The 288,358-nt window shown below is 36.3% G+C and overlaps 8 protein-coding genes, 1 long non-coding RNA gene and 1 pseudogene across 16 annotated transcripts; 5 read left to right on the top strand and 5 right to left on the bottom strand.

Moving 5' to 3' along the window:
* Positions 1–61,595: 61,595 nt before the first annotated feature.
* On the bottom strand, positions 61,596–221,469 carry nphp4 (nephronophthisis 4). Of its 3 annotated transcripts, none has more exons than XM_059503769.1 (29): positions 220,893–221,469; positions 219,985–220,131; positions 199,548–199,717; positions 195,165–195,229; positions 187,323–187,481; positions 180,878–181,014; positions 156,974–157,167; positions 151,767–151,881; positions 129,386–129,556; positions 125,591–125,720; positions 110,516–110,571; positions 104,829–104,963; positions 101,326–101,474; positions 97,148–97,339; positions 91,865–92,055; positions 88,384–88,544; positions 86,576–86,756; positions 80,912–81,043; positions 78,936–79,150; positions 77,918–78,144; positions 74,444–74,633; positions 73,299–73,382; positions 70,951–71,110; positions 70,747–70,811; positions 69,576–69,661; positions 67,620–67,791; positions 65,953–66,132; positions 63,661–63,804; positions 61,596–61,838 (listed from the first exon to the last, which is right to left on the bottom strand). In XM_059503769.1, exons 1-29 carry the CDS (start codon positions 221,025–221,027, stop codon positions 61,698–61,700), a joined length of 4,284 nt encoding a protein of 1,427 aa, XP_059359752.1. In that variant the 5' UTR covers positions 221,028–221,469; the 3' UTR covers positions 61,596–61,697. The 3 variants fall into 3 exon arrangements, with proteins under 3 accessions (XP_059359752.1, XP_059359753.1, XP_059359754.1); XM_059503770.1 differs by having other exon boundaries at positions 180,878–181,011; XM_059503771.1 differs by lacking the exons at positions 219,985–220,131; positions 220,893–221,469 and adding an exon at positions 212,760–212,861.
* Positions 221,470–225,520: 4,051 nt separating this feature from the next.
* Positions 225,521–228,208, top strand: dffb (DNA fragmentation factor, beta polypeptide (caspase-activated DNase)). Its single transcript, XM_059503768.1, has 7 exons — positions 225,521–225,698; positions 225,803–225,929; positions 226,069–226,254; positions 226,787–226,866; positions 227,005–227,178; positions 227,311–227,411; positions 227,593–228,208. The coding sequence occupies exons 1-7, from the start codon at positions 225,579–225,581 to the stop codon at positions 227,801–227,803; spliced, it is 999 nt and encodes a 332-aa protein (XP_059359751.1). The 5' UTR covers positions 225,521–225,578; the 3' UTR covers positions 227,804–228,208.
* Positions 228,209–229,147: 939 nt separating this feature from the next.
* Positions 229,148–231,669, bottom strand: c21h1orf174 (chromosome 21 C1orf174 homolog). The gene is made up of 4 exons (XM_059503767.1): positions 231,527–231,669; positions 230,721–230,798; positions 230,169–230,558; positions 229,148–229,345 (listed from the first exon to the last, which is right to left on the bottom strand). Exons 1-4 carry the CDS (start codon positions 231,539–231,541, stop codon positions 229,244–229,246), a joined length of 585 nt encoding a protein of 194 aa, XP_059359750.1. The 5' UTR covers positions 231,542–231,669; the 3' UTR covers positions 229,148–229,243.
* A 3,106-nt stretch (positions 231,670–234,775) lies between these two features.
* Positions 234,776–236,943, top strand: LOC132097819 (UDP-GlcNAc:betaGal beta-1,3-N-acetylglucosaminyltransferase 7-like). The gene has a single exon (XM_059503766.1). It carries the CDS (start codon positions 235,499–235,501, stop codon positions 236,747–236,749), a length of 1,251 nt encoding a protein of 416 aa, XP_059359749.1. The 5' UTR covers positions 234,776–235,498; the 3' UTR covers positions 236,750–236,943.
* A 3,096-nt stretch (positions 236,944–240,039) lies between these two features.
* Positions 240,040–241,487, bottom strand: LOC132097820 (uncharacterized). Its single transcript, XR_009422781.1, has 2 exons — positions 241,401–241,487; positions 240,040–240,131 (listed from the first exon to the last, which is right to left on the bottom strand). It is a non-coding gene; the product is annotated as an uncharacterized LOC132097820 (long non-coding RNA).
* Positions 241,488–247,209: 5,722 nt separating this feature from the next.
* On the bottom strand, positions 247,210–263,118 carry LOC132098275 (centrosomal protein of 104 kDa-like; annotated as a pseudogene).
* A 1,199-nt stretch (positions 263,119–264,317) lies between these two features.
* On the top strand, positions 264,318–270,295 carry lrrc47 (leucine rich repeat containing 47). Its single transcript, XM_059502836.1, is given in 9 exon segments — positions 264,318–264,775; positions 264,777–264,894; positions 265,655–266,122; positions 266,238–266,354; positions 267,813–267,928; positions 268,451–268,553; positions 268,892–268,928; positions 268,931–268,977; positions 270,006–270,295. Coding segments are annotated over 9 exon segments (1,686 nt in total). The 3' UTR covers positions 270,228–270,295.
* A 2,357-nt stretch (positions 270,296–272,652) lies between these two features.
* LOC132097196 (small integral membrane protein 1-like) lies at positions 272,653–272,972 on the bottom strand. The gene is made up of 2 exons (XM_059502835.1): positions 272,881–272,972; positions 272,653–272,776 (listed from the first exon to the last, which is right to left on the bottom strand). The coding sequence occupies exons 1-2, from the start codon at positions 272,970–272,972 to the stop codon at positions 272,653–272,655; spliced, it is 216 nt and encodes a 71-aa protein (XP_059358818.1).
* Positions 272,933–276,577, top strand: LOC132097195 (mitotic spindle assembly checkpoint protein MAD2B-like). 6 transcript variants are annotated; one of them, XM_059502832.1, is made up of 9 exons: positions 272,933–273,008; positions 274,261–274,329; positions 274,422–274,540; positions 274,663–274,734; positions 274,853–274,953; positions 275,041–275,135; positions 275,250–275,323; positions 275,683–275,775; positions 276,172–276,577. In XM_059502832.1, the coding sequence occupies exons 2-9, from the start codon at positions 274,290–274,292 to the stop codon at positions 276,208–276,210; spliced, it is 633 nt and encodes a 210-aa protein (XP_059358815.1). In that variant the 5' UTR covers positions 272,933–273,008; positions 274,261–274,289; the 3' UTR covers positions 276,211–276,577. The 6 variants fall into 6 exon arrangements, with proteins under 6 accessions (XP_059358815.1, XP_059358816.1, XP_059358812.1 ...); XM_059502833.1 differs by lacking the exon at positions 272,933–273,008 and adding an exon at positions 273,090–273,108; XM_059502829.1 differs by lacking the exon at positions 272,933–273,008 and adding an exon at positions 273,974–274,039.
* An 8,882-nt stretch (positions 276,578–285,459) lies between these two features.
* Positions 285,460–287,992, top strand: LOC132097818 (tumor necrosis factor receptor superfamily member 14-like). Its single transcript, XM_059503765.1, has 5 exons — positions 285,460–285,539; positions 286,505–286,637; positions 287,049–287,174; positions 287,289–287,441; positions 287,907–287,992. The coding sequence occupies exons 2-5, from the start codon at positions 286,538–286,540 to the stop codon at positions 287,990–287,992; spliced, it is 465 nt and encodes a 154-aa protein (XP_059359748.1). The 5' UTR covers positions 285,460–285,539; positions 286,505–286,537.
* Positions 287,993–288,358: the final 366 nt, after the last annotated feature.

The following is a 288,358-nucleotide window of genomic DNA, read 5'->3' as shown; positions in this document are numbered from 1 at the left end:
TTGCAATGAGCACGTTTCTGAGCTTCAGGAAGTACTCATCTATGATTGTTATATCAGAGTTTAAATACTCTTTCAGCACTAAAAAGCACAGCAGCATTATTAAAGAATGAATTAATTTCCGGCACCAATGTGACTTGTCTTTTGTTCATCGTTCAATTATTATTCTTTTTTTCATAACATTTATGAATAACTAACAACATATTTTTCTATATAACTCGCTTCACTAGTTTTATATCACCAGAGAAAGAAGCAACTGGAATAAACCCATGATTAGGGTTGTATGTATCTTTGGAACAGTGAAATCACCATCTGTCAATTATGTTTGATAAACAAATCAACAGATATGTTTTGTTAATAATCACATCTTTTGCAGTACTTCTTAACTTCTTTAAATTATTTAAAGCACTGTGTATTATTAAATATTTCTTTGCGATCACTTTTGTTTCTGTCAACCATACATAATGCTTAAACGCTGGAAATGAAATGGCACTTGCTTCACATGTACAATTTGCTGAACATTATGTATATAGGGTGAAATAATGTTTATGTTTTGTTTCAGAAGAGTGCTAATTTACATAATATGTCTTTCATCTATTTCCTGTTGTGAGAAACAAAGTTGACATCAGTATCCCAAAAAAAAAAAAAAGAAAGACACATTAACATCAGAGACAAAGCAAAAAGACTCTGTTCTGATCCTATGTTAAGAGGCAGGAACAAACACGACTTCATGACTTGATTTAAATGGCCTTCTTTTCCAATAAAATTCAAATGACCCACAATTCATCATCACATCAAAACATGTCACTTTCCTTCATCCACTGTGTGCTATCTGCCTCTACATTTTCTAAATGCTAGTTTACCGAATCAAGTGAGGTTAGCTATAGGTATAACTACTATAGTATTGGTCTGCTCTTGGTGATCTGTATTGAAGACTCCAGATGGTGCTCTAGGTCTTCTCCCAGTGGTGAATCCATCTTATTTGTCTACCTGTACTAGATATATTTTAGTTACAATTTAGCATTTATGATACAATGTCTATGAATGGTCATTAGTATCCATCAGAGCCTATGTTACTGTGTAAAACAGTTCTGCCAGAAAAAGAGCTAGTAAATGGACCCAGCCTGGGACTTACACAGATTCTACCAGACCGAGCTGAGAGTTTAATCTCATGAAGGCCCTGGTAGTGATGTATTAGCTGAACGTGGCAGATACTATGAGTATAGAACAAACAACAGCTCCTGTACGGTCAAACTCAGGTTTTGAAGGCACTTTCTTGCTCTCTAGAGTTATATAATGAGATAATATCAACATTCCACATCCTGGACATGAGGTCCTCGTCTTGGCCTCTCACTGGACCATCTGCTCTACATCTCCAGGCTTGAATGTCACTTGCTTTTCATTGCTTTCATTTGAGCCAGCTAAGAATGACTGAGCTGTCGGACGAGCCAGAAGTCCCCTGCTCTCTCTCTGGACTTCCTCCTTTTCAGGCAACAGTGCTAATTAAATACACAGGGTTTGGCACAGATGCCCACTTCCTTCTCTTCATTGTGGGTTTCATAGCAGTTCTCCTGCCACTGACCTAAATATTCATCTCACTGCTAGGACTGGGTTGAAAGTATTGATTCTCATTTTTAATTGAAGACTCGTTCTTTCTGCTGTTTTCAGTTGACGCATGAACAAAAACATGTTTTTGTAATGCACCTTCCATCCAATAAATCGCAATATGCTTTGTGCTTTGTTAATTTTGATATCTAACAAATTCTCAACTTTCAAATGTAAAAATGTAGATTTTATGAAACTAAGAAAATAAATAATGTTTTGGTGCTCTTTAATGTAAAGTTAAACATCAGCATCGCTTTTACTGCCTCAAATCAAGCAAAGCAGCATAGAGTACACATGAACCAATCATCTTTTCCTCTGTACTACTAGTTATAGCACAAGGTAAACATGCATGAACATAAGAAGGTATGTTGAAAGATACACTACAACTTAAATGTAAAATGTATAAAGATGTCAATAATGTAGCTTGTAAACAATGTCATGTAACATGTCATGTATCTTAGAAAGGCTATTCAATAACCATAGCACGTTTGCAAACTGTTTAAAAAAAAAGAAGGGATGCCACACAGTGGTAAACATGGCCTTGTCCCAACTTTTTTTAGATGTGTTGGTGCCATGAAATTTAAAATCAACTTATTTTTCCCTTAAAATGATACATTTTCTCAGTTTAAACATTTGATATGTCATATATGTTGTATTCTGAATAAAATATTGAAATGTAAAACTTCCACATCATTGCATTCTGTTTTTATTCACAATTTGTACAGTGTCCCAACTTTTTTGGAATCGGGTTTGTACATTATAATACATATTAAATGTATCTCTGTCATAACAACTCTCTTGGGAGTTTAGCATGGTAATATACATTGCAATGTTAAGGTGTTTGATCTTGGCAGAATAGAATAGCTAGCCTGCTGCTACTGCAGAGCAAGTTTCAAGACGTGATACTGCCAATACATCCATAAACATGCTGCTGTGAGCATGTAGGAAATACTGTTGCTGCACACATTACATATAAAATAACCCGTCTACAAAATACATACAATTACCCTATAGCAGATCTATTCAGGTGAATGAATGAATGAATGAGGCATTTATATAGTGCTCTATTGTGTAATGCTGTACACCTGAAGCGCTTTACAATCATATGGGAGGGGGCTCTCTCCACAACCACCACCAGTGTGCGGTATCCACCTTGATGATGTGATAGCAGCTACAGTACAACGGCGCCAGTGCGCTCACCACACACCAGCTACAGGTGGAGAAGGGAGAGAGTATTTGAATGTTGAGCAGCAATCTCATTTGCTGCAAATGTGAAAAGAAACCAGTCAGCTGCACTGTTAAAAATGATGCGATTATATCAGCTCAATTAGAACCTATCGCTTGTGCCATCTAGAGCTTTATGACAGAACTTAGTATTTTTATTTAACCTGTTCTTCAATATTTAATGTGTTATGAAAAGCCACCATTTAAATAATCATATTTCCAAAAACAAATCGGAGTAGATGCCACTAAAATGTTATTGCAAAATGTAAATGTTTGTATACAAATTTGTTACATTTTAACCATTAATACTAATGTACAGTACCACATGAGAGGGTTCACGGTATAGTTTACAGCATTAGCTAGTTTTCCCTGAGATAAATTTAAATAACGTTACTGATATAATTCAAATTATACCAAATCAAATACCAAACGTATGAATCGAATTGTAAGATTGGTCAAAACCCATCCCTACTCACTACACAGTGACTGTGGGATTCTCATGCTTAACTCTCATCCTCATTTTCTCTTTTAACGTAGAGTCTTCTCGTTGAATCTCTTCCACAAAGGGCACAAAACTCAGGTGGAAATTCTGAGGCGAAAATCACATTCAATTAGAGATAGGATTCAACAAAAGAACAATGGTGCGCAGTGTAAACGTACAGTGCAGCTGACATGAGAGCTGAACTACATGGATAGAAGAATTCTAATGGATCCTCTCACCAACCCTGTTATGGCACTTTAGTGCACTCTTAACAGCATGCTCTCCATTCCTGTCTCTCTCTCTCTCTCTCTCTCTCTCTCTCTCTCTCTCTCTCTCTCTCTCTCTCTCTTTCTCTCTCTCTCTCTCTATTCTCTCAGGCCTGTGCAGTTTAATTGAGGTCTGTGCAATTAAATTGTGCCCTGGAAGCCATATTCAGCTTACTCAATAGATAGTGGCAGCACATCCTGGGGAAATAAGGGCTCTAACCTGTTCAGTCCCTACCCCTCCCTCTCCCCGAGGAAATTTGGATGTGTCACAAAAATGTAAGCTCTTTCTGTACCAACAACACCCCTCCACTGCCACCAGACCCTGTTGTTGTGACATCACTTCTTTATCTTGGACTTATCTGGATATCTATAGCGGTCTCTCACATGGCTGCAGCACCTCGCTACTAGGCCGTAATTAGCAAGCAATTCCATTAAGGTAAATGAAAGGGTCTATGTGGCTTAATGGCTTCGAAATCAGTGGCTGGAAAAAATGTCATCCATCAGAAGCCGCCTTAAGTTTAACAAGCCAATGAACTCAACATCACCTTTGTGGTAAGCGACAGCCCTTAAATAAAGCACACAGTCTAAAGGTCTTGGTCTATATGGGCAGAATGCAAATTACATTCTAAATTTATTATAATTATTTACTCCCCCTCATGTCATTGAAAAATTGTAAAAGAAAGAATGTTTTTTTTACATACAATGAAAGTTAATAAGGTAATTTTTCTAAATATCTTCACAGAAGAAAGTCATAGGTTTGGAATGACTTGGGGATAAGGAAATAAACTGTCATTTTTCGGGGTGAGCTATTCCTTTAACATGTGATACATACAGTATAGCACAAAGCATTACAGCTTATCTATCTCTCACCATAACCACTGAGATGTCAGCTTGACTCTACAGTCTTTCATGAAGTATGATGTCTGTTTTCCATTAAAGACGTGTTGACATGTTCAGTTTCATGTTTCTCCTGCTTTTGAAGTCACTCTTTTTCACCATTAAGATGATTTACTGCACTCTAAAGAAGCAGACATAATATTTCAGTCTAGCTAATGTGTATGAAACACAAAACACCTGATCCGATGAAAGAAAGGATGGTGGATTAGGTGGTCCATACAATGATGGCCAATGTATCTTTTAGACCATAAATGCTGCAGACACAGTTCAAAAGTTTTGGCTCATTAAGATAAAAAAAAAAATGTTGAATATAATATTTAATGTTGAAAACAGAAAAGAAATAAGAAAATAAAAGCATTTCAATTAAATATTTTTTGTAACATTAAAACATCTTGATTGCTTTAGATAAAATAATAAAACAAAGGATAGTAGGGCTTTTTTTTTTTTTTTTAGAAATAACTTCACTTTTCTGAGGCCTTTTTGCAACGACTTTTAACCAGCTTGTGTCAAGGTTTAGAAGAATAGAGTACAGCATCTCTGATAGTCTCTGCAAGTAATACAAATTTAAACGGTCACGCAGTAATTGTTATTCTTCCACTGTTTTCCATGGTAGTCAATGCCCTCTAGACTATAACTCAGCTCAGCTCTTGGTGCTTCATGCTTCCTTCCACATTTTTACTGCCACTTCAAATAAGAGTCAATATTACACCCACACCCTTTATGAGGTTCTGTCTGCACTGAGAAAAATGTGCCCTATTAAGACCAAACAAGACGCGGTTGTTTAGACTTAAATCACTTCCTTTGGGCAAAACACTGGTGCCCATAGAAGTCGTCCTCTGAAACAAGTTTTTGCTCTATTATAAGTTTCCTAAATTATAATGCTACAATGTTTTTGAGGTCTCCAAGATCATTAAACCTTTTTAACAATACAGTCAAAAGATATGTGCCTAGGTTTACCCCAAGAGAACGAACCGAAGGGATTGATGAAACCTGTTCTGGTCTGAAAACAGCCCTTCACCAATGCTTAATCATCCTGACATGGACAAAGACCCACACCTGACCTCACACAGCTTTCCTGCAAACTGATGAACAAACTGGTTACATTACTCCTTGCTGATAACACTTTCCAGGAAAGGTCAATTCAATTATTCCATATTTAACAGTATTGGCTGTGTGACGCGAGGTATTAAAGTCACTGAACTCGCTGTATAATCTTTTTCACCTCCACACTCCCCACCACTTCAAACCTTTTATCCACATATATTTGAGATACATAAAAAAATAAAAAAATAAAAAATTATATATATATATATATATATATATATATATATAGTACAAACAACACCAATATCTAATATATTTTTGGCATTAAAAAAAAAACTGATTATTTGGGAAAATATCATTAACATTTTAAAAGTTTTAGTTTGATGTACAGCAATGCATAATGTTTCCTCATCCTCAAAGCTGAATTTGTATGTTCCTTAAAACTAATCTGTGTCACTGTGAGAAGAGAAAAAAAATAGAGAGGTGTGAAATGGAACCACAATGATTTTTAAGCGGAGTACCCAAATAATAACCAAACAACTAATCCGGCTGAACTTAATGTGAATTCACTCTTCTGCATTTAGCATATGCTCAAACAGAGATGAGACTCATTGTAAGAGGATGTTGAGATTAATCTAAATGTTTACTATCTTGGGAAATTGTTTTGACTTTGAACCATCTGTTTCCATGCAATTTCCTTTTGTTCTCTGCATATAAATCTAAAGTTTAAAAAGCTGAGTAGAAGAATTTCCAACATAAAATAAGGTAGATTAAGTTAGGAACATCTTGTTAGATGTTCCTTGCTGTTCTTCTTGCTCCTCTCATTTCATCTCTTTTTTTTCTACCTCACATCACATCGTTGTAAGATTTGTTTTTGTTGTTTGTTTTTTACTTTTTTATATGTTGAAAATAATTTAGTATGACATGCTGTTAAATTAAGCAATGACTGCTACAGGGTTCTTGTTAGAGAACTCATGAGTCATTCATGTTATGTTGAACTTTCAATGGCTGCTAATCAAAGGGTTAATAGTAGGCAAGTGTAAGGTTGACAAACATTACAAATAATTAGCCTAGTCATTATAGTTACTTTATGAACAATAAATAAACAGTAATGATTAATTAAATGTGAAAAATACAAATATATTTAATAATAGTCATAAATAAATGTCATAGTTAAATTCAATATTTTCAATCTTGTTTTATCTTTAAATGAAACCAATAAGCGAAGTCACAAAATCATTTGCCTTGTACAGATTCAACAAAGCACAGGACTCAAAATTAACATATCGTCATCAGCTTTTATACCACTGCAAAAAAACAAAGGCTACATCCATACTCACATTACATGCAAATATCAGCATTCATGTAAACAGCAGTGAGTTATCTACTACCTTAAAATCAGAACATGGCATGTTCTTGAAAATGTGTAAAGTACAAATTAATATTTTTAAATATACACCATCCACATACAAATTGTCTCTTAAATTCTAAATATTTTCCATTGACTGCCAATGTTCAGGCTATACCACAGTTTTTAACATCAGCACCTAGCTACAAGTTTTGCAGAGCATATTGTGAAATGCTTCACAATTGATCCATTCTTAATGAACTCAGAACAAAGAGTTCAGACTTTTTGCTCAATGCACTTCAAATGAAACGTATATACCACTGCCTCGTCTTACTGCTTTCAACCATCTATTTCCTATCGTCCTCTCTCTCACTCGCTCTCTCTCTCTCTCTCTCTCTCTCACTCACTCACACACACACACACACACACACACACACACAGACACACTCTCTATATGTAAAATGAGGTAGAGTGAGGGGAAAGTAGCATTGCTAAATACAAGCCTTTGATCAAGAGGGTGAGACAGAATCCGAAATGGCACTACAGGGCAGAATGTAAGGCACAGGCAGATGGCTCTGTACCCAGATAGGCTATGTGTTTCAAATCTATTACAATTATTTATGAATAGAAGCCTAGACTTTATGACATTCATGGTATTACACACTCCTGTACAGTTGGTGGCGGTATACTACAAATTAGTAATCTGCCAAGAATCAGAAGTAGTAGAAGTAATACACAGAATGGTCCGAGAATGGACACAAACCAGAAACCCACACACAGGAGTCTAATCAAACATGTGAGGTTTAAGACAGATTAGACATCTGAAAGTGAAAATTAAAAAAAAACAGCGTGCATAGGAAAGCGATTGTAGGCTTTCGCAAGTGTCAGCTCAACATGATTTTTATGCATCTTCTCCAGTAGCTGTGATATATAGGAATCTGCTCAAATGTCAATGAGACAGCGTGTCTCTTTGGAGCTCCAGGTCGAACCATGACTCATTTTTCAATGGCTAGCAAATGTAGTGAACTCTTCAGCCGGGTCTCGGTTCGGTTGTTTGGTGTGCACCAGAGTGCGATTGCTGTATTCACACCTGCCAAAAAGATCTGCACCAAAGGGGGAAACGAACCAGAGTTTGTTTCAGTCAAACCAAACAAGACAGGTGTGAACACACCCTTTGAATACTGTGATAATCTGAACTTCAAGTAAAAATGTTGAGAACCATTACTCTAGTAGATATCTGTCTATAGCATTTGCAAGAACACATAATGATTCACATAATGAATACTTCAGTCTAACACATGAAGCCTTAATAGTTTGTCATGCAGTGAAAATATTTTTTGTATAGTTTCATATATATTGTGGCTGACAGCACAATGACACTCTATTGAATCACTTTGTCATGTGCTTATTCAAACTAGAAATAATCATTTGTTGTTCTTTGATTGCAGATGATTGAATCAGCTCTGAATCACACAGGTGATAACGAGGTGTGTTTCGCAGACAGAGGCAGAAACTTCAAAGGCCTTTCAGAAAGCTACGGTTCCTTCACTGGGGTGTGTGATCTGACTTTGATGGTTATCCTTACGCCTGTTTGAATCACCAGCTACTGCCTCTAATGTCCCGAGAACCTGGTGGTTTCTTTGGTTATCATCCATTCGGCTCCAGCTGCCATTTCCGCCCCAAACTCAGGAACATCTCGGAGCAAAAAACAGCCCAGTTTAGTTCATATAATTATCTCCTCAAAACAAACTCGCTGTCAGTCATCCTAATGTTTATTTATACATTCATTGTTATTTGTGCCTAATTCTGTTTTATGTTTATCTGTGAGCTTTTTTCCCTGCCCTATTTTTCTAAACAGTTGCTATAGAAACATACCAGAAGGAAAGACTTATTGAAGTATTTTCTGCAATGCCAGAGTGTTCCTGTAAAGCCCATCCTGGAGAACAGAAACAAGCTGGTTCTGGCAGGCAGGTTTAATAAGCTGTCCCAAGACACTCCACAACAACTCTTCACCTTAAGCCCCAGCAGTCCTGCATCACGGCATCTTCAGCACACCCCTCTCCAAAACACATGTCTTCGACTTCTGAGCAGCTCTGTGAACAGTGAGCAGTATTGTATGATAATACAGAAGGTGCATTCAGTGCTGGGATGGTGCCGTTCCCACTTGTTTTATTGAAAATGGTACACGGGCCACGAAAGAGACAGATTGCTCGGCCTGGTGGCTCCTGTTGCTGTATCATTAGCTGGCCCTAATTGGATATTAATGACTGTGCTTTTCCATTACAGCAAACAGCACACCTGACAACATTAATATTGTGGGGAGATAAGAGGAAACAGCCAAACCACCTCTGTGATTCCAAAAAGAGATGTGCTTAATGAACTAAAGGACTGATAGGGAAAAGGACTTCCTTTCTGTCAAAAGGAGAATATCTGAACTAACAAACACATAAACATCCACATTTTCCTAGGATGTGTAAACATGTTTTTAAGCTTTTTTATTTGCTTTTTTTTTCTTAATAAAATTTAAACTAAACAAAGATAAAACCAGAAAATATAAAAGAAAATGAAAAACCTAATTAAAGCAGCTATGTGAGATGCTTTTCAAATCCTTAACCAAAATAGTTAAATACATTTTGAAATATCATTAACTGTGGCATTTAGCCCCAGACTACAGTTAAACGCTTCTCCAACATGACTCACGAGACAGACATCTCATAATCGATTTATATTATGAAGCTTATTGAATTACAAACATTTATTTTAAACCTTCATTTATCTAAAACTGCTGGGATAAAGTAAATCATAAACAACTGGTTTCATATTAATTATAAAAAAATCTGAGTTTTCTTAAAAGCACTTTGTCTTTAGAATGCTTTCTTATATTATTTTCAAAACCTGCAGACAAAATCCTGGACAATTCAAATGCCCTCACACTGACATACTCTTTGCTCAGCAAGGTATACATAATTGCCAATTAATGAAAGGCAGGTGCAAAGGGGAAAGGAGAAAAAGGAGAAAAAGGAGATATGTTAAAAGTGATTCCAACACATTAGCCAGTCCCTCTTAGATCTGTAGTAAACAGATTTCCTTTAAATGAAAGCCAACCCCTCTGAGGCCAATCATATCAAAGAATGAAGAGAATAACTTCAGTGAGGTTTAGCAAACTCACTAATTGCATTTTTAAATGAAGCTGAATGTTATTTTTGTGCTAAAAGGTGAAACCAATGAATCAGTCTTGAGATCACAGAATAGTTAAAGCAACATTTGGCTGCAAGAAAAGAATATGCTGGCATGTTAGTCGTGAGTCAGTTTTGCCGATAAGATGGATTGCTCACATGTGCTCAGGGTGTGAAAGCAAATAGATCACTTCAGCAGCGTGATCATTCTGGAAGGTGGTCATACAGAAGGACGGTTGGTGTCAATGCTTGACAGAGGACATGGCTGCGATCCACTCCACTATTCGCAAAGTTCCCTAAGCACTTCCCCTTGGGGGAATCCCCGCTGTCATTCTGAAGTACATTCCACTTGTGAAGTGAACGAGGGAGTTTATATAGACAGACCCTCAAACCCTTTGACAGAGGGAGCGAATCTGCTTCATATGCACACTTCAAGCCTCTCCAAAGACCACAATGCAACACTATTGTGACGTCATCGCAGATCGCATTTATTTAATCACCAGCCCCAAAAACCCTATAATATATGTATATAAAATAATGTATATATATATATATATATATATATATATATATATATATATATATATATATATATATATATATAAAAGCCTAAGCATACCTATACACATGGTGAGCGTGATTTGACCAAGTACATGCTCCTGGATCAACATCCTTGTTGATCCTGGAACAACATTCCAATCAACCAATCAGAATTGAGATATAACTTTTCAGGAAATATCTGTTATAGGCTTACAATCAGGGTTAGGTGCTTCTCCCTTGTTAATCAGCTATAGTTTCCCACTGATTTTAGGAATAAATTATGGGTATGGTTATGTTTAGGGTTAGGGATTGGGTTAAGTCTATATTTTTGGACAATAACGTTGATCCAGGATCATCAATATATGTTGATCCAGGAACATGTCTTACTTGGCAAAATCACGGCGACCCTATATACATATAGAGTGATGCACCAAACAAATTTGTTAGGGAAATAATTTAAACTATAAACCAACTCCATAGCGGATTCATGTGATCAAAGGCTTATGGCATTCCAGTACACTCATTTCCAAGGTATCTGTCAGAAGTGGGCACTTCTGGTCATTAAACGAGATGAAGGGAAGTTTGCTAGTGAAGGGTAAAAAAAATGAACTGGAACACAGCCCTTGTCTAAAGCTTGGTGCTGACACAACGGTCATTATGACAACAGCCAATCACATTACTTTTCTAGTGTAGCATGAATGCAATTGGCTATCATATATGCTAGATTATTTGCGTAAGGCAATCTGTTTTGCTGACATTTGCACTGATGCTTGAAAAGTTTAAAGTTTTTCAACTTCTGCCATGAGTAACGTCAGTCATCCAAAGTGAATGAAAAGCATAAACACGACGCCGTCAAGCTAAGTTCACACTACAGGACTTTAAACATTGGCAGATCACTGTGCTGTTCAGACTATATGACTTGATTGTCTGTCTTGAAGTCGTTGCAGTATTCACACTACGCGACACTACATAAATGATCCACAACAGGGAGTCACACACTATATGAGACTGACAACAACTCTGTCACCCAATGACTCTATCCTGTTCCCAAACCACATTTTATAACAAAAACACATGTGAGAAGTTGAACAGAAATGACACTAAACAAATGAAACAGGAGTTCTTTATTTTTCAAAATGAACATTGGGAAGAAATTAGTGCTGCAAGCTGTTTGTGTGACTCCATTTCTTGTGTCGAAACTTTTCTTAAAGCCATGTTGCTGCTGCTGTTTTTCTTCTGTTGACCTCAACCCATGCCTTGCTCTCTCATTGGCTGTCAAAAGAAGGCATAAAACATTAATTTATCTTTTCATTAATGAAAATTAAAAAATATTTTTTTTTTTGGCAAATAAAGGGGATTTACAATAATTAAAATGTTAAAGAAATATTGTATGATAATTCCTCTTTTTTTTTTTAAACATGGTTTTAATAATTTTAGTAGTAGTATTACAGTAGTATTATTCTGCTGAACAATAGTAATGTATTTCTGCCACAATGTCACCAAGTTAATGGAGGGGTATGCCATGAATACCTTTACATTTCTATGTATATACTCTATGATATGACACTAGTTTAACTCAAATGAAATGGTTAATGATTTAAAATAATTATACATGCTTTTTGATTAATAAAATTTAACCAGTAAAAAGGAGTCCAGAAAAATTCAAATAAAAAAATAAAATAAAATGAAATCCAGAAAAACCTAAATGTAAAAAAAAAATACAATAAAAATGGAATACAAAAAATTCAAATGGGAAAAAAAAGTGGAATCCAGAAAAATAAAATGGAACTTGGAAAAAAATAAAATGGATTTCATAGTTATTTTAAATGCTTTTAATGTACTCTCATAAATAATAATAATAATAATAATAATAATAATAATAAAATAAAGTTGTATTACTTTGTATTACTTTTTCTCAAAACGAATCAAAATTAAAAATGATTTGTTTATCATTTCCACACAGGAGAGACTTGGCATTGTTTCAAAACAAAGGGAAATATATATCGGCATCCGCTATCAGCCAAAATGACATATCAGATATTGGCAAAAATGTAATATTTTGCATCTCTACAAGAAATAATAAATATAATTTCCATGGTAACATTTTGAGAATGTCTTTACATTACTCAAAGAATGTTAGCCACATTTACCAGTTAGCTGGAAAGATCCTAAACAGAGCAGCCTGGTTGCAGGAGGGAATTGTAATCTTTTATAGACTGACCTCAGATCCTTTTAAATATTAGATGTGGAGATTCAGCTTTAGCTGGTGCAGACTCCCTCTTAGGGCCTGTACAGGTCAAATGTTTCAAGTCATGAACAGAGCACCAAACAAAGATTAAACAGATATGTTAGGTAAGATTCACCAGATCCAGTTGGATCGTTCCTTAACAGGCTCATACAATACGATATGCCAGCAATTATGTTACGGAACTCTAACGAGTCAAGGCAATAATTTGTTATGAATCACTTTTTAAACTAAACAGATGGTTAATAGAGTGTTTTAGAGTGCATGGATCCACACTGTCATTACAGCCGTGCCAGTTCTCTCCCCATCACTATTTGTCATCCAAGGACTTATCTCATCAAAATGATTTGCGATGCACGTTCACAGCGCTTAACTGTAAGATAAGATGATTATGATAACCTTGGTCAATGATGTTTTTCCTCAAGATGAATCTGAAAGAGCTTGAGAATATTGTGTTTATTATTCATTAATGAAATACTTTATATAATAATGCCTCGATTTTGTATCATGATGAACTGTGACAGTGAAATGTTGCTTTTACTGAAAAAATGTCATGTTTGTATCGCTTCAGGACACTGTAATACACTTTGCATCCTCAGGGACTCAGCCAGTGAGGTCAAGATTCTCAGAGTGGGTCACTTATTTTCCAAAATAAATATGCCATTCATGCATTATAAATAGCTTTTATAAATCAGATAACAGTGTGAAGCACAAGGCTCCCTCCTTCTCTGAGCATTATTATTAATGTTCATCTATTAAAATGCAAATTATGACAACGAGTCTGGATATTGTTAGCTTGCACATACCAGGTGTTGTTATCATTTACAGTTTGCACTTTGCCCAGTGTAGATTACCATCTTAAGGAAAACACATTACGAATCTAACGTTTGAGGTTGTAAAACATTTTAAAGTTTTGTTTTTTAAAAAGAGACATCTCTTATACTCCCCGAAACTCATTAAAATGTACAGTAAAACTGTAAATTGTGAAATTACATTACAGTTTAAAATAACAGTTATGCTTTTTAACATTTTAAAATGTTATTTATTCTTGTAAATGCAAAGCTAAATTTCAGCATCAATATTTGAGTCGTCCGTTTCACATGATCCTACAGAAATTATTCTAATATGCTGATTTGGTGCTTAAGTGGCATTTCTTATTATTATCAATGAAAAAAAAAAGTTGCGCTGCTCAGTATTTTTGTAGAAACTGTGATATATATGAAGAGTTTGGTTCCAAAATGCAATAAATAATTTTTTGTATTATTTGAGTAAAAATGTGTCTTCTTTACCAAGAATGTGGCAAAATGAAAACCACTATTTTCTTTTTCAAACTTGCACATAGCATATTTAGGTTAATAACATTACAAACGTTATTATATATAAAAAAAATAACTTTTCTCTCAAAATGCAATAAATCCATTGAATCAAAAATCAACTTAGTATGTTGTGTATTTTCATCAGTTTCAATATGAAAAATAACTTTATGAAAGTAAGTTGATCCACGTATGACAGCCTCTGAACTTGGTCAATATTAATCTTATATACAGGCACTGGACTAAAAATACATTCATCAGTCATCGCTTCCAAAATGAATTCAACGGGTCATCTTGTTAATGCTATAAATTAATTACAGAAATAAAATACAATTTATCATGAAAAAGAACATGAACAACGTCACATTAGACCACAGAAATTCCAAAATTACATCTCCCTTACATTTAACTTCCAAAAGTGCATTCATCTTTGCCATTCATCTTTGTTAAATTCATTTAGTTAACTAGTGCTATGTTCAGTATTAACAAAAACATAAATGGAATTAATAAAAACACTAAAACTGACAAGCTATGCAATATCACATTCATATCAAATGTAATTTATTTAATGAACGTGATATAGCTTAGCTTGTCACTTATCTACGGCACTGTGTAGTAAATGCATCTGAATAGTTTCCTAATAATTATTCTGAATATTAATGATTTAGATTTACTGGTAATATTAATAAAAGAACTGGCTTTACTGATGAGATGCCATGACAATCACTTGCGATTTACCGTGCAGACCTTGTTTGTTGATCACAAAGTACAAAGTAGATGAGGAAAACTAGGATGTTGGGTGTATTTAAACCACCGCCATTATTGTCTAGAGTGCATGGAATGGTGCACTGTGATTGGATGTTACTGTTTATGTGTGGAATGGTCTGCTGTTATTGGTTGAGCAGATATATTGCATTCTGCAAACAAGGGAGACTGGGTTTGTCACGGTTTGGAAAAAAATGTCTTTATGTCTGATGGTCGAAAGACAGAAAAACTTACATAGAAACTTAATAATTCTTGTCACCAGTGTCAATATCACAAAATAATAATAATAATAATAATAATAATAATATATATATATATATATATATATATATATATATATATATATATATATATATATAATAAATAAAATAAAAATCAAGCTCACTGATACAAGTAAACAGTCAGCAATTAAATAAGAATAAACTAATTACAAGCAATAGGACAAAAAAAACTACAGCAGAACAAATAAATAAAAAATGCTACATGTGCTGTGATCAAATGTATAAACACTGCACATTCTTCACTGTGAAAAAAAAGTCTTATTAAAGTTACAAAAGTTATTTAGTCAAGAGCAGTGAGAGATCTTTTGTAGTTTAATTAACAAATGACAGACAGCAGGAATATTTCACTGTTTCCACTTTAAGAGCTGCCCGGATCCAATCAACATCCTTGTTGATCCTGAAACAACATTCCAATCGACCGATCAGAATTGAGATATAACTTTTCAGAAAATATCTGTTTTTAGTTTTAGAGTTAGGTGCTTCTACACACTTGTTAATCAGCTATCTTTTCCCACTAATTTTAGGAATAAATTATGGTTAGGGTTAGGTTTAGGGGTAGGGATTGGGTTAAGTCTGTATTTTTGGACAATAATGTTGATCCAGGATCATCAATAGATGTTGATCCAGGAACATGTGTTACTTGGCAAAATCACAGCGACCCTGCTTGTATATTAAAAGTATTAACTTCTTTAAAATAAAAAATCATGACCCCAAACTTTTGAACGAAAGCGTATAACAAGACAAAACTCGAACAGTATGCTAACAAGAGTCAGTGTTGTCAGAGAAGATGGGGTGGGGAACACTCTTAAAAGAAAAGTTAAGTAAAAGGTTCTTTAAAAAAACACCTATTTCTTACCTTTTTATAACCTGAAGAAAATTATTTCGCCACAAAGAACCTTTTGTGACAGAAAGGTTCTTCAGATGTTAAAGGTTCTTTATAGAACCATTTAAACAAAAATCTATGGCATTGTAAAGCACCTTCATTTTTAAGAGTGAAGACAAAGAGTGAATTGTGAATTGTGTTTGAAGTGTTAGTTGTATACAGCGGGTATTACTCGGCCCGGCTATCAATAGTTTGAGGAATGAGGCTTTATCCAGCAGGAAAGCGAGGCAGATTCAGACACTCTCAGTGGAGCTCGAGCACTATTTATTCAACTGTGACATTAATTTTTTATGGGTACGTTTGCTGTTCGATCTCTTGCCAGAGTCTGATCTGTATGCACGGCGCTGAAAATGGCTGATGCTTTTATTGTGTTCCGTGCGTGAAGACTTTGAGACTAAGCTGAGGAGCTTTGTGGACTCCACTATACCCCATCATTTAGTACAAGGAGCCGTTCTGTGTCAACACATTCTGTCACAGTGTGGATTTGTAGCAGTTACAGCTCACGCTGGGTTCCCCACAGAGTTGTTGTTCTTTAGTCCTGATTGAATGCACCAGACAGATACGCCACTACAACCCTAGATGGGAATCTGGTCATTACAATAACCGTGCAAATTTCAATTATTACATCTGTCGTTTCAGCTGTGTTTTATTCCTATTTAATCAAAGATTATTAACATGATTTGATCTTAAATGGGGGTGACCCTGAAAGTGAAGTTATATAGACACCAGGGTATCCTTAATCAAGGCTCCAAACCCCAAGTTGCGTTTAGAACCACAATTGCTTTGGAAGGAAAGCATATGCTGAATAGCAACTAAGAACATGTTAACACTAGGGTGATCCAAACACAAGAGGTCAGTGATAAATGCAAGTGTAAACAGGGTTCAAAATCAAACTAGGGTTGCACAATTTGGGACATAATGCAATTGTAATCTATTTTTGTATCATTAAAATTGTGGTAGGGAGATAAAAATGAGTTTTTTGTTGTTGTTGTTGTTGTTGTTGTTGTTGTTTGCTGTGTGTGGATTATAGGGCTACACAGTTTGGCAATCACTCAATCAATCAAATCAAATATTTTGCATTATTCAAATTAATATGATTAACATTAAAATGATGATTAGCATGTTATTATTATTATTAATATTAATATTACTACTACTACTATTACATTCCTTTAAAAACTTAAAGGAAAACGCCACCATATTTCCATATTCCACTATGTTCTTCCCTCAACTTAGACGAGTTGATGCGTACCTCAGTGTGTACACCCAATCGCTGTAGCGCACGGCACCCCTATGTTAGCATTTAGCTTATCACCATTCATTCCATAGGATCCAAACAGGGATTAATTTTGAAGCTACCGAACAATTTCACGTTTTCTTTATTTAAAGAGGGTTACATGAGTAGTTAAACGAGTAAGTATGGTGACACAAAACAAACAGTGTCGATTTCCTAAGCGGATAATAATGAGGACTATAATGTATGGCAGAAGAGCACTTCACAGAACTTAGACCTCGGCGCAGTAATATCATCACTCCTGAAAACTCCCACTCTCCCTCTAACTTCTGTCAGTATAACCAACGTGAGGAGTGCTGCATAGTGCTGCGAAGTGCTCTTCCACAATACATTATAGTTATCATTTTTTATTCACTTAGAAAATCACTATTTTATTCTGTGTCACCATACTTACTCGTGTAACCATCTTTAAATAGGGAAAACATTAAATTGTTTGGTGGCTTGTAAATTCATTCCTGTTTGGATCCTAAGGAATGAATGGTGCTAAGCTAAATGCTAGCATAGTGGCGCCACACACGCTACAGCGATTGAGTGCACGAGAGACAGGAGAGGTACGTATCAACTTGTCTAAGTTGAGGGTATTTGGGTATATGGCATTTCCCTTTAAAAACAAATTTATTGTACAGGGAAATAGTAACAATAGTACTTTAACTAGTAGTTCTGGGGCATCTTGGACAATAATAAAGAACAGTCTATTGACCTATAAATCAACCATTTTGCTTAAACAAGTGTGTTTAACTTTGCAAGCTTTGGGGCTTAAAAATAACCATCTGATCTCAACATTTGAAAAAGCACAAAGATATGCAAGCGAAAGACATATGGTCACAAATGTCCACAGGACACACATTTGAGATGCTGCCAGGCGTAAACAGCAATGTGTCTCTGTTGACTACTTGTGATCGGATCACCTGAGACATATCTTTAAACCAGGAGTAAACAGAGCCTAAATCTGGACTTATTCACAATTGTAAATGAAATGTTTCTGAATGTTTTGGTCAAAGACGGTAATTCAACTGAGCTAATTTTCACTCCAACAAAAGCTTGCACCCCAGGATATGCCGATGACAAATACAAATCAGAATCTTTTCTTCTTATTTGATAACAAGCAATTACTCCCTTTCCACTGTGAAGAACTCTCCTGCTGAATCGAATGTGCTCCAAAAACTCTTCAATATAGAAACTTTCTCATCCCAGATTCTCAGGAGATGTAATTATTGTTGAGCTCACTTGTAAGACTTCCAGAGCTAGAGGAAAAAAACCTCCCCAACCGACGATGCCCCATGTTTATTTTTAACTGCCCAGAGAGCACTAGAGTTCAGGCTCTTTGGACAGTGTTTAACTCACGATGACCAGAATATGTGTGGGAGTTTGAAGCTGAAGCATTCAGGCTAATTTTGATCACATAACATCTGCAGGCATCAAGAACAGATTAGATATAGAGAGATTACTTTAGATTTGCTTATCCTCTAGAAGTCGACGGAGCATAACTACAGTATTTGTACTGTAAACGCCATTAGTCAAATGAAGCGCCTGCTGAACTTTAGTATGCTTTGCAGTCCTAACTTCTGTGTAAATTCAACTTCATTAACCATTCATAGAAGATAGACATGTAATAATACCACATATTTATAATTACCAATAAATGGTTTTCTAAAAAGGTTGAATTTAAAACGCAATTTGAACATGATTGACAACTTCATCTAAATATTTTATATAGGCCGACTGTGTGGTATTTGAAGTATTGGCTTGTTTACTCTGCCATCTAAACTTGCAGCCAGATGACCACAGATGAACTTTAACTTTTTATTTATTTCTTTTGTGATGCAAATGAGTTTGTATTCATAATTAAAGTGATCAATATTGTTTTATGCTGTTCAGAGCTCGATTCGATCTCCCCGAGTTCCCGCCAGTCATCTATAAAATCAGCACCCTCAAACCAGACGGATCTGTTTACCAGACTTCAATCACAGACTCTCCCTAAACACTGACAATATGATCTGAGTCTAGTGATTTAAGACTGTGTTTGGGCCTAGAGGACAAAAAAAGGTTTATTGGCTTTTAAAATATTTAGATATAGCTTAAATACTTTTACAGAGTGTGTTGTGTATACATTTTTTTTTAAAGTTTGAAATTCAGAACTTGGTGTTTTTATTAGATCAGCACCTCGTAATGGTTTATGGTTTATCAGATGTTTCCCAGGGAGTTGTTATTTGGCTAATGTGTCTTAGCTGGATGGGTAATTGATTACTGGTCAAAAGTCTCTATGAAACACCCAGTATAGCTGTAATTTATTCATGTTTTATTTTTATTCATTGTAGCACTTTCACTAAACTTATTTCAGTGCATTGCCGAGGTAAAATTTCTAGTTTTCATTTAATATTTAGTTATATTTCATTATCATATATTTTTATATATAGTATTTATATTAAATTTTAGCTTTATTTCAATTAACAAGAATGGTTTAATATATTTCCATTTTAGTTAGCAATAACAACACTAACTTGGGGTCAATCGGATTACAGAAAAAAAATTATATAGCAGAAAGCATAACTGAGACAAGCTCAAGTTTGTACAGCAGTCATATAATGATATGATCAAATGTATTGCATAAATTAACGCTTTATAACTGAGGTCTCTGAGACCCTAAATGTAATAAGCTAACAGTAATTATTTTGGTTGCAGCATCTTATTAAGTTCATAGTGAGTTCTAAAAGATTGAGAAACATTAGAACTAAACCTGATACTTCAATGATAAAAATATATTTAATCACATTTCAATGGCCTTGGGGATTCTAAAACCTCAAACAGAACACAAGGGCTGATAACGCTTATGGCAGGCCTATAATATTTTATTTACTGGATGGAATGACTCTTAATACAGATGCTGTCAGATCAAGGCATAAATGCCAAGTTGTGTATAGAGCTTATAGAGCCAAGATTTCTGGGAGATCTGATTCAACATAACACGGAGCATTGAATGAAGCGATTCAGCAGTTCCCAGATCCTTGATTCTTGTAAGCTGCCCTGTAGATCTCGGGTTTGATGGGAGACTGACACATGCTCATCTGGAGGTAGAATACACAAAGGCAGCAGAGGCAGAATGTATAAAGCGAGTTAGCGTTCATGATGTAGGGCTGAGAACGAGAGCTTCGAAATCCCCCACACAAAGTGATGTGCTCCAGAGGACACTCTCAATACGCTTCCTTGATCTTTTGGCTTATATAATATAATTAAAGACTTTAAGCAGGCTTTACAGAGACAGGCAGAGCTCGTGCAGTCAGGGAAAGGAAAAGAAAAATCCCATATGTGGCTGCAGACCCGTACTGTTTCCTCTGAGTATTTCTCTCTGCGGAAATCGCTTCGTTCTGGTGCTTCTGTGCCCGCACGTAGGCATGTGATGATACATACGCATGCACGCTCTCACCCACACTCACACACACTCCATAAGCTGGAAAACTGTGACAGCAGATAGGAAATCAAAGCACAATTTAGTTTTGAAACTTGCAATAATTGACTGTTTTTTTGACATCTAACATTTCAACTTCAGTTGTTATCTCACTGATATATGTGTGTCGTACACACAATATTAAACTGTTTTTATTTAAGAGATACAGCTTTGGCATGGCATCCCTTGTGCAACAGTAGTAAATGGCTGGGACTTTTGTGTGCAGTGATTGGAAAACTTGGCAGGCAAAGACGTAGATGTGATAATCAAGTCTTACGTAACACTGACACACAGTAATGCAACCTCCGAGTCTCCATTTCCCTCAGCTTAACTCAGAGCTTACAGCACTATATTCCATCTCCACAGGCTGTCAGCCATCAAACGCTGAATCAGTATCCATAGCATTTTGAGAGTGTGGACTCACAAGTCCTTCTTACACACACTGATTGACATGAAATTGACCAACGGAAGAGGAAAGTGCAAGCGTTCTCTAATTTTAACTGTGAATCACATGCAGTCATTAACAGGCTTTTCTGCCATGGATGATTTGGTCCCCACAGCTTTATGAAATAGGTTGGGACTGGGATCTATGCAATAAAAGGAATTCAAATTCTTGCCAATTGGTTTTTATTTTATTAGAGGGGATTTACAATGAGATGTGTTTGTTTTTATTAAAGGTCCCGTTCTTCATGATCCCAGTCACTAAAACAGTTTTTTGACTAACCTCCGCCCACATGAATACACAAAAAGGGGGGTGTGGTCTTGTTGCGCTCCGACGGAGAAGAGGAAGAGTTGCGTTTGTGTTTGTTGCCATGTCGTCGAAACGCTGTTATTTTCATCTCGGAGTCCTTCCCAGGGATGCTGAACTTGCAGATTAATGGTTACAATTTATGTTTAAATCGGTTCCCAGAAAATTATAATCCACATGTAAAACTATGTGCAGCACATTTTGCTGAGGACAGCTTCCTCAATCTCAATCAGTTTAATGCCGGATTCGCACAAAGGTTATTCCTGAAAGCAGTGTTGTAGTCGAGTCACCAACTGTCGAGTCCGAGTCGAGTCTCGAGTCCCAGTGTTTGAGTCCGAGTCCAAGTCCGAGTCACCAAAGAAGAGTCAGAGTCGAGTCCAAGTCGAGTCACCATTACCAGAGTTCGAGTCCGAGTCGAGTCGAGTCTTGAGTCCCGTATTGGAAATTTTTTTTACGTTTTTTGAGGAAACAATAGCAACCAACTGAGTTGGTAGGCATTAAAGTTCATTATATGAAGAAAACATCCTGAAATGTTTTTCTTAAACATAATTTAAGAAAAAACGCCATGGATATCCTGGATGGCATTGGGAGGAGTAAAGGATTAGGAAATTTTCATTTTTGTGTGAACTAATCCTTTAACACTGTATTACAGAAATACACTCGGCGAAAAAAAGAAACGTGCATTTTACAGGACACTGTATTTGAAATATACTTAAAACATAAAAATCAATACGATATGCCGAGAGAGAGAGAGAGAGAGAGAGTGAGTGAGTGTGTGTGTGTGTGAGAGAGAGAGAGAGAGAGAGAGAGAGAGCGTTTGTGTGTGAGTGACCGAGTGATTTAGCGTGAGTGCGTTTGAATGTGTTCAAGTGAATGTGTGTGTGTGACGGCACGCGACTGGTCAAAAAGCAATGTGTAACGATAAGGGCCGTTCACATATCGAGTCTTTTGCGCACTCAAGTTCGTTATTTCCAATGTAGGCGGGCGGTATGCGCTCTCATGGAAGCGACGCGCTCGTTTTTTCCAGGCCTGTCCGTACCGCATCTAGTTAAAAACATCTCAACTTTTCAGAATGCCGCAAGCGCGGGTCATGTGACAAGAACTAACCAATCAGCTTCATCCTTTCCCGCAAGTGCCCGAGCGCTTTGGAAAAAAAGTAAAGTGAAAGTAAAGTGAGTGACGTCAGCGAGTGTGTTGTCAAGCAAAGAGAGCGAGCGGTAGCAGTGTCTGTGAGGGAAAAGAATAGATCCTGGCCGGTCTTGGGCACGAAACAGGAAAAGTGTAACACGTGTATATTTTTTTTCTAATAACATTTTTAGTCAAAAACAACGTGATGAATGCTCAAGTCCGATTTTATATATACTCGAATCCGAGTCCAAGTACGAGTCATCAATCCGCGAGTACAAGTTGAGTCACGAGTCCAGAGAATGGACCACCTCTCCGTGCGCCCAGAACGTGCTTTTAGCATACCGGTACGCTCATTTGGACATCTGTTTTAATGGAGGTTTTAATCCTTTGCCTACCCTGCCGCTTTTCAGAGTGCTCTCCACAATGCAAGCTTCCTAATTTGTCCCACCGAGAACAGAGACTACATTACCCGTACACCCTTGAGTTTTACAAGTGAAAAGCGAATGCATTGCTTTTGCCGCTGTCAGTGTCAACAACTCAACGTGACCAGAGAGGGTGTGTGAAACGCGCACATTCGGCTCGGTAAAAATACAAAAACAGTGAACAACACTTAATATGCTCTCCTGGCTTTAGACTCTGAGTACTAAAAGAACACGGTCAGAACCAGATGACTCGCTGGCTGACACCCCACCAAGCCAGAATGACATCGCTGCAGGTCAGATGCAAGCTAATGAAGTATATATATATATCCTATCCTAGCCTATATTTTATTATTTAAGTTATTATTATTTTATTATTTAAGTTGGTGCGTCTAACAGTTTCTGTAACTTATTACACAAAGGGCAACGCTGTTTAGCTTTGTTAACTAGATGTTAGGGCTGTGCAAAAAATATCTAATGCGATTTTCATGCGCATCTCATCAGTAAAAACGCTCCTGTGATTATAAGTACATCTCCAGCACATGCTCCTGTCCACTTGCTTCTCACAACTAGCCCAATCTCGTTTCCAGGAGGGCCGTGTGCGCTAAGCTGTTGTCAAATCACAACACAGGAACCACTGGCACAATCAGAACTAGTTACCTATTTCTGAAGGAGGGACTTCATAGAACAAGGAAGTCATCAGTTTTTATGACAGTGAAAACAGTATACAGATAGGTGAATTGTGTGGCAAATAACGTTTTTTTTACACGCGAAACATGAACATGTTATATTGCACACTGTAAACACAATCAAAGCTTCAAAAAACCAAGAAAAACGGGACCTTTAAGTTCACTTTTGCACTCACTATAAACATCAGATAGGAAATACTTTCAAAAGCTTTCCGAAATATGTCTCTGTAAAACATCTGCATCAGTATAATTAAATCTTTGTCATTTATACTATATGTTGTTGGACATAATTGTATTTCATCAAAATGAATGGTTAATTTTAAATTGATGTTAATGGGGAAACTTGCTTTTTATTTGTGGTGCTTCAGATTAAGTGATAAAATGTAGTTCAAATATTTGACAAAATATACATACTCATCTCTGTGGCAATAAAATGTGCAACACTTCATGCTTTGCTATCAAATTATATGTCATATCTAAATTAATTGAACTTATGGTTTTCCTTGCATTCCCGAGATATCCAAGTTCCTGAACATGTTGAATGATGGGATTCCGCTTAGCCTCAAACACCGCTCCAAAGTAGTATTAGAGAAAGTGTGGATATAGTGTGTTAAGAATGCTGATCTTTGAACCAAATGTCTAACATGAGAGAGTCCTGAACACTTCCTGTCACATGACCACACTCTCAAGTGGCCAAGACCACAAGTGTGAATATTGCGAGTGTGATTTCACCAAATACAACATGCTCCTGGATCAACATCCTTGGCCATCGACTGTCCTGCTAAGTTTAGCTCCAATCCTAATCAAACACACCTGAAGCAACTAATTAAGGTTTTCAGGCTCACTTAAAAATTAAAGGCAGGTGTGTTTGATTAGGGTTGGAGCCAAACTTTGCAGGACAGTCGCAATATATATATATATATATATATATATAAATAGTCATGCATTGATCTGGAGATCTCGTCTGGAGATCTGGAGTCTTTGTTCATTTATTTTATGTATATATATATATATATCACATGTCATAACGCATGCTTTCTCCACCCAACACTCTTCGAAACTTGTTTACACACCACAAAGTGATGGTCACACCTCGAACGAAACAGCTTTAAAGTTAAAATGTCAACATCTGTTTCCATTTTTTACTGACAAACAAGACTTAAATAATTCAGCTATATTCCGTTGTAAACTTTTAAATGCCTTGAGAGGCCAGAAAGTAGGCACCCTTTCCGAACCCTGTGAGGCTGAGGCGAGCACAAGCTACTGTATCTTGCGCCTGACACGGCTGTGTAGATTAATGTTTAGTGCAGTGAGAAAGGAAGAGGCTGGCTTTGTCCCAGTTCATGCCAGAGGGAACTGGAGTTTATTTTAGTCACTGTAGTTATGCAGAAATAGGAAAGAGGCCTGTGACATGCGAGCAAGCTAAAAGCAATGTTCACAGGCTAGCTGCAGTAATGCGGGCACAAATTTGCATTGTGTACGTGTAAGTGCACCTCCATGTTATTGCAAGTCTGTATGATTTTCTTTCTTCTATGGAACACAAAAGAAGATATTTTGAAGAATATTTGTACTTAAAACAAAAAAGAGTCCAAAACAAACTGTACAGGAGAACATTTTGTGTTCCAACCAATCAGGCTGGTCAATTAATGTTGAGTGAACTTTCCCCGTTTATGGTGCCATCAGTTTCACTTCAACATTGTAATCTACACAGCAACCATTTCAATGTATCAGATAATTATTAAACTTACTGATATAACAATGGTTTATAAGGTAATTATTTTCTTTCATAGTTATTTTGTCTCATTAACTGTACTGGTATAAGGAATTCCATCAAGAGGTCTCTTTGGTTACGCCACATCCAATGCGATTGTGAACCTAAGTGCTCTTGGTGACAACCCACACCAACTACAGCACATTCTACTCTCTGTGTTGTTGTAGCATCTGTGATAAAAATGAATAAAATATGAAACACTCATAGTACATTTATCTGAAGCCTTTCCTTTTAAATTAGGAACTACTAAAATGGATTAGTTTGGTTTGGTCTTCTTAGCGCTTCCCATCAAAAGCAGGCTTTCCATTTGAGGCCTGAGGGTCTATCACTCATGGCCCACATGTATCAGTTAAGCTCAAGCTCACTTTGGTTATCAATTTAGTCATAGTGTGATTATTATATTTGATGACAGCTCTGTATTGGCACGAACACAAAGGTCTACTACTACTATTATTCTTTAGCTAATTATCAGCAAAGGCCTGGAATGACCGTTACCATTCCTCTCATCTCCTTCACGCTGCACGTCAATTTATATGGTCGAGACATTTTTAAGGAAATAAAAGCAGGGCAAAAGAAATTAGGAGTATCGTGGGAGGCAACTAGGATCTGTGCGAATGATTTATGGCATTTTGCTCTTTAAGTTAAGGATGGCAGAGGCTGTTCCGTCAGCAAACAATTCAATCACAGAGCCCTTCAGTCCGGACCCTTTGCAGAAGTAATTACCAACCCACCCTGAAGCACACATCCATCTTAAGGCTTTAAAAAGCCACTCATTCTTCATTCATGGAAATCAGTGGCTGCTTCCTTCTCAGTCATATGGTCGATGTCTAAAAATACTTCAGGGGTCATTTGCCATGCTTATTGCAATCGATAAGGATCCATTCCAACACGGACACATTTTTTGCTTCATTTTTTGGTGTTACGGAGAGATATGTTGAGGTAATAAAGGCACATATGAGGGTGCATATCACTTTAAAACATGCACTTGTATTGGTTTCAAAGTGCTTGCCTGTTCATTATCATTCACAGCTTGGTTAATAGCTGACAGAAGCCACAAATCAGTTCTTATATTATTTTATTAACTGAGCAAATAGTAATAACATGCTTAATATGGCAATGTTTAATGTTGGCAATGTTATGACAATTACGTTATTCAGAATTTTTTTTTACCAGATCTAAGACAAATAAAGTTGGTTAAAAAATATCTGCAGTACAGTATTTGCTCAATACCACAATAAAACTGAAATATATATATATTATGTTTAGAAATGTCGAAACATACTTCCATTCAAAATGTTGAGGTCGTTAAGATTTTTTAAATGTATTTAAACACCTCTTATCTGCACAAAGGCTGCATTTATTTAAATAGAAAACTATTTATTCAAATAGAATATATTTTAAATTCTAAATTCCTGTGGTGTCAAAGCTGAATTGTCAGCAGTCATTAGCAGACATCCAGTTTTCAGTGTCACATGATCTTTCAGAAATCATTATTATATGCTGATTTGGTGCTCAAGAAACATTTCTTATCATTATCAATGTTAAAAACAGTTGAACTGCTTAATATTTTTGTGGAAACTGTGATGCATTTTTTGGTCGGGGTTCTTTTACATTGGGTATTTAGATATTGACTCCTAACCCTAAGGGTGTGGGTTCGAGTCTCGGGCCGGCAATACCATGATTGAGGTGCCCTTAAACAAAGCACTGAACCCCCAACTGCTCCCCGGGTGCCGTAGCATAAATGGCTGCCCACTGTTTCGGGTGTGTGTTCACGGTGTGTGTGTGTGTGTGTGTTCACAGCTGTGTGTGTGCACTTTGGATGGGTTAAATGCAGAGCACGAATTCTGAGTATGGGTCACCATACTTGGCTGTATGTCATGTCACTTTATGAATATACATTCAAAAGAACAGCATTTATTTCTTTTGTAACATTATAAATGTCTGAACTGTATCAATTTAAAGAAAAGAACTACTGACCCCAAAAGGTAGTGTAATGTAAACTATTTTTTTTCATCAGTAATAACATCTGAACTACAAACCACAAATGTCTGATCACATCTCATTGTAGCACACACTAATGGAATGAAAACTCTAAGACAATTGGATATCCATCCTCTGCAATAAATACACACCTGCAACAAGGGACAAATTCAGCCATGCAAAAACTCCCCAACGTCAACACCATAAATGACACCTATGCCTCAGCTTAACTCAGAACTAACCTCAGCCTGTCCCAATCCCCTTGTGCAAGAAACAAATGCCCTAGTACTGTTCTGCTTTCGGACAGTGTGTATTGGGCTCCCTGCAGGAGTGTCTGATCTCTTGGGAATTTGTTTCTAAACACCGTTTTCTGTCCAGAGTCCCCAGGGAAGAGACTGCTAAGCCCAGCTGTGTGGAAAGAGCTGTGTTTAGCATACAGTATTGCATCACATCTCACAATATTAAACAACACCTACTTTCAACTGATTCTTAAAATGCTATACTTGAAATAGGCTATACTAAATTTGCATCTGATATTCACTTTTAAGAAAAAAATATTAATTATTAATTATAGGATATGATGATTTAGTAATGAAATGATTTATATATTGATTTAGCTGAAGAAAATAAACTCAATGAAACCATTTCAAAGACATTATTGTGGAAGATGAGTATTGCAGTTAGATCGACATTTTTATAAAATAGTAATAGTAGCAGCATATGGGTAGAGAAAAACATATTTCAAATGCATTCTTGAATTTTTTAATTAATATTAATATTATGCATTAAAATATGTATTAAAATAAAATATAGCCTTGAAATGTTCAATTACCAGACCGGATTATTAACTAGACTACATCAACAAATAAAATCACTCACTGCTTTTGACCCTAAATCACTTTTCTATTTTTAAAGAATCATTTCAAATTCGATTCGTTCAATAAAGACTATTCAGTGTTTTAGTTATATTCTAGATTTTTCCATTTTTTGTCTAACTACATGTTAAGTTTATTTAATTCACATTTTTATAAGTAAATGAGACAAAAATAGCTATATAGAAAATTCTTCATACAGTGAAATAAAAAGACTTTGGTCATGTCGCCCAACCCAGCTCTGATGTTCGTGAATAACCCATGTATCCTTATATCATACTAATACTTTAAAATTGGGACTCTGAAGAAGTTCAGAGTAACTGGAGTAATCCCAGATACATAGGAGGTCGGGTTGTGGAAGACATATTTATCTATTCAGCAAAAGGGAACACTGCCTTTAAAAGGGCCTTTAAAAGGGGAATTGCCATTTGAATTCCCAAACGCCTGCTACTCTCCTCCCTGTTAAACATCAATAACCCAGTGGCTGATGTGTCTTTTAATACGTGTTGGTGTTCTAGAAGCTGTCAGAATCTATGTGGCACTGCAGCCCTGATCAGAAACTCAGGGGTGGTGTGGTCTCCAGCAGAGATGAATATTTGATATTTCTCTTGATTAAAGGCCTAACAATTTAAATTATACATTAGACAAGTTCCCCCAGAGCATGCCCAAGACCAATGGCATGTTGCATGAATTATTTACCTGTCATTTAACTCCAAAATGCCATATCTACTTACAGGGGAGCTGACCTTTGACCTCACTGTGCTTAAGCAAAATTAAAAGGAGCCTGGTCAGGTAGAAGCACTTAAGCATTGAAATAGAACAAAAAGCATATGTTGCTGGATCTTAACATTGTATGCGTGTGTCCCCATGAGGGTGTAGTAGAACTACTGTAGCTTAACCTGCAAGATGACTTTGGTGAACTAGCTTAAAAACAGCAAAGCTATGCAGATCCCCCAGCTGGATAAGTACGAAATTAACATAAACCAACTTAAACCTTAAATGCTGTTCTTTTCAGCAGAGAGAGTTTACATGTGTAAAGGACTAACAGCTGAAATGACTAATGTCTGAGAATAAAAAAGCTTAATAGATTCCATTTAGTGTCAAGAAATTGAAAAAAAGCAATGTTGTCATTTGGAAGCACTTGAAATGATCTCCAGATCATACATGCACAAACACACATTGCTCCACTTACAGGCTATTTCGGTTTCCTGCAGCAATGCTTTTCTACTTTATCTACTTTCACATCTTTGTCGTAACTCCCCATATGAAGCAGTGCCATAGAGAAAAAAAGTCAGTGCCCTTACCCCTGATGGTAGGCTATGGATCCTGCAGCAGGTGTTTGAACGGGAGTAGGTCTGACAGGTGTTTTGTCGAGTGTTTCCATGGCTGCATTGGGCCTTAGAGCACTGTAGATTTTTGGAATCCTAATTTAGAAACACAAGGTCAGAGTCCTCCAGCTTACAAATCTAAATTGGGGGGCGTGTTTGAGTTCAAAAGCCTGCTGAAACTAGAATCGTGAAAGTACTAACATACCTAGAGGGGCATATCCAGAAGGGAAAGAATTGTGTTGAACCTTTGAGCTCTCTGGCACTACTGACTAAAGTGCAAAGCTTGGCAATCAAGTGAGAAACATTGTTTTTCTGAACACCTCTAGAGATTTGTCTTCCTTTCTGGGCATCGTGTTCTTGCGCATGCACGTTGTTACTTGTTTGATGTTTTCTTTCAGCACTTGAACGAAACCCCAATTTGCAAGCTTGCAGTCAAAATTTAATGGCATAAAATAAAAGAGTGTGTTCCCATTAACAAACAAATAACTTTTATAATTTTATAAATCAGATCTCTTTTTAATTTTTGCAGGTTTCGTCCTCCATGCAAATAGAATTACAAGGTACAGGGTTAAAACTCAGTCTGAAGATTCCTTCACTGAATTAATATTGTTCATGTTTAATACTACATAAAGTCCCAAAAGGTTTAGTTATGTATAAAAAAAAAAAAAACATTTAAAAAAAAAATGCCAGCAATGATGCACATTAACCAAAACCCTCCAAAGGGTATTTTAGAAAATATATATTTTTGTTGTTTCATTGATATTTGATGGGACATTTTCCTGCCTGTGACTGAAATTAGGCCACTCTATCATAATACTTCTGCTATAAATTAAAATATCCTTGTAGATTTTTTTTTTTTTTTTTTTTACAAAACTCTTTATAACTAGATTAATTAAATTCATTAGTTGATGTAACTCTCTATGCTAATGTGTGGCTGTATAATCTGAAAACATTAGAAATGTGTGTTCCTTTTCTTTCATATTTGAAGAACAAATTATAGATGGATTGAGTAACGTATATTAGAAACATTACAATATTAGAATATAAAATATTACACATTTTTGTGTATTAGTACCAGAGCACATGGCAGAGCACATGATTTTTCAGAGCTTTTATTTTTTTACTTGTCTGGGAAAATTACCAGGAAAAAAATGACTGACTGACTGGCGTTTGAAACAATAACTGAAATAAAAAAAAGATAAAAACTAAAGGAAGTACCATAATTAATAAGGCTTTGTTCAGTTATAATTCCTCTATCTTTCGTCTACACAGTTATTGAAATATACAGTAATTTATTCGCTATGTTCAATTAATATGCCACACGTAGCAGTTTCATAATAAATGATGTTCCAGTGCAAAACAGGTTGAGTGAGCTCTATGTTTTGGCCCTAAAGCAGGGGACATCTCTGCTGATGATGCATGTTTAATCTTTTCTGCTAATTTGTAACAAATGCATTCTATGTTTTGTCTTAAACTCTCTCTCTTAAAGGGGTTCTGTCAGTAAACAGATTCATAAATTACCAGCATTATTAATATGATTGTTTCTCTCTATTTCTTATAGAAGTCCATAATGTGAACTGTCAGCAGTTTTGGTAGGCCAGAGTTTGCCGGCAAGTATGGCATATTCAGACTGATTTCCAATGTATAATGTATATTCCTAATGTATAATTGTGGACCTAATCATAGGTGAACTGCTCCACTCAATCGCACCAGAAGTTTGACCTAAGTAATACCCTTGAACAATTTAAATAATGTGTGAACTGAAAAGTTCTGCCTACGTCTGTGGTGTGTAGATATAGGCCTACAGAATGTGCGCCTGAATGTGTAATACTCCTACTTAAGTCCAGTTTAGGAATGACTGATGGCTTTATGGCTGTGGTAATTACCCAGCTGGTTAGAGTAATTAATGAGGCTGTGTATATCCTGCGTCTGCAGTTGGCCACCCCTGAATGCTGAACAAGATTAGCTTAAGCATATATTCATTGGAATCTATAGCATTCATTTCTAAGAACAAAAGCAAATTCACATACATGCTTTAAATTTACCTTGGACCAGGCAGATATTCTCAGCCCTGGGGTTTAATAATATAGAAAGATTCTCAACCTTGATATATATCCACACTCCTGCACCCCAAGAGGATTTACGGTTTGTCACAAAAGGTATATATGCAAAAGTGTCAGTGAGCACCCTGAAACTGCTGATTTGCTGACACTAATTTCTGCAAAGCAGGATTCTCTCCTTGTTTTTACATCAGGCTCAAATATTGATTCATATAGGATATAACAGTGAAGATGAAATGCAGTTTATACTCTAATGTCAGACTTTGACAAGCTGCACTTGATACACAAGTCCAACACTATCATTAAAATGGATGAGAGCTAATCAAGAAATGCCCAGAATGATTTGTTAAAGTTTTAGTTAACCCAAAAAATTTAATTCTGTCATTAATTACTCGCCCTCATGTCTTTCCAAACCAGTAAGACCTTCAGAACCTTCAGAACATAAATTAAGACATTTTTTATGAAAAGACATGCATCTTGGTACTCTTGTAAACACATGTCAAAGACTAACACTGAAGGGAAGAAATTATTGATTAAAGTTGTTTTTGCAAACAAAAAGTATCCTTGTAGCGTCATGATATTATAATATACTGTTGAACCGCTGACTGCTGGATATTTTAATGATATCCTTAACTATATCTTTCTGGGGCTTGAACTTGAAGGGTCAGAAAACTCTTGGATTTCATCAAAAGCATCTTAATTTGTATTCCTAAGATTAACAAAGGTCTTAGGAGTTTGGAATGACATTAGGGGAGCAATTAATGGCAGAATTTTTTTTGGTGACTATCACATTGAATATCTTTGGTTTGCAGAGTCAATTTTTTTTTTTACTAAATAGCAAAATAAAATGGTTCAAAAAAGGTTGAGGATCCATGCTTAAAGAACAATTCAATAAAACATCCTACAAAATAAAAGGATTTCATGTGCTATATATGAGTATATGAGAAAATGTTATTCTGGTCTGTTCTTATTGCTGTTGAGGTTAGGAGAAATTATGTGCGTCCTTCGAAAGAAAGTGTTAGTAGTTGGGAAAACTGCAGTCATTTCACCACATTAATTCTGTGTATTATTCAACTATACTGGCTATATAGTGTTTAACAGTACAGGTTGTCTAAATCATTTCCAGTGGCTAGGAATTATGTTTCAAGTGCAAACAAAGAGACCTCACAAATAACCAAAATTCAAAAGGGGGAGACCCATCCTCTTCTGGCTGACCTGGTGGAATAAATAGCCTATTCAAAATATAGAGTGCCATTGTAGTTCCCTACAAAAAGGGCACATCTTCCACAGCTCAGTCCATTTGTCTGTAGTCCATTCTGTCCACTTCTGAATAAGTGGGTAGTGCAGATAGTGATATGGAGCCACGTCACTGCATTTCCAGCACAGACAGCTCCTATTCACTTCAATCCGACGAGGTTAAGAAGTTTAAGCTTTATTTAAGACCCCAAATTAACATTCTGTCATCATTTACTCCCTTGGGTCCTTCCAAACCTCTATGAATTTCTTTCTTCAGTAGAAAACAAAAAAAGATTTTTCATTCTATACAGTGAAAGCAAAAATATCAGAATATGTACTATAAAATATATGGCTTTATGCACCATATTCAACCTCTTTAGAATCATTATGATAGCTATACTGTATAATAGGATAGATTTTTTACTGTACAGTTAGTGACTTTTAATAAAAGCATCTTTCACATGCATAAACAGCTCTGCCCGATAGAGTTAAGGCTGTATAAGTGCACCGTCCTGTGATGTTATCAGTCTTCTCATACATAAAACATCTGTAAAGAGTGATGGTCCATTTATGTGAGTGACATGAAATTATGAAACACATAACAGGGGACAGAAGGAGCGAGAGGATGTAGAGAAGGGGAGGAGGAAAAGACTGTAAAGTGTTGCTGTCTGAATGTTTAAGGGCAGAAGGGTGCCACTGGTTAAAGGCTGACACTTCAAAGCAGCAAGAGCTGTGTTTGATGTAATGCAAGCCTAAAAGCAAACAATGTCTGTCTGCTTTTGTGCAACATGCATCTCACATGACCCTGTAGACATTTCATCTAACACGCACAAACATTTGCACACGATTGCCAGTTTCCCATGTGTTTACTTTACCATTATCACTGCAATGCTTTTTATGGTGGTGTCACATTTCCTGTTCCTTTTGGCAATTTGGATTTGCTTTAACAAGTTGGAACCTGACAAGCTTGTAATTTGTGACATTACATCTGTAGGTGATTTAATGAAATTCTTCAATTGAAAAAAAAGCAACAATTTTCCATTTTTGAAATGCCATTTCTATGGAAACCCTGCAGACAGACATACACCAGAATGGCTCACTTTTCTTCATATAAACAAATAAAAGGTTAATGACCACAGCATGGGGTAACAGTAAATCTATGCACAATAAAAATGTGTCTTCCAGCTACAGTTTACATTTTGCAGCATAACATTTAGAAATATTATATCATTAATGTGCAGAGAGAGAATGTAATCGCAAGGGTTATTAAAAATTACGAGAGAGAAGATTAATGCAAATCTCAGGAGTCTAAGTCTGGTCAAGTGGATGCTCAGTCATGCTCTAAATAAAATGTGGCTGAGAGAGAGAATGGATGATCACAGTGAAACTGATTGATAACAGGGACATACATTTAGACTAGATCACTTGAAGCTGAAGTGTGTCATTTCTGTGCCAGTAACATCACAGAATGACTTTGCTCTCAAGAGTGAACTTAAATTTCATTCTTCACTTACAGGTCAAAAAACCTCTTTAAACTCAATCCCCGGTGGATAAACTCCCATCTTATACTTTGTATTGTTGAATATTGTAGCTTACTCATAAATTTGTCACATTAAGAAAGTAAATTGCTTTGGAATGCCATTTTATGTTGTCATTTTCAAACTAATTCAAACATTTTCTAAATAATCTCTCTCTCACAGTGTAAAAACAAGTGGATTTAATTGAGGCTAAATGTTGTTTTAACCTACATTGTCATTCATACAGCTTTTAAAACAGATTGTCTCCTAATCTAACCATTTTCTTCTCCTCTTTATTTCCATCATTTTCTCTCTCCTCTGATATGCACAGAGTGCTCACAATTGATCAGGCTTCTACTCAAGCCGCTCTAAGCTAAAGATCAACAGGGTTCAGTGAGACATACACACACACACATACATGCACAAGGGTGGACAGAAGATCACACATGTCCTGCAGGGAAATGCCAGCTTGATAGAGACATATGAGAATCGTTAAATACACAAAATAGAAGAGAGGGCTGCTATCAGCTCATAGAATCAATCTGCTGCTAGTGGATACCACAGACACACATTGTGAAGAGAAAAAAGGAGATATAGTCAGAAATTCCTTCTTACTGACTTACTAAAACAATCATAAAAAACAATAAATCAATAAAATCCTCTGAAGTCAATAAGAGGTAAAAGAAGAAGAAATATTCATTTTATTAATGCTGCTTCCAGCATTACAATTTTTACTGTAGTATCATTGTTATTGATGTATGATAACATATTTTTCTGTATCCCTAAACCATTAATATTATTTCAAGTTATTGATTATGTCCCTAAAATGGCACATGCACTGTAGACTGTATGAATCTGTAAAGACTTTAATGTTTCTGCCATTGTGGAAGTTCTCACTGTTTTATCAACATGACGCTTTTCATATCGGGTTAAACTTTCAAAATTTAGAGCTTTGGTTTCTTTCTCTTTTTTCCCTCTTCCTCCTGAGGTCTTGATAATCACTACAATTAGAGCGGAGTTAATTAAGGTCTTCAGCTCTGTCTCCTGTTCACGCTTAACAATATAGATGCAGGCAGCAGCGAGAGAAAGTGATAACCTCACAGCCAAACAAGAAGCATTAACCTACAAGCCAAGACTTAAAAAAACAAACTGGAATCTGTTCAATCTTTTCTTGAGGATGAAAAAGACGTTTAATGAGGATTAGCTATGTAAGTTCTCATTTATGTTCCTTTAAACCATGTTGTCTATCAGCAAATGTTTACAAAACCTGTAGTTCAACAACCATTTCAGCACAGAAAAAAAAGATTATATCCTCAAATAACAAAAGCAAAATACATATCTCACAGACTGAACATGTAAGGAATAGCTAGTAAATTTATCAAACAATTACAAAGAAATGTAAAGTAACACTGAATGAAACTGAAACAGTATGAAACATACTGCAATAATCTTTGGATAATAACCTCTAAAATCTTTTTTACGGTATTCATTATCTTAAAGTTTACGGTAAGGAAGTATTTAAAAAATTTCAGTTTTTTCAATGAGCCTATGAAATGTCTATTATAGGCCAAAAAACAATACTTTCTACATGGCTAGATTTTATATGATTAATCAGCCTGGCTTATATCACTTTCACTGCTCCGCAGTAAAGACATGGTGATATTACAGAGTGAAGATGGGTTGAACTTTCCATGCCCTCTTCTAACCCTATTTCAAACACTCGAATTGGTCTCCTAAGAGTCTATACACCCTGTCTGCCTCTGTCTTTGAGTACCTGCAGGAGGAGAGCGACTACAATCATAATGCCAATGAGGCCACAATTATGTTAATTTACTTGAATAAGCATTATGGAATTTTTTTGCATTACAGCAATGCTAAATTTATTAGAACTGGTCAGGTCATATCAGGTGACTGAGCACTTAGTTATGCAGTATTCTTGTAGTATTGGGGACTTACTTTGACAGAAATATCCAACTGGAAGCTTACACCTACACAAATATTTGCTATGAAACAAACCTGCAGTCTATGTGTACCTGTCAGGATTTGCTTGTGATATGTTAATATGTAAAGTACGGCTCCTATACACTTATAAATCACCCTCTCATTTTCGCCCTCTCTCTCTCTCTCTCTCTCTCTCTCTCTCTCTCTCTCTCTCTCTCTCTTTAAAAAAAAGGTCAGGCAGAAAGTATAAACAACTCCCACAATGAACTGCCAAACACACACTTAACACCAAATAATGCACATATGCATCTATTTTAGAAACTAATTTCTTCTCAAAATCCCTCTAAATGTGAAAATTATTTTTGAACAATCAATAGAAACATCTAAACTCAGTTCCAAAGTTGTGCTTCACAGACCTTGATGTGCCTTTCACCTGTTACTATGACAACATTGTGGAAAATTCACAAACACCCTAAGAGGTTCCATGTTAAATGCACTATAAAACGCAAAAATACTGTTTTCCATTGTGCAAGTCTTAGTTTGCCAAATGGACTTCAAACCATGAGGTCATGTGCATTAATTTGTGGCAATTTGAGTATGATGTGAGTTAGTAAGCAGCGAGTTTGTGAATGCATAAAGAATCATATGCAAGTAATTTCTTACCCATAATAAGACGTTCTAAGGAATAAAAATCTTACATTTAATTAGCTAACACACAGCTCTTCTTTTATTAATAACCCTGAAAATCCACAGCGAGCAGAAAGTGTGAATGCAGCATATTTTTTTCTATACAAAACAAACTCATTGTCATGATGGTCCACTAATTAGATCATCCATATAAGCTCTGAATAAAAGGTTAAAGCAGTATAATACAAGTCATTCTTGAGAATTAAGTAATAAAAAAAGAGCTTTATGAAGCGCTGCTTCTCCATTCACTTTGACACAGGAGTTCCTTTAAATCACTGAATGCGGCACACAGAAAAGTAGCTGTTAACGTTGATACTTGTAGAGAATTAAAACTGGTCTACCAAGACAAAGTGTTGTATGTCAGTTATTGTTGAGTATATTACTGTATGAATAAAATATATTGTGTGCACTTTTATAAAACTACATGGACTGTGTATGTATTTTAAATAGTATTTAATGCAATAGTTTGCAAAAAATATATTTTCTTGACAAATTTCTTGATTGATTTATAAAACAACATTTCAAAGTGACTGTACTTTCCTTAAGGTTCAGTTGAATCTGATTCAGATGAGTTGTCAAGCAGCCCATCACATTTGAACCTACTACTGCGACTTTTCATTGACACCAAATATCAAACTGATCTGACATCAAATCTGACAGCCAGATGTGCAGCATCCCTTTTCTATCATTTTTTTTCTGTCTCACCTTTTTTTCCGAACTTAATTTATCTGAAGAACACTTACTGTTGAAATATCTTGTCATTTTTTAACCATTAACCAATGCAAGATCTGTTTCTGTACGCAGGAAAACAAAACGCGAAGATGAACAGTCTGTCATCATTTACTCATCCTCATACCATTTCATACCCATAGTTTTCTTTCTTTTATTTCAGTTAAACACAAAAACAGACATTTTAAGAACTTACTGTTATTTTTTCTCTCTATGCAATTACAGTGAATGGGAACTGGAGCGTTCAAGGTTTTTTTTCTTTTTTTAAAGAAGTATCATAAACGTAGGTATAAAAGCAGGCAAAGTATTACAAAGGTATTATTAAAGACAAAGTTTGTTTGAGAAACAAGCAAAGATATCAGAAGACAGAAAGTCAAATGGGTTTGAAATGACACAAGGCTGAGTAAACAATGACAGGATCTTCATTTTTGGATGAACTATCCCTTTAAAATGAGGAAGAGCCAAATGTGGAGTTCATTATTTCAACCCAAAGAGGCAGGCAGCACTCGCACACAGTTTTTAATGATTCAGTCAATCAGAGGGATGTTTGTCAGCACTTTGCATCCACCCACAGAGTTTGCACTCAAGTCTTACAAAACAGAATGAAAGTGTTGCTTGATGAGGTCAGTCCTCAAAAACTGTCAGAATAGCAGTTGTTTATCAGATTCCTTTCTCCGTGTATATGAGCGCAAGAAAGAAAGAATGAGAAATAACTATAGCCTCAAGGTCAGAATGTAATTATATAAGCTCTGACAGACAGAAGCTATATGGTCTCCATTTTCACAATATAAACTATGAGCAGAAAGGCATTGAGAGCTGATAAACAGAGAAAAGCAGAGGTCTGTGTTTACTCTTACTGGATGCAAACAAATGCTGTCTGGTTCTGCCAGCTTTTAAACTAAATGAGAGGACATACTGAAACATACTGTTGTAATGCATGGACTTAAGGCTGTTTTACAGTGCACACACAAACACTGCATTAGCAAAACAACAGGGCACAAGAATTGACCCTGACAGGATTTATGCTGCATAATGAAAATACATTGAGCATTTATATGAATAACGTCCATTTATTCAATTGTTTTAGAGGGCTTGTAACTGTGTACTGTGTACAAACTATATATAGCATTTGTATATGCAAAATTAAAATTGTATCTAATTAAACTATCTATCTATCTATCTATCTACCTACCTACCTACCTACCTATCTTTTAAGAATGCCTCTACGTGGAAAAAATGTGTTAAACACCAAAACTCTGCTTCAAACAAAGTTTATACTATGCTACTGAATCCCATTAATATTAGCGTCAAAATAAATACACTCTGGTTTCATGTGTGGTGTGAATCAAGCCTAATACTGTCATGTTATTAATGTCAATGTGTGTGTTTTTAAAGCATGCATATGAGTTTCCACATCTGGGACAAATTAGAGAGAATGTCATGCAGGGCCACATCAACAGTTCTCATTCTCCTCAGCACCATGGACAGCACCGTCATCCCACAACACTGCACAAAGCCTGCTGCTCAATTCAGGACCACGGACAGCTCTGCTGCTCTACGCTAAGATTGGTACCATTGACATTTCAGCCTTCATCCTGATTTCAGCACCCTGGAGAGCTCATACATGCTTATTGTGTGACAAAAAGCAATGATTTTTATTTTGTGTTTTCATGCATAATGAAGACATCTCAATGCACCTTAGATTAAAGCTTTTAGAGGTTTAAAACATCATAAACCACAAATATCGTAGAAGACAGTGGCTTAAAGTTAGTTTTACAACCTAAAGATTTCATTTTAGTAGCTTTATTAAACATGGGTACAGACTGAAAATGGGATTACAGATATGAATACTAATGCAATAGAGAGCCTTTAAATCTAGCACTAATGGTCAGTCTGGAACTGCAGGCACTCCTTGTTGAATTAAACCACAGGAGAGACATTGAGAAGGAAATTAAAGTCACACTTTAAAATGGTGATACTCAAAACTACCGTACCGCAACACTTTTCTTTCAGATCCTTCTTCCAGGGAATTGAGGCTTGTTATACTTATAGGGGTATTTTTTTCCTTTCGGTCAATCTGTATTAATTACATTTAGGTGTAAAGCAACATTTGAATAATAATCTGGTGGAGAGAAAACTGGTATTACACGCTTGAGAACACTGAGCTGTGATGGGAATGATGATTATTAGTTTGTAGCGCTTCCTAAGGCAATCATCGCTATTATTATTGCTCATACTTAGGGTTAAGGGATTTGAAAGTCACACCTGCATGCACATGAATGATACCTCAAATCATGCGGCTTATTGAGGAGAGGTGTGCTATTATTCTCTAAGCAACCAGACTAAAGATGTTCGCCTTGTGGATGTAAAAAAAATATTCACAATAAATAAGAGTCTTGATCCATATATAAAAATGAAATGCATCCTAGAGATTTGGAGGTGAACATCCTAGCAACCATAGAGAAATACCCTGGCAACCACCCTGAACAGTATCAGTTTACACCGGTAAAATACATCTATTTAAAGTTGCAATATATAGGAATTAGTAACAAATCTTTGCTTTCATATTTTGACATACATATGAGTGAAACAGAATTATTTTATTTTTTTTAATGTAGGGGAAGGGTCTGTATCTCGATTGTTGAATGGATGGAGACAGATCTTAATGCAAACTTGCAAATATCAGGGTTTAAGTAAACTAAATAACTGAAGAAGTTGGGCTTTTTCCACAGCAAGGTCAAAACTATGTAAAAAATGATGAATTGTACATGGATTAACTGATGAACTTAGATCAACATTACATGCTTTCACATGCATTAAAAATGATTTTAGCATTACATCACTTGCTCACGAATGGACTCTGTGTAGTGTATGGGTGTCTTCAGAGTGAGCTTTCAAACAGCTGGTAAAAAAACAATCAGCTGAAGTGAAAAGTTGTGTATTTGTAAGAAAAAAATCCATCATTAAGGGATTTTAACTTTAAACTATTCTTTCTGGCCAAAATAAGTCCATAATCCATACAGTGCTTCCTGATGTTAAACCATCTATCCCCTTTTGTCTTCTCACATCAAACTTCACTGAAATATTTTAGCTGGAAACAACAGTTTAAAGTTGGATTAATGATGGATTTGCTTATTACAAACAAATTTTCAACTCACAATACATTAACTGATGGACTGAAGTCATTTAGATTATTTGTGGATGTATATGATGTGTTTATCGATTGTTTGACATTTCATTCTGATGGCACCCATTAACTGCAGAGGATCCGTTGGTGAGCAAGTGATGTAATAAATTTCTCCAAATCTGTTCTGATGAAGAAACCAACTCCTCTACATGTCAGTAGATTCTCAAAAACAACAAAACGTCATTTTGAAAGTTGAAAGAAAACTTTCTGAAGTCTAGCATCAACATTAAGACTGAGCTCTTTGTCACACGTTTGTATGTCTTGCTTATTTGCACCTATGAGATTCACGGGTGGAGGTCTATGGAGGTGGTGTCAGTGGATATCACAGGCAGCATTAAGGAGCTGTCTGTTCTCACCACTTAGAGAAGCAGAGGCAGGTATCATCCACCCAGGAGTCATGAGACCCACACTCAAGCACCCCACTGTCTTCCCCTGCCAGATTCACCAGCTGCCTGCCAAGCCAAACACAGGAGAAATATGAACCTGTCATACTATCGGAAGCCCTGCGTACGTCTGCTCCCGAAGCATCTTGTCAGATAGGATAAGAGGAGAAAGAGGAATGAGACAAAGAGAAAAGACAAAAGAGACACAGAGGGAGATAACTAAACATTAAAGTTTTTAAAGAGACAGTTCAGACCAAATATTCTCTTATTTATTCACCCTCATGTTAAAAGAAGCTTTTTAAGAATGTTCTTTTTCTATATACAATACTAGATGTGCACCAGTCAAGCTCCAAAAAGGCAGCATAAATGTGATCTATGACTTATGTGCTATATTAAAAATCTTCAGAAGACAGTTTTACGTGAGGAATATACAGAAATTTTAAATCACTGCTTGACAACCATTTAAAAGAGCATGGACATTCTGCTGTCAATATCTTCCTTTTGGGTTCATGGAGAGAAAAAAAACTATGCAGGTTGGAAACGACACGAGGACAAGTGAACGAGGACAGAATTTAAATTTTTGGTCACATCTACATGAGATACTTATTCCCAAAGAGAGAGTGAGAGAAAAACTTTGTGTTTCAGCCTTGGGTGTGGCTCTCTATGGATTCTGTCATTATAGACAGAGGAATGATAATGATTAACATCAAAAATGAATAGCAAGAAAGATATCGATGAAGTAATCAGCAGCATAGCACAGGGAGAACAGCAGTTGAGCACACTGAAAATGACAGGTTGATTGTCTTTTCTGTCCACATCTCACCATAAAAGGAAAAAAGGAAAATTCTTTGATCATTTACTCACCCTCATATTTTTCCAAATCGACTTTCTTTCTAAAGGAGCTATTGTTGAGCTACTTTTTCATAGAGTGAAAGTGGTTAACATTCTCTTTCATCGTGTTGAAAAAAACAGTTTGGACATTCTGCTAAACTTCTTTTGTGTTCTACCCAAGAAAGAAAGCCATATGGTTTGGAACGACATGAGAGTGAGTAAATGATGACAGAAATTTCATTTTGGGGCATATTATCCCTTAAATATGATGAAAAGCACTGAGCAGATTTACATTTCCATATGTACTGCAGCTAATCCCTCAAAAGAGATGTTTCATAACCCAGTTAAACGGTGTGCTCAGCAAGAAAAGAACTGTAAAACATTTGGGAAACAAACCAGCATGCTTATGACTAGAAGAAGAGACACAGTTTATGTTGGATTAATGTACTGTTCTGCTTTTGTTTATTTCAACATTGCAAGTTCACATCGGCTTTCCTTCATTTGAGAAATTAAAGTGAAAATTGCATTCAGTTTGTCACATCACATTCAATCTTATACTACACATAACTAAATCAGGCTCAGGTTGATTTATTGTTCTGCTCTAAGCTGTTACACTTTTTCATTGTCCTTTTTTAATATTTCAAAACGGTTCTCTTGTTTTCTGCAAGGCCGTGCTTTCATTTTGTCTCGCACACAACCGCTAACATACTCTCTCCCTTCATTTCTGTCAGTTTTGAGGTTGTATAATAAGAGCCCCTCTCATTTGGATCCCAAATTGCACCATTACACTATGAGATGTTAGAATGCTCTGTCAGACTTTGAAGTCTGTCACAAGATCTGAATGTGTGAACGCTCCGCTGCACCTGTTTCCACAGCTACCAGCGTAATTTGCGGTTTTATACTTAGTGCCGAATTCATTAAACTCAGAATTTTAATTGATTAAATACCTCCACCGGCGAATTTCAGAAACACACGTGATGAAAAATGCCCTTTGTGGAGCCTATGTAGTTCATTTTGATGAGCTTGAGCCAGGAAAGATACAGCTCTCCTGGGGGTCTTTTCATCAGGTGGTCTGGACTGGATTTTTTTAGAACTGTTCTGTTAAGTTTTTAGACTGTCATGACTGAAGAAATACATCATGATATTAAAATTCTGTCCAAACTGATGGTTACTTTTTTCATGCTTTGGCCAATAATTGTTGAAGCTAATGATAAAAATGTACACTATTTTGCTGAAATACAGTTAAATGAAACACTAAAAAGAAAAATTTTAGAAATCATATTATCACAATGTAACCTCATGAAAAACAGATATTTATTTTGAAATTTGTGAAATATTACAATGAACAGCGTTATTACATAATACATCTTTAAAGATGAACTTTATATGAATATATGTAATAAAATTAATACAAGGAAAAAATACAAACGATTGTGCTTTATATGTATTACAAATGTATGATTTGTTTCATTAATGTACTATACATGCTAAAAAACATTTTGAAGCTTTTTTTTATTTATTTATGCTATTTAATTAATAGTAAAATTCCATCAAATTAAATTGTATTATCTTTACATGCTTTAATTGAATAATTGATTAAGTATTGTTCAATTATTCATTGAAAATAAGTAAGGATTATTCAATTAAATTTGATTGAATTTTACTATTAATTAAATTGCTTAAATAAAAAAGGCTTATTTTTTTCGAGTGTACTAGCATTATAGAAATAACATTATTATTATAGTAATACATATAAAAAAATACATTATATATTCAATTTAACTTACAAACACGTCTATAATATATTGTACATTTTTGTCTGCTAATTGCCTTAAAGCAGGGATCCATTCTGAGATTGCGATTGACCTCACCTTTCATTCTGATAAACATTATCTACATAATTATTGGTAATTATCCAGACGGATTACTTTGTGGTTGTGTGTGTTAACTGGTCTTATATCAGTTTGTGCTTTCCATTTCCTGTTTAATAGGATTATACGCCCATAAGAAAGCTGATCCCAGATCAGTTTTCTTCAGCTGAGACTCAGGACACTATGGGGCCCGGAGCGCTTGTACCCTCAGAATACCTGCGACTACTTAGCAGGCCTGGGACTGCAGCTTAAACAAGAATCTTGGGCTTAGTTTTATCAGTGCCATCCAGATCGGTAGCAATACAAAGCACGGATACATACACACACTACACTGCACGGCTGTATGTGTGTGTGTTGCCTGATTCATATCAGCCGTTGCAACAAAGTCACGTTGTAGTTCCTTTCCAGCGGAGGTTCTGTTAGGTGGCATTTGTCCTAATTAAAACAGCACGCATCTGCCACAGCGAGGCCAGACCTGAATAAATAAACTGACACGCAAGCTGCGCCAATGACATCTTTGACTTCCTGTCACAAAATAACGCTCCCTGCCTGCAGTCATATGATTTTAATCAGAGCCGAGATGGTGAATTAATGCGCTCAGGATCCGGTTTCCTCTCCTCAGCTCTAAGCTCAGCCTCTTCACACACTGGATTATAAAGCTTTATTTGATTTAGTGTGGTCACATCCTCAGGCTGTGATGTCAAAAGCGCACATTTTTATGACAAAGTCTCACTGTGGTGTGTGTGTGTGTGGGCTCCATATTCAAAACGGAACAGAATGTGAATGTGGGAAATATTACAGCATCCAACCAAAGCCACATGCTCTATCTATCAAACACACGTTTGAAGAACAATATGGCTTGAGCCTAATAAACTGCTAATTTGTTTGCACAAATATCTCTCTTTTTTTTTCAACAGCATTTGAAAGCCATTCAGTTTACTTTATTTGTCTCTTAGTGTCAGCTTTGCTATGTAGAACTACATAGAGCCCCTCAATTAACTTTTGTTTGTAATAATTGCAAGCACATAAACTACAAAGAGCTAAATCTCTGCCAAAAGTCCAAAAACTTTCATTAAAAAAACAACTATTGATCATTGTAGTCCATTAGTGGAGTCAAATATTACTCATTTAGGATTAAAAGCAACATTTTTCTTTGTGATGTTAAACAGTATAAGCCAAAGGCTTTCAAAGGCTTTTTGGACATTTGCAACATCTGGAGATCCCATTCTGCAATATTCTGAATTGTGTTTGTCATTATATTTTATCATAAAAGTCATTAAGACTAATAACATAAAAAAATATATATATATATACATATATATATATATATATATATATATATATATATATATATATATATATACATAAAAAACCTCCAGATAATATTGCAATACGTGTACTTTTTAACCACAAAAGATGAACTTAACCAACTTTGAATGCTGCACTGACAAAAATTTATTAAAAAAATGAAAAGATTTCATAATTAATTTAAATATATTCTTCTTTATAGTTAATACATTTATGGACCAGGGTGGAAGAACACTTGATTTAATTGAATGATGCTGAATGTTACATTTCTTTGAATTGCAATTTAGCATGTTCTATTTATCATAATTGTCTTTAATTGTTCAATGCCAGTTAAATTTACTATGGCATGTGGCAAAATGTATTTAAAATCTCTCTTATGAATTGAAAGGAAGTTTTTTTTTTCTTCTTCTTTTTTTTTTTTTTTTTTTGCTGTTTTAGATGGGTAATCATTAAATGTTGGTTTGCAATTAAATTTAGCAATAAGCTATGAGATGCAAGCAGTACAATGAATTTAGTTGCACTGTTTGAAAAACCTAACACCTCCAAAGTTACAATAAAATCACAGTACTGCACAGCCTCTAAAACTTATCGGGTTTAAAAAATGGCAAGAACTACATAAACATTTCAGCAAAGTTAAATAAATAAACAAAAATAATAAATAAGAGTTCCCGCTCATTAAGTGTTTATACAGTAGTTGCCAAGCAACATTCTGTACCAATATATTGACTCATCCAGTCAGATTTTAGAGCCAGAAATATACTTCATAACAATTACTTGGGAGTCAGATATGGCTGTATTATTTTTATAGTTTGGTCTAGTTGGGTAAAAACATGCCTGCCTCTGACAGCTGAATTTAAAAAGGAGCGTCAGCACTTCCTCTCTGCACAAGATTTCCTGCAACCTGAGTAAATTAGGATTATGAGATTTTTCTTCTTGTCTTCTAATGTTAGAATCATGTCATTTATGTCATCCGTTTAAAAAGGTGTTTGTAAATTGCACGTCATGCTTGCGTCAGCATTAAGCGAGTCTTAAGTGAAAACCTGTGGGAGAGTGAGGGATCTTTATGCAGAGCTGTGACTCAGAGCTCCAGAGCAGGTGTACATCCATATGCTTCCTTAATTACACTAATCTAAATGATGATTAAAACACCACCGCTTAAACATATGACAGCCACGGGTCCCCTCCGCCTCCTCCGCTGCCTCCAGACACACACACACACACACACACACGCGCTGGTGAGTCTTGTGTTAAAGAGGGGAAAGTGAAAAGCCATGTATTAGGACGTCCTGGGAAAGAGCATGAAGGGTCGGACAAATCTGACTGTTCTGGAATTATTTCCTTGTAGAACAGTGTCAGAGCAGTGCTGAGAAATATCTGTCAGATTTCACTATGCTCACAGAGCAACTTTGAAATCCAAAGGGGATGGTAAAACTCGCCCTGTCTTTGCTCTACAACAATATGCTGCAGCCTTTTATCAGTGATTACGCAATTACTGTCAGGACACCAAAACGTGAAGAAAGAGAAGTGCTGGAAAAAGCTTTTTTCTGTCTCTCAGAGGATAAAACGTGGCATAGCATGATAACATGTGTGCAGAGGTTTGTGACTCAGTCTCTGTTGTCCACCATTTTACAAAGTGCCATTCTTTGTTCCTGAAAGAACAGAGTCTTTTAGTCCTCAGAAGGAACAGACACCTGATCCACAAAAGAACTGTGTATCTGTGTATGTATATATATATATATATATATATATATATATATATAGAGAGAGAGAGAGAGAGAGAGAGAGAGAGAGAGAGAGAGATGGATGGATGGATGGATGGATGGATGGATGGATGGATGGATGGATGGATGGATGGATGGATGGATGGATGGATGGATGGATGGATGGATGGATGGGTGGGTGGATGGGTGGGTGGATGGGTGGGTGGGTGGTTGGGTAGATGGTAACACATGGTAACACTGTCCTGATGATTCTGGCTGTTTACAGCAAAGCCACATTTTACCATCTATGTTTGGAAAGATAATTACACCTGAGGCCCACAGCACTCCAAAGCATGACTCATTACTCAAAAAACATACACTTAAAAAGAAAGCTATATATCTATTCAGAAGAAAATGTGTGCCACGCTTGCCTCTGTTCTGTGTTGAAGCAATTTCTAACGGGTCTGAGTGGCTCTGCAAGCACTTCTCAGCCACCAATAATGTACTTATTGGTGTTTTTCTAATTAGCGTGTGTGTTTACAAGAACATAGGCATTATTATGTGGTTTAAATTAACAGTGATAGGGTAACTGTCTAACAAAATGCATCTATTCAGCTGTCTGGTAATAATTGTCACTTGTCAGATTGAATCTACATAAATACATTCTAACCATCGCTAGAAAGATTGGATAATTTTACTGACTTGCTCTTTCAGTCTCATTCAGCAAAATGTCATTTTGTTCCTTTGAATAGATTTGATATGTTATATTTTCAATAGCCAGATTCCCTGTGCACATTCACAGTGTTCTTATCTCACGTCTTGAGCACAGCGTGGGTATTAAAGGCACTGCATTAGAATAGTTTAGATCTTATTTCTCAGAGAGATTGTTTAAAATTGGGTATGGGGGCTCTACCTCACCCGCAGCACCAGTGACATGTGGAGTACCGCAGGGCTCTATTTTGGGACCGATTCTCTTCTCCCTTTACTTGCTTCCTTTAGGATCCATCTTAAAGAAGCATAACATTAGTTTCCATCTGTACGCAGATGATTTACAAATCTACCAGCCACTAAAAAGTGGTGAGGACTCGATAAATAGGCTGTTAGATTGTTTTTATGACATTAAAGCATGGATGGCTTTAAACGTCTTACATTTTAATGAAGGTAAAACTGAAATTATGATTTTTAGACCTAGCAGTTATACTAGCACCTCTGAATTGGACCTGGGACCTCTGACGCCCTACGTCAAGTCTATGGTAATGAACCTTGGTGTTAAGATGGATAGTGATCTTAAACTAGAGAAACAGATAAATTCTGTTGTTAAAGCTAGTTTCTTTCAACTTAGTCTACTTACCAAATTGAAGCCATTGTAATACATGCTTTTATCACCACTCGCCTGGATTATTGTAATGCTTTATTTATAGGAGTTAACCAGGCATCTCTCTCTAGATTGCAAATGGTTCAGAATGCTGCCGCTCGACAGGAACTCGAAAGCATACTATGCCTGTTCTTGCCTCTCTTCATTGGCTATGACTTAAAAATAGGGGAGATCGAGCATTTTCAATCGTGGCCCCTAGGTTGTGGAATGACCTGCCTATGCGTGTCAGAGTAGCTCCTAGCCTTGACATTTTTAAATCACGACTCAAAACTCACCTTTATTCATCGGCTTTTAAACCAGCCTGAGAGTTTATATTCTGCATCTTAATCTTCTAGTTTTTCACTTGTTTAACTTGTGTTTTGTACTCATGTCATGTGTTTTTAAAATTTGTCTGAAATTATGTCAGTGTCCAGCACTTTGGCTAACCTCAGTTGTTTTAAATTTGCTTTACAGATAAAATTGTATTGTATTGTATTTTATGCAATCTAATGCAGCCAAAGAAAAATCATGAGAGAGTTCACTTCTTGTGGTTTTTCCTTCATTAGTCACTTGATGGACACATTAAACGAATTGTTCATGAATGTCCCATCACTAATTAAAACACTGATCTTTTGACTTCAGCTTGGCTGCTGTGGTGGATTAATGCTGTTTTCTTCAAAAGTGTTTGTGTGCATCAGGGTCAGGAGAAACACGCAGTGCATCTGTATAATAATCACACATACAGCAAACATGAAACAAGTGGAGCAGTAATTATGCTGGAATAATTCACAGCCAGACAGTTTGCACCCACAATCGCCAGTGCTCACACTAACACCCACTCGCCCACTTCATTTTCCCCATCCGTGCATCCAGTACACAGCATTCATAATGAGACGCAGCAAATCTCTGCTGCCCAGCTCTCAACAGACCCTGATTTAATCAGAGAGAGAAACAAAGAGAAATGACTTCCTTAAAAAGTGCCAAATTATATTGAGTAATCAATTCAAATTCATTGTGTTCTACTGGTTCACTTAGCAAATAGACAATAACTCACTCATCCATGTATACCTTTCTTTTTCAATCATATACATTCATTTTCTCTTTCCAGAGATGAAAAGACTATGCAAAATGTATTTAAGTTTATGAGTGCTTTCATTTGGATTGGCTTTTCATATAAAACATTTGTTCTTCCATAACAGGATTCATTTAAAGGCTAAGAGGATGAATATACAGTAGTATTGCTTTGTTCCAAATCCTTCCATTTATAGCCTATTTTTGTTTCTGCCCTGAAAAAAAAAGAAAATATGGATAGCACACACACACATTTATGGAAGCCAATTTATGCCTATGAATAAAAAATAAAAAGGCAATTGTATTTTATCCCACAATCTAGATTTTTCTCACAATTCTGAGAAGAAAAAAAATATTGTGACTTATAAACTCTAAAATACAAGACATAAAATCCCAATTGTGGTGGATGCAAGATTTTTCCCCAATTCTGAGTTTACATCATGTAATTCTGCATTTATATAATACAATTCTGATATTTTTTCAGAATTCTGAATTTACATCATGCTATATTGCATTTTTTATTTGTCTAACAATTAATTTTTTTTTCTCAGTTTATATCTTACAATTCTGACTTTTCTTGCAAGTTATAAACTATATTCATAAACTTCTATACTCAGAATTGCAAGAATCCTAGAATCCTAAATTTTCAAAAAGTTCAAATTTCTATTTTCACAGTGGTCTCAGACTTTTGTATATTACATTGCGTTTTTATTGGAATCCTACAACGTCACTGACCAAAAATGCTATGTTCCCATAACCTAAGCTACAGGAAACTATAAAGAGATGCAGAGTTACAGAATATGTATGAGTGATAATTAAATGCTAGCTCAACTGCAATGCCACTAAGAGACTTGAGCCTTCAACCTTAGCTTTACAGAATTTATTTTAATTTTTAATTTTTTCATTTCCCCTGTCCTTTCCTTCTGAACTCCTGCCTGTCAGAATCAATGAATAGGCTCGGTAACACACTAGCCGAGTATTATTAGCATAAAAGGGCATTTTGTGTTGAGTGGATCAATTGTTTCTAAAAACAAAGACCCTGTAATTAAAACCCAACTAGCGTTTTCTTTGGTAGTTTGTAGGAAATGAACATTGGAATGCTGGAGGCTGGGGAATGCAGGGGGAAAAAACCCCTGAAGGGGGTTTGAGGTTATTATATCTAACTTAACATAGATGGAAACATCATGCAGAGATTTCATTTAATGATCAGCTAAAGATCAAACAGGCTTTCACTGCGCACCAGAATCTTATCTATAGTGCTGCTCACTGCTGATGTGGCCGAGAGAGATAGAACAAATGCGTTTCTGAGTGGGTCATGAACCTCATGGAGGTAGATCCTGGAGGATCCTCTCACTCATATTTGTGGACCGTGAACCTTCTAATGGAGATCTAAACCATGCCAAATCGACCTTGCTTACGAGTAAATATTTTTAACACCGTTTTTAACCCTAGCAAACATTTTTATTCTATTGTATTCTGCACCACTGCACATGGTTCACACAACTAGAACATATTTCAGTATAAACTATATAAAGTATAAACAGTATAAAGCTATGTCAATGGCTGACATTTTCTAATATGAAAACAGTAAGCTTCATGTTCGATCAATAATCTTTGAATTTCATTTTCATACACAACTGTAAAAAAAAAAAGTATATAATATGTGAAAAAGCTTTTATCACCTGCAATGTTGGTTTTGTTTCACTTTGATGTTACAGTAGATTCAGTCTTTGCTGCTAACATTTCAGACAATTGGATTCATCACACAATCACCAGCTTTTGTTTAAGGTTACCAAGCAAATAAAAGCTGTACATTTCTTTGTGGCACTTTGCTAAGTAAAAACCATAGATTTGCTTTCTTAATCCAAGCGCACTCTCTCTAACAAAATTGTGCCTGAAAATAAATTAGAATTACAATTTGCTCTTGGGCAGTCAGAGATACTGTATGTCTAGTGCATATGTCTATTGTTAAAGGAGACAGCACTGTCAGCTGTAGATATATACAAACAATCCCACTCATTATCGTGTGCTCGCTGAATGCTCTTTTGTTCAAACTAATATGTAGACTATGCCTCAGGCCCATTGCTTGAAGTAATGGAATACCAGCGCTGCTCTAATTAGGCTTGAGCCTGATTATTACAGAGACCCAATTAAAGATATTTCTTATGCCTCATAAGAAGCTCACTATGTTTAAGATTCAGTATAAACCTTTGCCTAACACCTGAAGCTGATTAACCAGAAAACTTCAGTACAGAAATGAAAAACTGGATATTCTGGGAAGTTTCAAACCAAGGTGTCAGAATAAAATAATATTTTAGGTTTGGTGGAAGTTAAAACCAATCAACAGCATTTGTGGCATTAATTTTCACTTCTTTTCTTAAAAAAAAAAAACGAAAAGCTGTTAGGCACTTAAACTGGAAGTGAATGAGGGCAATTCATAAACATCATAATACTCTGTTAACATATGTGTTAATATTAATGTTTAAAAACATTTTCTGTGTAAAGTTATATCAGCTCAAATAATAGACAAGTTCAGTCACATTTTATTTTAAGGACCAATTTGCACAATTAAATTACTTAATAAACTTTGGCCTCAAACTCTTAATGTGGTGCTTATTCAAAGTTAGGGTAGTAATTAAGTTTAGGTATGCGGTAGAATTAAGGGATCAAAATATGCTCATGCAGAATAAGGCATTAATATTTGCTTTTTAAGTTGCTACTAAAAAACAGTCAATATGCTAGTAATATGCATGCTAATGAGCGACTAGTTAATAGCAAGAACTGGTCCCTGAAGTTTTACCACAATGTCTAACAGAAGAGTTAGTATTTCTGACTGCACAGATTATATGTACACTGTAAAAAAATAAAATAAATAATAATAATAATAATAATAATAAAAATCTGTCAAAATTACAGTAAAAAAAAAAAAACGACAGCTGTGGTTGCCAAAATTAGACGTAAAAATTATGGTAACAACTAGGGGTGCACCGAAATTTCGGCCGCCGAAAATTTTCGGCCGAAATGTCATTATCGGTTTCGGGCCGAAATAAAAAAAAACAGCCGAAAACGTAAACCGAAAATGAATGTCACCCGCCCCTCCCATCCGTGAGCAAGCGCTTAGGTTTCACTCACGGTCGAGCTGTTATCACGCGTCTGCCTATCAAAGATTAAGCATGTCAAAGGGCTGTCACAATCAAAAAAAGCTTGTCACAAAAGCTGCACAATCGATCGGACCAACCAACACAAGTTTCGAAAACGAAAACAGGGAATCGATTTTAACGGCCTTCTCTCGGAGCGCGTCCAGCTCGTCACTATACGCTCGCAGCGAACGCGCGTCACACAGCAACTGCAGGTTCTGACACACACACACACACACAGAGCCTATTAGTGAATAATATCAATGTAGCCTTCAGTAATGTTTTTCATTGATGTTATGGCAGTCCACATTGCTGACTTGTGCGCGTCTCAAGCGCCCTCTTTACGTTCGCCCTAATGCCTGTTTAGTTGTCGGTGGATTTGCCTATATTTGGCGTTGAAAAACGGATCAACGCCAAATATAGGCAATTTACTAACGATTCAATGAACACTTTGCCCATGTCTCAAAAATCGAACAGGATTTTTTTTTTCACAAAAGTGACAGCCCTATACGAGAGGACACCAAAGTTGCAATATGTAACATTTGTTCTGCAAAAATCTCCAAAATTGTGGATTTTTTTGCACAATTTAAAAAATATATATTTTATTTGATGGAACATAAAACTTTAAGAATAATTATTATTTATATTTATTGTAAAAAATATGTTATGTTTTGTTATATAACTGTTAATAAAAGTTTGATTATTATATTGTGATTTTTCAATTCAGATCCATTAAATGGAAATTTCAGAATTTTCATTTCGGTGCATCACTAGTAACAACATTTTCGGTTTAACCTTAAATTTACAGTTAAATACCATAATTTCATTAACTGATGTAATGCTAATATACCAACTATTGAAGTACTGAAATCTGTTTTGTACATTTGAAATACACTGATAACCTACCAAATGCAGGTGGTGACGAGAAAGTCACGTGACGGACCAAAGTCCATCACAAGCAACTTTTAAATAGTAAGATACATACAAGGTGCACAGTGTCAATCATACAAGCACTAAACATGATCATGGTGAGACTTTAAAATATGCAAAAAACGTCAGTTTATGTTTTTTTCTGTAAATTTTACAGTAGATTACCGTTAACCATTTAACATGTTTTACTGTAGCATTTTTAGTTTTTTTACTGTTAATGTCCTATAGATGCTATTTCATCGCAGAGCAAACAAAAGATAATTGCTACTTCATATCTCTCAACTTTTTCATACTTGCAACTCCAAATTGTGAGCTTTAAAGTAACAATTATGCGAAACAAAAAGTACAGCTGTGACTTTACATGGTGACTTCAGATCTAATTTTCTTTAGATTTCTTATTTTAAACTTCTATCTGACAAATGTTTATTTTCACTCTAAGGCTGAAACAGGCTTCAATATGGTCTGAAGTGCCAAGACAACACTGAAACATTTAATGAATACAAGAAACATGCAAAACAAAGGTTTCGTAATATCATCATTGAAATGCAAATGAAAGTCTCACTACAGTCAAGGAGTGGTAACTACTCACTGTAATTAGTGCTATGAGCTGTAATTAGGACTATATGGCGGACTTGTCTCCATCTGAGCCCAGACTTATTTGATTATAGGTGAATTAGAATACATTTCCAAAAGGCACAGTGGTGTTGCCTGTTTATGATGTTGTGACTTTCTTATTTGCAAAATACTCTTTCTGTAATGCACTTACTTGCAATTATCATGTAATTACCTGAGTGCTTCTCAAAGAGAGCAAACAAACAAAATGCATACAGATTATCTGAGGAGTGGTGACAGACATCAGTAACTTTACAATAGGGATTCTGATCCATTTTTGCCTTTGTGCCAGAGTCTCTGTGATAGAAATGACAGGCTGTTGTCAGTGGACACTGCTGGGAAAGAATACAGAGACTGAGACATTCTATTTAGCATCGTTTTTCTTTTGTGCACATTATCTACAATATAACTGTGTGAAGCTTTAGGCAGAAAATCACCAAGGCCAAAAACTTTTTTGAAGACATGAATGCGCAAATCGGATTTGTACTTAACTTGAATATTTTCAAGGTATTTCATTTGGTGTTGATCCTTTTAAATTATTCATATACTTAGTTCTAAGGTCTTGAAAACACAAGAAAGCCTGGCTTAGATGATATGATGTAACATTCCATTAAAAAGTGTCAAAACCTTAAATACACTTCCTACAGCTGAATTTAAAGTACCGTTGGCAGAAAAAAAAAATTTCCTGAAAGTATAGACTTGCTGTGACCTGGACGGATCTCTGCTGTGACCTGTGGGTCATCTTCAGGAAATATGTGTGTGTGACCAGACATTCTGACCCATCTCTGTATCAAAGAGATGCTCTTTTTTTTACCTCCAGCAAGTTCAACAGACCATCCAGAATTTATTTTGTAGGTCCTTTCCTCATCTCTCAAGCCCTCTAAACCAAGGCCAATATACTGAAAATATAATCGACACGAAAATAAATGGAGCACAAACATTTACAGCTCTTTTTTTAATGGTGTTGTGGATTTTTAAAAAAATCATTTAATGAGTGCTCTTCTGGACAAGCCTTTTCTCAAGGTTGACTATTACTCCACATTTTACTGATGCGTTGAGAAAATGGGGTTTTGAGAAAATTCACCTCCTTGTACCACCTGAAAAAAATCAATTACCTTTTTTGTCATATTTCCAATATTTTCAGGGTAAATTACCTTGATGGGTGGTTATTCAGTTTCGAAACAGAGCAAATTACACATTTAAGTTTTGCAGGAGAATGAAAATCCAATTTGTGTTGTTACCATTCACAGCAGGAAAATGCATTTGATCAAATGTTAAACTGAGAAATATAACATCAACAAAGTATAACAGTCTTAAGTTATTTTGTAAAAAACAAGCACAAATTCATAAAAAAAACATATGCAGTGTCAGTGGCGATAGCCTTGTGTGCAGCATGCTAACATACAGTACTGCTCTACAGGAGTCTGTATCCCGCCTCCTTATCTCTCTCCCATTTAGATGCCTGTCATATCATAATAAAGGTGAAAACAATATAAAAATAAAAAAAAGCATATGCAATACACAAAAGAAGCTATTTAATATAGTTTTGAAGTCATAATGTGATATTGTTCAAGTAATTGTGTGAAAATTACGCATTATTAATCAAAACTCAAAATTTGTCTGAAAAGGAATAAAATGTGCAGGAGTTCATTTATTTTGGAAACTGTAGTGATATGTACTTGGTATGTATTGGTATGTAAAACACAATTTTGCGAAGCTACAATAATACTTTCTTTGTGCAAAGAAAACGAAAATAACAACCTTATTCAACAATTCTTCTCCTCTGAAAGCTCTCGGATTTCATCCACAATATCTTAATTTGTAATGTTCCGAAGATGAATGAAGGTCTTACAGGTTTGGAACGGCATAAGGGTGAGTAATTGATGACAGAATTTCATTTTTGGGTGAACCATTCCTTTTATTTATGAAAAAAGAAAATCTAAAATATAAGAAACTACGGTGCCCATAAGGTGACTTGTTCGGTTTACTTCGTTTTGTCGTGGCCACGACATAATAACTCGTGGGAACGTGATAATATGTCGTGGCCACGAGATATTAATTTGTGGGAATGTCATATTAACTCATGGGAACGTCATATTATGTCGTGGCCACGAGATCATTTTGTCGAGGTAACGACATCCTTATGTCGTGTCCTCGAGATGCTATGTTGAGGGAACAACATCCATTTCTCGTGGCCACGACTTCTTATGTTGAGGGAACAACATGTTTTTCTCATGGCCACGAGTTTAATGCGTAAACAAACCTGCGTGACCATAGCAACCCAGGATTATCAGAGATGGAATCATTAATATTTTATTTTGAATTTTTGAACGACATATCACATTCCCACGAGTTATTATTTCGTGGCCACGACAAAACTAAGTAAACCGAACAAGCCACTTTACGGGCACCGTAATAAACAGTAGGTAGGTGAGAAATAAAAAGAATTCAACCCCCCTCCTCCCAAAAAAAAAAAAAACAAAAAAAGATGAATGCATTGGAACAATGACAAAAACCATAATGACAAACTCAAACATTTGCATTTGCAGGACGTGAGGCCCCAAGCATTTGCTGGCCCCGGGCCCCTTTAGCCCGAGCCACAATATATCCTTGAATGTACTGAAGTTGAATCAAAACAAAACAGATCTAAGGGGGGCTCTCCTTAGCTCAGAGACAGCTGAAACCTCAGAGAGCCCAAATGAAAAAGAGAGTGAGGGACAGCATGTGTCATAGACAAGACAGGGGCTGTTATTTGGACACAGACACACACACACACATCGGATCTGTGGTTTCCAGGCATTCTGTTTTATTGCTTTGCCCTCTTCCACGCTCTCTCTTCTGTCATGGTAAAGGCTGCCCTCTACAGACCGGTAAGAATCACGAGAAAGAGAAACAAGGTGATGACGACGTCAACGAAGACGGAGGGAAATTGATGCGTGTTACAAACACGCTCCATATGTTCACACAGATCTGCTCATTAAGACACCACTGCGTTAACTGCTGCTGAGATAATCTATTCTCTACGAGAGAGAGAGAGATAGAGACAGAGAGTTTAATCCTACGCTCTACCAGAGAGCAGCTCGCTTTAACCTCCGTCTCAACACCTCTCCATCAACCTCGCTCCCTCCCTCCGCTCAAGTCTTCTCGAACTTTCAAATCTTCTCTCATTCTCGCCCACCAAAAATACACTATTTCACACCAGCGCTCAGATTTACGTACACACGCGCACAGCGAGCGATCCGTTAAGCCCTCGTGACGCACCTCGGAGGAAGATGATACATTTTCATTGGGTCTTTGATAGTGTTTCCTACTCCTTCTGCTCGCACGCAAGCGGCAGCAACACTCTCTGAGAAGCACCTAACAACATCAAGGCGCTGTCTTTGCTGAGACTGTTTTTCTGAGTGTGCGAGTAGGAGGAAACATGCATATATACTGGGGGGAAAAACCCTCTACAAACAGTGTGTCAACAGTCTGTGGACAGCGAAGGTCTCTGAACAACATACGAGAGGGAAATCCCACAATGCACTTCACCAGTATTGAAATTAGCTGTGAAGTGTTTGAGTGGGAGTGCTAAGGTAAGTGCACACACAGTCTTGAATCATTCAAGTGCCTCGGGAGTGATCGCTGTTTGATGTTTGTTCTGCCATTGTGGATTCCAGGAGAAATTTTAGAGCGAGATACCAGGATATAAACATGGCACATACATACAGAAAACTTCGTCACCAATAGATAGGCCTGAGAAGAACTCAAGACTTATCGCACTTCTACACACATAACGTCAGTGGGGTCTAAAAGTTTGAAAATTCTAGTGAAACGGTTTCTGTCTAGCATTTTTAACGTCGTCACCAATAGATAGGCCTGAGAAGAACTCAAGACGTATCACACTTTTACACACATAACGTCAGTGGGGTCTAAAAGTTTGAAAATTCTAGTGAAACGGTTTCTGTCTAGCATTTTTAACTTCGTCACCAATAGATAGGCCTGAGAAGAACTCAAGACTTATCGCACTTTTACACACATAACGTCAGTGGGGTCTAAAAGTTTGAAAATTCTAGTGAAACTGTTTCTGTCTAGCATTTTTCTAATTTCATGGATTTTTCATTACAAATTAGATTATCAGCATAGCCGTTTGAGTGAAAAAGTGGAATGAATTGGAAAGCAGAAATGAAAAATTATCCCTGTTATTTGGTTCATCCCCCATTTGTTTTAATGAGAGCAGCACTCAAGCTGCCTGAATTTAATACAACTTTTCTTGCAACCCTGATACCTCTATTCTACCCAAATACAAAAACCTAGTTACCCAAGTTATAATAAGTATTATTTCTTTAAATTTATAAGACATATACAGCACTACTGGTCAAAAGTTTGGGGTGGGTAGGATTTGTTTTAATGAAGTCTCTTAGGTCCACCATGGCTGCATTCATCTAAAAAAATACAATTAAATCTGCAATGTTGTTAAATATTATTACAATTTAAAATGGCTGTTTTTAATTTCAAATGTAATTCATTCCTGTGATGTAAAAGCTTAATTTTTGGCAGTTATTTACTTCAGTCTTCAGTGTCACACGATCCCTCAGAAATAATTCTAATATCATATAACATTTCTTAATATCAAAATCAAAAAAAAAAAAAATATCCTTTGGTGACCAGAAAGCTCAAAGCAGCATTTATTTGAAATATAAACCTTTTGTTTTAAACAGGTCCATCTCAATAAATTAAAATGTCGTGGAAAAGTTCATTTCAGTAATTCAACTCAAATTGTGAAACTTGTGTATTAAATAAAGTTGTTTAAGTCTTTGGTTCTTTTAATTGTGATGATATTGGCTCACATTTAACAAAAACCCACCAATTCACAATCTCGACAAATTAGAATATGGTTACATGCCAATCAGCTAATCAACTCAAAACACATGCAAAGGTTTCCTGAGCCTTCAAAATGGTCTCTCAGTTTGGTTCACTAGGCTACACAATCAAGGGGAAGACTGCTGATTTGACAGTTGTCCAGAAGACAATCATTGACACCCTTCACAAGGAGGGTAAGCCAAAAACATTCATTGCCAAAGAAGCTGGCTGTTCACAGAGTGCTGTATCCAAGCATGTTAACAGAAAGTTGAGTGGAAGGAAAAGATGCACAACCAACCGAGAGAACCACAGCCTAATGAGGATTGTCAAGCAAAATCGATTCAAGAATTTGAGTGAACCTCACAAGGAATGGACTGAGGCTGGGGTCAAGGCATTAAGAGCCACAACACACAGACGTTTCAAGGAATTTGCTGAACCACAGACAACGTCAGAGGTGTCTTACCTGGGCTAAGGAGAAGAAGAACTGGACTGTTACCCAGTGGTCCAATGTCCTCTTTTTAGATGAGAGCAAGTTTTGTATTTCATTTGGAAACCAAGGTCCTAGAGTCTGGAGGAAGTGTGGAGAAGCTCATAGCCCAAGTTGCTTGAAGTCTAGTGTTAAAGGGTTAGTTCACCCAAATATTAAAATTATGTCATTGACTCACCCTCATGTCGTTCCAAACCGTAAGACCTCCGTTCATCTTCAGAACACAGTTTAAGATATTTTAGATTTAGTCCAAGAGCTTTCTGTCCCTCCATTGAAAATGTATGTACGGTATACTGTCCATGTCCAGAAAGGTAATAAAAACATCTTCAAAGTAGTCCATGTGACATCAGAGGATCAGTTAGAATTTGTTGAAGCATAGAAAATACATTTTGGTTCAAAAAAAATAATTTTGGAGCACTTCATGCTTCCTTCTGCTGAGCAGCTTTATGAAGATGCTGATTTCATTTTACAGCAGGATTTGGCACCTGCCCTCACTGCCAAAAGCACCAAAAGTTGGTTAAGTGACCATGGTGTCGGTGTGCTTGACTGGCCAGCAAACTCACCAGACCTGAACCCCAGAGAGAATCAATGGGCTATTGTCAGGAGGAAAATGAGAAACAAAAGACCAAACAATGAAGATGAGGTGAAGGACACTGTCAAAGAAACCTGGGCTTCCATACCACCTCAGCAGTGCCACAAACTGATCGCCTCCATGCCACGCTGAATTGAGGCAGTAACTAAAGTAAAAGGAGCCCCTACCAAGTTAAAATTTTTAGTGAACCAATTTTTTTTAAATTGGTCTTATGAAGTGTTCTAATTTGTTGAGATTGTGAATTGGTGGGTTTTTGTTAAATGTGAGCCAAAATCATCACAATTAAAAGAACCAAAGACTTAAACAACTTAAGTCTGTGTGCATTGAATTTATTTAATACACGAGTTTCACAATTTGAGTTGAATTACTGAAATAAATGAACTTTTCCATGACATTCTAATTTATTGAGATGCACCTGTACAGTAAATGTCTTTACTTTTTATAATTTTAATACATCGTTGCTAAATAAAAGTAATAATTGCTTATTTAAAAAAAGAAAGAAGGAAAAAGGATATCTTAATAAATTACAGCTTAAACTAAAATTTGCTAATTGGAATGAAGCTTTTTTTTTTTTAGTTTATTGAAATATTTCTGAATCATTTTACCTTCTTTCTTTCTTTTTTTTGACACCATTCACATTTAAATCAGATTTTACATTTCTAGATTTTCAATGCGGTCTCAGACTTTCACAATCCACAGTATATTTCTCGTACATTCTGTCTTTTATGCTCCCTTCTTATTTTCTTCCATCTCTGGACTGGTTAGTTGGCAGGTTATTTGGTTGTCAGACTCCGACAGCTGTAGCTCTAACAGGAGCCAGGAGATTAGTCCACAGATGTTAATGGAAGCCCTTCAGAGCTACTGCAAACACATACTGTTCACGCAAACACAAAGAACAGCATGTCGTTACTGATACAACAAATCATATAAATCAGAGAATTTTTTTTATTGATGCTAGTACAAAAAAATACAGTGAAACTGATGAAGGATGACTATTTTCTTCCCCAAATGTATCACTCTATTGTCAGTGAGCGCAAACGTAACACTCTGAACACTTAACAAAATAAAATGACTGGTCATACAAACACGTCTCACTGTTTGAAGATGGCTGAAGTCCTGGGCAAGTGGCCATCCACTCTCTGCTGCTAATGACACATCACAGCAGGGATTCAGCGTAATAATAAACACACACATCAAGAGTGCCGATGTGAGCATCAGAAGCTCTTCTCAGTTTCAGCCTGCAGCACCGCAGGGTAGATTTACTCCAGCGCACGTGAGAGACACTTTACTCTGTGTATTCAATGAGCTGGATGGAGTTAATCTTACTTACACTCTGCATTTATATATAGAGTATGTTTGGTCTGTACTTCAAAAATAAGCAAAAATGCATGTGCATGATGCGAGTAAATCCACATCGATCTGCTGGTTGAAGGTCTGTTTGTGGGCAAAAGCAGCAGCTGTAATGCAGGCTGATAGTGTTGTGTTATCGGTACTGAACCCTAACACAGTAAGTGTCCTCGTTCTTATCCTGTTTGTCATTGATAAAGATGAGAATCTCTTCCATGCCAGGGTTCTGACTTGGAGCAAAGCGCAGCCCGATGGTGTAGAGCTCCCCTCCCCCAATCTAAAACACACACACACACAAATGAATAGGTATGTCTTTGCACACAAGTACAGGAATGTCAAAAAGAATCTGGTCAAACGTTGTATTTGTTTATAACTGGTTCTGAATGAAAACTGGTTTACTATTTCCAAATGTAGGAAACTAGAGAAAGTATAGAAACAAAATATATATATATATTTTTCAGCCATAACCATAAAAAAAGTCTATAAATTCTATACAGTTATGATTGTGTGATTTTTATTATTTTTTAAATACTATTTAGCTTTATTTTAGTTTTAGTAATTTTCATACTTAAAGTAGCCAGTGCAGCATTTAAAATTGTATGTTTTTCCTCTAATATATTTACATTTTCTTTCATCCAATACGTACACTTTATTTTACAGCTTCATTTCAATTACCAACAATTTTTAATCAATTTTCATTACATCTTAATTAAAAATAATAAAACTTGTTCTATAATGTCTGCATTCTTCAGGCAGGCCAGAATCCCTTAATAAAATACAGTACGATCAATACTCATTTTATTTTCTCTTTACAAAATCATTGTTTGTAAAAGAATCTGATATTATTTTAACAGGAAATGTTCACCTGAATTTCAAACTTCTGTCATGATTTACTCAACCTCATGGTGTTATAAACCTTTATCACTCTCTTTCTTTCATGGAACACTAAAAGACAACTGTACTACCAACCCCCCCCCCCCCCCCCCCAATACTCTACTTCTCATGATGTCATACGATTAAATTTTTCCTATTCCTAAACTCTGTTTTGTCTTTATACATTATCTCTAATGCCTGACTAAGACATATGAAACACTGTTGAGGATTTAGTTCATAATCTCTTCAAAAGCACGCACGTATCGATTCTTCCGTTGTCTTTTGGCTCTGCTCCTATTTTACGATGACACAATTGTTATTTCTCAAAGTGGGAAAAAAGCAACATCTCGAGCTGCATTTCTCAAAAATACAGACACAATAAATCCAGCATGAGAGAAGATAATTGAAGCCGTGTTGACTAGCAAGAAACTGGAACAGGCCATTTCCTTTCTTTATGAGCTTCACTGCTTTTATTTGACGCTGAGGTATCATTAATCCATTGTGTTCAATACTGTCACTTGCATATTTTACATTGTTTCGCTATTTATTGCCCAGATATGGGATGTGAAACTCACTAAACCATACAGCGATCGATGAGGGCACTGAATGATGAAATTAACATTTTACCCCGTTTTGTTTTACACCATTTCGGTGCAAAATGATGATCAGGAAAAATGACTTTGTGACCCCTAAAGCCACAGTAATATATCCGAGACACTCTGTCCCTGTGGCTAACTAATGTTTTCTGTCTCCATCTGGAGTAATAGCCAACGGTTGTGTATCGATTACCTAATCAATTAACATCTTTTAATTGAATTCTAACGTAGAGCTGTAAGACCTACACGCATCATTCCGAGCCCTTCGAGGTGAGAGATATTGATGTCCCCAGCCCGACTGTGAGAATGTCTCTCTTTTTGTCCCATTTTTTGGGCCGCAGCTTTATGGTTTTCTCAGGGGACCGGCATTACAAGAGGAGCCAGGGCACAAATTGAGTTCTCCAATATACTGAGAACTTCACATAGTGAGACGTGTCTAAGAATGACAGTTTAGATGGACACAAATTGATTCCTAGAGGCATGTCAAGATCCTTCTCCTCTGGGCTCTAGACACCTTTTCGTTGAATGGGGCTTTAAAAATATGGTTCTTCTTCAACGTTAAACAGCAAGGCCTCCTGACAGAGTCTGAGATCTGTTGATAGAGCAAGAATTAGCTTTGGGTCCTCTCACCTGAAATTGCTCCTCTTTAAACTGAAGCAGGTCTGGGCGATCTGTGCGCAGATTGAATACTCTGGAGGACGAGTAGGGGTTTGTGAAACTGATTTTCTTATTGCTGCCCTTCCCTCCATCTACAGGAACGCTGATTTCAAACGCCTGGGGAGATTAAAGCACAAGCCCAGAGACGTATTGTAAAATAACTGAAGTAAAAATGTCAGGTTTAAATCACTGGCACTGACTTCATGCACCACATCCTCTGTCACAGAGCTGAAATTTAAAGACCCATTCAATTCTTGCCATTGCTCTGCAAAAAATTTACATAATCGGAGAAAAACGATCACTGTGGACTATGCATCACATCACACTTATGGGGAAAAAAGTGTCAGTTTTGTTGCTGTCTAATCGTTAGTAAAAGTAAAGCCATTTTATTGGACACTTTATATTGGCACCCACTGGATAGTTGCCAGAAGAGAGCACTTTGCAAGAGGAAGATAAATGACATAATCAAGTAGTTATGTACAGTGCTCAGAGACATATAAATGCATAGTATAAAAAAATAAATGCCAATTATAATTGTACTTTTTTCACAAATTTTGGTTGATGTTGCTGCTATATATCACGTCACATATTTTCACTGCATTTATGCATTTGGTTGACGTTTTTATCCAAAGTAACTTTCACTGCATTCAGGATACTATATCCATTTTATCATTTCATGTTTTCCCAAGACCTTGGCATTGCTAGTGCTATGTACGGTGGCCGAGACAGCTCAACACGCTGCAACTTAAGAAAACACATGCAAATTGAAAAAACATCAGCAAATGAAGAAAACATCTTCATGAGTTTGACAACACAAGTGTATGCATATAACGAAACATGCTACAAATCCTCACAACATGCATATAACGAAACATGCTACAAATCCTCACAATATGCATATAACGAAACGAGCTGCAAATCATCACAACACCTGCATAAACAAAACGAGCTGCAAATCATCACAACACCTGCAGAAACAAAACGAGCTGCAAATCATCACAACACCTGCATAAACAAAACGAGCTGCAAATCATCACAACACCTGCATATGCAAGTGTTGTGAGGATTTGTAGCGCGTTTCGCTATATGCATGTGTTGTGATGATTTGCAGAGCGTTTCGTTATATGCATATGTTGTGATGATTTGCAGAGCGTTTCGTTATATGCATATGTTGTGATGATTTGCAGAGCGTTTCGTTATATGCATGTGTTGTGATGATTTGCAACACTTGTGTTGTCAAACTGATGAAGATGTTTTCTTCACTTGCTGATGTTTTTTCAATTTGCATGTGTTTTTTTAAGTTGCAGCGTGTTGAGCTGTCTCGGCCACTGTAGCTATGCTCCATCGTATGAACTACAGAAATATACATACATTTAAATTGTAAAACTTAAAAACAAATATTAATTTGTTGTAATAATAATTTCTCAATAATATTAATGAGCATTTACACACTGTATTATGTACCAATCAAAAGTTTGGAGACATTAAAATGTTGTATTTTTAAATGTTTTTAACATTCACAAAAGAAAACAGTAAAAGAGTAATATTGTGAAATATTACTAAATTTTAAAACAACCATTTTCTATCTGCATATATTTGAATATGGAATATGTAAAGGCAAAGCTGATTTTTCATCAGCCACTGCTTCAGCCTCAAGTGTCACATTCTCCTTCAGAAATCATTCTAATATGCTGGTTTGATGCTTAAGAAACATTTCTTATTCATTTTTAAGACAACTGTGCTGCTTAATATGTTTGTGGAAACGTCAAACTCAATGCTATTTTATAGGATTCTTTGATATATAGAATGTTTAAAGAAGCTATATTTATTGCATATATTTGAGATATAATTTTTTTTGTACTTGTTTTAATCGATTTAATGTACTTACTGAATAAAAGCATGCAAGTAAATAAAAAATCTTACTGACCCTAAACTCTTAAACAGTAGTCAAGTCACCATTATTTAAATAGTGCTTCTTTCAATGCAGATTGTGTCAAAGCAGCTATCCAGTATTAGGGAAATAGTGTGATGCAATAGTGTGCCGTTCTCCTCTGGCCAGACGAAGCCAGCAGTTTAATTCTAGGTTGCAGCAAAGTTAGACTGTCCAGAGGACTCACCTGGTTCCTGTGGTCTTGTACCGATGAGATCTTGTAAATAAGTATTGAAAGGTTTAAGTGTTATAGTGACAAATCAGTTTCTCTATGAGAAAATGAATGTGATTTGAACCCTACTGTTGCACTCTACTGATGCAGTTTGCTTACTCACCTTGGAGATTACAGGCTGTCGACATGTGATGCACAGCAGCCAGGAGGCAACCAGCTGCCGAGTGTCCACGTCGACCACATTGAGGTAAAAGAAACGGCTTCCAGGGCGCAGAGCCCTCAGGCCCACACAGACATCCTGAACTCCATGAGCAGGAAGAGCAAAAACTTCACCTGGATCCACCTGGAACACACAAATCTCATGATCACAGAGCTTCCGGCATCAAGCACAGAAAACAGAAAACCCACCCAGAAAAAAAGCAACTTCAGGGAAACCCTCCTCTGCAGAACTTCAGAAAACACGAGGCTGCACCTGAAGCTCATAATGTATATCTACTTTGCTTCATCATCTTTCTTGGCACCTGCTGTACAACATTAGCACACGGCCAATTAAACCAACAGTAAGGTCTCTACCAGCACACAGCGCACTGTTGACATGGGACCTGCTGTATTTGCTCTGCTTGCATATTTCGGATAACAGGAAATACCCATTTTGAGATTTATGCTGGTTGTATAATCCACGTTTTTTCTTTTTCTGTATAAATATGTATTAAAGCACCACTTTCTTTGCTGTGGTGTGCTGAACCCTGGAAGCTAATGATACTGCTACAGCCAAAAGGGTTTTATTGTTTTCATGCCCTGTACTTGCCTCGCTCACATAACTTTAACTGCATCTGACTCCACTGTTCTTTACTCATTTTTTCGGAATGCAAAACTACATATTTTCATACTCGACTATATGCCTTACAGTCCCTTGGTTTGGTAATTGACAGATAATCAGCAAATATTTAGGCTAAAGAGGCTGAACAAATAGGCATGCTAAAAACCTTCTCAGAGTAATTGCATCTCTAAATCCATTTCCTTTAAAATCACTGATGGATGGGGAAAATAAATATACATTAATTTCTGCTATTAATATTGACTGTTTAACATATAAAAAAGCATATATGTATACAGTATGTGTGTGAGTGTTTATATATCTATAATGTATATATAATAAGTTCACTTTTGTTGTGTTTATTTAAATAAAAATAAAAAAACTCATTATGTTCTGTAATTGTTAAAAAATGCTAAACAGCACTATGATGACTTTAGTTTACCATTATTAAAAGCTAAAACGTCTTTAAAACTGAATGTTGCATGTTTATGATTATTATTTAATATAATTGATCAAATATAATATTCAGTTCCCTTTCAGTCGGTCACTCTCGACGTCTCCATTCCCTCCTTCAGGGAACGAGGGTTACCATACGTAACCGAGACGATGCTGGCTTAGATTGGTAAAAATTTAAGAATTATTAAACATTTTTAATGACTTAAGCTTTACTAATATACATAAATTTGGGGATTTAATATGAAAATATATTTGTGTTTTAAATTTTTTATGTATTTATTAGTTAACAATTAGTTATGTCTAAAGTGGTACTTTACATTAAAAAAAAAAAAAATTAAATGTTAGGTGTGATTAATTGTTATTCATCCACAGAAAAATATGCAATTAACTAGTGAAACTTAGAAATCATATTTAAATAAAATATACATAACCTAGTCTTCTTACAATCTCATTATTTTTCATCATTCTCCCATTACAGGAAAAAAAGGCCACATAATCCCCCATCAGAGCTCACTACCCCCGATCAGTGTGTTTTACTTTGACCCCGCAATTCGTACCTGAAGCTCGAGGGGATGCGACGTGTAGCACTTGACCCTGCGAATGGCTTGTGTGCCGTGCAGAACCAGGGAATGCCAGCTCAGAGTGCCACACACACAGCTCAGGTCCATCCTTTGCAGGTAATGCACGTATACCTGCCAGATCTGCGCAGGGGAGGCCAGCCAAGGGTCACTGCCATAGAGAGATTGACACAGAGCCGCAGACACACAAAAGACACTTTATCACTTTTCTCCTCAAATACACTGACACAATAGCAGGACGTGCCTGTCAGGCCCCACTTCCCCTGAGAGAGAGGCATGCATAACTCAAATCTTCAAAAGAGAGATGTTCAGAAAGACCCAAATGTCACCGTTTTTAAATTCATCCATTCACCCTTTCTTTAAGAGCATCTCACGTGCCAGCGGGCACTCGTGTCCCCGAAGGAGCTTTGCAGATGTTGATGTCACTCTGGCTGCCGGCGTTTCTACAGTTGGACTGTTTTAAAAATGAAGGACTTTGTGCGTTAGCTCTTCACCCTGCCTCAGGGGCTCAAGCTCAAGGGACAAAATTTGAAGAACGTTTGTACCGTCCTTGGTTGTCGAGTTGTCCTCAACAGCAGCTGTTGTTGCGGATAAAAAAAAATCCTACAGCTGATTGATCTCATGGTTATTATAATTGCTCAAAAATTCCGTTTTGATGGGTAACTCTGTGCCTGACGAGCTTGTCTGTTGTTCAGTCATTTAAAACCATTAAGTCTATTATGAGCTCACTAATTAGAGTGGATACCAATGCATTTGTTCCACTGACAAACTAGATTTTAATTTTTGTAAGGTTAAAAGTAAAAAAGAATAAAGCAAACTAAATTTTAACACTTAAGTTTTTGATGTAAAAAAAAAAGCTTTAAATCAATGTTAAAGTTAATTTTGTAAAAAAAAAAAAAAAAAGAGCAAGAAATTATAAAAAAAAATTCTAAGTATTTATAAAATCAGTAATGAATAATTGATTTGGTGATTCAATAAAAAAATATATATATATATTTCATGAAAAATATATATAACCAGACAAACAGAGCAGGCAATGGCATGACTTTGGCGCTTGACTATCTGTTTGATGACCAATAGCAGATGGGTGGAATGGTCAGGAAATATTAGAACATATTATATTATTGTAATAATTGTTATAATAGATTACATATATTAAAACATGGTTTCCCAAACTTAGGTCTGTGAAACCCCTAAAGGTTTGTGAGGAACTGAATGGGTTGAAACAATTATAATAATTAATTAAATAATAATAAAAATATAAAATTAAACCACGAAAAGAGAACTCATGATAATGCATATGTGTTTTAATCAATTATGAAAATGGGGGCACGTCAAGTGCAATATTATAGGTTGAATGGTTTTAGTTGAACGAACAAAGTTTGAGAATCTGTCAATTTAAATATTATATAATTACATAATACTATATAAATTATAATATATGGCATTCAGGATAATAGTAGAGTATAAGCATAAAGCATGTGAGCTGTCTGCCTTTAATTAATATGTGTTGCTGTACGTTTGCAGTCACTCTCACTGGTTCCAGTTCCAGAGAGAGATGTGTGATGCATAGGTTCTAAAATTGTGTTTTTATCCATGTTCACTGATTATGAACTCAAGAGATGTCACAGATTTTGATGAATAAATGAATATTACGATCTGATGCAATCAGACAGTAAATGAGACATCCTAATTAAGCAAATGTCATTAATCACACATGAAGGGATTAATCAGGGACCAGGCTTACACACACACACACACACACACACACACACAGACACACACACAAACACAGAGGTTCACACGCACACATCTCACCATGCATCTGGAGGAGTGAAAACTAACAGGTTCTCACTTTCCAAAAAAAGAAAAGTGCACTTTTCCACATGTACTCATAAGCGACAAGTGAGAAGGTGAAAAAGGGGGTGTACATACGTGAAAATTGTGATGAAGAATTTCCTAATCTGTGGACTTGGGCTACCAGGTACTTTCAGGTAAACATCCTGTGGTTCTCCTGGAGTCTAAAGTTTCAAAATCCAAGGAAATTAGTTATAAAATAATAATGTTTTATCAGTAATTAAAATACAAATATAATACAAATAATTTATAAAAAATACTGTACGAAAAAAAAAGAAAAAAAAGAAAAAGAAAAATAAGACATTAAAATGATTTATAAATCTTTAATGTTTTATGAAAACTTAATATAGAAATTATTGTATAAAACACAATAAAGAAAAATAGAAAAAGACTTTTCTGGGCCTTGACAGTGTTAGTTACTTGGCAATGTCAATGGGACAGTCACAGGCCTCCCGGTTTTCATCTAAAATATCTTAAATTGTGTTCCAAAATTGAACAAAGCTTTTATGGGTTTAGAACGACATTGGGGGTAAGTGATTACTGACTAAATATTCATTTTGGGATGGAGTAACCCTTTAAAGGGGTCATCGGATGCCAAATTCAAGTTGTTTGAACATAAATGTGTGTTAAAAGTGTGTGTATACATCTATCCTATAATGATAAAAATCCACCCAGTGTTTTTTATTTTTTATTTTATTTCTATTTTAAAATGCTTTTTCTCAAATCAGGCTGTTCTGAGATTCCTGTCTGAATGACATAGTTATGCACAGGCTCCTCCCACGATAGTTGACTGACACTAGCGCCTTGCCTTCGACCCGCCTTGAGTGAGCTGTCATCAATTCGCCATTGTGTCGACTCCGGTGCAGAGGAAGACAAGAAAGTCTCTGATTAAGCGATTGAGGTGTTTTGTTGTTGGATGTAATAATGAACATAGCTGTTGTTATTTACTCCCGACACCCAACCCTTTGCAAATCGCCTTTTCTAGTAACAGAGCTCATTAGCATTTAAAGTGACGTGATATACATGACATACAGCCAAGTATGGTGACCCATACTCAGAATTCTTGTTAAAGCGACTAGAACAGCGTGCTGATTTTGACAGGGTAAAAAAAGTGTTTTTTTACACTACCATTGCGAAATTTTAACCAAAGTATGTTATAAATTTTCATTAAGACCCTAAAAAATCTTATCAACTTTTTGGAAAATTGGCATCCGATGACCCCTTTAAGAGTGGATTCTGATTGGCTCACCAGGTTGGTGGTGTGGCAGATGACATTGTGGTCGCTGCAGCGCACATGGAGGGTGGCAGAACCATCTGTGAGCAAGTACAAAAGCAGACAGAGCACAAATGGGGTCTTTAGTTCAGAACTAATAGCAGACACTGAAGCATGTTTATGTGAGTGGGTTTATGTATGTGCGTCCGCAGCGGCCGGGATGTTTGTAATGAGCAGCACCTGCTGTGTCGTCCCAGGCTGCAGGCAGGCGAATGGCCTTCTTTAGAAAGGTGAGTTCAGGCTGGTAGAATCGGAAGGTCTGGTCCACCACATGTGGCATGGGTTCAACATCCACCTGGCAGATCGCCAGAGGCTTTCTGTCTTCCCCGCGGAACAGTACCTGGAAGAAAAGCAGATCGCTTGCAACCTACACAGATTTTGAAAGGCCTTCCTACTAAACAACAGGAGAACTAAACCGATTGAGAAAATAAAAGGAATGTCCGGGTTCACAACAAGACAACAGATATCGACCACACCAGCGACATGCTGTCGATTACCACAGACAGTCATTTTGTTTTGTCCCACTGTTAAACACATAATTGTGTGTAGATCAGTGATATTTTAGCATCTTTGAGATTAAATATTATAGTTTTTGTTGATATTTTGAATTAAATTTTATTTTTATATGTTCTGCTTTCATGTTAATTTTAGCTAAAGTTATTGTCATTTTTATTTGTTTCTGTTGTTTTAAAACATGCCTATATAGTTTTATTATTTGTATTTTTCAGTTTTAGTTATTTTAGTATTTTAAGTTCAACTAAATGAAAATGAGAAATGTTGCCTTGGAAACTAGCGGAAATAAAATAAGTTTTTTAGATTTTATTTTCAATTAGCATTTATCTTATTTCAAGTAACAACAATGCTTTTAATCTTAGTTAACCATAACCCTGGTGTACAGTAATGCACTTACAATGGAAGTCTATGGAGCTAGGTATCCTGAAAGTTTCTTATATTTTTTATACACTTATGTAAATTATCCTGCACAATGCAAGTTGTTTGTCTTGTTGGATATACTTTCAATACTTGATTTTTTATTTAAAAGATGAACAAAATTTTAATTGCAACTTGCAACGACATTTCTTTGTAGTTCAGCACCAAACCAGTAAAAGCCCACCCTTGAACCAGTATAATGGTCGAAGCTGCTCTTTTCATTAGAGGTGGTCAAGGTCTGCCTCTAAATGACAAGCCTACCTGAAATCATTCCACAGTGAATGAACAGCACTGACAGTATGTAGTGAAATATGAAGTACCATGAGTCATCTGCAGTCTGAGTGCACAACCTCTCTCACGTGAGATCCTGTCGAGCTGGCTGTCGGATTCACAGCCCAAGACAACACACTGACACTCCTCTGGAGGTGATGTCAGTTTGTGCACAGCAATGCTTGACCCCAACTGAACTAAATATGATACGGTGATGAGTCCTGTGTGTGTGTGTGTCTGTGTGTCAGCAGTAGTGCAAGGCATCAGTCTCTCTTGGCTACATATGGCAGGAAACAGCCCAAAGGCACAATGAACCACAATGCCATAGAAGAGCACATCAACCCACATACAGTACACAGCTTAACCATCTGAGTAAGATAGGATGGTCTAAGTGACACCACCATTCACTGGGTAAAATATGCATACAATGAAAATTAAAGGTTATAAATAAGATTAAAAACAGTTTTTTCATATTTTATAAATATAATATAATATGTGACCCTGGACCACAAAACCAGTCATAAGTCGTTGGGGTATATTTTTAGCAATAGCCAAAAAAACACTGTATGGGTCAAAATTACCGATTTTTCTTTTATGTCAAAAATCATTGGGATATTAAGAAAAGATCATGTTCAATGAAGATATTTTGTAAATGTCCTACTGTAAATATATCAAAACGTAATTTCTGATTAGTAATATGCATGGCTAAGAACTTCATTTGGACAACTTTAAAGGTGATTTTCTCAGTATTTAGATTTTCTTGCACAGTCGGATTCCAGATATTCAAATAGTTGAATCTCGTCCAAAAAATTGTCTGATCCCGAAAATCTGCTGAGTCTGTGTGGACCTGATTATGAAACATTAATGAGAGGCAACAGGAAAGTTGATCAATGTTGCTCATTAACAGACTTCATTTATTTAAAAGGCTGAAATTAATCAATTTGAATATTAATGGCAGGCTGAAATGAAATGTATTTGGTTCTTCAGGTCAAATCTTAAATACACAATTAAAAGGTCAAAACAATAGAAGGGATCCATCAGTGCAAGGGCTGTGATCAAGAGCTCTTTTTTCTCATTTAATACATATTCACCTTAACAATACATACAGAAATACAAAAGAATGTAACCTTTGTTTGGTTCTAGTAAGTGTGCATCAGTTACATTCAGTTTTACTGTTGAGGACCAAGTCATGTTTCCAGTCTGGATTGTTCGAACCACAGCAAGAGTGCCGGACCACTTCTCTGACTACACAACTACTAATCAGGATGTATAGAAAGAGACCGAGCTCCTGTGTGTGCTCAGCAGTACAGTGAGAGCTAAGCACTTACCTTGATGGATTTGGCATTAATTGTATTGGACAGATGTTTCTGAGCCATCTGTGGACTTCTTGAAGTCTTTAAGCCTTTCATATCCTGCAGTACGACAGAGGAGTCATCATGAACAGTGCAGCATTCGGTGAGAGAACAATCACATTGAAATAATGTCATTAAGGGATGGAAAAACATTGTTTGGACAGGTCTGTTCAGACTGTCTGGATGAGGCTGTTTTTAATCCATTTCATTATTGCTGATGCTTTGAGTCATTCTAAACTCCACTCCCTCACTTGTGGGTGCCGCTGTAATACTACAGACTATAAACAAACCCAAATCCAATTAAACCGGAAACATGTGAACTAATCCAAGTCTCATCAGTGCAAAAGGGAAATGAGGAAACAAATGCAGTTTCTCAGTGATGACACATCATTCATGGTTGAATTACAAAACAACACAACACACAAAAACAATTAAATAGTCCACATTTTCTCCAGATGATATTGTTTTCCAGTATCAGCAGTTCAGTGGACAGTTCAGTTGAGATTTACTTCAGTTGAGAGTCTACATAGTGGGCCTGTGTAGACTATTTACACCAATGTGGTGAAAATATAAATAAATATATTTATATTTTTTATAAATATATAAAAATATAATATAAGTAAATATATTATTTATAATATGTATCATTAATATAATTAATTATATTTTAAAAATACAAATAAAAGAAAACAATACAAAATAAAATTAAAATATTTATTATTGGTTGTACTATTGTAGTAAAAAGTACATTTAAAGACAAATAAAATAAAATATTTATTATTAGTATTGGCACTAAATCTTTGAGGTGAAAATTTACCTTTTTGTTGTTTTTAAAACCAAAACAAAAAGCAAAACAAAAAAATATATAAACAACAAATTAAATTGATCAAATGTGACACCATTAAAAAACTCTCTCACAAACAAAACAAAACAACTGGTAGTATCACTAAATCTTCAAGGTAAAAAGTACAATTAAAAAAAAAAAAACTCAAAACAATACAGCATTTATTATCAGTGTTACTATCAATAAAACCTTTGGGCTGAAAAGTATTTTGAAAACACAAGAACAAAAAACTGTTGAACACTGAGTATAAGTCTGAGAGAGTTCCCCCTAGATTTACCTGAAGAGGGAAGGTGTGACCACAGATGAAGGTCTGGTACTTGAAGGGGACATGGACGCTTTCTTTGGGCCGCAGGTAAATCTGTGGAGTCTGTGTACTCTCCTTTACGTGAAACATCTCTTCCTCTAGAGGAGTCAGAGTCTTCGTCAACCCCTTGAAATATCTCCACTCCTCAGTTTTCACCATTACACTGAGGGAAACAGAGAACAGCAAACAGAGAGAGAGGAGAAGAAAAGAAAGGAACAGCTTGAGGACTTTCTTTGCCTTGCCAACAGTATTTTATTGGCAATGAAAAAGAGAATTTGAGTATGCATGATACAGTCAAACATAAGCCTTCACAGAACTGAAACTCCTGGGAGGGTACGGTTTAAAGATAACACACACTGGGTGTGAAATATTACGTTCTGTTTCATAGAGACAAATTTCATGCACAAATATATGAAGGAAAAGGGCATTTGAAACATCAAAGGCAGCACCTCTGGGCCCAAGAAGGGATCATTCGCCATAAATGAAAAAAAAAAGAAAAGATTTTAGAGGTGTAAAAACTCTTTTGTACTATGTACAGTAGATGTGAAAGCAAGTCTCGGAAAATTTAATCACATTCTCTCTTTAATAACAGAGAGCCAGGCAGGTGGTACAAAAGTATACTTACGTGAACAAAAGCAAAGCCCATTTCCCTTTCTTTCATATAGAAGCATATATGCAAGGAGATCTTTTAAAATGCAAAAGAGGACTATAATGACTGAAAAGTAAATTGAAATGTTATAAAGCCTAAATGAGGAATATGACATGGCATAATATCTCTTCACAGTACTTCCAGCAATAAAACAAGGTAGACATAAACAAACAGGGCTTGTGGTGAGGGTGACTATAAATTGCTACATTTGTTGTTTATATTACTTAAATATTTTCTCTCATGGTAAATGGAAAATCCGAAGTGCAGTACTGAATGAATCAAGCTTAAATCACGTTGTCAAAAAAATAAATACATTGAAATTGAAATTAATAAACAGTACACTGGTATTTAAATGTTTGGGGTTGGTATAAATAAGATTTTTTTGAAAGAGATCTCTTTTGCTTACCAAGTCTGCATTTAATTGATCAAACATTCAGTAAAAATGGTTATATGTGAAATATTATAACAATTTCTATTTTAATATATTTTGACATGTAATTTATTCCTGTGATGGCAAATTTGAATTTTTATATTTTTGTGAAAACAGTGCTATTTGTTTTTCAGGAATCTTTAATGAATAGAAAGTTTAAAAACATTTTTGTAACAATATCAACGTTTTTACTGTCACTTTTGATCAATTTAATGCATTCATGATTAAGAAAAATATTTGTTCAAAAAACGTTTCCCCAAACATTTGAATGTGTAGTGTATAAAATCAAAAAAGAGAGAGAAAAATCTTAAAGAGAGAAAGAGAGAGAGAAAGAGAGAGATAATAGAATTCAGCTGAAGTATAACTAAAAAACTGCTTCAGAGGACTGAAAACAAATTATGAGCTGCGGGACCTGACCTGCGTGGATAAAATGAATTAGGCAGAAAGAATGGAGCAGCTCTGCTGAAATCTGGCGTATCTTCTAACCTGCCACCCCATTAGTTCAGCTTGTCCATATATAATATGTGAGTACAGGTGAGAAACAATCTCTTCAGTGAAAGTGAAAGAGAGAGGTGATTTTATAAGGTTGGCTTTGTGGCATACATCAGCAATACAAACACGGGCCTGACATATCCTTTGCACTGGAAGAGAAAAGCATCAATTCAACACAAATGTACGAATGCCAACTCCAGACCTCAGGTATTTGTTTCCCTGGCACAGCTCTGTGCATACAAGAGTGCTTTGGACTGACTCACAGGGTTCACGCACAGACAAACACACCACTCCTGGGCTAGCAGTTACCTCCACGACACATCACAAAGTGCTGCGGTTTTATGCCACAACACAATGCAAGTATGCGAAGACGTTTGCCATGCAAACATACTTCCCGGAAGAGGTGCTGGAGAATATTTATCTTGTCCTAAATCACAGCATGTGTGTGTGTGTGTGTAGAGTTTAGACTACTAATGTCTTTCCTAATTAAACGCTGAAAGATGCAGGGGTGTTAATGCTGTAATTTATTCCACCTCGTCCTCCTAACTTCTCTTTCTCACTTTCTTGGCTTGTGCTCATCACGATGGAGAGTGTGGACTCAGTCTATGGCCTGCAGAAAACTCATATTTTGTGTGGTATAATCCTGAATTAAAAGCTTTACGCGGGAAACCTGGTCGGGGAAAGATATTTTACATCACGCTGCAATTAAAATTAGCTTGAATGGGGGGAATTGATTATTTATTCAGTGTTATTTTCCTACCCCCTGGGAAGCTCTTGGCCCCAGTAATGCCCCGCTGAGGAAAACTCATTCATTCAGATGTTCATTTCAGACAAGGTTGTTCACACGTGAACGAAACATTGATCTACGCAGAATTTCTGTCAGGGCTGTAATGCCAGAGGCAAAGGCTTTATTTGATCTTTGAATGGACACAGTGCCTGCTGTGCATGATTAAAGTATAGGCATACTACTGTATGTACATATTAACATTAAGGTGGTCTTATTAGGGCATTTACATACTGTACTGAGAATGAATCTAATTACTTTTCTTATAGTGAACACACAAATTACTTTGACAAAAACTCACTAGAACACGCTCTCATAAGATTGCTTATAATAGTGTAATCACACCGTTGTTCTGATAGAAATAACTAACTGTATTAACTGTATAATTACTGCATTAACACATTTCACACATATTTCACTTCCTTTATAACATCTCACTAATAAACAGACAAAAGGCTAAACATTTTACTTGGACATTGAACTTTTTTTTTTAAGTTACTAATTATTTCAGAATGCTCAGAGAATATATAAAAGTAACGTTCCCATAATTTAAAAAAATGAAAAACTGGAATGATCACAAAACAAAACGAGATAAAACAAAACACTAAACCAAACAAACCAACGAAAAAAAGAAAAAAAAATGAAACGAAACAAACTAAAAAGCTTTTTGGTTTTGTGATCATTCAGTTTTTCCATTATTTATTTATTTTGCCTATGAAATTAAAGTTTCTGCCCAGTGTTGTTTTTGGACACATTTGAATTACATCGTGTGGGCAAAATTATTCTTCAAAATACCTTCTTTTATGTTCCAAATAAGAAAGAAAGAGCATACAGATTTGGAAAGACACGAGTCAGAGTATTGTTTCAACCCTTCCGCAGCTCTAAAAAAGCCAGTCAATGTTCTTACAGCACCATCATTTATCTACCTGTAAGAAAATTGTTATTAATCAAAATATGACATTATGTGGCTCACACTGCCTTTAAGCTTGCGAGAAAAGAGATGTCAATGTGTCTAGGTGGTATATAAATGTTCATATTTGATCAGTTTGACAACCACTGATGTACTGCATTCAAAGACATAATATATCTCACCAGAGCTCTGGGTCATCACATTCAATAGTGACAGTCTGAGGAACATTGAATGGATTCTTGAGCACAAATTCGAAGAACTCTGCCGTTCCTAGCGTGGCGTAGAGTGTGTGTTTGGTAGTGATGGCCTGAGAGAGCATGTTGGTGATCTCCTGTGCTTTACAGTGCTCACGATAGGCCTCAATCACACGCAGGTCACGGGAATGTTGCACACGCTCTGCCCGATGCCTCTGAAAGAAAGGATCCGAAGAAATTCACATGTTGAAACTGCACCGAAAAGACCTAGAAACTAATAAAGCGGATGTGCCTGAAGCATGGCAAGACCGTGCTAGGCTGTTGAGCGAAAGAAAAAGTGAATTTAGGTTCGATTTCATCATTCCCACAGAGTGGGAGGAACTGGCGAATAATGCTGCTCAGTTTCAGCTGTTTCCTCTTTAGAGCTAAAATAAAGCTCATGCTTTGAAAGGAACACAATAGATCAACCAAAAATAAATTTTTCATCATTTTTACTGTATTTTGAAACCAACATGACTTACCTTCTTTCATAAAAGTTGAATTTCCGAAGAATAGAGTGGGAGCACTTTTCCAAATAATGAAAGTTAGTGAGAACTGGAGCTCTCAAACTTCGACATTAGATAAATAAAGTATCACATAAGTGTCCCATATGACCCATATGCTATATTTCAGGTCATCTGATGATGGCTTTGTGAGAGGAACACATGAAAATGTCACTCATTATTATCTTTAGTATCTTCTTTGCACGTTCAAGAGATTTCCAATTTGTAAACAAATGACTCTTTTCAATTAGATCTTTTCAATGAAACAAGTGATCCAAACCTTCGTTCATGAAAAAAGAAAGTCACACTGGTTTGAAATGACATTTTTGACCATCCCTTCAGTATCGACATTGGAGCGAATGTCAGGATCACATGCTGCACAGTGGAAGTGAATGTCAATCAGCTCCTGCTGAGACAGACAGCTTTTCGATCCCGCTCAATTTAAAACCGTCCTTCTTTCTTACCGTGATGTTTGAGCTGTCCTGAAAAGGGGGCGTGGCTTTCTGCTCCTCGAGTTGACGGACAGCTGCCATTCTGTCAATCTTCCTCTGGCGCACTTCCTTTGCTTCAGCCTGCTGATGCAGTGTGGCTCCGCCTACTTCCCTCATGGTGCTTTGTAGCAGTCTGGCCAGCTCACTGTCAATTTCTGGCAATCGGCGGGCTCGTCTGGCATTGCTTGCTGCAACACACATATAATACATCCGCATAAACAACATCTTTCGCTCCTACGAGACACACATGCTCTCTTTCCTCACTTCCTCGGGGACCACTTTTCAACCTCCATTTGGCCTAAAATCCATCTTGGTCTTTTCCAGTTATCCCTCCCACCCAATGAGACCTGCTTTCAGATATACCTGCTCTGAGATTCACGCTTCAATGCGATTCAACATCACAACTAACATAATCCTGTGATTTAAAGCCAATGAAGACAGAACGACAAGGGATCAAAAGACGCAGGATCAAAAAGAGCCTGCCAGTGTTTTTTCCTAAACCTAAATTCCCACTGTAGCCCATCCTACAGAGAGAGAGAGAGGGAGGAAGACCTACATTGCATTGGAGACAACAGGGCCTCTATGTGATGAATAAGAACATGTTGAAGCACTCTCTTTATCGCCGTCTTATCAGGCTGACATAACCCCCCCCCCCCCCATTAATATACATGTTATATATTATATATGTGTGTGTGTCATTTATAATTTTTGTATAACTATGTATTATATTTATATGGCCTGTGAGGTCATCAACAAAAAACTAGTCTAATTATTAATCCATACTAACGATGCATGATTATACAGTTTATCCAGTCAGAAAAGATACATTTTGGGGTCACGACCCACCAGTGTAGAACCACTGCTCTACCTACCTAATTGAACACAAATGCTTCTAGCTATGCAAGTTTGATTTCACACATCGCCGCATTTTTAAAATGTGTCAAAATGCAATTCATAATGTAATGCAAATACATATTGCATTCTCAGCATTGCTGCAAGGGATGCTATAACGGGCATCTTATAATGTCAAATATATTCTTATATTTTTTTTAACTACTGTCATTGCAGAGAAAGAGTTTAGAAAAATCTTGTGGAGCAGGATAGTTAAAATTAGTAAAAACATTCAGCATAAATGGCAGGATATTTATAGGACTATATTTCAATTTCCAATTTTAAGCTTTTATTGTCATTGCATCGGAATGCAATGAGATTTCAGAGACTACACACAGAGGTGCTACAATATGATAACCAAATAGATGCAGATAAGACAATAAAGTGCAGTTCTAAGTACAGAAATTATTGCTCAGACCACAAGGATTTCACATAAATAAATAGTGCAAATCATCCCTTACTTCAGGGACTGAATAGCTCTTGGATAAAAACTATTTGAAAATCTGGCCGTTTGTGTTTTGATTGACCTATATCGCCTTCCCGAAGGTAGCAGGTAAAACAGATGATGTAAGAGGAGTCCTTAACAATGTTTTTTGCTCTGAATAGGTACCGAGGTATCAGGTAGCCTTCTGCTACAGTACTGCAGGATCGCTTATTAAATATGTAAAACAGCATCACCCATATGCAATTCATTGGCCATTCTCATGAGGTTTAAAAGATTAAATGTCTAGATTTATGTCTTACACAACAAGGTAATGAAAAGACTAATATTGTCTTCTTGGAAGACATTAGCATTCTACGTTTCCATACAGTATATCATACTACTGTGATACACTCTGTCATTAGAATGAAGCGATAATAAGAGAGTGAGAAGGAAGATAAATAAAAACAGCCACTACAACTAGATAAGGGAATTCTCCGCCAAATCCTCTTCTGGAATTATCAGCAAATCCCACATGATGTACTTTTATAAATTCTCCAGAGCTGTAGAACTGCAGAGCTCCTAGGTTCTGTGGATATGAAGTCAAGCTTTGCTTTAGAGGGATGATGTGATATACCGTTAAGCTGGAGGACCGTTAAAGCAGGGACACCTCCTCCTGCAAAACCCTGAGGGGCATCGCTGGGCTGGACCACATGGGAGAGTGATGGAGGAAGATCCAAAGAACTCTGGGAATTTTTTACACTGCCACCTGTTGAAAAAAGAGTAAAAGAAAGCTCAGTCCAAATCAGTCCAGTTTGGTTAAATTAAGCTTAGAAATGTATGTCAATTTAAACAGAGCTTTCCAGAAGATAGCTTTGTTACTACCATTTTCTTTGTTCCTAACTATCTGGCTGATTACACGATCAAGATTACAGATTCTTCAGAAATAAATATTTTTACCAGTCACACTTTATTCTCTAATTCTTAATATTAATCGGTCCAATCTCGGTCCAATTCTTAATATTAATAAACCTTTAACTATGACTTTTACCTCAATAAACTACTAATTTGTAGTTAATAGTTAGTAAGGTAGTTGGTAAGTTTAGGCATCAGGTAGGGTTAGGGATGTAGAATATGGTCATGCAGAATAGGTGCTTTTTAAGTACTAATAAACAGCCATTATGTTAACATTAGGCATGCTAAAAAGCAACTAGTTAATAGTGAGAAATGTTCCCTATACTAAAGTGTTAATTTTTAAAAACAACAACTTTTACAATGTGATATAACAAATGATCAGCTAAATGTTTACATTTTATTTGATTAAAATTATACAAATTAAATACATAGTAAATATGCATGTTATTTTCATTGCTTGTGTAAATCTACAGTAAATATACCTGTTCTCAGACAATAACACCAAAACTTTTATATAGAATTAAAATTACTATACTTAAATATACCTACTAAATATAGCTAATATAGTTGTTACACCTAATAATAATACTAATATATATATATATATATATATATATATATATATATGATAAAAAAGTATTGTCACACACACACACACACGTATATATATATATATATATATGATAATACTTTACAAATCATATAATGGTACTTAGTGTCATTATATATATATATATATATATATATATATATATATATATATATATATATATACACACACACACATTATTTAAGGTACAGTAACTGAGCTCATAATTTGTCTTACAACCACATTGCCAACTGAAAATATATAAAACATATGAATATTACTTTTATACATTTTCATGTGTGTTAGCAATCAGACACAAAATATTGTATTGTGTGTATGTATAAATACCCAAGATATACAACAGATACATAGACTCTTTTGTTTTGTGCATTGGCTTTATAAGTCTGATCACTGCTAGTATGAGAAATATAGGTGAAGCAAAAGTATCCCTCAAAGACAGACTTAAGAATGACAGCCGAAGAGTTAGATTTACCATTAGAGATATGTCTGTTACCACAGAGACTGTCTCTGCTGTTATTCGGTTGAACTGATGATGACCATCACAATGCCACAAAGAAAGATGCATTGATTGGTGCCTTGCAATGACAAACATTCTGTGGTCAAAAAGGACAGGCAGGAATCTTAAACAGGGAGAAATGGAAGAAGAGGTGGATATGTAAAAAAGAAAATTACAAAAACAATACTTAAGCAAAAAAAAAACCACTGAAATGTTGGTGTAGCTGAATTCTCCTTTGCTAATAACCCTTATCTTACTGGTTCTCTATCTCTCAACTGTGATTGCTGTGCATTGGAAGGCAGTAAATAATCTAAACTGCAGTGTAAGTGCTTTGCTTCCATTGGTTTCACAACAAACATCAACCGCCCTAAACATTCAATGGCTTTACCTGTGATTACAGACAGGTAAGAGCTGTAATTACAAGTCTGAGACAGAGGTCAGGCACAAAAGTGATTGAAGGTGGGAGTGTGTGTTTCAGGGCACTGCCAATGATTGATTGAAACTCCAATGAAAATAGTGATAGAGGGGTACACAAGTCAGGCGTCTAGAACTTAAACACACACTTATTTTGTCAATTGGAAAAACAAAGACAAATGTTTCCAGTATTTAAATGAAGAGCATTTAATTTAAAGATCATTATTATGTTTTGAAATGGTGAATGAGAACAATGCATTTGATCTCAGACTGGTGATTATTTGTCATGAAAAAGGCATATACGTGATTTAACATTGTGTACATAATTAAGAGCGATAACTGTGTATATATACCAATAACAATCAATATATATAAGAAACCTATACACATATATATTGGTTGATTTATAACAGCATTTAATGGCAATAAAAGATAGAAAGATTTATATATATATTACTATATATATACTCACTGCTGCTACTACTGTATATTAGATGATGAGGCTGTTTATTATTTTTAAGTTGAATGGGATGCCAGCAGCACTTGAACTGTTATTTAACTTAGAAAAAAAACATATACATGCATAATGAAGGTACTCCAGGCAGCACAATGAGATATTTAGCTTTAATAACAGAATATTCAAGTAAGGTCAACGCTAAATCAGAGATATTGAACCCAGCACAGGATTAGATTTCTCAGTGGAGGCTCAAGAAATGTGCTCCAAAGTTTTACATTAATACTAACCTTTATGACTTTTACACAATTTAAATATTCGCTAATTAATTAAACATAAATACACCATGCAAAGAAGCTACACCTTATGACCTGTGTACCCTCTCACACACTGCACATACATAATATTGCCAGAGATTTAACAGTGACAAACACATGTGAAACTTTGGATTTACCATGGACTTCTGCATAGATTAGTCAATTGATGTGATCGATACACAATAACGAGCAAACAGTCTACTCAAATAATGATACATTTTAATGCCTGTACTGAACACTTAGTGTAAACTTTCAAAGTGCAAGGAGGAAAAGGGTGAATCCCTAGACTAATGACTTCTCTAAAAGCTAATTGGAGTCAGAAGTCAGTTAACCTGGAACCCAAACAACAAGACGAGATAGAACTCAGCTCGTATAAAAAAATAAAATAAAAAACACTCTCACAAAGTTTGCCACTGAAGCATTGCCAGGTATGAACCATGTCCCTAGGCAAATGATATCTCAGAATGCCTAATATTAAGCATAAAGTTGGAAAGGGTTATAAAATATATCTCTAAAAGCTGTAAAGTTCATCAGTCCACGGTAAGAGAAACTATCTACAAATGGTAAAGTTTCAGCAACATTGCTACTCTCCATAAGAGTGGGTGTCATACAAAGAAGAGTGCAAAAGGACATTTCAAGAAACCAAGAGTGTCAGTTAAAGACTTTTATCGCATCTTTTGAATATGCATGCATCCCTGTTGACATGTCTGATATATAAAAATGAGTCGAAATAAAAAGGATTCATTGTTTGTATGTTATTTGTTTAAGCAGACTATACGTATAATTTTGTTTAATTTGAGATCAGAAGAAGGTTTATGATCAGATATACATAGCAATTTCACACAAATCCCTCACATTCAGTTTCACATTCAAAATACGGCATTAAATCACATCAGCAATAGCTGAACAAATGAGGGGTTTGCTGGATTGTTCTGAGAGAAAACAGCATAAATATTAAAGAAAGACGATTTCAAAGAACGCACATCTTAAGATTTATAGTCTAATCCTTTATAAGAGCTAAAGTTTGTTCTTAAACTAACAGAGTAGATTTCTCGAGTTCATAGCTCTCAACTTTTCAAAGACTTCCACAAAACCTCTCATGCCTATCCATACACAACCCAAAACAATCTTGTACAATATTGTGAACCAAAGTGAGCCCTCAAGCCTTACAAACCCACAGAAGACTCTAGAACATGTAAAACTTCAGCAAGTTTAATCCTGAAGACATCGGAAATATCATTCAGTTCTTTCTCAGTGTCCCCGATAACTTTACACCTGCCGGTTGGCTGTTTCATTATCTTTAGATGCCTCCATTAGACCCCTATTTACCCAGCAGAATGCCTTTCTATAGCTTTGGAAATCATTCAAATATGGAGCTCTTTTATCTGTAGTGGAGCACATGATAGGATTTCCATTAGGAAGCACTTTCTCTTATCTTCTAAATGTAGCTTTGTTTTAAAGGAGATAGACAGAAGTCTACACTGGCCCCTGTTGCAAATATATACCATTGTTTTTTGTATTTTTAGCATGAAAGCAGAGATAGAGGACTCGCTTGGAAATAATTGTCGAGGAAATGCGATTTTCTTTCCCTCTCTCCCATTCCCCATCTCTCTTTTTCTCTTCTTCGCCACGCTTATCAAACGTTTGCAGATGAGCAGCGTGGAGGCCAGAGGCAGGCGAATTATAAAATCCTAATCTTTCCTCCCCTCCAACTGGCCCTGCGTCTCTCTCTCTGTTCAGTATAAAGGCATAAAGAATCCGGAGGTGATAGAGCCTGTTGCTACTGTGAGAAGCTTTTGACAGATGCACCGAAACACTCGGAATTCAGAGATGATATTTAACCTGTTCCATTAGTGGCAAATTAAGTTATCCATTTCTTTTATGTGGATTTGCTGTTTGTTTAATTATTCACTTGTCTCTTCGTATCAAGCTGAAGTTAATTAAAGAGGATTTCATTAAGAGCTTTTCCCATCATGTTTTCGCATACCAAAAGATGCCAATCATCCCGAGTCCAATTACACGGGAGCTTCATTAATTCCCAATGACGTGACACATCCTATCGGAGCAGAAAATGTCGAAACAGAGCAGGGTCGAGAACTAAGACATCAATCCTGTGTGCATTACCCAGAGTGCCGCCCCACGTTATCAAAACTTGACTGAATGTATTCAATGGACCAATCAATCCATTTGCATGTACATAATAAAAGCCCCAATCCCCCACTCTTCTGACTGATAATTGTCTTTGCTTTGACCAAGTCAATCCTCTGAGGCGCTTTTGAAGGATAAACATCTCAGTAAGCCTTAGAGAACGACTAAACCTCGATCTCTTGTTAACGGCGACCACTCATTAGGAAACAAATAAATGGACAACGCATTAATCTCAGACTGAGATATGGTGTTGAGCAGCTTTTGAGCGGGTTGTGGATGAGTTAATTGATTCCGACCGCTGAGAGTGAGAGACAGAGGAAAGCCGATGGGTATCTGACTGTTTGGCTAATTTCTCAAGAAACACTTGCATTTTCACTGGGCCTCTTAGACGGAGCTTAAGCAGATAAACAAAGACAAACTGTGAATAGCTTTGACTCAGCTTGGATTTCCAGAGTGGAAAACAGCTCAGATGTTTAAGGTCACTAATGACGGATGCTTCTTACGCTATAGTGACGTCTCAGAGATTGGAAAGTTAAAGACCAAATGTATCATATAGGTATGTCTATATATCCATCCATCCAACAGTCTATAGCTTTTAAATGTTTTTTTGTTTTGTTTTTTCCTGAAAGCTTTGTGTCAAGCCTACATTCAACATTTCCTAGGTAAAAATTAATCCTTTTACTTATGCTTTTTATTATTCCAAACCAAAGGTCAAATTTCTAGTTGTAGTTTACTTCCTCACTTCAAATTTAAGAACTGAACTCTAATTTAAATGGTATTTTCAATTCAATGCCGAATGTTGCACATCCCTGACAGATACAGAATTTTCTGATACTGCCACAAAACTATGTTTAATCTTTTCTGAGAAATAATGTTACAAACCGCTTTACTAAGTATTTTACCTTAAAAATTGAATTTTTAATTCATGGTGCTTAATCAATCCTTACCAACGTTGCCAAGCCGCAGATGCAGAATTCCTTTTACGGTAGTGTAGACATTGATGGCTGGAGTGGTGCTATGCTTGTTGTCATGCCTGCTGGCAAAGCTGGCATCCTGCAGGTACTCAGTAGTGATCACTTCCAGCTCATGGTTCACCTGGACGGCTGCACGGCCTTGACGGAGCATATGCTGCAAAAGCAAACGTCACATACTATTAAAGGGTTAGTTTACACAAAAATGAAAATTTGTCTTTGTTTTACTCACCCTCAAGACATCCAAGGTGTATTTGATTTTCTTTGTTCAGATGAATCCAATCAGAGTTTTATTAAAAAAGGTCCTGGCTCTTTCAACCTTTATAACCTTTAAAATGGCATGGTGTTTTTGTTTCACAGTCCAAAAGTAGTCAAATAAAGCACACACATCCATATAAAAATGTGGATCACACATCTCTTTGGGGTGAATAAAGGCCTCCTGTAGCGAATCGATGTTTTGTAAAAAAACAAAAGATGGTCATGAATTAGAAGCACAAAACAAGGATTTTTAAAGAAAGATTACAGAGAATTTCAGTATAATCCAAGAGGAGACCGTTTTACCTTTGCTAAATTAAGGAAAATTAGCTTCCTTTGCTCCTGTAAACAAAAATTAGTTTTCGCGAGACTCACACACGTATGCACTGCGATATCTATTTTTTTTTTACAAAAAAGCATCGATTCACTACAGGAGACCTTTATTCACCCCTGGAGATGTGTGATGCACATTTTAATATGGATGTGCATGCTTTATTTGACTACTTTTGGACTGTTGAACAAAAACGTACAAAGGTTGAAAGAGCCAGAACAATTTTTTATATAACTCTGATTGGAAACATCTGAAAGAAGAAAGCCATATACACCAAGGGTGTTTTGGGTAAACTAACCCTTTAAAGCTGTCAATTTAAGATCTTAAATTTAGAGTGATCAATTATAAAAAATTGTGCTAAAAATCAAGGCGATTCGTCATGGCCCCTGAATCAATTCTACTGATCTTACCATGTAGAACAAAAAGATAAACAAAAATAATGAGCAACTAAGACATACGTTACAGGCTACTGACAAATGCCACTACATGCGACCTTGTGGTAGTGTTTGAATCCTAAATGGACCCTTTGTTAATTCTGAAAAGGTCAAAATCCATGTTAAAGATGAACGGTCCAATTATGTTGATGTGATTGTATCTATTTCTGGTCTTGTTTTGTTTTAACCTTTATTCAACAGCTGACATCAATGAGAGCTCTAGCCATGAGACCTGCGGCGGCGAGATCTAACAGACACAGGTGTCCTGAAGTATGCCATGCATATTTCATAATTTTGACATGACACTCCCATCTGAGCACACTAAATAATGAATACCACAGAAAGGTTTCGATGTGCAGGGTGACTGTCTGCCTGAGTTAAAAAGCTGTGTGAGTTCTGTTGGGCTATTAATGAGGGCAGTATTTGTACCCATGTCAAAATTCTTTGTAAGGCTTGTGGGGTTATTACTAACATGGCAAGTTGAGGACTTGCAAGGCTGTTGCCAAGGAATGTGAGGTGTGTTGTAATATTGTTTTGTCATTGTTTATGTGAGGTGAGTTGGGTTATTGTAATATTACTGCTGAGTCTATGAGTGTGTTTACATGAATGATCTTATGGAGAACATGTTGACAACATGTAAGGTCATGTAAATTCCTTTATTGGCTTTCTTTCAGCTAATTTAGTTGGCAAATGTCTTTTGAACAAATTACTTTGTTTACATTTTAAATCATGGTTTTCTTGCAAGTAAATTTAGGTAATTTTACCTTCAGCTCCACAGCAGCTGAGCCAATAAGCATTAAGGATTCACTGTCCCAGATATCAATCTGTAGGGAGTGGAGTGCCAGGTATCGCAGGAACCAGCCTCGTTCGCCTGGCTTGAGGAACTGCGGGTCAACTCTGTACTGCAGCTGCAGACCAGGACAACCTAAGTACGAGAAAAACAAAAGGAAATAACAAACATGAATACTGAGAGGAGATAGAAAAAGGTTTGTGATTAAAGGGATGGGTTTAGTGGCCATATGGAATGAGAGTGAAGTAAATCTCCCATCTTTAACGCAAATCTCAGGTGGGTGAGATAACGCAACGTCCAATTCTCTGAAGCAAGCAATCAAGGGCTTTTATGTAAAAACCAAACACTCTGAACTCAGTTTAGCCACCAAGCAAAATGTGTGGGAAAATTTACATAAACATTTCTGTGATGTCGTGTCAGTCATGAATATCAAAATGTTTTCTATGCGTTCCAACATGTTTCCCCGCTTCTAAAGTGATGACAGTAATCAGTGTTGAAAATGCTTGGGTAACACTGCATTTACATTTATGATTTTATGCAAAGCTGGAGAAGGTCCTGGACCAATACTTCATGTACAGGCCTAAGCAGTGATTTAAAGTAGATCTGAGCAGTGATTTAAAGTCAGAAAAACAAGTGTAAAGAAGTGTAAGGCAGCATTATTGATGTGCTCCATGGGATGTATAGCAGAAGCTGTTAGGCCAAAAAAGAAGGAACGTGTAAAAAGAGTAAAGAAGTGCAAGGCAGCATGTTTGATGTATGGTGGAGATGTTGACAGACTTGCAAAAAGGGAAGTGCAGTAGTCAATGTCCTTAGTCTGGATGAGGAATAGCGGCCAAGGAAAAGCATTTTTTTCTACTGAACAGACCCTTCAGCCACCTTGGCAGAAAAATAAGTTTGGAGGTTATTTTGAGAGTATATATATTTTGAAATCACTGTAGTATGCCGATTTGGTACAGCTGCTTAATGAATTGTTGAAGAACAGCAAGTATTTGAAATCTTTTGTAATATAAATGTCTTTTTTTTTTATGCCACAGTGTGTACACATACAATCTTAGTTGTGAATGATCTAAGTGTAAAAAGAAATTGGTAAAGGTCCAGGCATCAATCCCTGTGGAACCAGTTTCCAGTTGACTTGGTACCTGCTGTCATCCAGGTAGTATATAAACTAGAAAAGCACTGACCTAGAAATGAGCATTTCTACCACCTTAGAGATCAATAGTTTGTTGTTTGTAGCATCAAATGCTGCCAAAAGATCCAGAACAAACAGTATGGAGTTAAGCAAAGACACTCTGATGATGTGAGGTTATGGAAACAACAGTGACTGGATTTGAAGCCTGATTGATGGGGCCAAGCGGGTTGAGCACAGTCAAAATTGAATATAAATCAATGCATTTTCATTCGTAACAAAACAGGCAAATGCAACACTAATGCTTAATGAAGTCAAAATGTTAAACTGACTGTTGCTTTTACATTGTACTACTTCAGGCATAGAGCCAAAAATATTATTTCTTCATTGGAAGGAAGTGCAATGCTCAGCCAATAATCTGGGATGAGAAGATGTTATGCAACAACCAGTAATTGCACAATAACAGCATCATATCCCACAGGATACAGATGTTCCCTCCACAGACATCAAAAGGCCTTCTGCACAACATCACCATTCAGCCTTTAATCTTTATGGCACTGTATGGCTCATTGCCTTGTATAGTCAGGCCAGAGGTGGGTTTAAGGGCTGAGCTCAGTTCACTGAGGCATAATGCTTTAACGCCTTATAGCAGGGGTCTTCAATAGAGGGTCTGTAACCCCTATGGTGCCAGAAAATTATCATTTGATTTCAAACTCTTTTTTTGTGAAGGAAAAAAAAATTGAATTAAACGTAGTTACAAAAGTTCAATCATAAAGAAGCTAGTGTAAATGTTTCATTGTTTTTCCCACATGCAGTATACACTGTACATAACTGCTAATTGTTTTTTATTTGCAATGTAAGCACATTACTTTATATAAATACATTAATGTGGTTCCATATGTATCAGGGTTGCACCATTTAGAATTAAACTGAATACTGTACCTTTTAAAATTGTATTCAATTAATGAATTTAATTTTATCATTTGAATTGAGTATGCAATAGTATACAGAACGTAGAATCTATAGTCAGACAGACAGGATAGACACATGGATAGACAGACAGACAGACAGTATAGACAGATCAATATATAGACAAATAAACAAAGAGACATACAGCACAGACAGATACAGACTGACCAACAGACAGACCAATAGATAAACTGACAAATAGACAGACAGATTTGCACAACCCTGGTATACGTGATATTCTTCTGTACTTATTTTCACCAAGTGGTCCTTAACCTGAAAATGGTTGAAATCTCCTGTCTTATAGGGCTGACTGTGAGGACAGGGCTTGCATGCTGATGCTAAATGTATTTTTTATGTATGATACTACATCTCTTCTGAAATAAAAAGGCTGAAAGCGGCTGTTAGAGCTGATCCTCTTTTACCCTTGCATCTCTCCGTCATGCTCTCATGCTCTATCAATCTCCCATTATCGGTCTCATTTCTTCTGTTCTCCACCACTGTATCTATCTTACACTTTGATACCTTTGTTCAATCTCTATCATCTATGCCTTCATTCTTCTAAGCTGGTCGCTGTAGGCAAATAAGAAGCTGCCTACTCATCATGAGAGAGACACATTCTCATGTCATGTATGTTGCACCTCATCAGATGTTTTATCTAGCCAATCAGTAAAAGCCTTTTCAATGCAACAACTGGTGAAATCGCTGCCCAGCTTTGGTTTTCTCTCAAAGTGGGAGCCTTTTCAGTCAAAGTATTGCTTGCAACACATAAAAATCAAGGCAATGAGCTTCAGAGAGCAAAAAGCCCCACTCTGGCGGTAGGAAAAGTGTACCTAAAGTGCTCTTAGCTCAACATTTTAAGGTGCTTTGAAATATCGGCCTCTGCCAATCTGTGAGAAACTATTGATAAAAATAACTCACATCAGGGGCAGGTAATAAGTATTTTTGGCAGCCGTATGAACCAACTGAGCCAAAACTGTTTTTTCAGCACTACCAAGTTCATCACAAAGTCAGGTCGCTCCTATACTTCTCCTCAGCAGGCTGCTGTGTATGAAGACTCCTTCTTAAAAGCAATTACTGGACTTCAGCCAAGAGCCGTAAAACTCTAATGGGTAATTTTTTAGAGCTTTATTCACTAAAAATGCTGCATATGTTGCTGTTAAAAATGGCTATAAAGTTTTAAACAGACATTAATCGAATTCATTAGAACGAAAAAAGAGATATTGGTGATTTTGAGGAGAGCTATAAATATGCGTTTGCTTTCAAGAATGCTTCTGAAACAAGATAACTGATTAGTCAAATAAACATGTTTAAGAGTGCTGAAGAGAATCATAAAGCATTTTCACCAGGATGGTAATCATACCAGAGCTGAATGTGCCATCCTTGTTGATAACAGAGAGGACACAGGGGTAATCAGAGCCGGATTTCAGCTTGCTGTTCCTCTCGGGGTCAAGCAGCTTCAGACGCTCGGTGGTGACAGGGGGAAATCGGTAAAGCTGGAAGGTGAAATGGACAGTTCTGGGCCAGTCTGAAATTACACCAGCTTGTGGGACCCTAGGGAGAGATAGAAAACTTATTGGCATTGGGGAATTTGGCATTATTGAAAAGTAATGATGACATACAGTACGTTGAGACACTTCTGGATCAGTGACGGCACTGCATATGATCTGAAAGAGATATTAGGAATCATTTGGTGGCGGTCTCTTATGAAGAATCAATCTGAGTGACTTCACAATGATGAGCAAGTCTCAGTGACTCGATGATAAAGAGCCAGTTTGAGTGACTCCTTCATAAAGAACTAGTATCAGTGATGCAATGATGGAAAGTCAGTTCAAAACGCTCTATGATGAAGAATCTGTCACACTATGACAAACTCCTTTCAACTAGATCAATACAACTCATTTTAAAGTTTTTTTTATATATATACAGTTAAAGGTCATATCACGAGGAGGCAAAATGTCCTTGATCTTTTTCAGATAGTTTATTGAAATATGAAAGCATACTGTAACTTTCAAAGCTAAAAATTACTTCATATTTATTAAAACTCACTGCAAAAAAGGGCCTTTCCATACTTCTGATATTATGAATGTATTCAAACCTTAAAAAAAAAAAAACACATGTGGGAAATAACACTATCATGAATAAAGTTAATGGTGAATAACTGCCCGACTGAACACGCTCACCTAATCAAAAACGATAAAAAAGTAACCTTTTAGCCAGAGCTTGAAATAATTATACTTCAAAGTTTTTTCGAAGTAAGAAAGAGCAGGTAAATCATAAAACAAAACTATTTAATCATGTGGAACTTTAGCATTTCCTGAAAACAAAATCAATAACTTTCTTGCAAATTCATTGCACTGTGGCTCCTTCACAGAACAGAAAAATCAATAAAAATAAAATAAAATAATACAATTATTTGTAATTTGGTGAAGCAGGACTTTGAGAGAAGTTACTTCCTTAAAAACATGATTTTTTAAATCAATTTAATTATCCAGTAATGGTCCACTGCATTTTATGTAAGCAATTATCATCCATCACTGAACCGCTCCACACCTGAAGAAACAACTTCACTCAACACCAGGAGCTCAGGGAGCCATGGGTTCAGTCATTCAAACCTGAAGGTTTAAAAACCAACAAGCTGGCTTTAGAACCCCAGGCTGCCATTACATGGACAAGAGGATAAACAAAAGATATAAATAATTAAATGAAAGGATATAAATGAATTAATCAAACTCCTAGGTGACATTTGAAAGCTGACAGGGCAGTTCGAAGAGTTTGTCTCGATCTTCAGCAGAATGAATTAAAATGGAGGGATAGATTAGGGAGGGATGATTGCTTTCTTTTCACTTTGTGAGGAAGATTAGCAATCAATCACTCAGAGTTAGATAAGGATAGAAACTATTTAGAGTGCGGACAATTGGCAGGCCCACTGAGCGCGATCACATCACAATTCCAGAGTTTAAGTGCTATTCACTCAAAATGTCAGTTCTGACCTCAGAGCCAATCAAATGAGTTGAAGTCCACAATTAAAAGAATATGCCTTACAGTTACGCAAGGATTTCACATCAATATTCACCGGGTAAACAAAGGGATAGAAAACTCAGCATGGTGAGTTGAAAAACTGAAATTTCTGAGATTTCTGAATGCAGAATATACACACATGCACAATAATGGTGTACTTTAAAAGAGAGATTCATTTAGCAGATAAATCACACAGTTTTATTTCCTTCACAAAACATAAATGCATTCAGGTATTTCAGAAGGCCAGCAGGTCACTGTCATGTCCGGTGACTCACTCACGGTGTTTAACCAATCTATTTAAAAATCCATTAGCTTATCAAAGTGTTTGCCCTCCTTCACTTATACATAATTGCAGATAATAAATAAATCTCAAACACAGCATTTTACTTTTTCTTTTTTTTTTTTTGGTGGATGCGGAGGTATTTTAGGTCAGGTACAATCTGTCACCTTCGACCCAGTTCATTTGCTGGCAACCCTGGATGTTGAAATAATATTGGTTAAAATTGGTAGATTTAGTACAGTCGTGTTTTAGTACTTCATGTTTTTAGTACTAGAAATACTTAACATTATTATTATTTACTGTTGAAATCAACATTACATTAACAGAACGTAAATTATCTGCATTAATATCAGGGCTGTTAATCAATATACATTGTACACACAATATACACTGTATAAAATGTAATTAAATGCAATAAACCAGTGACTTTTTTGACAGCAGTATGTTTGCAAGTTCATGGTTCTCTGCTTTTGGTTAGCAGTCACATGACATACAGGTAAACAGATAAAACACTGCATGTTTTAGTAAGTGTTTTGACTAATTGATTAATGAATTTTGTTATAGACTAAATCTCACAATTAAAATTATATTTAAATTAACCGTGCAGCCCTATATATTAATTTAAAATTTGTATGATTTAAATAATTATTAATTATATATATACACACTTGGTATACGTGACACACTTTCTCATTCAAAGAGTTTTCTTTATTTTCATGATAATGAAAATTGTAGATTCACACTGAAGGCATCAAAACTATTAATTAACACATGTGGAATTATATATGGAATTATATACATAACGAAAAAGTGTGAAACAACTGAAAATATTTCATATTCTAGGTTCTTCAAAGTAGCCACCTTTTGCTTTGATTACTGCTTTGCACACTCTTGGCATTCTCTTGATGAGCTTCAAGAGGTAGTCACCTGAAATGGTCTTCCAACAGTCTTGAAGGAGTTCCCCGAGAGATGCTTAGCACTTGTTGGCCCTTTTGCCTTCTGTCTGAGGTCCAGCTCACCCCTAAACCATCTCGATTGGGTTCAGGTCCAGTGACTGTGGAGGCCAGGTCATCTGGCGCAGCACCCCATCACTCTCCTTCTTGGTCAAATAGCCCTTGATGCCTTCAGTGTGACTCTACAATTTTCATAGTCATGAAAATAAAGAAAACTCTTTGAATGAAAAGGTGTGTCCAAACTTCTGGTCTGTACTGTATATAGAAAATTTATTCTTTTATATATGTGTGTGTGTATATATATATATATATATATATATATATTAGGGGTGGCACGGTTCAACTTTTTCACGGTTCGGTTTGTTTCACGGTTTTCGGTACAGTTCGGTATGTGCTAAGTTTATGGAAAAACTATACTTTCTAATAAAAAAAAGAAGAAGAATATTCTATCCAACTACAAGCAACAGCACAAATAAATACAATAGAGTAAAGATACAAACAATAAACAGTCATTTTCAGTTTTTTTTTTTTTTTTGGCAGGTCTAGCATAAGTTTTTAGGTACAGAAAATGAATAAAGTAATCAAACGTAAAACGGCATTGCATATTTGACTATATAAATTAAAGATTATTCTTTATTAAAGTTATAAAAGTGATTTCTTTGTTGTTGCTGTTTCTATTAATATAAAGACTGTCACTTTAAGAGAATACACTGATTCAGTGGCCTGCGTTCAGCTGGCTATGACTGCTGTAGGATACTTACCAAGACGGGCCTTTTTACATAATTTGTGTCTGAATTTGTCCATTTAAAAACAATACTTCAGAGAGATCTTATATTTGCGTGCGTTCTGAGGCGCGGGTTTGCGCGCTTCGGATGAGCGCATTCACAATTCTTCTCACTGCGCACGCGAGCTCGCATCTTTGGCTCTTAAATGTTTAAACTGACAAAGCTTAAATGAGTTTTGTTTAAATACATATTAACGTGTGCTATTCAGGTCTCATCTGTGCGTGACAGTCTTTCATTCCTGAATTAATCAACTGGTTAAATGATTTGGTTCAATCGCAATGATTCACTTATTAACAGTGACTAGCTGACACATTTTAATTTCACATTTAAAGTATCCTTTGATTTTTTTTATTATTATTTTTTAAATTAATTTCTTATCATTTCAAATGAGTATTCAACATGTTATGTCTTGTATATCAAAACATTATTCATGCATTTGTAACTGCAGGTTTAATGCATTCATTTCCTGCATTAAACAGGGTGTAAATACATCTAAATGCCACTTCCAATGAAGTTTCTGCGTTTCCTCTGCATTGAAAAGATTAATTTTGTTGATACTGATTTGCCTGGTAACAGCCCAAATGTCTTATTATTCTAAATAACTGATTCCTTTAATTAAAAACAACTAGTTTGAGATTAATAGGCCTATCCCAGGGCTTTCAAACCCAGTTCCTGGAGGGCCGTAGCCCTGCAGAGTTTAGTTCTAACTGCTCCAGAACACATATCATGTAGTTTTCAAATAAGCCTAAATGATTAGACAGTGGCCCTCCAGGAACTGAGTTTGACACCCTTATATTTATATTTATATTTATATACACAGACATACATACATACAAACATACAGACAGACATTCTTTTTTGGGGAATTACTCAATGCCTGATCTGAAAACAGAGAGGTGCCTGAGTCTGTCACAAGCACACTTGACAAGCGCCGTTTCTTATATAGACAAGTTAGCATCAATACTTGAGTGATATATGAACATTGACTGGAGGCAGAAATAAGCTAGCCAGAGATGCTTGGCCCCGAACCAACACTTGAAGAGCTGCATTACTACTGAAATAAAGGACCTGACATCTCCTGTTTAATAGCTAGTGTTTCAGCACTGCTTGTAAAGGCTGTAGACTAGAACATACTGCTCTATAACAGACCCGCCTGTGAATCCTTTTAAGTAGATTAAGGCATTTTGTAATTAACTATTAAAAATACTCATATATTATATTACTTCTTAATATTATTATACAATTTCAATGCAATTTTTGGCCCTTTCCCAATGCTTTAAATATATTTTTTTCCTGGAATACACAAATAACCAACTGAAATAAATGATTTAATTTAGCAGAGTACTTAAATAAACAACATTATTCCAGATGGATGATATTAGAAAAAAATTCAATAACATTCACATTAAATTCCAATGTCTGTCCTTGTCCAGACATGTCTACAATTTAAATAGATGGCGTGCAAGGAAGTAAACTGTGCCCATATGTCGCTATGAAAAAAAAAGCTATTACTGTGGACATACAGAAAAGAACACAATAAAACAAAAACATAAGACTGAAACCATAAAATGCAACCAATGTTGCTATGGCCTGACATTCAGAAATACCTGGTAAAAGCAAGGAACTGAAGGATGAGAGTGTTGGCCTGTAGAGGATCTGCTTCTTCTCTCTGGGGGTTAAAGTTCACAGGCTCAGAAGCATCCAGAACCTCAGCAACCTGGTTCTGATTGTCCAGGATCTGTGGAAAACCAGAGGAGAAAAGCTGGGCCAAAGATCTGCGGGAGGTCGATCTGGAGGAGCTGAGAAAGACAAATCACATTTGCACAGTGAAAAAAAAAAAAGGAAATCCGGCTGTCATACAATTTTCTGACATATCTAATGACATGTTACCATTACACAATGCAGTAATGTAGCTTTTTCCAATTACCTAGGCATTTTCTTACTGAACATCCGCCATACTGAGCCTTATTCAGTTCTGCGTGCTTCACAGATCTTTAGTTAAAATACTATACCAGAAGCACATGATCTGCCAAGTGCTGTCGAGACAACACAGGACATCAGTAAACAGATATGGAAGCCAACTGTGCATTATCAGGTACATTCCATGTATTTCACATGTAAATACCCTGTTTAGCCACAGCACGAACTGTGTCAAATGTTAGAGCTCCAATGAAATCCTCGTGTGATCTGGTAATATGTACTGCTGTGATATCTCACACATGAGATATCGTTCATGGTTTTATGAGGCTTACATCAAAGCACCACTTTCTTAAGAAAAAAGACTTCTTTCCTGGAAGAATTGCATTGTTGTAGATAAAACGATATTGTCGCACTTGAAATATGTTCTGTTAGACATAGAAAGAATACCAGACCAAGAGTAAGCAAAACAGAGCAAATACATTTAGTAAATGTGGGCAATGTAACAGCTGTTGTGCAGAATTGTATGGCATAAGATATAAAATAGTGGATGTTTTCATATATATTTGGTGTAGTTTATTTAATAATGCAGAACTACAATCTTCCTGATGTCAGAACAGATTCTGAGAACATAATATAGCCACAGATTTTCATTGCTAGACTAGAAATCAGTGGTATGTCAATATGGGAAATGTGAATATGGAAAGTCAATATGACGTCAAACTTGACTGTTTGAACTACATAAACTTTCACATATGTAAAACATTTCATACTCCCTGTACAATCCCTATATAAGCAATGTGACTCCTCAATAAAATATTTGAACTTGAACTGAAGCTATACAAAGCCCTTTTCCAGCAATAAGAAAAGCAAAAATATATGTGAGGATAATGACAGCAGGACTTTAATGTGTTCTTCCAGTGACTCACAACTAATTAGGAGACACAGTAATTAGGCCTGCACTTTAATCACCACAGACAAAGAGGAATATAATATTACCTATGGATCATGGTAATTTTCTGCTGAATTACACATTAATAAGCCTTGCTTATTACTTTCACACTCGCCTGCCCAATAATTTTTTAACGAAGATCTACACAGAAAAAAAAGATTAAGACTGAAAGAGAGAAATGAGAGAGACATAAACAAAGCTAAAGGCAGAAAAAAAAACAATGTTCTGGTAATCATTTCTTTAACTTAATTTGTTTGCATTACTAATGTATAATCTATAAATTAATTAAGAATATTGAATAAATTACATGATATGCTGATTAATACAAATCACAGTTAATTAGCACTATCAATATTTCATGAGAAAAGCCCTTAAATGAAGATAATTCAAAACATTATTATGGCACTAAATTACGGAATAAACTGATAACAGGGGACTTTATGTATGTAAAAAAAAAAAATAAAAAAATATATATATATATATATATATATATATATATATATATATATATATATATATATGCATTTAGCAGACGCTTTTATCCAAAGCGACTTACAGTGCATTCAGGCTATCAATTTTTACCTATCATGTGTTCCGGGGAATCGAACCCCCAACCTTGCTTGACAATGCAATGCTCTACCACTTGAGCTACAGAAACACATGTATGTATGTAATTTTTAAATATGTATTTAGTTTTTCAATTTTAATTTATTTACTTATTTAATTCATTAATTAATAATTTATTATTGAACATTATCCTATAACTGGCCCATATGTGGGCTGTTTGGGGAGGTTATAGGATAATGCTCAATATTATAATTGAGTTTGGTGGGCATGTTTAAATTAATTAATTATATATATATATATATATATATATATATATATATATATATATATATATATATATATATATATATATATATATATATATATATTCAAATCTAAATTGCATGAATAGTCCTAGTTATTAACAACCTGATCGCAAAACTGACCTGCAATGACAATTGTTTTCTCATAATGACAACTGACCAGAGGGAATTGAACTCAAAACCAGCAACTCATTTAAAACCTTCAGAACAAGACTCAAGAGATGTATTATATAAATGTTTTATCATAATGTCTCAGGAAATCAAAAGGACTTCTGTCTGAGTGCTTCATAAAATACAAGCATAAATAATCTGACCAAATTAAAGGCCCTCATATAGAAAAAAATATCATTTGAATTCACCTCTAGTCTAAATGTAAGAACTTCATTCCAGCTGGTTTAGTATTCAGACTTCAACTTTAATTTCATAGGTCTCAATCAGATATGACAACTGGCTCAAATTAGAGTTCTCATTTTAAATAAAGTTTCATGCTACATAAGTTGGTTCCTTGTACTGTGTGAATCTGCAGTTCCAGATGTAAATTATGTTGGCCTGTCAACTGTCTTTGGTCAGAATCAGATGATGCACTGACACCGAACAGCTCCTGAATGACAACTCTGCACTCCGACAAGACTTTAAATGGTCATCTCAACTCACGGCTTCAGCAAAACTGTCGCCACTTTTAAAGGACAGTACAAGTCCACATATAAAAACAGACAGGGCCCTGAAATACTTCAGCTAAAATAAACATGACATAAACAAATGTGCTGGTGTCTTGAAAGTGGAGAAATGGCAACAGAGAGGGATACTGAGAGAGAAACTAGCATTAGAGGAAACAGCAAATTTGTGCATGATGGGGATACAGAGAGAATGCTCTCTATCTATCCATCCATCCATCCATCCATCTATCCTACATCCATCAGCTTGTCTGTATACACAAAGTCTATAATAGGGATGTAAATTTTCAATCATTCCCATAATTGAGTGTCATTTAAATTAACACTACATTAATTGATTAATCATTAACCTCAATAATGCAAAATACATTCATTGCAGTGGGATAGTTACCTGCATGACAGGTAATGCAAATGCAACTCAAAATGCCAGCTTTCTCACCCCAATGAAAGGGTTTTTTAGTCTAAATAAAAGCCTAAGAATAGATAAAAAAAAAAAGAGAGCACTCCGTAGTTTGGGATCATATTACGTTGTTGGCTATTCTATATCCTGTAACAAAGACCTCTTAATGCGCCTTTTTAAATGGCTTCATGGTGCTTGTTATTGTATTTTAAAACAATCGCAACATTTGTAATTGACCATGCTTTTGGATTCATGCCGTTCAAGCCCATAAATTAAAATCATTCACGCCATTCGCCATTAAAAGCCATTCAAAGCCATTCACAGCTTATATTCTTTTTTGCTGGTTGGTCACGAAATTCCACGTATTTAATATTTTTTTGTTCCTTTTTCCAAATCCTCACTGTCTCAGACTTTATATTCTTGTTTTACGATTTTAACCCATGTGTACCCATTGCATTTTAGGGTGTACTCACACAAGGCATGGTTGCCTTGAACTGATCCCGAACGCGATTATCCCCCCTCCCCACTTCCCCGCTGGCCTGCACTCACACTTGCACTAAACTTTCTGGGCTGGAGCACGCTTATGTCATGTATAATATAAAGGAAGAAAACCACTTTCGGTAATATTCTGCCAAATAATTAATAATAATTAATTTATAATTTATGCCGTGCATTGATTTTCACTTGTATGTATCAGAAAATTTTATCTGCTCTAATATATCTATCTATCTATCTATCTATCTATCTATCTATCTATCTATCTATCTATCTATCTATGAATTAAAACAGTACAGAAACAAATGCAGTCAAGAAAATTACAAACAGGAAAATAGCCTAAATAGGCATAAACCTAAGGCTGGTTTGGTGCCAGGAACATAAGTAGACTTCTTTGAAAAAAGAAACTACTACAAAAGTGAAGAATATGGCCACTGTATAACTGAATTATTTGTAAGTGTGTCTGTATGGTTCTCACCCAGCAGTGTGTGTTCCGAGGGTGATGACAGGGGCGTGCACTGGAGTGAAGGTCAGCTCCTGCATCTCATCCTCTTCCTCACTTCTGTTTCCCTCTCTCTCCTGCACACTCAGCTCCAGATGAGCTATGCTGCCGGCAACTGGACGCTCCTGATTCAATTTAAATCAACACACATAGGCAGAAAGAGAGGAAAACAGACAAATTCAAGAATCATTTTGGACTAAAGTTCAGCAGCAGATCCTGCAATACAAAAAACCCAGAGGCTCTGATGCTCTTATGAGTTTTGTCTCATAAATCTTCAGTGTATGATTATCTCTCTCTGTGAGGACTGCAAAATACTGAGAATATTTAATCAGCAAATCTACAAAGAACCTCCTAAAATGTGCAAAAAATAATCATGTTTGAGGGTAATAACAGATGTTTAGGAAGCAGATGAGAGTGTTAAGACAACAAAGAGGTCAACAGATCAGAGACGAAATCAGTAAGGAAAGTTCATTAGTACTTTCACAAAAAAAGACACTGCACAACCAAATGCTCTACAAGTTCTTTATGAAACGCCTGAAGACACGACTCTTCCAAGGACTTGATCAAAAACCAACTGCAGCATTTTCTATACTCATTACCTAGGCCACTGACCATCAGATTTATATTGCTAAAAAATTGGAAAGTATTTTCTCAATCAGGCAAGCTTGAATCTGACAGGCTGGCTTTACACAGTTTCTAGGAATCAAGGTGCTCTTTTGTTTGTTTTTTTTTGCCTGGAAACCAAACTTGTTTCTTTTGAAGACACACTCTTTTCTTTAAGTTTTGAAGCTTAGTGACATCAAATAGTTTAGTCTGAGAAAACTAATTTACCACAAATAGAACTGTATATTTGTTGCATTATAATGTATGTGAAGTAACTTTTTAATAGTTTTTCTTGACAGCTGAATAGCTTAACCTAGAAAAATATTGTTGTGCTATTATTTGGAATTATTTGCATTTTTCCTTAGTGGTCTAATAATGTGGTATATTAGAAATATCATCGTAGATAAACCTACTCTTAAACGAACAAAACAAACAGACAAACAAAACAAAATACTTCATGCCAACTAAGGCTATGTCCTTATAAGAACCTTTTTTAAAAGGATTGAATGTATGTATGAATGAATGAAACAAGTTTCACTAACAGTACTACTGTTAAAAAACTTTGATAAAATAAATGCAGCATTGATGAGCATAACATACTTACAGTACTGTACTATATATTATATTTATCTATTAGCTTGTACTTTTCTGGCAAACTTTAGCTCTTTGTATCACACTGTTACTGCCCACTTTTGATGAATTGCTTGGGTGGCAGTAATCCTCATTATATGTATGTACATGTGGCATGCTGGTATATGCATTCAAAATCACATTCAAGCATGCACACTATACACACATACAAATGCTATGCAGTATACTTAAAAATGCAATTGTAACACTTCAGCCAAATTGCAAGTGTATTCTACCATTCTGCATTTGTGTTTTAAAAATGGTACAGCTCAAGATGTTCGCAAAGCTTTGTCCATACAGACTGATCTTTTTAAGTTAGCTGAAACCAAATCCAAATAGAATTTGAAATTCTAACTTTAAGATAGGAATGGGAGATTAATACACAGAGAAAACAAATGCACAGGGAATAATTTAACACCATCCCAGAATCACCCAGAAATGACATGCAGGAAGTTGAGCATAGCAGAAATATTCTCCTTAATCTCGACAGCCCATGTATGGCACAAACAGCCTTAAACAACTGTGGAGGCGGTAACAAAGCAAGTTGTATGTTTATTTACAGACATCATACATCATATAGTCAAATGCACCCCATGACTAAAGGCAACGGCATAAACATATATTCTCCCACACACGATTAACATAATACCTTTGGATAGCTTTGTGAAAATGTATGACATGTTCCCACTCTATACAGACTGTATCTACACTGTATTTACATTAAAACAACAAAAGCCCATTACCATTATAAACCGTTCCAGCTCAGTTTTCTCAGCATGCCTTGCTGATGTTGCTGTGGAAAAACTGTAATAATGCACTGATGGTTTTATAGTATAATACACAATGTTTTTTACACAACAAGGGACATTACACTAATTAAAGGTAAATTTGTTTCTTCAAATATAGTATGGCATCATTTGTTCATCAACAAATTCACTGCAGTGAACAGGTGCCGTTAGAATGAGAGTTCAAACATCACAATTAATGCACAAGTAATCCACATGACTCCAGTAAGAGCTTTGTTTGTAATAAACAAATCCACCATTAAGACATTTTTAACGTCAAACTATTGCTTTCAGCTAAGAGTCCTGTATCCATAATATTGCTTTCTCCGGTGAAAAAAAGACATCTTGTCTGAATCAGAAGAGAAATAATGCACAGGCCATGCACCAATTGCTAGAGAAAACAGTTCAATATAGCTCTAAAATTACAAACACACGGTTTTTCACTTCACTAGACATTAACTGATAGACTGGAGTCACGTGGATTACTTGTGGATCATTGTGATGTTTTATCTACAGTTTGGACTCTTATTCTGACATTTCTCCAAATCTATTCTGATGAAGAAACACATTTATCTAGATCTTGGATGGCCTAGGGCCAGGGGTAAATACATTTTCAGCAAATGTTCATTTTTGGGTGAACTACTTTAACTTAAATGATAGAATATATTCTGAATGCATTTTCTTTTCTTAGCTACTCTGGGAACTTTTATCTTTCTATATACTGTGATCCTCCTCCATAAAGCCCTCGCTCCATTGTTTACCTACAAAAGCAGTATCATGTAGATGCCAACTCTTGCGTATCGTCAGGAAAACGTAAAGCCTGACAGTGGAAAAGCCTGGCGGTACATAAAATGTTGATGATCATGTGAATCATGAATCATTAAAATGTACTTCAGAGCTCAAGTGAACAAATCTGCTGGACCACTGATGGATATATTGTGAGTGTGGAGCTGCAGTCACGTTAAATCTCATTTGCATGATTTTCCAATTTAGTGGCATAGACTCACTGAACCAGATCAAGTTTAAAAGTTCTCTCCAGTTTTTGCGGTAAGGAAAAACTCAAACTGGCACTTACAGTAGATCTTATGCAAGCATGAAACATTATAATAGTGCAGCTAATTTTGTCAAAACGATGGGACAGTTAATGGTGCTCTTAGAAGTTCTGCAAAAATGGTATTAAACAATTGTAGTTCAAGTAAATACATGTTACAAACTCATTTTAGTATGAAATTCCTTAATGCTGCTCTCAACAGGTTAGGTGTGGGTTTTGTGGTGTACAGGTGTCTTTATAATCAGGGAATCCAAGTGCTGTGTTTTTTCTATGCTATATTATGTTTTGAGTGTAGGCGTTTTATTCCTTTGCATGAATGTATCTCTGTGCTTTGGTTTAAAAGAGCATATATACATTTGTGTGTTCGTGTTGAGTATGTTTGTGTGTGCGTATGTGGGTGGAAAACTTACGACATGTGACAGCTGGTGGGCCGATGCCATCAGGGAGGGAGAAAGCAGAGAGGGGAGCTGTTGTTGCCATGGAGACCCCACCGTGTGGCTCATGGTTGGGTAGCGTGAAGTCGCAACCAGCTGAGAGAGAGACAGCTGAACAACAGAACCAGAGAAAGGATAAAAAAGAAGGAAGAAAAATTAATACATATTTATCGTACAAAACAACGGGCAGAAACATCTGACGGTGTGGCAATCCCCCGCAGCTGGCATCTACATAAAGCCAACATCCAGCCAACACAACAGCAGGATGAAATTAGAAACCTGTTTAGGTATAAATGTGACAGATCCAGCTTTGGGTGCTGCTACGCACATGTTTTCATATAAGACCTAATTTCTCTTTCTTCACTTTGAGCCTTTCACTGTTCCTGTTTGCCTCATGCTCATAATTTGAGTCTCTATTGTTGTCAAAAGTAGCATTATACATCAACCCCAATCAGTGTTGGGGAAAGTTACTTTTAAAAGTAATGCCTTACAATATTGCGTTACTCCCTAAAAAAGTAACTAAATGCGTTACTTAGTTACTTTTTATGGAAAGTAATGTGTTACATTACTTTTGCGTTACTTTCACGTTACTTTTTAAATATGAGCAGGGCTTGATTGTTTTTAATATAAGAAGTTCTATTTATAGCAAATGTAAAAGCCCTTTAACACCAAAAAGTGTAATGAATAAATCTCAGGCTGAAGGAAAAGTAAATTCACGTCTGTACAGTAGAACACAGGAGAAGAAGGTTCAACACTCTTCAGCAATAAAAAAAACAATGAAGCACAATTGTTAGTTTATCTAAAGTAATTTTTTGATTATTAGTATGGTTGAACTGGATCATTAAAGGTCAGCAGCAAAGACACTGTTAATAAAATGGGAATAGATACATTTGTGTTATTTAATATATTTAGTTATTGCAGGTTTGCGTCATATTCTGAGTTTGCATTTCACTGTTTTGATTAATTTTGATGAATACTAAATCTGTTTTTTTTTTTTTTTGTGTGAGTGGGATGAATTAAAGCACATTCACATTTAGTCTAGAACTACAGTAACATCATGTTCACACAGCGCACACAACGCCTCCATACTTCCGATTTCTCCCAATATGGGAACAGGAGGCTTGTCAGTCAAAAAACGGGAATACAAAGTAACTGGCGTTACTTTTTTGAAAAAGTAACTCAGATATTTTCTTGTAAATTAAAAAGTAATGCGTTACTTTACTAGTTACTTAAAAAAAGTAATCTGATTACGTAACTCGCGTTACTTGTAATTAGGGATGGGACGATAACCGGTTTTATTGATAACCGTGATAAAATGTGCTGAAGGTTAGTAATATCGTTTAAAAATGAATTATCATTAAAACCGTGTTTGATTATCGCGGTTTTAATAACTCACTATTAAATCATGTCCAGCCAGCAACAGTCTGACGCAAGCGCAGCGCACAATGTTTTTTTTGTTTTTTTCGAGAAGGAATGGCGAAAGTCAGTGACTTTTCTATGCTTTTCTATGCTTCTACACTTTTCATTGTAAGGAAGGAAATGCCACAGAATTTAATCTTTCTTTAAATTAAGTGCATAGAGTTGCTTGTTTTCTTAGTTGTTTGTTGATTATTAAATATAAAACTTGCTGAAATGTTTTCAGTGTGAGCATCAACTATTTTTGAACACTTTCATCTCGTTTCAACAAAACCGTGATAATATTGATAATCGTGATAATTTTAGTCACTATAATCGTGATATTAAATTTTCATACCGTCCCATCCCTACTTGTAATGCATTACCCCCAACACTGACCCCAATACACTTTCTGCACTTCTGACGCAGTCATCGATTTCTGCCTCTTTGAGAGTCTGATATTACTCATCTCAGCTGCTGAGTTTTTGTCTTTTGACAAAAATATCCTTTAAATTTCCAGTATTTTGACATTACATGCTCATTAAATTTACGGTAGTCAGATTTACTCTTTATTTTAGTGGAAGAAAGACAAATATATGTGCAAACTGTCTTTTTTGTGAAAACTTGAATTCTTCTTCAAAAGTTAAAATTCAGTTAGTTTCAGTTATTGTGTTTTAATTAGTAATCGTCACAAATGCATTTTCTTGCATTTATTTAATACCATTCAAAAAATTATATATATATATATATATATATATATATATATATATATATATATATATATATATATATATATATATATATATATATATATAGAAAATTTATTTTATTATTTTGTAAATGGTATCAAAAATGTGAAAAAAATATGTGACCTGATGGTTGTCAAAGGTCAAGCCCTGAGAGGAAAATGTTTTTATTCACCCTGTTGTTTTTATGGACCCAATTTAATATTACTCTAATAATAATGTTGTCATTGCTGCTGTCAAAAGATTAAGCAATACATCAAAATAATCATAAATTTACTTTACAGAACAACAGTAAAATAACAATACTAATATTCATCTCTGTGAAACATATTTCTTTGCTTTCAAATGTTAAACCATAGAGCTTTTATTTTAGCATTTATTATTACAAACGATTTGCATTACAAATTTGGGAGATGATTGGCATTTTGCAATTTCAAAGTTATAAGCGATCCCAACTCAGACAAAGGTCATAAGTTTGCATCCCTGTATTATAGCAAGCAATAACATATCATATCATAATCATAAAAAGCACTCTGAAACTTATCTAAATGAAGACATTAAGGCTGTGGTGATGTAACTGTGCTGCTTTTAATCAGATTTAGTCAAAAATTACAGTTTGAAAGACTCCCTCCAGCGCTAATGCTCAGAGATTTGTACAGACTTTAGCATGCATCAGTTGCTGATGTAAAGCACCTCTCTGGCCTTAAGAAAGGCTGATGGATTCACAGGCTGTGTGATGTGATCTGTGTAGCACAGGACTGGAAGACTGTGATGGGGTCAGTGATGTTAAACTCATGACTCAACTGCCCCCTAAATCACTGGCAGCCAGTAGACCCTAAAAGCATTTCTCTACTGACCCCAATACAGCATAAATCTATGACTCACTGACCCCAATAATGCTTAAACGCATGACTACAACGAGCCCCGAAACTCACACTGCCCAGAACTGTCTGATCAACTGACCGCATATCAGAGATTTAGACCATGGCTTTCCTACTGAGGGTTTGTGAATCACTTGGAACTTTGTTTTATATATATATATATATATATGAACTATTAGCTGGGAATCCCTGGTTTACATTGTGCTGGTATCAGTAGTGTTCTGCCCTGATGAATGCCAACAATATTTGTGATCCTCGTCAGACAGCAGACACAAAAACAAATGACTCTCACTACAATGAGTTATTACACCTATCACTATGAAAAGAGAAGCAAGAAAACCGAGGGAGAGGAAAGAAAGACAAATCCACATGACAGCAAAATTACTGACAGACACAGTGCCAACAAAAAAGGCACAAGGTTGGAATAAAATTCATGCAAGTCGATATTCACAAAGCCAGCTCTTGTTTGACATGCACTCACTTTCATGCATACTAAAAAACATACAATCAATAACGGAGGCATAGAGGTGGCAGAAAGAGAGAGAGAAAAAGACAGAGAGAAAGACAAAGGCTATTTTTTTAAAGCATTAACTATAAATAGAAGGGGAGTGCATGCATCCCAATTATTTTAACTCACTAACTCAGAAATAAAGTGCATGGGATGTGAGGATGGCTGGCGGCATTATTCAGAACCTGTGCATTAAAGCACCTTAAGTCAGAAATGCAACAAGGTACTGTAAACCTGAACATCATATACAAATGTGCTAGCTGAACATTTTATTTGGAAACCACAAAGCAGAACAGAGACAGCCTACTTTTTCAAGCTTGGTTCCACTATTTTTCACATTTATTTCTCCATAGGGATTTCAAAACATTTCTAATACAGAGTGATTCATGCAGGACGGACGGACGGACGGACAGATAGATAGATAGATTATGAGTCTATAAGTCTGCTTATAATTAAAACAGCACTGTTCACCAACCTGGATTTCCATTACATATTTTAATTGTTTTTGTCGCAATGCTATTTCCTTGTCCATAAAGGATACATGTGACACTGCCATAGAATTTTTCCAAAAAAGCCTTGACTTTGGGAGCGTACATACAGTATGATGCCTTACAATGATGTCTTAAATTGACACCTGCAGAAGAAAGCTTACTGGATTATGGACAGTTGTGATATATTCACTTAAAACAAACACACCACATTAAATGTGTGTGAAACATTTATGAAACCCACCCTGTGGTTGATATTAGACAACAAAGCATACTTCGTCTGTGCATGCCACTCTGATTTCATGTGTGAGTGAAAGAGAAAGAAAATTTGAGAACGAGACAGAGCAGCCCATCAATCAAAGAGATGCGCCATTGCCTTGACAGGCTTTTCAGACCAAGTGAGGGCTCAGACAACTCAGGCTTTATAGAACAAACACAGGGAGCAGGGTCGCTAAAAAAACAAAAAACAAACACTTGAATCAACCTTTCCAAATTGGCATCCCTCTAAATTAGTGCCATACCACAATCGATGTGGACCAGGATCCATGCTTCCACGCTTTGGAACCTTGGAAGCGTCACTGGATATTTTAAAAAGTCCTTAAGGTCTGACAGCATCTGCTTTGTTTTCTTTTGTTTTGCTGAAGCGTTAAATCAGGCCTCACTGTCAGGGAGAGAAAGTCTGAGCAATTTGGATTCAACACATTTGTGTTTGTGAGCCAACAAAATCGTTTTTTACTGACAGGGAAACTTGCAATATGCCATCTAAAAATGGAGGTAGTTTATCCAGCCATTAAAGTGCAAATAAAGACCTAGCTCAATGTGTACAATGTGTTTGTCTATCGGATAACTTGTTTTTATCTCAATTTTAACTTCATATTCAGTCAGTCCCATGCGGAGATTTTTAGTTCTCAGCTGAAAACACTTTTTTTTTACACACATGGAATTTGAATTGGTGCAATCTTGGCAAGTGGAGATATTTGTTTTGAATTTAATTACACTTTGCATAATGCAGTTTATTTTAGAGTTTAAAACATTTGTTAGCGTGTATATGTGAATATCAAAAATCAAATCAGAACTTATGCTTTAAAATCAGGTGTGTTCAGTCCTGCTCGGTTTAACTCCAATCCTTTTAGCAGGCTGAATCCGAAATCTGGAGGACTTAGGCCCTCCATGAGCAGGACTGAACATCCCTGCTTTAATGAACAGACCAAAAATGTTGATCTGATAGTTGGCTTGGTATATCTGTACACCTCATGGATCAGCAGTTGAACAGAGGTTGTGAGCCTCTTGAGTCACTGTGGGAATTGGGAAGCTAAACTGAACGCAGTGTGCTATCTGAAGAATAGTGGTACATTCTCCATCCTGGCCTTCAATACCTTTTTCTTCAGTTTGCAAACCCTCCATAAGACTTCTCAAGCTTTCATGGTGCAATGCTGCCGTAACTCACAGAAACGGGTGCCTGTGTGCTCGGGTCAGCAGATCCCCTCTGATTCTGTCCAGCGCAGATTCTCAGACATGTTACAGCATCAAAGAGAGGACACAGCAGAGTCTGTTCTAAAACCGCTGCCATTCTAGTGACACAGAAACAAACTGCACCCTGGGAGAGAGCAAGAATTTTAGCGTGTGATGATTTCGAGTGACTTACCGCTGGGCCGCGTGGAGACTGCTGCGTCGAAGCCATCGGCTCCAAGATGCGTTCGTCTAAAATTCAAATAAATGAAATATAAATTAGAGCTCAATTGTCAATTGTTTATATTTGCAAAAACTGAAGTATTTCCTTCGCAACAGGTTTCTAATTGTGTTAAATAATGTCATAGGTTGAGATGGGTTGCTCAATAATACCAATGACAATAGCTATGGATTATTACATGTTTCATGGTTAAAAATCAAAACTTTAAACCATGCAAATGACACACTTTTTTACAATCCCAATTTACACAGCAAAAATGTGGACTCTGAGGAATGCTAAGGCTCAGGGTGGCATTTGTTACAGGTCCTTAGGCTATCTGGCCAACACTCATTTGCATTCATGGTGTAAAGACAGCCTGAATGACCCACCGCATGAATCACATTTGTCACGTAAGCCTGGCAGCAGTAGAAAAGGCTTTGGCTGAGCGAGAGATGAGGTTACAGTCACAGTGAACAGAACATCATTCTCTCAATCAGATAATGAGGTTAGCTCTCTACGCCACTAAGAATGACCTCACACACAGACCTGGGCCCGTATTTATCAAGCTTCTCAAAGTGCCATTTTAGCCTCAATTTGATGAGAATTCATTAAATTTACTCCTACTTTCAAACTTAAGTACAAAACCAGGTTATCAAATTTCTTAAGGCTATGAGTCTCTTACTCTCCCCTTTTTTTTTAAGACAGCTCGAGAGGTCTCTCAATTGGTTAGGAGTTGCCAGAAGGGGCTTGTGGAAATCAGGAAATCTATTCAGTGATTAGTCCATGAGCATTTAGTCATCCAAAATCCCATTTGTGGAACAGCAAAGTGTCGTGATTCAACTCTAAAGCCCGATTCGGATGGTAATTGTTTCTCATATGGACATCTGTAGAAATAAATTTATATACCAACTCAGTGATAAAACTCATGGATTCGGATGGTGATTTATTCACAGTGTAGGAGCGAGTTCTGTGATCCTATAACCTGCGAAACGCGCTGTTCACATAGCAGTCACATAATTGTCTGCTGTAAAAAAAAATAATTTATTTACCAATTTATTCTTACCATTGTGTAGAATGCATTTTAAAATAATTATTATTATGTAAAATGTATTCTTATTATTCCAAACATATTTTATAATATATACATTTTATAATATCCTATTTATTATTTTATAATTTTTTTTCCTGTTTAAAAATAGGGAAAAAGATGCACTATAGTTGTATATAATTATATGCAATATATATACACTGGCCATTTTATTAGGTACACCTGTTCAATTGCTTGGTAACACAAATTGCTAATCAGCTAATCACATGGCAGCAACTCAATGCATTTAGGCATCTAGATGTGGTGAAGATGACTTGCTGAAGTTCAAACTGAGCATCAGAATGGGAAAGAAAGGGGATTTAAGTGACTTTGAACGTGGAATAGTTGTTGGTGCCAGACGGGGTGGTCTGAGTATTTCAAAAACTGCTGATGTACTGTGATTTTCATGCACAACCATCTCTAGAGCTTGCAGAGAATGATCCGAAAAAGAGAAATTATCCAGTGAGCGGCAAAATGTGGACGAAAATGCCTTGTTGATGTCGGAGGTCAGAGGAGAATGGGCAGACTGGTTAGAGATGATAGAAAGGCAACAGTAATTCAAATAATCACTTGTTACAACCAAGGTATGCAGAATACCATCTCTGAACGCACAACACATCGAACCCTGAAGCTACAGCAGCAGAAGACCACACCGCGAGCCGCTTCTGTCAGCTAAGAACAGGAAACGGGCTACAATTCACACTGGCTCACCAAAAATGGACCATAGAAGATCGGAAAAACATTGCTTAGTCTGATGAATCTCAATTTCTGCTGTAACGTTCAGATGGTAGGATCAGAATTTGGGGTAAAGAACATGAAAGCATGGATCCATCCTGCCTGTCTCAACGGTTTAGGCTGGTGGTGGTGGTGTAATGGTATGGGGGATATTTTCTTGGCACACTTTGGGACCCTTAGTACCACTTAAGCACCGTTTAAACACCACAGCCTACATGAATATTGTTGCTGACCATGTCCATCCCTTTATGACTACAGTGTACCCATCTTCTGATGGCTACTTCCAGCAGGATAATGCACCATGTCACAAAGCTTAAATCATCTCAGACTGGTCTCTTGAACATGACAATGAGTTCACTGTACTCAAATGGCCTCCACAGTTGCCAGATCTCAATCCAAAAAGCAGCTTTGGGATGTGGTGGAACAGAAGATTCATATCATGTATGTGCAGCTGACAAATCTGCAACAACTGCTTGATGCTATCATGTCAACATGTACCAAAATCTTTGAGGAATGTTTCCGACACCTTGTTGAATCTATGCCACGATAATAAGGCAGTTCTGAAGGCAAAAGGGGGTCTGTTTAATAATACACATTTTAAAATTGTATTGCTGCTGCTGCCATAATAAAGACCCATTTCGAATGTTTATGTGCTTTTCTTCTCTTTCACCTCCCAGACGTGTTCGGGAGTGCTCAAAAAGGATTTGAACACTGAATTATGAATCAATTTCTTCTCGTAAACTCAGAGATGTGGATTCGAATGGCAATTAAATTACCACACAACCTTGGTGTTTGTCAAAAAAACTGTAGGTAATTCGGCCGGGAATTTTTATGGGGGTGGTGAGGGAAAAACACAAAAATCCTGAATCCAGATGGCATTAAAACCACCATCTACCCCCTGTAAATTTGTGAAAATAACTTATGCCCCCCTGAGAAACAATTACCGTCCGAATAGGGCTTAAGAATGACACTTAAGATTTAGTCCTACACTTCTCTAAAATTACCTATGAGATGCTTGATAACTAACTTTTTAGCGCAGCTTTGAGCCAAGAATCTTTTTACACTTCTGTCAATCCTTAGCAGCATTCTTGAAAGTAATTCTCGGAGGCTTGATAAATATGGTCCCTGTTTTATACCCAGAATTAACATCAACCTTTAAAAGGTATCGAAAGAATTGTGCAATCTGATCATTTCAATAAGATTCAGATGTCGCTTTGGATAAAAGCGTCTGCTAAATGACTAAATGTAAATATAAGTATAACTGTAGATTTAATTTAAAATGCATATGACCACTTCATGTAGTTTTACTGTATGTTACCAGAGCCAGGTAGTAACGTATTATATGTAATCTGGATTACGTAATCAGATTCCAAAATAAAGTACTTGTTATTTGATTAAAGCTGCAGTTTAAATGAAAAATGATCCAAAATCAATATTTGAGCAAGTACATTACCAGCCAGTGTTCAAAACTATCACCTTACTTTAGCCCGATTCACAATTATGTGATTATGATAATGTTTTCTAATTTGAGAGATCCGGGTAGGTTTTCAGGGGAAATTATAGCATGCCACTGCATCATTACATCACGTCTATAAACATAAAAAAGTTGTCCCAGCTACTAGGCTATCGCATGTGAGGATCCCGCAGGTGGCGGATCGTTTATAGCCTTTTCTCACAGCAACTAGAATAATTAAATGTATCATTATGATGGCGGATTGTAATCTAGAAAGGATTTTGTGTTTCTGAAACACATGTGAATGAAATGAAATTATATTCCAGTTTTAAATGTGCTTCTGATTACATATAGCCTGGGATTACAAAAGATTTGTATTTTAAAGACAACCAGTTCGAAGGGAGCATAAATGGCTTTTTGGGTTAAAATAATTTCTTAATATGAATTTCAATTGGAGTGGATTAGAGATTAGACTGTACAGAAATTGAAATCTACTCGCTTATACACACTATATTCACATAGTCACGTAATGCTGATGTTGTTAACATTAACAATTTGAGAATAAAGTATAGCAATAATAATAATTTGATAAATTAATAAATATATATTTATTACCATTGGTAAATAGATATAATCACCATTGGTAGCTCATTTTTTATTATTATGGGGTTTTTTTCTCAGTTGGTCAGAACAAATATGGCATACTTGTTACTTTCTTGTTCAGCTGACAATATCCAGTAAAAATTCTTATTTGGGTCATATTTCCAAGACGTAGGCTAGAATCTGTGATTGCAAAGTACAGTAAATATCCAAACTGGTGCGGTGACTGACTGCCATACATACTCCTCAGAACTGGAGCCGTGCCAGTGCACAACCCATGCAAGGAAGATAATTCCGCAAAAAGATACAAATGCAGGTTTTCAAGGAGGCAAAATTTACGGACTGCAGATTTAAATTACATTTTTAAATACTCGTAATCAGACTACAGTTAATTTTTATGGATTACATGATTACATATTCACACAATAGCAATACAATATTCATAATTTATTGATTCTCCCTAATTCCTCTTTTTTATCTTTTAAAATGTTCATTTCTAAAATAGACTATTTCTTATATACACTCAGAAAGTGTGTCATTCACACAAAGACCAGTTATAAGTCAGGTGGCATCTGACCATTTAATTTACAAAAATCATTTCAGGTTTAAAAAGTTTTTCAATATTGCATCAACTGCTGATGAACACATACATTTTTTTATTTGAATGATCACTCTGTAGGTTAACCATGTATTTCTGTGTCTTTAGAAGGATTTTGTTTTTCAAACACATTAAAATGCACAAATGCATGCATTCACAATTCAATTTCTCATCTAATCCTCTTTCATCATATATATTTACTTGAAGTAACCCTGAGATTTTAAAATACATATTTTATTAATTAAAAATCACATTTGCATGTTCACAGTTCTCTGTCGTTGGTTAACGTCAAATGACATTTGAGTAAACAAATAAATATGTAATTTTTTTAGTAAGGGTTTTATGTTGATGTCATAATGACTTATTTTATTTAACATTTTCATGGTTTATTTAATAATTAGCTCTTTTATTAAACTTATAAGGAACTCACCCCTGCAGGTCCTTCATAAACCCCAGTTTAGGAAATCTTGATGTAAAATAATGTTTAATGCACTTCATGTTGTTAATAACAATGAATGGAATGCATGTTCTTTAATCTTTGTATTTTTATATCAATATGGTACAAGATTATCAACCAATGTGATAAACAAGATAGGTCAAAAATAATCTAAAAGTAATCTAAAAGTAGTCTGATTATGTATCCTAAAATGTGAAATTTAATGGACTACGTTATAACTACAATTTGTGTCATGAAATTATCAATCAGCAATGGATTATAATTTGTAAATAATCTACCCAGCTCTGTGTATCACGTATAACTTCATTGGCCTGTCTACATTTTCTATACATATATTTATTGTCAATATCATTACTGATCAATTTAATACATCCTTGCTGTTCACAAAAGACACACGTTAGTTCCAGATGTAATTGCTAATCATCTCGTCTGACCACCTGTGATCAAATCACCTGAGACGGATGTTAACAATGGGTGTAAACCGGGCCAAAGTATGAGGAAACTGAATGACAGATTCTCATTTCCAACGAATGCTGTGCATTTGTGCTCCTTTATCTGATCTAAACCTCATCAAACACAATTACCAGATGCTTGGTTGAGAAGGCCATAAGATGCCTTATGTTAAACCAGACACTTTTTATGACTCACTCTTGTTTTCGGAAACTGATTTTTATAAGATAAGCGCCTGACAAGTGTGAAATCCTGTGAGAGTCTGAAATTGGGCACTTGGGATTTGACACCAATAGAAGTTATGTAACTCAACAGAATTTGCTAAACCATCTGTGCTTATGGGACATGGCTGAACAAATAAGTGTACATTAATAAATTCTTTAAAATTAAGAGTGAAGCCAAAACCAAAAAAGCCCATATCTGCTTTAATATAGGAGCTACAAGGGGTAGCTCTCTAATGTTCTGGCTTTTTATTGAATGTCAGACCCTTGATGTGTCCATCCATTAAGTGTAAAACACCTGGTTAACGGGTCTGAGGGGGTTTGCACTTCAGGCTATTGTGACTTCCCAAAAGCCTCTCTGAGTAAATGTTCTGGATGGATTTTTATTTAAGGAGAACATCCTCTCAGCCACCCTGGTGTGCTTTGTCAGCTGGATTTTCACCTCCCTGTCTGGAACAACAGATATCTAACCTGCCTGGTGATTTTTTTGAGTTTGTGAAGGGAACATTAACGATTAACCTGTCTGATAACCAGACGGACGTGACAAGAGACTCTAATTAACCTGCTTGACCCAGAGAATGTATTTCTTTTTAAGCGCAAAAAAAAACAAATTAAAAAGCTGCTGCTTTGAAATGAAAAGAAAAAAAATGTATATAGTGCAATTTTTGAATCTCATTTAAAAGTCATGCGATTTAGATGTTCGTGAGTAAAACTCTCCCATGAAAAAATGACATTTCATATTTAAATTGTATCAGTATAAAAAAATTACAATACATCCACAATGTGCCACTGCCGCTACCATTTAAATTTTTTTGCGTTTTTAGTAAAAAAATATATATATATATATATACTGTATATATATATTTATATATATACTGTATATATATATATATATATATATATATATATATATATATATATATTTCTTTATGCTCACCAAGGCAACATTTATATTAATATGGTAATTTTGCAAAACAATTATTATTATTTTTATTATATTTTATAACCAATAACCAAATAATTTCCACATATTTTAAAATGTAATTGATTCTAGTGATGACAAAGTTGAATTTTCACAAGCCATTACTGCAGTCTTCAGTGTCACATGATCCTTCAGAAAACATTCTCATATGCTGATTATGTGCTTAAGAAACATTTCTTACTATCAGTTTTGAAAATGGTTCTTCTGATGAATAATTTAGCAGAAACTGTGATAATTTTTTTCAAGTTTTTTGATTAATAAAAAGTTTCAAAGAACAGAATTTGTTTGAAATAAAAATCTTATGTAGTTTTATAAATGTCTAGCTTTATCATGGTCACTTTTGATCAGTTGAAGTCACCCTTTCTGAAAAGTATAACTTTGTTTAAAAAAAAAATAATCTAGTAAGGTATCTATTCAAAAATAATATATATATATGGCCAAGACACCAGTATGGATGCTTAAACAAGCTATAAAATGCCTAAATATTCCGAAATGAAACGAGACACTAAAATAACATGATTGCTGGAACTGTCAAAGAGGACATCCAGAGATGTGTCTGCATGTTGTGGTGTTTCCTTGCTGAGTGAAGGTGACCACACTGTTGGATGACAACATGTCTCTCAGTAATACCTCCGTCTGATGCTCAATCTGTTTCTGCTACATGTGTGAACTCATCACCCCTTCCAACACACTTTCTCTCTCTCTTTCTCACTCACCTTCTGTCTTACACCCTACCTCTCATTTACACTTCCTCTACTTTCTTCGCGCCCTCTTATTCCCTCATGTGTAACTTTCACTCACACCTTTTTAATCAAATTTTGGGAGGTTTTTGGAGAAACTCCAAAATGCAGTATATTTCTTCCCATTAATCCTGATATGACAGAACAATGGAGAGAAAGACAAGTGATGACCAATTACCTCACATCTTGCTCTCTTTCTGACAACTCATTACACTCAGAAATCCAAAATCACATCAAACGATGCATTAGAAAACAACCTTAAAAAAATGCACATACATATATACAGTTTGATTGGCAGCATCAGCTACTTCGAAGTATTTAGTCTCAGAAACGAGATCTCTGGAGACAGAAACCAATCAACTCTTGATTGACTTTCTGCATAATTCGGACGGACAGGTTGCCACATCGGCGGTGATTCACACGGGCTAATCGAACTGCTGACATGTGCACTATGAAAACCGCTCGCATGAATATGCATGGATGTTATCACAACTACACATTCATTATGAATCATGCATTGGTAAATACTGTGCACGACTGGCTAAAGGGCAAAATCACAGGCGATCTACTTGCGTTTGATCAGCACTCATCGGTACTAGATAGAACAACCAACATCAAAGAGAGAAATTAACACATTCTGATCATCGCTGCCTGTGTTTTGCACTCTTCTCTTGCTCTCAGGCTTTTTGACAGTCAGAACACATCAAAACAATGCACATTTTTGCTGTGAAGAGATGGGAGAAGTTTATAAGGTTGTTCACAAAATATTAGAAGATTTGTTTTTAAGCATTTAAAGCCAAGCATGTACATTTTATATTTAAATTCTAAAGACAACTATGAATAAGCCCCCTGAATAGTGTGAAAACATTACATCCTGACCAACCAACTGTTACTCAACCAATGGCACTAGCTGTAGGTTATCTGTCAATATTAATAAATAAATCTCAGAGACACAAGTAGAGATATAAAAATGGTAAGGTGTTTGAAGATTCATGCATGCTGGGAGTCCATGTCTTAGAAAAGAGTGCGAGAGAGAGAGAGAAATTATAGATTTGGACGAGTGCCTGGCCCTCGGGCCAGAAGCTTCATCCCTCTTTGCCCAAGAAGGTACAGCTCAAGTGAGGAGGAGTTAAAAGAAGCAAGAGTGAAAGAAGAAGACAGCAAGCATATGCTACTGTCGTCTTTCATTCTGCCCCTGACTAGATGACTTGGCAAAACCTGGGATATTCAAATTGACCAGATCACATTTCACCCACACAGCACTATAGAAGTCATGCTGGTGGGTCAGACCCCCAACCTCCAAACAACTCACCCACCAGCAGCTGATCTCTATCTGAAACTGTGAAATGCGAGATATGCAAAAACTCCCTTTTAATTGGAAGGCAGAGATTGTGACGGAAAAGTCATTAGTACTCATTAATTTTGTAATTATTTCCCCCCAACATATTAAGGGTGATGAATTTGGGCATGACAATTCTTTCTCGAACTATTGAGTGTCAGATCCACAGCAATTCATAACAAAAATGTCAAATAAATTATTCACAGGACATAGAAACAGGACATAATACTTTAACAGGCAAATACAAAAAGACTGAATAAGATTTATTCAAATATGCTTAAATATATTTATATAAAAATATATACAGATATGTCCATATATATTTGGACACAGGCACATTTTTTTATTCTTTTAGCCACTGATCAAAACATTTTCAAGTTACAGTTATATAAAAGGATCTCTCCATGCAAGTGAAACAGACAATTGTTATACTTCAAAAAAAAAAAAAAAAAAAATTCCATCCGAGAGATAGCAGGAACATTAGAAGTGGCAGAATCAACAGCATGGTATGAGAAAAAAAGAACGCACTTGTCAGCTCAGCAACATAAAAAGACCTAGACGTCCACAGAGGACAACAGTGGTGGATGATCGGAGGATCCTCTCCAAGGTCTAGAAAAACCCTTTCATAACATCCATGTCACTGTGCAAGTCTACAATCAAGAGAAGATTTCATGAGAGCTAATACAGAGGGTTCACCACAAGGTGCAACCAAGGCCAGATTAGACTTAGTAAAGATAGTGCCGGTGTACTTGGCATGCCATCTCTCGCTTTGCGAGTTTGTCTTTGTTTTATTCGTGATTTTATATTTTTATGTGATAAACACCTCTGCTTTGTTCACCTATGACCGGCAAATGCTTTTGGATATTAAATCATCAATGGACAGAGCAAGCGTTTTGCGGTAAAGGTGAAGGCGAGTTTTACTTCTTCTAATGCGACCCACTCTCATTTCCTCAAACTACCATTTGAACGGGAAGAAAGGCGGTCTTTCTCCGGGCGCCCTTCTGAATCTTCGTATAAGTGGATTTTACCGGTGCGTCCATGCGACAGAGCCATATCATCATGCTATCAGATCCCTCGACTTTGCAGACGGAAGGCGAACATGCAGAGTCTCCGACAAGTTCGCTGCGAATCAACCCTGGAGGAGGTATCTACTGAATTAATAATGGCAGTGATGAATGTGCGTTCGTTATCAAATAAGACATTTATTTTAAATAACTTTTTTTACTGAACGTAACTTAGACTTTTTATTATTGTCTGAGACGTGGCTAATTCCTGACGATTTAAGCCCATTCATGGATCTGTTACGTCTGGACTGTGGCTTTCTTAATACTCCACACATCACAAGTCGTGGTGGAGGTCTGGCATCTATTTTTAAGAATAGTTTTTCGTGTCAGCTATTATCTGCCGGCACTTTTTTAAGCTTTGAACTGCAGTTATTTCTGACTAATCAAGTTGCATGTGCTTTGATATATCGACCGGCTGCATACAACAAGGATTTTATTTCGGAGTTTACTGATTTTTTAAGTGAAATTGTACTGAAATATGATAAATTGCTACTAGTGGGTGATTTCAACATACATGTGTGTTGTCCTACCAAGCCACTGGTAAAAGACTTTTTGAATGTAATCGATTCTTTCAATCTTATACAGCACGTGAATAAACCCACTCATGTTCAAGGTCATATTTTAGACTTAGTTTTGACTTATGGTTTATCTATTACTGATGTTGAAATATCAGATCAAGCTTTCTCTGACCATAAGTCAATTATTTTTAAGATGTTGACACCACGTGTTGAAAAACCTAGAGCTCAAAGCCAACTACGACGGGCTTTAAATGCTGGAGCAATAGATCGATTTTTATTTTCTCTTAATGTGGACTCCTCACTTGAGGTGCTATATTCTGTTTGTTTATCCCTCTTGGACTCAGTAGCCCCACTTCATGTCAAAAAGTGCAAATTTAGATCCGAGCCCTGGCTGAATGATGCGACTCGTGCGTTGAGGATAACCTGTAGAAAATTTGAACGAAAATGGAAAAAAGATAAGTTACAGGTATCTTTTCAAATGTTACGGTATCAGAATACCGTACAGATGGCTAAGAGGAATTACTTTGCTGAAGAAATTACAAAAAATAGTAGTAAGCCGCAAGTTTTATTTAATATAGTAAATTCAGTTTTTAATCCAAAATTAGATGTGCTATTCCATTACTTGTGAGACTTTTTTGGATTATTTTGTCCGAAAGATCTCGGATATTAAAACTACAATCAAACCTAGTTTGTTTGATCCTGCTGTTGTTCGGCCACCATTTGTTACATTTGACCATTTTGAAATGATCTCTTTGCAGTCACTAGCTGAGGTAATCAAGCAGTCAAAACTAAGTGACTGTTCATTAGACATTATTCCAGCTAAATTGCTAAATGAAGCATTTGATGTTCTTGGCCACAGTATTTTAGTCATTATAAACAATAGTCTTTTAACTGGAGTTGTTCCTAAACATTTTAAATACGCTCTTGTCCAGCCCCTTTTGAAAAAAACTAATTTGGACCCTGCTGTTGTATCAAATTACCGGCCAATCTCGAAGTGACCTTTTTTGTCCAAGGTTTTGGAGAAGGTCGTTTTGAATCAAATAAATCGCTTTTTGATTCAGAACGATATCTTTGAAGTTTTTCAGTCAGGTTTTAGGGCTTTTCACAGTACTGAGTCTGCCTTGATCAGGGGTTTAAATGATTAGTCGACTCAGGGTATTCAGCAGTTCTTGTTTTACTGGACCTTAGCGCTGCGTTTGATACCATTGACCATGACATTTTACTCTCACGTCTAGAAAATGTAGTAGGAATTCAAGGTACAGCGCTTGCATGGTTCAAGTCTTTTCTTTTAAATAGAACCTTTTCGGTAAATATTGGTCGAGATAGTTCACAACCTGCTTCTCTGCTCAGTGGGGTTCCACAGGGGTCCATTCTTGGCCCAATCTTGTTTTCCTTGTATTTGCTATACCCCTTGGGTAAATTTTTAGCAAGCATGGAATCCCCTTTCACTTTTATGCAGATGATATGCAAATTTATCTCCCTCTGAAAAAAAACATCAAGAACCAAATAGAGTTGTTGCGTAATTGTAAACATGACATTAAATAATGGTTATCTTTAAATTTTTTAAAACTAAATGAAGAGAAAACTGAAGTCGTGTGATTTGGAGTTCCACATAATCTTGATGATCTGGGTGATTTAGCCCCCTTTTGTAAGCCATTAGTCCGGAATTTAGGTGTTCTTTTCGACGGTGATCTCAGGTTTGAGAGACAAATTTATTCTGTCGTTAAGTCTTGTTTCTATCATTTGAGATTAATAGCGAAAGTGAAACCATTTCTGTCCACTCGTGACCTCGAAAAGCTCATTCGTGCATTTATATTTACAAGACTAGATTACTGCAATGCACTTTAGGTCGGCATAAATAAGTCACTGATTAAACGCTTACAACTAGTTCAAAACGCCGCTGCGAGACTTTTGACGGGTACTCGTAAGCGAGACCATATTACCCCAGTATTGAGCTCTTTAAATTGGCTACCGATTGACTACAGAATAAATTTTAAAATTTAAATTTTTGTTCATAAATCACTGCATGGTATGACTCCGTTGTACCTGGCAAATCTTTTTGAGAAATACAAACCAAAACGGTCCTTGAGGTCAGCTGACCAGCTGGTTTTAACGACTCCAAGAACAAAGCGGAGAAGTGGAGATCGAGCTTTTGTAGCGATAGCTCCTAAACTCTGGAATGATCTACCCCTTTCTATCAGATTGGAACGTACATTTACTGTTTTTAAACATAAGCTTAAAGAATACCTCCTAGCTCTAGCATTCAATTGGGTATAGTAGTTGCTTTTGTAGGTTATCAAACTGAGGGGTTTATTTCATTATTTATATGTGGTGTTAATGATGTATGTTTTTATGATTGCTTATGTGTTTGTACAGCACTTTGTTCAATGACAAGTTGTGTAAAAGTGCTTGATAAATAAATAAGGAAAGGAAAGACTTTGCCAAAAAACAACTAAAAAGCCAGATTACTTCTGGAAAAGCATTCTTTGGACTGCTGAAATTGAAATCAACCTGTACCAGAATGACGGGAAGAAAAAAGTATGGAGAAGGCTTGGAATCGCTGATGATCCAAAGCATATGACAGCATCTGTGAAACATGGTGGAGCAGTGTGATGGCATGAGCATGCATGGCTTCCACTGGCACTGGGTTACTGGTGTTTATTGATGAGGTGACAGAAGACAGAAGCAGCCAGAAGAATTCTGAAGTGTAAAAGTATATAGTCTCTGCCCAGATTCAGTCAAATGGAAGTTGATTGGACAGTGCTTCATAGTACAAATGGACGATGTCCCAAAACATACAGCAAAAGCAACCCAAGAGGACCCAACCCAAGAGGTCTTTGAAGGAAAAAAAAAAAAAAGATTATTACCTGATGGCCAAGTCAATCTCCTGATCTCACCTAGACTGAGCATGCATTTCATTTGCTAAAGGCAAAAACTAAAGGCAGAAAGATCCACAAACAAACAACAACTAAAGCCTGCTGCAGTAACTGGCAAAGCATCACAAATTAAGAAACCCAATCTCTGGTGATGTCTGTAAGTTCTAGACTATTAAGGCAGTCATTGCCTGCAAAGGATTCTCAACAAAATATTAAAAATGAACATTTTATTAATATATTTATTTTATTAATATAAATATATTTAATTACATTTGAGCCCCTGAAAATGAGAGGACTGTGCATAAAAATGGTTGTAATTCCTAAGCATTTTATGTTATATTTTTGTTCAGTCCCTTTAATTAAAGCTAATTAAAGCTGAATTAAAGTCTGCACTTTAATTTTATTTGAACTGTTTATTTTTAATTATGTTCTGGTGGCATAAATTATGAAAATTGTGTCAGTGTCCAAATATATATGGACCTAACTGTATATATTTAAAATAAGTCTATTAATGCTAACAGTTTTGGCCAGTGCAAACCATCTTTTGGTTTTAAAATAGTACTGTCAGGATTTACTACGATGAAAATGGACAGTTTTTTTTGCGTCTGATCTTACTGAATATACATTTGTAGGAGCTTCCCTTTCAGATGCAAAATGAATGGGAGGGGAGTTTTCAAATGAATCACGAAACAAGATTTACTAACGTTTTGCGCTCGTGAAATTACTGGTAATTATGCATTGTCAGTAAATCAATCGCAGAAATTTCCACGCACATCTTTCATTCTAATTTGTCAATTAAAAGAACTATTTTCTTTTTTAATATATTTTCGAATGTAATTGATTCTTGTGATGGCATTTTCAGCAGTCATTACTCACATGATCTTATTATTACTACTGTTGAAAATACATATTTTTGTAGAAACCATGATTTAAAAAAAATTCTGGATTCTTTTATGAATAGAATGTAAAAATCTGTTATTTTTTATAGAAACTTTTTCTAACTTTATAAAAAATACATTTACATTTACTGTCACTTTTGATCAATTTAATGCATCCATGTTGAATGGAAGTAATACTTTCTATCTGACAAAGAATCTAAAAAACCTTTGGGAGATCTTCCTATTGTTAACCTCCTGTCTTAGAGGTTAAATGCTCCGGGTGTGTGTTCACTGCTGTGTGTGTGCACTTTGGATGGGTTAAATGCAGAGCACGAATTCTGAGTATGGTTCAACATACTTGGCTGTATGTAATTTCACTTCACTTCACTTTTCACTTTCACTTTGTAATAAAGACAGCAAACAAACAGTTTTGTACATCATGAGACGCACAGGTATGGTACTCCAAAGGACAGTTTGACAACAACTCAACCAACAAAAATGAGTAACCCAGAACTTCAGATGCCTATTTATACACTGGAATTACAAATTTAAGAATCTGTTTAAAATCTGTCCTCACATAACATCAAATGAATAAACTAAAGGGAATTACAATGTATTTCGTATTTGAGGTAAAGATGATGATATCAGATTAATAAATCTGTTAAGCAAAGTTCATCTCCCAGGTGCTTTGTCTCTAAGCACAACGTACAGATCCCTAGTCAGACATTGATGACTCAAAAAAGAATCCCGCTGAAGATACAGCACAGTCTCCTGGTCTTTCCTTCTGAGTTCCTCTACAATAGTCAATAAAAAGATTAAGCATATTCTTGTAAAACACTTAAAAAAGCCTATTTTTCAATGACTAATGCAAGACAATTGGCTGGATATGTAGCAGCACCGAAGAAAGACCTTCTACTGAGAGTGGTGTTTAATTTCTGTGTCGAATCTTTGATTAAATCTCTGGATGGAGCATCACAGCCTTGTAAATCTGCACAAGGTGCAAATGAAAGGTCTCACATCCAAGCAGAAAAACAACAATAAACCCTGACTCACCTTGGGGTGCTGAAAGTAACTTCTTAGGTGGCGATGTTTCCCGGTGGCTCACATTCAATGCCGTGCTGCAAGAAGCTTCTTCCACACTAGGTGGAAACTTGAACTTGATGACACATTTCCCCGAATTAGTCTGTGAGAAAATTGCAAAACTTTCTTTCAAGGGAGTGTACTGTATTCATGAATGTTTACCAGATGTTGAGTACTTTGTGTTATTTCTCTCAAATGCTCAACCTAGTTTTGTCTACTTTCCACGTTTCAATTTCTTTTTCAACCCTAATTAAAGTCAAAGTGTGTCATTTTTCGATATTTAAATACTTTTTTCTGTACCAGTTCTAAATAAGTCATCTGAAGATTGATTTTCCCAAAAGGTTTCACAAAATTGCTCCCTGTCATAGAAAAACTGGCTCAACCAATGTAGTATGTTTGGGGACAAGATTACGTTTATCTGACCAATAGCAGATGAACAGAAATCACACACTTGACCTTCAAATAACCGCTATGCTACTATATGACATAAACGAAACCTTTTAGCTCAACGTAATTAGTCTTTACACTTCCAAACAAACCCAAACAAGCAGGTGTTGTGACCTCCAGAGTGTGAAATCCCCACACACTGGATCCAAATCCAAACTTATTCATCACCACTGATGAAGCATTTAGTGTAACTACGGCCTGGGAAAGTTGCCATGGTGAAAGAGCCACGGGAACTACAGCCCACAATTTCCTAATCATGTTAATCGACTTTAATATGACATCAGTGCAATAGAAGAGACGGATAACAGGCTAATGAAAGAGTAATGATGGTTCTAGCAGCTAGAGGACAACTTGGACACTTTGTTGAGCTGTTCCTGTTAAAATGGCCTTCGACTAGGAAATGTTCGAGACCTTGTAAAAAGAGGATGTCTGGTTTATTGTCAGCTAATGAACAACATCATGTTATAATGTCATTCAGGACTGATTAGACCAATAGCGTGACTGTCAAAATGAGCCACACATTAAAATCTAGTTGTAGGGGGCTAATACATCTCAGTTGTCTGCAACTTTTTTGACATAAAGTGCCTTTATCAAATTAGTATAATTACTAGGCAATGTACAATAACAAAAGAGTTTTAAAATGCCCAGGTAAGATCGAGAATAAAAACCAAAAGGCTGTGCAAACTTTACAACAAACATTTTGTTATCATTTACTCACCCTTCTATCATTCCAAGCCTGTATAAGTTTCTTTGTTATGTTGAACACAAAAGTAGATATTTTAAAGAGCCAAACATTTTGACTTCCATACCACCCTCTACGGACACCTTGGCAATTGAATCGCCATTGGCTAGTACATTTTTTAGTTTACTCGCCAGACTGACACATACATACTGTATAATACTGTATATGTTTTTAAAACGGCACAGCTTTTTAAATACCTGAAAGTACATACTTAACATCAGTCAGTCAAGCATTATAATATGATATATGGATAATCAAGTACTATTTAATGATAGAACTTTAGTAATTATAATTCATAACCATGTATGAATGCACAGACATTTTAACTGAATTTAGGACTGGTGGTGGTGCTTTTGTTAGTCATTCAGTGTTTCTATAAAAAAAAATGAATTAAGAAAAAATAATTAATAATAATACTGATAAGATGATAATAATAATCCGAATTCTACTACTAACAACAGTAAAACATGCACTAAGGATGAACGAGCTGCTGGATTCATGAATATTAATCAGGTTGTGTCCATTCACGGGAACTGATTTGCTGAAATCAAAACAGGGACGATAATAAGGGAGCACCAGCCAATGAGATTGTCGTTTGCGCATAAGTTCCGCCCACTACCGGAAAACCCGGCAGTTCTTAAAAACTGACGAAAAAAAATCCAAAAGGACCTCCGTTATTTTGACAGGAAAATACAACAAAGAACATCGTTTACATATAACACGTCAACTCTGCATGATATGTAAGACTCGCTCGCTCTCTCTCTTTCTCACTTCGCGCATGTGATAGAAAGTGACGCAAGTCGTGCGCCTTCACACTAGAGTTTAAGGCTAATATTATACATCATTTAGTCGCCAGAGTGAAGATTTAGTTGCATATGCGAGTGATTTACTCGCAATGTAGAGGGTTGTCCATAGTAGGAAAAGAAATACTCTGGAAGTCAGTAGGGACCAAACCAGCATTCTTCAAAAAATCTTCTTTTGTGTTCATTATAAGAAATAAACTTATACATGCTTGGAATGAGATGAGGGTAAGTAAATGATGACAAAAAAATATAGATTTTTGGGTGAACTATCCCTTTAAGATGTCTGAATCAATAATTTCAACTTGGTATTCTTTTTCATAATAGCTAAATCTGTTGGACCCCCCCCCCCCTTTATTTTCTACAATGTTTTTCCTTTATTAACAGCTTTGAGAGTAAAATGCATGAAGAAAAGCCAACCATACTGTACCTTTCTGCTCATTCACGCAGCATTTTCCACAGTGCACATTTTGTCACACCTTTACAGTATTTGGCTTCCCAATTAGCTCATAACTGACACAAAACAATCTGCGTGACGCTGAAGAAATACTGCAACAGAAAGTTTGGCATGCAGATGCCAATGACTTCAACAGATCTACAATAAACAAATATATGCACTACTCTACAAAAGTTTGGAGCCATTTTATTCAGCAATGATTCATTGAATTGATCAACAGAAACATTCAAATTCATAATAATCACAAAAAATAATATTTTAAATAAATACGGTTTTTGAAATCTCTATCTATAAAAGAATTCTGAAAAAAGTATCAGATTCCACAAAAATATTAAGCAGCGTAACGGTTTTCAACATTTATAACAATACTTAAAAATGTTTCTTGACTATTAAAAATACCAGTAAATACCTGGCTTTACCAGTAAAGGGATTATTTACCTTTAAAATATATTAAAATAGTAAACAGTTATTTTAAATTGCAATATTGTAATTGTAATGTAAAAAAAAATACCATCAGCTGACTGACCCCAAACTTGATATAATAAAACAAATGTTTATTCTACAATAAATATGCAAAATAAAAAAATAAAAAAGAGATTGCTGACCTACTGTAAACCTACAGTACAGACCAAAAGTTTGGACACACCTTCTCATTCAAAGAGTTTTCTTTATTTTCATGACTATGAAAATTGTAGATTCACACTGAAGGCATCAAAACTATTAATTAACACATGTGGAATTATATATGGAATTATATACATAACAAAAAAGTGTGAAACAACTGAAAATATGTCATATTCTAGGTTCTTCAAAAAAGCCACCTTTTGCTTTGATCACTGCTTTGCACCTAAACCATCTCGATTGGGTTCAGGTCCGGTGACTGTGGAGGCCAGGTCATCTGGCGCAGCACCCCATCACTCTCCTTCTTGGTCAAATAGCCCTTGATGCCTTCAATGTGACTCTACAATTTTCATAGTCATGAAAATAAAGAAAACTCTTTGAATGAGAAGGTGTCCAAACTTTTGGTCTGTACTGTACATGAGTTTCCACACATGTGGTCCTTATGAGTGATAAAAAAATTCCAACTGCTCTTATTTTGTCTTCTTTCTTAATCAGTGCCATTAATGCCACAACAGAGTCAGATTTCTTTTCGCACTATGCTCTTAACATATAATTACATAATTAGTTTGTCACCATTAATTTAATTGCAACCTTCTGATTAGAGGCATTGCATAAGGACTCAAAAACAGCCTGCATGGGAGTGGCACATCGTGTGATTTTACTATTATTCCAATGTGTGTTTGTATGTGTTCAATCATTACCTGCTGTGTGCTTTCAGAATAGACCATGACACCCCAAGGGTTGGGGAGAGCACCGCCCTGCAAGTGGAGGCACACATTCTCTCCAGGGCCCTCAGGATCCGAAAACAGACTCCAAGCACACCAACGCACACATTGCATAAACGCTGCTCTGGGCACAGCTGTGGATGTCATCTAGCAAAAGAAACCGAGAAAGAGACATTTCACTCTCTGTTTGTCCCCAGATAGCATCGTCTGATGTTTCAAGTCATCAGAACGGGCTGTCGCTCTTTGAATATGACTTACTTGGTTAGATGGATAAAGTCAAAGTTTCTTGGAAGAAACCAAGATTTAGGTATTAGTTTTTGGACTATTTGCACTATTATTAACTTACCCCAAAATGAAAATTCTGTCATTAAATACTCACCCGCATGTCGATCCAAACCTGTAAAATCAAATTAGGATGTATTTGATGAAATCCGAGAGCTCTCTGACCCTCCATCAACAAAACTGACACATTCAAGGCCCAGAAAGGTAGTAAGGATATTGTTAAAATAGTCCATATGACATCAGTGGTTCAACTGTAATGTTATGAATCTACAAGAACACTTTTTGTGCTCAAAGTAAAGGTTTTTTTTTTTTTTTACACACAAAAAGTATTCTCGTAGCTTACTACCTTACTATGTTTCTGGGCCTTGAATGTGTCAGAAAGCTTTTGGATTTCATCAAAAATATCTTAATTTGTGTTCTGAAAATGAACAAAGGTCTTACGGGTTTGGAACAACATAAGATTTAAAATGTTGATTGAACAATCCCTCTAAGTATAAAACACAGAAAATGTAAATTTAATCATTTAAATATATATAAAAAAAGATAAAATATATACACATTTTTAATTTAAAAAAATGTATTTATACAGTACAGACCAAAAGTTTGGACACACCTTCTCATTCAAAGAGTTTTCTTTATTTTCATGACTATGAAAATTGTAGAGTCACACTGAAGGCATCAAGGGCTATTTGAGCAAGAAGGAGAGTGATGGGGTGCTGCGCCAGATGACCTGGCCTCCACAGTCACTGGACCTGAACCCAATTGAGATGGTTTAGGGGTGAGCTGGACCTCAGACAGAAGGCAAAAGGGCCAACAAGTGCTAAGCATCTCTCGGGGAACTCCTTCAAGACTGTTGGAAGACCATTTCAGGTGACTACCTCTTGAAGCTCATCAAGAGAATGCCAAGAGTGTGCAAAGCAGTAATCAAAGCAAAAGGTGGCTACTTTGAAGAACCTAGAATATGACATATTTTCAGTTGTTTCACACTTTTTTGTTATGTATATAATTTCATTTATAATTCCACATGTGTTAATTCATAGTTTTGATGCCTTCAGTGTGAATCTACAATTTTCATAGTCATGAAAATAAAGAAAACTCTTTGAATGAGAAGGTGTGTCCAAACTTTTGGTCTGTACTGTATATATATATGTATTAAATTAATTATATATAGAGTGAGTGATTTCTTATTTGAACACTGTGCTGCCAGAAACACTTTCCAGAATCTAACATCAGTAGCTATAATCACAGATAGAAGAATTACATGAACCTTTTATCTCACAACATGTACAAAACATATACACAAACTAAACAGAGTGAGAAAATGAGAAGGACAGAGAAAAAAGATGGAGAACTGAGCCTCCTCTCGGCTTAGCTATGATCCCTTGGGATCTGGCATTAAAGCCAATCAATAAATGAGCTGGTCAGGCTCAGCTCACCTTAATTAATCATGATAGAAAAAGAGCAAGGGAGCGAAGGAATTATTCAGGCCCACTTTCTCTCACTCCCACCTCCCTCGGAGGTTTGATGTATCTGGCCAGTGATATATAGGCTGTATGGTAAATACTCTCCAGTTCAGCAAAGAGCGTTAATACAAGAGCTTTATCTCTCTCACAGAGATGTATTTCACACTTCACACAGTGAGAGAGAGACAATGAGTGAAAGAGAGAGAGTGAGAGATTTACAATCACCTTCAGTGATAAGGACAACAGTCCCTCAGTCTCTCAGACCTATCAGCCTTGAGTACAAATGTCACAAATGAACTCAATTATGATCTTTCATAAGAAACCTGGTTCTCAGAGAAAATACTGTCATTTCCTTTCACAGCCAAAGACAAAACTAAAATACAATGAAGAAAATACACCAATTTAAAATGTAATTGATTGAAAATTTTAATTGATATATAATAGATATATATTTAAAGACTATTACTAATGTGTTTTATTGTTTAATAAGACAAAACTAAAATACAATGAAGAAAATACACCAATTTAAAATGTAATTGACTGAAAATTTTAATTGATATATAATAGATATATATTTAAAGACTATTACTAATGTGTTTTATTGTTTAATGATAGATTCATTTCAAATATTTCAATGTAATACTTTTATGATACATGATACATTATTAAAAATGATGTATAATTAATTTCAAATACATTATTTTAACAACCCTAATGTTATAATTAACTTTTTAAAAAATGGGGTGCCAAAGACTAGGCCTCAGTAAAAGTCTGAGATTCAAAATCTTTTTTATTTATGTACATTATAATGTAAACAAATAAATAAATTGATAAATAAATAAATATGTAAGATTATGTGCTATTTCTAGATTACTAAGCAAATAAACCAAGTGATCAAGTAAACTACTTTGAATAAACTGTCAGATGTTCTTGCTTCCACTGAAGCTCAAAATGCTCTTTGGCTCATTCTGAAATCATGCTAAAGAACATGATCATCATCAGCCTTATGGAGTTGATGCAGCTCAAGTGTCGCCATTAAACCAAAATGAACTCATATGCACTCTTCAATTACTGACACCTGGAGAGGTACATAGCACATTCTGGGATATTAACTGGTAACCATATTTCTAAATAAAGCACCAGCTCCAAGAGACACTTTCTTTCTAATAGCATTCTATTCATAAAGGTGCAGACTCGGCATATGGCCAATTTTCCACTAAGGAGACGTTTCCTACAAATCCTTAGATAATCCTTAGAACAGTTCAGATATTTAAACTGAAGTTCCCCAGCTTTTGTTCAACCTAACATGGGCTGAAGATGGAAATAATCGCTGCTACATAATTTACCCTGAATCCTTCTCGTCAGCTCCCAAGCTCCCCTCTCACTGGAGTCAACACAATTTCATTCTGGAGCATTTCCCGCTCTGCAAGAGCTTTTGAAGAGATTGATGCGGAATTTCTCTCTGGAGATGACTATGATTAGAATGATGTCTTTTATATAATACATTAATTGCTATCTTTCCTGCCTATTGACTGAGAAACAAGAAACGGCATTGATATACAGCCGCAACATCAAGGTTCAGAGAAGCCCGGATTAATTAAATATTTTGAAATGGAAGTAGCTACCGACTAGGAGTGGGTGATAAAACATGTGTAACAGTATGTTGGATCTGGGCAGCTCTTAAAGTGACAGCAGTCTAATATTCCTGCACTCATTCATGTTAATCAAATGACAAAAGAGAGAAAATCTCTCACTGCTCTTGACTAAATCACTTTTGTAAACTTAAGTAATCCATATTTAATTTACACAGTGAAGAATACGCAGTGTTTTTATACATTTGATTAAACGAAGTATGTAGCATTTCTTATTTATTTGTTCTACTCTAGTTTTTTGTACCATTGCTTGAAATTATTTTCTTCTTTTTTCCCCCAGACCTTTTGCTTTCTGCATTTCCACCGTGGTCTAAAGTACCGTGAAGATTAGGCAAATAGTCTGGTGACGTAGGTCTGCACGTGTTTCTCAATAGAAAGTGGAAAGGTCCGGTTATGACATTTTGAGTGTGCCAAAATGTCAAAAAAAGACTTGGATAAATTATTCAAAGTAATATCTATAATATTTTTCTAAAAAACTGATTTTTTTTTCATACTGCCTTTAAAACTACAGTATAAAGCTTCAGAGCAATAAAAAAAAATATGAATGTGGCCTGAATGACTGTAAATGGTAGATTGAAATGTAGTTAAAATGTCACTGTGAAGCAAAATATCAAGAAGTTTTCTAACTATTTGCATATTAACTTGTCTGAAGCAAGATGGATTATAAAGAAATAATTACAATAAATCAAACCATTATCAGATATAAACTGAAGCTGTGGACTTTAAAAGCACGGTGATGAAACTCCCAGAACTCCAGTTGTAAAATGAATCAGAGGTATTGCGTATGATTTCAACACTGCTCAGAACAAACCCTATGGACACAAGCAATCATAAGTAACTCTTTTAAAATGGCAGAAAACTCAAATGTGCCCAGACAGTAACAAAGCAATGACATGGCACCCAAGTCAGCAATGATCATAAAACACACACCATAATGTCCTTTACCCTCAGCTTCCACACAATAAATCAAAGCAGGGCGGAATCACTGCTAGCTCTGGAAACACATTGATAACTGCTGGTTTTGGTAACAAGCTGAGCTATTAAAGAGGCTGGTGGTGTGGTGGTTGGCACGAGGCTTCGGGCAGGGGTGCAAGGCTGCAGTGAGCTGCAGCCCAGTGTGAAGAACTGTCAGCGGGTGTGAGCTATGCTACATTGGGTCTGCCAGCAGGACTGATGGGAAGGGGATGAGCAGGCGGAATAGTAATGAAGTATCCATCCTTAAGTCCAGTCGTGTAGCAAACTTCAGTAAGAACTGTGTGGCAAACACACTTTAAAGCAGCAGAATAAAACATCCAAACACAATCTACTGCAGAATTGTTCTGAAATTCTAAACCTTATCAATTCTGTACAACAAGCTGGGAATTACAGAACACCGTATTTCACAATACAACCATCTTGGTTAAAGTAAAAGTAGCATTAAAGGAGTCCTAAATATGGATAATAAAATTATGTTCCCACTTAGCCCATTTAGTAACTTCACCAAAAAAAAAAAAATACATTAGCAAAATTGCAATAAAACTGATGGTGGAAAAATTACATACACAAACATATTCAAGAGTCTTCAAATATGCATATTAAACCATTTAAAATCAGATAATCAAGCACTATGAAAGATAGGGATTAGGGATGGGACGATAACCGGTTTTATTGATAACCGTGATAAAATGTGCTGAAGGTTAGTAATATCGTTTAAAAATGAATTATCATTAAAACCGTGTTTGATTATCGCGGTTTTAATAACTCACTATTAAATCATGTCCAGCCAGCAACATTCTGACGCAAGCGCAGCGCACAATGTTTTTTTTGTTTTTTTCGAGAAGGAATGGCGAAAGTCAGTGACTTTTCTATGCTTCTACACTTTTCATTGTAAGGAAGGAAATGCCACAGAATTTAATCTTTCTTTAAATTAAGTGCATAGAGTTGCTTGTTTTATTAGTTGTTTGTTGATTATTAAATATAAAACTTGCTGAAATGTTTTCAGTGTGAGCATCAACTATTTTTGAACACTTTCATCTCGTTTCAACAAAACCGTGATAATATTGATAATCGTGATAATTTTAGTCACTATAATCGTGATATTAAATTTTCATACCGTCCCATCCCTAATAGGGATGCATCGATCTGATAATCAGTATCGGTATCGCCTCCGATACTGACATTTTCTGCCAGATCGGGTATCAGTCAGACGAGGCCGATCCAAATTTGATATAGTGCGTAGAGTTATTGATAAGCCCCACAAAAGGTACAAAACATTATAAAGCACTATAAAGCGTTCTGAAGCAGTCCCATAGTCTAATGTGAAGTATAGATGAATATTTAAAGGGATAGTTCACCCAAAAATCTATATTATGTCATTAATAACTCACCCTCATGTCGTTCCAAACCCGTGAGACCTCCGTTTATCTTCGGAACACAGTTTAAGATATTTTAGATTAAGTCCGAGAGCTCTCAGTGCCTCCATTGAAACTGTGTGTACAGTATACTGTCCATGTCCAGAAAGGTAATAAAAACATCATCAAAGTAGTCCATGTGACATCAGAGGGTCAGTTAGAATTTTTTGAAGCATCGAAAATACATTTTGTTCCAAAATAGCAAAAACTACGACTTTGTTCAGCATTGTCTTCTCTTCAGTCTCTGTTGTGAGAGAGTTCAAATCAAAGCAGTTTTATGATATCCAGTTCGTGAACGAATTATTAGATGTAACCGGATCTTTTTGAAACAGTTCACCAAATCGAACTGAATAGTTTTAAACGGTTCACATCTCCAATACGCATTAATCCACAAATGACATAAGATGTTAACTTTTTTAATGTGGCTGACACTCCCTCTGAGTTCAAACAAACCAATATCCCGGAGTAATGCATGCACTCAAACAGTACACTGACTGAACTGCAGTGAAGAGAGAACTGAAGATGAAGACCGAGCCGAGTCAGATAATGAACAAAAGACTGACTCGTTCTCGTGTTCTGTGTTCTGAAGATAAACAGAGGTCTCACGGGTTTGGAACGACATGAGGGTGAGTTATTAATGACATAATTTAGATTTTTGGGTGAACTATCCCTTTAAGTCAAGTTCACGTAAACTGTTCTCTCCGCTGCGTCTGTCTGTCATCCTCCATTCAGCATTCAAACTGCGTTCGGTTACTACAGTCAAAAAGATGAAACTCTCTTCAAGAGTGCTAAATAACTGAGATTTGAAACTGTTAAAAGGAAAGGCTAAAAAAAAAAAATTGCACAGATATAATACACTATGCAGCAATATCTCCTTTTTAATTTGGCACGCTGCGCACTATGACTCCATGTTGCTTCAAGTGCATCATTATGCGCACGGGATGCACATAAGCACTTTGTGCCGCTCTGTATGCCATACCCTTTCGTAGTATACTTTTGAGCAATGAAAGATTATCAGTAGTTATTTTCTATCATATTTTGCTGCCTTCATTACTGTGTTATGCATTTAAAAGAAATGTCTTTTAATTTTATAGAATATATATATATATATATATATTAGTGCTGTCAATCGATTAAAAACTTTAACTAGATTAATCACACATTTTTTCTGTGATTAATCCCAATTAATCGCAATAAAAAAAGAAATGTTTTGTACGTTTTTAATATATTTTTTTAATGTAATAATTTCACAGTTAATCAAATTAATGTTGAAACAACATAAAGACAGTATATTTTAAATACTTGTTTAAATGGCATCTTTTTATGAATGAAGGCCAGTATTACTGATATTAATACAGCTACTGATTTTTTTTAATTTTTTTACATTTATTATTAGGCTTCAAAAATATAACAGTTTTTAATTTAAGTAAACTTAAAACAATGCTAACATAAACCCATAATAAATGTCATGTTTACTCCTGCCCTTCCTGTCTTAACAGTTAGGAAATATACAGAAATGTAATAAAGTTATCAAAGTTATATGCAGTCTGCACTGCATAAACTATAAATTAAATAGTTAATCCTTATTAAAGCTACAAAAGTTATTTAGTCAAGAGCAGCGAGTCATTTTCTCTGTTCCCTTTGTTCTTTAACTTTACTGACAGAAAGCTTTATTGGCTGCTGTCCCTTTAAGAGCAGACAGACACGCGGATCTCACCGTTTATATACTGTCTATGGATCTCGCCTCATTCTCTCACAACTCTTTTTGTTCATTTTAGACTTTATATAAATCATTTAAGATTGCTCTTATGAGGATAATCGACAAAACTGGCACTTTGGGATGTTTATTGTTAGTTCAAGCGCTTAAGAGAACTGGATTCTGGCGCCCTGTCTATGCATTGTGTGTGTGTGTGTGTGTGTGTGTGTGTGTGTACGTGTGTATGTGTCATATAAGGGCATTCACAGACAGCGCATTCTCTTTTGTCTTGCCGTGCTTGAAATGTTTAAAAGCATTTAAATGAATAAGAGCGTGATAATATGTAAAGCTAGCCAACGGATGGAAGAAAATACGGATGCTGCGTTAATTGCGTTAAATATTTTGACACGTTAAACCAGACAAAAATTAATCGCATGCGTTAACGCGTTAACGTTGACAGCACTAATATATATATATATATATATATATATATATATATATATATCCTGCATGTTCTGCGTGTCTCTTTTAATGAATGGCACAGACGCGCGTTTCATTTACTACACACAGAAGCGCTCCTGACCCTTGCAGTGATTTCAGCATCTGCCGTCTCACTAAATGAGGATGGAAACACAGGAACAACGTCTCAAAAACTGCTCTGAGGGACACTTCATCAGCTTTGTACCATTTGATTTGAGTAAAACTAGCATCATACCACACATACAGTACTGTAAATGTATCCGAGGCAATAAAAGTCCAGTACTAATTTTCAGTAGAATGGACATAGCCAGCTACTACTTCTACTTCTACAAACATTTTACAAAAAATATTTTTTAAGGATTAATCACACAACATTTCTTCCATGTTTTAATTTTAATAATTAATCTCCATTGTTTGCCAAAAAAATAGTTTTCTTAATTTTCAATAATTAAAAGATAAATGATAAATTAAATAAATGATTTATGCTTTCGTTGTAATAACCATAAAAATCTAAACACAACACAGAATTTCTGAGGAAAAAAAAATCATAAGGCTACTTTAAGAAAAAAATTTATTAATAAATTAAGTTGTTTATACATTCAAATAATTAGACATGCTAAAACACAGAAATAGGTAACAATAAAAATTATAAATAATATAGTGAGGAAAAAAATCATAGGGCCCTAAAAGTGTAATTTTTGTTAAACTTTTAATAAATTTAAGTGAAAATGTATACGTTGATTGTAATTGATAAAAATTTATTTAACTATTAAAAGGGAGTTGAGAAAAATTAAAACTGAAAAAAAGCAATAAACAACAATCAAAATGGTAAAAAAACGAATTTTGAAAAAATAAAAATAAAACGGAATTTAGGAAAAAATAAAATGGATTTCAAAGGGCACTAACTATCGCTCATTTTTGTTGTGCTCCCCAGTTTGACTGACTGCTTCATTTCCACTTTAAAGGGATATTTGTGTTGTTTCTTTTTATTTATACTATTTATAATTTTTGTGCAATTACTTGTCAGTTGAGTTCATGGCAAAACCTTCTGCAGTGTTCACATGTTTATTACTGCATAAAATTTATTAACATAGATGTTTAATTTCATAAAGTTGCACCTACATTTTTAGCATTTTGTGTTTGGTTTTTTTTGCTACTGAATTATCCACTAACCTAGTTTAAAATAGTATTTTTTTTTTGTCATAGATTATGAATATATATTTTTTTCATTCGTTATTTTTCATTAAAATTATGTTGTCTATATTTAGCAGATTGTGTTTAACACACACAAGAGTGATGATAAGGTCAACCCCACAGAGGTATAGAAATTCTACAAAAAAATGGACTGGTATCGGATCAGATCAGAATTAGCCTTTACTCAGAATTTTTGGTATCGGATCGGATCGGTTCTGAAAAAATGGTATCAATGCATCGCTATGAAAGACCCCAATGGAACATGAGATAACCTTTGTAGTAATATCATAAGCTATGCATGTTAAAGCACTGTACCTCTTCATATGGCTTATATTTCAAGTCTGATTATCTTTGCAAGACACATATGAAGCCCTTGCTATGCCATTTTAAACAATGCAGCAGAGAGCATCTGAAAGACAGAGCAAAGCATCAAAGAGAAATCGAATCAAAGCAGCCGCAGATGAGATTCACTGTAGCACATAGCTAACAGGAATTCCACATCAAAGTCACGACTTTGCGGCTCTGTCTGAAGAACATAAATGTTAAACTGAATTTAAAGAGCAAACAAGCAGAACTTTGCCACATGAGAATACTATTACAAGAAACAGGAAATTGCCAGAGGGAGAAATTAAGCTTTTCCTGTTTATAAGCAGAAGGAAGAATTACAACATCAACGAAAGAGACCGATATTAAGACTGAATTCGTCCTCAAAAAAAAAAATGCATAAACCAATCAAGGTGAAAGATCAAACATCTGTTACAGATGGCTGCCGGCAATTTTACAGCCATCAGACAGGTGAATATCCATAATTCATAAAACAGGACATCAGAGAGTGGAATGGAAGATTCCAGAAATCCAAAACTAATAATACATTTGAGAGCCACAGAGGCCCCGAAGTGCTGAGAAGACCACATAACGATTATGTCAAAAAATATTCAATTACAAAAAGCAAAACAACTACACACACAATTAGGTCTGACAGATCATTCAGTCCTTATTTTATTTCAGAATTAACACTGAAGTCGATATGAATATACAGTGAAACTGTTGAAGTCAGGAAACTCCACTTCCACCTCGCCGGCAGAGACAGCAGCATACTGATGAATGAAATTGTGTTCTCAGACATTTGGCTGGCGTATTCCTCAGGGATGGCTCAGCCATGTGGCGGGTGGCAGGGACAAGGCCATGCATTGTTGGCTCTCGCCGCCGTCATGGCGAGAGGATGATGCCAGGCCTTCATGCTGTGTCGAGTCTTTAGCTCAGCACACTCTCGGATCACTAACGCAGAACTGTCTCGCCTCTTTGTTTAAAAATTCTCAGAAGGGGCGGCGATGAATGTGTCGTATGTTGTTATCAGGGGGCCTTGTAAGAAATTTTGTTGTAAATAATAAAAAAAGAAGAACTGTTTTTGACTGAGTGACACCCTATTAAATGCTGGTTGGTTGGTCTTTGATTACAGTGCAGCTAAACAGAGCTGTCCACTTTTATGTAATGATAAAATTTTCATTAAAACCAATCAGAAATGTTATTCATTGACTCTTTGGGACTCTAGAGTATGTGCCTTGGCACGTCTGCTAACAACTGCCAGGGGTAAATATGTCTCTCTTTACATTTTCTCCAACAAAAAATGGCCAAAATCAAATAGGTTTCTGCTGATATTCATGCTTCGTTTACTGCCGCAGGACATCAAAATGAGTATCAATTTCAGGAGTGACACTTGTATTTATTACACATGAAAAGGTAATTTACGCGAGCCACTCCTGAATTTAAATGCAGTTGCAACTTCCAAAACTTTGAATGAAATAAGTAGTTTTATACTTGATTTGATTGCTTTGATTTAATCAGAGTTTGTATATTACACTGCAGTTTAAAAGTTTGGGTTCTGTAAGGAATTAATACTTTTCAAGGATCCTCCTTTGGTCCAAAGGATAATTCTTTATCAAGGATGCCTAAAATTGATCAAACGTGGCATTAAAGACAAAATATTTTATGCAGTTCTTTTAAACTTTGCATGCATCAGGCAAGGCAAATATATACGCAAATAGAGGATTGCGTGACACACAAGACTAGAGTAACGGCAGCTGAAAATTCTGCTTTGCCTTCACAGAAATAAAGGACATTTTTAAATAACTTAAAATAGGAAAGTTATTTTAAACTGTGAAAATAGTTCACAATTTTACTGTATTTTGTTTTAGTGAATACATGCAGCCTTGGTTAAATAAATAAATAAAACCTTACCAACCCCAAACCTTTGAACAAAACTGTGTCATCAACTGCAATTAACTAAAGGTAATTAGGATGAATTGTTTTCATTACCAAATGCAAAAGGAATAAGTGTTGACACTGAGTTCAGAAAAATGCTTTCACACCAATCAAGCCAACTGGACTCAGACATCAAAAGACAAAAACATATGAATACTATATAAAAACAATGTGATATGAATATAATAGCAATAGTACCAATAGCAATAGTATCTAACAAAAGTGACAATATCACTTAAATTATGGTTCTTCTGTAATTGTGTGGTGCTAATTATTATTTTACTATTTATTTTCACATAGCATCAACATTTTGGTAAATATTAAGACCTTCTTAATTCATTATGAAACAGGTAATTTTTTGTACAAATTTTGCTTGTTTTGAGATATCTTGCTTTTGCAAGGATGGAAAAATTCTAGAAGTTTCTGTAACATTCTGGCATATTCTGCATTGTTCTAGTGCTTTCTGGAACATTCCTGAACATTTTGAGACTAGTCATAAAAAAAAGAAAGAAAGAAAAAAAAACATCCAACACATTCTGCATGTCAAACTACATAAAGTTTAAAATAAAAGCGAACAAAACCAACAAAAATGTGTTTTACGGTGTATTCGGTTTATATAATCTAAAGTTTACTGGTGTAAACTTTCAAAAACATAGCTGGTGTCCCAAAACAAAGGCATTGATATATTTTAAGTTTAAGTTGAGATTTACATTTTTGTCTGTATAACCAGGGGTTGATTATTACTTCTACATATTATAAATACATCTTTTTATCTCTATTTTAATGACATTTTGTTTACTGTTGTATGATTTGGGTACCATGTTGTTTTGCCAACTTAAGTCCTGAAGGTCCTGACTGATAAAATTCTGAAGCAAAAGCACTTGAATACCACTGCTTCAGCTTACCTTGATTTACTTTTCACTTTAAAGTACTTCCCAGGAGAGCCTTGTTCATGCTCCCACACACTCAGAAGTACAGCATGTGATGGGATCAATGCAGGCAGATGCACAGGAGAGGTCTGGAAAGTAAGGCTCAGTGTGACAGGGTGAACTCCCAGCAGGCTGGCCAGGAGATTTATGAACTTCTCAGTAGGAGAAATTGACATTCATATTAATTAGTCGACCATTGTTTCTCCTTTTCCTGCTCTCCCATGCAAACCCCTGGAGCGAAGGCATCAGACCCTGCCGTAGACCGACCCTGTCTGTACTGCTAAATATAGCCACACAATGGCGAAGACATGGGCTCTCTTACTGTGTGATGTTTGATTAACATTTAATTAACATTTGTGTGACATTTCCGACAGAATGGGGAAATACAAATAAAAGAAAAATGTATAAATAAGCATTACTGCTCCGTAATCATCTTTTTATCACACGACTGAGGGAGTGCAGTCAGACAGCCTGTAGGAAATCAGGCATTAACGAGGAACTGAATGAACATCGTAGACAGAGAAAAAAAAATAAAAATATGCATGAAGCACATAAAAAAACAACAAAAAAAGTGCAATACTTGATCCCAATTAAAACAACATCATCAACCCTTTAAAAATGCAGAAATGCTGTTGTTTGTGTTCTTCCACAGATGTGAAGGAGCAACTAAGCTGATATGGGCTGTGGAACGGCATTGCATAATTTATACGCCATGTGAGCAGAAAGATGGCCACAATTTACTCAATGCAAAATGAAGGAGTAATAGCTTCATCAAGCTCTTAGACGCAGAGTTTCAAGCAGGTTACACTAACAGAAGAAGTGTCTTCCTAGACGAAACATTGAGGCTGAAATTTTATCAGCGAGGTTTAGCTGCAAAAAGAAATCATACTTCTTACCAAAGCAGTGCTGTTGTAAAAGAGCTGAATGTTAGTGGCAAATCAATTGTAAAGCTCCATCGATTTCTTCTCCAATCGCTTCAGTGCTCTTAAGAGTGTTGGTTAAGCTCTTAATGTAGAACTGTGTGATATGGAACATTAACTTACCCACAGCAAGGGTTCAAGGTTTGAACGATTAGCACTGCCTAGATAGGCCCAGCTGGTAGATGCCGGAATGACAAAATTTGGCAGAGAAAACGTGTTTCTGTTTACATGATATGTTTTACTTTAATTTAAATAGTAATAAACATCAATAAACATTTAAAAAGTAGTACAGTTGAATAAAAATACTTGATTTAAAAATAACAATAATTTATATAATTTAAGTAAAAAAAGCTATATATATATATATATATATATATATATATATATATTTATATATTATATATATATATATATTTAGCTATTTTCATACAGGACATTAACCTTAGATTTGGATAAAAAAAAAATATCACATGACAAAAAAGTTCTCTGAAAGTGACTGAGTAATTCACTATAGTGAAAATGAAAATGTGAAAATGTGCTTGTCTGAAAAAAAAAAAAACTAAAAAACTGCCTACTTTCACAAGGTCCCGTGCTAGTCAAGCAACTTCCACAGAGATGATTGGGAATATTAGGAAAACCACTTTTTCTAGGTATCATATCTAGAACCTCCTTGACCTGCAGCATGTCACTGGTCACCTTATTTTCCTCTGCAGCAGGACACATCGCATTTCATTTACACCATGGCGCTGTTTGAAAATGTATTCCACACGTATCAACATGAATTCTCAGATGCTTTCAAAGAGCTGTTCTTTTGAAAACTGTTGTGTCCGCCCCCCGGCATGCTGCAGCCCACATGGTCGCTGCGGTCTATTTGATTTTGAAGTGCTTTGTTCGGTTACGTGCTCTTTTTTCCATGCTAAATAAAAAAAATTTTACTCAGTCTGCCTATCCTCCTCCGCGGCGCTCCACAAACAAAATGGTTGTCAAATCAGAGATGGATCGTTATCCCTGCAAAACTCCCCAGGTGAGCTCACTGCATGATTTTTGTAGGTCCTCATGCCTTATGGTAAGAACTCCATTGAAGGCTAATCTGACTAAGCACTTCACACTTCCTCCATTGTTGTTTTAGAGAGTCTTCAGATAGTTCAGCCATTTATGCATACTGGTGCTTGGCAATATACTGGTTCAAACTTTAAACCTGTTTAAATTACACACAATTTTGCAATTCATTTTTTTTTAAACTGGCAAACAAATGGCTAAATAATGTAGTCATTGTCATGAATTGAGAGATTCCAGTTAACTGCACAGACTAATGATTGGCAAACTTTTAAAACTAGTAATAACACACAACTAATTATTTAACTGGGCAAATAAATCAACTGTAAATGACAGAGACATTGAAGACGATTACAAAGAGGACAAAATACTGTACATGCAAACACACTTCAACATGAGCAAAATATTGAAAGAAAATCCTTCATACTGAACTGAGGGTGAGGGGTTTGTATGAATGTAGTGCTGAGGGGAACTGACTGTCTTCGGAAATATGAGATGGTATATTCTTTTCATCTTACCTCCATATAGACGGTTTCATCGGGCGCACGCGCCTGGACCTAAGTTAACTTCCGGTCTGTGTTGTGTATATCGGTCTGGCTGCAGTGCCTTCTACAAACGCAGTTAAAGTTAAGGTGATGAGTAGGCTGAAGTTGGGCTCAGGTGGTTGTGCTGTGGGATGTGATTCCCATACATTTATTTATTTTTGGAGACTCGCCACGATTTTAAAACTGATCGATTTTCAAAAAGGCTTCATTGAATAAACATGAGTTACATTATGTACTGCACGTTTAATTATAATAATTCCTTACATTTATATGTTTAAATATCAAAACGAGGCACGGGTGTTTTTATGTCACTATTTCTGAAGGAAGACTTGCATGTTATATGCCTGATAACGCAGCGTTTGTGAGCGTAGCTCTGCTTTGTTTACAGCTGTTACTGGGGAAACCTCTATTTCTCGCGCTTTATGCATCTCCTGCTCAGAAATAATTCATTTGCATTTTCATTAAGTCCACCTGATTTATGCAGCAAACATATTTTGTTTGTTATCAAAAAAATATCTACTCTAGAGGGACTTGGCTGTTGTCATTGATTCTAATTGGAAGTCTACCGGAAGTTAAGTTAGGGCCAAAAAAGTGCGCATGCGCAGTAACGTTTGTTTATGTTGTTGCCGTTGAAACCATCTATAATGCATATTATTGCAGTATTTACACTGCAGTTCTGCTTTGTTTACAGCAGTAACCAAGGAAACGTTGTACTGTATTACTGCTGTTCCATAAGTGCCTCCAGCTGTCAGAGAGTGAATCTCCGTTCTCATTCAGTCTGTCTGCCGTTTTTGTTTTGTGCAGATATGTTTTATGTTTTAAAAACTGCACATGCTACATGTAGCATGCATGTTTGGACCGTGATTAAAATGCAGTCATTGTGCAACTATTTTATGCAATCTGATTCATATTCTTTTCCTAAAAAAAAAGATGAAACAGCCCAGCACTAATGCATACTGCTTTGATTTCCATGGTTTTTCACAAGCTCCTGTCCAAACAACAGTATGTTAAGCTTTAAAAACAACAAAGCACTAAATAGTTCCACCAAGATTAGATTTTTTCCATCCTATGCTTTAATTTCTCATTCATGCATGCATATTTATTACAGTAACGTGTCAATAACATCAAGTAGGACTCCCCTTTGTGTGATTATTATTTCATGTTAAATGGTGAAACATGCAGGATTGCAAAAAAGCAACATTCTGTGTGATCAAATCATGAAGAACTGGATGGACTGACTAAAGGAGTAAAATTAAAATGAGTTCAAATGACTTGTGTGCTATATCCATTTTTTTGGAGCCTAACGATAGCTTTGTGTGAGGAACGGTTGAATGTTTCAATTATAATTCATTATTAATCTTTCTGTCCGCTGCAGGTCACCATATAGGATGGGGCGTCATTAGCTCAGGGTTGCAGTGGAAACCGTTAGTGTGTCCATGAGCATGTCAGGACCCGTTGCCATTGCATTCGTTACTACAAGTACAATTACATGACGACTCTGCTCACCCTTCCTCCAGGCCTCAGAGGAGAAGCCCCTTTTCACACCAGCATCAGTGTCTTCGCATGAAAGCTGCTGTAACACAAATTATCTACTGGCCGCGGGACAGGAACAGGAAAGTCTCAGTCTCTGACTCAGTCTCCATTATCCATGAGTCACAGCTAGCAGAGGACCGGCAACAAAACCCCACATCGCCCGGAAGCTGGCCTGTCCCTCAGCATCACGCAATGCTTTATTACATTAGCGTGGCTAAACTGACAGAAGCTCATCTAGAAATGTTAAAGGCAGCATTTCAGGCTGAACATGGGTCTTGTTCGAGCTGCCTCGTCGCAAAATTGGTGTTGACAGACCAGCTATCTGTGCAGGGGATCAGTTGTCAGTCTTGTACAGCTGCAACTCAAGCGGAGAATGACAGACAGAGCAAAGAAAAAGATAGAGAGCAGAATAGAAGAGTTTATGGTAATGACTGATACAAAAGCAGCGCTTAGGCTGTCAAGATTACTATGTTATCACCTGACCATGATTATTAGAGATAAGAGCAATCAACGTGCACATTAAATTCCTATAAATCACATATTGACAATAATAAGAGAATAAAGAAATTGAATAAACTGTATATATTTAAGCTATCTGAAACAGACCTAAACCGAACAATCCTAAAAACAAAGTTATATTATTGTCAAATACCAAATTTATTTATTTATTTAGTCCTTATTATAGGTTTGTAGATCTGTTTTTATAACATTTAGAATATAATGAACAAAAAATAAAATAAATAAATGTCATTTATTTATTTATATTTTTATTTTAAATCTACATAAGTTTGTGGATTATAGACACCTTTTCTGTTAGTAAAAATTGTGACATTTTTCTGTGGGCGAAGCTTAGGTGGAGGCAGAAAGATTTTTTTTTCTTTTTTACTGGAAAAAATCTTTTTTACCTGCATATGTATGGTCACTCACTGTCTGACTGGGTTCAATGTCTGATTCAATGTTTGACTGGGTTCCATAAAAAAGTATCAAATAATTAGAAAAAATATATATAGTTAAAATTAAGAAATGTTGAAACATGTACAAAGGAAATAGCTTTAATTAATTAATTTACAACTATTCAATCATCAGTCTGAAATTTGTTGATTGTTACAGCCCAAGTCGTCTCTTAATGAAACTACTACCTCTTGTGTCAATCAGCTGATCTTGATGAGGATTTTTAGAAAGGAATTTTTATATATAGGTTACTAAAGGACAGAAAAATGTGATCAGTGTAATGCAGAAAGAAAGATTATAGAGATGGTGTTTTTAGGTCAGAGGTTTGGGTGATGAGATTCTCTATGCTTGAGATTTAGCACTACAAGTCTCTTTGTGCTGAGTCAAACCGGATCATGCCAAGTGAGCAGTTCATCTCTCGCTCTCTCTCTCTCTCTCTCATCTAAAGTACACTACACCAAAGTTCCGCAGCGGGAATTGACTGATTGAACTGATTCCTCTGATAGCGCTGTCTATCTGCACATGCTACATGTCAACGCTGTTTTAGCATTTGTTTCAGTAAAAGTTCAGTATGAGAATATAATAAAATAACACAAACATCTCCAAAAATGCTATTTTACACAGCACAATGCAGGCTGGTTTTGACTGCCAGTTTGTGAAGGATGCCACAACCTGCATGTATCTTCTGCAAAGAAAACAATGACAATAACTTCATTTAAATGCTCAAGGCGCAGGGCATTTTCAGCACATTTTGCAGCTGGTTAAGATGCACTGTGGGAGGTTCAGGGTTTTGAAATATTAATACGCAACTGTGATTTCGGCCCTCAGTCTCCCTATGCAGCTGCATGGGAAGAGGTTCACAGAACTGCTTGAGTTTATATCCCTCTCACATACACATTCCAACTTTGTTCTACTTGCCAAAGAGTCTCTCACAGTCATCCCTCTAGGTTGAGCACATTGATAAGGATGTGAGTACAGGTCCACCGAACCCTACGAAGGAAAGAGTAAAAGAACCAAAACACAAGCATGAAACAGTCACTTCAGAATTGCTCAAACTTAAGTCTGAGCCTGTCAGACAGAGTTTCAGAGCTCTAGGAAACATCCTTTGAAAGTGAGGTACTGCAGTCTGTTTTGTAGTCGATTTGTTAATTACTCGCCGACTTTATGTTGCTCCATTCAGCAAATCTCTCAGACCATATTATGAGAGCAATTGGACAGAGACGAGGTGCAGTAAATAGTGGTCAACACGGTATGATTGCAATAGTGTGTACACTCAGCTCTCTTTCTGAGACGGTTTATGAGTTACACAGCTCCACCTACTGGTGAAAAAGTAAATGCATGATCTGTCATGTCTTATGACTCAAGGAGAAAGGGAAAAATAAACAACATTAAGGCCATCATGATGCATTATAAACTGATTAATAGGGGATCACAGTGCACCCATGCAGAAAAGTATCACACCTGTAGATAACAGAGGATGGAGAGGGAGCATTATAATTTTTATTGGTTGTTTTATGGTTATTATCATAAACACGCATACTTCATTACATTGAGGACAAATGTAAATGAATTATAAATATTAAAATAATTGTTTAGAAGCTCTAAACTAATCTAACTTTCATGCCAACTAAATAATATTGCGTATAAATTCATATTTATGTATTATGACGTTTTTATATACAGTATATATACATAAATCCGAAATATAAATTACTGAGTCTGAGACTGCATATTTGACATTTTTTATAGATTCTCAGATTAAAATTTCAGTACTTGGTATGCGCTTCTATCGTTTTAATGATGATTTGGGAACAAACAAATTGTATTTTTATTGTTATTTTTTAACATAAGTTAACATAATATCTAAATCCTTACTTTTTTTTCTAGTTTTAAATTAAATTTCATGTTTGTTCAGTGTGATCTCAGACAATACATAATATATAAAAATGACATTATTATTAATAAAACAAATATGAAAATGACTTAATTATTAAAGACGAAGTGATAATGATAATGCTAAGGACAAATGATGAAAGATAGTACATTATCCTTGCATGCTACACAGTTGCTTGCCAAACAAATAAATGGACATTTAATATGATTTTGAGATTAAATTATTTCAATATTCGAGAAGAAAGACCACAGAGTTTACAAGAGATACAAAACAGTTACCTGGCACAATGGTCAAATATACATGTAATGAATCAAACCTTCATATTCATCCGGAAGAAGGAGGCGGGAACCGGCGGACAATCAAAGGACATTTTAATAATACAAATTAAAGACAAAACAGCGCGTCAGCCCCTCACGGCGACTGACGCGCACAAAATAAAAACACAACTAAAAGCCCAGGCCTGGTCCTCTCTCGTCCTTCACTGTCGTCGCTCCAGTTTTATATCCCTCCATCTCCTACGTGGGACTCGAGACCGGCGGTGGGCCGCAGGTGCCACTGATTTGCCCAATCATTGCCGGCCTCACTCCTTGTTCCCACGTCCCTCGGCCCCGCCCCACTCGCCACAATATAAGTTATTATATAAAAATATGACGGAAGGGAACGACAGACTAATCAGAATGAAGTATTCCAGAGATTAATTAAGAACTAATCAGAATTGAGAATTCCAGAGAGCTGCCTAGTAATTACAAACAATCAAGGACACACTAGAGGTGAGAAAAGCATATGTTCTCAACCCATTAGCTGTTCAAATGTAAAGAAAAATCTTTCTCTGCAATCTCCGCCGCTGCAAGGCAGGTCATTCTATCTTCAGGAGGTCGAGTCTCGTCGCACCTTTATTAGTCACTATGATGACTTTCCAGACACCTTCCTTCAACACGCTCTATAAATACACCTATAACGCAATTACTCCATCCCTCTCTGTCTGTCTCCCTCTCTCTCCATGTCTGTCTTCCCTCTCTCGCTCACAAACGCCATCTCAAACATCATTAGGAATTTACACACACACACACACGCTCTCAAATTCCTATTTTAACCTCAAACTCAGCACAGTTTGAGACTGCAGATCATGTGAGGCGATACTTGTCCAACACCTCTGCCTGTCTCTTCAACCAGGAGCTTGACAGCTCGAGAAATTCTCGGATTCCAAAAAAGCTTCGCACTCGCATATAATTACTTGGAAATTTCATCTTCGTGAACAATCTGAAATGGTGAAGAGTTCTCAGTTCCAATTAAGCCAGAATTTCAGAAACTAGCAGTTTTAGTCCAGATAGCGAGCGATTAGCATTTAACATGCCTACGGAACTGCGTCTTGTTTTCTGACAGGCTTTAATTGTCAACACTTTAACCCTCGCAGGTGGAAAATTATATTGCCGGTCATGAAGAGCGCCGGTCCCATAGCGCGTTATGGCAATTCCGCCCACACGTGTAATTGGCGGAATATCTCTCATGACTTAACTGTAGAGACGAGTGTTTTTAAAAACCTTCTGTGTTGCCTGGCAGAGAAAAACAAGCACCCTGGAGACGTATCGGCTTTTCAGACAACCGTATGTGTGCTGATTTCTAGATAGACTAAAGAGGCACATTTGTGTCATTTCATTAGAGGGGGCTAATCCTGAGGGTGTTAAGATTAAACCAGAGCCCTGAGCAAAGAATGGGCGGATGAATAAAGCCTGATTGGATAGCTTCTGTGCTTGCTGCCTGGAACCTGAGATTCCCATTTTACCCCCCGATCTCTTCCCATACCCCACCAATATGTTTATTTACTAAGAATGTCTGGTCAAGGATAGCTGTTTAATTTCCTCAGGGAGAGGCAATGAGAGACATGGCAATACTCAAGAGAGAGAGAAGGAGCGAGATAACCAGGGGAGAAAGCAAAGAGTGAGAGTGTGACAGAGAGAGTTATCTCAGATCCTTTCTCAATTAGAAAGAGCTCTAAACAGAAAAGTCAAACTCTCCTCCATCCCTGTGGACTTGGGGGTACAGTAGCTGACTCTTGTCACAGAAGTTCCCTTCCCTGGACTCCACTGGACTGGAGGTCTCAAACTTTCGGAACTACTATATCTAACGACAACTACGGTTTCTAATGTTTTGATGCAACAAGGCAGTCACTAACTGCAAATTCTATATAGTTTAAGTCCATTATTAGAAAAATGCACATCCAAAATGGTGAATATGACATTTTCTATATGGTGATATATATATTTATATTCACCATTCCAATGTTTGGGGTCAGTAAGATGTATATGTGTGTATATTATATATATATATATATATATATATATATATATATATATATATATATATATATATATATATATATATATATATATATATATATATATATATATATTTATAGGGAAGGGATACATACAATATATGAAAATTAACAATAAAAACCTTTATAATGTTACAAAAAGATTTGTATTTCAAATAAATTATGTTCTAATTGTGATCTATTAATTAAAAAAAGAGAGAGAAAAGGAGCAACAAAAATGATTTCCTGAGCTCTTCTTATTATATAAACAGTCTGAAAATATTGATTTAATTTTCATTTAATATTATTAAGAGCATGTGTATGATGATGAAAATGATGATGAATGTGTTTATAATGTATAATACACAAGGGCCTCAGGACTCATTAGTGCAGTTTCTCCGAGGCAGGTCAGGAAATAAAAATCATATTTTGGTGTGCTGGACTAATACAATATCATCCCAAAGATCCTGGCCGAAATTTTCAGACATACAAAGGTCAGGGTCAGGAGTTTCGAAAAAAACAATACGCTATATTTCAGAGTGGGCTGATCAATCAGGGGAAACTTCTTCCCACACACTTCAACAGCTGCTAGTGATTCTGTGCCTGCAGACTGCAGGTAAACACAAGGAAACAGTCTGGTCCTCCCAAATTATTTTTGGAATGGTTTCATAAGCAAAATGTCTAGCTTAAAAAAAAAAAAGTGAAAGTACCGTTAAACAAGATTTTCACTCCTCATATTGACCTGAGTGAAATCGAGAAAGAATGATGAGAGGTGCATTATTAGCATATAACTTACCTGCCCATCTCCAGCCAGAGGACAAGAGAAAACATACTGGAGCTGGAAGACGATGCTGAAAGCCACGTCCCTCATCATCTTCAGCTCCACACTGCCACGAAGAGACAGTCCATCACTGCAAGAGGGAGAAAGAAGAGTTTGAGATCACCAAAATATCACAGCTCGGCATGGAATCTTGTGTAATGAACCTACACACCCACACTGACCCAAAAACACAACTAGTCAAGTGACATTCATTAACACAAGTGTCTCAGTTCACTGATTTATGAGTTTGGAAAAGACAATCCCATTGTGCATTGCAAAGTCCTATATAGGGTTCCCACATATACTGTAGAAAAAAAAAAGAAAAAAAGTATTCCATGATTTTTCCAGCTGTTAAATGGAAACATATCATTGAGATGATATATGTACACATACATACAATTAAAAAGTTTCGAGTTAGTATTATTATTATTTTTTATCAGTTAATACTTTTATTATCATGGTTTCAACAAAAATATTTCTTGAGCACCATATTATCAGATTATATTTCAGAAGTGGCTGCTGAAAATTTGAATTACAGCAACAAAATGTACTGAAATGGAAAACAGTATTTTACCTTTTTTTTTTTTTTACATTTTTGATCAAATATTGTAAATGCAGCTTTAACGAGCATTAGAGACTTGTATAAAGACTGAACCTTTGAATGGAAATTTATGCAATTAAAGAAATTCATAAAAAAAAAGTAAAAAAAAATCAGATTCTAGAAAGAAACCAGCTCTGCCACATTAACTTGACAAATGGGGTTTGAAAAACCCACACAGAGCTGAAGGAAAAAGAACAGCAATTTAGCAGGAACTAAAAGTTTTGAGCTAAAAAAAGGTTTGTTTCTCTCTTGAGTTTAATGCTTGTGCAACACTAGAATGAAACTATTGTCGTTCTAATGGTAAGTTGCTCAAATTGCATTTATATTTCATTTTTTCGTTTTTGTTCTTGCTATGACACATTCTGTAGTCATCATGTTATAGATCTTCAAAATCTCAAAAAAAAAGCCTTTAACAAATGATTGAAGATTATTACATAAGCAGACAACAGAGGAAAAGTACACAGCATCTTAGATGAGCACAGCAAGGTACAAAAAAATATATATTAAAACTTCAAAATGAAGTTCACATTGCTTTTTCCATACAGGAAGACAAAGAACAAAGATGTGAAATTGAAACAGGACTCAAAAAAAAGAAGTTTGTTTGAGACAGTATTACTATAAGGTGTTGAAATTCCAGGCACGGGTTTCATGCCAACATCTCATCTAGAAACTGGCAGGTCGGCATCAAATCGTTTGCATCATTCTTGACGGGTTTTCACACGCTCTCATAGACACATTCGCTGCCGTCATCACAGAAGTGTTGTTGAGAATGTGCAGCATAAGTTATTAGTGCTAACCTCTCCATAATTACACCCAATTTCTCTCTCTTCTAAAAGGGCAGAATGTGATGTTCCACTCTCTCAGACACCTAATTTCTCTCATTGGGTAATTATAGACCTCCTTCTCTCAACGCACAGGAACGGTGCTTGTGACTTGTTCTCACATGGCAGTGACTCTGTGGCGGTGGGGGGAGGGGCTTTCTTTTTTGCAGCAGATGGAGTGAAGCAGACATCAACAATCAAACCCTCATTTCTCATTTGCGTTGTACAGCGTCGGCTTATCAGCACTTTAATTAAACGAAGAGTGCAGACACGAGAAACCTTCATTTAGAAAGCGGAGCTTTTTGTAATACTTTCTGGAAAAGATGCTTTTAAAATATTTAACATGCAGTGAGTAAGAGGGTAAATCAACCTAAAAATCCATATTTGATAAGGACTGTGCTCAAAAAAGAACTGGGATGAACACCAACGAGGTGAGGTAAGGACGAGGGGATCTCTGCTGGGTAAGCACTAGGGAGGACAACCTGTGTGGCTTTGAGAGTTCAAGTCACTGAAGCAGGACAGATGGAGCACTAAACTGGAGGAGGCCATGGAGAGAGGCTGGAACTCTCTGACAGTGTTTATATTAAAGGAATAATTCACCCAAAAATGAAAAGTCTGAGCTCAACAGAAATGCTTTTGTTTTCGGGTGGAATACAAAGTAAGATGTTTTGAAAAACCTCAAGGCTGCTGTGTTTCTTTACAAAGAAATAATAAAAGAACAGCATCTAAAAAGGAATACGCATAACAGTAATTCATATGACTTGTGCACTACATTTCAAGTGTTATGAATAAAACAGCTTTATGTGTGGCTTATAGTGAAATTCAAGATGTCTGCATACATTACCACTCAAATGTTTAGGGTTAGCATGTTTTTTTTTCTTTTCTTTACAGGGGTAGTAAAGACATTTATAAAATTACAAAACATTTCTACGTCAAATAAATGCTGGCTGTTTGAACTTTGCAAACATTAAAGAATCCTGAAAAAAAATATGGCTTCCACAAAAACATTGAGTGGTTATTAACATTAATAATAATACGAAATGTTTCTTGAGCACCAAATCAGCATATTAGAATGATTTCTGAAAGATCATGTGACACTGAAGACTGGTGCAATGGCTGCTTAATATTTACCAAAGTTTACTAATGTTTATTTATTAATGTAATAATTCAAAATGCTTGATCAAATACATGCAGTCATCGTGATGAGTCTTGACAAGCTAACTTTGAAAATGTGCATGTGCAAATTAGATGTGAGAGTAAGATTCCAATTAAATAAAAATATCTTGATTTATTGTTACATTTATTGTTTTTGTTAAATTAAATATATTTAAATTAAATGATATAATTGTTTTAATTTAACAATTTCAATCTGTTCCCCAAACAAAGCTATGGCTTCAGAAAACTTAGAATGTGACCAAATATTATGTGCAAACCACTTTTATGTTCATTTATGTCAGTTTTGGAGCCTGATGAACCCACATTGTAAGATCAGCATGAACATTATTTTATTTTTTTAAATTAATACCGGTGTGAAATAATTGTATCAAAACAACCAGTACAGCCAATGAGACATAGATCAACCAATTGTCTTTTGTATAGAACAAAAGATAATTGACTCTTTCATCCCTCTGCGGTGGCTCCCTGTAGCATGGCTGTACAATACGTGGAGGAGTTGTCCCCCCGACTTTTAATAAAACCTTCCCATGCACTTTTTCTCAGACAAGTGTGTTCAGAGGTTTTCAAGGGCCAATGTGAATAAATCTAAATTTAAATTAAAAGGGCGCTCTCATACAGAAAGTTCAAAACGGACTCACATGATAAAAGTAACTTTTGACGCCAGGAAATCCCTATGGCTGTAGCTTAGCTGAATAACAAGCTTACTGACCTGACTGAGGACGATGGCGAATGATTTGCAGATCCTCAGCACCACTGACAAACATATAATCTTCTAAAATGTGTGTTAAGTACTGCCGCTCGATGTATAAGTGCGAGGAAGATTATTAAAATATGCCAGATACAGGCCATTTTCTTTCCGAACATGGTATTGGGAGGCGCCATTTGCAGTGGGAACACGATGTAAGAAAAACAATGTGAAGTCTATCAGCCATCGGCGATGGACGATTGGCATCATCTATCGGCCCTAACCATATTTTTCAAGTCTTTTATATTAATGAAATAGTGGTAACTGACTAGGGATATGCCAGTATCAAATTTTCCTGTTCCGATTAATTGCTAATGCTTTTTATCACGTTATACGGTATTATCATGATATTGAAATAATCATAATACAGTATAACAGGTTCAATAACTTTTTTCTTAAAACAAAAAATAACTGCATATTTAAATACAATAAAGCAATACAGAAAAATATATATAGGTAATAGTTTAACACAGATTTTAGTGCAAAAGAACTATAAAGACCAGTAGGTATCACTTTACAATAAAGTCCTCCTCTTAGCTAATCTTAGTTAATGCATTAACATTAACATTCACAATGAGCTATAGCTACATTTGCTACAGAAGTTATATATCTTTGTTAAAAAATACAAGTCTTAGTTCATGTTAGCTCATTAAATAACACAGTTGCAACTTTTAATTTTAAAAACATGTTATTAAATATTGTAAAACCTAAGATTTATGAATGTTCAGCAGAATTCTTCATTGTTTATATTAACTAATGATTTAACTCATGTTAACTAACGAAGCCCTAATGTAAAGTGTGAACAAACAATAAAGAATCAAAACACTTTCAAACAATATCTAGATCAGGGGTAGCCAACCCTGCTCCTTGCGATCGACTGTCCTGCAAAGTTCAGCTCCAATCCTAATCAAACACACCTGAAGCATCTAATTAGGGTCTTCAGGCTCACTTAAAAAAAATTAAGTGTAAGTGTGTTTGATCAGGGTTGGAGCTAAACTTTGCAGGACAGTCAATCGCCAGGAGCAGGGTTGAGCACCCTGATCTAAGGCATGTTGTAATCCAGATTAAAATGTAAAAAATGTTTGAAAATGAATAGCCTATTAAGTCTAAATATTTAAGCATTTGGGTTGTGATGAACACCATTGCAAATACACAAATCTGAATGACTATTTAAATATTTTTAAACATGTTTCAGAAGCTGCTTTATTTATGGGGTTTCCAGGGTAACGGCTGCATTTTCTGCGGCATCTTCTGTCAGAGAGTGCTTTCATTCACCGCATCTCTCACGTGTTCCCTCATGTGCTTCTCATGCGTGCTTGTTTACATCAGAGTGCACACACTCTTTTAAGCAGAATACAGCGTTGAAAAATGGAAAAATCAGTTAGACTTAATGAATATTATTAGGCCTATTATCAATACTACATTTGACATTTCAGTCCCCTTACTTCTGAAATGATTGCTACTCCCAATGCCCTGTAACATAACTGAATTTAACACTTTAGTTATATGCTGTGTTATCTTTATTTGAGGATCAAATACACTTTGGCCCCACGTGAATTTTATTCGGTGGAAAAGGGTCCAAAATGGCTCTTTTGATGTTGAAGGTTGCAGACCCCTGGTATAGATAGTAGTATAATTATGACCACTGTAGTTGAATGCAGCAGAAAAGAAACATAGATAATTAAAGATCCAGAATATTTGGAAAAATAATTTAAATGAAATTGAATTTAATATAACCCTAACTGTAATTTAGGTGCAACTGGAAGCGAAGTCTATGGAAGTGTGGCAACATTTCTCAGAATTATGGTAAATTAGTAGGCCAGATGGGCCAAGTATTCACCTGAGTTTGTCCGTGGAGGTCTGTCTGAAGCTGCCGCTTGCACTGGCTCCACGAGCCCTGGACGCTCCACTCCCTCCGGCCTCACGTTCCAGCACCAACACATGAGGCTTCTCCACCCAACCCCAGCCGTTATGAACCCCAACCAGCAGTCTGCGCTCCTGCACCACGACAGAGCGTCCCTCCACACCCCTGTTCTGATCAGGAAAACACACGTGATAGGAAATTCAAAAGCCACTCTGATCAAAAGACATTTATGCATAACTACAGGAACATGTGTTTGTGCACACAGACACGTGAGAGGAATTCCATGTATGTTTTGCCATAGATTGGAGTGTGTCTGGCAGGGTCTCTTTTAATCCTTAATTTAAGGGGAATTTAATCCTCAGAGGAGGTATGGGAATGGAATCTGTGGATTGTGTTTGAAAGATGAACAGTTACGACTCCTCTGTGCTGGAAAGGGAGAGGGGCATGTAAGCTCTATTGATCCATTCTATCCTCAGGACTGAATCTGAATGTCATTTCTCTGGTAAGCAAAGAGTGTGGAACTTATGCGAAAAGATACAGAGAATGAAACCAACTGACTCAGAGCAGAGAAAGTCAGGAGGAAAATAACTGGGATTTTTTCATTTCCACATATTTAATTGCCTTTTCAATGTTGCAATATGGTCTGAGACTACAAAATGGAATAAAGTGACAATAATGAAAACAGTACATCAGCTGAATGGATTTTATTTTCTTTTTTTATGCTGCGTGGTAGCTCCACCCAATGTCAAATCTCACTGGCCCAAAATCCTGCTCCTCACAACTTTATTTTAAATAAATTTGCCATTTTTGTGCAGCATTTCACTTTTAGTTAATTTTTATTGATAATTGATGCTTTATCTAATTTAGACACACCACAAGGCCTAAACTGTGTTTTAAAGTAAGTAATAATACAATTCTTTGAAGCTGTAGTTTCCCAAACAACATGATATTATTTTGATTCATCTACATTTAACTAAATATGGTAGCACTTTACAATAAGGTTTCCGTTAGTTAACACTGGTCAATGCATTAAAATATATATTTTTTTATTATAAAAAAAAAAAAAAAAAAGTTTTATGGGTTTTGCTTCAAGTCTCATTTGCTTCCAGCTATTTTTAGCTGTACAGAAAAAATAGTTTGCTGTTTGATATTGCAGATTGGGGTGTTATACCATATTATTTCAATGTATTATCTTAATTACAAACACACTGGTTTGCGGTGCAAACAGTTTTACCATTTATTGCATGTTGTAATTCTTCTTTTTATTTCCCTATAGTGGCTAATAAACTGGAAATTTTGCCCATATAGGCTTACTTCTGCGTTGAAGAATAAGGTGGATAGTAGAAATTAAACTTAATAAATATTTGTAATTTTTACTTTTGATTTTAATAACGCATTAGCAAATACTACAACTGACATCAGCTAAGATTAATAAATGCTTTATTTTTTCAATTCATGTTAACTATAGTTAACTAATATTAACCAAGTGGAACCATTGTAAAGTGTTATGTGAAGTCAAGTCACCTTTATTTATATAGCGCTTTAAACAAAAAAGATTGTGTCAAAGCAACTGAATAACATTAATTAGGGAAACAGTGTGGCAATAATGCAAAGTGACAGTTAAAGGCAGTTCATCATTGAATTCAGTGATGTCATCATCTCTGTTCAGTTTAAATAGTATCTTAGCAATCATTTGCAATCAAGTCAACGATATCGCTGTAAATAAAGGGTCCCCAACTAAGCAAGTCAGAGGCCACAGTGGCAAGGAAACAAAACTCCATTGTGACAGAATGGAGAAAAAACCTTGGGAGAAACCAGGCTCAGTATATATATATGCAAAAATATATATAATTACACAAAATCTGAATCTTTTTTTTTCACCAGTTCATGAATAAGTTCCATGAATGAACCATGAATTGGCTTTAGAAAGGGTTAGTTCTCCCAAAAAATTCTGTCATTAATTACAAATTACAAATTCAGATATTTTTGATGAATTCTGAGAGCTCTCTGGGCAAGGTCCAGAAACGGGACATTGTTAAAATAATCCATGTGACATTAGTGGTTCAACCGTAACTTTTCGAAGCTACAAAAATACTTTTTGTGTGCAAAGAAAATAAAAACAACGACTTTAATTCAACAATTTGTTTCCTCCGCATCCCCCTGGAGCCATTTTGGAGAGTATCTACTGAACGTAAACAAACATATGCTGTTCTGTGTCAGCTGTATCACGTACAAAAAGTTCTTCTTTGTGCACATAAAAAGTATTCTTGTCGCTTTGGTAAATTACAGCTGAACCCCAGATGTAACATGGACTATTTTAACGACGTCCTTGCTATGTTTCTGGACCTTTATCATGATATTTACATCGTTGTCTATGGGAGGGTCAGAGAGCTCTCGATATTCATTAAAAATATCTTAATTTGTGTTCCGAAGATGAACGGAGTTTGGAATGACATTAGGGTGTGTAATTAATGACAGAATTTTCATTTGTGGGTGAACTATCCCTTTAACTGACACTTTACAAACATGAAGGTGTCAGAAGGTACCTTGTTTTAACCGCAGAAAGACATCAGTGCAAACCATTTTTAAAGTTCAAGTTCACTGACATTAATGGCAGATTCTGCATTATGATTGGTCAGGCCGCCTGTCAATCAAACTGAAAATAATCATATTACACTTATTACAAAAATAGCGACACTGTTTTAAAAACTGAACTATTTATGAACTATGCTCACTGTACAGAAAAGCGAAAGTGACACTGAGAGGATCAGTCCCATCTTTATCCTATCCACAATTAGAGGAGATTATTCGACAGGGGTGTGCAATCCTCCACACCCTCCCAAGTCATCCTGCCACCAGCAGGCGAGAAAAGGAAGCACAGGGTCGTAACAATAGTTAGAAAAGTAGTTTCAGTCAGTTGCCCCCAGCACTGATTCAGTGTTCCTTCGTGTTGCATAACAATCCATCACAGGTACTTGAACCCCAGTCATCAGTGTCTAAATATTAAGGGTGCAACTCCGAGTCCAGCAGCTGTCTCTGTAAGTCAATGTCCAGACATGTTTACAATAACACATCAATTAAACGACAGCCTGCTGCCATTGTGTGGCGACTCTTGGCAGACACCTGGTGTTTGGAAGATGCATCGCCTCTGAGACGATGTGGCAGCAGCAGTCAGATGTTATTAATTGCAGCATTACAGAGGATCAGTAAAAGAAGGTATGGGACTAACAGCTTTTCTCTCTCACTTCTCCTCAGGGTGAGAGTCACATCTATCTGCTCAGGCCTCCCACTCACCGCTCCTCCAATTAGCATATCAATTTTGTGCAGTGTTTTATATTCAGGCCTACAAGAAGTAGTCCACGCGTATCCCACTTTACACTGTGAATCATCCAGCTACTGCAGCAACCGTCAGAGTACCTCTGAATCCTTCCTTTAAGTGGATGTAATGCAATTTTGTGCCCTGTACACAGCTTAATAGGCCAGATCTGTGCATTTCCACGAGTCTGATGGGTTCTAGTGAGTGAAATAGATGTAAATTACTTGTGGGATACATTTTGTGTGACAAACACATTGAGACTAAATGTTCTTCTGTAAAAGCACAAAGCTAAGGTTATCCAGAAATGAACATTCGGTCATCATTTACACACTTTTATGTTGCTCCAAAACAGTATGACTTTCTCTCTTCCGTGAAACACAAAAGTAGAAGTTTAGCAATATGTTCAAGCTGCTCTTTTTGCATACAAGAAAATTAATGGTTACCGGAAGTAGTCAGGCTACAAAAAATATAGTTTTCTAAAGACACGATACAGCTGTAGGTCTGCTTGAGAAACACAATGCAATTTAAGTTGTTATTCACTGATTTTTATACAAAGAAAATCAAACAGGTTAAAGGGCTACTCCACCTCAAAATGAAAATGTTGTCATTAATCACTCCCCCCCCCATGTCGTTCTGAAATTTTAGTTCGTCTTCAGAACACAATTTAAGATATTTTGGGTTTGTGGCGTGGATAACACAGAAGAGCACATGCAGCATTGATAAGGATGTGACACAGAGGGGACGGTTGACAAAGGAATTATTGAATAAAGTTGTTATTTTTGTTTTCTTCGCTTACAAAAACTGTTCCCGTTGCTTCATATAATCCGGATTGCACGTCTGATGGCAGATGAAGTATTATGACGACAACTTTTCATACCTTTTATGGACCTTGACTGTTATTTACTTGGCAGTCTCAAGCCTCCATGTTCTCATCCAGAATATCTTTAATTGTGTTACGCAGACGAACTGAGGTTTTACGGGTTTGGAACAACATGGTGGTAAGTGATTAATGACAACATTTTCCATATTGGGGTGGAGTAAACCTTTAAGTGATTGCAAAATGTAAATTTTTGGATGAACTGAACCTTGTGTTTCCATCTTAGCTTTGCGTTTTAATAGCAAATGGAATTTTACAAATACAATTTATTTCAGAAATGAAATTGCAATGCATTTATCAGTGTTTACGCAAAAACATCAAATAACACTTAATCTCAAGTTATTACTCATAAACAGTGTTGGGGAAAGTTACTTTTGAAAGTAACGTATTACAATATTGCGTTACTCCCTAAAAAAGTAACTAATTACATTACTTAGGTTACTTTTTATGGAAAGTAATGCGTTACGTTACTTTTGTTTTCCTTTTTAAATCTTGGCAGGGCTTGTTTGTTTGTTTTTAATATATATTAAAAAATATATATATAAAAAGTGACAGCAAAGACATTTACATCGTCATAAAAATGTTTTCAAATAAATTCTGTTCCTATGAACTATCTATTTGTCAGAAAACTTTATCAAAAATTTATTACAGCTTCCATAAATATATTAAGTTGCACAAGTGTTAAAAACCATAATAATAAAAAGAAATGTGTCGATATGGCACCAAGGCACCAATATGTATACTGGTCATTAAAAAGCAGATATTGATCAACAACTTTTCTGACTTGTCTGTAGTTGTGGCCCAGTGAGTTACACCCATTTTTGCTGCTTTTGAAGACTTTTTGGTCAACAGTCTCAAATCACCTGTGGGCGACATGACAAATCTGAGGTCCAATTACCTGAAAGAATATCGTGAAACGCTGCAGCGCAACAAGCAGAGAGAGACACAGTACTCCAGAGACTAAATACCGTTAATTGAATTGATTTGTTGTGGAGTGAGGGGAACTAAAATAGCTTCTCAAATTACCCGGAAGCTGAACAGTTTTCATTTGCTATATTAACCTCAAAATAATTCTTAGAATGAAAGTTGTAAAAGAATAAAAGTCTGACTTTCGTATGCATATACAGCGTTACTTATTACACATTTACTATTATTATATATTCCTTAAAATAACATTTTAGGATCCAGATACGTCGGGAACATGGAAACATTTGGATTCGTGTCGAATGAGAGAGGTAGGCATCAGCTTCACCTTAGATTAATTTGTTTTTGGATTGACGTTTTTATAGCCTAAACTTTAGAGGATTTGTTTTAGAGATAAAGTAATAACTGTTTTTATAATGTTTGTAAACATTTTGCTTTAGACTACAGGCATTTTAGCCTTCATTATTTCGGAAATAATAGGGCTAATAAAATGCGACGTGAGCCACGCCTTTTTTTTTTTTACTCTCAAAACGCAAATCTTATACAAGTGTTTTTTTTTTGTTTGTTTTTTTACAATGCATTTTTAAATATCTAAAAAATACTGTGTCTTTAAAGTGTTGATAGAATTTTTTTTTCTGTTTTTTTTTTTTTTTTTTAAGTAGCTTACATTTGCCCAAAATCTAGAGAAGATGATGCTGTATTGGCTGTGACTAAGCGTTAGATCTCTATTTTTTCCTTTTCTTTTTGAGTAAAGAAAACACTATACTTTATTATTATTATATTATTATTAGGCAAATTATAGGCAAATAATATCGTTTTTAAAAAATAACGTTATTAACCGGTATTTCTTCCACCCGAACCAGTTTCGGAAAGGTAATAATATCAGAGGAATGCAGAACAGAAACGTTTAACATATCGATTCTGCTCGGAGTGAACCGATTGAATTTTTTTTTCATTTTCAAGCCCTGTTAAAAAGAACTTGTTTCTGTTTTATTATATTAAATTGTCAGTTAACTTTTCATTGTCAGATAACATTTATTATTATTTGTATATTTGTTATTATTATTTATATTTTAATATTAATATTTTTTTTATTATTATTAACATTTACTATTTATTTACTAATGTTAAAAACAGTTTAGCAGTTTAATATTTTTGTAGAAAACCGGGATTGTATTTATTCAGGACACTTTCAGGAATATATATATATATATATATTTTTTTCTTCTGTAATAATGTTAGATATATAAAGTCAGATTTTTATACCACTTTTTATAAATTTAATGCATAAATGTATTAGTTTATTTAAAAAAAATTCAATGGTACTGTATAATTTTACTATAAAATATATAATTAAAGTTAATGAATAATGAATTAAAAATATATTCAAAAATGTTACATAAATTAAACATTAAAAGTTTATTATACTTATCAAATTTACAGACTTAACTGGATCTAAAAATCAAAGCATCTCCACATGCCTTCAGTAAGGGGTGTACTTTTCTCTTTATACATTGTTTCTGATTAGGGTTTCATTTGTCTTAATAAAAACTTTGTTATCTGTGTCACTACTCTCCATTTGAAAACTAATTTAGCAAGCAAGAAGCTGAGCCACTAAACACACAGTGATGAGACAAGTATGTCACCATGGATTAAATCCAATCAAATGAGCTTTGTGTGTGAGTGTGTATGTACTGTATATCACTGCCAATTAAATTCCTAGAGAACGACACAAGCGACGTATGTGTGTCAGAAGCAGCTTACACACCAGCTCACTGCAACAAGTTGATAACAATATAATGATGTATAATTAGTGCAATATGCTTTGACACTGAACCCCACAATGGATTCCACTTTAAAACACAAACAGGCATAGAGTGCACTGCATTATAGACTTAAAGAGACAGTTCACTCCCTTTTTTTTATTTGCAAAACTGCATGTAATTCCAAACCTGAATGACAAAGCGGGAACACAAAAAAAGACAAATGAATAGGGATTGGAGTTTCTGAGCTTTGTTTATGAACTACACAAAGTTTCAAATGTTTTTGAAAGAAGCTTCTTATGCTCAACAAGGCCACATTTATTTATTTAATCCATACAGTAATACAGTAAAAGCTGTAATATTGTGAAATATTATTACAATTTAAAATAAGTGTTTTCTATTTTAAATGTAATAATTTTCTATGATGGCAAAGCTGAATTTTCTTCAGCCATAACTCCAGATTTCAGTGTCACATGATCCTCCAAAATCATACTAATATGCTGATTGATGACATTTTTAAATATGATCAATGTTGAAAACTTTTCAGGATTCTTGAATGAACAAAGTTCAAAACAGCAGTTTCTTTTAAACAGAAACTTAGTTTAACAATATAAATATCTTAACTATAACTTTTGTTCAACTTCTTTGTTCTTCTCGCTGGATAAAAGACTCACTGAGCTTAAACTTTTGAACAGTAATGTATTTGTAGTCTTTAGAAAAACAGACTGATAATCAAGTTATTTACTGATCTCAATGAGCTGTAAACTGCTGTAACATGATCAATGAGTGAGTGAGTAGTGATTTGAGAACAAAAGATTCAGACCAGTTCAGTGAACTCTATCAACTGATTCATTGAAAATAACTGACTAAAAAAATGTTTTGTTCAATTGCACAGCACTACTTTTCTGAAACACAACAAAAATCAGCTGGGGCTGATGTCAAGCTATGCAGTGAAAAATGTGAGTCTGTTCCTCACACAAACCTATCGAATTACTTAAGCAGTTTTTTGGATCACTTTTACAACACTTTTGTCATTTTGAATCTTGACAGGCCCAATCCTCATTCACCTCCATTATATGGAAAGTTCGACAGAAGAAAAAAAGTGTCACATAAGTTTGGAATGACATGAGGGTGAGTAAATAATGACAGTATTTTCATTTCTGCGTGAACTATTACTTTAAAAAGACGTGACTGATGGACAGAAAGCGGGGAAAGAGACAGAAAAGCAGAAAAGGATAAAGTGAAAGAGATAAGAAAACCAGCCTGTCTGGAGCTTATCTAAACACATCGGCTACAGAAATATCTTATTTCTGGTTCATACTCTTGTCATTACTCTTTTTTTTCCCTCTCACTCTCCTTCTTGTCTGCTCTCTGTGCTGTCACAGATTTTGCTTCCTGTGCCCAAAATATGAATATTTTAGAGCTAAGAAGCTTAAAGGGAACAATGAAATGGCCTGAAGTTAAATCATACCCCATTTCCAGCTTCACAGAGCAAAGAGAGCAACTGAGTGAGAGAGAGACACTGAAGGAGAAGGAAAGCGAGGGAGGGAGGAGAATCTTTTTTGAGTGATGAATGCAGCGCAGTGTATCTCACAGTAATGACAAAGCTCATCCTCTCTCATTGGCCTCTGTTTCTCATCTGTGAAATTTCTGGACTCTGCAGGTCACGCATCATCTAGCCCAGCGGCCGTGACAACAGGCCCTTAAACAGACAAGGCCGGCGACAAGGATGGAGGAATATTACTTAGAATTGAACGAAATGCACAAAAGATGAGAGGCTTATATGAAATGTGCAAAACTTTATTCTCAGACTCAATGTCAAAGTAAATGAAAAAAAAACACATAATGGCTGCTTTTATTTTGCATCTGTTTGTGTGGCTGTCTCACACGAAGGCATTTCAGTTTGGAAGATCAAGTAGACATGCAAAAAAGAGAGCTGGTTAAGTCCCCTCGCTCCCTGAGTTCTGTATTTATTTCTTGATTTATTATTTTCTTGGATTTTAGTTTGCAGGGAATAGACACGTTCCCATTGGCATCACAAGCAGCAAATTCAGCCTCAAACCAAAATGTCTTTGATGTTTTCGACGGTGGAATCAGAACAGAGGACTTAAAAATAGAAACAGTTGCTTTGAATCTTCATGAAAGACTTCAGTGCTTTCTATAAGAATATCACTTATTTAACTCACGGATGTGTGGGTTGGATCGCAGTGTCATGGCCTAAAATGACAACCGACTTTTCTCTCATTTCACCTTGATAATAAAGGTCACTACAAAGAGCATTCAAATAAAAAAAGGACTTTTGCAAGTAGTACTTTCACTCTGACAATACTCATGATCAACTGTCACCAATATGAACAAAAGCACTAACAATTCCACTAATAAGGGGTATAGAAGAAGAAATGCGGGCCAGCAAATTGATTTTACAGAAACTGCTGTGTGTTGAATATTCTGGTTCAGGCAAATGATTGGGAAGGTCATTTAAACCAAATACAGTAATAATGGCAGCAAGAAAAGACAAGCTCTGGAGGGGTGAGGGTCATCTTCCCATTCAGACTCAAGAATTCAAGAGGGTTTTTTTTTCCCCCTGAGAAATAAAATTGGTTTCTGAAGGTTATTTCTTTGTAGTGAGCAGATGAATTGAATAGAGAGTGTGTTATTTCAGGAGTGGCATAACTGCGGAGTGCAATCAGCATTTATTTAATACCAGTGAGCCGATTATCGAGGGGAAAGCATCATTGTTTTGTCTGTTGAGGAGTGATCAGTTCTAATCATGCAAATTTATAAAAAATTATACTTTAAAAAACACACATGAATTTCTAAACCAAATACATTATTTGACTGTCACTTAAATTCACTTTATATGAATAAATAATTTTGTATAGATACTTACATATATAAAATATAATTTAAGATTCAAAACAATCAAAAAAAAAATTACATTTACAAATGTGGACATCTAAATTTATAATAATAATAATTCCTTACATTTATTTAGCGCTTTTCTAAGCACTGAAAGTGCTTTACATTGTCAGAGGGTATCTCCTCATCCACCACCAGTGTGCAGCACCCACCTGGATCATGCAACGGCAGCCATAGCGTGCCAGAACGTCCCCCAAACACACACCAGATAATTGGTGGAGAGGAGACAGAGTGATAAAGCCAATCAGTAGATATGAGGATTGCTGGGCCGCCATGATGGTCAGAGGCCAATGCGTGAATTTGGCCAGGATGTCTTTTCGAAATTTGTTTTAATGAACACAGAGAGTCAGGACCTTGGTTTAACATCTCATCCGAAGGACGGTGCTTGTTGACAGTATAGTGTCCCCATCGCTACACTGGGGTGCTAGGACCCACACAGACCACAGGGTGAGCACCCCCTGCTGGCCTCACTAGCACCTCTTCAAACAGCAACCTAGTTTTCCCAGGAGGTCTCCCATCCAGGTACTGACCAGGCTCAACCCTGCTTAGCTTCAGTGGGTAACCTGTCTCGAGCTACAGGGTGACATGGCTGCCGGTATTAACATGTAAAAATCTGTCAAATGGTAATGCAGGCGTTAGTTCCTCTAATCAATAATCAATTACATTACTGTGGCAGCAAACTATAACTACAGAGTTGCAGGATGAACAATTTACATAACTCTGGCACAAAAGTTCTTTGGTCAGCAAGTCTTCAGTTCTTTGCAAATTATAAAGGGGTCTGACTAAGCTATTGACTTCTGCGAGACGGCAATGTGGTCAAAAGAACTGAGAGTCAAGGGTAAGTCAGAGAACAAAGACGAGCTTCCTTATATTGATTTGAATCTGCACTGCTGCTCTAACCACGTAATAGACATTTAATGGCTTTCATAAAATTTACAATAAAATTTATTGGGATTTATTGACAAATGACTTGCGCAAAGAGCTGGGAGTAAAAAGAAAATTATCCAGGGTATAATATAAATGATGTGTGAGTGCCTAAAGAACCAAGAGACAATTACTATTAACCCTTAAAGGTGCAAAGTAATGATTTGCACTAAATGTTTTACACTGGGAGAAATTAATAGTTTAAAATGATGCATAGTCATGAATAGCTGGATACTGTAGCCTTGCATAACTTGCAGGTGGTTGACATAGTATTGCTATACAATTGCTAAAATGTGTTTAAGCTAGTGCTGTCAAAATTAGCATGTTAACAAAAGTGTTTCATTTTTCAAGTTTAACAGCATTAAAAAGAGCTTGGGTTGGCCACTTCACACCTTTTTCTTGACAGGAATTGCATTTATTTAGACTCAGAACATCTTTACAAGCACATCAAACAAGAGACTTTTCAGATGCGCACTCCAATGCGCCTCAGCGACAGGCGCAAGTCAAACGTGCAAAGAATGTTGACAGCTGTTGTAGACTTTACATGGAAAACAGTGACCGGAATCATGAATGCAAATGTGGAAACTTCTTCCCCAATTTTGTTAAGGAATTAAAATGTGCATTTACATCACAAAGTTTGCTTGAAATCAATATTAGGGTGTAAAGAAGCTCTCCATCAGACACACTTGGAAAACTGTACGAGAGGGTTAGAAACACAGCTGACAGAGAATGAATGACATTGAAATCCATGAAATCCAGCAAATCAGAGCTCTGAGAAGAACATTGCTTACAGCAATTGGACACAGGGATCCTTTGTTAACGCTGAGGCCCCTACAAAAGCACCAGGAGGGAGTTAAATCAATATGCCTACAGATTAAGATAAAGTACCACAGGTTATGTTGAATAACCAGAAAATGGCTGCCTGTTTCCTTATCTTTGTAATCTTAAACACTATTTATGGAATATTTGTAATCATATGTGCCATGTGTGTCTGTGTGCATATTTTTCAATAACTAGGCATGCACTAATATTATGATTATGAATTTTATCATTCACAATATAAATTAGTCATCAACCGATATGGATTTTTGATGGCCAATGCAATAGCTGATGGCCAGTATCCAATATAGACCTATAAAATATCACACTATTATATAAAAAATAGCAAATAACACATGCATAGTTAAAACAATATTTACAAAAATCCATATGAAAAAAAAACAAAAAAACTTTTGAATCTGTACTCCTATTACAGAAATTAAATTAAAATTTAAATTTAAAAGCAAGTAAACACTCTAACCATTAACCAACAGTAGAGCAGTAATCTGGTATATGTCAAAATAATAATCTCACTTAAGTGATATTTAAAGAAGTAATATCAGTCGACTAGTATGAATATCATTTTGAGATTTGCTAAGGATTACATTAAACAGTGTTTTCCAAATATTTAGACTGTTTTGATTAGCATTTAGTACTCACTCACAAGTGATTTCACTGCACATCTAAAAGTTTTGTAGCATTTCAGAAGGAACATGCAGTCTGTGATAAATGCGCTTATTATGCTTATGAGAATCCCAGCATGCCTTCACAAAGAGGAGAATGAATGCAGTTATATATCATATCTCAGGCTTTAAAAGAGATTGTGAGTGTGTGTGTGCCCACACTGAGAGAGTGTGCTGGATCACACTGCGATGAGTCATGCAGGAAGTGTAACAGCAGTATCATTAGCATGTTATCCACATCCACCCACTCAGCCTCTCTTGCACACACACACACACACACACACACACACACACACACACACACACACACACACACACAGCTTTCAATTGTTGCAGCTGACAAACACCTCTCATTGATGATGCTAATCACTGCCCTCTACTAAGAAGAATATCAACAAAACACACAATTGCACAGATGTACACAAAATATTCAGACAGTTGCCACAACATAACAAAATACTGCAAACTTTTAGTCAAAGGCCAGTCCAAAAAAAGCACCCAAAAGATTCCCAGTGGCTCATAAATGGATTAGCCAGTTAATACTAGACGGGTAGATTCAGCTGACGCTAACTTCTCTCGACATGGAAGAGGCTTTATACAAAAGGTCAATAATTCAGAGGAGAAAGAGTGTGGGAAAATGCTTTGTTGAGGCACCAATGTATAAAGTAGTGTCCTAAATTGAAAAGTGATAAATGGAAAAGCACGATGGTAATAGGTCTTTTCACATTTTATTCTTTGACCATTGAAAACAGTAATCGAACATCAGCAGTAATGAAATGATAAAATCTAAAACCACCATGGCCATTTATTGAGCGTCGCGCTTTGTTTAGAAGGTCTTTTCAGACAGTTTGATTCAATTTAGGCATATTGTGTTCTTTTAGACCATCTTTGCATGTCATTTATAACTAATTTAAATAACTGTGCAGCTCTGAAAGTAAAAAGAAGTATTTTTCAAATATAAATCAAATGAGATTAAACAGTAGTGAAATTAAAAAGATATAATCTTGTATGAAGGAATAAATGAAAACATTGGATAACAGTTGGATATTTAATTAAAAAAAAAATTGTACCTAGAATCCAATCCTTGGATAAAACTTTGTTTTAAAGTTGCTAGATCAATTTTGCATATGCAGCTAATTCTGTTGCAACTAGAAATTGTTTTGGTGTCTCTGTGCTTATATTTGTATTGCATTTATAATGGTTTGGATTTTTTTAGGCAGGCCTGAAAATAGAGATCTAGATATTGGCCCAATTTCACCAGGCTTTGCCAAACTGTGAGCAAAAATAGCCATGGTAATTGTGAAGGAAGTGTTCGAGCTTTGGGCCAAGGCTTATCTTACACAGCTGCTAACAGTAAATAGTGTTCTCAATCAGGATGAGGGCAAAGATATGGATGAGGAGAAGGTCAAGGATGAGATGAGGATGAGGAAAAGGATGAAAAGGAAAAGGACAGGACTAAACTTTAACAACTTTTTTTTCTTTTTGCTAGAAGTTAGTAAGGTTAGTACCACAGATTAGTTCAAGTGGTAACATTTTCACTGGGCCACACACACAAAGCAGGTTTCAATGTGTGTGTGTATATATATTAAATATATATATATATATATATATATATATATATATAGCGCTGGCATAAAAAGTCAAGTGACATTTCCATCAACCAACCTGAAACTCACTCACTCTGGCTCAGGACCCGCTGACCACCTTTGTAGTCGAATTAGGGTTCCTGACCCAGTGAATCATAAACCCACACTGTTATTTCTGAGAAGTCTAAATACATTTCAAGCACTAAACCAGCACTGAATACCTACAGAATATAGAGGAAGAAACCCTGGGCTCATGCCATGGTGATCAATACTGTTAAAAACAACAATCCCCTGATTTCCTTTTTCTTTTACCTGTCTGGATATATACACCTCAGGGGGTTGGGGGTTTCAGGCATCTTTCACAGACTGAGATGTGTTTAGAGCGTCAACAATATCCTGATGACAATGCATTGAGAGTCACACTCTCTAAAGGTCAACCACCCACATGAGGGCCAATTAGAGCCTGCTGTCAACTGCTATCACATGTGAATTATCACCTCAGAACTGCAGAGAAGTGACGTCAGGAGATGAGAGTGCATATTTTGATGAATATCCCCTCCCTCAATTCTCTCATATTATTTATCTCAATTTCTCTTTTTGTTTTCTGTCAACATGGTCTCCATACTTCTTGTTAACTCAATGAAGAAAGTGCATTTTTTTATTTAAAGCTGCTGGCCAATCACAGATGATGGATTCATCTGAGTACCTCTGACCCTGCTAAAGATCATCTGCTGTAAATCTTTGAGATGGAGGCCACCTGTCTGACTGGTACATCACATTTGTTTTTGTTTTTTCCATGATTTAATCAGAGATGAACGTATGTGTGCGGAGCAAAATAACCCTTAATCTGTGATCAGAACATAATGGGTTATGGATTGATCAAAGAGTATACATGTCAATCTATGTATTTCATTGACAAAAATCTGTTTAATCACTTCTTAAAAAAACAAAAAATAATAAATAAATAAATAAAACAAATTACACAGAAATGATTACGCTTTAATAAAAAGCTCATCCATTTAAAAAAAAAGTGTCTCACACGGCTCCAAGGGGTGAACAAAGGCCTCCTGTAGCGAATCGATGTGTTTTTCTTACAAAAACACATCGATTTGCTACAGGAGTCCTTTGATCACCCCCCGGAGCCGTGTGAGACCCTTTTTTTTTAATGGATGAGCTTTTTATTAAACTTCTCATGAACCGATGCCGTGCAACACCCGCTGAGTGGCATCAAACAGCTTGAAAGATCTAAGACAATTTTTAAAATAACTCCAGCTGAATTCGTCTGAATGAAAAAAGTCACCTAGGATGTCTTCAGGGTGAGTCATTTATGGCTTAATTTTCATTTTTGGATGGACTAACCCTTTAAGAAGCATATTATTATTATAATCAATATGTGCATTGGTACATTAAAAAGTAAGTTATTATTATTGTGTGATCCTGCTGCTCTGGTTATGTAACTAGATTTACATTTCCAGAAGGAAATGCTTATAAGTTGCAAAAGTATAATGTTTCATTTATGCTCAGGTAAAGATTTTGAATGCTGAACATTCAGCAACCCTGTGTAGGTCAATGGAGAGTTTAAATCTTAAAACTATTTTGAATAAGGTAAAGATAATACATAAGGCTGAAATTTTCTACAAAACAAAATTCAGAGTCTGTACTGTAAGCAGTTCTGGGTGAATTAATAGCAGATATTTAACACCTGAGGTTATTTTGAGGTTTATTTTAAACAAGCCCTGCCCAGAACTTCTGACAAATATCAATACAGGACTGCCAAGCAAGAACTATAATAAAAAAAACTAGGAAAAACTGTAATGATATTATACACCAAGAACAACAAAAAGAGACTCACTTCAACATGACAACAATAGACGTCCTATGAGCCGATTATAGCTCGGCTAAAATAGTTCCTTTGACATTCCACTGACACAGCAGGGAAAGTGACACAGCCTGAGCAGTTTAGGAAGCACAATTAAAAACAGGCTTTTGTGAAAGGTGGGTGCACATGTCTGTCTGGGCTTTAAGGACATAAGGTTTAACTGCCTCACACAATTAAACAGTGAGAAGCACCACCATGAAAGGGTGAGAAACAAAAGTTTGTCACAAGTCGTCAAAAATGACATTGTTATCAATTTTCATTATACTTCAATTTTTCCCCTCTTGTCCTTCTGCTATTATTTCTCTCTCTCTCTCTCTGTCTCTCTGTCTCTCTCTCTCTCTCTCTCTCCAAGTTTAAGGGATGACCAAAGCGGTGTGTCTGCAGTGTGTAAATAATTGCAAATGCATGAGTGCATCTGTCAAACATGGTTACCAGGGTCCAGGCTCCACACACACACACACACACACACACACAGTGTGCAGACAGCCTTCACAGATCCACACAGCCTGAAACACAACCACACTAGAATACAGAATACTGTCTAATGAAAATTGCACTGCTCTCTTCCCACAATGCAAAGTGAGCCTCTTGGGGGGTGAAGAAATTGCCGTAACAAGACTTATCTCTTGAGATTGTATCTCATGGAGAGGGCACAGACCACAGCTCCAAATCAAACTAATTACTAATTTGTGCTCATTTGCTGACACTTTCCATCCAAAGCGACTTATATCACATCTTAATTAAGCGTGACAAAAAAGTGCCAAGCGATAAGTCTGTCAGGAATAAATCAATAAATAAAAATAAATCAATTTCAGTGAGTAATAACATACATTGATCTAGTATTTTTTTAGTGTGTGAAAAAACATGAAGTTTTCTAAAGACATGAAGCTAAATAAACCTTTCATTTTTAGATTAATTATGCATAACAGTTTTTGTAGTGGCTACACAAAGTCTGGGGTCAGGAAGACTTTGAATGCTTTTGAATAGTAATATTTTGAAACATTTTATCCAGTCTTGAGTATCACATGATCCTTCAGAAATGTTTTTAATATGCTGATTTGGTGCTCAAGAAACATTTCTGTGCTTAATATTTTTTTGGAAATCATGATACTTTTTTCAGGATTCTTTGATCAATAAAAAAATTCAAAAGAACAGCATTTATTTAATTTTTTTTGAAGATAAAAAAAAAAAATCTAAAAGTGTTTAATGTCACTTTCGATCAATGTAATGCATGCTTGATAAATAAATGATTTAAATTTCCTTAAAAAGAAAAACTTTAAAACAGTAGTGTAGCTTTAAAGGTCAAGGTAGTGTTGTCAAAACTACTTTTTAAATACCGGTGTAATCGAGTACCCAGTCAACCCGGTTCTTGATGCACTATACCAGTAGTTCCCAAAGTGGGGGTCGCGACCACCGGGGGGTCGCGAGATGATTTACAGAATTTTTTTTTTTTTTTTTTATGTTAATGTGAGATGGTGAAAAAAAAAGTCCGAAATACACATTTAGGTCTTTATTTTATTACACTTTGTCTGTTTGCGTCTGTAGATTTCGCGTAAATTCAACAAAAGTTAGCGTTGTAAATCATCCTGCCGATCCGCGATCTCTGTCTGCTATCTTTCATCACAGGCACGGCTGGAAAGCTCTCTCTTCACTGTACAATGCTGTCAGATCCAAATATGGTCATTTCCTTTTTATCAGCAACCAATCGCAAAAGTAAAAGGGCTGAATGCGCAATCTCATTGGCTGATGATAAATCTTTAAAGCCTGTTTTCTCAAAATGACCTTTCTCTCATACTCCAAGTACGAAATCTCCACTTTAGTAGCACCTATATACACCAAACTTTCCAGCCTTGTACCTAGTTATATTATGAAGACATTTACAGAGGGATTTGTAAATATATTATTCCTAGCCTGATTTATATAACATTTTATTACAAAAAACATGGCGAAAATCATTTTTTTAAGGCTATTGATAGTATATTCTGATTTACAGGATAACAAAAGTAGATATCCATAAATCCCTCTGTAATTTTTTCCCCATCTAATATGTGAGCACAATGAAAAAATAATTTTTAATCTGGATTTATCCAATACTCAGATTTCGTTTTTTTAAATATATACAAATTAGCGCATATTTAATTAGATATTGCCTAATTTGCATATTTAAACATTAAATTACAGAAAACTTGTAATACATTTTTTTCTCATCTCAACGTAAGTAATCAACTGGGAAAGTTTTATGGTGATATGTGCTAGTTAAAAAAATTATGTTAACAGCATCAAGGCGTCTATTACGGCTCACCTTCAGTCCCTTTTGGATCACTTTCATAAGTGTTTCCCTGAAGGAGACGCTCCCGACCAATATGACTGGATAAGGTCACCATTTAATGTAACCACGGCAAATCATCTGGCGTCAGATATGGAAGATGCGCTGATAGAACTTTCAACCGATCGAACCCTGAGGACGGCATTTGACGGCCAGACGCTGGATGAGTTCTGGGTTTCTGTCGCGCTGGAATATCCACAGTTGTCGAAAGCCGCGTTGGATGTCCTCATGCAATTATTTTTTTTTATTCACAATTTAGCACATATTACATAAACAATGCAATCACAAAAAAAAAACATCAAAAAGAGTACTAAGGCCCATATAGATTGGAACTCTTGCAGTCTTGAATGCTGTTTACTTGTAATCTTAAAAATGAAATTAAAATTATAAAAATATAAAATTATCTGCTCCACCCATTGACCAAATCTGGGTCCTGATTGGGAAATCCATACATGTATGTAAGGCGTTTTTTCTGAATACAAAGTTATTGTTGTATGCCTGTTATAGGCAGCTTGTTCGTATTCTGTCTGTAAGCATTTCACAGTTATGGATGTATTTGTTTTTGTCCATAATTTGTTAATAAAATAGCCTGGCTTAGAGATTGTGTTCCTTTTTGTTTTAGCTCTGTCAGTATGTAGCCAAATCGCAAATCCTCACAAGAGGGAAACACAGAGGGGAGGGGGGGGGTCGCGGGTCGTCAGCAATCTAATATTGGGGGTCACGGTCTGAAAAGTTTGGGAACCCCTGCACTATACGAAAGGTGTGCAGATGCGCTCTCTTCATAAAAGTACTGAGAAATGGCAAATCAAAAGGAGGAAACACACCAAACTAACAAAACACTTTAAAGACTGACAACCAGATCAAATGAAAAAGTTCAAGCAGGTTAGTTTCACTGTGTTTCCCATACATTTATTTATTTGTGGTGGCCTGCCACAATATGAAAACTGACCGCCACAAACAGATTTTTTCAAAAGGCTTTGACTTCATTGAATAGACATGAGCACTGCGTGTGTCAAAGTTGAAACCCAGTATATCACAGTATTTCTGAAGGAAACCAGCTGTCTTCAGAAAATTATGGATGTCATTTCTATTTCTTCTTGCCTGTAATGCCTGAGCAGTGTTTGTGAGCACTGGCTCAGCGATTATTTGATTACAGCCGTTACCGGAGAAACCTCTCTCACCCACTCTACAAGCATCTCCTGCTGGCAGAGAATGAATTTGCATATATGCCGACACAAATAGAGTTCAATAAGCGTGTTTTTGTGTTTTGCTTTTGTACCAAAACTGGTACCGAGAACTGTGGATTTTCAATGGTGTTGGTACAGAATACTGAAATTTTGGTACCGTGACAACACTAGGTCAAGGTTATGGCATTTGGATGATATTTTGTGGGGTTTAACCTACTACCTTTCAATTACAAGCTTCAAACATAAACCATTATGCTGCATTAAAACCATTCCCACCATCCACCCACCAAACCCAAACATCTCTACCATCTGATGTTTGGAGCTCTTTACAGCCTCTTTGCACTTACTTTGTTCATTTAAATCTTCATTATAGAAAAACAGGAGCAGATGGTGTTTGTGACTGTAGAAAATTTTGTTAGATTTATAATGTATATGTGAGGTTAATTAGAGAGAGACAATGCAACTCTAATATGAGAAATCTGGAACACACAATGAGTTAGTCTGCAGAACAGTCTACATTCTAATACAAAACCTATCACACTGTGCCAATGAAATCAACAATGGTTTGCAATGCTGACTACTTTATCCAGACTGCATTCAGAACACCTGTGCATTTGCTAAAGCAATGAAGGCAATAATCTACCTAAAAGTCCATTCATTCCAGGTGTTTATTTCGGCACGCAAAAAATACTATAGTGTATTTACAGTTATTTGCTTCAATGATACGAATACAACTCACCTAACCTCATTAACCACCAAATTAATGGAAATTCTGGAATAAATTATTTTGCAGGAAGAAAATGTGTGGAAATAGATTAGTTACAACAGCAGAATGTTTGCTTTTGTGTTATGATGGATTCTGACAAAGAAAGGTATCACTAAAAAGTCTTAGTGCACCCTTCAGTAAGTATGAACATAAAGTATCAAAATACACAATTAATATTTCTGACCTTCTGACTTTTATTTTAGTATTATTTAGAAGTTTTTATTAATATTTTGAACAGCCCTAGCATATACAATATATACAATTTATTTCAATTAAATCGTAGAAAGATTCACAAAACGAAAGAAAAAAAATGTGTGAGTTACGGTTCATTGTGATGCGTTCCAAAGTTCTTGGAAAGGAAAGAGATGGCAGTTGATTTCTTTATTTTGCAAAAGCTTTACATTTTTGAATAATGTCTCGCTTCTATCTGTATAACCAACCAGTGTTGGAATGACCATCACACCAGCACCTTGCGTGCAAACACCAAGGTTATAATCGTTAACGAAAACGAAAGAAAAAATGAAAACTAGGTGGGAAAAAACATTGTCGTTAACTGAAATAAAAATAAAAATGAGACATTAGAAAATAAGATAACTAACCAAAACAATAATGTGTGTTTGGCACAACTAACTAAAATAGAATAAAATTATATATTAAACGTCCTTAGTTTTCGTCTTTGTCAATAGTTTCCGTCTTTGTCAATGTCTTTCATAGAGCAAATAACGTTCAGCTGCATTTCCTTTCCCTGCGTCTCTCACACACCCGTCTCTCTCACGTACACACACACACACACACAGCCCCTTCCCTCCATGCTCACGGCGTCTCCATGAGAATGATTGTTCGACATTGAAAGCACGTTCGCGAAAGGTTGGTATCTTGTGAACACCTTTACACAATCACACATTAAAAAGTGGTATAAAAATAATTATATTCTGAATATAATTTTGTCAGTGTGTCAACCTTAAAAAAGGAATTGCTACTTTAGAAATTTAACTAGTCGCAAGTTTGAGGTAAAATGCACTCAACTGACTAGCTGCGCAAATAAATGCTGATAATGAACATGGATTTGCGCAGCTAGTCAGTTAACAACGGCTCTGTGTAATAACAGCTGCTCTATGTGAAATCACGCACCTGATGGAATTTACCGCTGATTAGAGAACCGGCTTTACTGACGAGATGCGCATTTGATCGGCCGATCTTGATCGGTGCACCCCTACTGTTTACATATTTGTGCCCATATGTACTGTTTTATTTTTGAATGAATATTTTCTAAAATTGTATGATGTTTTTGAGTTATTATTACAAAATACTTTTTCTGACCTTTTACAATCTTGCCCGTGACAAATAACCTAAATTATGAAAAAAGACTAAAACTAACACTAAAACTAATAAAAACTAAACTAAAACTAAGCATTTTCAAAAAATAAAAACTAAACTAAACTAGCAAACCCACTTTAAAAACTAATTAAAACTAAACTGAATTTGAAAACAAAAAAAGTCAAAATGAAATAAAAATAAAAACTAATGGAAAACGCTAAACTATAATAACCTTGGCACACACAGAATATTTTTGCAACATTGCAGCCTGTTCATTATCAAAATAAAATACAGTTAAAGAAACAAATAAAAAGTTACACTGCTCCATTGTACAAAATTTATTGCGTTCAGTGTAGGGCTGGGATAAACGATTATTTTTTAAACGATTAATCTAGCGATTATTTTTTCGATGCATCAATTAATCTAACGATTAATTTTTCCGGACCGATTCGATTTCGATTATCTCCCCATTAATTGACTACTAACAATTTATACATGTTGATTAACATATCTGAATGAAAAAACCATGAATTCCTTAACATTGCAATATATGTTTATTGCTCTTAGAATTACAAAATAAAACACTGGCTAAGAATGCATTACTTTGCAATTGTATAGAGCATAGCATTCAATAAAACCTTGAAGCCTTGAAAACACATAGCTTACTGAAACAAGCTTACTGAACACATAGGGCCTAGCTTACTGAAAAAAAAGTTCTTCTTTCAGATGAAAATAACAACAACTTGATGTCTAGCATTCAATAAAAAAGTTCACCCAAAATACTTGTTTAGAGCAATTGAAAGAATACAGTAACCAATGTAAACTTTAGGGCTTTAAGCTAATACAGAGAGTGCTTTTCCAAAATAAAAATAAAAAATTTAACAGTGGGAGCCAGCAGCCTGTCATGGAGAAAAAAAAATCTCCGATTGCTCCACGTGAAACTTTGGCGTTCCGCCCTTTTTCTATCGTGTCTAATGATTTTGGTTAATATTCACGAGGGGTGGGGGAAGAGAGAGAGGGAGCGCTCGTGTAGTTTGAAGACTGTGAGTGAAACTGCGCGTGAAACTTTGGTGTTTCGCCCTTTTTCTATCGTGTTTAATGATTTTGATTTTGCACAAGGGAGAGAGAGAGCAAGAAGCGCTTGTGTTGTTTGAAGACTGTGAGTGCGCGCTCAGCCGGGGCTCTCTCTCGTACGCGCTCTGTCACTGTCACTCACCGATCAAATAAACACCCGCCAAAAAAAAAGATCAATGCAGAAAAACCCCTGGATTGGTTATATAACGTTGGACAGAATGTTGCTCCGGCCATCGCGTATATTCAGCGCACATAAGGTAAACGTTTTGCAAACGTTTTTTAGAGAAATAAAAACAGGTCGACGAATCGATGCGCATATTTTGCGTCGACGTATTTTTTGCGTCGACGTCATCGATGACCTCGACGCGTTGTCCCAGCCCTAGCTCAGTGTGACCAGTGCCTCACTGTACTGATATAGCCGATGTAAATAAGGATGTTTTACCTAGGATGGAGTACCTAGCCTATAATATATAATATTTTAGCATCCAGATACATTGTGAATATGGAAACATTTGGATTCGTGCCAAATAAGAGAGATAGGCATCGGTTTCACCTTAAATTAATTTGTTTTTGGAATTACGTTTTTATAGCCTAAATGCATAGCCTTAACTTTAGAGGATTTTTTGTGGAGAGAAACTAATAAATGTGTTTTTAATGTTTATAAACATTTTGCTTTAGCCTACCGGCATTTTAGCCTACATTGTTTCTGAAAGTAACAGAGCAAATAAAGTGCGGCATGAGCCTATAGCCTACGCAACTTATGTTTTCTTTTTTTTTTCTTTTTTTTTTTACTTTAATTTTAACTTTTAAATCTTATACAAGTAGCGTTTTTTTAACAATGCCATTTTTTCTTTTGTTTAGTAGTTGTGCATTTGGCCAAAATCTAGAAAAGATGATGTTGTATTGACCTTGACTAAGCGCACCGGGTTATAACCGGTTATAACATTCAGATATCTTCCTATTTTTTTTATTTTTCTTTTTGAGTAAAGAAACCACTGTACTTTATTCTAATTATTATTTTATTTTTTTTTATTTTTAAATAACGTTATTAACTGGTATTTATTCTACACAAACCAGTTTCGGAATGGTATTAATACAGAATGCAGGAACAGATGTGTTAAAATATAGATTCTGCATGGAGTGAACCAATTGATAATATATATTTTTTTTCAAGCCCTGATTTTAAATACGTTTTATTTTTTTATTTTTCTGTTTCCAATTTTAACTACAATTTTAGTAATTTTGTTCAATTTTTTTTAATAAAAAAATTATACATAGAAATACTATATAGTTTTTATATAGTTTTTCTATTTATAATTTAGTTTCAGTTTTAACTATAATAACCCTGTTCCTGGCAACTACAGTCTGTTCACAAACCTGTATATTACCCTTTAAGGAGGAGTCATATCATAACTTCTGAACAAAAAGGTACTTTAGTTAACATAATTAACAACATAATTAAGTTTAATTTACATAATTGAATGGCCTAAACGTTTGGTTGGAAACATTTAGTAGCTTACTGTATTCTGGCAGTCTTTGTTGAGCAGATGGAGTAGGTTCGATTCGAAGACCTCGACAGAGGGCAAGAGTGCCACACGTAGGCCATCCAACACACACGAGAAGCTCTTCAACAGACGAGGTTTCCGCAGCACATCTGCTGCAACAGAGATGGAGTGAATATAACGTTAACATTGTACTCGTTTCCTGCATGCACAGCCAATTCAATCCAGTCATTTTATTATTGTCCTTTATATTTAATGGCCATTCATTTTTACAGCATTACAGCAACAAAGGATTTAATTAGACAGTAAAAATTAATTTATCAGCACGCTTTCAGAATGCCAAGATCCTCTTACTCATGGCAATGCATTCAAATACATAAAAAAAAAACAAGTGCACGGGATAACAAACTAGTGAGTGGTGCACAAGAGAGCCCAATGTGTTCCAGAAGCTGGGAAAAATCCATGCAGTTGAGGCCAACGTTATGGAGCTCCATGTGGCCCAAATTCCTCTTCTGAATTAAAAAAGAATAAGGACCAATGATAATTTATCATTTGGAGTATGTGTCTGGCTGCATCACAAGCACATTTCCTCCAGCTGAGATCTTTGGCTGGCCCCATTTCCGATCTCAGTAGGGGTCTCGCTAAGAAGCATTTCAAACATTGTCTATTGAGAAAGTCTTCTGCATATCCAAGCCATTGCACCCACTTTTTCTTTTCTTTTTGGTAAAGACAAAATTTGAGCTCACTTACCCACAGGAGTCTAAGACACTCCTTAATCAGTTTAAAAGCGTCCTGAAAATGGTCACATCACATGTTTGTGATTGTCAAGATTTGCCCGGTTTGCCTCAGCACATCCAAACATGCTCAACTCACAGCAACGCAAACCTGCTTCTCTTTGAAAAACTCATCCTTGATGTTTTATTTAGACGTCTCAGAGAAATATGCAGAAAATAAAAATAATAAAATGAAATAAAATCTTCACATACAGACAGGTTAAGTCAATTATCCCCCATAATTTTTCCAAGATAATCATCTGTTATACAGCATTTAACCCTAGGCTGACCGGTTTCTAAAACTGATGTGCATTCCCTAAGTGAAAGCGGTCTATAAATCAGTTTCTTCTCAAAGGTACGGGGTCTGAATGTTTATATGATACATGATGATTCTTTCAAAGATTTCTGATGTGAGACCAACTTGGAATGCAAGAAGAATAATTTTAAAATATTTGATTATGTACACAACCGTTCAAGTGTTTGGGGTTAGTAAGATTTTTGATGTTTTTCAAAAGTCACTTATTCTCACCAAGGCTACTTTTATTTGATCAAAATATAATAAAACAGTAATATTGTGTAATATGATTACAATTTAAAATAACTGTTTTCTATTAGAATATATTTTAAACTGTAATTTATTCCTGATATGGAAAAGCTGAATTTTCAGCAGCCACTACTGGAGTCTTTTAGATTTCTGATTTCTGATTAAATCAATATTAATAACAGTAGCTTAATATTTTTTGAGGAAACCATTCTGCAGTTTTTTTAAAGATTCTTTGGTGAATATCATGGACCGGTTTTACTAACAGCTTGCGCCAGCGCAAACCATCTTTTAGGGATGCACCAATATTCGGCAACCGAAATTATTAGGCCAAATAATCGAAAACGCCAAAAAATATGTACCGAACAATTACTACCGCAATTAAATAGAGGCATGCACTAATGCAGCAAACATGTCGGCAGTGTGAAAGTATTTAAAATTATCAGAGAAAGATGCAGAAATCATTACAAGCATGAAGCACCGGCAGCGAGAGCGTTTAATGCTGCATCACATCTGAATGTTATATTTTCTAATGCATGCACAAATTGCATGTATCCTGACAGCACTGCACGAGCTCGCAGTGCCAGGGTTCAAAGTCCAAAGCCAGAGGAAAACCTGTGCTGATATTGTTACTCATCAGTTGCTTAGTAACGTTTTTTTTTTTTTTTTTTCATTTTTGTGAATGAAGGCATGTGACAATGTGATACATGCGACAAACATCTTCGCAAATTTGAAATGAGAAACATTTAGAAATCTGCATGCTGTTGTCAACAAAAAGAAGCACTGAGATCTTCCTGATATTTTTATTTGCTTTAGGAAATAAAAGGCAACTTGGAACCCTCAACTAGAAGTCACACAATACCAGGTCAATCAAAACTTCTACTAAACCTTCATTTCTGGCCCTACAATTCTTTTCAACGTACTGTGGCTTCTTTATTTCTTTATTCGTGACCATGTTAATTTGTGCTTAGTATTGCATTGGTCAGTATGTAAATGAGATGTTGCGTCTGCGTTCTTTAATTTGCTCAGTTGTTAGTAAAATCACCCGCAGAAATTTCCAAGCCTCTCTGCGCTGTTTTGGGATTGCGCTCTCGTGGTAATTTGACATGCTTAGTAAAACTGGCCCTATATATGTCTTTACTTTTGATCAATTCAATGGCAAAAAAGACCAATACAGACAACTCACTAGGTCAGTGAGTTGAACAGCCTAATTAATCAACAAATCATTCGGAAGAGTTTTATTTGTTCATTCACTCAAAAAAAGAACACCATTGCTACTTGAAGCAATTAATTTTTCACAAAGTAGAGTGTTTCAATGAACAACCACCTACATTTGTGTCTGTTTATCACAAAAACTTTGCGTTATGGTGTGTGTGTGTTATGGTGTGTGTGTGATATGGTGTGTGTGTGTGTGTCTGTGTCTGTGTCTGTGTGTGTGTGTCTGTGTGTGTGTGTGTGTGTGTGTGTGTGTGTGTGTGTGTGTGTGTGTGTGTGTGTGTGTGTGTGTGTGTTTGTAATAATACTCAAGTTGCAGTGGCAGCAGACAGCAGGCCTGCTGGTTTGAATGAGTCACAACCAGGAGAGTTTCACTTTCACGGATCACTATCACAGTTTAGCTTTAACACACTCACACAGTCTGCCACTATCAAAGCCAGGCCCGGAGAGCTCCGACACACTCAGACATTTACCATACACACAGTCTGTTACCTCAAACACACTGCACAATCACTCTACACTCTAGCACACATACACACCAAACCAGGCTTATCTGTACAGCAGCACTGAGGCCTGACAGCCAAACAAGTGCAGCATCGTCAGGACATTATAGCATACAAAACACTCCACCACTGCAGCCCAAAAGAGATGCGTTACAGAAGCTCCAATGGGTGACGGCTCCATAAAAGAGAATGGAGGAAATTCAATGTGCCTCTTTAAATGTCTTAGTTTTGCTAAAGTTTTTGACTTCAAATACCAACTAATTCCAACCTTTCCATAAATACAATGTTTTTCACAACTTCACACTCTTGTATGCTCAATATTTTTACTTTCTTAGCACGTTTCAAATTATACATCTTTAATTGTGTTGTTGATGATAAATAATATGTACATCCATGATATTTTTCAAGTTTCCACTGTTTTTATTTGCTTCTTAGCTTTTGCAGCCCAATTAATTAGTCCTGAGGTAGGACCAATTAAATTTGAAAAGTGCAGATATAATGTTTCGGGCCATGTGGCTCTTCACCTGACTTGTTTTTTATTGGTAAGAACATGTTATAAATATTTTTCCACTTTTAGAACTATGGTGTGACAACCTTTTCCCTTTTCTTTCTTTTTTTTGTGGTTGAGCACCCACACTAAGCTTTTTTTGCCTACTAGATATGCATACTTTTTGTTAAATTTTTGCAAGAAGTACAAATATACCATGTAGTCTTAGAATTAATAATATTGTGTCTTGTATAATAATTTAACAAATATTTGAAAAGGTGTGTTAGTTGATGTTAATGATGAAGTACAGAATTTCATAAATACACACACACACACACATATATTATACACACTTTCACACTTACTCTGTTACTACCCAAATATATATTATATATTTGTATTATGGCTTTACATTAACTCACCCCCATGTCACCTTTATTCATGTTCACATCTTTATTTCTTCAGTCGAAAAGAAAATGTTATTTTTGAGGAAAATATTTCAAGGTTTTTCTCTATATAGTGGACTTCATTTGGAGCCAATGGGTTGAAGGTTCAAATACGGTTTCAATTCAGTTGAAGTTTCAGTTTCAGTTTCAATTGAGCTTCAAAAGGCCTCAATGCCACAATCTGCACATTTCCAGTTGAGGAATAAGGATGTTTTCAAGCAAAACCATCTGTAATTTTCGAAAGAAAAAAAATAATTATACATTTTTTAAACCACAAATGCTCGTCTTCACGCATTACGTAATCACGTTGGAAAGGTCATGAGTGGCGTAAGTGGAAGTACGGACCCAGTGTTTACAAAGCAAACATGCAAAAAAAAAAAAGATAAAAAGGTAAACCAACGATGTCTTACGATTTTTAGGTTGGAAGAAAAAATGAGATTGAGCTTTTCACCCTACCCTACCATTTTTGAACCCAGACCCAGCACACAAACGAAGAACTGACCATGTGACATGACCTTTCCAACATGATTACGCAACCCTCTACATAACGAGTAAATCACTCGCACATGCGTCTAAATTTTCACTCTGGCGACTAAATGATGTATAACATTAGCCAATGGCTAATAAATTCTCTGATGTTTAGCAAATAAAAATTTTCACTCGCCGAACACTCAGCTCTTCACTTCACAGCGATTTGTACTGTTTTTCAGTTTATCTGAAATGGATGTGCAACGCACCTGTATTTGACATACCGTAAACTCTAGTATGAAGGCACACAAATCACCGTCGCTTTGTCTCACACACATGGGCAGAGAGAGAGAGAATTGACACGCTGCATGTAAACGATATTCTTTGTTGTATTTTCCTGTCAAAATAATGGCGCTCCCTTGGAATTCTTCAGCTTTTAAGAACTGCCGGGTTCTCCTGTAGTGGGCGGGGCTAATGCGCAAACAGCAATCTTATCAGTATTGTTGTAATATTGTTGTAATATTGTATATATATGTGTGTGTGCGTCTGACGAGTAAACTAAAAAAATTTACTAGACAATGGAGATTCAATTGCCAAGGTGTCCGTAGAGGGTTGTTCCAGAATGCGTGCAGTCACGGACACACATCGCAGAGCTAGTGCAAGACGAGCATTTGTAATTAAAAAGTATGTTTGTTTTTTGTTGTTATTTATTTTTTTTAATTAAACTGCAATTTGGACCTTCAACCCATTGGGTCCTATTCAACTACACTAGGGCTGAAACGATCCCTCCGTGACCGTCACAAGACCCAGGAGTCTTATTTTCTCTTGCAAAATTAATATTGCACTTTAATTAAGCAAAAACACATTTTATCCGATTACTCTATTAATCAATGGAATTTTTGGTAGAATACTCGATTACTAAAATATTCGATAGCTACGGCCCTAAACTACACTTTTCTTTTTTTTATTGACTGAAGAAAGATATGAACATTTTGGATGAAGTGGGGGTGAAGAAATGATCATGACATTTTTATTCTGGAAGTGAACTAATCCTTAAATCTTTACTATGTTTTCCTACATTTTCAACAGTGTTAAAAAAAAGGTGGGTGTGTCAAAGAACTGTGTTATGATCAATAATGTGCTAAGACTACTGGGAAATTGAAGGTCATTTTTTCACTTAGATACAGATAAAGCAGTAAAAACAAGAGGCTGATGGTGGAATTTGGCTTTTTTGACACCCATTCAAGAAAAGTTTATAATCAGAGAAAATATATTGCTTTGAATAATGTCTTATTAACCATATTAACAGTCGGGGGGGAATATCTCTCTCTTTTTCTACTTTCAGTCTGTGTGGGTCCAAGAGGAATATGCAGATTATAGCACTTAAACATTTCAGATGCAGTTCAAAGAGAAACCTGCTCCCGAGGAATCCCATTCCTACATCAATTTATAATGAGAGAGAGAGTTAGAAATATCACTATGGAATAATTCTCTAATTTCCTGCGTCCCTCTCTGGATCTAGACTGTGGTCGTGGGTCACGCTCCCTGTGAGATATTTGGAGTGCTGGAGGATTAGCCTGACATTGTGCTCAACTTCCAATCCCCTCGCCACTGTGAAACCCACCACGCTTCATTACTATCGTTCAGAAAGCCTGTCTTTACCCACCCCTGAAAGCAGCTCAGAACAGAAATCCAAAAAGGGACGAGTCATGAGCACAGTGCTGTGAATCAGAAAAAAAATGAGAAAAGGCTCAAGTGTTTTTGCTTCAAGGTCTCATTTAGGACCTGCTTTGGTATGAAGTGATTCTGAAGCTAATCAAGGAAATGTTCTAAGAAACGGAAAGCTCTTTAGCGAGGCTTCTAGAGTTCCTTCTGCTGTCTCCATGGCAACACACATTCTCTCGTTACAGATGAGCAGTCATCAAATGTCTTTTGATTGTTTTATAACTGTAGTGAGGATCTAGCACATTAAAGCCTTTCCTCTCACATTCAAATGATAAACTGAGAGGGAGCATTGTGGGTAATCCTACCTGTGCCTGTGTCCGTGGACGACACCACACCGGGGATACTGTCATGTCCAGACACCAGAATGTTGGGCGGGAGCAGGTGCATGATGGGAGTGAGAGCTGGGTGTGGCTGTATGGAGTAGAGCAGCTGAGAGCCCTCCATCACTGATAATACAGCATTCACTACAGAGAGAGAAAGACAGTTATGATTACAATCTAGCGTCACAGGAAGATGACACAATTCTAGATGTTTACAGTGTGTTGCTATATGGCTTCTAGTGTGCTTTGGGTGGTTGCTAGATACAGTCAGCAATGCATCTTACACTATAGGTGTGGTTTCACTCAAAAGAAACAAATCCCACTCAATCATTCCAAAGAGGAATACGTGAATAAATATCAGATGGATTTGGCCATTAAAAACAAAACATATGCAAAAACATAATAATAGTATTTTATGCTTCCAAAGGCTTTTCCAAAGATTTGATCCAAGATAGAGTCAAAACAGTAATGTTTTTAAATATTACAATTTGAAATAATGCATAACAGTTTTCTATTTCAATGTACTTTAAAATGTAATTTATTCCTTTGATGGTAAAGCTGAATTTTCAGCATCAATACTCCAGGCTTCAGTGTCACACTATCCTTAAAACAATAATACTAATAAGTTGATTTGGTGTTCAAGAAGCATTGCTATATTTCTTTTCTTTAATATGTTATTTGTTTATTACAAAGTTTAGAACAGTTTGAAATATACTTTTTTGACTATGTTTATTGTTAATTCATAAGTAATGGTTTGTTAATAGCGAGAACTGGACCTGGATAAAAGTGTGACCATAATTCTATTAATTATAACATTACATGATATGAATTTTATATTATATTGAATTTATAATATTAATATGTAATTTTTCTCTATTCATATGATCATCATTGGCAGATGTGCTTAAAAGTGTCATCTGTATTTTGATTTCAGAAAGAGGCGAAGCCTCCTTACTGACTGGATTTATGAAATATTGGTACATATAAGCCTCTGTTCCCTCCTTCAGTGTTAGTTTATGGGATTTAATGCCCAATGTATCATCTGCCTTTTTAGCTGACAAGTCTGAAAGGTAACAGCATGCCTCTCCTCAACAAGCCTCACAGTATAAGGCATCGTTTATAACTGTGGCTCAAATGGTGCAGGACAAATTATACACTGAAGTTTAATACTGGGGATATGGGTTTAGAATAAACATCTAACATCAAGTATGAGCAATAATAATAGTGATGCTTGTCTTAGCAAGCACCACTAATAACTATAAACAGATCAAAAGCAGGATACTGTCAAACCCCACAGCACGGTAAAATCTAGATTTATATGAATCCAAGGTTTACACATCATTGTTAAATACGGAGGAAAAACATCCCTGTCAAATGTCTGCTGTTGGCTGCACCCAATGAAAGTCACCATCATAAAAGATTACTAAAAACTAGAGATATTTTTCTCAAACTGGTACAACATATGAGAGCATAAGCGGAGAGTTTCATTTCATGCTAGAGTCAACAACTATATTGTGTGCTAGCAATCTCCACTTTAATTTAATTTTACCACACTTTTGCCCACTCTACATGATTTCGAGAATACTTTCACTGTCAGACACTTTCACAGCAGAGGAAAAACACCCACCAGGACACCATATGAGTTTCTAAACCTTATTTACTTTTAAAACAGGCACTTTATGTCTTACGTTCTCAAGCAAACCAAAACCAGCGAGTCAAGGTAAGACTCAGATATTGAAGTTATATAAGATATTGACTTATATAAGGCTTTTAGATGCTAGGTGTGTCCACAATATCAGAGACAATCACCCATAGTGCAAATGGACATGGTTCTATGTGTGTTCTGTTTTGTTGTCGTTACTCTGTGGAAAGAAATAGCAGGCTGGTGTGAACCCACTGGAAGATGCTGTTCATGCCAGTCTGCGTCATTACATTTGAGCAGAGCTGTCCATTTTTCATTAGGCCATTTATCCCAGACACGGATACACGCGTGCACGCATTCCACTCCATTACTTCGAAGCCGTATTACACAGAATCGTGCATCACTGCCGCTCGATTGAAAAAAAAAAACAGGGTCGGTTCTGAATGAAACAGATGCCTGTGCGCACACCTGCTTGAGTTGTGGAAATGGATGTTGGTGACACCTGCATACGGTGGCAGATGACACCACACATATTTTCATTCACATACCAAATGACAGGCTCAGATGCAATCTGCAAACTTTTGGGGATTTTGGGATGGATTTAAACATTACAAATGTGCCAACAATTACCATAAAAACTCCAAAAAGAAAGAGCGGGGAAAAGATAAAGCACATTCTGGAACACTGCGATAGCCCGAGATCGTGCGCATTCACTTTATTAGACAAACACATTCTAATTGGTCCGAATTGCACTTGGCTTACACTGTACTACTGTGCAAATCACTGAGCTGCAGTGTGTCATTCTGTTTATTCTTTATAACAGCTCTGAGTGGTGCTTGCCTAATGGTTAGGTATCAGGGCTTTTAAAAATAAATAAATAAAAAAATTAAATTAAAAAAAGGTCACAGGTTCAATTACAAGTAGGGTGACAAAATTGCAGGGATTACTTATCTAAATGGACCAATCTGTACAATTAGAGTACAACAAATTAGATTAAAAAAACATCCACTTAGAAGCAAATAAACATGCTGTTCTAATGATTATGTATTTGTCATGATTCTGCCTTCATGTCCTGATTTTTCTCTAGTCTTGTGGCAGGATCATGACAGGCCCGTGTTTTGTGTACAAGCACATGGCCTTGTCTTTGGGCCATGTGCTTGTGTTGTCTCGTTTCCTTGCCCCGCCCCCCCTTGTTACCCTAGTTTTGTCATCATTGATTTACCTGTTCCACCTGTTGTGTTCATTAGTAGCCTCCCTTTATTACCTTGTGTGTTTCTCTGTCCCTTTGTCGGTTCATTGCTAAATGTTGTCTAACGTTGTCATATACTGTCAAGTCTTGCCAAGTGTTGTGAAGCTTTGTCTCTGTCCTTCTTTAATGATATCTTGCTGTGAGTATTTTGTCTAGAGTTCTGTTCTACGTATATAATGTTATTTGTTTTGTTGTTAGTGTAGTCTTTGTCAAGTCTTAGTCAAGTCCTAGTCGAGGCTTTTGCCTTTTTGTTTTGCCCCCTCGTGGGTTTTGTTTTCCTATTTTTTGTACAATAAACTGTGTTGCTGTGACTACTGTCTGCATTTGGGTTCATCCTCCTTCATCGTCGTGACAGTATTACTGGACACAAAAAGAATCGGGACACTTTTTCTATTCTCTGCACTGAATTTGGGGGGCAATCTGCAGAATGGAATGGTGTGTGATGGAAATACCAATCCTGAGGAAATCTATGCACAGATTTTATGTGGGCCTGCATATTTCTAGTCTGTGTAGCAAAGTTTGCAGCATTATTATGCAACACTTTGCATTTCAAATATAACCTGGTGATCTATTTTAAGTATGTATTTTCATATTTCACTGTATCTGTATGAATAAGACACCTACCATAGTGTAGTATTACTGTGATTACACTAGCAGTCAATAGTTTGGGGTCAGGAAGTGTTTTAATGTAATCTTAATGTCTAACATTTTTGAAGGAAGTCTCTTATACGCTACAAGAATAAAATTTAATATTTCTGTCACTTCTGATTCAATTTAATCCATCCTTGCTGAATAAAAGCATTAAAAAAAAATCTTACTTACCCCAAACTTCTGAATGGTAGGGTGTTATTTATTTATTTAACATGGAAAGCAGATAAAACTTTGACTTTGACTTTGATTGTAACGGTGGCTGCCCCAAATAAAATTTGATTTAATAAATGTAAATTTAATTTAAATTGTTTGGGCGCCAGACAAGCAAAACTTGTCAAGAGAAAAAAAATTATTTATTTTATATATATATATATATATATATATATACACACACACATGCATACATATATATATATATATATATAGGCGTAATTAATTTCAGTTTTCCCGTAAATAGCTCAAGCCACTGTTACACAACAACAACAAAAAATATATTTTACGAAAACATTTTTTTTTTTTTTTTTTAAACTACATGAAGTAAAATTTTCATACCATTTGTATTTTTTTTCGTTACTTCACATAACAAATGACAGAAGAAATAGTGTAAACAGAAAGTAGATTGCTGTTCAAGTTCAATTCAAGATTTCATAAACAAGCACAAAATCAGTCCTTGATTCACGAGTGTCTTAAAGTTCGTTTCTTTTTCCAAACTCAGTTTTTCCATGTTCAATTTTCATCAAAGAAAAAAAAGGGAAACAAATAAAATAACACAAATAAATAAAAATAAATAATCCACACGAGTTTTTGTGTACGGGTGTATGCGTGTGCAATGAGAGTGTATGTGTGTGGCTGTGTGAAGTCTGTGTAGCGGCCGCTAATCCCGGGCCGGGGACAGAGTTTGGAGACTTGAGGTGAGGTTAACAAATGATGGACAACATCACTAGTACATGAGGCAGGCGAACGAACCAGACTGGATTGTGTTGCCCCAGGCAGGCGACCGTACCATGCAGTAGAGCTCTATTTCTCCGACACTTCAGCGATCGCACCCAGTCAGCGCATGCACAGAGATTCCAGCAAAGAATAGCAACAACCTTCAGGTAGCGTGTGTCCCATTCCGATACAACCTACACGTGTGTTTTGTTTTTACCTCCCTCCTCCTCTTCCGTTTCTAGCTCTCTTTTATATTACATTTCCTCATTGATTTCCCGCCCATTAGAAAAAGTGAAAAGCTGGCATGGATTTCTTCCAAATCGCCACAATATACTGTATACGCACACATGTATACATATTTTATACAAACACCAAGGCTCAGCATGCGCGAAGCACATATACAAAACACTAGGCCAAGGCTCCAAAAACAGCAATACAATTATTCAAATTAAAATAAAAAATAGCAAACGGTGTGCCAGAACCTACAGCTCTCTGTCCACCAGTTTTGTTGCTGGTTCCCACTGAATACTTTATGATTAAACCTATGATTTAGCAACTAATTCAACATGACTGATCTTTCTTTGGCCTTTCGGGGGTTATTATGTGTTTCTTTCACGAGTGAAGGAACAGCAGCTGTAACAACATCAACATGGCTTTGCATCTATTTGTCTCTATTCTGAAGGAATGACTAAGCTACTGTGCTTGTCAAAATCAGCCATCTACAAACACTAAAGTGTGTCAAACTAGGAATTCTAATCTTTGGAGATGAAAAACTGCTCACTCATTCTCACATCTCTCCAGCTCTCTCTTCTACGCACACACACACACACACACACACGCAAAGACATGTGCCCAGACGAACACATCAAATAAAGCACAGATTTCAACGTGCCAGCATTATTAGGCTCTGCCAGTGCTGTTTACACATTCTCTACGCCAGTAGCTCTCAACTTTGGGGTTGTGATCCTAAAATTGTAAGAAAAAAAAAATCTATGCTAAATGCAAAAAAAAAAATTTACGTAACCAACCATGCAAATAACAGAACATTAAATATAGCAAAAATATATACTGCTCTCTAATTTCTTTAAAAACACGTATCATGTCTTTTGCTTATGACATAACAGGCTATGCATCCAAATAAAATCTAGCTATTTTATATGTGTACTTTGGTGCAAAATCTGTCAAATGGTAGAAATTAGGGACTGCCCTCATCTGAAAATAAATTAATACATAAATACAATGATACAAACTACAGGTTGTGTGGCACAGGTTGTTTTTTTTTATGTTTAACAAGAATCCAGTGGAGAGGCGCTGCTTTAGGTCTCATCCTCTCACTTTCCCAACGTCTGCACCATCCAGTGGCTGCTATACAATCATGTCATGTGAGAGAATGTTTGCACCTATGTCTTTGTGTGTTTGGCAGCAAGTTTATGTGTGATCTGAGAGGCCCTAGGAGGCTCAGACTCTCAGAGAGACAGCAGGACATCTCCTCCCTCCAGCATGGAGAGGCATAATTGAGACAGAATGGCAGGTAGCAGAGAGACACATTGAAAACATTCAGTTTACAGACACAAGTATATTCTTTTTAAGTATATTATTTCTGTAAGCAAGTATGCTAAACATGTACTTTTTTTCACAATGGGATTTGTTTCCAATCATGGATTATTATTATTTTTTGTTCTGTACCACCTGCTGCTGTTATCTGAGAAAAATACTTTTTCAGCCTTTCATTTGCATTCAATTAATCCCCAAAACTCATTTTGGGATTATATAATTTTGGAAGAACATCTATGGATGCACGTGACTGTACAGTGCGAGTTATTTGCTTCCAAAAAGAAGACAACCTACTTGACTGTATGCTATATTAAAACTACAGACACAGAACATGAAGCAATATACAATATATGGTATAAACATCAGTTTAAAATATCCATTAAGGCATAAAAAGATGAGAACATAAATAGACGAAAGCAATCTGAATGTGATTCACAAACATAAAACACTTGCAAGGTCAAACCCAAATAAATCATCTTCCAGGGTATGAAAAGTTTGCCAAACACAACAGCAAAAAAGGCCAAGATTACAGAATATACATCAATTAAGGCTACTTCCTGAAATCTGTTTCAAGAATCTCTTCAATTATTTATAGGCGAGTCCCAACTGTTTCCTTTAATTTGCACATTTAAGATTCTCCTTCACCTTTCAGTGGTAGGAAAATAAAATATGAAATGGTCATGACAGAGATTGTTTGCTTAGAGAAGCACTGCAAGAAATAGTCCTAATTCAATTTGCTTTCAGGTGGAAATGAATCTAAATGGGAAAGTCAAGGCAAGCTGACAGATTTGAATATTGAAAGCATTTGAAAAATGAGGCAAACGAACACACACACACGCAAATAGTTTCTCGTCACTACTGACAGAAAGCATAAAGTGCTATTTATCAACTATTTATTACTAAGCTCTTGCTGTTGTCTCTAGCTCGGTTTGACTCCTTTGAGACCATGAGTAGAGTATGTTATCTAGTGTCAAATTTCACTACATGTGCTTTCCCAGAAATCAGGCCGGTTCAGTCAAGCCTTCAAATACCTGCTGTGCTGCTGGGGTAATCACATCAATGAAACTTCTATCAACTGTACCGAACTAAATAAAATCATGGAGAACTGCTTAGAAGAAAACTGAGAATGATCTCTTCATTTCAAAACCACATTTATACTGACTAAACAATTCATCTTTAAAAGTCAACATTAAACACAATTCACAACCTATTTCACTTCTGTAATGGGACACTTATGTGTCACTGAAGATTTTTCATGTGAAAAAGTAGAGGGGGATTTGATTGGATAATAACAACAGGGTGTCAGCAGACCACATTCACACCCGAATGCCTCCTGAAAGGCCTCTGGTACCCTCTTCTGAGGAGCATTTTTGACTGGGACGTGGAGACTGAAGGTTTAGCCTCAATGCATCACAATGGTATCACTTCTTATTAAAATTGATCATTAAATATGTACATCAAAATTAACTGGCATTGAATTACTTATTCTTTCCATCTTTCTTTCTTTTTACATGACCTATTTGTATAGTTGTACTTTATATTTTATCTGTATTTAATGTTCTACTTTTTTTAACACAATAAAACATTTTTAATGTTCTACTGCGTTACTCTCAGACCCTTGTCTGTATGCACCAAGGGTCTGAGAGTAACGCAATTTAAATTCTCTGTGTGTATGTACTTTTATATATATATTTATATATTATGTATATCCTTTTTTTATGTTGACTTCAATCTTTGACTGAATGCAAACAGTGTGGACTATGAACTATTTACTGAATGTGAAGCTCAGGGTTGCACTCACACTGCAGAGGGTCTTTCAGCGTTGGGTGCAGGAGGGCTCTGGGGGTCCCATTGAACAGACTCAACCTGAAAAAGCCACATGGTGGTTAAAAACAGTAATATTAAGTTAAGAATCTTAGTGTAAATGTTAAATAATCGATTGAAATGTATACACACAGCATATATACACACTGTTAAAACGTTTGGGGTCAAAAAGATGGATTAGAGTTAGGTTTTTCCTTTTTTTTTTTATAAATTTACGATTTTATTCAGCAAGGATGCATTAAATTGAATCAAAATCACAGTAAAGACATGTATAAAAAATGTAAAAACAAAAATGCTTTATACAAATGCTGGAATTATGAACATTATATTCATCAAAAAAATCATGAAACAAAATGCATCAGTTTCCACAAAACTGTTTTTAACACTGATAATAATAAGAAACATTTCTTGAGTAGCAAACCAGCAAATGATTTCTGAAGGATGTTATGACACCAAATACTAGTACTGTAATTACTGTTAAAATATATTCATACAGACAACAATTATTTGAAACTGTAATAAGATTTCACAATATTACTGTTTTACTGTATTTTTATTCAAATAAAATTGCCTTGGTGAGCATAGGAGGCATCTTTTTAAAAATCTTACTGATCCCAAACTTTTAAGTGGTAGTTTGTGTTTCTTTATATATATACAGGTGCTGGTCATATAATTAGAATATCATCAAAAAGTTGATTTATTTTAGTAATTCCATTCAAAAAGTTGTACTTGTATTTTATATTCATTCATTACACACAGACTGATAAATTGCAATTTTTTTTTTTTTTTTTTTGTGATGATTACTACTGACAACTAAGGAAAATCCCAAATTCAGTATCTCAGAAAATTAGAATATTGTGAAAAGGTTCAATATTGAAGACACCTGGTGCCACACTCTAATCAGATAATTAACTCAAAACACCTGCAAAGGCCTTTAAATGGTCTCTCAGTCTAGTTCTGTACAATCATGGGGAAGACGCAAAAGGTCATTGCAAAAGAGGTTAGCTGTTCAAAGAGCTCTGTGTCCAAGCACATTAAAAGAGAGGTGAAGGGAAGGAAAAGATGTGGTAGAAAAAAAAGTGTACAAGCAATAGGGATAGCCGCATCCTGGAGAGGATTCTGAAACAAAACGCATTCAAAAATGTGGGGGAGATACACAAACAGTGGACTGCAGCTGGAGTCAGACGTATGCAAGACATGGGTTTCAGCTGTTGCATTCCTTGTGTCAAGCCACTCCTGAACAACAGACAGTGTCAGAAGCATTTCAAGACAAAAAGGACTGGACTGCTGCTGACTGGTCCAAAGTTATGTTCTCTGATGAAAGTAAATTTTGCATTTCCTTTGGAAATCAGGGTCTCAGAGTCTGAAGGAAGAGAGGAGAGGCACACAATCCACGTTGCTTGAAGTCCAGTGCTAAGTGTCCACAGCAAGTGATGGTTTGGGGTGCCATGTCATCTGCTGGTTTTGGTCCACTGTGTTTTCTGAGGTCCAAGGTCAACACAGCCGTATACCAGGAAGTTTTAGAGCACTTCATGCTTCCTGCTGCTGACCAACTTTATGGAGATGCAGATTTCATTTTCCAACAGGACTTGGCACCTGCACACAGTGCCAAAGCTACCAGTACCTGGTTTAAGGACCATGGTATCCCTGTTCTTAATTGGTCAGCAAACTCGTCTGACCTTAACCCCATAGAAAATCTATGGGGTATTGTGAAGAAGAAGATGCGATATGCTAGACCCAACAATGCAGAAGAGCTGAAGGCCACTATCAGAGCAACCTGGACTCTCATAACACCTGAGCAGTGCCACAGACTGATCGACTCCATGCCACGCCGCATTGCTGCAGTAATTCAGGCAAAAGGAGCTCCAACTAAGTATTTAGTTCTTAAATAGTATTTAGTACATGCTCATACTTTTCATGTTTATACTTTTCAGTTGGCCAAGATTTCTAAAAATCCTTTCTTTGTATTGGTCTTAAGTAATATTCTAGAGCTGAAACAACGAATCGATTTAATCGATTAAAATCGATTATTAAATTAGTTGTCAACTAATTTAGTCATCGATTCGTTGCTAAATAACTTTTATGTGCCGTAAGCGGCTCATTTCGTGCATATTTCAAATCTGCGGTGACCAAAGTGTGGCAGTAATGAGCCACCGGAGGTTTTACTCAGCCAGTAGAGCAGGAGAAGTAGCGAATAGCCAATAGCTGGCCTCGTTTTATGTCACGTGCTCCCCGAACAGCGTCTCTGCAGCATTCAAGCGTGATGTGGGAGCATAGACATCATATATGATGTTTATGTGTGGGAGTACTTTACTTTGAGCCTTTAAAAAAGAAGCGTAACCTGTAAACTCTGCACTACTGAACTGTTTAAGGGGACATTCACATATCGCGTCTTTTGCGCGCTCAAGTTATTTCCAACACCGCACCGCATCGAGTTAAAAACATTTCAACTTTTCAGAATGCTGCAAGCGCACCGCGGGTCATGTGACAAGAACTAACCAATCAGCTTCATCCTTTCCCGTAACAACGTTAAAAGCTCAGTCAAGATGAAAGGAACAGCTGATCATAGCTGTATATGGATTTCCATTTTGAAATAAATTTAGTAGCAGAGCTACTGCAAGCGATTTTTTGAGCTGCAAATCCATTTATCCTTTGCTGAAATTTCCGCGTCTTCTAGGAGAGAGCACGTCATGGTTGCTTAGCAAAGGCAGAAGCCTCAGGGGCGCTTCTGCTCGTGCGCTATGGAAAGAAGGAGAAAGCGGTGCGCCTATCGTTTTCCACGCGTTTTAGGCGCGATTTGTGAACGGCCCCTAAGACTTTCATTTGTGCAGATTCTCCAGTAAAATGTTGTTTGCAAATGTTAAGTCGTAAAACATGATAACATTGCTTTTTAACAGTTAACATTTAAAGCTTTACAAACATGTTCCGTAATCAGTTTGTCGTTTACCAGTTCATAATTCAGTCGTGCAGCCTAATTATGACTGAATGAGCGAGGTAAATGTTTAAAGATATTTGAAATGCACTTTTTTTCTAAGTATTCACTGCTCTTTTTCACACAGCAGGTTTTTTGTGTGTGTCCAATTTTTTTTCTGGAAAACCTTCTGATGGATTTTACTTTAAATTCTGAGTTCCATTCAGGTTTCATGCCATTGGCACTTTTTTCGAAGGATTGTTTACAATTTCACAGCATAAGCTATAAAGCTGTTTCCCAGTAAATAATAAAATACAATGCACTGCAATTTTATTCTGTTTTATCCTTATTCTTCCTGAAAATATGTTCTGAAAGATTGCTTAAGCTTTGTTCGGGATGTTAAACTACTTTAGGAGCTCTAAGGACTGCCATGGTGAAAACATTATTTTAAATCTCCTTGTGAAATTTGCTAGAGTATGGGTCAGTGTTCTGATTGCAGAAGAGTTCGACAAAGGATTACTAACACAATAAAACAACTCCAGGTATATTTTGATGAGGATATGACAGTGCAAAATGGTTAAAATCTCTTAAAAATCTATGCTGAAGGATAAAGACCATTTATTAATAATTTACTTGGGGAAAAAATGGAAAAAAATAAAATATAAGTACATAAACCGATTAATCGATTAATCGTAAAAATAATCGACAGATTAATCGATTATCAAAATAATCGTTAGTTGCAGCCCTATAATATTCTAATTTTTTGAGATACTGAATTTGGGATTTTCCTTAGTTGTTAGTTATAATCATCAAAATTAAAAGAAACAAACATTTGAAATATATCAGTCTGTGTAATGAATGAATATAATATACAAGTTACACTTTTTGAATGGAATTAGTGAAATAAATCAACTTTTTGATGATATTCTAATTGTATGACCAGCACCTGTATATATATATATATATATATATATATATATATATATATATATATATATATATATATATTATAACACTTTTTCGAAAGCAGCATTGTCCAAAAGCAACACCAGCAGATCAAGTTTTAGAAGTGGGCTCTTTTTTGTCCTAAAATGTGGAATGAAGTTAAGGAGGTGGGTTTACATTTAAAAAAGTACTCCGTATAGTACTCAGTATACAAAAAGTAATCTGAATTCATTCAGAGGTCCAGAACACTCCGCTGTTATACAGTTTTCTTTGTTCAGTATGACAAAGAGAACATGAAATTACAGACCCATTAAAGGAGTTATGAGAGACGCACATTCAGTTCTTTCTTCTGATGAAAAGCAGGCCAATTATAATAAGCCCACTTTATTCACTCATTACAGGTTTCAGGATTTGCTGCATAGTCAATAAGACTGTGTGCTCTGGAGTGTCATCTTTCTCACTCATGGAAATGGTCATACTGCACCGCTCTGAAGTGACCGTTACCTGCCCTCCCCCTGAGAGATGCTGGTGTCTGCGTGACCTGTGAAGAGCTGGAGCAGTCCAAACCCTGACCCTACTGCATCCTGGGAACCGTCTGCTCTGGTTGACAGAGACACCAACTCCACCACTGCCACCACAGAACTCAAACACAAGGAAGTGTGGAAGTACACAACCTACAGTAAAGACAGACAGAGACAAGACAGACAGAGACAATTATAAAGTAATATTTATTATTATTTTTAGCCATGGTATAAACAATCATGCAGCCGAGATTTGCTATACTGTACTGTATATATAGTGTGTGTATTAGGGATGTAACTGTACATGTAATCGTATCGAAAATGTTCAATACAGGTCTTTCGGTTTTAAAACTACTTTAAAAACTGAATTATGTGCAATTTACACGTTTGCATACAATTTTTAAGTGTTTATCGTGAGTTTTGATTATATTTATATATGATTATATTTTAAAATAAATAGTAATTAAATTTAAGTTTGGGCTCTATTTTTAACTGCACCCTTATAGTAATGTAAAAGTCACACTCTGTCACATGTTTGTTCTGGTGTTCCTTATTTTGTCATGTTTCCTGTCTTCAGTTCTTTTAGTTCTAAGTGTTCCCCATTTAGTTAATTTGGTTCCCAGGTGTGTCCCATTGTGTCATGTGTTTAAATAGTGTTCCCTACGTTGAGTTCTCGGCCTGCTGTTAAATGTCAAATGTCTTAAATGTCTTTTAGTTCTTGTGTATGCCTGTTGATGAGTAAATGCTACTGTATATCTTGAAGAATTAGCCTGCGTCTCCTCACTCCTTCCAGAGTGTATCGTGACCGAACAGCAGACCCAAAAGTAAAGCAGCACCTTTTTCTCCCTGTGTTTTATTTTCCATTTCTTCTGAAAAGTGTTTTTGTTTTGTTTTTTCCTGTCTGTTTTTTCCTGTGGTAATGGAAGAAAAAGCAGTGTTCATATCACTGGCTCAAGCATGCCCAGACCCCATCGACTTCACGAGGGTGTTTGTGCCGCTCACCCTCATCAGCTCCCACGAGGGGGAAACGATCGTGATGCTGTTCCGGATCGGGATAACTTGCCATCGTCCAGCAGAGCTCCCATACACCATCAACCTCGGCTGGAAGGAGGCAGTCATCCGGTGTCTGGAGAGTCTCTGATCCCATTTCGGAACCAGTCAGATGGGGGCTCCCGATCCCCAGTTAAGCCCACGGCGGCCTCCTGTTCCTGAATCAAGCCCAAGATGGGTTTCTGTTCCCAAGTATAGCCCACAGAGGGCTCCCGATCCCCAGTTCAGCCCAGGAGGGGCTCCCGATCCCCAGTTAAGCCCAGGGAGGGCTCCTGTTCCCGGAGTTAAGCCCACGGCGGGCTCCTGTTCCTGAGTCAAGCCCAAGATGGGTTTCTGTTCCCGAGTATAGCCCACAGAGGGCTCCCGATCCCCAGTGCAGCCCAGGAGGGGCTCCCGATCCCCGTTAAGCCGAGGAGGGGCTCCCGATCCCCAGTTAAGCCCAGGAGGGGCTCCCGATCCCCAGTTAAGCCCAGGAGGGGCTCCCGATCCCCACGGCGGGCTCCTGTTCCTGAGTCAAGCCCAAGATGGGTTTCTGTTCCCGAGTATAGCCCACAGAGGGCTCCCGAACCCCAGTTAAGCCCAGGAGGGGCTCCTGATCCCCGTTAAGCCCATTGTCGGCTCTGGTTCCCTTTAAGCCCAGCAAGGGTTTCTGAAACCCCGTTAAGCCCAGGGAGGGCTCCTGATTCCCCATTAAGCCCAGGGAGGGCTCCTGAAACCCAGTTAAGACCAGGGAGGTTTCCTGATCCTCAAGTCGCTCCAGTGACGGCTCCAGCCCCAGAGCTCGCTCCAGTGTCAGCTCCAGCCCCAGAGCACCCATCAAGATTTTCCCCAAGAAAATTTGGGGGAGGGGGCCATATGCCCATGGCAGCCAAGCCAGCTAAGGCCACGGAGGATCTGCCACGGCCTCCCGAGTCTCCAGATCCGGCATGGCAACCTGAACTGACACCACGAACAACCTGAACTGGCAACACGAACAACCCTAGTGTGTATTTTTAGATAAAATAATATATTTTATTATTATTATTATTAGCAAGTTCAGCCACTTAGAACTTTAATATTACACAAGTCACACAATTTGTGGTATTGTTCATGTCTGTAGTGCAAACACTGGGGGATGAATTACCCACTGAAGTGTAATACTTAGGGTTAGGAGTTCAGAAAAAAAAGTCCTCAAACAAAAGCATATTCCTACATACAAACAAGCTTTGCTTTGGCAAACACCACTAATAAAAACAGCAAACAAAGGAATCTGAAGTGAGAAGGTGAGAAAATGGAGAGAGAAACACATTGTTATGGATATGAAAAAATGTGTTGAAAAGTGAGAAATTGTGTAGGACGATGATTAAACCTGTAACTTAACTTTATGAATGAAAACCCTGAGGTTTGTTGAGAAAGAACCTAAAGAGGATGTCTGGACATAATGATTTGTTTTAAAAAAGAGCACACAGAGTCATGGATTGATATCCCGTGGCTCTTGGAGGAAACTCACTGAGGATGTCTAAGAAAGCGCAGGCCACCTCATGCTACTTTCACAGAAAATACAAATTTGTCTCTCTCACAGACTGCAAGCTGAATGTGTAGCCCAAGAAAATATTCATTTCCCAGAATAACAATGTTTTCTCACTTAAAGCTTTGAAGCCAAATGAGTGATGGAGGCACCCATTAAAGTCTGGCAACCACTGAGCCACTTTAACAATTACAAGAAACACCTACTTACACCACACAGATCAATAACACCAGCAGCTCTGATTATGCAGAAGGGGCTTTTAGGAAAAAAATCAAATTCAAATCTACACAAACATCAAAGCAAAGAGTTCTGCTAAATCAGCTGAAGAGCAGAGCACAATCAGTACTAGCACCCTGCACAAGCAGCACAGCAACTCATATTTGCTTAGGTCATTTGTATGCATAATGCAAACAAGATTCCACATTTGAAAACTAATAAGACAACCCTGTCCTTGTCCATGTTACCACACTTATAAGACAAGCTGCTATATTTCCATAACCTGATTATGTATTTGCCCTATTTATGTGGCACAAGCTATTGTTTATGATATAACAGGCTTACAAAATGAATAAACGCTCATTGTATTTCTATTCTTGAGTCTTTAGATCATGCATCTTTTATGAAGCATATAGTATTTTAAGCGTCGCAAACTCATGTTCCTAAAATATCGAACTACAAAGATTTATATGTGTCCATTTACAAGTGATTTAACAGCATTTTGATCTCTGGCTGATTTTTTGGGCTATGTGGGTCGATGGTGCTTGAATCTTAAAATCAGATCACAAGCTCAAGCTAAGTTTGGGTTGTGTGGGTTGAAAGGGTTTTAAACTTGAGGCTAGTTTAATGCAGAGCAGAGGTTGTGCCATTGATTGAATTCACACTACTTACAGGCACTAAAGAGGCATAGAATAAAGTACAGGTTCACACAGAGCAGAATTCAAACAAAAGCACTGAAATAGAACCATGACAGAAGTGCTTCCAGAGTGCACTGATTCAGTTTTTGTAACCACAGATCTTGAACAGAATCTGAAATGTTCAAGCATTAGGGACCAATGCGTTGATGATAATTGTATAATTTCATCCTTCTTTCATCATCCATAGTACTTTTATTAATCCATTGATTATGAAAACATTCTAATCACAATATTTTGGGAATTTGGGGTGGGGGGGGGGGCGTTTAGTAGAAAACTTCAGATCCAAAAACCAGTAAGAAAATGGCCCATCAGATTAATAAGAAAAGAAAAAAAAACTCTTTTAAAGGAATAATTCACCAAAAAAAAAGAAAAATTACTCACCAAACAGCTGTTGGTCCCTATTAACTAACATAGTATGGGGAAAAAATACTACATACTACATAAATACACACAAATTCTTGTGTGTAGAGTGAATCATGCCTTTAATATTTAATTCCTTCAAAATGCTTAAAGATATAAGATAGTATTTTGTAGCTATATTTTATGGCTATCGCCTAGCAATAAATTGTTATTATGCAATCAACTTTTCCAGATTCGCTACAGTGGGTCTCTGAAGGTCAGCCTCGCATAACCCTTCTGCATGAGTGTTTTCAAGCATGAAACAGGGGTTATGTAAAAGCAAACTTTTCAAAAAGGTCTCCTTTCACTGCTTACCTGTCTTCCGCTCATAACCTATTTTGTCCTTACCCTGAACTTCAAATAAACCGCAGTGAGGTGAAAAACATTCTTATATGAATCTGTACTCCGAGTGTTTGCTCTCTAGTGGAAATAATGATTTGCATTGCATGGTTGAGACAATGAATTGATAATCAGCCAATAATACGATTCTATAGAATTTTGTCTATATAAATCAAAAACAAAGCTCTAAAAAGTACAATAAATAAATGCTACAAGTGAGTTTAGTCATAACATTATCATGTACAATATAGAAAATATTCAGATATATGAAAGCTAAAGAAGACATTCAACAGTGTTATTAAATTATTCATGTTTTTAAAAGATTAACTGTAACTGAGCATTAGATGAAGGCAAAGGTAATCAAAAAATTAATAAAGAATATCTAAAAAAACATAACAAAAAAGAAGCTTTTGTGATATAATATCAGCATACTCTTTGTTTACGTGTAATTTAAGGTTAGCATTTCCAAACCCACACATCTTCAAAATGAGTCACAGACCTGAATTTTTGAACACGTTCAATTTTCTGAACCTCTGACTCTCATTAGCAGCTAATAATCTGGAAACTGTGAATCTATCTGATGGTGAGGTGAGAACAGTATCTAAAAGACTGGCAAGGCTGGCATTTCAATACACAAACACTCACTCCTAATTCTCTGCCAACCCCATAAACCCTCATAAAAATAAATGGGCACCAGAAATTCAGCAGAGGAGATGCTGAGATTATCATTACACAGATCTTCCCTCTCCCGCTCTTCACAAGCCAATCAGCAGAGAGAGCGTACGGCTTCTGATCCACTCTGCCAAAAATAGTCTGCACTCGTTCAGACACCCCCCAAAACACAGTCAACAAATCATTAGTCAGGAGTTTTGACACATCCATGTAAAATTCACAAGGGCACCAAGTCCTAGTCAAGTAGCATTATAATGTGATCCAGTGCAGGCGGGGAGCAGGTTTGAGCTTGTCATGCATAGCAAGAGGGATTACTTCAAGGCTGTTCTGTTGTTATGGGCTCATTAACAAATAAAGGGGACCTTTTGAAGTACTGAGTTCAAGACTCTGTAAAAATGTTGCATTACAACTGTGTAATTCGCCTAGCATATAAGTGTGTGTGTGTGTGTGTGTGTGTGTGTGTGTGTGTGTGTGTGTGTGTGTGTGTGTGTGTGTGTGTGTGTGTGTGTGTGTGTGTGTGAGAGAGAGAGAGAGAATATAAAATGTATAAGCAGCAGAAAACCGATAGAAAACACAGACTCTAGGGACTCTAACTAACCTTGTGAGAGTGAATCATAGAGCGCAGGGCTCTTGCCGAAGGGACTCTGCTGTCTACTGCTGCAGTCCAGCAGATGAGAAGCAAGAAGGCCAGCCTGTTAATGTCTTTACATGACATCTCACTGCTCACTGACAGGGCGCAATTTGTACAAAGCTGCACAAACCAGTAGGAAGCGCAGCATGAGTCGTGCGACCCATTTAAATTAGACACAAAAATTCTGTGTTATAAACCCATAGGGAGCTACAAATGGTTGAATGCTTTAGCGAGTTGAAACCAAACAGCTATGAGATTCTAAACAGCACTGAAGAGGAAAGCAAATTCAGTACTTCAATGCCTTATGAAAGAAAAACTATATCTGTTAGAGTTATACTACAGACATTTGACAGGTAAAACAAAGTTTAAGGATACAATCAGTTGTATACTGACTGAAGTTGTGTATTGACCAAATGTGTGCACAGTGCTACAATTAACAAAACCCCTGTGCAAGTTGTTACAGAAAGAGGTTTCTCTCCTGCTGGAGATTTAGGTTGAATATTGCTGCATGGGTTCACTGTAGCAAATGGATTTTCCTGCTAATCATATGTGGTACAGTGAAAGCACTAGAAATAATTTCATTGTACTGGTTGAAAGAAGAATCTGATTGTTAGCATTGCTAGTCAGATTAACTGTAGTGAATCAGTTCAGATGGGGTATGTAAATTAATTATTCAAAAATCACTGACTCAAGTCCCTGCACTTCACTTCTTACTCATAGATTTTCAATTAAAACTTAAAATTAAATCTGAATCAAATTATCTCTTCAAGTTCAATATTGCCAACTAACATTGCTCATTCAAAAACATTCCAATGTTTTGTGCTAAAGAGACAATTATACACTGCATCATGGGATATTTATATACTACCATTCAGAAGTTTGGTGGTCAATTATCAATTATTTCTTCCATTTATATATTCCATTTATTTATTTATATATATATATATATATATATATATATATATATATATATATATATATATATATATATATATATATAAAGATGTTTTTTTAACTTTCTATTCATCCATAAAACCTTTAAAAATGTTAAAATTAGTTAAATATTAAGTAGCACAACAGATTTCAACATTTATTTTAATAAAAAAAGCCAGAATATTAGAAAAATTTCTGAAGGACCAATGTGACTATTGACTGAAAAAAAAAACTCTACTTTGCTATAAAAAGAATAAATTAAATTTTAAAACATTAAAATGTTTAAAACAATTATTGTAAATTGTAAAAAAGACAGAAAAAAGAAACTACACCTTTAAGTATAGTTGCAGTTGACCACTACTACTTTTTCATAGATTACAAAAAAAACAAAAAACCCGCTTGACTGCAGTACCTACTGTATATACAGTTAATTATAAGTAGCTTGTGAGGGTACAGTTACAAAGGAGCTTCCCAACACTACACTTCATGTGTTGACTGGATTTCTTCAAATAAAATGTGAATCATCCTTCGAAGTGGCACCACCGGTGCCTTACTTGGCCATGTTTGGTCATTACAACAAATCAGGCTTCATCTTTGAGCTCTGTGGTGTTGGAGATCTACGCTAAGAATGAAGCCAGCCATCGATACATGATGCCTCGATGGGCCATGAGCATCCCAAACACACAGAAAGGTGTAGCAAATCAATACAAACAACTCAATTAAGTTGAGCAGGATGTGCAAAAGGCTTCTGAGGGACAGGGAGTAGATGATTTAGTTTAAGGGACATCTGTACCCTGCAGGTAAACTTCCCTGACCTCACCGATCAATACGGGATAACCTGGGTTAACCTTCTCTGATCACCCACTACTGCCTTCTTTCACTAACCCGTGTGGAAATTCATACAGAATGGTGCCTATGGAGCCAGCAGGGAGACGAGTTGACCTAATCATTTTACAGTGGATTAATATGATCCATGCGTTACAGAACTGATTTATTAAAATTATTTTAGCTCTGAGACGAGTCGGGCATAATGAGTGGAGAACGTTCCTTTTGAAGCATTAAAAAGAAATCGGGGCTTATTAGGATGATGCATAGAGGCCTCTGAGATGTAAAGAGAAGCTGAGAATAGAATAGAACACGGATAAAGAAACTGTACATTTTATAAACTCCTTTTTAAAATGGATAAATGAAACAAACCATCCGAACAAACCAAATCAATAAAATGAATCCAACTCATCCACTCCATATTGAAAATACGATATGCTGAATACATATGTAAGTGAGTTTTGAATGTTTTTTTAGTATGCAGGTGCATGTGAGCATGCAGAGTGATTTGATGGAGTCGAGTGTGTTAGGTCTGTGAGCTGCTTTGTTTGACTGCTGCAGGACTCTATTTACTTTGGCTGTGTTGTTTCTGCGGCTCTGCCCTCAGGCGTGATGCCCAGGCCACACTTTGTTTATTTTGGTGGGAATTGGAGAAGCTCTGCTCACAGCGGCCAAATTAAAAACCAAGGCCTCGATGTCCTGGGGAGGACGAAGATCAGATTCTTCTTGTCGTGTCGAAGTCGAACACACAGACAAGTCACGCAAATTCAATACCAAACAGAGAAAACGTTTGATGAGTATTTTAATGAGCACTGACATGATAAGAAAAAGGCAAATTCTAAACTTAGCAACAACCTTGAGACTTTGAGCAGAAGTTTTAAATCTTAGGCCTGGTTTACACCTGGAATTAATTCTTGGGTGAGCCAATCAGAAGCAGTCAGATAAGACAGAAGAAGACTTGCATGTGTTATTATTGTAGAGAAACCCAAACCAGGACCCACAATGAGGCCTGTAATGACCTTTGAATTGTCCCACTATGCATATATTTGCATATATGCATTTATATTTGCTTTCAAATGCCTGGGAATAAAAGAAAGTTTGACAAAAAAAAAAAAAAAAAAAGTCAATTTTAATAGAATATGTTTTGGTAATGCATCATTTACCTTCAGCCCACAGCCATCAATCAAGTCTGGTTTTTGGCCTTATGTAGTAAAAAGTTTGGACACCTCTGGTAAATGATTCCAAATATGCTTCAAAATATGTACTTCATTTCACTTTTCATCCGAGTTATTTTCTTTGAAGGTTGCACACAACCTGCAAAATTGAATACCTTCGATGTAGGGCCAAATTGCTAAAATAACTTTGACATCAGCAATAATTTGTTCTAAAAGTAAAATCCAATATTCACAGCTACATTAAAGCTGTATGATAATCTGTGTTTGGAATAACGGCGTTTAAAAGAACGGCTTTAGGTAACGACGTTATTTTTTCAGTAACGGGGTAATCTAACTAATTACTTTTCCCGACGTTACAACGCAGTTAACGTTACTGAACGTTAAATGCAGTGCGTTACTATGCATTGATTAATTTAATATGCAATCCGAACGCACCCCTGGCTCACACAGCGAGTGAGCAGGTGGGTTAATAACGAGATAAGCGATTATGATTGGCTAAGGCAGAGTCATGTGTTTCATGGTAGTCAATCAGAGCCAGTGTTTTTACACACACGCGCCAGCGGCGCCAAACACACACAGTCAGACACACGCAACAGCTACACAGAGATTCGCAGCAGCAGCAGAAATGGCGAGTCAGGAGCAATCCGATGAAAAGTTGGCATTTTCAAGGTGGAGATATAAGCACTACTTCAAATTCTGTGTAGTCAAAGGCAAGAACGTACATGTAATGTGTACACACGCATCTACAAAGCTAGTGGCCAAAAACACTTTTCTTACAAAGAGTGCAGGATAAAACTCTTGCTGTCTGTTGACGTGCAATAAATCTCGAAAGTTATGTACGAACACCTGTCTGTTCTACTTATTTCAACTGACTTGTGAAAACTGCTAAAAAAAACTAATTCTTTGACGTATAGCAACTTTTTTTTTTTTTTACAGTAACGCAAATAGTTACTTTCCCTGGTAACGAGTTACTTTTATTATAGAGTAATTCATTTACTAACTCAGTTACTTTTTGGAACAAGTAGTGAGTAACTATAACTAATTACTTTTTTAAAGTAACGTTCCCAACAGTGATGATAATAAATAAAAAAACTAAAGAAAAAAAAGAAAAAGAAAAAAAACTTTTTTTATTTGTGCTGTTATTTAACATTATCCTCTTGTTATCAGCTCATACGAAAGCAATGACATAAAATTGTGCATTGTACCTTTTCTTCAAACTCTGGTTAACCCTCTCTTTAAAAGAAACCCATTTTTCCATTCTTCTGATATGATCATTACTTGCACCAGAAGTCCCTCCAGCAACAGGTAACCTGTATTTTCTAAACAATAATCTGTGGACCGTTATACATCTCAAAATGGCACGGTCTGCATTTCCACCAAAAGATCATGAAGAAGCCCTACTTTAATGACTTGGAAAATTTGCTGACACCCTGCACTCGCCACAGGATTGAAGCGAGGGCTGCAGCAACATGCTCGTATGCACCCGCACACCAGCTCCTTCCTCTGTGAAGAGAAGGGCATACATCTCTGTCAGCTCGCTAAATGCACAAAATCTCTCAAAATATTGACAAAAGTGCTGCTGGAGTTGCAGCAATTTGCATGTTTCTAGCAAGACACAGGCTACATTAAAGAAGTCTCTCTAAATGCCAGGGGGAGTGAATGGCAGGGATGCAATGTCCACAGTTGTTTGCACTCGCTCACAGACGCGAGACCTTCAGGCTCAGAGATCTCCTTGAGCAGAGAAGCAATTAGACCTGATGAAGTTGTTTCATAAGCCCTATTCGGACTGGATTAGTTTAACATAGGGACGTGGGGTAAAGCAATTTTTATCAGAGCTTCTCGGTGATTTTAGTCCCGTCCGAATGCTCCATGTCAGTAATCATTACAGACAATGTCAGTAAAGATTACCTCGACTTTTACCTTCTGTAAAAAGGTCCGGAGAAATTACCTCAGGTAATACTAGTCCTGTGCGAATAGACCATCTGAAAAAATACACGGTAGTATTTCATCATTTCCTGTAATTTTGCGCGTTTTTTTAAATATGGAAGCGCTTGAAGAAGCATTCGCTTGCTTTCTAGGCGGTGGAACAATTCAATAGCAAACCTCAAGTTTATCCTGCATACGACGACACAGACCATTAAAGTAAAGTTCACAAGCAGTTCTCAGAAGCACGGAACTTCTGTTTGTATTAAGTTAATTTCCAAGTACCAACAGAATCCAATCATCAGAATGTAATGAATTGCATTAATAAATCGTTTAACTGGACCCAAATCTTTGTTTATATATCTTTATTAATATTATATAATATATATATATCAATTATTATTATATAATGTATAAGGTACGTGTGTGTGTGTTATATATATATATATATATATATATATATATATATTGTATTCATTTACATTGATTGAATGTGTATGCATTGCAGCGTAGTATTAACATTAGAAAAACTTTTGCTGAGAACACAAAACTGACGGAGAAATCAATGTCGCACGCGACTGTGTGTTGCCAGGTCGCGGCCTTCAGGCGGAGTTAATAATTGGGCTACTTTAAAACGACTTTTTGTGACTTGATTTTTTCAGTGGATTAAAGATGGAAGGATTTCGCTCATTATTTGTTGGTATTTGGGCTGTGGGTGGCCATTGGGATGGTTTTGGGCTAGTTTTTAATGACTATTGGGCTGGTTTGGTTACGCGGATCTGGCAACCAAAGCAGCGCACACAAGTGTAGGTGCGTGTTTGAGATGAGGGAGGTGACTGCGCTGCGTAATCGTGTTACCCCTCCCACTTCTGACTGTTTTACTGAGACTTTCTAATCCAGTCCGAATAGGACATCAATATTACAGACGTCCTGTGGTAAAGTTATATTACTCCATCTACCCCCGTAAAACTAATCCCGTCCGAATAGGGCTTTAGTAGCATTTCAAAGGGAAGCATCACAATGGGGCCGCTAACAATTCAGCTGTTCGTTATTTGTGTTTAAGAGCTTGAAACTAGATTGACTCCTTCCTCACCTTCAAACAAACTATCTACACAGAACAGTTAACAAAAAAGAGGTTTTACAGAGCTGCTCTCAAGGATGCAAGCATGGAACAAGACTTAATGTCAAATGTCTAACTAGAAAAAAAAGGCATAAATGTACAGATAATAGCTTTGGCATATAGAAAAATGGCCACTCACAGTACATTCTTCTAAAGGTGTTTAAAATGTTGTAAGCATAAACACTCTCTCCAAGAGACAGCCCTTCATTTGACACTTTCTGATAAGCACACATCATATATTTCTTGAAAATTCTGTACACTACTTATTCTAATTGTGTATGATACAATACCAATACTAAATATCATCAATAACTTATTTACAATAATCCTCATTAAAAAAGGAACTGCTGAGCAAGTTTTTTTTTATTCCTATTTAGCAAAATAAACTTATTTTACAATTAATAGTTATTTTATAATAATGCAAGTTAAAGTCATAATGAATGGCACACAAAAGTAGCAACAGATATTTTCTTCTGTGGATTATCAAAAAAAAAGAAAAATGTAGGATGTGGACTTAATTCTATATGCAATGGTTGTTGATTGTTTGTAGGCGAGCTTGCATTTCACAATAAGATCAATAACATGCATTTAGAAAGAATAGAAGGATTTTCAAATCAACACTACTTTAATAATGCTATATCAACACAATTAAACTCCTCCCATCATAATCAACAAGACCGTCAGTGTGACTTCAGATGCTGTTGATTTTTCTGAACAATGTATTTTTATCATGTTACCTGCATGATTTGAATCCCCCCAAACTTGCAGAATCCACCACCAGTCCTCGTTGTGGTACCTCATAATTTACGAACTAAGCATGATTTACAGATAATTTTCAGACAAGCAAGATGCACAGCCTGACAAGTCAAAGCACACAAATCATTTTCATCTTCTTAGTCAGCCATTGTGAAGAAGAGTCTAGCATTACGTGCCTCAACTGCTAGTGGTCCTTTCTGACCCCAAGGCCTGCTGATGTCTACAATAGTATTTGGCTCCATGAATTTCTCAGTTTTTCATGATTCACTGGATACAAAGGCTTTTAAAATGCATTTTCTACACCCAATATCTTACTTTAGAGCTTAGCACACACTAGTGTTCAAAGGTATGGGACTTTTAATTTTTTTATACTTTTATTCATCAAGGATTCATTAAATTGATCAAAAGTAACATTTACAGTAAAGACATTTATAATGTTACAAAAGACATCAGTTTCTAATTATTTTGAACTTTCTATCTATCAAAAATGCTCAAACCAAATGAGCAGTTTCCACAAAAATATTAAGCAGAGCAACTGTTTTCAACTTTGATAATAATAATAAATGTTTCATATTAGAATGATTTCTGAAGGATCATGTGACACTAAAGACTGGAGTAATGGATGCTGAAAATTCAGCTTTGCTATGACAGGAATAAAAGTACCATAAATGCCATCTAAATGTCCTAAATGGTTAGTAAATAATGAGGAAAAATAACAGAATCCTGCTATCTCAAACACAAGCATAACAGTTGTACCAGCTTGAAGTTTGACTGACTGATAAACCGAGAACTCTCGATCCTCCTGATGACAGTTGAGTGTAAAACACAATTGCTCTGCCTACGCACTCATTCACCTCAGTCCATATACGTCAACACTCTCTATGTTCCTGTGAAACTACTGTAACAAACGCAAGATGTAAGTGAAGTACGGCTGCTAAAATGAGTCATTACCGTGTAGAGCTGCAAGCTCATGCAGTCAGTCATACAGTTCTGTTAAATCCATAACGTCACACTTCTAAAGGCTCTTTCTCTGCATGGTGCTCTCATCTAAAAAAACACTACACAAAAGCTGTTCTTGGACTTAAAAGAGAGAACAACGCACTAACAAAGACGCAAGCTGCTCTTAAGACTTTGAGCAGACAGAGAAGAAGAGAATAAAGAGGAGGAGTGGAGATGCTCGAATGAGAACGAGTGCAGCAGATGAAGCCATGGGGAGTGCTGATTGCAGAATTATTTTCACACCACACACTGAGGAGACGAAACCATTCTTCTCGCCCTCTGTTCTCTCTCTTCATCATATTCATAGTCTTCGAAAAGGCATCATTTTGTTCGCCGCCTCTCATCTGACGAGTACCTGCACTCCGCGTCAGCTCAAATTCGTTCTTTTTCAACAAGTTTTGAGAATGGCGAGAACAACGCCAAGGTCATGGGTTTGGTTCCTAATGTTTAAATGTGCGCATGCAGTCCATTCAAAAATAGCTAAATGGATGTTTTTGCACTCAGTAAGAGCTAGAAATGAAGAATGGAACAGAATGCAGGCATCTTAAGAAGCTTTTTAAAGTTTCTTTTCTTTGACCTTTACACAACGTCTTACAGACAGAGCGCTCACAGCAGGAGGAGCTAAAAACACCGCGTGTGAATGTGAATGTGCTGTGAATGCATCACAGCAGTCAAAGGTGTTTGCCTAATGCATGCCATCTTTACAATGGCACAAAACACTTCTAAAACAAGGAGACAAAAGCAACAGGTAAAGGCATCTAGAGTATTTATTTACATAGACAACAATAAAAAACACATAAATAAATATATTTTGCTTTGTTTTAAGAATTAGAAATAAAGCTGAAAACAAATTAAAAGTATAAATATTAGATAAAATTAATTGTTAGATAAATAAGAAAAAATTATTTGGCAACCAACAAATAAAATATAGTTTAAGCTATATATATACATTTATATATATATATATATATATATATAGAGAGAGAGAGAGAGAGAGAGAGAGAGGGCACACCATATAAGAAATTATTTATGATTTAACGCCATGTCAAAATTCCATATATATATATATATATATATATATATATATATATATATATATATATATATATATATATATATATATATATATATTTATATATATATATATATATATATTTATATATATATATATATATATATATATGGTGTGCTCAGTTATTAATAATGGCTCATATTACTGTCAATGTTGAAGGCTGCTTCAGTTTTTGCTGCTTAATATGGTATTTTTGTGCAAACCTGAATACATTTTCAGGATTCTTTTATGAATAGAAAGTTCAGTTAACAGTATTTATTTGACATTTTATATTTTTTTACATTATCTTTACTGTCAATTTTGATTATCTTTGCTGAATAAAAGTATTAATGAAGTCAATGTAATATTTCTTGGCACCAAATCAACATCCATTTTGAAGGATCATGTGACACTGAAGACTGGAGTAATTACTGCCCAAAATTCAGCAATTTCAAAAACTGCCCTGTTCTTCTTTAGGGTGCGAGTGTCTTTAAGGACCGGCTGCTTTCAGGGATGTTTGCTTCTCCATGAGCTGAAATATTGATCATTTCCAGGACGGCTGGAGAGCCACATATATAATTGAAATGAATCTCTAGGCTTGTGTCAGAACGAGTGGAAGAGTTAAAAGGGGTATTGAAACATCCGCGAGGCTCTTAGAGCCTGAGAACATGAATCACGCTGAAAGAGGGAGATCCGTGGACCTTATGGTCCAGCCTATTGAACGCTGTGAAAGTTGAAGAGATGAAGCACCTGACACGGCTCTGGCTCTATGCATGCTGAGAGGCTCTCATGGAGGAAACCAGACTGACCCAGAGGAATGAATGGACATCCCAGAACCCTACATCACACTGCATTTAAAATCACTTTTCTTTCTCAACTAATTATTTAAGAATTTAATGAACTCCTGCCAATCCATTAAGGATTTCTAATTAAGAGTCCAGAATGTTGGCATCGCAAACTAAATAAGCACTAATAGAGCTAAAGTTTCTCTACAGTGTGCCTTCGCATGTCATAAAATGTTGTGTTTATTGGTTGAACAGCTTCTAGTGTAAATTTTTAAAAAAGCTTTTAACTTTGTTTAAATGTTGTTTTAGGGTCAGAGGTTTTGTTAACCTTGTCGACAGTTACTCACAAAGCTAGCAAAAAGTTGAGAATAATGCACACTTAAAATAGATTATTTATTTATGCAGCATGTTTTTAACATGAATTTACTCCACACAGTAATTAGCACAGGATTTTTCCCTATTCTAGTAATGAGAACTACATTTAATTGTGTATTCATCTATTTATCTACTGCAATTTTAGTAATGAGAATTTAAGGGTAAATTATTATGCTAAATTGTCCTGATAAATTCATAACAAGGCTAAAAATCGTAATGGTCCTAAAAACAAGCTTCATATTTTTTTTAAATGCAAAATATTATTTCTTATTCTTTTCTTTTGATTTATGGTGGGGGGGGGGGCATGTTATGCAGTACACACTTATACAAATAAGAATAAATTAATACAAATAATAATAACTGTATCCACAAAGTAATAGGCATGAGCATTGATATTCCAGTAATGAGAATTACATTATGTCATTATTTATTCATTTAGTTATTTATTTACTGCATTTCAGTAATAAGAATTTAGGGGTAAAAATGTGTTTAATTGTCCTGAAAATAATATCACGAGGCACAAAATCTTAATGGTCCTAATAACAAGTCATTTTTATTTTCTTCATGCAAAATATATTTTTTTTTTCCTTTCCCTTTCGAAATAGGGATGAAATACGACCTGAACATTTCTTTGTGATATTTCCCCATAAATTCATGGTTCTATAGTTTTCCCAGCTCCCCACTGACACTGGTGTTTTGCACTTTGCCCATCATACAGCCAGTGAAGTGAGACAGTTTAACATCACACAAGGGGAGTCAATGGAAACCAACCGCCTGACTCTTCTGAACACTTCCACTCAACTGTGTGACAGCACTGCCCTCTACAGGCCGAACAGCTTTATGGCTTCCATCATGAATAACCCATGTTCCCCAGACACAACCTGTGATTTATAGGGGATAAAAAGAGGCTGGACCTTTACAAACAGAGGCCTGGTGTGACACTCCGACATCCTTAGCAACAGAAAACATCTGATTAGGTCTAAAACAAAAATGGAACTTAGGGGTCCTTTAAAAAAGAAAGAAAGCTTGATCTCATACAATAACCCTGATAGTGATTCACAACAAATTAGACTTCATCCAACAATCAGCTTCCTTTTCACCTAAATCAATACAGGCTTCAAATCTTTGTCCATCAAACCAAAGGTCGCTGATCAAATTAGATCTATCGATTTCCTACATCTCCACACAAAACAGCAGTTTTGTCATAACACCCCTCCATTAGAGTTGGGCCAGAGGGAAAGTCCCGCTTTAATTCTATCTTCATTCCTCTGTAATCACTCCCCTTGTTTGGAGTCTCTCTGAGGCGTATATTAAAACAGATCCATCATGTCTGACAGACCTTATGTGATCTCACGCTCCCTCTTCTGTGCTGCTGCTGCTCCTGGGGTTTCACAGAAGAGCAGACGTTTTATTCGGCTTCAGCACTGACAACGGTGGAAATTAGCACATCACAATTCCATAAACAAGAACCTCTCACTGGGTGTTAGACGGCAGAAAATGAATTAGCCAGGCTAATTAGTGAATTACACTGGGGTTCAAGCAAGATCAAAAATGAACTCTCGTCAAGCGCTGAATGCAAGTAACATTTGGCTTTGGGAAGGAAATAATCAAGTTTCTGGATAGTGGTAGGTGTCTTAATGAGGATTACAACATCATAAATGGTGCAAGCAGAATTATGAGAATGATAGACTGCCCCTTGCTGATGCAAGGAATTCAAAACAAAAGATATACAAATAGTCTACTAAAGAAAAACTGGTCATGAAATTAGCATCTCATAATAACTTCTGCCAAATTAGAAGTTAATCTAGGTCTGTGTGGCAACACATTAATTACTGTTCAAAAGATCGGGGGTGGTAAGATTTTTTTTACCCTCACCGAGGCTAAATTGAATTGATCAAAAATACAGTGAAAACTATAATACTGTATAATATAATTACAATCAATTTCCAGTTTAATTTAAATCTATGATGACAACGCTGAATTTTCAGAAGCCATTACTCCAATCTCAAGTGTCAATTATAAAAATCATTTAAATTTGCTGGTGCACAAAAATACATTTCTTATTATCTTCAATGTTGAAAATAGTTGTGCTGCTTTATATTTTTGTGGAATCCTTTCAGGATTCTTTGATGAACAGAAAGGTGTTTCGTAATGAATGAACTTTACACAGTCATTGAACTGGACTAAAGCAACACTGAACTGACTGGAGATAAATAAAGAGTTGTCTTGCTACAGCTGTTTTATAGCAGACGTTAGGATTTGCATCATATTTGAAGTTTGCATCACTGATTCTGTTTCTTTCCTGTTTAATATCGTAAAGCTGCTTTGAAACCAATCTCTATTGTATAAAGCGCTATAAAGGTGCCTTGACTTTTGATCAATTTAATTCATTATTGCTGAATTAAAATCATACCCAACACACATTTTTGAAGGGCAAAAAAAAGGTCTGTGAAAGTCATGGAAACTAATTTCTCGGGAAAACATTTCTTTTTTGTTAGTTATGCCCTAAAATATTGCATTTAATGTTTTATATTATGAATTTAACTGTTGTGTAGAGGAAATCTTTCTTTCAAAAACAGAAATGTTTGTTTTCTTATCAAATTCTCAGATTTGAAGTCAGATTGTCTGATTGTTTCAATGAATCAGTCCCAAAATGTTTGTGAACCAGTTCACAAAATGAATGATTCATTACCAAATCGGTCAGAATCAAATTCATTTTTAAAAATCTTATGCAGTAATCACAAAAGAATGGAAAAGTCATTAAAATGCATTAAATCTGTGAGAGCCCTGATTTTAACCTTTTTAATAAAAATAATGCAAAATACAGTTTTGTGGTGTGTAAATTCTCTCCATTTGCTTGGCACGGGCAGCTGCGGCAAAAACAGGGCAAGGCAACTGTGAACCGCCGATTAGATAACAAAAAAACAGGACAGGAAGGCAAAAGGGAGACAATTTTCAATAAATAAGCAGAGCCACACAGCTGTTGGGAGAGAAATGGCAACATGTAATAAAACACAAAGGCACAGCGAGTAGCTGGAAATGGAGCGTGCTGCAGACATCAACCGCGGTCTCCACGGTCTGTGACTCAGAGTGGACATTTTCAAGAACTTTTATTTCCACTCGGTGGATCTAAGAGCCCATAATGGGAGATTTAAGTGAATTATAGTGGTGCCAGGCATGCAGACAGAAGAGTGTGCGGTCTTCTGGACAGCTAGACAGTAAATTCACAGCCTCAGATGGGCCTTTATTGTGCTTGCTGAGAGAGGCCACAACACGTCTATCATCTCCAATAAACTCTGCTGGGTTCGGTTTGTTTGTGCTGTCAGCACTGATACTGATACAGGTTGAGCTGTAACAAAGATAAAAAATGTCTGCACCCAGGGTCAGGGTAACTGCCATTACTGGAAAAAATAAATAGCCTCAATGGCATAATGGAAAAACTGGGTTTATTTGTAAATACACTCAAAAATACCCACTGAAATAAGGCTGGATTAAAAAGCTTTCTGCAAGTTATATCAGTACACCAGTAGGTGGCAACAGTCATTCCCTCAAACTCTTCCTTCCAAAACACGGATTTATTTAGAAACTAACAAACGGGGTTATTATCATTAACTAAAACTAAAACCATAAAATACAATTTCATTCCTTGAAATAAAATAAGTGTTAAGTAAAATCAAATCAAATCAAATAAAGAAAACTTCCAGCTACTTGCAAAGGCTATTTTGTTTTGTTAAAGTTGTGAAGTACTACAATAATAAGTTAATAAAACGTATATATTAAATAAATATTGACAAAACACAACAAAATTAGTAAAAATAAAATGAAAAGAAAATATAAATATAAATATAAAATCTAATTCAAAATAATGCTAAAATAGCATTGCTACAAGTGACTGTTTCCTTGAGTCACTAAAACATTTACTCGACCAATTTGATTTCATAGGTGAGGTCAAAACTGTAAAAGAAATTTTGACTGAACAAGGTTATTAAACAGTTGTGAAAAGGAATGATAAATGCTTGATTTTTTGTTGAGAATTGTGATTAAATGTGTTATGGATGTAAAGCAATTAAGTGTCTTAAAGTGTAAATTTTTATAAAACAAAATAAGCTTTCTATTGATATATGGTTTATTAGGATCTGAAAATATTTGACTGAGATACAACTATCTGAAAATCTGGAATCTGAGGGTGAAAAATAAAAATCTAGGCTAAATACTGAGAAAATCGCCTATACAGTTTTCCAAATGAATTCTTAGCAATGCACATTACTAATCAGAAATTTACTAAATATCTTTATGGAACATGATCTTTACTTAATATCCTAATGATTTTTGGCATAAATTAAAAATCTATCATTTTGACCCATACAATGTTTTTTTTGGCTATTGCTACAATATATATACCCCAGCGACTTGAGACTGGTTTGTGGTCCAGGGTCACATATAAGGATTTTCTGAGAATGACTTATGTATATTTCCTATGCTTTAAATATTTTTCTAATATCTATTTTTGTTTTTAATCACAATTTTATCACATTTGCTGTGAAAAATGGCAGGCAAGGTAAACTGAACTGGTCCAGCAAAAAAAAGAAAGAAAAACTTTTGTTGAGCCTTGGATGTGTTAGACTTACTGACCCCTGTTTCTGTAAATACTCCCCTCTACAGAGTGAGACAACAGGACCAACACAGGACAAAAGCTGGAAAGGGCCTAAGAGCCGATTCCTTCTCCTCAAGCATACTGAGAGTCATGTGTTGTACAGCTTTATTGTACAGATGCTCAGCTCAAGCAACTGTAATTCTGCAATCCATTTTGAGTTGTCACTTTAAAGAGGTCAGCTCTCTACATGGAACACGGCATGAAGATAAGACGACTTCTGAATGGATTACACCCTTAGTCAAGCAGGAAAAGGTGTTGCATTATAAAAATAACACTAAATATCATCAGTCAGAGAGAAATGAGTCACCCTACCTCATTGAAGAGCACCCGACCGCTCTGACCCTGCATGTCACTGACAGAGTATGAGCCGCTTCTCCATGTGCGCCCGAAGAAGTGCTGGTGACCCGAGTCAAACAGGGTCACGCGCAGCTGATACTGGAGCGATGACGGTGACTCTGACTGTTGTTATGCCAACCACAGGAAGAAAAGGAGAAAAAAGAAAACAAAAACATAGCTGTAATCAAGGGCATGTACATTTTTTAACAATAATTCATCAAATTCAAATTAAATTGGGTAGCTGGCATGAGATTTCAGGCAGTGACCGTGTACCGCAGTGTGACACAAAGTGTGTGTGTATGTGTAACTTGCAGTTTTTAGGCAATATAAATAATAAATATTATTGATAAGTAATATAATTGTGTGTGTCTAATATTTTATTTATTATTAATAAATATTTTTTAGTTTAGAATTCCATTATATGTAGCCTACCAAATATATAAAACATAATGTAATACAATATTATTTTTGATCATTAATATTAGTATGCGTGTTTGTTGTTTATTACTAATAAATATGTATTTTATATTTTACAATTTCATTATACATACTGATTGTATACTATTATATTTATATTAAATTGTGTTCAATAGATAGTTAGATAATAGAAATACATCAATCAATTAATACTTAATTTATATATTTTTATATATATATATATATATATATATATATATATATATATAGCAATGGTGAATTGACATAAAACATAAAAATAACATATTTAAATGTTTTCATGTTTTCTTACCTAAAAATAAGAAATATGGGTGAAAAATGTCTGAAACTGCTCATGGGTATACTTGATGGTTAAAAGTGAAAATATGAGAAATTATGACACAATCTAACAATACATCTTAACTTTTCCATATCATATAAACATGCACCTGTTTTAGGTGAAGTCCATCGATGTGTCTGAAGAGCAGCTGTAGACCTCGAGAAGCTCCTGGAGCTTGTCTGGCTGTCTGACTGTGAGGCGGGATCACGCGGCTTCTCAGGAAAGCGTTGTTCCAGTCAGACATGAGCGGAGTTTCTTTACAACTACAGTATAAATCGTGCGGGGAACGTTTCTTAAAAGAAGTCGGTCAGTGAAGCGTTAACATCCCTGAACACGCCTAAAAGCTTCACAGACTGTTAAATCAATCCCGCAGGCGAAGTGAAGCGCTTGTTACTTAATTAAAATCAGATCCGGGATATTGACAGAATGCGACGCTAAATCACGCAAAGACTTTGTTTAGGCTGCTCATTCATTTCAGTCTCTCTCTGCAGTACACAACTCTCTTTTTTCTCCCTGTAACGCATTTCTAATGTAACCAGGCTAATTGTACACAATAACAACTTCCTTCATTTCACTGTTATGTTCATAATCATAACACATATAATGAAAATGCGGGCTCAGCTGGTCGTCAGGAAGAGATTTTCTCTGTAGCGGTTGCCATAGCGTCTGTCAGCCGTTGCCAGGGTGAAATACTGTTTTGGCGCTTTCCTGCAGGAGAGAAGTGCGGGTCTGCCATACACTGCCCCCGTGTGGCTCGGTGGTGCTTTGATCCAAGCGCTGTTTGCTGTTTCGCACTGCGAGTTCAGTTTTACCATGGACAATCCTGAAACCGTAGTGATTAAAATAGTAATACTAATATTAATAAAGTTTATTGTTATTAAAAGTTTATTAAAATTACAATGGTTGACCGATTATCCCGTAGTTTTATTGCTACAATATATATACCCCAGCGACTTGAGACTGGTTTGTGGTCCAGGGTCACATATAAGGATTTTCTGAGAATGACTTATGTATATTTCCTATGCTTTAAATATTTTTCTAATATCTATTTTTGTTTTTAATCACAATTTTATCACATTTGCTGTGAAAAATGGCAGGCAAGGTAAACTGAACTGGTCCAGCAAAAAAAAGAAAGAAAAACTTTTGTTGAGCCTTGGATGTGTTAGACTTACTGACCCCTGTTTCTGTAAATACTCCCCTCTACAGAGTGAGACAACAGGACCAACACAGGACAAAAGCTGGAAAGGGCCTAAGAGCCGATTCCTTCTCCTCAAGCATACTGAGAGTCATGTGTTGTACAGCTTTATTGTACAGATGCTCAGCTCAAGCAACTGTAATTCTGCAATCCATTTTGAGTTGTCACTTTAAAGAGGTCAGCTCTCTACATGGAACACGGCATGAAGATAAGACGACTTCTGAATGGATTACACCCTTAGTCAAGCAGGAAAAGGTGTTGCATTATAAGTAGTTTTAGTACGGTGGCCCAGTGGTGCACAACACAACGACATTAAAAAAGCAAACATAAGCTCACAACACAACGACATTAAGCCACAACACAAAGACATTAACCCACAACACAACGAAATTCTCACAACACAACGAAATTAAGCCACAACACAACGAAATTCTCACAACACAACAAAATTCTCACAACACAACGAAATTCTCACAACACAAATACATTAAGCCACAACACAACGGAAATGCTCCCGACCACTAGGGGGCAGTTGGTCTGCAGAAACGGGCAATAGACTACATATTTCCTGTGAAATCTCAGGGCGAATAAAAGGTTCCTGTCTTTATTCTGTGTGAGTGCATTACCAGCTGCAAACTTTTATCCATAAACGATGAATATTAAATAATATTTATACATTTTGCTATAATACAACAAAGTATACCACAGCAATATATTTATTTAATGAAGAGTTCCATAAACATCTGTGAGGGTGGTTTACACAGCTATTGCTGTGACCCGTTTTGTGAGGCTCCTCAAAGGTTTTTCACACTTCTCCCCTGGATGTAGAAACTCGAAATAAGTGGATTCAAATTAGTAATGTTAGATGTAAGGATTTCAACATCACTTCTGATACTTCAGTCTGCAGGCGCCTCTTCAAGAATGACAACAGCATGCGAATCTACACTAGGTAAGATCTAAACCTTTATTACTATATTAACGAGCACAATGTAGGCCTATTGTGAATTTTTTAATTGTCATTATTTATTTTTTGTCGCTGTGGTTGCCTGTTTGTTTAAAAACCTCTTCCGTGGATCAAGGCAATACGTGTTAATAGATGATTAACCCAAAAATAAAAAAATAAAGCTGTCATCATATACTCAACATTATGTCGCTGGAAACCCATATGGCTTGCTTTGTTCATTGGCATACAGAAATGTTGTAAATGTTACCGTCAGTCAGCTATCTAGATAGACCCCACAGAATAAATTCAGAACAGTTTAGAATGACACGTGGGAGAATAAGCTAAAACCCCAGCTAAAATCTTTTTACAGACCTACCTTTTTTCCACTTGTTTGTCAATAAATTATACATTTTTAAGTATCCTTCAGGTTCAGTGTAGGCAAACAAACGTTTTACATTGTTTGGTGTGTATTTTCTGAAAACATGTCTCATCCAATCTAGATTTGAGAAGTAGATCCATTTAATGGCCATTTGGAGAATTATTGAACCTGCATTCCACATGGTTCGTGTGACCAGAGCAAGGACAGCTACTGCGAGGAGAGAAGTTGGAATAACAAGCAATGCAATGGTAAATATTGATATTGTATTGTTTGTGACAGAGAAAGAAGATGTTTTATTTATTTTCACTTTTTAATGCACACGTTACATGCATGTATCATAATTATTTAACATTTATTTTGACAGTGTCAGTCTCTGCAGCCCTTCGATGAGTTCCCCCTCTTCATGGTCCACCTTTCAGTCGATCTTCCACAGAGAGATCTGGCCTTACACAAAAAACTTGGGATGGATTCATTTGGTTTTATTTGTACAGACTACAATATAAAATGTAAATTAAATATTATGTAAGTGCAAATATATGTAACTTTAATATGTTTTCTTGCTCACCAGTGTAGTGTAAACATGTAAATATCCACACTTAAAATTTTTAAACTTTGATACAGTTTTAATAGTTATGTAAAATACAAATACTAATAATTATGACAGTGTAATGGTGTGTTACTATATTTTTATAACACTACTATATTTATAACACTTCTGCCACTTGGAGGACTGATAGGTCAGGCAGATCACTGGTGACATCACTGTAAACATTCTCCTGAGATGAAAAACAAAGGTATAGTGTAAATTGACCATTAAGAAAAAAAAAAAAATTCCACCATCATTACAAGTTGCATGCATAATGAATAAAGCCATAATCATTATGATTGTGTTTTTGTCTTTTTTCTGTTAGGGCTAATCATGTTATACATTATGAATAAAAGCAAGATATACGTTAATAGTGAGAACGATTTTTAAAACTAAATATCTTTATCGTTTTCTTTATAGTTTGGTGTGAACGGTCCTTTAAGATTTATTACGACACATGGCAATCTAAAAATGGCAACAGTATTTAAAATACTTTATATCAAGTGACGAAGTTTCTATCACAGCAAACACCTATCAGAACCACCGATGCAAATCAACGTGGATTACCGGGAGTCCTGCTTTTATTTCTACTTTCTCTTACGAGTTATAAAAAGATGATGCGGACGGAGTTTAAAGCTAAACTAACTCAGCCCTGCTATTTTTGAGCTGATCAAGTCAGTGCAGCAGCGTTATCCAGCCTTATTAGCTATATTTGCTAGAAGACGATAGAACAATACTCACCCTAAAGTTGTTGATGTAACGTTTAATGCCCTTTTCCGCATGATGAAATTCATTTACAGTCATCAGGGGAAGTTCTTGTAAGATGAAAAATCTTCTCCTCTTGTCAATTTGAAAGCTCTACGGAAAGAGCAATGGTTTCCCCGCACAGCACCGGATTTAAATAAGCCCCCTGAGGAAAAACAATGTGTACAAGAGCAGAGCTAAACGGTCCAAATTGAAAATATTATACAATTTTTTTTTTGCTCGATTCATGAATCGATACATTAAGATTATCAGGATATCAAAACATTTAATAAAAACACGTTTTTCATTTAAAAATCGATTACACATATTAAGTTACACATACGTCTCGATGAAATATCGGTGTTTAACTTTCAACACTGCCCCCTAGTGGTCGGGAGCACTTCTGTTGTGTTGTGGCTTAATGTATTTGTGTTGTGGCTTAATTTCGTTGTGTTGTGGCTTAATTTTGTTGTGTTGTGAGAATTTTGTTGTGTTGTGGCTTAATGTATTTGTGTTGTGGCTTAATGTCGTTGTGTTGTGGGAATTTCGTTGTGTTGTGGCTTAATGTATTTGTGTTGTGGCTTAATTTCTTTGTGTTGTGAGAATTTCGTTGTGTTGTGGCTTAATGTATTTGTGTTGTGGCTTAATGTCGTTGTGTTGTGAGCTTATGTTTGCTTTTTTAATGTCGTTGTGTTGTGCACCACTGGGCCACTGTATTTTAGTCCTTGAGGCTTCAGCATTCACTTTTGTGTGGTGGAAAAATGTGAAAGTGTGTCGAAGTAATGTTAAACACATATCTTGTTATTCATAAGTGATATGAAACTGTCACAAACTGTCCGTGTTGTTTTTATTTTCATCCACGAGGTGGCAACGCGCGTCTTGTGAATGTTTCGATCTCTCTGCAGACAAACAGCGAAAGAGACACTTCGTATTTGCGGAAAAGAAAATATGCACAAATCAACAAAACCCAAACTGGTTAAAATTAGAAGTGCCAATGAGGCCAGAAAATACGGAATTGCAGCTGCTAACCTGAAGGAGCTGATTAAAAAAGGATGTAATTTACTAAAGGTATAAAAAATGTGGTTATTACTGATATCAGTATTAACGTTAACTGTACAAAGCGTTCGGATGCAGCTGCTGTCAGACATTCTTAATACATATTTTATCCACAGGTATCTAGCTCCAAAGTGCATGTCTGCTTATACGATGATGGGACAGTGGTTACTGAAGAGTATTTTCAAAATGTTCCCGATAACACAGAACTTGTTCTCCTGCCCGAGGGACAGAGCTGGAATGGACGTGAGGGAGTTTCATTGACTTGACTGACACTTGGCCTGAAACTGGAAACTGATACTGCCTGAATATAATAACTATGATATTGTGATCAATTATAAAAATTTAACCAATCAGATTGCTTTGGGTTTTTCATTCTCTACAGTTGTTCATGAAATTAATCAAGTCCTGGGTCTGGACAGAGACACTGACCTTCTGATCAGTGCAGCAAAAGATCTTCTGTCAGATGAACAGTCTCCCAAGAGGCGCAGAATACTGGGAGACCTTCTGTGGAACCTGAGGGACAACTCAGAGGTGGAGAACAGAGAAGACGACAAGGACTGGTTTGAAGGTAAGTTAGGGGAAATGACATAACGTGCATTTACCATATGGGTCCTGTAACTGATTAACTGAGTCAACGTCCATACATTTAAACATTTTCATACATACTTGAAGTTGATTTAATAACAAATGCTGTGATTCTTATTTGTTTGGGGGGGGGGGGGGGGGGGGGGGGGGGTTGGGTATATTTGACACAAACCAAACTTATAAAATGTATATTTATTTAGAAAAAAGTATTGTAATTTCTATAGATAACATTGTTAAGCTTTATTATAGCCTTGATTTCACACTTAATAATAGTAAATAATAATAATAATTGGTTTTATATTTTATATATATATATATATATATATATATATATATATATATATATAAAATGTCATCTATCGTTTATCATTTATATATTAGACATTAAATGACATCATTATATTTTTTTATATGAATATAAATGTAGTATGAAAATGACTGTATACAGTATGTTTCATAAACTAAATGTGTTGCATATTCGTGTTTTTTTACATTTTTTCACGTGTATATGTCAGGTATTGATGGCCGATTTAAAACCAAGTCTGCTTACATGAAGTATAACTGTGAGAGCAGAATCCGAGGATATTTGAAAGAGGTGTGACAAACAGCACTCACACTTATTTTTGGAAGTATTGAAGATATTTATTTTAATTAGTGGAGTTTATCAGTTATTTCATGATGGAGAAGAGGCCTGCTGTTATTCTAAAGGAGATGCATTGTTCACTGTCTGTAGGTTGATGGATATACGAAGACTATTCCAAATGCCAAGGCAAAAAGTGAATATAAAAAGATGGTGGAGATCCTGGCAGAGAAGCTGAAGGCTGCACGGTATAACGGCACATACTTTGACCGATCGGAGAGGGACATCAACAGGCTCTGCACTGAAGAGGGCTGGTTCACCTGCCAGGTGTCATTTCTAATGAGTCTTATTTAGTTCAGTCTAGTGTCATTTTTCTTTGAAGGAAAGTAATGAAACATCTCTCAATCACTGCTTTGTCAGTAGTTCCTGTAAGATTCTGAAAGACTTTTGCGCTAACAGGGTGCCTTTGATCAAAACAACTGTGCATTTCTTCACTCAATAAACCCGTATGGGAGCCGCGAGAGCAGAATCCTCTTCAGCACCTGGAATCTGGACCACCTGTGAGTAGTACATCTCAAATGCAGATGTTAAAATAAAAACATTTAAGTACTCTTAAATCTTAATGTACATTTTAATATCAGAATATCAGTATTTAGCAATTCTGATTAAGATAACATTTTAAAATACATTTTAGAGACTAGGAATAACATTCTGTAATCAAAAAGCTGGTGTTTTTTTTAGGATAGAAAAGAAAAGGACGGTCATCCCCACACTCGCTGAGGCACTGAAGAGCAGTAAGATTGGCGATATAAACGTGGATTATTTCTACAAACTGTTATTCACAAGGGAAAATCTCAAGCTTGTTCATATCGTCTGCCACAAGAAAGGGGCCCATGAGCTCAGCTGTGACTCCCGAAAAATCTACAAACGGGTCAGGAGGACTGTGAATTGAAAGCACATCCAAAATCCTCTTATGAAATATGCAGCTTAGTGTGAAAGTTTCAGCTTTTGATAAATCACAAGTACTGAGGTCCTCAGGGCCATTTTATCTTATGAAGTTATATTGTGCTTCAGGTTAACATTTTTTTATTGTAACTTTTAATTTCAGTTATATACCAATTTTTGTACCAAAGCAACATTTCGGTTTAAATTATATGAAAACATTTTTCAGGGTTTTATTACTGTGACCGATTTTATATTTTAACTAAATGTCATTGAAAAGAGTCTCCATTTGAATCATGTGTGGGAACAGGGTATCATGTACTGTTAATGTTCATAGTACTTCAATCAACAAACCATTGCCTTATTTTTTGTACAAAATATACTCAAGCCTTCATTGAAAAATGTGTTTTCCAAAGCGGTTTATTTTCTCTGGACGGAGTATTGTAGCTTTTACATGATAATACACAGATGATTTGCCATTAAATAATTTCACAAAAATTGCATGTCATATCCATACAAAGCATTTGGTAGCCAAAAAAAAGCACTTGGTTTATCACTTCAATAGAAAAATATAAACTTCAAAATCACACTTTCTAAAAAATTTTCCTCGTATAATTTGTACATAGTAGAAAAGAAACTACATTTTAAAATGTTACATCTTTGAGCCACTTGAAGTTAGTGCAAATTCTGTTCAATAAGATTATACAAATATCATCATATACAAACAAAATTACATTTCTGGTGAAGCTACATGCATAATATAGTTTGAAATTGTTGGTTTAAAATTACAACTTTTCATATCTTACAATAAAAGCCTCTTAAATTGAGATACTAACCAATATCTTTACATCATAAACATATCAAAGAACAAAATAGCTAGCTACATGCTTTAATTTTCAATTATTCAGCACCAAATCTGAAGTATTTTTTTCCAAAAAAAATGTTCATTCTCAGCAGAGAATGTTAAAAAGTGCCACATTCATATTGTCCAAACTAATGTTCAAATTGCTTTCAAGGTCTAAACAGCAAATTTGAGGCACTTGATTGATAAAACTGTATGTGTTGATTTCAGAGCACATTCTGTGTGCAACTAGTGGTAGAAAACCCAGTGTACATAAAGATATAGAAAGTATAGCTTTCTTTCAGCACAAACCCTAATAACATGATGGTTTTAGCTAGCACAAAACCCTCTAAATGTACTTATGTTTAGTGGCACATATATAATGTTCTTAAGTTTATAATTAGTGATGCACCAACATTTTTGCCCTAGTTGATGTACCTCATTAAAACTGATAATCAACACAGTGCATCTCAGTGTAGCTCAAACGTTAAGAAGGCTTTTGGAATAAAATAGCTTGCTTTAAAACAATCAAGTCCATTTTACCAACATGAAACTCCTTCCCGGTCAAAGGCAGATTGACTGAATGATTCTGTGAGAGGAGTTGTGTCCTCATAGCTGCTCGTCTTCACTGTCCTCTTTGGCATAGTAATGCATGCTCCTGTACTCTCTTCGACTCATTCTCTTGCTTCCTGGGGTTCTGAGTGGGTAATCCTGCAACAAATCAGGTCAGTTTATACAGTTATGGCTTTTAATACAAAGCCACATTCACACATTGAAACTGCATTACTGAATATAGTTGGCTATTGAGTTTATGCATTATGAAATCAGACACCTGCTGTGCTTTGACACCCAATTGAGCATAATCAGGCTTTCATTGCAATAATCCTACATGGTTTTGTATTGACCTCAATATTTTAGAATTACTGTGTGCAAACAAAGCCATCTGGCTGCATGTTGTTATTTATCTTAGACCAGAGTTATGTTACTGGGGCAAAGGACAATGAAAGTTCACATGCTGCATGGGCCGTCAACTGATATTTAAAGCATTTAATTCCACTTTTAAGCTATACTTCTTTTATAAAACTTTTTTTCCATACTGTTAAAACAAGTGGATCAGATATAGAATCAAAAGTAGCAAGCAATAAAGTAAAATAATAATAATATATCTATATATTATATAATAATAAATCAGTTGTGGAGAGGCGACTTTTAATTAATGGGACTACTTTGAAATCTTCAATTGTGTGTGTAGTATCTATTTATAAAGAGAGAGCCTCTAAACACGTAAAAAAACTGGTCACGTGACCATTTCCATAGATATGAAAATGTTCAAATGAAATTATGATTGTTTGTACTTGAAATTATATTTGCAAAATACAACAACAAAAATGTTTTTACAACATTGAAATTTGAAAGTCAAACGTAATTGCTGGTCACAGCTCGTTATTAAGCTCAAACCAGCGCTATTTTGCTGAATTTCTGCACTGATACGAGACCCAAACATAACAACGTGTTCTGAAAAGGTTTAGCTTACCTGAACAACATCCATATTCCCAAAGAATTGCTCCACAGGGAAAATGTGATTGCTGTCCTCGTCGAAGAAAATGCTCGGGTCGTCTCGCGTTTGGGGACTGTGAATGACGGTCTGATCCATCTTCGCCTCTGCAGAGCCGCTTGTCAAAGCAGTACACTTGGCGGCAGAGTTCTCCTTACCGCGCCGTTCACCCGTGGTCTTTTTTCCGGGCTTAATTTTGACGTGTTCATTCATGTTCGCGCTGGAGGTCTCCTCTACTTCGCCTTGAAAGGGTCTCTTTGGAAGACGTTTGGCCTCGTCGCTGTCGCCAGCCATCTGCTGCACTACGCTAGCGATATCAGACGCCGATCTCTGCATCAAACCGCGCAGAACCCTCCTCCGCACAGCCTTCTTTGGATAAAAGTCCAATGATAAATGTATAACAAATAAAATATCAGCGCCGTTTTAGACGTGTCTGATACATCGTGAGAAAGCTTGTTACATTGTAGCGCTTCACTGTAGCCGACAGACGGAAACTGCGGGGAGGAGAGGGTTGGGTAGACTGACACTGACCTTGACTGAACTTTTCACACCAGGCGCGTTTAAAGAGACAGTGCCGCGCACGCGCAGTCTGTGGCTCTCAACGACAATCTGAAACAAGAGAACACAGCTTATCACGACACAAATTACTTTTGTGCAACTGAGTGGCGTTTCGTTAGAACAAAGATTTGGGTAAATATAACGTAACGTTTGGGTAAATAAACGTTTTTTTTTGTTAACTACCATTCCAAGACTCTTTTTGTTGTTGTTGTTAAATTAGGTCTATTTTTTGGTTTTCTGCCATAAAAGATCGACTTAGGCACGAATATGCATTTTAATAAACAAGCAACCATGCGTGAACAAACCAAATGAATTAATAATTTAGTTCGTGAACAAACAATGAACTAGGACAAAAATGTGAATCAGTCTAGTTCGCAATCAAGAGAGAAGTGTTGTGGAATGAACGTGTAAAAATTAAAAGATACGATTTTCGATTTAACTAGAAAAGGAATCAACACGAAAAGCATGCACTGAATAAATACGTAAACGGATCTTTCTATTAAACCGATTCAAAGATTCGACTCACTATGTGATTCAAAATCCCCAACCACTGCTCCTGGAAGAAGTTAACAAACTTAGTTAACAAAAGTTAACAAAGCTCCAAGAAAAACTCAGTCTGAACACCAAAATTGTAAATTAACGTTGTTTTATAGTCTATCCTAATAAACTAAATTTCACATTGAAACGAATCGTAAACGTTCCATAAAAGTCTGTGTAAACTCGAAATTGATCGTGACAGTTCATGTAACAAAAAAAGCGTAGCCTAATAGCTTTCTTACCTGCTTCGCCCTCATTGGAAGTGTCGGCGTCGTATACCGAGTGTGGAGTGCTGCGAGTGTTTATCTCGGGTGAGACGGTGACCGCAAAAGCCCCGCCCAAAGGCGACACAGAATCACAAGACTGCAGCTGAAAGCTTCACCAGACTTTACTGAGGCGAAGGCGATGGCCGATACCCATAAATTAGTACTAGTCTGTTATGACCAGTGCAAACGATTAAAATACATGGAATAGCAAGTTATTCATCGTGGAAATATGTCGAATGAGTCATAAGCCCTGAAGACTGTGACGTGAATATGATGTTATGGATATGCTACTAATGACAGGTTGCGTAAACTGCTTAGAACAGTCCTAAAAAGGTCGTATTTTTCTTTCTTTCTTTCTTTCTTTCTTTCTTTCTTTCTGTCTTTCTTTCTTTCAAGGCTGGTCATAGCTTTTTTTAAATCAGTTACAAAAAAGTTAGATTGGTCTAATTTGACCAATTATTTGTCTAATGCAAGTGAACGTTGCTTGATTGTGCCATCCCAAAGAAGTACAAAGTCACTTTTACTGACTTTTAAATTAAATGTTCCCTCCTGCTGAAATGACCTGCCCAACCAATGACATGACCAACTCAATCCGAGCAGCTGAGTCCTTAGCCATCTTCAAGAATCGGCTTAAAACCCATCTCTTCCATTTTTATTTGACCCTCAAACTTTAACACTCACTTTTCTAATTCTATTCTTAAAAAAATCTTACTACCTTTCTAATCTTTTTGTGTTCTATTTTCTTTTCATTTATTATGCAATTGTGTGCGTGTGTGTGTGTATATATATATATATATATATATATATATATATATACATACATACATACATACATACATACATATATACATATATATATATATATATATATACATATACATATATATATATATATATATATATATATATATACATACAACCCGAATTCCGGAAAAGTTGGGACGTTTTTTAAATTTTAATAAAATGAAAACTAAAGGAATTTCAAATCACATGAGCCAATATTTTATTCACAATAGAACATAGATAACGTAGCAAATGTTTAAACTGAGAAATTTTACACTTTTATCCACTTAATTAGCTCATTTAAAATTTAATGCCTGCTACAGGTCTCAAAAAAGTTGGCACGGGGGCAACAAATGGCTAAAAAAGCAAGCAGTTTTGAAAAGATTCAGCTGGGAGAACATCTAGTGATTAATTAAGTTAATTGATATCAGGTCTGTAACATGATTAGCTATAAAAGCTTTGTCTTAGAGAAGCAGAGTCTCTCAGAAGTAAAGATGGGCAGAGGCTCTCCAATCTGTGAAAGACTGCGTAAAAAAATTGTGGAAAACTTTAAAAACAATGTTCCTCAACGTCAAATTGCAAAGGCTTTGCAAATCTCATCATCTACAGTGCATAACATCATCAAAAGATTCAGAGAAACTGGAGAAATCTCTGTGCGTAAGGGACAAGGCCGGAGACCTTTATTGGATGCCCGTGGTCTTCGGGCTCTCAGACGACACTGCATCACTCATCTGCATGATTGTGTCAATGACATTACTAAATGGGCCCAGGAATACTTTCAGAAACCACTGTCGGTAAACACAATCCGCCGTGCCATCAGCAGATGCCAACTAAAGCTCTATCATGCAAAAAGGAAGCCATATGTGAACATGGTCCAGAAGCGCCGTCGTGTCCTGTGGGCCAAGGCTCATTTAAAATGGACTATTTCAAAGTGGAATAGTGTTTTATGGTCAGACGAGTCCAAATTTGACATTCTTGTTGGAAATCACGGACGCCGTGTCCTCCGGGCTAAAGAGGAGGGAGACCTTCCAGCATGTTATCAGCGTTCAGTTCAAAAGCCAGCATCTCTGATGGTATGGGGGTGCATAAGTGCATACGGTATGGGCAGCTTGCATGTTTTGGAAAGCTCTGTGAATGCTGAAAGATATATAAAGGTTTTAGAGCAACATATGCTTCCCTCCAAACAACGTCTACTTCAGGGAAGGCCTTGTTTATTTCAGCAGGACAATGCAAAACCACATACTGCAGCTATAACAACAGCATGGCTTCGTCGTAGAAGAGTCCGGGTGCTAACCTGGCCTGCCTGCAGTCCAGATCTTTCACCTATAGAGAACATTTGGCGCATCATTAAACGAAAAATACGTCAAAGACGACCACGAACTCTTCAGCAGCTGGAAATCTATATAAGGCAAGAATGGGACCAAATTCCAACAGCAAAACTCCAGCAACTCATAGCCTCAATGCCCAGACGTCTTCAAACTGTTTTGAAAAGAAAAGGAGATGCTACACCATGGTAAACATGCCCCGTCCCAACTATTTTGAGACCTGTAGCAGAAATCAAAATTGAAATGAGCTCATTTTGTGCATAAAATTGTAAACTTTCTCAGTTTAAACATTTGCTATGTTATCTATGTTCTATTGTGAATAAAATATTGGCTCTTGTGATTTGAAAGTCTTTTAGTTTTCATTTTATTAAAATTTAAAAAAACGTCCCAACTTTTCCGGAATTCGGGTTGTATATATACACACACACAATTTTTGATTGCTTCCACTGTCCTCATTTGTAAGTCGCTTTGGATAAAAGCGTCTGCTAAATGAATAAATGTAAATGTAATGTAAATGTAATTTGAGTAAATTTATAAAACTGATTACCCCTTATTTAACTGTTGGTCAAACTTTTTTTTAAAGAAAGTCTTAACAAAGTGGCTATGATTATGCAACAGGCCGTAAGTCCAGCTTCTACTGATGATGACATCCGTGGAAGAATTCATATGTGCTGTTTATATTCAAATATTTGACTCTGAGTATGTAAAAATCATAAAACAATTTCCATGAAGGATTTTGTCATTCTTAACATTGCTTCATTTGCCAGACACATGACATCGTCATAGTGAACATTATAGGCAAGCTACAACATTTAACTGATTTCACATGGAAAATCCACTGTCAAATGAAAATGTTTAAAGGTTTTAAAAGCATTTAAGTATTATGTGGCATCTTGCTGGATAATGCAGCCAACACTATAGGCTTACTTTATGACGATTTGTGATGATTAAATGGTCTCTGGACCAAGCTGGTCATTTATGGCTATAAACCAATGGCAACTGGTCAGTTGTCTTAGGACCAACATAACCATCACTTAATCTGGTGAACCAGTAAGGAAACATTTTAGTACAGATCAAATATTAGGCTAAATTGTATAACATGTTCTGAAGATATGTAGCTTTTATGATGCAGAAAACAATATGACTTAGGCTTTGTAAAGGACTAATAATATAATTTAAATACATTTAAATTTGATAGGACAATATAATTTCATGTGTCTTGGCGATATTGCAAATTCTGAGAATCATGCCTTTAAACTGGTTAAGTTCATGTTGACTGACTCTATCGCTATGAACCACACGGTGGCGCTAAATACTAAAATTATGAGTGTAGTGCTAATCATAATCAACTCCTTGACACCTTCGAGCATCTTTTTGACTGTGCTCGTGAGAGGGACATGAAAAGTGGGTTGCAAACCTTTAAAATTACGATAAGCCAGGCCTACTTCAAATCCAATATTTACATGCATTGAATAAGTAAGTAGTTCTCACTCAAACTCCTCTTGGGGACCCTCATTTATTACGCTTGCACAGCTGTCGTGTGTAACCAGAGATCCTGAGCAGGCAGGTGTCCTTAAGGTGGAGGAGAGAGGAGTGCGGAGGGCAGACAGCCGATTGTTTTACAGAATGACTTCCTCCCATTTCCAGCAGTTCAACGATGGAACTTGAAGCGAGAAGAGCCTGTTGCGACGGGACAAGAGACTAAAACGTAGTCTGACGAGAGGAAATTAGAAAATACATTTTTAAGCTTTATCAAAATGCATTTTTATGGACTATTCGCTCATTTTTATATTTCTATAACACTTGGGAAATTAATAACAGCGGACCTGACTGACTTTTCATGACAAATCCACAGGCCGCCCGAATGGACTGCTCTCTGAGGAGCGTGTGCGTAATGGAATCGTTCTTTCGAAAGAAAAAGAATTTAAGGACTGCGGTCAGCCTGACTTTGGTTTTTGCCACTTTACTGATGCTTCAGAAGTTAATAACGGTTGACACGAATTTGAAAGATATCAAAGTCGACGTGAAACGCAAATGGTGTGGCCCCACATGTAAAAGCATAAAGGCCATCGAAAATTCATCCAACGGTAATGGCTTGGCGCCGGTGGGAAAACCCATGGCAAGAAAATGGGACGTGGATAAAATTCAGTGTCGTGAAAATTCGACCATGAAGACTCAAGTCTGGTTTCGTCGTTTGAGCCCAAGATTTCACGAATTTGTCCTGCACAGACATTGCAGGTACTACCAAATGTTGCTGAATCACCCGGAGAAGTGCAGCGGTGATGTGGATCTTCTGGTCGTGGTCAAATCGGTTATCGAAGAACATGACCGGCGAGAAGCTGTGAGGCAGACCTGGGGGAAGGAGCAGGAAATCCAGGGCTTTAAAATCAAAACTCTATTTTTATTAGGCACTCCAGCCACTGGCAAAGACGCGCGAAATTTACAAGCCCTGGTCCAATATGAAGACCGAACCTACGGGGACATCTTACAGTGGGACTTTATGGACACCTTCTTCAACCTCACCTTAAAGGAGGTGAACTTTCTGAGATGGTTCAACATCTACTGCAGTGGAGTTCCCTTCATCTTCAAAGGGGATGATGACGTTTTTGTCCAGATCAAGAACCTGGTGGAACTAATTGGCTTTCGGGTGGAGGAGAACAGGGTGGAAAACCTCATTGTAGGAGACACCATTTTAGAAGCCAAACCGATCAGAAACCGCCAGAGTAAATATTTCATTCCCAAAGAGTTGTATGATGATCGCTATCCACCTTATTTGGGTGGAGGGGGATTTCTCATGTCTTCTCTGATGGCCCGCAAGCTCTTTGTGGTTTCTGAGAGCGTGGAGCTATACCCCATTGATGATGTGTTTCTGGGCATGTGCCTTCAGAAGCTGAAGATCGTGCCGGAGCTGCATCTGGGCTTCCGGACATTTGGGATCATTAAGCGTAAAGTGACTCCTCTGAACCGGGAGCCGTGCTTCTTTCGCAGCCTCATCGTGGTGCACAAACTCGATCCGCAGGAGCTGCTGCAAATGTGGAGGCTTGTTCAAAACGAGGACTTGACCTGCGCCAGACAAGTCCTAATAGAATGAGTATTTATTAAGACAGAGAAGTTTTTATTTTTTTATTTTCATAAAATTTTTTTGTAAGGAAGGATGCTGATTACTTGTGTTATCAACTGTAAAATGTAATAAATCACAAGTCATTATTATTGTCTTATCTACAGAGAACAACTTCAAACCTAATCAATGCATTTTTGAATATTATGTAAGCCTAGTATAGACCTTGCTCAACCATGTTTACTCAAGTGGGGGGGGGGGGTGGTAATAAAAAAATATGTAATAAAATAAATAAATAGAAAAAGATGCCAATTAAACACGAGTGGACCTGACAACATGCTCCAGTGGAGGAACAAATTAATAGGCTAATGTAAAAGGTAACATACATACATGTAACACCTATTTTAGCCAACAAATAATGTAATTAATTGATTATATTTATTTACATTTAAAACAATAACATTTAAAACTCATGCCAGTTGGCCTAACCTGGAAAATGTTTGACTTAGATCAAACATACATTTAACATGTATTTCTATGCCAGTTTTGATGCACCAATTCATTAGAAGAATCTTTGAATAATGTCCTAAAATGAATGGAGACTGTAGCTTTTAAACACCATAAAAGTATGATTAACCTATTCTAAAACATTTAGAATGCATGTTATGCGCTATATTTCACATTCTAAAATCATCTGCACCATACAGTACCTTTGTGTGAGGAACAGTCTGAAATTGAAGTCATTATTCACTGCTTACAGAACTCACTTGAAATGTTCTCTATGGTGTTCCATGTAAGAAAGTAAGTCATACAAGTTTGAAATGATACAAGGGTGCAAATGACATTGATCTGCATTATTTCATTTGTGAGTGAATAGCATTTCATGATAAACACACCACCATCAAAATTTCATTTTTCAGATGTGTTGTTTTGGTTTGGTGTTTGTGTCACAATCAAAAAACTTTTACAAAGCTAAATTGTATTTTTACATTTTTGCATTAGAGTATTTTAACAGATCAAAAAAACAAGCATGTGACAAATACATTTACATTTCAAATATATTTATTAAAACAGCTTCTAACAAGCTACAAAGCAAATATTAGCTTCTGTTGATATCAATGCACATACAGCAGAGGGGCATTGAAATAATGTGTACTGACTGACAATTCAAATTACCATCAGTATACATCTTTTAAATCTTGTTTCACATTAATGTTTTGAATTGTCTTCACTGAATGTCTAAGAGCAAAAGCTTCATCTGTACAGACAACATTAAAGTTGTGAACTGCACACCTGAGGAAAATGGAAAGCGGCCAGACTAAAGACTGAACCTATGAAGTACTTTCTAATTTGCTGGTAAATTCATTTAGGGTTCCCAAAAAAAGACTGCAATGAAGTTGTGCAACATTTTCAAGTACCTCCTCCAGATTACTACGATACGACTCTGCTGTGCTTCTTAATTCTGCTACTATAATTAAATTATATCCAAATGAAAGCAAACAACAAAAAAGCTCTACTCCACAAAAAAAAAAGAAACAATATATGATATTCTACCATGATCACCTATATATTATCTATATAGTATAGTTATTTATACTTTTGCCTGAAAAATTAATACTATTGGGTATGTGTCAGTCATCTGTGCAAACAAATTGAGTTTGACACTTTTAGATCACTCTCTCCACTCTGAAATAATTGTTTAGGTTGCCTTATTTAAATCGATAAATAAGTGATATTTAAATATTAGACATCTCAGTAATGTCTCATGAGGGAATCGTGTCTGCATGGGTTGATTTTTGTCAGTTATATAATGCTTGTCTCAGCAGTGAGCTGTACAGGGAACAGACAATGCATTTTGTCAGCCACAACACTAGAAAACATTCCTAGAAAGAAACGCCTCTGTATTGCGGTCACTCCAAGAGTTTTAAACTGGTTTGTTTTATTCCGGTTTGTTTTATTCCGGTATAACATACTGTTAAAGCCTATTGGGTTGTACCTTGAAAATTCCTTCCCTGAAGTCCCTTGACTATCACGTCTCACATAATATTCTGGACTGCATACCAGTCTTCACTATATGCAAATACTTTAAAAAGTGACATTATGGTTTATTTTCAGGCACATGATCATCCTATTCCACTCAAACTGCCTTTATGTTGTTTCATATCTTCTGTCTCAATGATTTGATAAGCATAACTGGACTAAAGCATTTAATTTCAAACACAGTCAAGAGAACAGCAGTTTGATGCGGATGATACCCAGTGATTTAACACATTACACACTAGACAAAACTGTTAACGCGCCAACAAAACAGGCCAAGAGTTTCTCTAATACAGAAGCAAATGCAAAGACCAAACATATGAAATAATAGTCTAAGAGCATCCTTAGGACTCTTTATTCTCTCAGCAGTGGCTTCATGTATTGGCAACATCTCTGTTCCAAGTCCCTGAGAAGCACCAGGTCAGTTCTGCGACCTTTGCTCTCTTCAAGAAAAACAACATTTTGGTTTGTTTGTAAACTAAACACTGCAAGGTGGCTGCTGCAGGAAATTTAAGTGCATTTTCTGAATCGGGTACAATAAGAATCTAAGGTTCAAATCTCTTGAACAGAATTTTTGCTTTCTTTTCAAAAGGCTACTTTTTTATGTTTGGCTGTGGTGCTAACGGTGCTTTAAAAACCATCAAATATAAAAGTGCTACAATCACAAAATATTCACATACTGCACCCCCCCCCCCCCCCACACACACACACACAGTCCAATAATGCATTATTTGAAACCTGATATAAAGCAGATTTGTGTTTTTTCTCTCTCACAGGAGATTCAGCAAAGCTACTAGAGTTAGCATGTAGTCTGTGTGCTATGCCTGTTGTAGTCGGTGGCTTGAAGTCTGGCACATCTGTTGATCCTGGAAGAGGGAGCAGGGATGCGACTGCCTCTGCTCAGCCCTGGAGCCTTGGACTCAGATATGACCGTTGTTGATTTAGCTATAGCTGTACTGCCTGTTTTTCCTGAAGGCAAAGAATAATAGAAACTTAAACACACAGACACCTGAGGAGTTAATGAGAACTGCATTGTGCAATGCTATATAATTTAACCAAAGTAAACAGCATTCAAAATAATAGTTTACTGGACAGTCTATTCAGAGGCAGTGTGTGGGGGATGGGGCATTGTGGGACTCTTTGAGGTCGCGTGGGGCAGATTTGTATGTTGTGGAAGCTGTGTAGGGCAGTTGGAATCTATAGGGGCTTTATGGGGCAATGTGGGGCAGTAGGGGACAGTGTGGGGTTGGAAAGGTCTCATTGAGGCCAAAGGAGATGAATGATCACCTTGTGCGTGTGAGAGAGTGCTCTGCTGTACCGCTCTCCTCCGTGAGTTCTGTTTGCAACCCTCAGTTCCCATGAGGTGAGACTTCCAGCCCTGCAAATACAAGATCATCATTATCATCATGGGTGCTCATGTAAATAATCTCTACCTATGGAGTTGGTTTTAGTCTCGATGAGTGTTTTTACATTCCTAAACCTTAGAAATAATATCAGCTCTTACACACTGGAAACCCCTTACATCATATCTAGTGATGTTCAGTCAAAGACCTCTTACAAGTCAGTAACAACTTATCCATTCCTTAAAACAGTGTTTGTTATTGTAAATTAAAATCATTAACTGAATTTTGTTTTGTAAATATAAAGCTAAACAGAAATATTACAAAAATATAAACGACAAAACACATTAAAGTACTAAGCCCTTCCAAAACTGAAAATATAAAAATAAAACCCAATTCAAAATATTAATAAACACTATAATATTATTAAAAAATACTAAATTAACAGTACCCTGTGCTGATACTAGGACTGCAAAATGATTAATCACTATGAATCAAATTCAAAATAAAAGTCTGTTTACATACTATATATGTGTGTGCATTGTGTATATTTATTACGTATATATAAACACACACACATATGTATAAATCAAAAATATAAATATTTGTATGTATATATATTTTACTTGTATAATTTATATTCTGTATAAATATAATTTATATATAAATCCAACATATTTTATTTAATATATATTCACATGTATGTGTGTGTGCATTTATACATACATAATAAATATACACAGTACACATACATATACTATGTGAACATAAGCTATTATTTTGAATGTAATTAATCGCGATTAATCGTTTTGCAGCCCTAGCTGACATTACCAATTTACATATTGGTAAACACCATTCTCTTTATCAAAACAAGATTGACCATATTTTCATGGTTTCAAAACAATGCTCACACTGTATTTCAGGGACAGTGTAACCCTCACAAAAACAGGTTCATGACAAATTGGATAACGTATGAGTTTGTGTGGTACATGACGTGAGGCATCATTCATCCAACACTGAATACTTAACACATTGTTTGTCAGCTGGAGGTGTTACCATGTGACTTTACAGAGCTGAGAGGTGAAGTATTCTCGAGTGAACACCGTTCCAGCGTCAGTCGCAGTCATGAGCTCATCTGTATGACGTGCAAGAGAACCGAACCGAGTGTAACAAGAACTTTTCAAGTTATTTATGATGGATATTAAATAATTTTACAGCTACTGTTGTGGCACTGTTTTGTGCACCAGGTGTTTTTCTTTGTTATTTTGTTGTTAATGGCTTATGGGTATGTTTGTGTGTGATCTCACCACCTCCCCTGAGGTGAAGTTTTCATGGCAGAGAGGACAGTGATTACAATTTTCTCCAGAAGTTGGTGCTGACAAAAAGAACAAAATAATAAATCCATCATTAGGAACCAAAACTGTTTTCACTCTTTCCCAAACAAAAAATGCGGAAATTTCTCTTAAATAGAAATAACACAATAAATCTGCAGGTGTGAAAGGTGAATGATTTGTAGTGACCTTCATATGGATTAACAGATCCGATGATGGAGTGGGCTGTCTTATCTTCTTTTTAGGTATAATAAGAGTGTGACACAAAGGGACCAAAATGAACACTCGCCAAACACCAAATGCAAGTTAAAGCAAGTAAAAAAGTTCCATATTATATCATTCGATATATAGATATTATTTGGGAACTGGAAGATAATACAAATGTTTAAATAATCTTACAACATTTATTGGACAGGATTTTATTTTATTTTTTTTTAATCCATGTGGTGACATGGAATATATAATATTCCTCTCATTAACTTGATGTGGGAACATACATGCTTTTAGTATTTTCAGTCTTCATTCTTCTTATACTGTGCCACATAAAAGCAAAGTGTTATATGCAAGACTGAATTACCTCCTTTATTTTTGTTAAGAACTGATAAACAAGTATATGATGCACCCAGGAACTGGGACGTATATCCCAATACTTGGGCAGGCATAGAGGGAAGTAAGCAAAATCAGTAAGCAACATTAATAAAAGACTCTTCATCTCCACCCTGGACTTCCTGTCTATTCATTCCTGATCCAGCACTGTCAGCATGCATATAGAAGGAAAACAGATAATTGTCTGAGCTAGTTTCTGAAGTAGCACATAACTCAATAAGCTGTTTATCACAAATGTGCATAGAAAACTGACACCATTGTAAGGACAAAACCCTTTCCCAGTATTTGTTTCATTGAAAAAAAATGAAATTTACTTGGGTGTGTGTGCGCACCTGTCTGCATTGAAGACAGCGCTGCAGCATCAGGCAGTGTTTCCAGTAGTGCAGGTCGAGTCCATCCTCAGTAAATGACTCATCTCTTTCTCCACAGAAAATACACAGACTAGACAAAACAGCACCTGCATCAACTCTGATCTGATCTTTCATTTCTCACTCAACATGCTATTAAGATGTTTTCCCAGCAGTACAAAGAGAAACTCATTAAATGAGAGCCTATTAACACTGCACATTATGCTATCACTTTCCAGATGCCTTGGTGAGATAATATTAGTTCATTTATAACAGCTACACAAGACTTGACTTTGCCAAGTTGGCACTGAATCAGAAACTCATAAATTGAGATTCCACGGACTGGGAGAATTACAAACTGCCTAGTTGAGGAAGTCAATGAAGAAGTGTCAAGAAGTAGTCCTTAGCAGTTAGCTAAGGTTGGCTTTAGCAGATGGTTGGCTTTCTTTCGCATCAGTAGGAACCGACTGGTTTACCTTCTTAACACCTGCTGAAACCAAGGGAAACATAATTAACCATCGCACTCTGCTCAGACTGAATTTCCTGTTTGAGGTTTGCAATCATGTTCAAGTGTTATTTTAATATTACTTATATAATATTGTGCTATTTACTCAAATTTGAATGAGCTTTTTCAGTTTTCATTTAAAGTTTAATTGATAACAATCATTCTGGTGGTTCAATGTTAAATATATATTCTCAAGCTATTAAACTGGCCTCTCTCGGTTACCAAACAGAAACTGAGGGTTAATGTTGATGTGTAGGCTTCACAAACAGGGAGGTTGGTTGGCAACTACAGGCATATTATTTGGTTTTGAGGAAGTGCAATGCGATGCGTGCTTCAGAGAGAATAAAGAGAGCATAATGGTCTGGTTCTCACTGTTTTTATCATTTGACTAAAATGACAAGCGAATACAAAGAAGGGCATACATACATCCGGCTTAAAGACAGAAATAAATACATACTTTATGTGACTATGGCTGGTTTGCCTACAGTAGGTTCAGGTTCATATGTGACTACGGCAGGTTAAGTTTAAAACGTGTCATCAGATATTTTGACTGGAAGCCTCAAGATATATTTTTGATCGTTTATATTCTTTCAACTCGACAACTGAACATGTTGACAAGTTAAGCCTTAACACTTAAGACACTTAAGACAAAACAAAAAAGCTTGCAGGCCAAAAGAGTAGCTTGTGCATGATTTGCAGTTTTTGCTACAGTTATATAGGAATTCATCTTTACTGAGAGTTAACAAAGATTCAGCAGCACCAACCCGATCTCATGGCAATTCGTACATATTTTACGAGGTTTTGAATTCGTACGATTTTTGATAAATCGTGCATATTTTACGAGTTCCCCGTTTTGTATAAATTCGTATGAATGACCTGCCCCTAAACCTAACCATCACTGGGGCTTAGACAAATCATACAAAATCGCACAAGTGAGGTCGTAAAAAGAATTCATACAAATTAGACACATTGTAAAATACGTGCGAACTGGACATGAGATCGCGTTGGCAGCACACACATACACCAATTTACACACCTGATTTGGTTGACACCTCAGCTTTTTTCCCAGGTACTTTGGCATTGTTCTTCCCTTTCTCCTAAAACACATACCGGTATTCACATCTTAATGCATTTATGAATTAATCTATTCACACATTTGATGATGAAGGGCTAAACGTGTTAACAGCGATCCACTCTACAGTCATTCAGTCCAGGAGGTGCAAATGCAACTTTCATATACGAAAATGTTAAAGGGGTCATATGATGCTTTAAAGATCATTATTTTGTGTATTTGGTGTAACAGAATACTGTATGTTGATGTTCAAAAAACACATTATTTTTCAAAAACTGTACATTATTGTAGGTCCTCTATTTCCCGCCTTTCTCAAACGCGTCTCAAGCCCAAAAGGGGAAAAGAGTCATGGCTCTATCATGGCTTCTAAAAAATATTAAGCAGCACTGTTTTTAATATGAATAATAACTAAACATATATTTTTAGTTACATTCTGTAAAACATTTGCATTAGTCAGTCAGGTTTTGGTAAATTTCACAGTACTGAGACGGACTTGGTAAAAAGCCACCAATGATTTTTTTGAATGCTTCTGACTCTGGTGCAACATCTATATTTATTCTTCTTGATCTAAGAGCCACATTTGATACTGTGGATCGCAGTTTACTACTAACTCATCTTGAAAGAGTGTTCAGTGTGTCAGCGACTGCCTTAGGGTGGCTGAGGTCTTATTTTACTGGCCGCTCCCAGTTTGTTTCTATGGGTGGTTGTAGGTCTGAGATTAGTTCTGTCTCAACTGGTGTCCCTCAGGGGTCCGTTTTAGGTCCTTTACTTTTTAACATTTATTTGACACCTTAAGGCCACCTTTTGAGATCACTCGGCCTTCATTATCATTTGTATGCAGACAACGCACAGATTTATATACATTCAAAACCTCTTGAGCACCTTGACATTGCTTATTTGTCTGACTCATTACTGAGATTAAAATATGGATAGATAATAATTTCTTGTTCTTGAAAGGTGATAAAACTGAAGTTATGCTCATTGGTTTCCGTTATCAAATTAGTAAAATTGGTTGTCTGTCCCTGACTCTTGACAGCTCTGTTTTGGAAATCCAGGAGTTATTTTTGATGCAAATCTGTCTTTTGATTTTTTTGTCCAGAGCACCGTTAAATCCTCTTTTTTCCACCTCAGATTGTGTCCTATGTTAAATAAAAAATTTAAAAAATGCGAATAAATTCCTTTGTCATCTCGTGGTTAGACTATTATAATGCTATTTTAGCTGGAGTTTCTAAATCTACACTTAATAAGTTGCAATATGTACAAAATGCAGACACTATGATTTTAACTGGGACTAGAACTGGCAGTCATATTACTCCCGTTTTAGAATCTTTGCACTGGCTCCCGGTCAGGTTAGAGTGGATTTCAAAATGATGATGCTTACTTTTAAGCATTACATGGACTGGCACCACATTACCTTACAGAATGTATGTTACACCCATACATCCCCTGTCGTAGATTGCGTTCCTCTCAGTCAAACTTGTTGGTTGTTCCTCAAACACATCTAAGATCTATGGGTGATAAGGCTTTTTCTTTCTTTGCTCCTGTCCTTTGGAATTCTCTGCCTCTTGAACTTAGGGATACTCAGAATTATGATGTTTTTAAAGTTCAACTTAAGACTAATATTTTTCAAACTTGCATTTGCTTGCTGATTTAGTTTAGTTTTTTTTATTGTATTGATTATATTATGTTCAGCGCTTCGAGAAGCTGCTTTTAAAGGCGCTTTATAAAATAAAGTTTATTATTATTATTATTATTATTATTATAGTCACAGTATTTGCCCCTCACTTTCTTTTACGTTCTCTATACAAAGATCCCATTCATCTGCCCCTAGGCTCTGGATCTCTCATTTTAATTACAGGAAACCCAATCGCCTCTCTGCTGTGCCCTGAAGCCCATCTCATCTCCCAGGAAACCAGCAGGCAGAAGGCATTTAGCAGCCATCCCTGCATGTAACCTACAGCAACCATTTCGTGGGAGATCACCAATGAAACAGACCAAACTAACAGAAAGACGCAATAAATATTTAAGAGGACATTTGGGGGCTGATTCATTATTTATTATTGTAAAAAAAAACCCTGTTCTGTTAATGTTTATTAAGTTATTCCAAACCTGTATGACTTTTCACCTACACAACACAAGCATACGTACTATAACCAGAAAATCTGTTTTTATTTTTTAAAGTCCACAAGTGGACCATTTGACTACTCAAATCATAAAGGTTTAAAACAACATGAGTGTGTATTAATGATGAAATAATTATTCTGTCCAATACAGGTAAGCTGATAATTATTGTAATGTTATGGACAATAACAATAAATAGTCAATATTAAAATTTGCCACCATTTAACTAATTCGGCACTAAAGACTAAAAACTAAAATCAATAATTTTATATTCTACAAGTGAATTTAGGTCATACAAAAACATAAAATTATAATATAAAAAGTGGACATGTATGTTGATATTTATTAAAGATTACATCTAACTGTATTGTTAAATGTTTAGTAATTATATTAATTATATATCATTTAAAAACTCTCTAACATTGCTTGAGAACAGATATGATACTATAACCCACCCAGCTAAACCATGTGGAGACTTCAGGCCACCTAGGTGTGGTGACCTAAACCTTCCAACTAACAAACAAAACCAGAAGAAGCTGTTATTTTAAAATAACAAAGCCCAGCTGGAACACAGACAGAAACCTCACAGTGCAATTTGCAGATCCTAGTGAAATTTCACAGTCTTTGTTGCAACAGTGACACAAGTTTGCATTGCAAATATACTTTAAACTGCACAGGTAGCAAAAGAAAAACTAAATAAAAAGAGAAAACTCTGTCAAATAAGAACCTGGAGAAAATAAGACCTTAATGAACTGTAATTTTAACAGCCTAACCACTTTGTATAACTAACTGCTGGAACAGAGAGAGAGAATGAGACAGTGCTTGGATGATTTTCATAAACTATGCCATGGATATGCAACTGGCTGTCAGAAGGTACCAGACATTACGTAGGGTCGACTGCACCCTCTCTGTCATACAAAGACCACTTTGTTTCAGTCTAATAAAGCCCTCAAGAATCTTAATGATAGCTGGGTGAATTAAATTAACCTTTATATCCCAACAGAAAAGTTACATTTGTGATATTTTGGCCTTAAAATCCCAAACATCAATTATTTGTTTGTGGTCTTCGATGCTAAAGCATAGTTTGGATTTGTACATGCACCCAACTGCAAACATTCACCACCACAGCTGGCACCTAACCATTCATGTATCATCAATAAATCTAACCAGCCATTTACATATTTGTAAGCTAATACTTTAAAGCTGTACCTTAAAAAAATCTTCTTTAAACTTCAAGCTTACAGCTAGACAGAAGAGAAAGCCATTGGGTTGACACCCAGTGAGATCATCTCAGAAAGAGTTGAAGTTGGGCCAGTAACAGCATGACGTTGTCGAGGGTGAAGCCAGATTCCTTGGTGTCCAGCTGTTCTAGAAGCTTCTCCAGCAGTTCCACAGGAACCATCTGCAGAGCTCTCACCTCCTTAAATAAAGCCATTTCCTGCCAAAATGAACATGCAACAGCATTCAGGTTATAAAACAAACTTTTTCTTACGCACTTATAAATTCTTAAAAATATATTGAAAAAATATATATTTCTGCGATTTTTTTGCCGGAGGTAAGATGGCAGGTTGCTGTACATTTGGTCATAAGCATTTTTCTGCTAGGTGCTCTATTGTTATTAGTGGGAGGCATAATAACTATAATTTGCTGAACGTCTTACCAAAAATAGATAAAGCAAACAAAAAAAATATTGGTATATTGGTAAATATAATGGTTATTGTCCTGCTGGAAGGTGAACCGAGTGCTAAGTCTGAGTTTCTTAATCCTCTTGACTGGGTTTTCTTTAAGGCTATCTCAATTTTTTGATGCACTGAGCTTTCCTTCAACTCTGACGAGTCCCTCAGTCCCTGTCACTGAAAAACAGCCCGACAACATGAGGCTGTTATCAGCACACTTTACTTTTGGGATTATGCTGTGCAGGTGATGAGCAGTGCCTGGGTTCCTCCAAACATGGTTGGAATTGAGAATCAACTGACCAGAGAATCTTGTTTCTTACAGTCGGTGGAGTGTTGCAGTGATGTTTGTCCTTCTGTAAATTTCTCCTATCTCCGCATATAATCATGGAGCTCAACTAGAGTGACCATCAGGTTCTTGGTCACCACACTAACCAAAGCCCTTCTCCATGGATTGCTCAGTTTGACCAGGAGGCCAACTCTAGTTGGAGTCCTAGTTGTTCCAAACTTCTTCCATTAAGGGTAACGTAGACCACATGCTTATGTGAACCTTCAATGCAGCAGAATTTTTCTTAACTCTTCCAAAGATGTGTGACTTGATGCAATCCATTTTATGAGCACTACCGGCAGGTTTTTTTTTTTTTTTTTTTTTTTGCAGGGCTTGGTTTTTTATCTAATATGCAATATCAGCTGTTAGAACTTTTTTGAGAGTTGTGCATTTCGAATTATACCCATTCAATTGAATATATCATGGTTTAACTTCACACAAAGGGTAGTAACATCTACAAGCAATATGAATCCTTCTGAGCTAAATTTCAACTGCCCCAGATAAGTGTGTGTATACTTATGCAATGGAATAATTAAGTTTTTCGCTTTGCCATTATGGTGTATGGAGTGTAAATTGATGTTGGGGAAAAAAAGGAATATAAAGAAGTTTAACACAAGGCAGCAACATAACAAAATGTGAAAAAATAAAATTATTCTTTAAGTCTTTATTCCCATAGGTGATTACATCACTGCTAATTTGCAAAAGGCTAAATCTTGCCAAATTGTCAGATACACCCACAACTCCCGTCACTGTGGACGCCCTTTTAGACGCACTAAATCATAGACATTTTTTGATGTTCTTTTTCCACCATCCAGAAGTATGAGTCACAAATGTCTTTATTCATACAGTGCAAAATACCAAAAGGAATGTCATGGAAGAGTTCGTTTATTTCAGTAATTCAATTCATATTTTGAAACTTGTGTATTAAATAAATTCAATACACACAGAATGAAGTAGTTTAAGTCTTTGGTTCCTTTAATTGTGATGATTTTGGCTCACATTTAACAAAAACCCACCAATTCACTATCTCAACAAATAAAGTACTTCATAAGACCAATAAAAAATTTTTTTTTTAGTGAATTTCTGGAAAGTATGTTCATTTACTGTACATGTACTCAATACTTGGTAGGGGATCCTTTTATTTGAATTACTGTCTCAATTTGGCGTGGCTTGGAGGTGATCAGTTTGTGGTACTGCTAAGGTGGTATGGAAGCCCAGGTTCCTTTGACAAAACTTGCTCTCATCTGAAATGAGGACTTTGGACCAATGGCAACAGTCCAGTTTTTCTTCTCCTTAGCCCAGGTAAGACGCCTCTGACATTGTCTGTGGTTCATGAGTGGCTTAACAAGAGGAATATGACAACTGCAGCTAAATTCCTTGACACGTCTGTATGTGGTGGCTCTTGATGCCTTGACCCCAGCCTCAGTCCATTCCATGTGAAGTTCACTCAAATTCTTGAATAGATTTTGCTTGACAATCCTCATAAGGCTGCGGTTCTCTCGGTTGGTTGTGCATCTTTTTCTTCCACACTTTTTCCTTCCACACAACTTTCTGTTAACATGCTTGGATACAGCACTCTGTGAACAACCAGCTTCTTTGGCAATGAATGTTTGTGGCTTACCCTCCTTCTTAAGGGTGTCAATGTTCGTCTTCTGGACAACTGTCAGATCAGCAGTCTTCCCCATGACTGTGTAGCCTAATGAACCAAACTGAGAGAGAGAAAACTTTGCAGGTGTTTTGAGTTGATTAGCTGATTGGCATGTCACCATATTCTAATTTGTTGAGATAAATTGGTGGGTTTTTGTTAAATGTAAGCCATATGCATCACAATTAAAAAAAACAAAGATTTAAACTACTTCAGTCTGTGTGCATTGAATTTATTTAATACACGAGTTTCACAATTTGAGTTGAATTACTGAAATAAATGAACGTTTCCACAACATTCAAATTTTTTGAGATGCACCTGTATATACTGAAATACAATTACATTATCTACGTCTGTAAGTCTCATATCACAGAAAAAAAAAGAATGACACACAGAAATTGGAAATGTGGTCAATAATTTACTACTTTTTATTTTATATAGACAACACTGAACTGGATAAAAATGTCATATATGCCCTTGAATATTTTTTACTAAAATAACATTTTAAACGACTAGCTGTCCCTGCTAAAAGACCATTTTGTCAACTTTCAGGACTACAATAGAATGTAGAAACTCACATAGCTAATAGGTATGGATGGGAAGTAGTGCTGGGCGGTATAACAGTTCATTCCAAACACAGGTGTTTATTTTGCTCATGATATGAATTTTTAAAACACCGCAATACTAGTCTATGTCATATAAATAACATTCGGAAAGCGACACTGTTTGAGAAGGGTTTCTTTTCACTGTTGCACTGTGGTGAGGGAACAGCTGTATGTGTAGCTAAGAATGAAAGTTCTGAAACTGAAGCAGTAGAACGTGATGACACAGAGGAACTCTTCCACAATATCCACATTGACTGCCACAAATATCAACCGCCTGCTGCCATCAGGCTCCCACGTCTCTCACACTGGCTCAGTTGGAAGATGTAGCAAGTACTGCCCCATGAGCGCAAGGTCTGACTCCCCCTGCGCAGTGTTGCCTCTCTCGGCTTCTGGTTCTGTGCAGTGAGGGGCTTTAAGTTGGCCATACCGCAGCAGACTATTTGAGTACAAAACAGCATTTCCAAGCACCCGTTGCTTACTGACTGTTTGGATTTATAAAGTGAAATATGAGCATAGTTTGTCTGTTAATATTATGGCCCTGCCCCAAATGCCACCCATATCCTCACGGTCTTCCTCTGCATCCACACTTTTGTGACATAATGCCACTTTGACTGTCGGGTAAAAGTCTTCTGAGGAGCTCGCCCCGCTGCGGGCTCAGCAGAAGTGCGCATTGAGGGTGCATAGAGCTACAGCATTAAATGTGCGCTCAGTGCAGCTGGCAATGATACAACACCACTGCTTTCGGAGTGTGTTCAATTATGGCAAGAGCATGCCTCTGAACACAATATTCACACCCTGTTTACATTTCATCTTTTTCTTTTTACAGCGATTGGTTGTCGCCCTGCGTTTTGCACTCGATATTTGTCAAGTCAAGGAATGCCCAACCTTTTTTGACGCTCTCGGCTATTCTCAACACTTTTTCGATGCTGCTTTCAATCCCATAATGCACCGCGCAAGCGTTTAAGCTCAACTTCCATAGGAATGATTTGAAAACGTTCGGTCCGCTGTGCTTGATACGTGCCACCCGGTCATACATGAAAAATTTAGAAAAATACTGTGATATAAAGTTTTGGTCATACCGCCCAGCACTAATGGGAAGCCACAAAACTATCTTTATGAGTCCTTTATAAGTGTTTTGTGGCCAGACTCGTTTATGAAATTACATTGCATCAGACAAAATTTGGCAGGTTGAAATGAGGACATTTTATAGTAGAGTAACAGTAAAAGATAAGATCTCTATTCATGCTAACAGAAAACCAAAAATATTTGACAATTCCAGTTCACTATAAAGTTCACCGTGTATAATGCCTTGAGACAGTCATTCAGACATTCACTCCCATTCATCTATGAAGATTGTCAGCAAGTCAGGTCATCATGGCATGCTAAGAATAGTACTTCTTGTCAGCTGGATATGTTTTCCTGTTGACTCAAATAGCTGCAGGAGTTGCTTCATTGCAGATGTATAAAGATAAAGTGTTTCAAAAGTCTACTGACCTGTATGAAGGTAATAGCTAGCATCCTCAGTCTCGGGGGTCCTGGAGAGCAGATTATTCCAAATCTGTTCCACACAGTGACTGATCTCAGATTTGCCCAGCTGGTGGTTGGGAATAAACTCACTCAGAATCATTCGAAGCAGATTCAGAGATGCAAGAAACACCTAAAATACAAAATAAATAGCGACAGTTATTACTTTACACACTAAAATTCACTAAAATTCATATGCAAGGTTTATATTTAGAGTCTATATGGTGCTTATAAACAACAACGAGTTCATGTAAGAATCTGCTTCTGTGTACCCATTATAAATGACCATGTAACCATAGAAAAAAATATTATATTATATTTTGAAATGTATTCATTAACACGGCATTCTATTAACATTCTATTTTACAACCATCGGGAACTATTTTTTCTTAGAATTTCGGTTTTAAGGTGCAATTAAACATAGAAGCCATTTAAGAAACCGCCTAAAATCTTTACAGCAACACATGGTGCAACGTAACGCCAACAGGTCAGCTAAAGCACACAGTTAAATGCTGTGCTGTGTTAGTTTAGCCAAACAACCGTGGGGAGAGGGTCACTGGAATGTGTCCAGCAGTGGGCACATTGTTCAGACTCTCAGTGCAACCATTTAAAACAGTTTAGAATGAAATTCTTAAAGGCCACGACTTTTACTGTGAGTGATTTATCAAAGGACTGACAGGATAATAAAAAAAAACAGCTGTCACAACGCAACCACAAATATCCATGCACTTTGAGAATGCGTTTTAAATGCAGAGTGATCCATTTACATGCAAAAAACAGCTAAACGTAGATACACATTAAACTCAATGTCATGGCAAATTGAAAAAAAAAAACCTTGATCAGTAAGAGCCTGAGGTCAGTGCAAAAATTATATGAACAAAAAAAACTACTTTTATAATAGCCACACATACAAAATGTACTTTATGCAACACTCACTGATTATTTTAATTTAATGAAATGAAATTGAAAAAAATATTTGTTCATGCACATTTATAACAAACAGTTACAGATTGTGTTCCTTTGTTATGGTTGATCAATGTCAAGAATATTTCATACATGTCACTGCAGGAAGTAAAGAAAACAAATACTGTATGCTAAATTTATCAACAAGGAAAAAGGTTTTAAATATTTCCTTTAGTAGATGGTTTGTATATCTTTCATTTTAATCAGTCGCTTCCCTTACAGTATTTCAGAAAGGGTCAGACTGTCAGTTTTAAAATTACATTTAAACAATTTTAATATCACAATTCGCAGTAAAGATACTCTCTAAAACCAATTCATTCTCTAATTCAGTCATTCTCCTCACCCTCATACCCGCTCTTAGCAAGAAAATCCATTCTATCACAGTTTCCCTCAAACCTGAAGCTAAGTTCCCCCTTGGGAGAGATAAGCTAAGATTTATGCTACATTTGTTGCTGTATCATTTCGACAGATAATCCACAATACTAGACAGAACAGGACACCTGCTAAACAGTTACAACTACAGTATCAGTCGTGCAGATGGTGCCATTCTGTCTTCAGCCTGAAACCAAACTGAAAGGATGGGAACATGAGAGAAATTAGAAAGAGAGGGTCAGAGTAAGAAAGAGAGTAGGAGAGGCTGAGAAATAAAAGAAGGGGGTGATAAAATCGGAGAAAAAGACTGTGCAAAATAAAGATAGAGTGGGTGTTCTCGTACAGATGACACTTTATCTGTGAGAGCTTTCTTGCAGAGGAACACAGTTACTCTCGTCATGCTCCGCAGTTCTGCTTTTGGGGTTCCAGGTGGAACCTCCATCAGTTTCTTGTAGACTGCCAGCAAAGCATCCTCACTGTAGGACCACATCTTGGAAAAGGCCCCTGCCACCTTAGAGAGACAGACCGAGAAAGAGAAAGTGAGGATCACATTCCAGAAACAGCACACAAACAGAATACACCAGCTGACCATTTGACCTTTATCATGTAGAGTTTGCCTAGGGCTGTAAGACAGTAAACAACAGTTATAGATGGACATCACAGTGAACTGTTAAATACTTAAAGGGATAATTCACCCAAAACCTTCAATTCTGCAATATTTAACTAAACTTCATGTTGTTCCAAACCAACTAGACTTTTTCCAACTTGTGAATCAGACATGTATGATTTGCAAACAAATAATTTAGACCTGGTTTGTAAATACTCAACCAACTGGAGGCTGTAAATGTTGGGTGTCTCACCAGACTTTCTCCATAGATGTCGACGGGAAGACTGGCCTCTCTCTGAGCTTTCTCTGTTAGCGGTTCTGGTTGTCCCGAGGCCCCAGGGCTACGTGGAGTGGTTGTATCCGTCATACGGGGCATCTTGTAAAGACTTCTTGTCATAAGGAAGGGAAATGATCTGTGAAAACACACACACATAATCATTAAGATTCAATGAATCCAAACATTTTTAAAGAATTCAGATATACAGTTCAGATATACAAGTCTTCCCTATTATTAGAAATGCCTTTACCGCCACTTTTCTTCACAAAACAATTAATTACTATATGCTATATATATATATATATATATATATATATATATATATATATATATATATATATATATATATATATATATATATACAGTACAGACCAAAAGTTTGGACAACACCTTCTCATTCAAAGAGTTTTCTTTATTTTCATGACTATGAAAATTGTAGAGTCACACTGAAGGCATCAAGGGCTATTTGAGCAAGAAGGAGAGTGATGGGGTGCTGCGCCAGATGACCTGGCCTCCACAGTCACCAGACCTGAACCCAATTGAGATGGTTTAGGGGTGAGCTGGACCTCAGACAGAAGGCAAAAGGGCCAACAAGTGCTAAGCATCTCTCGGGGAACTCCTTCAAGACTGTTGGAAGACCATTTCAGGTGACTACCTCTTGAAGCTCATCAAGAGAATGCCAAGAGTGTGCAAGGCAGTAATCAAAGCAAAAGGTGGCTACTTTGAAGAACCTAGAATATGACATATTTTCAGTTGTTTCACACTTTTTTGTTATGTATATAATTCCATATATAATTCCACATGTTAATTAATAGTTTTGATGCCTTCAGTGTGACTCTACAATTTTCATAGTCATGAAAATAAAGAAAACTCTTTGAATGAGAAGGTGTGTCCAAACTTTTGGTCTGTACTGTATATATATACACACATACACATATATACTGACCTCATTTTAATGTTAAAAAATGTCTTCAAGAAGTGTGTAAACATTTCGACCTCTGGCATGGTTCAGGGCAGTACTACGGTAGTAGCACAAAAATTGCACACTTCACCATTAGACTAGTGCTGCACGATTAATCGCATCGCAATCGCAATCGCGATGTCAGCCCTTTGCGATTATATGACGGCAAAATGTTGCGATAAAATAAATAAGTGTGTGTGAAGACAAACTTTCTGAGAACAGTTTGCCGATTTTCCTTGCCGAAATCTGATCTGACAGTCTCAGTAAAGGCGTGTTGCGTCTCGTGCCGTGTCGCGTGCGTGGTCACTTGTGTGTGTGTGTGTGTGTGTGTGTGTGTGTGTGTGCGCGCGCACTGCGCAGCGCGAAAATACCAGAGAGAAGATGGATGCCGAGGAGATCAGCACTGATCTGGTACCTAAAAATTACTCTACCTCTGTTATATGGCGGTATTTTGGATTTCGGATTACTGACACTGAGCAGAGAGAGGTACTGTGCAAGATTTGCAAAATCAAAGTTGCTACATCACGAGGCAATACGACAAATTTATTTCAGCACCTGAAACATCACAGAGAAAAATATGAGGAATGCATGACGGTGAAAGAGACAACCGAAGGAAACAAGGCACAAGCTGTTCCCCGAACAAAACAAAACAAAATTACAGATGTGTTTGCAAGCATCACGCCATATGATAAGTCTTCGGCTAGACATAAAGAAATCACTGACTCCATAACGCACTGTTTGGCAAAAGACATGATGCCCATACATGCCGTTAATAAAGTGGGGTTTCAGAAAATGATCCACACACTGGACAAGAGGTACCAACTGCCCTCTCGAAACTATTTCTCTCAAATAGCGATCCCTAAACTTTATAACTCGCGCCGTGACGAAGTTCAAAAGGAAATGGCTACAGTGACGTTCTTTTCAACCACTACGGACCTGTGGTCAAGCAGGACAAGTGAACCGTATATTAGCTTGACTGTACACTTTGTCGACGAGGAGTTTGAATTGAAAAGCCGCTGCCTGCAAACATCGTATTTCCCCGCCGACCACACAGGAGAAAACATAGCCTTGGGCTTGAGAGAGGCACTGGCTGCGTGGGACCTCTGCGAGGAGCGTCAGGTCGCCATAACAACAGACAACGGCACTAACATGGTCAAAGCAGTGGAGCTTAATCAGTGGACTAGAATCCAGTGTTTTGGTCATAGACTTCATTTGGCCATTGGTAAGTTAAATTGCTTTCATATTTCGTTATATTACACTAAAGCAAATATTTTAAACTACTGTACTTTTATAAGCAAATAACTTTGGGTTAGGGGCAGTTGTACCATTGATTTAATGAAATAAAATTACTTGAAATACAATGTAAAATTCTGTGTGTCACAAAAGATGGCCCATTTCATTTAGGGCTATTAATTAGCATTAAACATAACTCTGTAAAAGATGGATGATTGTAAAGAACAAATCTGCCATTGCCATTTTTGCCTACTACTCCAATATAATTAATTAGGCCTAGAGTTGTGACATGATTTAGTACAAATATTAACTGTGTGTGTGTGCTCTTGTTTTTGTGATATGAGGATACAAATTGTGTATAATAACATGCGTATTACACTGGTATTACAATTTAAGGTGTTCAAATAGCTTAAAAAACATAAAAAACTATGTTTTATTAAAAATGTAAAAATGCAGCATGTCTCCTGTGATGGGTAGGTTTAGGGAAAGGGGCAGTGTGTGTGTGTGTGTGTGTGTGTGTGTGTGTGTGTGTTTTATGCTATTCATATGAACTGGGCATGGAATCAGAACGTGAATATTAAACGTTTTTGCAATGTGTAGTGAGTAAATGTTTTTCATCTATCATTCACAGAAAATGCTCTGAAAAAGAATGCACAATGCATTAACAGAGCTACTGGGATATGCAGGAAGATTGTGGGCCACTTCTCCCATAGTTGGAAGAAAAGAGTGGCCTTGAGGGAAGCACAACGAGAGCTCAACCTCCCAGAGCATGCCATGGTGACAGACTGCGCAACACGATGGGGTTCCTCTCAGAAAATGATAGAAAGAGTCCTGGAGCAGCAAAGTGCATTGTCCAAGGTTCTCTCTGCAGACCGCAAAGTGCGACACCTACTCCCTTCTTGGCAGGACCTGGAGGTCTTGGAATCTGTAAACAAGGCACTCAGCCCTCTACAGGACTTCACGGATGCCTTATCGGGTGAAAGTTATGTGAGCATATCTTGTGTGAAACCTGCGCTGCATCTTCTGAACACCTCAGTGCTGGCTGAAGACGAAGCAGACACTGAGCTGACCAAGTCACTGAAATCCAACATTCTTAGCTACCTCAACAGCAAATATGAAGGCATTCAGGACTTGCTAAACTTCACCACTTTCCTAGACCCAAGGTTCAGAACACAACACATCTCCGAAGAAGAGACCCAGACCTTAAAGGAACGAGCCATATCCGAGTTGATCGTGAGTGAAACTACAGAGTTTACTGGTAAAAAATTATTCAATGTAACAAATTTCTAAAACATGTGCATTGTTTATTGTTTCAGGAAATTCACGGCCAGCAGTATGTAGCCCAAAGCCCTGCAGTGATGGAGAATAGCAAAGATGTGGAAAGTCCACCTGCTGCTAAAGCCAAGAAGAAAACTCTGGCCAGTTTCTTTAAGGAAACCACATGCACAGCACCAAGAGCACCACTGTCCACATTCGATTCCATGGCACAGTTAAGAGAAGCAGTGGCCTCTGAAATCAATGTTTACATTTACATGCCATGTGTAGACCATGGAGAAGATCCACTGAAATGGTGGAAGACACACAAAGTCAGCTTCCCTAGGCTATGCAAACTAGCACAGAAATATCTGGGCATACAAGCAACAAGCTCTGCATCAGAGAGAGCTTTTAGTGCTAGTGGCAATGTTGTGTCAAATCATCGCTCCTGTCTGAAACCAGAGAAAGTCGATATGCTTGTGTTTTTGTCAAAGAACCTCTAATGCGATAAGATTAGCCTAACTGTTTAGAAAGAGGATTTGGAAGTACCTGTTGGTCATTTAAGATTTAGTGGTTTGGGTTTTCAACCGTGTATACAGAGAGTATATGTTACATCCTGAGTAAATGTCCATCCATGTTTGTTTGGACAAAAATGTTAAAAAAATCTTATTTTTGTGAAAATGTGTATGTTTTTATTTGTCTTATTTATTTAGCTTTACTTTTGAGAAAATAAGTTTACATAAATGCAAATGTTCATTTTTTTATTTATTTTGAAAACATTTCTAGTTTTACAAATACACATTTTAGCATTATCACTAATCTGTGTGTGCATTTTCCTTTAAAACCCATCAAGTTGACTCATGATACAATTTATTATAATCGCAATCGCATATCGCAATATTGACCTCAATAATCGCAATATGACATTTTCCCCAAATCGTGCAGCCCTACATTAGACCCTTTAATTAAATCTTGAAACGTAAAACTCTCTGGCTAATGCAAATCCCTGACAAGTACCGGTATGTTAAGCCACACACGTTTAGATAATGAATCTACAAAGAGCCTTGTGTAAGTGAAGAATGAGCTACATCGGTAGAAAGAAACAGAAGCAGTGTTTCTTCATGGAAGACTAAGGATTACAGCAGAACTTATCCTTGAAACAAGCATTTCTGATAAGATGTATTAATGAACAAGAAAAAAGGGGAAACCAGTAATGCATTAGAACAATAAAATCATTATATTTCTGTAAATATTCTGTGTACATCAAGGATGTGAGGAGGAGAGAGGAGTGTTGAGGTGTTGAGGCGACTGTATGTTTGGGGCTAGCAGTTTTTGAAGTGTCCTGCTCATCTGTCTCCTCCACATGTTGCCTCTTCCTGGGTGAGTCTGCTGGATGAAGCGTCTCTTTCCGTGTCCCAAAACGTGGAGAGGGAAAATCAGAGATTGAAAGCTCGGAAGTTCTGTGGATCTAAACAAGTTTCACACCTTTTTAATCAGTTACATGCGAAACCAAAGTACACAAAAGCTATTTATCAAAATTCAAATAAGTCTGAAATGAATAAAAGGCTAAAAAGTGTTGAGAATGTTGAAATGTTACTTTTCAGACACTGATTGTATGAAAAAATCAATTACAAACTACAGATAAAGGTTTGTCAGAATACTGGCTCGGTTAAGTGTTTGTCGCAAGCGCTTGATTAATGTCTGAGTCATTTATTGTCTGCTGTATATATATATATATATATGTTTCTTGGCTTCAGACGAGTAAAAAGCAAGCAGCTGATCTCAGGAGAACCAGCACAATCTCTATTCAGCTGGGAAACTGCCATATCAGAGTACTAATCTCACTGGAGCTGCAGGCCCTCACAACACAAGAGATGCATTATTCATGCATTTATTGCAGGAGAAGAAATTTAGAGAGACATACAGGAATATATATTTTCAGCAGCCGATACTCAAGTCTTCAGTGTGACACGTTCCCTCAGATATCATTCTAATATGCTGATTTTGTGTTTAAGAAACATTCATTATTATCAGTGTGCTCCTTAATATTTTTGTGGTAACCATGATTCTTTTTAAAAGGATTCTTTGATTAACAGAATGCTCAAATCATTTTTTTGTAACATTGCAAATGCCTTTACTGTCACTTTTGATTAATTTAATGCATCCTTAATGAATAAAAGTATTTATTTTCTTTACTTATTTAAAATCTTATTGAACCCAAAATTTTGAACATTAGTGTATATGTGGACAGATGAACGGATGGATGTTCACCTGACTGATGTCCAGCAGGTCATGGACCTCCAGCTGTTTGTAGACTGTGAGCCTGTAAGCTTCCATTTTTTCCTTTTTCTGCTTGGCTGTGTCAAAGTCCTCTCGTTCTATGGCACTGTGTTTCTCTACATCATACCGGCCCAAACGCACGCACACCTAAAAAGAAATAGAGAAAATTAGAAAAAAAAAGAAAGGAGAGGTTTTTAAACACTAATCTGAGGTACAGTATATTAAAAAAAAGACACATGCAATCTGCTTAGTAATTACTGTCAGGCTAAAATGAACAGGTAACTAAAGGAACGTTACAGCTCTATTAGAATATAACTGGATGCATTTCAACCCTCTCAATTCCAGCTTCACCACGCCAGTGTGTAAAATGATTATTAAACTACATGTGCAAACAAAGATGTGTCTGACAAATAAGGCAAATCTAATAACCTTTTGCAGCTCTGCAATAGCTTGTTTGAGTTTTTTAGCCAGATCAAATCTTTCCACCCGAACTATGTCCTGTTTTTTCTGGTCCAGCAGCCGAATGATATGGGCCACCTCAGGGTCCTGATACATGTCAACTGTCAAGTCATCGAGCAGCGAGATAGAATCACATTTATAACTTGAGAGCCTGCAAGATAACAAGAGTAAACACAAGAGAAAGACAGAAGCCTGCATGCACAAATTTAATGTAATGCAATGTAGCTTCAGTTTTTACCCGGTGTATGTGCCATCCTAAGCTGAGCTGTGCTGGCTGTTGTTTAGATATTGATCAATCAGCTGATCTCTGCTTAGCTGGGACAAAAGCAAGAAATTGGCTTAATGTTATTGCAAAGAAAAAAAATGTTTTGAACAGGGGTCAGTTTTGAAAGTAACGAATGCTTTTATTCAGAAAGGATGTATTCAATGTATTAAAAGTGGCAAATAAGTGAATTTTTATCATCATAGAATAATGATGCTAGTAATGATGCTGAAAATTCCGTTCTGCCATCAAATAAATAACTTTAAACGTATTAAAATACAAAAGAGAAATTCGTAAATTATAATAACATTCACAATTACTCGTGTTTTTCCAAAAAATAAATGCAGCCTTGGTAAGCATAAGAAACTTCTTTCAAAAACATAAAAAAGCTAATTGACCTCAAATTGTTGAACAGAAGTGTACATAGTATACTTATAAATGTTTCTGAATTGAATAGCTTAAAAACAACATCCTTTGAATCAAATGTCTTTCGGCTATTAATTTCAAGGTTAAAAATCTTGATTTCTGCCTGTGAACCAAAACGTATTATCACTAGAGTCCTAGATAACACAAAGAGCCTCCAGCCTGGACAGAGAGAGAGGGATTAGAGATTAACAATGCAGAGATTGTTAGCAAGGTGGGAGAGGACGAGAGAGAGAGGAAGTCGTGGAGGAAAAAAAAGGGGGGAGACAAGGTGAGCGTAAGAGGAGAAAGAGAGCATGAGAAAGAAAGCAAGTGATAGTGGGATAAAGCGAATAGGAGAAAGGCGCGGGCTGAAAGTCACGGTGATATGGATATATTGATGAGTGATCTGATCTGAAGCTCTGCTGTGCTTATGGAGCTCAGACTCACATTACACAGATCCACATAAAACACTGAGCACAAACCATTAGACCTGCTCAAGAACCACAACACGCATATACACAAACATTTTGCTCTAAGACTACTGAAATTTTGAATTATTATTTAAACTTATACATGCATACAGGCATTTAGATGAGTTCTGCTCCATCTAGTGGTTAGTATGAGATTCATCCAAATCAATGCTAGACAAAACAGAATTTTAAAACTGACTTTCAATTCACAGGAATTTCATTAGTCCAAAACAACACTGCCTGTTTTGTGCCAAGAAAGGGCTGGTTCGTTTTTAACTTACTAGCCATATTTTTTACCTTATACTATACAAATGATAAACTCCAAATCTTAGTTTTACCTTACAAAACCAAAACATAAATAGAAATATATTTTCAGAATATTAACACTACTTAAAACACCAAGGGGTACTTCAAGTAAATTATATTTTAAGATAACAGATTAATTTAGCTAAATGTACATACAACGTGATTAAATTTTAATTCAACTTAAATTCTACTTCCACAAATTAAAATCAACATCCTGCTTTCAGCATTAATCCAAGTTTGGGAGCAGAACTACAATTTCAAAAGTATTTTCGATTCAGTTCTGAATGATGAACAACACTGCTCCAACTGCTCAGCCAAAGACAGAGGAAACATCTGGTAAATACAATGACTGAACAAACCACAGTTAAGAAAACAGATTAAATCTAGTATTTTAAACTCGTTTGTTTGTGCCATTCTAAATCTGATACAGAAACACGCTTAACAGAAATCCATCGCCATGGGTGAAGAGAACAATTCCATAAACTGAACAGTTACTTACTGCCATCCCCATGTCATTTCCATCCACAGAGTCACCCAAAATATTTATGGCCACCAATGCAACCTAGAAATTAGGAAAGAATGTGATACAACATTGATGGGACACTACAATAAACAAATCAGCCATAATTTCCCACATGAATCTGTTTGTACCTGATTGTAGATGTTGTATTGATTAACATGGTTTCTGTGAAAAGTGAGCTTTAAGTAAGACCCAACAGCATCAACATGAACAGACTTCAGCTCTCTGGCTCTGAAACCAGTCTTCACATTGTCAGAAAGGGACACATACCTAGACAACACATTACACTCAATACAGTTAGTTCAGCAAAAAACATTTTAAAAAGAGCTGTGATTAGATGAGCTGAACAGAGCAGTGATGTTTAGATCTTTCCTCACCCCAATCTGTGGAGACTATGAGTCTGCTGGGGTGAGCTGGACTCAGGCAGTCTATCTCCAATGTGGAACTCGATCTTGGATGGGATCAGGTACTGATGGGCCAGTAGCTGGAGTTTCCGGATGCGACATCTCTCAACCAACTGCAATATGATTTCCTGAGGGAATGGACAGAACCTACACACAATCATTAGAAAAATATACCTAAAAAAGTATTTCAGAATTTAATCTTTGGTAAAAGCAACCATGAACAGTTATTTACTTGCATTATCTTTGTGTAATATTAAAATTAGTTTGATCTGAATCTTGTGTGATACAGAAAAAAAAAAAAAACGGGAAGAGTGCTATAACTTTTTCACACCAATGTATATTCTAGCGTAAATATTATACAATTAATTTACCTGGTGGATCTCCAGCCACTGATGGTGGCCGCGTGGACCATCAGATTTTTGGCACTGTAGTTTCCTTCATGACCAGACCAGCTGATCACAGTGAAGCCTATCTTATGAGGCATCCGTACCTGAGCTCTGATGGATATGGCATATGAACAATACACGATGCTTAATATCATAAAGCACCAGCACTCTAACATAAATTATACAGAAAGAACCTGTAAATTGGCAACATTCCTTTACATGAGAGTAATGTCGTTTATGAAATATGCTTAAGAGTACATAAATATATTTAGAATAACATTAAAAATACTTATTCAAATGAACAATTAAATAAACAGCAGCAATGCAAGGTGAAACTATTTAAATCCACATTAAATCCACATTACTACCACAAAGGTAGCTAACGTTACTTGCTGTAACACTGTAATTTCAGTTAAGTCTGCATTTAAATATTGCACATGTATTCAGAGGTTTGCCGCGTATTATAAATACCTAAGTCATGACTATTATTGTTATGTAGGACTATTATTCACTAATTGGCAGATACAATTTGGACAAATAAGTTGTTTACCCAGATATATCAGTTGCCCACGTTTATCTCCATAACCACCGTTGACAACTGAATCGTGTGCGCATGCGCGAGTTTTTCGTTCGTTCTTGAATGCTTGAATGAATCTTTTAGGTGAACGAATCATTTTCGTTCACTTTCGTATAGTCGTATACTTTTTCGTATTCTTTTTTCTATTTAATTCACACATTTCTTAATAGTTTATTGTATTCTATCTTCATAAGTGTGTACGGCCACAATTCTTTGTAGATGCACAGTGGGACGAGAAATTAAGAAAAACATTTGATAAACTCCAATCACATGCTGAATTTTATTTTTATTTTATTAATCATATTATTTTAATTTATTTTTCTATATTTATTTTTATATGTATATAATATGCACATTGAATAAATATACTATTTCGCCACCTACCGTCCCTCGACCTAAGCCAAAGAAAGAATCATTGAAAGAATCTTTTAGATGAACTGATTCAAAAGATTCGAGTCACTTTAGTGAATCAAAAGTCCAGACGAAAAAGAAGGGATGCTGGTTCTTGTAGTCCTTTATAATGGTTCTGGTTAAAAATGGGAGAGTTACCCTAAGACAGTATGTAAAATATTACTATTAAAATATGAAATATGAAAATCCTAAATACCAAATCCAACGCTTAATTAAGTTAATTTCATTTTAATAGGAAATGGATGAAAAACCGATATCTTATTAATTAAACTCTTCCGGGTTGCGTCCAGGCGTCCAAGTTCTGGGTTACATTGGACAGCATGGCTGAAGTCAGCTCATTGAATATTTGGCCAGAAATAGAATAGGCAGAAAAGGAGAACAGGCGTGAGCTGGTGCTTCAGGGTTCAACGGTTGACAAAAAGATCCAGAGCAGCGGCGGACTTCACGCGCGACTTTATTACCTCTCGCTCCTAAACTACCTGGAGATCAGTCAATGTCCCAGTTTACATGAGATCCACGAGAACATCAGACATCTGTCTCATCTACAGAGTCTGATCCTCTGCAGGAACAAGCTCACTTCAGTCCCAAAAAGCATCGGTGAACTGAAGGCGATCAAAGTCCTGGATTTGTCTGTCAACCAGCTGAAGGCTTTGCCCGAGGAGATCTGTGCACTGAGCGAGCTCAACACTTTAAATGTCAGCTGTAACAGCATCACTGCTCTGCCGGATGGCCTGAGCAAGTGTGTGAAGCTCGCCAGCATCAATGTGTCCAAAAATGCACTCTCGGCTCCCAGATGACTTCTGGTGCTCCAGCCTGGAGCTCCTCAGCAGCATCATTGCGTCAGAAAACGCGATAGAGGAGCTGAGCAGCGAGGTTCATAACCTGCCTGCGCTGAAGGTGCGTTTCCTCACTAAATCTACTATTCTCACTGTATGTGTTCAGTGGTTCAATACATATACATTTTAATCAGCTGTGATTTTGAAAGTAAATACAAAGAGTGTTGGTGGTTTATTATGTACACACGATTTAGTTTTGTATTTTTATTATTGTATGTAGAATTTATAATTTTTATTCCTATTATCAGGATATTAATTTTATTATTATTATTGCTATTATTATTATTATTATGATAACAAGCCTATAATTAATAGTTAAAATGTTTGAATTAAATTTGAAAACAATGCTAAATGGAAGCATTCCATTACGGGTCTCAGACTTTTGGACCTTTTAAATTTAATAACTATATAGAGTTAAATATAAATTATAATTTGTGATTTTTAAAAGTAATTATAAAAATTGGTGTATACGTACCATAAACTGTATAGATAAGTATTTAAAATATTACTACAATTCATTATTATTATTTGTATTTTGGGGTCTATAGTATGTAATTGTATTTTATTTTTTATTATATAAATGGATAAATGATAAATGGAAGTTTTACACTATTAGTCTCAGATTTTTTTAACATTTTGAATTTAATAAAAAAAAAATCGTTCTGTAAATATCAATTCCAATGAGTGATTTTTTTTTAAAATTAATTTTAAACAATGTACTTGGTGTATTATGTACTCAAAATTAATACAATTTATTCTCTCTGTATATTAATACAGTGATTAGCATACAGAAAATACAGACTCACTCTCTTCTGTTTCAGGTTTTGGAGCTCTCCAGCAACAAGCTCCAAGAGCTTCCATTTGAGTTGGCCAACTGCCTCAAGCTGAAGGAGACCAATTTTAAAGGGAACAAGCTGAAGGACAAGAGGCTTGAGAAGATGGTGAATGGCTGCCAGACTAAATCAGTCCTAGACTACCTGAGGGCAGGTGGGAGGGGGAAAGGGAAAGGCAAGCAGCAGGATGGAGAGGTGAGCGAGAAGCTTGATGGAGGCAGGAACATCTCAAAGAAGAAAAGCGGTGCAAAGCAGAAAGGCAGAAAAGAGGCAGAGGAAGTGGATGAGCTTAATAGGATGGTTGTCAGAGTTCTGCATGTATCCAAAGCACCCACGGCTGTGACAGTCAAAGTCTCTGCAGGCGTCAATGATGTTCGGCCATACATTGTGTGCTGCATTGTAAAAGGCATTAACCTCAGACAAGGAAATGCACTCAAGCGATTCTTAGTTGCTCAGGTGACACAAGTTTAAATAAATATCACATCCATCAGAACTCTTGTATTCTGTCTATCTGTCTTTTTAAGATATATTTTATATAAGCTTATACAAATATCATGTATTCTGTCTGCAGACCAAACTTCACGATGAGATTTGTGCCAAAAGAACAACAGCAACCATTGCAACTCATGACCTTGGCTTGCTGAAGGCTCCTCTGTTGTATGACGCCAGGCCACCAGATACACTGAAGGTATTTCCGTATGAATAATTAGTATTCTTTTTGTAAAAAATCCACAATTAAATAATCTTGACACAATCTAAACTGTCCCAGGGGTTTGTTACGTAACTCATCAATCAAAGCATCTCCACTAGTTGCATAACCGGCAAACAATGCAGGAATGATGAATATTTAAAAACCGTACAGTTTTTGTGAATTGCGGGAATCTGGTTTCAAAGCCACCAGCTGACTAATGACACAGAGAAGTCCCATAATCCTCAGTTTTTAATAATAAATGAACAGTCTTTTTTCTGGCTGTTGTTTCTTTTGTGTTGACAGTGAATTCGGCACCTATCTAAGAGGCCACAGGCTGTTGCACAGAAGGATGTGTTACATTGCTTCATTCTCATAAATGATGGTTTCATTTACACTGCTGTTCAAAGGTTTGGGATCAGTGAGATTTTTAATGGAGTCTCTTATGTTCATCAAGGCTGTATTTATTTGATTAAAAAAAACTGTAAAATTGTGGAATATTATTGCAATTTCTAATATTGATTTCCTATTTAAATATACTTTAAAATATCATTTATTTCTGTGATGCAGCACTGAATTGTCATCAGACGTTACTCCAGTCTTCAGTGTCACATGATCCTTCACAAATCATTTTAATATGCTGATTTATTGTCAGTGTGGAAACTGTCATGCTGCTTAATATTTGTTTGGAACCTGTGATACTTTTCTCTTTGATTCTTTGATGTATAAAAGTAATAAAAAAAACAGCATTTATTCAAAATAGAGATCTTTTCTAACAATAGTAATAATATAAGTTTTTACTATAACTTTTTATCCATTTAACACATCCTTGCTAAATAAAATAATTAATTAAAAAATAATAATAATAAAATACTGACCTCAAACTTTTGAGTAGTAGCGTATATTGTTTGTAACATAATTTCTTTTTAATTTCTTATTTATCAAATAATCCTGAAAAAAGTATCACAAGTCCCCAACAATATTATGCAGCACAATTGTTTCCAACATTGATAATAAATCAGCATATTAGAATGATTTCTGAAGGATCATTTGACACTGAAGAATGGAGTAGCCTAATGATGCTGAAAATTCAGCTTTGCCTCACAGGAAGAAATACAATTTTAAAGTATATTGAAATGGAAAACTTATTCATTTTTCACAAAATATTTTTTTTCTGTATTTTTAATCCGATAGATACAGCCCTGATGAGCATAATAAACATCTTTAAAAAAAACTTACAGATTCCAAACTTTTGAACAGCAGTGTATATGCAAAAGAACAAACGTAAGTAATAATCTAAGAAACATTTTATGCTATATTGTGAATATAGTGACAGAAACCCTTTTAGCTGATTATATTAACAATCCAGCACTTCCGCGGAAAAAATTAAAATGATAACAATTTTCATTTAAATATTGCTGCGACATATATATATGATAGTATTGTCAATGTGTGTAGATAGCTCCTCTGGGTCGTAAGGAGATGAAGGCAGCTGAACTTCTGAAGATGCTTCAGGAAGAAGCAGATGAACAGAGAAAACAGAAAAAGCGACAAAACGTTTCAGGACTCCACAAGTAAGAAAGTGCATGTTGAATACCTGATTATATAATATTAATAGTGGTAAATATTTAATATTATTAATATTATTATGACCACTGCTCCGGGTGTGTGTTCACGGTGTGTGTTCACTGCTGTGTTTGTGCACTTTGGATGGGTTAAATGCACAGCATGAATTCTGAGTATGGGTCACCATACTTGGCTGTATGTCACTTCACTTCACTTGTCTACAGTATAGTTTGAAACTGTGGAGGGCACAATCTGTTAAGAAAATTAGTGGTTTTGTGCAAAATCTAACATCATTCCCAATGTAAAAGGGCTAGGTCATGCTCTTCAATGGCATTGTTTAGTGATCCGAAAAATATCCCTCGTTTGTCAGACACCTATCCTGTTGTTGTGGGTAATTGGTGTAATTTCATCCATGTAATCGCACTGACTGCACAGAACACTAAGTACAAATACTGAACTGTGACACAGTGAATTAATTCATTATTCAGCATTTCATGGACGTATTCCCAACTTTTAATTCTTCATCCCAGATACCTTCAACTCCTTGATGGGAAAGATCTTTACCCCTGCTTGATTGACTCAGAGGATCATGTGGTCTCATTCCCACCAATCACAAACAGCGAGAAGACAAAGGTAATCTAAGCAAATTAAGTGAAGTACAGTATGCAAACGTTATTTCAGGTCTTGATGATGAAGGTGAATGGCATGGTCAACTCGACTGATTTTATTGCTTCATGTTTTTTTTTGTTTTTGTTTATGACATTTATTATTTCTTTATCCAGAATGGCATTGAAAGTATGTCATCAAAATAAAATACAATATTATTAATGCAAATGTTTATTTTATAATTTTTCTTTTCACATTTAAAAGAAAAGTACTATGACAATTGTTAAAAAATTATTGCATTTTTATTATAATAGTTAGTATTATTTTTGCCAAACAGCATTTTTAGCAAACTTCTGTCTTTGCAGATTAAGAGGTCCACACAAGAGCTGTTTTTAGAGGTGACTCCACCAGTCTGCAGATCTGTAAAGATGTCATGGATGCACTGATAATAGTAAGATACTACTAGTGTTCTGTTTTATATTCTATGTTATAAGATGTATTTCATTTTGCATTTTGTGTTTATTTACATATCAACCAAATTGTATGACAGTAGAATCACAACTAAATCATTCCTCTATCAGTATCGATCCTGCAGTGTCTGTAGTTAAGAGATGGGTAGGATTGTCAATTTTTTGTTTGTTTGATTTTGGTTGCTTTTTGTTTCAATATTGATTTGTGCTAGTATTGCTATGCTGTAAATAATATATCATATTTTATATGAGTTATCCTACTCTACAGTGAAGGCACTGATTTGGGTCTGCTCTGTAAGAGTGCTAGATTGGATTAGCATTGTTATGCTATTTGACTGCACAGCTTTTGAATGCTGATACTCTAGTGGAAGAAATGAGCTCATCTTTCTGCACACACACACACAGACACACACACACGGTGTACAGTGTCTCGGAGGCATTGCACCATCACATAATACAAGTGCAATTCAAGAGCCCCTTGGCTGCTGCTGATTTTATCTGTCCATTTTTTTGTTTGGTTTAATTAACATTCCTAATTTATAGCAAAAACCTAAAAATCCTATTTTGCAATTGTGTAAAAACTACCTGACGTGATGGAAAACCCTGAAATGTGACAAGGAAGATAAAACCGAGGATTTGGTTTAGATTGCAGCTGTGAGATTTTCTCCGTGATACCTGTGAATGACCTGTTCCACTTTCGCACAATCTTCATTTACGACAGCTCAAATAACTACTAAATATTTCACTATAAAAGACACTCTGAATAATCAGTGCCATTAAATCAGTCGTTAAGCTGGGTCATTGAATTCAGTTTATCCGCATTCATTAGCAGTTATGCTATTACTAAGTACCAAGTCAATTAAAAAAGGCATCTGTTTACACAGCTATCCTCATTACACAAACATTCATGCATTTAGTAAGCTATGCATATTTACAGTGGAAAACAGCATCCATGGTTATTAGCGAAATATTTATGCATTTTCTCTGACTATTCTTGCTTCTATTTCAGAAAATGGCAGAGCTTAATAAATTAACCTTTGATGCAAAAGAGGATGCGGGCTCGGATGAAGAGATGGATGTGATTTCAGATCGTCCTGCAGAGGACCCAACCTCCTCGGAGCTGACCGTACTGCAAGTGAAGGTCATGGACATAGATGGAAACCTTAAAGTGGTTTACCCATCAAAAACTGACCTGATGTCCGATGTCAGCAATCTAACTGTCATCCGATAACAAAATTCAGCTGTTGGTTTTCTTTTTAATTTTGTAATTAATTTACCCCACTTTTCATAAAGTTTTCTCTCTCATTAAATTAAAATGGCTATTAATTTAAAAGTTGGATTTCAATGGTTCTCATTTACACTCCTGTCTTTTGTATAAAAGTTTGTTTCCACCTTAGTGTACAGATTTACTTCTAATATAATTAATGTTGTTGAAGTTACTTTGTCCTTGTCAATAAAATAAAAATAACATTTTTTGTACACTTTCCCTGTTTTGCTGAATCTTTCAGTTGGGTAAGCTATAAAAGTACACTGTCAAATCTTTCAATATCAAGTTTACTTCCTTGAGCAAGTTTTTTAACCTCAGGATGACTCTGTATAGGAACTTTTGAAACTCTGGATGAGAGACATCTGCATCAATATCAAAACTACTAGTTGGTCTCATAATTCAGTTTATAATTAGGTTAGGTTAGCAGTAACTATTTAAAAATGCACATCTTCAGACATGTTTAGTGAAGTGACAGTAGCATTGTTTGCATCCTATGTTTGTTTGTGCCTGTGGAGCACATGAATACTGCGGGTTTGGTTACAGATCAGATGACTGGCCAACTCAGGAAATGTAAAGAGGAGGAGAATAAGTCTGAGCTGTTTATAAGAGATGCAAGAAGGATACTGTCCCTCAGGACAGTCCATCATGCTACATGACACTGACAGTTGTCCATTTTGCTCCTATTAAAAAGTTCCAAAAAAATAATGACCCAGAGGAATGACATTTGGGACCACAGGACAAAATGGAAGAGTGGATCTAGCAAAACTCTTAACATCCAGGAGAATTTCCATACATTTGAGACATTTAAGACCCCCAGTCCATCTTTGCCCATCTGTCTGGAGTTGATTGGAATGAAGGGATCCTACCATTTATCATCAGGGTGGAAACTTGCTGGAAATGAAAAAGATCAAACTATCAAACCTCGTAAGGTTTTAATGGCGAAGGGGAACGATGGCAGGACTTTGACGAAGAGTAGCTCGCTGCCTCCAATACACAGCCCAAGAATAACCACTATCTCCATGTCTAGTGCAAAAACCTGTGTGTCAAGCTGGGGAGTAGGATGTCAGGAGAAGAAAGCCAATATCTTGTGCACCAGCTTAAGGATGGACAAGGCATTGTTCAGTAGACAAAGGCAGGGATGTCCGCTGATCTGCAATAGACTCGCTGTTTTTAATGATAGTCTGCAGGTTCAAAACCAAGACCTGAGACAGGACAAGATCCCTGGTGTATCAGCAGGGCTGCCACAGGATGTAGAGCCCAGTAACATCAGTGACAGAGACAGAGAAGTGATGACAGAAAGGATGAAGGATTCATCGAGTGTATCTAAGGACAGACTTACTCAGCCATTCTCTAATTCGGCTATTGAGATGGAAAATGAGAACGAAGTGAATGAAATGATGGAAACTCAGGAGGACGAGTATTATACTAACCAAAGGATCACAGCATGGATTGTCAAAGTAAATGCAAGTTTGTTTTCTCCATTCAAAGATGAAATTATTAAGCAAATGCTAGAAGAGCAGGATGTGGATACTATTAAAATCATCTATGACTAGGAGTGATGTCAAACGCAATGTTAAGTGTAAACAGTGTAAAATAATTTTCAATTTGCTAACAATTGTTAATGCATTAGGTTTTGTTTTAATTCTTAAAATGGTAATAATATTCAACATAAAATGATAAAATTACTTGGTATACACCATTCCAATTTTTGAGGTTGGTAAGATATTTTTAATGTTTTAAAGGTCTCTTGTGGTCAGCAAGGCTGCATTCATTTGATCAAAAATACAGTAAAAACTATTGTGGAATATACAGTTTTATATTTAGTCATGTGAAGTAAAAGCTGCAGCCTTTACTATACAACATTTTATATTATTATCAATGTTTTAATGTGTTTACTGTCACCTTTGACCAATTTAATCCATACTTGCTAAATAAAAATATTGTCTTTAAAAAAAAAATTCATCTTACTGACCCCAAATGTTTGAACCATAGTTTATGTACAAAGACTGCTAAAAGCTGCTGTAAAAGTGTTGTTCCTTGTTAGTCATGATAAGGCATTAACCAAAAATGAAAACTCTCTGTAAAGTGTTTACTGTAAACTTTATTTTATTCTTGGTGTAATAGCAAATTAAAGGCAATGTATGGTGGCTGTGTTACATGCACTTTTGGACATGAGATGGTCACTGACATTCAAATAAAAAATAAAATAAAATCTGTTTTTGAATTCAAGTATTTGATTTGTTAACACTGGTTAAGATACTCTGTTAAAATAAAAGTAATTTATTTAAAAACACATTTTTATAAATTTTACTTCTTTAATGGACATAATTAATGTTTCAAATAACAGCCAGTTCCATAAATAGTAATTTCCGTCAATATAGTGTCCTCTTCAGCATCGGTGAACGTAGTATCCTGTGATGTATCCAATAATGTATATAACTACCATCACAGCCAAATACACTGCCACTTTCATAACAATGCCAAAACGTCCAACGCACAGTCTGTTATAGAGACTATATGGGCACAGGTGTGATTGACATGAGTTATTTGATTGACTCTAATCACAATTCTGAAAATAGTTTATCAGTTATATGAAATATATAGAGTAGATTCTCACCCAATCAGTCTGGACTGTGAATGCAGCACTTGCATGTTCATGTTGTCTTCATTCCAGCAGTTGTATTGAACACTGGCCTCATTGGACTCCATTTCCTTCCAGCTCTCTGTTCCTCAATCAGCTACAAAGTAAAGACAGATAAAAAGGAGAAACTACTAGCAAACTCTTTAAACAAAGGCTTATCCTGCTACTTTTCACTTCAAGAAAGTGTCTTTTGGATAGCTTAAGGTTGTATTTACTTTCCACCTATGGATGTTGCTGTGTTTTGAAAAGTTAATAATTCAGCAATTCAGTGATCCACAATAAAGAAGTGTTAATAAATAGGATAAAACAGTGTACAGAGTCCAGTGTACATAGTATATACAGCTATTTTGTATAAGTATTTACTGCATACTTACGGTAAGTACTCAAGTATGTACTGCAGTAATACAGTTACAATCTAGTAAGCTACTGATCGAATGACTGTTCTGATTATTTTCCTACTTTATCGGCAAATCCATTGCGAATCAAGGCATAATTTGAATACTCACAGGTTCTCAGGACATCAACTGGGAAGTAAATACAATTAGTTTTATGTATGTAATTTCTAAAGAGCAGCGGGTCCATAAGGTCATTTAGGTAAACCTTTGCTCACAGCCTGTCATAAATGAAATCCCTGAATTAGGCTACATGCTGTCCTGGTTAAATGAAAATAAACTGCTGGTCAGGTCCCCTGAATTAAATAGGCTTTTATTATGCAGGACTACATGTGAATAAATAATTATTTCATGAATTGCTTTACATAAATAAATAAATAAATAAATAATGTTTTATGAAATCCCTGAAGAAGCGGATACATGTCAGATAATGGTTAGATTGTTCAGATAATAGTCTTTCTCACCTGCCAATTGTTTGTTCAGAGAGGTGTCATTTATTTTGCACCAAAATAAGTTATTTTACCTGTTGTCATACAGTTTATATGAGATCTTTGGTCTTACTACCGACATACTTATTTACTGCATATAAATACATACATACAAGATGCAGTCATCTGTTCCTTATTATTTTAGAACACAGGTTCGTTGTCGCGTTCCTCTTCCGCTCCGGTAGGTGGCAGCAGGTATACAGCGCTGCGGTTCTCTTGCCGGTTACAGAAGAAAAGCGTAAACATCATTCTATGGTAAACATCCTTCGAGAAGTGTTTTATGATATGTTTGTTTATTTACTGTTTATTTGTGGATGACAGACACTTTCCCAGTAATCGGACTGAGTGTATTACAGTAATAGTTTTCTTTTTTTACGTTTTTTTTTTCTTTTTCTGAACACTTACATTATTCTGGAGCAACTATAATGCATGATCGCTGATATTTTATAAACGAGACGCTCCTCTTTTCATTAAAGGTTGTTGCATATAATTTGGCTGCTTCAGTATGGCCACTCTGACGAGGCAGGACCTTAATTTTGGCCAAGGTAATTTTTGTAGTTCATGTGGTAATGTAATGCACTGTACAGCTTTCAAATAACGTCATTGTGAATATTCTTTTTATTTTGGTCTTTTTCAGTTGTTGCTGACATACTGTGTGAGTTTTTGGAAGTGGCCATTCACCTCATCCTATATGTCCGAGAGATCTATCCATCTGGTATTTTTGAGAAAAGGAAGAAATACAACGTACCTGTGCAGGTAATGATTTTAAGATTGATGACAGTACGAACGGGCACAGCTTTGCTAATTCATCATGCGATGGGAAAAGCGAAATAGACATGTTGCTGAAGGTATTTGACCACTTTTGTTTAATTTGACAGATGTCATGTCATCCTGAGTTAAATCAGTACATTCAAGACACGCTCTATTGTGTCAAGCCACTGATAGAGAAGGTGAGGTTTTTATTTCATATTTGATTAACGTACTTATTTACCAAAAAACAGGCTAATCGATATGATTAGAATGGTTTCCATCTGAACAGTGGGAAAACAAGACTTGCTCTTTGTGCAGAATGAGGCTGAGAAGGTTGTATTGGTGATCATGGATAAAGAGCATCATCCAGTGGAGAGATTTGTGTTTGAGATCTCACAGCCTCCGCTGCTGTCCATCAGGTGAGTGACAGTGGATTTAGTGTTTTAAAATCCAGGTGGGAGTCATGCATTTTTCTGATAAGTGTGTGTTGGGTTTTGCTGTGTCAGCTCAGAGACTCTGCTGTCTCATGTGGAGCAGCTGCTGAGAGCGATGATCTTAAAAATCAGCGTATGTGATGCTGTTCTAGACAATAATCCTCCAGGTAGGAGCTCAGCCATCGCCACAAAACGTTTGATTCCAGTAATTGAGCTCACACTTATTAAACAAAGTTTTAATAGATTTACATTTAAATTGTGTATTTTCTTCCACTCTGTAGGATGCACATTCACATTGCTGGTACACACCAGAGAAGCTGCCACAAGAAACATGGAGAAAGTTCAGGTCATCAAGGTGTGTTAAAGCAGCTGTATGTTTTAAACCATAATTTGTTTTACTCTCGTCTTTTCTTGTCTTTAGTTCACTCTGTTGACTGGATATCTAAGTGAACTGCTGGGAAACCTGAAAACCACGACTTTATTCTCAGATGTTGCACAAAAATATGCTCTACATGCAAACCTAATGTGAACTCTTATATAGTTCCTTCTATTGTTTTCACATTTCCCATTGGTCGCCAAAACTGTTTGATTATCAACATTCTTCCAAATTTCCTCTTTTGCAGAACAAAAGAACCAAATATGGGTTTGTAATTTCAGGACAAAAGAAAATGTAAAATTCACATTCTTGTCTTATGTTTTGTGTATTTTTTACAGGATTTTCCATGGATTGTAGCAGATGAGCAGGAAGTTCACATGGAAGAGGCAAAACTCATTCCTCTCAAAACGATGACTTCTGATATTCTCAAGGTGAGACATTCAGAGTTCTTTCTGTACAGAGAGTCAGATTTCATTGCTTCAAATAAAGCACAAATGCTTTAGGATCATTCTTAAATCATGCTGCAGAACATGATCATCAGACATGTGACACAAACTTGTTCATTCAGGTTCCGAATGAAAAAGGTAGGCATCAGATTCACCTTAAATTCATTTGTTTTTGGATTGACATTTTTAAGCCTAAACTTTAGAGGATTTGTTGTGGAGAGAAGGAAACTAATAACTGTGTTTGTAATAGATAACCTTTGTATACATATATACATATACATATACATCACAGCGACATGAAAACATGTTAATGAAAAAAGAAAGTTACATGTTGTCTTGATGCATTATTATACAGAATGTTTTCTTTCTGCCTTTAAACAGATGCAGCTCTATGTAGAAGAAAGAACACAGAAAAATTGATGCTCTGCAAACACATGAAAGCAGCTGCAGTTGTTTACCACAGGAAGCAGGAACTTTTTTTAATCACTGACAACAAGCTTATTTATAAACTAGGTTTTGCTAACATGACAAGTATATTGAGCTGGACTGTGCATTTTATTAAGTAAGTAGAACTAATGTTTGTCAGTATATCTGAATCTTTTACCTCTGTTAAATTTTTTCTCATGTTTATTGTGCTGAAATTGTCCTGTTTTATTTTAAATATAATTTTTTGTTCTTTCACTGCCAATTTCTACCTCTGTGACTCCCGATACGTTTACAAAATGAGATGTGGAAGCATTGTCCATTGGTAGTTCATAATAATGAATGCATAACTAATGTTAACAAACTGAACCTCATTTTAATGTGTTCACCCTGATTAAGTCAAAGACAATCAGAAGTGTAATTCTAATTTAATGATTTAAACATACATTTTTAATTCACAAAGATTATTTTGATGCATTCTTTTGATATACTGTTAATCATTACATCAAAATAATAAAAGTAACAACAACAAAATTGTTTAAACAAAACCTCAGTTCTCTAGCCTGGTAATACCAAACTCTGCTACTTCGATTTGCTTCGTAGTCAGTACAGAAGCGAACTGAAATTGAGCGGAAGTACAAAGTCTGACGAAGTCAGGCTATCAGTTCTCTTGATAACTTATACAACTGGGCAGTGGACTTTAGTGGTCAGCATGGTTTGTTTATGACTGGATAAACAGAACCAGAAATCACATTGTTGTTTTTTTTTAGCAAACTCAATGATCCAATGAGAAAGCAAAGGAAATTGGCACTGGATTTTTTTTTAAACGTTGTCAACAGGATTGTTTAAATCATTAGTAGTAGGGAAGGTCAAGCTGGACTGTGTCTTAAGAAGTAAGTATAACTATTTTTGCCTCGGTTTAATTTTTATTGTGTTTTTTTTCTCAGTATTTACCACTGCTGAAATTAATCTTAATTTTTAATACAATTTTATGACTGCTTCATAATAACAAAGTGAGAATGGATGTAGTTTGGAAGCACACAAAGAAAGTTTAAAGATTTCACTTTAAAAACTGATTTTACATTACATTAGATTCAAACTATGTTCTTTAATCACTAAGCTATTTGTCAACATTCTATTTAAAAGGACAGGGATAGAAATGTTCTGTGCACAATATCTACAATATTGAAGGATCCCTAAGAATCATAGGGAAATGGCTGTGATTTTATTCATTTTTGGGTGAGCTATCCACATTATTTTTCAATTCAGAAGTAAGCCATTTTCTGGTCATGTGTGAGATCTCTGGTTCATTAGCCACTGTAGGGAATAACGAAGTGCAGTAAATGGTCAAATTGTTTGCACTACAAACCACTGTGTTCATAATTAAGATAATACATTTTATTTTTAATTTTTCCAGAATGTTAACATTTATTCAACGTGTTATGAGGAAACACCTCTTTGAAAGTCTTCTTCGGATTGGAAGCTGCAGAAATCAGATCATCAGTTTAGTATGATCTATTTATTATGATGTAGAATTATGACTATTTTACGGGTCATTTCAACTGCTGCTATTGTCATATGGAACTGTAAACCATGTTTCAGTGAGTGTAGTAAGAATGAATATGAGATGAATGGACAATGCTGCTCCATGTGTTCACCTGGTAAGTAACTTTTACATTAAGTATTTGTTACTGTGATAAACTAATACAGTTATGTTGTACATGTGACATGAACAACAATGAGCAATCCTTAAAAAAACTATCAGTATTATTAAAAAAGCCTAAAAGTACCTTAATGCAAATGTTTTCATCATAGGGAACCATGTTTTTTGGCATTGCTCTGAGGATGCCAATACAACTTGTGCTCCATGTCCTGCAATGACGTACACAGATGAACCCAATAGACTCACTACATGCTTGCCTTGTACTGTGTGCAAAGAAAGTGAGAGAGATTTAAATTCTGAACACCTGAGCCTGGTGGTAAATTCTATTCTAATCCTTTGTATACTGTTTCAAGTATTTAATGCATTTTATCCATTTATTTTTCACAGAACAAACATTAACAATAAAGAAAGCCTGTACTCAGTCTTCAGATACTGTTTGTGGACCACTAAAGGGATTTTACTGCATTAATGAAAATCAAAAAGGCAGCTGTAGATTAGCTATGAAACACTCTCAATGTACACACTCAAATGTAACCCTGGACAGTATATCAGTGAAACAGGTGGGTGAGATGTGCCTACAATACTAGTACTACTAAATATAAATAATGCAAGTAAAACCCATGAGTATATACTGTGCATGTCAGAAGGGGTAAAACCACCCTCTGATTTGCTGTCAATTTAAATAGGAACAGAATTCAGTGATGCAGTGTGTGATGAATTTGCTGCTGGTTCATATTCAAATGGAACACTCTGCAAATTACATTCAAAGTAACGTACTCGGTTACAAACGTAACCTCGGTTCACTGAGATACGGAACGAGTACTGCGTATGGGGAAAAGCTCCTTTTTTCCTCGATACTGAAGCCTTTTTTCAATAATGCAGTGCAACTGCACTGCCATTGGTTTAATCTGTAAACTTTTGTAAACCAATGACAGTGCTGCGTAGCTGCGCGAGCCTGTGGCGATGCAGCGCGCCAAAGCCCGCCAAAATGGGTGGGGCGAATGGCTATATAATAAGCAGGCAATCGCCAGAGGAAATCAGGTCATACGACTGAAGCGACGACACTGAACCCGCAGCCTCGTGGCACGGCATATAACGCAGTACTCGTTCCGTATCTCAGGGAACCGAGGTTACGTTTGTAACCGAGTACGTTCCCTTTCGATACTTCACTCATACTGCGTATGGGGAACGAATTCAACCGCGCCGTGCCACGGTAGGGAACGACAAGACTTATCTTGAACACCCTGGGGTCCAGAGGATAAGTGAGAAGGCCGGAGCCATCAAACCCTTGACGCTACACTGCTAAGAGGGAGCTAGCTCCCTGGAGGTGGTATGATGATGGAGTCTGCTAGAGGCCGTCGTATCAAACCAAAAGAACCCGAGCATGCAAGGTCGGGATATCCAAGTTTTAGAATCAGGACCAGCCGGCCGCCTCACAGATGTCCTTGATAGAGACACCACTAGACCAGGCCCATGAAGAGGCCATCCCTCTAGTAGAGTGGGCTCTTACTCCTATGGGGCACTCAAGGCCCATAGAGGAGTAACATAGAGCAATCGCTTCAACTATCCAACGCGAGAGGCGTTGCTTTGAGACCGAGGACCCCTTGGTGCAGCCACCAAAGCAGACAAAAAGCTGGTCAGATTGCCTGAACGGCTGTGACTGCTCAATGTATATCCTCAAAGCCCTCACTGGGCAGAGTAAATCCAGCTCTCGCTCACCTGACAACGGAGGCAGAGCTGAGAGGGAAATTACCTGTGCTCTGAATGGCGTCGAGAACACTTTAGGAACGTAGCCATGCCTGGGTTTTAAAATGACCTTCGAGTCATTGGGCCCAAACTCAAGGCATGCAGGGCTCACCGAGAGGGCCTGCAAATCGCCAACACGCTTGACCGATGCTAGAGCAAGTAGCAGAGCGGTTTTGAGCGTTAGGGGCCGAAGGTCAGCTGACCGCAGCGGTTCAAAGGGAGGTCCTTTGAGTGCTCCAAGGACCGTGTGAAGGTCCCAAGTGGGAACAGTAAGAGGACGTGGGGGCTTCAACCGCCTAGAACCTCTCAGGAAACACACAATGAGGCTGTTTCGACCCACTGATTGGCCAGCAATAGGAGCATGAAATGCTGCGATGGCTGCTACGTAAACCTTGAGCGTGGAAGGGGTGAGACCCTTGTCTAAACGCTCTTGGAGAAATGACAGTATCGGAGATACGTCACACTCAACAGGGTCTTTGTTTTGTGCTAAGCACCAGTCAACGAAGACTGACCATTTCTGGGCGTAGAGGCGTCTTGTAGATGGGGCTCTTGCCTGAGCAATGGTGTGTAGCACGTCCCCGGGGAGGCTCAGAGGCTCCCATCGAGGGACCATACATGCAGAGCCCAGAGTTCTGGCTGTGGATGCCAGATTGTCCTGTTCGCCTGAGAGAAGAGGTCCCGTCTCAGGGGGATCGGCCATGGGGCTTTCATGGAAAGCCTGAATAGCTCCGAGGACCAAACTTGGCTCCTCCAGAGTGGGGCCACTAGGAGGACTCTGTGCCCGTCTTCCCTGACTCGTCTGATGACCTGAGGGATCAGAGCGATCAGGGGAAAAGCATAAAGAAGGAGGCTGGGCCAGTCGTGGGCCAGCGCATCTGTTTCCTTTAAAAAATAAGTTGGGCAATGAGAGTTGCTTTCTGAGGCGAAGAGGTCGACCTCTGCCTTCCTGAAAATCTCCCAGATTTTGAGAACCGTCTGGGGATGGAGCATCCACTCGTCCGAGGGGACATTGCTCCGCGAAAGCATGTCTGCTCCCAGATTCGTCTTGCCAGGTATGTGTGTCGCCTTGAGCGATCGCAACCTGGGTAATGCCCATTCCAAGAGGCGCTTTGCCAGTGCGCAGAGGCGGCTGGACGAAAGGCCGCCTTGGTGATTTATGTAGGACACCACTGTCATGCTGTCCGACTGGACTAGGATGTGGCGCCCTTCCAGGATCGCCTGAAAGGATTGAAGGGCTCGTTCTACTGCCAGCATCTCGAGGCAGTTGATATGGAGATGGCTTTCCTCGTGCGACCACGAGCCGAAGGCTGGTCTGCCCTCGCACAGAGCACCCCAACCCAGGTTGGACGCATCTGTTGAGAGCACCATCCTTCTGGAAACCGCCTGTAAGGGTACTCCACGACTGAACCAATCCGGGTTCATCAAAGGCTCCAGGGCTACTAGACAGGCCTGGTTGACCCTGATGCGAAAGCGGCCGTGCCGCCAAGCATGAGGTGGGACCCGGCGCTAAAAGCGGCTGTCTGCGAGAACGCCGGCACTGCAGGCCGTCGGCGGTCTCAGCTGGTCCGCTGCGGTGCCTCTTCGACGGCGAGAGCTCGTTCCAGGCGAAGGCGTTCAGCAAAGATCCAGCGAAGTGAAGTCGTCGCTGAAGGAGTAAGATCTGATTTCCTCTGGCGATTGCCTGCTTATATAGCCATTCGCCCCGCCCATTTTGGCGGACTTTGGCGCGCTGCATCGCCACAGGCTCGCGCAGCTACGCAGCGCTGTCATTGGTTTAAAAAAAGTTTACAGATTAAACCAATGGCAGTGCAGTTGCTCTGCGTTATTGAAAAAAGGCTTCAGTATCGAGGAAAAAAGGAGCTTTTCCCCATACGCAGTATGAGTGAAGTATCGAAAGGGAATCATCATTTCATCACTATTTTTCATATTTGTCATTTGATATTTATTATACACTGATTTTCCAAAGGTTTCAAGAGTAAAGTTATAAGTTAAAGTTGAACTTGATCTCTACCCCTCTCTCTAACAGGTGTGAATCTCTTGGTAAAACCACAGTCAAGGCAGGAACAGAGATGACTGATGCTGATTGTAGTAATGGAGAACCTTCTCATGTACTGATTCTGTCTGTGTGGGGAGTGTGTGTGCTGGCGTCTGTTATAGGATAATTTGTAATTATTGTAAAGAAAAAAATACCCTGCACTATCATCAAGCAAATCAGCAATAAGGGAATTTCCAAGATTTGCTTGGATTTATACATTTGTATGTAATTTGTCAATTTTGTGAAAATAAAGTGTTTATAAGAGACAAAATAAAATGCCTTGTTGTGGTTATTTTCAGCCTCTGCCAGATTTTCTATACCCTGTATATGTGGTTCGAAACTTTCACAGTGCGTACCACAAAACGAGTTGAACAAACTCAGTGACCAGTTTTGGTTTCCAGTTGCACTTACCCCTATTCTCCTGAAGTGCTTTGAATGGCTAGTCATGCACGTCATCAAGTCTGACACCCCCTCCCTGGACCCCTTCCAGTTTGCAGATTGTTCCAACCGCTCATCTGATGATGCCATCGCCACTACCCTCTACTAAGCACTCACACATCTAGAGAAAAAAAGACTCGTACGACAGAATGCTGTTCATAGATTTCAGTTCAGCATTCAACACAATCATCCCTCAACAGCTCATTAACAAACTGGTCCTGCTGGGGCTCAACATTTTGCTGTGCAACTGGCTGTTAGACTTTCTGAATGGAAGTTCAGGGACAGAGCATATCCACAAACTAATTGAAAATAACCAAAACAATCACAGAGGTTTTTATTTAGCACAGTGGCTAAATTAATAAATAACCAGACGCTACTGGATTCAAATATTCAATAAACATTTGATAGTAATGACTTTATGAATTTCTTCACTGATAAAATAGATAACATTAGAAATACAATAGCGAATGTAGATTCTACAGTGTCTAACACTTCAGTTTCATCCATCACACCCAAAGATAAACTGCAGTGCTTTTCGGCTATAGGACAGGAAGAGCTAAATAAATGTAGCACTGTATTTAAACCAACAACATGTTTATTAGATCCTGTACCCACTAAATTACTGAAAGAGTTATTACCTGTAGCCAAAGCACCGCTTCTCAATATTATTAACTCGTCATTATCTGTAGGTCACGTCCCAAAACCATTTAAGCTTGCTGTTATTAAGCCTCTTATTAAGAAACCAAAACTAGATCCTAGTGAACTGGCAAATTATAGGCCTATTTTAAATCTTCCATTTTTGTCTAAAATTTTAGAAAAGTTGTGTGTGCTCAATTGATCACCTTCCTGCAAAAAAATGATCTGTATGAAGAATTTCAGTCAGGTTTCTGGCCCCACCATAGCACAGAAACTGCACTTGTTAAAATTACAAATGACCTGCTTCTTGCGTCAGATCAAGGCTGCATCTCATTGCTAGTTTTACTTGATCTTAGTGCTGCGTTCGACACCATAGATCATGACATACTCATAGATCGATTACAAAACTATACAGGTATTCAAGGGCAGGCAAGATGGATTAGATCCTACCTGTCTGATCGCTACCATTTTGTTTATTTAAATGGGGAGTCATCTCATTTATCACCAGTTAAATATGGAGTGCCACAAGGATCCGTCCTAGGTTCCCTTCTATTTTCAATATACATGTTGCCCCTTGGTAGTATTATTACAAAATACGGGATTAGTTTGCACTGTTATGCTGATGATACTCAGCTCTCAACGAGACCAGATGAAACTTCTAAATTATCTAAGCTAACAGAGTGTGTTAAAAATTTTAAAGACTGGATGACCTATAATTTTCTCCTATTAAATTCGGGTAAGACAGAGATATTAATTATTGGACCAAAAAACAGTACACCGAATCTTGTAAATTACAATTTGCAACTAGACGGATGTACTGTTACTTCCTCTACAGTCAAAAATCTGGGTGTTATATTAGACAGCAACTTGTCTTTTGAAAACCATATTTCCCATGTTACAAAAACTGCATTCTTCCATCTTAGAAACATTGCCAAGCTACGAAACATATTACCTGTTTCTGATGCAGAAAAAAAGGCTGACTGACTGTCTTGTATACATTTTTCTGAAAAATCCTGTCATATGCGCACAAACTGACAGTCACAATACAATATTTATTTATAAAGCACATTTAAAAACAACCAAGGCTGACCAAAGTGCTGTACATAGCAGAGAATAAAATGCAGAGCAGTACAGGACAAAAGAAACAACTGAAAAAATAAAACAAAAGAAAAAAAAATAAGCAGTAATAGTATCAGAATCAATGAACATCAAAAGCAAGAGAAAACAAAAAAGTCTTTAAAGAAGATTTGAAGATGGAAACTGAAGGAGCCAGTCTGATATAGAGAGGCAGACTGTTCCAAAGTTTTGGGCCTGCAGTCGCAAAAGCACGGTCACCTCGTTTTTTAAGCCTGGATATAGGCAGGATGAGAAGGCAGTGATCACTGGATCTCAAAGAAGGAGTGTACAGACAGAGCAGATCAGTCAGGTACTGAGGGGGCAAATTGTTTAGAGCTTTATACACAAATAGTAAAATTTTTAAATCAATTCTAAATTTAATAGGTAGCCAATGGATTTGAATAAGATAGGGGTGATCGACTCATACTTGCGTGTCCCAGTGAGGAGTCAAACGTTTTAACTCTGAGTTAAAAACGGTTTAACTTTAGAGAGTTGGTGGAGCTGGAAAAAAGCATGACTTTACAACAGCACTGATCTGTTTCTCAAATTTTAAGTTGTGGTCAAACAGAAAGCCCAGATTTCTTGCGCAGTGGGTTTCATACGGTGCGAGAGAACCACGGTCAACATCAAACACACAGTTTTCCTTGGGCCCGAAGATAATTATTTCAGTTTTATTTTCGTTTAGGTTTAGAAACGACCAATTATAATCTAATAAGTGGTTAGGTTTAATTAGGTTTAGTCACCACTTATAATCTACTACTAAATATCGTAGAAACATAATTTTCTGTAAAGTTGCTTTGTAATGATTTGTATCGTAAAAAGCGCTATACAAATAAACTTGAATTGAAATTGAATTGAAGAGTAAAAACTTATTCCTCTCGAAACTATGGCTTTTGATATTCTCAAGGTGAGACATTCACAGCTCTTCTGTACAGAGAGTCAGATTTCATTGGTTCAACTAAAGCACAAATGCATTCTCCAATCATGCTGCAGAACATGATCATCAAGTTTGACTCATAAATGTAGCTCAAGCGCAGTTGTCAATAAAGTGAAAGAGGAACTAAATACTGATACATTCTGACATTTGTATACATCACAACAATCACACTTACCAAAAGGCCATCACAGCAACATGTCAATATGTTCTAGAAAAAAAGGGAAGTGACATGTTTTTGCTCTATTATGCTCTTTTACAAAGCCTTGATTTTGTTTTAGGGGTTTACTAGAACAGGCTCTCATACAAGGATGTTCAAAAAAAACAAACATATTTTTCACATATTTTACATTATTACAACACCTCTCTCTCCAGCTTGGCATGAACAGCTAGAATAGTTCCTGAATCAAATGAAGGCCCACCTTCTGAAGTACGAAATCTGCTGTGATTGTTTTAATTATATATTTTTAATTCACAAACATTTTTTATGCATTCTTTTGAAATACTGTTTATCATTACATCAAAATAATAAAAGCAGCAACAATTTTTTTTTTTTTTTTTAAACACAAGTTTTCTTGATAACATATACAACCTGGCAGTGGACTTTCGTTCATAAATTGCCACTGAATCTGCCACATCTGTTGTTCATCACACAACTTCTGTATAAATTTATTTGCCTTTTTTTTGTTTTAGCAAACTTGATGGTCCACTGAGAAATCAAATACATGTTTTTTTCCGAAGGAAAAGTGTCTTAAGAAGTAAGTAACAATTTTTTTTTTTTTTGCCTCCGTTTCATTTTTATCATGTTTTTGCTCAGTATTTATCACTGTGCTGAAATTGTCCTTATTTGTAATACAATTTTATGACTGCTCCATAATAACAAAGTGATAATGTAGATCTATTTAGACAGACAGATGGATGGATGGATAGATAGATGTTACAATAATCAATAATATTAATTTTTACCATTTTTAATTGTCTTTATATATATATATCAAGTGCACCTCAGTCGAAAGGTTGTGAGTTCGAGTCTCGGGTCGGCAGGAATTGTAGGTGAGGGGAGTGCATGTACATTGCTCTCTCCACCTTGAATACCATGACTGAGGTGCCCTTGAGCAAGGCATCGAACCCCCAACTGCTCCCCGGGCGCTGCAGCATAAATGGCTGCACCACTGCTCCGGGTGTGTGTTCACAGTGTTTGTGTGTGTTCACTGCTGTGTGTGTGCACTTCGGATGGGTTAAAAGCAGAGCACGAATTCTGAGTATGGGCCACCATACTTGGCTGTATGTCACTTTCACTTCACTTTCACTTCAAATAACGAAGTGCAGTAAATGGTACAGACAATTTTTTTTTTTCTTTTGGCACAAGTCCCATTTATTTACAAGAAGAGGACAGAATTTATGACCATACTTCAGCCAGTCACAGTAAACTGCCTCAGAATCAGATTTGATAGAATTGCAATTAGGAATTTTCATTAAAAAATGTATATTAATAATAACAATAATTTAATAAATAATATTAAATATTTAATACCCATACATTTTTGTATAATGGATTTAAAAGAGAAGGCAAGTGGGTAATTGAGACAAAGCACAAAAGACCAAATTGAAGACATGTTTAATAATTAAACACTGGGGAGTTGTTAGAGTCTGGCACAATTCGTCTGTGTCATTTTTCTCTGAAAGCCATCTAACACAGGTCTCTTCTTTCTAACACGTTTAGCTTCTTCAGCTCAGGCAAAAAAATCTATTAGCAATGCTGCTACTTCTCATCATGAACATCGTGCTTTGTGTGGCAATTTGCAATAATGCAGAATATGAAATTAATGGAGAGTGTTGCCCAATGTGTGATCCAGGTAAGTCTGATTGTCCTTCACTTATCACCACAATGCAGGAGAAGTCAGATACTTAAAGGGGTCATATGACCCCCCCCCCCCCCCCCCCCCAACCTCGTTCCACTTTGGCAGTTTTTCTGTTGGCTATGCAAAGCAACAGGCACACTCTCATTAGCATAAACTATACTTTTTTGGGTACTTTCCATTCATTTGTATAAGCATTTGGCATCTGGGGCAGGCCAAGTTATGTAGATACAGTGTTAAATCTATTTATATAGGTTTCACTGAAAATAGGCATAAAGTAAAATATCAATCAAAAATCATTACAGAATCAATATACTGATTGTTCATAGGACGTGTATTTTTACCCAGCCCTACTCAAGTCTAATTACTTTTATTTTTTTGATTATTTACTCCAGACTTATTTTCTAGGAAAGCGAGTTCATAAACGTTGTGATGCGTACACAAGCACAACATGTGATTCATGCCATGTGAAGACCTACACTGATGCTCCTAATGGACTGACAGAATGTCTGCCTTGTTCATTATGTGATCCAAGTGAGTAAAACTGTTTATTTTAAATGAGTCATGGTGGTTTTTGAATGTATTTTTATTGAATTCTCATTGTCAAATTGACTACAGTTGACTCATTTGTTTCCTTTCATGTCAAAGGTAATGGGCTGAGAGTAAAAAAGGCATGTACATTAAAATCAAATACAGTTTGTGAACCTCTGCCAGGATATTACTGTATAGACTTTTTCTCAAACTGTCAAAAGGCGATTAAACATTCAAACTGCTCACCTGGACATTACATCAACCAAACGGGTCAGTCTATTGTAATCTGTCTAAATGACCTATTTTTATCCACACAAACTGATAGGCTGAGATGATGAGAACAATAACATTGCTTGCATTTATAATAAATAAATATGGAATTCTGCATATTGTTCCAAAGTTTTCCAGCTTTATACTGCATACTCAACACTGACATACAAACAATGGTTAAGTTTTTACCACAGTGTTTGTGACTGATAGCACAACCATATGGCAAAGTCTGCTCAATTGCGATTAGGCAGATTTGGCAAATTATTGTGTGGCAGATTCTACTAAACAATAATGTCACTAGTTAATTTATGATGTGAACGCTGTTACAAATTGTAGTGTTGTTTTTGTATGGAAATTTCAGCTAGAACATAACTGATCTTAGGTCATAGGTTATAAGTATCACACCATTTAATTAGAGATATTCAATTAATTGCGTGTTAACTATTTCTGTTTGTGTTTCTGTAGGAACAGAATTCAGTGATACAGTGTGTGATGAATGTCCTGCTGGTTCATATTCAGATGGAACACTCTGCAAATTACATACAAAGTAATCATTATTTCATCACTATTTTTCATATTTATCATTTGGTTTCAAGAGTAAAGTTATAAACATAAAGGCAAGTTAAAGTTGAACTTGATCTCTACCCCTCTCTCTAACAGGTGTGAATCTCTTGGTAAAACCACAGTCAAGGCAGGAACAGAGATGACTGATGCTGATTGTAGTAATGTAGAACCTTCTCATGTACTGATTCTGTCTGTGTGGGGAGTGTGTGTGCTGGTGTTTGTTATAGGCTCAGTTGTAATTACTGTAAAGAAAAAATACCCTGCATTATCATCAAACAAATTAGAAATAAGGGAATTTCTTAGATTTACTTGAATTTCTACATTTGTATGTAATTTGACAATTTTGTGAAAAT

The sequence above is a fragment of the Carassius carassius genome, chromosome 21 (genome assembly GCF_963082965.1).
Source record: "Carassius carassius chromosome 21, fCarCar2.1, whole genome shotgun sequence".
Taxonomy (NCBI): domain Eukaryota; kingdom Metazoa; phylum Chordata; class Actinopteri; order Cypriniformes; family Cyprinidae; genus Carassius; species Carassius carassius.
The sequence above is the reverse complement of the archived record's forward strand: the minus strand, read 5'-3'. Positions and strand labels throughout refer to the sequence as shown.

Bases quoted from the DNA above. Each gene is read 5' to 3' on its own strand.
- nphp4 (XM_059503769.1), bottom strand. From the start codon at position 221,027: ATGTCTGACTGGAACAACGCTTTCCTGAGAAGCCGCGTGATCCCGCCT. The intron at 129,557-151,766 runs GTAAGTTATATG...TTCTTTTGCTAG, and splicing joins CTCTGGCTGGAGATGGGCAG to ATGACATCCACAGCTGTGCC. The intron at 88,545-91,864 runs GTATGATTACCA...TCTCGTACTTAG, and splicing joins GGATGGCACATTCAGCTCTG to GTTGTCCTGGTCTGCAGCTG.
- dffb (XM_059503768.1), top strand. From the start codon at position 225,579: ATGCACAAATCAACAAAACCCAAACTGGTTAAAATTAGAAGTGCCAAT. The intron at 227,179-227,310 runs GTGTCATTTCTA...TTGCGCTAACAG, and splicing joins AGGGCTGGTTCACCTGCCAG to GGTGCCTTTGATCAAAACAA. The intron at 227,412-227,592 runs GTGAGTAGTACA...TGTTTTTTTTAG, and splicing joins ACCTGGAATCTGGACCACCT to GATAGAAAAGAAAAGGACGG.
- c21h1orf174 (XM_059503767.1), bottom strand. The intron at 230,559-230,720 runs GTCAGTGTCAGT...TTTTATCCAAAG, and splicing joins GTGTGAAAAGTTCAGTCAAG to AAGGCTGTGCGGAGGAGGGT. The intron at 229,346-230,168 runs GTAAGCTAAACC...GATTTGTTGCAG, and splicing joins GGAATATGGATGTTGTTCAG to GATTACCCACTCAGAACCCC.
- LOC132097819 (XM_059503766.1), top strand. From the start codon at position 235,499: ATGACAAATCCACAGGCCGCCCGAATGGACTGCTCTCTGAGGAGCGTG.
- LOC132097196 (XM_059502835.1), bottom strand. From the start codon at position 272,972: ATGGAGTCCAATGAGGCCAGTGTTCAATACAACTGCTGGAATGAAGAC. The intron at 272,777-272,880 runs GTGAGAATCTAC...GTGCCCATATAG, and splicing joins TCACAGTCCAGACTGATTGG to TCTCTATAACAGACTGTGCG.
- LOC132097195 (XM_059502832.1), top strand. From the start codon at position 274,290: ATGGCCACTCTGACGAGGCAGGACCTTAATTTTGGCCAAG. The intron at 274,330-274,421 runs GTAATTTTTGTA...GGTCTTTTTCAG, and splicing joins GGACCTTAATTTTGGCCAAG to TTGTTGCTGACATACTGTGT. The intron at 275,136-275,249 runs GTAGGAGCTCAG...TCCACTCTGTAG, and splicing joins TCTAGACAATAATCCTCCAG to GATGCACATTCACATTGCTG.
- LOC132097818 (XM_059503765.1), top strand. From the start codon at position 286,538: ATGCTGCTACTTCTCATCATGAACATCGTGCTTTGTGTGGCAATTTGC. The intron at 286,638-287,048 runs GTAAGTCTGATT...CTTATTTTCTAG, and splicing joins TTGCCCAATGTGTGATCCAG to GAAAGCGAGTTCATAAACGT. The intron at 287,442-287,906 runs GTCAGTCTATTG...GTGTTTCTGTAG, and splicing joins ACATTACATCAACCAAACGG to GAACAGAATTCAGTGATACA.